Source organism: Odocoileus virginianus, chromosome 27 (genome assembly GCF_023699985.2).
Source record: "Odocoileus virginianus isolate 20LAN1187 ecotype Illinois chromosome 27, Ovbor_1.2, whole genome shotgun sequence".
Taxonomy (NCBI): Eukaryota; Metazoa; Chordata; class Mammalia; order Artiodactyla; family Cervidae; genus Odocoileus; species Odocoileus virginianus.
In genome coordinates, this window is record NC_069700.1 from 10,802,340 (window position 1) to 11,090,697 (window position 288,358).

At 40.8% G+C, this 288,358-nt stretch overlaps 1 protein-coding gene and 2 non-coding genes across 5 annotated transcripts; all 3 read left to right on the forward strand.

Annotated features, from left to right (window-relative positions):
* The first annotated feature begins 1,006 nt into the window (after positions 1-1,006).
* Positions 1,007-139,689, forward strand: RNF144B (ring finger protein 144B). Of its 3 annotated transcripts, XM_070456199.1 has the most exons (9): positions 53,855-53,901; positions 55,619-55,761; positions 79,461-79,663; positions 106,245-106,349; positions 117,139-117,199; positions 128,466-128,670; positions 130,707-130,851; positions 134,909-134,998; positions 136,162-139,689. In XM_070456199.1, the coding sequence occupies exons 3-9, from the start codon at positions 79,496-79,498 to the stop codon at positions 136,300-136,302; spliced, it is 915 nt and encodes a 304-aa protein (XP_070312300.1). In that variant the 5' UTR covers positions 53,855-53,901; positions 55,619-55,761; positions 79,461-79,495; the 3' UTR covers positions 136,303-139,689. The 3 variants fall into 3 exon arrangements, with proteins under 3 accessions (XP_070312299.1, XP_070312300.1, XP_070312298.1); XM_070456198.1 differs by lacking the exons at positions 53,855-53,901; positions 55,619-55,761 and adding an exon at positions 1,007-1,162; XM_070456197.1 differs by lacking the exons at positions 53,855-53,901; positions 55,619-55,761 and adding an exon at positions 66,886-67,528.
* Positions 56,358-56,429, forward strand: TRNAA-UGC (transfer RNA alanine (anticodon UGC)). Its single transcript has one exon. It is a non-coding gene; the product is annotated as a tRNA-Ala (tRNA).
* Positions 139,690-262,151: 122,462 nt separating the features above from the next.
* On the forward strand, positions 262,152-262,225 carry TRNAC-ACA (transfer RNA cysteine (anticodon ACA)). The gene has a single exon. It is a non-coding gene; the product is annotated as a tRNA-Cys (tRNA).
* The last annotated feature ends 26,133 nt before the right edge of the window (positions 262,226-288,358 follow it).

Here is a 288,358-nt window from a genome sequence, read left to right on the forward strand (position 1 = left end):
ATAAAGGAACAAATAAATGCTATTTAACAACTCACCACTGAGAGGATGAGATGGCTGGATGGCATCACTGATGCACTGGACTTGAACTTGGGCAAACTTTGGGAGATGATGAGAGACAGAGAGGCCTGACCGCTGCAGTCCATGGGTTCGCAGAAAGTCGGACACGACTGGGAGACTGAACAACTCCCTTCTACATTGCCAGTAGGGATATGTCACTGGGAGAGCTTTCCTGTTAGTGATACAGCGATGTTTCACAACTCCTTTCCATCACTCTCATCTTTCATAGTATTGCTCCGTATGCTCTGCTTTTTGCTCGTTCATTTGTCACCAGATTTCTCTTTTAATGCTTACGTCTGCTCCTCCCCAGAACTTCAGGACTGCATCACTCTTGAGAACGGAGGCCCCAGGCACACTCACTACCCAAAGCCAAGTGAAATTAATTGCTCTTGCCCTGACTTGGGGCCCTGATAGGTGGTAGGTATCGATAATACTAGCAAAAGAGATCTGTCCCGATTTGCACAGCTGAACGTATCCTTCTCGGGGCCAATCGAAAGTTCTGGCAACCTAAGTGTAACTGTTGGGGACGTCTACATTTTTAAAACAATGAAATGGAAAAAGCTATTCTGGAAAAATTTGACTGACTGGCAGGAGAGTCTCAGAGCTTAATCAACTGTCGAGAGATGCCGCGATTAGAACAAATGAGGACGGAGGCAGGGGATGAATGGAAGTGATTCCTGCTTTGAACCTCAGATAAAAGGGTTTTTTTTTTTTTTTTTTTTTTTTCTGAAATCGCCCAGCCCCAGAATTTCAAGGATCGCGTTCGCTGCCTGCTTCCTAAAGAGAGCTCGTTTCTGGGGGAGGTGTGTGCGTGCACGCGCGGGGGAGGCAAGGCTCGGGAGAGGGGCCCCAGCTCTCCGGAATAAACAGCAGGGGGAGAAGGGGAGCGCGCCGAGGCGGGCGGGAGGGGTTGGGGAGGCAGCATCGGGGCAAGGGCCGGGGGAGGGGCCTCGAGCCGCGCGCAGGGGCTGGTAGCCTGGAGATCCGAGCGCCTCCGGTACCTGGAGCTGCTGCCTGGGGAAGCTGACAGCGGACCTCCGCGGGCCTGCGCCCGAGCCCGGCCCTTCGGGGTCTCCCCGCCCGGGGCGCCGACCTCGCGCCCACGGTAAGGAAGGACGCGGGGTGCTGCCCTCGCCCCGGACCAGGTGCCTGCTCGGCCTGCCCAGCTGTCACCCCCTATTCCCTCCCTCGCCCCCTCCCCGGCCCCCTAGGCGCCGGGCTGAGCCTTGGGCAGTCGTCCCGCTGGGACTCGGACCCTCGCGGACCCCTGCCTCTTCTCCGTCCTCCCTCCTCTCTTTACCTCCCATTCCCCCCCAGGCAGCTCCGAAACCCCGCGCCCCCGGCCGCGGGAGAGAGGGGAGACGGGGGGGAGGTGTCGTACACCCTGCCCAGGTGTGTGTCGCAAGCACTGGCGCACCGATTTTCCCCGGAGTCTGGTCATTTCCAGGCTGAGATCACAACTCTTCTCCTTCCAACACATACCCTCCCCCACTTTTGTTACTATCCTAACTTTGGGAGGATATTAACCCCTGGTCAAGGTAGCTGTCTTATCTTTTGTATCTGCACCAAACAGGGATTGAGGTGCCTTGGTTTTATTTTTGTTTTTCCTGAAAATGAAACACTGTGATAAGTTTACAGGAGGTTCTGGGTGATTGCGGCGCTAGAACTTTATATAGTTTAAAATAGTAGCTCCTACTCGGATGCTGAGAGCCCGATTAAGAAATGGCAAGGTGTGTGCGTGTGCGAACAGTCTTTCGTGTATTGAAGAAAAAAAAAATTCCAGGTGATTACGATGCGCTCTCTCTCGTAATTACCTGAAAATATCTATCAGGTCCTTATGAGAAGGAGAGTGGGCACCCAGGTGTTGATAAACATCAGCTGAAAATCGTAGAGTGAACAGGGAGTTTAAACGGAGTGAAAGCTGGTTCCCTTCAAACTGATGAGTTTGGTGCGTGTCATTGGTTTTAAGACGGCAATTTTGAGAAAAGAAGGTAAACAGTTCCTTTGAAATTCAGATGTAGGATAGAGAGAAATACTGCACTTATAAGAGCCCTTGTTAAAGAGTTAGCTTTTACGCATCAACTTTTAAAATGTAAGGACTGCTTCCAAGTACTCTGGCAATTAGAGAGGACCGAGGCCTATTCTCCTGGGAATCAGAAAAGCTTCTTTCATTGTGCTTGCACTGGCTGACTTTCAGTCACCACTGGCAGTTTTACTTGTTGGTTGTTTTAAGGTTAAAGACCCAAATGAACATATCTTTAGGAACTAAAAGAGGAATTATCACATAAATTGATTTAGCTCTTGTTTGCATTCTAATTTATTTGAACTAAGCTCTTCTACCCTGACTTGGTTAAGAGTGTAAATTGAATTGTATTTGAGTTTGCAAACTGTGTCAAACTGTGTCATTGATGTTCACCTGCTGCTTTTCATGTATATGTATACCTGAATCATTCTAAGTACCTAACAAACTCTGAGTGTAACTGCTAGGGAAAATAAAGATTTGCATTTGTCTTTTGGAAATTTGAGGTGAAGGACTAATTTTTTTCAAACATCACGAAGTAGGCATAATGATAAATCATACAACATTTTATGACATAAGATGCTTGTTATGAAACAGGAATAGTATTTGATACATGCTTTCAAGGATATTAAGGACAAGTAGGCGACTGTCTGTAAAGCATTTTGAACTTTCAGAGTCACTGTCTAGGTATTGAGCCAATGGGATTGCTTTCCTGGCAAACTTTTTCTTTCTCCTTTCTAAAATTAACTTTCCCCTAGGAAAAATAGTGCAGATACACACAATTTAGCCAACCAAGTCCAGAAGATGCTGTATTTGAGTTTTAACAGTGACCTTAATTCCTTCCGGTATATCTCGTGTTTGCAGCTTATGACACAAAATATGCAGAAATATTCTTTACCCACTGACATTCTTAAAGCATTGGCTTCATGAGGGGAGTTATGGACAGAGTACAACATTGTGTTATAAAATCTGTTGGCTTGGGGAAAGCTATTATTATTTTCCTATGGTTTTTGTGTATTTGTGTGTACACGGGGTCTGGGACTTACATAATTCTGTATATATATGTAACACATGTTTTTAATAGGAATGAAAACCCACAATATTTTTCTTTGTGGCAGAGCACTGTAAGCATTAGGTTTTGATTACTTTTTCATGCCAATTTTAATATGACAGAACTGAAAACTTCAAGGAAATAATTCCATAAAGAGCTATTTGGAACTGAAGGCCTTTTTAATGAAAGATGTTTGAAGCCCTTAGTCTATGCGCTTAGCATCCGCTGAGCGATTCTTTGTGAGCGAGTGAGGGTGGTAGATCCAATTCTGGCAACCTCAGACACTGGATGATTAGACCCTGTCACTCTTCTCCAGACCTTTAATTTAGTCTGTAACTTGATGCTTCACTGACCCCACACTCTCCCTGCCACGCTAGCTCACAGAGGAATTGTTGGCACTCTGGGCTGAATTTTTTCCCCTCCCATCAATTACAACGTTTGCATTGGTTGCAGAATGCAGTTACATTTTTAGCTCAGTATTCTAAGAAATACCTTTAGCCACAGAGAGAGTAGGCTTAGGGCAGCCTCGCTCACAAATTGCCTTATTTAATCATGCTATGTTAATTTAATTTCTATGATTCACCTACATAGAAATAATCAAGTCATATGGCATTAAAATTGGAAGACACTTTAGAAACCATCTAGATTCTAATAATGTCTTCCTACAGATGAATATTGATGCAGTTGTAGCCATAATCCAAACTTGGAGGATAGACTTTACGTTTCATATTCTTTTCATCGGCATTCAATTTTATATTCTTTCCAGTTCTTGTAGTAGTGAGGACTTTGCTCATTTGAAATGAATTTCTTTACAAGTTCAGTGGTACAGGAATAGCATTAAAGTAAGTTGCAAATCTCTGATTTTCAGTGAAACTCAAAACTTGACCTTAAGGGCAATGTAGGTTGTTTACAAAGCCAATGAATTATTGTAAACTAGCATCCTGTGTTTTTCATTACTTTGGATGCGGCCTATTTCAACTGATTGACAGAAGAAAAGGAGTATCCTAAGCAAGATGATGGTAAAGAAAGAAAAGTAAGGTGGTGAGGTGTTTGAGGAACATGACTTACTAAGTCAGCAAATCATTCAGAAATGATTGGCCTTCAGACCCCTCCCAGAGATTTTATTCTGAAATAGTAGAGACGATCATTGGAGTTTCCAGTCTTCAAAATCCTACTTAAATAAGACTTGGTTTTTGGAAGTTCCACTTCTTGATTTTTTGCCTTTTAGGATCTTCTGTCTTAAAAGATCTATCTTCTCAAGTTCCTATGGTTGAAGATTTCCAAAAGAATTTATCCCAATACATAGGCACTGAAAGGATTGGATCCAGTCTTAAGAAACCATATAGATTCTAGGGGAGTACTCTCGCTAGTGCTGCAATTCGCTACCATTTATTTATTGAGGTATTTTACATACATTAAAAAGTATCTTTATAGCCCTAATGGATAGACGTTATCATGCCTTTTATATAGATCTGTGACTCAGAAGTTAAGCCTCTTGGGCATACTCACATACTGCTTTCAACACCCCACACTGCTTCTCTGTGAGTACAAGCTCTTGATTGAATCTGTAGATGATAGCATGCTAATTTGGGGATATCTGGCAAATTTCCTAATTCTGCAAAGACCTTATAAAGTCTTGTCTTGTCCTTGTATTTCAGTGTAAGTGTGTTCAATGAAAGTGGAACTCAACATTCTTAGATATATTTAATGACTAAAGACAATTACTACATTGAAAATATGTGTTCCAAAGTAGCATTAATCCTTAACAATCAGGATGCTTTTAAGAATATACTTTATAATTTCATGATATTTGGTGATTTATATCTATAAAGCGACTATTTGCTACATTCTCCATTGCCCTCTATAAGTGATTCTCTGTTACATTGAATCATTTCCTTCAAGGTTTTTAGAAATTCTGTCTCCCAGAGTTGTCCTGCCAGAGCTATTATAAATTAAAATGTATAGTCCTTTTACTAAGTTGTCTTTTAAGTCTCCTTTATTTTATAGTTGCTGTTGTTTGGTCGCCAAGTCATGTCCCTCTCTGTGACCCCATGAGCACACCAGGCTTTCCTGTCCTTCTCTGTCTCCCAGAGTCTGCTTAAACTCATGTCCATTGAGTTGGTGATGCCTTATTTAGCAGTGAGTTTTAACGTTGGTTTCATAAGTTTGTTTTAATCAACTTCTTTTGACTTGATTGTTTATTCTGTCTGATCAACAGTAAACCATACGTAAAGAGCGGATGAGTTATCTCAAAGTTTAATCTTTAAGGGTAGAAGCTTCTAGCCCAGGAGACTCTTTGCACCTGTGGAATGCATCCTTTTCTTCCGTGCAGTTTCTTCCATGTCCCCAAAGGCAGACATTATTCTCTGCATTTAACTGGTTCTTACAAAAATCTTTGTAAACAAAAGGCTCCACCGCTATGCCTAGTATGTATTCAGTTCAGTTCAGTTGCTCAGTCATGTCCAACTCTTTGCAACCCCATGGACTGCAGCACGCCAGGCCTCCCTGTCCACCAACTCTTGGAGCTTGCTCAAACTCATGTCTATTGAGTCAGTGATGCCATCCAACCATCTCATCCTCTGTCGTCCCCTTCTCCTCCTGTCTTTCCCAGCATCAGGGTCTTTTCCAGTGAGTCAGTTCTTCACATCAGGTGGCCAAAGTACTGGAGTTTCAGCTTCAGCATCAGACTTTCCAATGAAATATTCAGGACTGATTTCCTTTAAGGGGATTTGATTGACTGGTTTGATCTCATTGCTGTCAAAGTCACGCTCAAGAGTCTTCTCCAACACCATAGTTCAAAAGCATCAATTCTTTGGTTGCTCAGGTTTCTCTATGGTCCAACTCTTGCATCCATACATGACTACTCGAAAAACCATAGCCTTGACTAGACTAGTAATGTCTCTGCTTTTTAATATCCTGTCTAGGTTTGTCATAGTTTTTCTTCCAGGGAGCAAGCGTCTTTTAATTTCATGGCTGCAGTCACCATCTGCAATGATTTTGGAGCCCAAGAAAATAAAGTCTCTTGCTGTTTCCATTGTTACCCCATCTGTTGGCCTTGAAGTGATGGGACCAGATGCCATGATCTTAGTTTTTTGAATGTGGAGTTTTAAGCCAGCCTTTCCTAGTACATATAGCAACTCTCTCGTTCATACTGCCCAGTTTCTAGGTCTGCAAATTGGGACTGTTGCTGCCAGAAACTCAGGTAGCCCTTGTTCTCATTTCTGCCCCCTCTTGGAAAGTGCAGAAGTACCTCAGGAAATTTTGCTTTAAATCTTTCAGCAAGGTCCTGTAACTTGATGCTTTTTTCCCATAGTATTTAATGAGTCCAGACTTTTTACCTTTTTAAAGCAGTACTCTCCATTAGCATACTTGAGCAGCTTATCACTATTGAAATGTTTCTTGGGAAACCATGTGAGCAGAAAAAGGTAAGAGTATTTGGAATATTGTATGTGAATTTGTATATTTGTATATAAATATATTTCAGTTTATAAGTAGGCTTATAAAAGAGGTAATCCTTAGTTTCCTTAGTATTGTCCAAGACCAAGATGTAAAATTAGTCAACAGTCTGATATGTTCCTGAAACCTGTCTATTTTCAGTTGTATGCCTTATTTTATCCTTTGGAGTCAGAGGACCATGGCCTTTGGATTCGGAAGGTTGTGGCTTACATACATTTCTTAATACTCATCATGCAGCTTTTGCAAATTAGTTTTCTTAGCCTCATGTCCCTCATCTGGAAAAGGTGATAGTCACACCCAAGAGTGGTACGGATCACACAAGGTAATTATAGAGGAGTTGTCAGAACACACATGTCATGGTAGAAGGTGTGGATGAGGTGGCCCAAGGAAGTGGAGCAAAAAGAACCTTCAGCAGCGAAACTCAGAAAACATAGGAAGCCAGTCAATTAGAGGAGCCTGAGGAAAGGCAGCCAGAACAGAGGACAAAGATCAGGAGAGTGTGAAATCAGAGAATCAAAGGGAATTGAGAAATTTAAGATGAATTCTTAAGATGAAGGACGAAGAAGGTACCACTGGGTTTGGCAATTGGGTCCGTGTGACCTCAGCCATGGGCAGTTTCCTTGGTGAGATACGGACAAAAGGAAGTGGAATGATGAGTGAGCATCAGGAAGATAGGAAAGTGCAAGCAGCCGATAGAAAAATATTTCTCCCTTAGGCAGAAGGAGAAAGAGAGAGGTCAGTTGCCAAGCAGATACTCAAGACTGGGGTACTGGATTTGGACTTGAGGGCATAACAAAAATCCTACGCCTGAATTTTAGGGACTGAATGTTTACCAATTTTAAATCTTTTTCTAGTAAGGACATTAAAAACACTACCATCTCATTTCAGAAAAGAAAATATCAACATTAGGGAGTTAAGTAAATTTATCTTTATGAGCAAGTTAGTTTCTCAAATAGTAAAGATTTTCTTCTCTTGTTCAAGATTTATCTGTACTTTCAAATTTCCATCGCTGCTGCTGCTTTAGGGATCTGGCCTCACCAGTTACCTTTTTCCCCAAATATTTTCAATCTCGTCTTCTCCACTGATTCTTTTTCGTTAACATATACACGTACTCCATTCTCTTATCTTAAAAAAAAAAAACCTGTCCCTATTAACTTTTACGGAAATTAAACAGTGTCAGAAAGAAGGGATGCTTTATATGTGGCAGTAATAAAACTTGATTACTGATTGGACTTGGCAGATGAGAGAAAGGGAAGAATCTAAGATAGCTCCTGGGTGACTATGCCATTTGGTATCATGGATGAGGAGCTGGGCTGGAGAATAGAAGATCCTGGGTTCAGCCCGGCAACATAGATTGGGAACTCTGACTGTATCTTTGACTCTTTCTCCAGTGTGTTTCTAACTAGGTCCCCACCTCACCCTATCACCCGGCCTCAGTCATTGTCATTTCATCCTTCATGGTTGGTGCTTAAACCTTGGTTTCTAGAATTATTTAACTCTTGAACTTTCAAACCCTGCTTGTAGGTGTCTGTGAGCCAACAGAATACATGTTTTCTACTCGGGAAAAAAAATAGACATGGAGCACTTGAGAAAAATATAAGTACGCATGGAAAAGGATATTGAAGTGGAACCTGTTAATAGTTTTCAGTTTTAGCAGTGGCTCAAGACAATGGAGGCCACATTCCAAGGTGCGGTGTAAGATCACACTGCCGATGTGGGAAAGGAAGTACAGGAGAACCAGTTTAAATTGCTCATGATTAGCTTGTTGGCCACTTCCAGGTGATCAAACATGGTTGGAGAGGCCGAGGAAATAATTATTAGAAGGTTTTTAGAGAGTTGGTGGTGTATTTTGAGTCCCCCATCCTGGCCACCAACAGAAGGGTGTGAGGTACCTGCCCCTCAGCTCACGTCTAGAGAAAGGGTTTTATGCAGATCATTTGGAGTGTTGAATGCCCTTCAGAAGGCGAGGTGTAGAGAGTCAGGCCTGAGAAATCTGAAGGACGAGGGGCTGGCTGTCTAGCTCCTCTGATGATGGAGTGAAAGAGATGTCACTGCATCGCCCCTTAGTTTGATGGGGCTCTGAGTGCATGGGTTGTTACGTGAAGAACAAAAGTAGATCGCTACCCTAGAGCGTGAGCTAGCTGGGGTCCTCAGGTCATGTGGAAGAGGGCCCTTGGACCCCAGCTGGGAAAGCTGAGGAGGGAGCTGTGAGGGGAGTCAAGGTTTTCCGTCTCTAACCTCCATCATCTTCATCAGCATCCCACTCCTGGTTCAACAGAAAAAGTAAGCTCTTTAAGTGTCCATCAGTAGATGAATGGATAAAGAAATTGTGAAATACATAATGGAATATTACCCAGCCATAAAAAAGAATGAAATAATGCCATTTGCAGCAACATAGATGGACCTAGAGATGACTATCCTGAGTGAAGTAAGTCTGGCAGAGAGAAAGTCAAATAGCATGTGATATCACTTATACATGGAATATAAAAAATAGTACAAATGAACGTATTTACAAAACAGAAACAGACTCTAGACATAGAAAAACTTACAGTTATCAAAGGGAGAGTGAGGTGGGAGATAAATGAGCAGTATAGGATTAACAGATACATACTACCAAATAAAGAGATAAGGATTTACTGTATAGCATAGGGAACTATATTCAATATCATGTAATAGCCTAAAATGGAAAAGAATTGAAAAAAAAGTGTATATATATGTATTTGTATATTCAAATCACTTTGCTATACACCTGAAACTAAAGCATTATTGATAGTCAGCTGTACTTCAATTAAAAAAAGAGTAGGCTTTAAACACTCATCATGCTCACAAATCACCAGCATTAGATCTAATGATATAATTAGTCTGTATTAGTCAAGGAAGAATTTTCTGATGCGTTTTCCCCCTACCTCATCCCACTTTTGTATCAGAAAGTGGGGCAACCTCAATTAGCAATCTGGCCAGAGAGAGAAAGAGTCTTTGTATTCCTTTCCCACCACACCTGGCAAGGTTCAGTGGACCATACCTAGTTGCAGGAGGGAGCCTTGTAACTTCACATGAAGTTGGAAGAGTTTTAAGTGCTATATTCAGTTGGGAACATTACAGAACTGTGATTTTTTTGGATCTAGAGTGAGTTGAAAAGACTTCATTATTTGAGTGATTAGAAGTCATGACAACTGTCTTCGAATTTCATCCAAGGACAAAAGAAAAACCCCACATAATAAAATTAAAGAGGCAGTGGAAGAAACAGTCATTTTCTGATTCTATATCACGAATCTTGCTGGTTCATTTTAGGAGTCACACGTACATAACCATTTATAGTTTTTAAATGATACATAATTGGCAAAATGATAGGAGGGAAGGGCAGATATGGTTATCATAGAAATCAAATTTATCCACGGAAATGTCACAATAACTGTTTTCATTTCTTAAAATGATGCTAGGAGAATTTTAATTAATCAATTAAGATACACATTTGGTAACTTTAAGATGAGGTTTACAATCTGTTCCACAGCTGGGGAAATGATCTGAGATAGGGCTTTTGTGTAATAAGCAACATGAGACATTTCCCCCCTTCTGTTTCTAGAGAATCAGAGAAGCAATAAACAGCTAAGATAAATTGTTCGCCATTTATATTCTGCTACTGATCAATTTTTTAAAAGTGTATGCATTCCTGTAAAACAATAAAGATGATGTTCATAAGCCAGTAAACTCTGAAATAAACAAGAATGCTAATGGATGTCTCTTTTCAGCTTTTGGGAATTTTAAACTATCAGCTTCCATATTATCTTTGCAGCATTTGCAGTGTTATTCAGTCTTTTATGGACAATGAGGGACAAGGGGACAATCTAAATAATATTTTTATTAATGTGTTTCTAGAGTTGAAAAGACAACTTGAAAAATACATTTGAGTCACACACAGAGTATTTACATTGACAGCAAGTGTGGTTTATGCCATAGTAATGGAATTTCGGATCCAGCGGTAGTATATTAGATTGACTAATGTATCAGGAAGAAAGGTGATGACTTGGTATGGGGGTGTGAGTCAGTCTTCAGTAGAAGAAGTCCTGTACACTTAAGGTCCTGATGACAATGCCATCCTGTTCTAATACAGTTCCCTAGTGCAGTGGTTAAGAGCCAAAGTGCTAAAAGTGGTGTGACCTGGAGCATATCGTGAAATATTGCTTTTTCCCTTAGAAGGCAAAATTCCAGGATGTCTCCTAAGAGTCTCCTCCCTCGTGTACACCTCTGTAAATCCTTTCCCCTTAAGTGTGGCTCTATTAAAATGGTCTGCTTTTTTTCTTTTTCCATTCAAGATATTTTCAATTCTAGATCTTGTGTGGTTCTTCTTGAAATCTTGTTTTGTACTACTTTCTTCTGAGCATGCTAAGCCGCTTCAGTCATGTCTGACTTTTTGTGACCCCATGGACTGTAGCCTGCCAGGCTCCTCTGTCCATGGGATTCTCCAGGCAAGAATACTGAACTGGGTTGTCATGCCCTCCACCAGGGGATCTTCCTGACTTAGGGAGAGGATGGAATTTTTCTTGTCCTTCTACTCTCCTGACTTTATGTAAGCCTTACCTGGTAGGTAAATTCTACACTCGAAGGTAAATATCCTATTCTCATATTCCTAGCAGGTCTTTGATTTCTAATCACTGTTGTGGGTTTTGAGTTTCTTTTTTGTTTCTGGGAGACTTCCTTTTCTTGCTTTCTGCCCAGCTATGCACTTAAAATAATTGATTATATTTATCCAGAGCTTCTGTGTGTTAGCAGAGAAGGAGATGAGATGCGGTGACAAGGGGTGGGATGGAGTGGACTTTCCAAGTTGGCTCAGCAGGCCTTATTGACTTCATTTAGAAAGTGAAGTCCTTCACTTCATTTTGTGATCTACCCCCCTCCCCAGTCCATTTTACTTTTTATTGGAATTATATTGAATTATATAAAAATTAATGTGGAGAGAATTTATGTATTTACAACATTGAGTCCTTTCACTTGTGAATCTGGTATATATCCCATCCTTCATTTGAAATTTCTTCTTAATGTCCTACTGAAACTGCAGTTGAAAATCAGTACTGGGGACTCCCCTGGTGGGGTCCAGTGACCAGAACTCTAAGCACCCAATGCTGGGGACCTGTGTTTGATCCCTGGTCAGCGAACTAGATCCCACACGTGACAACCAAGACCCAGTGCAGCCAAAAATAAAAATAAATACTCAAAAAAAACAAACAAAAAAAATCGGTACTATATTCTTCTTGCTAAATTTAGTTCTGGGTTTTATACTTTATTCTTAGGTATTATTCCTGGCTTGTTGAATAACCATGAGCAGATTGTCTAATCATAATAGTGTTAATTTGGTGGAACTAATTACTATTATTTAACTCAACTGCTTAGTGAATATAAAGCAACAAACTTACTGGAATAATTCAGGTTAACATTTTCATTTATGAGTTTACTCTTACTATAGTTCGGAAGTCTAAAATACACATTTATCAAAATGACTCAAATGCATAAAGTATGCAAACACATAGAGCTTTTTGAAACATGGGTAAAAATAGAAACTACTAACAGAGTAGTAAACTAAATTGATATGTATGGTTTTTTTTCTTGTTTAATATTATCTTTTCTTTTTTTTTTCTCAGTTGATGTGTGTCAGAATCAGGATTTGAAATGATAAATTGAAAGAGGGAAATTGTGGAATCTATGGCTAGACTGGGGAGCTCAGATTTAGGCAACAGGCATTGAGTGAGCTCCATCGTCATTGCTAGGATATGGCAGAAGTCAACCCAAACATAACAGAAATGTTACTTTCCTGAAGAGGCCTTCAGTGGAGACTCTGGGACCACACCCTCTCTTGGCAGCGAAAAAAAAACTGTCTACCCTGGTTTCATGTACCCACAGTTTTGAAGGATTTTGCAAAATTTATCATTTCTTTTAATTAAAAAAAAGATGTCTGGCACCATATGTCAGGTGATACAGGAATCTAACAGAACATCCAAGCCTAAATGGGCAAATCTTATATATGTTAGTAATTTCTGGGCTGTAATATTCTCCATGCTGTCTTTAGTTATTCTGTCATGCTTAGATAGTACCTATATTACATTTGCTCATTTTAGAAAATTGCACCTTTGCTGTTCATTTTCATTATTTTTTCATATTATTGGAAAAATAAAAATATAAAGCCTAATCCATGCTTTTTAAACTATGATTCCACTCACAACTGTTCTGAGAACATATTAGGGAGGTTATGGGAAATAAAAAGACTCATTACATGATTTACTAAAGTGAAATCCATATATGAAAACAAATGGGATGTGCATTATTAACAGTGGAACTTGTACATGGTATTATGGTTAAAAATCAGTTTATTTATCAAGTTTGTATACCTTCTTCACATGCAGCTGGTTGGATTTGTTTTTATCATCTCCCTTTAAATATGGAGATGAAAGAAAATGAGAGTGAAAGCAAGTCAAATTTGTTGTATCTGAGAAGCCTAGTGAAAGGCTGTTAAGAGTTGCTATGTAATAGTCTCCCTTGTGGCTCAGCTGAAGAATCCGCCTGCAATGCGGAAAACCTGGGTTCAATCCCTGGGTTGGGACGATCCCCTGGAGAAGAAAATGGCCACCCACTCCGGTATTCTTGCCTGGAAAACCCATGGACAGAGGAGCCAGGAGGGCTACAGACCATAGGGTCACAAGAGTCAGACAGAACTTAACGACTAAACCACCACTACTTTATCTTTAAATCAAAATGTATGATTTGTTTTATAATGAGAGAAGCCTTAATAGAGGCTTCTTGATAGAGGCTTATCTTGATAAACAAGGAGGCAGAAGCAGAAGGGAGTATGGTCTGTTTGGAAGTAACATTTACCCAGCACCTATGCTCTCTCTGTGGGCTTCCCGGGTGGCGCAGATGATAAAGAACCCGCCTGCAATGCGGGAGACCTGGGTTCAATTCCTGGGTTGGGAAGATCCCCTGGAGAAGGGAGCGGCTATCCACTCCAGTATTCTGGCCTGGAGAATTCCATGGATGGAGGAGCCTGGCAGGCTATAGTCCGTGGGGTTGCAAAGAGTTGTACACGACTGAGCTACTTTCACACACACACACACACACACACACACACACACACACACACACACACACAGTTCTGTATGAGGCACTGTGCAGTGACAAAATTGAGGCTCAAAAAAGGCGAATGTGCAGTAACCAGGGCAGGTTTACTTACCAGCTACTATTGAAGGAATGAAAATTTGAACTTGGGCCAAAGCCTACTCCCTTTCTCTATCCAAGACTCTCTGTGACATGAAAATCTTAACAGTAAAACCTTTCCAACAACTGAACCACCAGTGGAAGCCAGGAGCCTCTCTTCTTTCACTGCAATCTCACCATGTAATCAACAAATCATTATTGCTTGCAGAGCCTTATTGATTCAACTCTGTAGAACTCTCCTCTCATGGGCTCCATTGATTGATGTAGCACCTAGAGCTGGAAAGAACTTCAGAGATTTAGAATTTACAAACTGAAGATGTAGATCAGAATCCTTTGTGCAAGGCTTTCAAAACAGACATGTCACCTTCTGATTAAGTAGGTCTGAGGTGTGGATGGATGTGTGCGTGTTTGGAACCGTTTCTGAGGTAATCTCATGTACTCTTCTGGTAAAGAGTCATTTCTCTTGTCTAACCCCTTAATTGTGTAGATGAAAGAGTTTCCTTGGAAGGAAGAAAAATGCTTCTAATTTAAGATTGCCTCGGTTCACATTGGCAGTTAGAAAATTTAAGCCTTAATGAGTCTTTCTCCAGTTCTGGGCTCGCATTTCACTACCATCAACTTGCAATTGAGTTTCTGACTTAATGACTTGGGGCTTTAGGTAGATCTTTATTTCAAAACAAATCTCTGTTTTTCTGTAATGGAGTTGGATGTACAATGCTCTGGACTGTGTTTTGGGTTCAGACATTGGGAGAAGCTCTTTAATGATAATAATTCAAGTGAGTTGCAAACAGCCGCAGCAGAGGGGGAGCAGACGGAGCTGCTGGTTGTGTGCTGGCAGCCACACTGAAGTGTGTACAGTGCAGATGGGACCAAGGTTTAATTCTAGGCAGGAAAATAATTTTTTAACCTTCTGAGTTGACGTTACACGTGTTGCGTATATATCTGAAGAGATGAACAACAGCATGTATAGTTTATGACTTAACTTCACCTCCCAATATGGTTGTCTTTAATGACTTTGAAGCCTGAGTTCACGAATTCTGGGGTTGATGCAAATATAAAAGTTACCTTTTTTCAGATGAGTAAAGCAGGCTTCTGGAGGCAACTGGAAAGCAAGAGTGTCTTTTTCTTCCCATGGAGGATTGTATTATTGTGGAAGAGAATAGTGCACTGCTTTCGAGTTGTGATGCTGAAGAAGACTCTTGAGACTCCCTTGGACTGCCAGGAGTTCAAACCAGTCAATCCTAAAGGAAATCAATCCTGCATATTCATTGGGAGGACTGACGCTGAAGCTCCAGTACTTTGGCCACCTGATGTGAAGAGCCAACTCACTGGAAAAGCCCCTGATGCTGGGAAAGATTGAGGGCAAAAGGAGAAGAGGGTGGCAGGTAATGAGATGGTTAGATAGCATCACCAACTCAGTGCACATGAATTTAAGCAAACCCTAGGAGATACTGGAGGACAGGGGAGGCTGTGGTCCATGGGGCCGAAGAGAGTTGGACATGACTTAGCTACTAAACAATAACAACAACAAATAGTGCATAGTGAATTTTAAGCTTAGTTGAGATCATCCACCTTAGTTGATCAAAAGCTAACTAAGCTTCTCTTTTCATTCACTAGGCCCCAAATTTAGCTTCTGTAACAACACTGGTCGAGATGTCTAATAGCAAAGTATTTTGGGTTTAAGTGACTTGCTTTATAACCTACCTTTTATTAAAACAGATTCACTTTTTTTATTTAAAAAATTTTATTGAAGTATAGTTGATTTACACCGTGTTTAATTTCCGCTGTATAGCAGAGTGACTCAGTTATACATGCATTCTTTTTTCATATTCTTTCCATTATGATTTATCATAGGATATTGAATATAATTTCCTGTGTTATACAGTAGAACCTTGTTGTTTATCCAACCTATATGTAATAGTTTGCAAAAACAGATTCAGTTTTTAAAGGGAGTTCTGTGTCTAAATTCACATTTTCCTTTCTCTAAGAGGAACCTCTACTGTTCTTTCCATAATATGTAAGGTAAATTTTTTCTCATTAAGAGTTTTCTTAATGATCAAAAGTAAATATGAGTGTCCATATTTCTTCAGCCGGTTGAAGAGAATGACCTTGATTCAAGTAAAATGTCATGAACCGACCCCTGCAAGAAAAAGTATAATGCTACATAATACCTTGTAGAACTTAGAATTCTTTCAACACTGTAAGAAAAGGGACACATAGAAGCAGAGAGAAATACATAACGAAAAGATTGTGTACCTAAACATAGTAGTAAAGTGTAGTCATGTACAGAATGAACAGAAAACTTTCGCTTTGGTTAGAGAAAATTTTCCTAGCTGTGGCATAGGATTCTTTGGAGCAAGCCCTTTGCAAGCTACATGCCATAATTCCTTGAGCAAACTGAGATTTTCCACTTACGTGACTACTTGGAAAAAGCAAAACAAAGCAAAAAAACAAAAACCCCAAACCAATAGCCACGTATTCACCATTTGTGTATGAAGTAAAGGCTTCTATATTTGAATATTACATTTTCAAGAGAATATATCTTGACTTTAGCATGGCCAGTGCAACTAGTGATCTTTAGTTATCTAGTGCTTGAATAAATGTTTTTGCTGAAGGTGCTTTTTTCTTGGTGGCATTCTTTTTAGCTACCTTCTGCTTGTGATGAAAAAACCAACAACTAGGTACTTAATAAACTTGAGGATTCAATCAGAGAAGGTCAATATCCAGTTATTCATGTTTCAGAAATATGGCATGTTGTGGTAATGCTGTTCTTCAAATATTTCTGGTTTTCTGCTTTCAGTATTGCATTTTCTGACTCCTGTGTGGTTGGATGGGATCATGTGACCAGTTTGATGATGTGCTGGTGGAATTGTATGCCACTTTTGAGGGGTGGTGTTTAATCCACAGTATTAGACCCCCTGGGAATCTAGCTACTCCATTGGCCTGAAAGAGAATGATGGACAGCGCCCCCTGCTGAGCCAGAATGGCCATTTAGCCTGAGTGAGAAAACTCTGTTTAGGTCACTAAGATTTAGGGCTTTTAAAATCAGGTTGTCAACTTGTTTTCCTTTAAGGAAGAAAATGCTTCCAGTTTAGTCTATGGGTTTAAAGGGAAATGAATGTAGGCAACACATTTGACAATTTAGAGCAAAAAGAATAATAAGGGTTTTTTTTGTTTTGTTTTTTTTTTTTTTTGCTTTTTGCGGGTATCTTTATTTTTTGGATGGGGGGAAGTGGAAATGTTTCTGTATCATTCTTTTTATTTATTTATTTATTTCTGGCTGTAGTGGGTCTTCATTGCTGAGTGAGCTTTTCTCTAGTTGTGGCAGGTGGGGGCTCCTCTCTGGTTGTGGTGTGTGGGCTTCTCATTGTGGTGATTTCTCTTGTTGTGGCGCACAGGCTCTGGGGCGTGTGGGCTTTCAGTAGTTGTGGCACTGTGGCCTCAGTAGATGCAGCTCCCCAGCTCTAGAGTGCAGGCTTAGTTGTTCTGCAGCATGTGGGATCTTTCCAGATCAGGGATCCAGCTCGGGTCTCCAGCATTGGCAGGTGGGCTCTTTACCACTGAGTCACAGAGAAGCCCCCCTGATCATTAATTTGATCTTCCCCTTTGGTTATTTTTTATCACCTGTGTTAGCAAACTATGTCAGGAGTGACTGCTGCAACCACTCTCCAAATTTTTTGAACTACTATTTTATTTTATTTTATTTGAACTACTATTTTAAATCACTAGTGAGACCCAGTCAACTAAGAGTTGAGGGCTCTGGGTCCTACTTTTCACGTTGCCACTGCATGACTTCCATCCTGTCTGGGTCCTACAACCATATCTATAAATAGGTGTTGAAACAAATCTTCTTGAATAGCTTTCTAGCACTGTTGATCTGTAATTCCAGGAAATCAGAGTAACATGCTGCTAGCTATTTTGGGTTAGGAATCTTAGACACAATATATGAACCAATATCTTGGTCTAACAACTCAAGGAATAAAGGATCCTTGAATCATCCCAGAGTTTTTCCCAGAACATGATATACTGTACTTTCAGAGTTCCTTTGTAAGTGCTATCCATGATTTTAAAAGTATATATTTGACCAGGTTTTTCTGATGAGTAAGTATATTTTGCCTTTACTTAAGAGCTTTTTTCTTTGACATTCGCAAAGTTTCCCAAGCATGTAGGGTGGTTTGGTAAGGGAAATGAAAGTCGGTCAGTCGTGTCCGACTCTTTGTGACCCCCATGGACTATACAGTCCATGGAATTCTCCAGGCCACTCCAGGAGTGGGTAGCTGTTCCCTCCTCCAGGGGATCTTCCCCACCCAGGGATCGAACCCAGGTCTCCCACATTGCAGGTGGATTCTATCCCACCTGAGCCACCAGGGAAGCCCACCATTAGTCAACTTTAAATTTACTTTATTCCTCTTGAGTTCTAGTGTTAGTCACTCAGTCGTGTCTGGCTCTTTGTGACCCTGTGGACTGTAGCCCACCAGGCTCCTCTGTCCATAGAATTCTCCAGGCAAGAATACTGGAGTGGGTAGCCATTCCCTTCTCCAGGGGATCTTCCTGGGGTTGCACCTGGTCTCCCACGTTGCAGGCAGACTCTTTACTGACTGAGTCATGACCCTGGGAATTGGCAGGCTCCCTTTTGATGAAGGTACAAATACAGCAGTAGCAACATTTAAAGTTCAGCTATCAATCTTCAAAATACTTTGTTTGCCATCAGTTTGGATAAAAGGATCAAGTCACAAAGCTTTTAGGATCAATTGTCATGTGCCTTAATGGTCAAATCAATGTCACAGGTTTCTTGCTCTGGCTATTGACCGACTTTTCTCAGAGCCCAGAGTAAGCTCACTACAGAACCATGAAGCCACAGACCCTGGTCAAAGGCACATCTAAGTTATATTAGTATCGTTGGTATCCTCTTTGGTAAGGGGACTTAGTGATCTATGAAATCATAATTCAGTTGTTTGCTTTTATGTAGACAGCCCAGTTTTCTTGCTTGGGAAATCCCATGGACAATGGAGCCTGGTGAGCTATGCTACATAGGGTTACAAAGAGTCAGACACGACAGCAACTAAACAAAGAACAGACAGTGTTCTGGATTGTTCAATTTGTACTCTTCTTTTTTTTTTTTTTCATATTGCAGTTTCATATAGTTGGTATTAGAGCATAATATTTTTTACTTTAGGGAGCTATTCATGGTGGAGAAAGTTACTCATAATGATTGTCACTCTTGTTGTTTGTAAAATACGCTTCTGAGAATCAAAAACTGCCTGAAAATATAAGCCTACTGAATTGCAGATTCAAAGGCAAATAAAATGCTCTTTATGTAATAACACTCAATTTTGGGGAAAGCAGAGTGTGACATTTGGACAACTGTTACTTATTTTGTATTCCTAAGACATTATTTTCATTCTCTGCTTTCAACCGAATCTTAAATATAAAGACAGTTTCGGTGCATTTACCCAAAGAAAGAGAAATAACTAAACACAATACAGACATGACTCAGTCACAGGAATTCTTATTGAGCTTAAAGCCCCTTGTACAAAAGCACCATTCGGAGCTTTAAAGAGCTTGAAAAGAGTGATCTTAATGGTACAGTATTATCACCTTCAACCCTTCATTTTACCTGGTCTTCAACATTGGCTGCTTACAATGGAGAGCAGTGTTAGAAAAAGGGATTCAGTGCCTACAGATTCACTTAACCCTGAGGAATTCTTAAGCCCCCAAGGCCGAGGAAGCTTTCGGCGTATTTGTGAGCCACAGTCATGGGGGCTCTCCATAAGTATGAGAGGTATGTGGAGTGAGGTATTTACTAACTCCTTTCTGCCCCCAGCACTTAACTGAGCTAAGCCAGAATCCACATGTCACAACTTGGGTGGCTTAATTGGTGAGGACTGCAAACCGGATGGAATGCAATTGGCACTGAGGCTGTCCTGAATGTGTTCAGATTTGATGGTGTGAGAGAGATGTGCGTTTTGGCATTTTATATGATTATTTTCAGCGGAACCCTTGTTATTTTAGACATTCTCTCTTCGCCTTCTACAAACAAGTGGTGTCGTTTGCTCGATTATAGCCGTTTCTCCAAGTTCAATGGATGCTATTAAGCAAACCCTAATAAATATACGACTCTGGACTTTCAGTTAATAGACCCATACGATTTCTGGGCTTCCCAGGTGGTGCAGTGGTAAAGAATCTGTCTGCCAGTGCAGGAGATGCAAGAGACGCAGGTTTGATCCCTGGTTGGGAAGATTCCCTGGAGGAGGAAATGGCAATCCAGTCTTCTTGCCTGGAAAATTCCATTGGCAGAGAAGCCTGGCGGGCTACAGTCCATGGTGCTGCAAAGAGTCGTATTCAATTGAGCGACCGAGTGCACACAAGATTTCTCTTATCTTAGCAACTATTCACAGAGGGGATGAGCTGTATTCTTAGGGTGCTTAGTATCTGAGGTAAGTACAGATTTTTTTGCATTCACACTTGAGAGATTTTGCGGCATACTTAAATAACTGTACCTACATGCCCTAAGGGATTATTGACAATAGTGGGTTTGATATTTGGGGGGAAAAAAAGTTGGAACTCATCAAAGTAAAAGCAAATTAAAGAGCAGGCAAGCCATAATTCTTGCATAAATGTTCTGTTTACCGATCTCTGTTGGACTCTGAGGGCAAGAGTGAGCCATGTTTCCTGGGTGAGCGTTAGGTCCACAGTTTGCATCAGCTGCTGTTGCTAAGTGTTAGCTATGCGGGGCCCCTGACCCCTTTCCACTTTCAGAACAAGAATAGAACTAATTGAAGCATGAGGATGCAGTACATTCCAAAATATATTTACTCCAGAGCAGTAATCTCTTCCACATCCTGCAAAGCAACCAAGGATTTTTTTTTTAAGCACTTAGAAGCTTTTTGATATTGGGTTTGAAGCTCTAAGCCTTAAATGTGCACCCCCCTCAAATATAATAGAGATAATCCAGTTTGCATATAGCTCAAACCTTTTCATAATGAACTCATGAAACCATGCATGTGCTTTCACTGTTGGAATTGTGCTGTGTTCATTTTTACCCCAAACAACCCGTTTTAGAGAAGGTCTTCTGACAGTGGTTATTTGTTGTGTTGATTGAATCTGTGTCCACATCCAGCTTTAGGTCAAATCATAAGTTTGGTAAAGTATGCATATTTATCTTCATTTTCTTTTAAGTTTTCTCTCCTGCTCAGAAGCCCTCACCCTCATTCCAGTAAAATCCCAGTATTGGACAAAGTCCCTAAGTACAGTTTTAAAAAAATTTGATCTTCAAAAGGAATGTAAAACCAAAACACAAAGGTACAGTTAATCAAAAATAATGGCTAGAAATATGTATGGCAAAACCCACTACAATATTGTAAAGTAATTAGCCTCCAACTAATAAAACTAAATGGAAAAAAAAATAATGGCCAGAAATAGGAAACTTCTAACTTTAATGCCCCTGAACTAGTTCATCTAAAACAATAGGGATGTTTTCGTAGTTTGTGCTCTACATGGAGCTAGAAGACCTGGGTCCAAGCCTGGCTTAGTCCTGCTCTTAGCAATTCGTCATTCTCAGCTTCAATTTATATCTTGTACCTGGGGGCTGTGGTGATTCTGCAAGGTGGTCTGTGTAGAAGTGTTTTGTAAAACGTGAAACACTTTCCAAGTGTTCTTTTTTTTTTTTAAATTGCTTTAAAGTCCTGCAAGTAATTATCAAAGTAGGAAGTCAGAAGTCTTAATCTTTGGGACTTGGAAAGGTATTCTAATCATGCCGGGCCTGTTTCCTCACCACGAAACCCTGGAGGTTGAACCAGAATATCTGTAAAGTGCTTTTCAACCCCAGGGCATTTTCGAATTCCATGAAATAAGATGCTGCCAGCTAGTACCGGGATCACAGAGATGGCATGAGTTTGAACAAAACTCATGGAGTTGGAGGAATAAAGGAGGTGACACTTATGGGGGAATTGGCCTTCATCCTCCCAGAGGTGTGCAGAGGCTACAGGGCAAGAGGGAGATGGGGGCTGCGTGGCAGGAGCCGTAGGAAGTGGGGGCATTAATTTGGATGGGCTCACGGGTTTGGGGTGAAGATTACAGGGAGCAGACGCTCAGGGAGCTGAGTGATTAGAAAGATCAGACTTTTGGGAGCAGTGTTGCCAGGTGGGTAGGATCTAAGGCTGCAGGAATTTTGGTATCGGCGGGGGCCGGGGTGGAAGCGGCAGGATGCGTCACTGCAACCACCGTCTTCCTAACCTGCCTCCCCTGTGCAATCCACTGGGCAATAGGAAAGATCAACTCGGAGGACCTCTCTTTCCTGCTTAAGATCCTTTAATGGTTTTCATTGTGTTGAGATTAAAATATGAATTCCTTAAGTGGGCTTTCAGATGCCTGAATAAATCTACCTCCTGTCCACTCTGCCTCTTTTTGAATGCCAGCCACGCTGGCTAGTTTGCAGTCATCAGGGTTTTCCGGCATCAGAGTATTATCATGTGCTGTCTGCCCCCCATTCTTCTCGGGGTTAGCTTTGATTTTTGGGGAGCTTAGCTAAAGTATTTCTTCAGACAGACTTCCTCTGACCACTCTACGCATATAGCAATCTCTGCCCCTGTCTGAGCCCTGTATTGGTTTTCTTAACCACCACAGCCTGTAGTTATTATACCCTTGCAAGATGTCCAGCTGAAGAATTCTTTGTCGAATGAATGAATGAATGAGAAGCTCAGATTCTTTTCTTCCATTTTCTCTCTCTCTTCCTGTATCTTTATTTATTTTGTCTTTCCCTCATTTTTTTTTCAAGGGCTCCCCAGGTGGCGCTAGTGGTAAAGAACCCACCTGCTAATACAGGAGACCTAAGAGACGCAGGTTCGATCCCTGGGTTGGGAAGATCTCCTGGAGAAGGAAATGGCAACCCACTCCAGTATTCTTGCCTAGGGAAATCCATGGATGTCAGAGCCTGGCAGGCTGCAGTCCAGAGAGTTGGACATAACTGAAGCGACTTAACACACACACTTTTTTTTCAAAGTCTATGTAGCTTTGATAAATTTGATTATGAAAATTCATATCCATGTCAAAAAAGTATTTGACAATACTTAAGTATGTAAGGAAGAAATAAAGGTCACTAAAATTCCGTCACCAGAGGAACTGACTTTTTGTTCTATAGACTTAAAATCTACAGGGCTTCCCTACCAGCTCAGCAGTAAAGAATCTGCCTGCAACGCAGGAGACACAGGTTTGATCCCTGGTTTGGGAAGACCCCCTGGAGAAGGGAATGGCAACCCACTCCAGTATTCTTGCCTGGAGAATCCCATGGACAGAGGAGCCTGGCGGGCTACAGTCCATGGGGTCGCAAAAAGTCAGACACGACTGAAGTGACTGAGCGCAGCACAAAATCTACTTTTCAGTTTTAAATAGCAGTTGAGATCTATATTTTTCTTTTCAAAATTTAAAACCAAGTTCCTTTCCTCTTCAAAGGCCTTCAATTAATTGGGTCTTGCATCCTTCCCAGGAGCCTTTTCCTCACATTGACCTTGGTGCTGTTCTTTTCTGTTCCACGGAGTCAGGCTGATCCTGCCTTTTTCAGGCGTAATCCGGTGGCATTTATCTTTGGTTAAAAAAAAAATAACTGTTATTCTTGTCTTTAGCTGCCAGCATTGCAGACTGGGCATTTCAATGCCTTGGATGGTGTATTTGGAGAAGCTAACAGCTGCCTGTGCTATTTCCAATAGTTTTTAAGATCCGCCCAGGATGTGACAAAGGGGATGCTTGTCATTTTTCAGAGTGGGGGTATAGATGTAAAAAATTGGTGAGTGATAAGCAGAGGTGAAAACTAGGTGAGAAATTCTTCAACAGATTGTAGGCTTGCCATCTGATATCTGGAGAAAACCGCGTTCCTTTGAGCAGCTCTCAGAACCTCATCTGCCTGAACTTGGGGGCAGCCATAGATGTGGGGGGCTTTGGAGAGCCAAGGAGCATCAGTCTGTTTCCAAAACAAACAGCAGATTCCACTCTCTCGTGCCGTGTATATACGGGAAACCAGCGCCACGTGTGCCCTGCGGCACTCCTGTCCTCGTAGTATCCAGTGTTCGGGTATGCACAGGGCTTCCCTGGTGGTTCAGTGATCAAGAATCCACCTGCAGTCGAGGGATGGGGGTTCGATCCCGGGCTCAGGAAGATCCCCTGGAGAAGGAAATGGCAACGCACTCCAGTATTCTTGCCTGGGAAATCACCTGACCAGAGGAGCCTGGTGGGCTACAGTCCATGGAGTCACAAAGAGCCAGTTACAACTTAGTGACTAAACAAGAACAATGTGTATACACAGTACTGTTACAACATACATACATTGGAGGATAGCACTGTTGCGTAGTCTGTAAATTACCAGCCAGCCAACAAGCAAGAACACAAATGAAAACCTTGATTTTTCCTCTTTAAAAGGGAGAATATTTTTATCGATTAGAGGGCCACGAGCAAGTCCTTCTTTTCTTTAAGTACTGAGATACACAGTTGAATCACGTTTCTGTTCACCTCCAGCTCAATCCATGAATGATTCATTGACGCTGTTTTGGGATCTGATTGGACTGAGAAATCCTCGTTATATTTTGGTAAGGCCAATTTCATGGATTTTCTCAAAATATTTTGCAACCCAAAGCCTAATTGAAGTATAAATTAAATCCTTATTTCTATCCTTTCTGTACAACATTAAGTTGTTTGATATTCTAGACATTTTTTGCTTGTTGTTTAAATTTAGAACTATTTTCCTTGGCTATAATTAAGAAAACTGTCACTGCTAGCTTTGACTATTTGTTTTGGTGAGGGGAGGGGGCAGGCAGTTAGCATGTTAGTATTTGCATAATTACTTGATGTAAGAATGTATATCACCCATGGAAGTGTGTCGCAGGTACTGTGGGTGGCCTGCCCATTTCCTTTATAATTTCACTGGCTTCAGAGTTCCAACCGTGAATTAACACCAACCCCCAGAAGGCTCTTAATCTGTGGTTGATGGGAGTTAGCATGTAATTACTCCAGCTCCTTCACCCCTTGGATGGGACGATTCCAAGGCTTGTTTGTCTCAAAGTTTCCTGGTGGACTTAAGTCCTAGTGATGGCTTAACAACACAGCCTTCATTAGTTAGCCTTCCTTTCCTGCTGTTCCCCCTACCAGTAATCTTTATACCTCCTTAATAAACTATTTGCAATCAAAGCTTTGTCTCAAATCAAATCAAATCCTAGATTTGGAGGATAAGTAAGTAAGTGTCAGTCACTCAGTTGTGCCCGAGTCTTTGTGACCCCATGGACTGCAGCCCACCAGGCTCCTCTGCCCATGAGATTTTCCAGGCAAGGATACTGGAGTGGGTTGCCATTTCCTTCTCCAGGGGATTTTCCCAACCCAGGGATCAAACCCGGGTCTCCTGCACTGCAGGCAGATTCTTTATTGACTGAGCTGCAATACCGAATCTAAAGCAAACCTCTTACCTTCAGGCAACATTTTCATCTGTTATCCCAGGGAGATAAAAACACTCCTGGCTTAATCCACTTTAACAGGTACTTGATATGTTTTCATTATCTGGTAGCACATATTGTTAATCGTCTACTCAGTACTGTCTTTGTCGTTTTTCTTTTTCTAAAAAAAGGGAAAGCTTCTCAACATCTAAAACATGATTGAAACAAGGAATATATAATACAACAAAAGCATCAGAAAACTAAGTACCTGGGTTAAGTACCATCATATTTTAAAGAGTTCCCAGTCTCAAGAATGACTTTTTTTTTTCAGTTCTTCCCTCCAATCTTAAGACCTTTTGAATTATTTTTAATTATTATTAAAATAATAATTTTTATTATTAATTTTTAATTATTTTTATTAATTATTATTATTTTAAAATAATTATTATTTTTAATAATTATTATTTTTTTGGCCATGCCATGCAGCATGCAGGATTCTAGTTCTCTGATCAAGGATGGAACTTTTGCCCTCTGCATTGAGTGTGTAGAGTCTTAACCACTGGACCACCAGGGAAGTCCTGAATGGTGATACTTTAAGACAGAACAGAATATGCATCAGGTGTTAAATTTAGTGACTAAACTTATCAGCATACTTTTATTGTTGCTTTTCATAGCATCTTCTATATTGTAGGATAGCCAGAGACTTATAAAGAATTTGTAATTTTTTGTGAAGGTAAGGTTAGATGTCAAAAGCATGTAATTCACATCAGTGTAAGAGCTATTCATGATGGTCTGCCCCTTAAGTGGTGTGAACTCTTCATGATGGTCTGCCCCTTAAGCTTCTAGGATGCCGTTGAATGCAAAAATAAAAGATTTTGCAGAACTGGCAATGACACATGCAAAAGGCACCTGCTCCTTTAAAGACAGGAGGTAAGTGTAACTGTGGGCAGTCAGTTGCTTAGCTTCACAGCTATAGTTTGGCTTCCTAATTTTGCCAGCTATCCTGAAAGCGTGTATAGCTTTGGCCATGTGGGTAATGGGGTCAGGGGTCATGATGGAACCAGATCCAAGATCACTAACTGCAGGGTTCAGTCTATGTGGGGTTGAAGTGTATCCTGAGATGGAAGGAGAGGGGCAGCAGAATGTGGTAACCGGGGAGTCCAGGCCAAGGTGGGGGACATCCTGGGTGCAGAGCCTCACTGCCACTTCCTGTCCCCAATAAAACAAAGATAATTTCGATGCTTCAGGGTGTTTGTAGAGATTAAATTGATAAAGTGATTCAAGCACAATTCCTGATAAATAGTCAGATCTTGATAAATGTTGTTCTGTTGCTAAGTCATGTCTGACTCTTTGTGATCCCATGGGCTGCAGCATGCTAGGCTTCCCTGTCCTTCACCATCTCCCGGAGTTTGCTCACACTCATGTCCATTGAATTGGTGATGCTTTCTATCTCATCTCCTGCCACCCTCTTCTCTTCTTGCCCTCAATCTTTCCCCTCCTCAGGGTCTCTTCCAATGAGTGGGCTCTTTGCATCAGGTGGTCAAATTATTGGAGCTTCAGCTTCAGCATCAGTCCTTCCAGTGAGTATTCAGGGTTGATTGGTAGCTGCTATTAGGGTGGTTTGTTGTTCAAGCCAGTACACTTTCAAAAATGAAAAAGGATACTAAGATGAAATACATTATATATATATTTTTATGTAATTACATATTGACTGAAAAATTTGTTTTATTTTATGGATAGGCCCACAGAAAGTTCTATTTAAACATGTTAGAAAATGAAATTCTTTCCAAAAAAATAAAAATTAAATACCTGTGTAAATTAATGCAAAAAAACCCACTTTATAATGTCTTATTTCAACAGTATGTATCTTTTTGAAATATTTTTTCATTTTCTTCAGATATATGCTCAGGAGTGGGATAGCTGGATCATATGGTAGTTCTATTTTTAGTTTTTTGAGTAACTTCTGTGCTGTTTTCTGTAGTGGCTGCATCAATTTTACACTCCCACCAACAGTGTACGAGTGTTCGCTTTTCTCCACATCTTTGCCAGCATTTGTTATTTGTGGTCTTTTGATGATGGCCATTTTGACAGGTGTGAAGTGATACTGCATTGCAATTTTTATTTGCATTTATCTGATGATTCCTGATATTGAGCATCTCTTCACATACTTATTAACCATCTATGTCTTCTTTGAAAGAAATGTTCGGGTCTTCTGCTCATTTTCACATCAGGGTTTTTTTTTGGATATTGAGTTGTGTGAGCTTTTTATATAGTTTGGATGTTAACCCCTTATCAGTCATTTGCAAATAGTTTCTCCCATTTAGAAGACTATTTTAGTTTTGTTGATGATTTCCTTGGCTGTGCCAAAGCTTTTAAGTTTAATTAGGTGCCATTTGTTTCCCTTTTGCAAGTTTTGTTTTCAGTAATTGTAATTCTCCAGAAGCTTAAAAAGCTGAAGGTTTTGGTGCTCCTTGAATTCTTGATTAAAACTTTAACCGATATTGAGCAAAGTGCACCCCGAATCTAGAGGACTCATTTACAGAAAAGGTCAACATCACACGTAGGACACAGACTGACTTCTAAGTAGTTTCAGTTGATGAAGCAAAGAGAAAAGTCTGTACTGCCATGCTTAGGTGTGTATTCTTTTAAAATCCAACATCAGCTTTATTACAAAAATTTTGTAATTTAATTACTTGACATATTCAAATTTTATAAATTTGACATGTTAGAGTTTCCATTTCAGTTGGTAAAATAATGCAACTTCTTTGGATGAAATTATTACTTTTTAAAAAAATTATTACTTTTATATATACACTCTAGCCAATTCCAATTATTTTTCTGCTCCATATCTTAATTTTAAATTAGATATCTTAATTTAGTGAAATGTTGTTTTTGCCATGGACACCATAGTCCGCCAAAATTATATTATCAAAGTATAATATGTTTTGATTAAAAAACAAATGTTTTTACTTTTAATGTTGAATTTTTTATATTTTAATTTTTATTTATTTATTTATTTATTTATTTATTTATAGACCTGAAAGCATGACCAGCTATATTTAGCCAATGAAGTTTAGTGTAAAATAAGAGTATGTTTTTGCTGACATGTATTATTTACAAATCTCTAATGTTCTTCTAGGTTTTGTTTACAAACCTGAGTTGTTGAGTGTTTAAACTAAATTTACAGGAAGATTCTCAGTAATGTCAGATGTTTCATCTTAAACAGGCTAATTTTCCAAAAGCTTTGATTCCATGAATTAGATAAAAAAAAAATTAAATGCTTGTTGGAATTAACCCATCTTTCTAAATGAAGCCTTGATGATACCGAGATAAAATTAGCAAAATTGAACTGTTTATAAAATTCTTCTGCTTTCACTACCAACACATTATGGCTTTTGCTTTCCTTTTTGTGCATGAATACAAAAATTTGAAATAAAAAATTGGCAGAGTCAATTAGAAAAGCAATCGCTGGATCTAAAAGTTATGTAAGCACCTTCTACAGCTGCATGTGATAAATCAACTACAAGTACAGGGCTCTCAAAACAGCTACTAATTTTTGATGTCTGTTATAATGCTTCTTCAGCAGGTTTGTGTTTTGGGGTTTTCACTCAATTACTGTTATCGCTTTGTCCTTCATGGCTGTGGGAGGTGGCAAATGATGAGATTTTGTGCAATTTCACACTCATTGTTCACTTACTTGAGAGTTGAACATTCAGCACTTTTGCTATTTTACTAAATATAAACTTCCATTTTTTGAGCTCATGGCTGTTAAAGGGCTTTTTCACAAAATAAAAGGGCAATGCCAAACAGAAATATAAGTAATAGTTGTAGAGATATATCATAGAAGAAATGAGCACAGGGAACTATAGCCAATCTCCTGGGGTAAACCATAATGGAAAAGAATATGAAAAGAGAGAATGTATATGTGTGTATAACTGAGTCACTTTGTACAGCAGAAATTAACACAACATTGCAAGCCATTATACTTCAATAAAAGAACTTAAAAACAGACCAATCCATGTGTCCAGATTGGTTACCTGCTCTAAGGCAGCTTGTTCAGTCCCTTTTTCCCTGCAAATATTTCACATACCCCTTCCGCGTCATTTCCCACCTTCCCATTGACCCCACCAGCTGTGCCTCGGCAGTTTTGAGGGTCCCAGCATGGATCTGGCACACCTAACTTGTACCCCCACAGGGCACAGCAGGGCAGTTTTCAGAGTTCTGCCACCACCAGCAGAGGCTGGAGGGTCCAGCTGATCATGGCAGCTCCTATTTGAGTACATTTTCTTTTGTGAGCAAACGCTTCCCTGAAAGGGAGGTGTTAGTTCCATAGCGTTTGGCAAGCGTTGGGGGGTTTGGGTCATCTCTGAGCATCTTGGAGATTTAACCGCGTTAGTATGACACCTCTGTTTGCTGCTTGTCTTAGCTCGAGTTGCTACTAGGTACCATAAATTGGGTGGCTTCAACAACAGAAATGTATTTCTCACCACTGTGGAGGCTGAAACGTCCATCAAGGTGTCTGCAGAGTGTGTCTGGTGAGTGCCGGCTTCTTGGTTTGCTGATGGTCATCTCGTTAGGTGTTTGCAGTGTTTGCAATGAGAGACGCACAGAGACGGACTGGCTGGCGCTTTTCTCGTGAAGGCACGGTTTCCATCATGAGGGCCCCACCCCTGTGACCGCATCTGAACCTAATTACCTCACTCTGCGGTCTGGGGCTTCAGCCTGTGGACTTTGGGAGGTGGGCACCCTTCAGTTCATGGCGTTGCTTGTAGGCCTGGCGCTCTGCTGCTGGACCAGCCCATGGAAGGAGCATGGAACCACACAATGGAGGGCTACTAAATCAATTACGTCTGATTGTAGCGCGACTATTAATGTCATTCTATGACTAGTAGTAATTCATTAAAGTGAAACTACCTAGGCAAATGTTAAGCCTAATAAGATGGCAGGACAATAAGACTAAAGCAAGACGGTCCAGGGCAAAAAGTCCTAGCCATTTATCACGAGGAAGGATGGAGCCTTATCGTAAAAGAAGTTTTTACATAGGAACACTAGAGGGCGCCCTAGACTGTAATTAAGAATCATGCTTATTTACACAAGGCAGTACTGTACCAGCTTGATGATACAAAGTTCAATAGTGAATGTTTATAAAAATGTGGGTAAATCCATATCAGGTGATTTTCAGTGTTCTAAGGGCATGATTAAATTCAACACAAATGTTTTGGAGTGTGTGTGTATGTCCATGTTAGAGGTTATGATGATCCTATTTTATTTCATTATTTTTTTAATTGAAGTATAATTATTTTATAAGGGTAATCCTATTTTTATTTTACTTCAGAATGTCTCTTTTCCCTAAATCTTCAGGAATGCCTCAAGGTGAGATAAAGATTGGGTTGTAATCTATCCTCACTACCTGGGGTTTTGTTTTTTCTTGGTGGAGGGACAGGGTAAGGGAGGTCTGTAGAGCCCATTAAAACAACTATAATGTTGTCCTTTTTTAGAGATAAGCCCAATGATATTGTTATTTATTTATTTTTGGCTGCGCCCCACGGCATGCAGGATCTTTGTTCCCCAACTAGGGAATCAAACTGGTGCCCCTGCAGTGGAAGTCCTAACCACCAGACCTCCAGGGAAGTCCTTGATGATATTCTTTTAAATACATGTGGCATCATTGTTCGTATATGTGTTAAGATTTCCCTGATGACTCAGATGGTAAAGCATCTGCCTGCAACGCAGGGAACCTGGGTTTGGTCAGGAAGATCCCCTGGAAAAGGAAATGGCAACCCCACTCCAGTACTCTTGCCTGAAAAATTCCATGAATGGAGGAGCCTGGTGGGCTACAGTCCATGGGGTCGCAAAGAGTCAGACACGACTGAGCGACTTCACTTTTATGGGTGGATTATTAGGATTATTAGGACTCCAGTCTTCAGGGCAGCAGTATAAACAGTGGGAAAAACATTGACTCTTCATCTAGTCTGGAGCCCCTGCTTCTGTCTCTGGCTCTGTGACTTTGGAAGATCTTATCTTTCTGAGCCTCTTTCTTAGTAAAGGGGTGGGTTGAACCACTCAATCTTTTTCTTTTTTTTTTTGACTCAGTCTTTTTCAAGTCTAAAATTCTCTCACTCTGACTTTCACGCCTAACATTGGCTAGTCTTAAATTTACGTTCACAAATCTGTGCCCTGTTTAGAAATGACTTTCAGCTCACATCATAAAATTCCATGACACTGGGAAAACTTGATTCAGGAGAAAGTGGAGAGGTAGTGGTTCCCTATTTTGGGGCCCTGATCAAGTTCTTTACAATGGCTTATTCTACATTAGAAACAGATAGCTCTTTGTCACCTGCTAGAAAATGCTCACACTAGCACTGCTCCCCAACCTCAGACTTCCCTGGAAGCAATAATGGTGGTCAGATGTTTATATTCATTCACTTTGCTGCTAGGATTCAGTCTAGATAAACAGTAAGAGGCCAAAAAACTCACTGGAGATTTTCATTTAAGTCTAATTAGTTTATTTCTGAGGCTATGAAAACACCTGGGATGAATGTTTGCCAGACAGATCTAAGCCCTCTCTGCCTTCAGATATTTGAGACAAGACAATTTAGGGATCTGGCGTTTGACTAAATATTGTTGCTGCACAGTTTAGATCTCCAAGAATTCTCTGACATTCCTGAGTTCTACTTCTAAAATAAACACATTGAATGGGGTACCCTTGACATGAAAAAATGAAATGTTAGCAACATTCATCTCTGTTGGAAGGAGAATGATTTGGTTGGTGGAGTTATACGACTCCTGTCGTATAGAGACAAAAAGTGACTCTTAGCACATTTCTCATTGATAACATTTGCAGTAATCTTTTGTATGAGTGTGTACGTGTGTGTGTGAGTGTGTTTGCATGCCTTGTATCAGCAGGTGTCTCTGTGAGTTCATGCTTGAAGTTGACAGTCACATACATGCAGTAACTCCTGCCTGCTAACTCTTTTCAGATCTTGGAAGTTTCTTCACACTTTGTAGTTCCGCATCTGTGATGGTGAAATCAAAATGAAGGTTATCCCAAGGGAAACTCTGATCTCTTGGCAATTTCATCATGACTGTTAACGTCTGATCTGTGCCTTGGGAACAGCAGGCAGAGTAGGGGATGGGGGGGGACCCCAAGGCTGAACTAGAGAGGAAGGAAGGCAGAGGCTGGGATGCATCTCACGCCAGGGAACCTGGGCATGTGGGCCAGGGCATCACCCTAGAAGGTTGTGGAGGGCAGGAAGACACTGCCCATCCATTCATCAGACCAGTACTGAGTGCCTAGTTTGTGCCAGGCACTGTGATTGGACACATGAATGTACAGCTGTCTTCCTTCAAGCTTTTTTTCCCCCAAACTTTAAACTTTTTATTTTGTATTGGAGGATAGCTGATTGACAATGTTGTGATGGTTTCGGGTGAACAGTGAAGAGACTCAACCATATATATACACGTATCCCTTCTTCCCCCAAACTCCCCTCCTATCCAGGCTGGCATGTAACATTCAGTAGAGTTCCCTGTGCCATACAGGAGGTCCTTGTTGGTTATCCATTTTGAATACAGCGGTGTGTATTCGACCTTCCTAAATCCCCTAATTATTTCTTCCCCGCAGCACCCATAAGTTTATTTTGTAAATCTATGAGTATCTTTCTGTTTTGTAAGTAAGTTCCTTTGTATCATTTCTTTGTAGATTCCACATATAAAGGATGTCTTATGCTATTTCTCCTTTTCTGACTTACTTCATTCAGTATCACACTCTCCAGGTCCATCCACGGTGCTCCAGATGGCGTTATTTCATTCTTTTTAATGGCTGAGTAATATTCCATTGTATATATGTACCACATCTTCTTGATCCAGGCCTCTGTTCCTTCAGGCTTTTTAAGGACCAGTTGTGAAACAAACATAGAAATAAAGCACGATAAAATCATAAATGCTAAGAGAGGCACAGGAGCCCCAGGGGCTCAGGTTATGAGGAGAGGACCTCACTAATATGCTGATGCCCAGTGTCTTTCAAGGGAAGACACGGGTTCCGGGTGGACAGCAGGCTTTCCGAGGTGTGAGTGGAGGGAACGTGGACCCTGCTCCTGTATGCCCTGTGGTCCAGGGGCGGATACGCCTTGGGGAACGCAGGAGTGCCTTCAAGAAATGGCGCTCTCAGCTCTTTCAACGCACCCTGAAGTCTTTGATGGACACGTTGGCTTGAGTTCAAGGTAGTGTTTTCTAAATTCATTTTTGCTGTTCCTTAGAGAACCTTTGCATGCTTAAGGAGTACAAACATCTCCTCAGTCATTTGTCCAAAAATTTATTTTACTGCTTGTCCTTAAAAATAGCACTGGGGGGAAGGGACGAATCCAGTGGATATCAATATTTCCACTGTCCTTTTTAACAAGATAATTTTTGAGCTTATCAGTCAAGTCTCTCATAGTTGCAGGTAACTGAGATTCCATTCAAATTAGCAGATGCAAAAAAGGGGATTTGTGGGCTCACATAATTGGGAAGTCTTAGGGGGTAGACAGGAGTAAGTGGATCAGAGATTTGAATATGGCCATGAACTCTCTCCATGTCCCTCAGCTGTACCCACTTCTGCTTAGTTTTGGATCCTCAGTTCAGTTCAGTTCAGTCACTTAGTCGTGTCTGACTCTGTGACCCCATGGACTGCAGCATGCCAGGCTTCCCTGTCCATCACCAACTCCCGGAGCTTGCTCACACTCATGTCATTGAGTCGGTGATGCCATCCAACCATCTCATCCTCTGTCATCCCCTTCTCCTCCTGCCTTCAGTCTTTCCCAGCATCAGGGTCTTTTCCAATGAGTCAGTTAAAAAGAAAAGTATATCTTTCTTGAGAATTGAAGTGAGGTGCAGAACTTTGTTTGGATTAGCATGTGCCAGATGGCTGGCTGGTGTTTTGGCCACTATAGTACAAGTGATGAAAAAACTGTCGAGAAAATTATAAAATGTAAATTCATCCTCTTGTACCCCATTCCTCTACATTTGTGGGACAAAAGTGTCGACAGACTGGGAATAAAAACTGTCCCAGGTTGGCATTGAGCAAGGAATTGATGGTGATGAACTGACTCAGATAAAATGAGAACAGCAACTTACCTTTATGCTTGGCTGTTTCCTTGCCATTTCCAGCGGCCTGGGAGGGGTGTGATTCATCACTGTTCACCCCACCTGTCCCCCAACTCCTTGTCTCCAAAACACAGGGACTAGGAGAGTAACTTGATTTCACAGTGAAAGAGCTGGGGGTGAGTGTTGAGGTAGGGGGAACTCCTGTTACTTGTTCACATTTGAATGTGAATTCGTGTCATCCTCTGGTTCTCCAGCACCCTCAGTGGAATTAAGCAAACAGGAATTATGGAGTTAGAGTCGGTGGGGGGTTGAATTCTGGAGTCCAGGTACGGCCCCGCCCACAAGGCCCCAGGCGTGTGGGGAGAAGGAAGGAGAGAAGAGGGAGCTGGGGTTACCAGGAGGCGGCCCTGCTCTTGGCGGTCTTCGCCAGCACCGGTCAGGACACCCCCCTTGCTCACTGTCGTTTAAAGCATCTCAGGTGGCTAACCCACCTGGAGTCTTGCAATGGTGTGGGGAGAACTGGATTTTTTTTTTAATAATTTTTATTTATTTCTGGCTGTGTTGCGTCTTCGATGCTGCGTGAGCTTTTGTCTAGCTGCCATGAGGAGGGATTACTCTGGTGTTGCGCCGGCTTCTCGTTGCGGTGGCTTCTCTTCTTGCAGAGCATGGGCTCTAGAACGTTCGGGCTTCAGGAGTTGGGCAGGTGTGCTCCGTAGTTGCGGCTCCTGAGCTCTCGAGCACAGGATCAGTAGTTGTGGCCCACGGGCCGAGTTGCTCTGCGGCCTGTGGGAGCCTCCCGGACCAGGAATCGAACCCATGTCTCCTGCGTTGGCAGGCAGGTTCTTAACCACGGAGCCACCAGGGAAGCCCTCGGAGACCTGGATTTTGCAGCCTCCTTCCTTCCTCCTTTGCAGATTCTCTGGGGATCGAGACGTGGAAGAAGTTTCCAAGGCTGCCTCTGGGTCAGCAGTGCAGAACAGAAGCTCTTTGTAGACACGGTTTCTATTCTGTTCGGCTGTCCCCACGCATTCACTCGGAGCTCTGAGCTTCCCTGGCCGTGACTCTGAAGAACCTTCCACGTGGGTTTCCATCCTCGCGGCCCCTGTTGAAGCAGGGGTCTCTTTCCACCTCACTGCTCTGCGCTCTCGGCTTTTTCACGATGGAAAAGGCAGTCAGCCTTGGCTGTAGTTTGCGTGGGGTGGGGACAGGAAGGAGGTTTCTGGGTCTGTGTTGCTGACCTAATTCCATATTATGTTTTCATTGAATGAGTTGATTATTTTTATATCACTTACTGGTAAGTGAATGACCTGCACGCCTTTCAGTTTTTCCATGTCCCAACTTCCAGTTCCTGACCACATTTTACACGCACTTGAAAATTCCCTTCTTAGGCTCTTTTCTTGTAAGCCCGTAGGAACAATATTGCCTGCTTATTGTTGGAACAGCAACTTTGCTGCCAGTATTATAAAACACTCGTCTTACACGTAATTTGTATGAGGAGTAAGTTAATATTTATTGTCAAGGCTTTAAAGCAGCTGTGTTTATTATGCTGCATTTTAATATTTAATGGACCAATGGAATCTTTTCACTTTAATCACCTTCCTTGAAGTGATTAATATGCATCACTTAATCTGGCTTTCTTTCAACAACTCTGAAAACTGGTTCCTTGTTAAACAAGTTAGTTATTTGTTCCCTAAAATTATATTCACTGTGTACTTTTTGTGTTTGACATAGATTTTTATGTTTCAAGTTCAATGAAAAACATGAAAAAAAAAAAGGTCACTTTAAGAGTATGTGTTCTCTTTGTATTTTGAAACTGGGATGCTCCTGTTAATTTGATGTTAGGCTGAGCATCAGAGAGACTTTCCAAGTTCAAGTTCAAACTCACAAGCAGCACGACTTTCTTCTAAAACTTGCTCACTTGTGCCCCATTTCTGCTGGTACGACGTAATAAAAAGGCTCATTTTTTGAGTGTAAATTTGATTTCTGTATCCCTTACTGTTTCAGTAAACTTTGAGATTCTTTTCAGTCCTAAAATTCAAGTGAGAATAATAATTCCATGAAGTGTGGCTTTTAAAAATGTTTAATAGACAAGACATTATTGTTTAAAAGTTAATTGTAAAAATTAAGAACATTAAAAAGCGATTATTATGGCAGCATTAATTTCCTCCTGTTACATGTATTATTAGTGTGATTGATTTACCTGTGTGAGACCTACATTAAAAGTAAATAAGTGCATTTAGTAAAACTTTGAAAACAATTCCCCATCACCCGCAAAAAGAATCCATTTGTTTTACAAGAAGTGAAAGAAGTGATAAAATGTATATTTTGTAAGAAATAGAATTTTAAGTTTATTTAGTATCAGGTATTTTTGTATACTAAATATGCAATGTAGTATTTGTGTTTCCTGTTGCAAAAGTAAAAAAAAAACAATACTTTAGTGGAGAAAGCAGAAAAAAAGCTTTTGGGTCTCTGCCCTTTGCTCTGAATGGATAGTCCTTTATTGTAGATGTATTAACTGAGTAGATTACTCTAATTACATAGTTTGTTTTTGTAGCAGCCTCGACTAATTCAGTTTAAAATCAGATTAAAACAAAACAAAACTTTCTTCTTCTTGTGTGTCCAAACCCATAATTTAGGCTGTTCTGAACTTTTAAAAGAATGCTTAGCCAGTTTTTCCCTCCAACCACAATTTGAGATAATTTCCTTAAAAAGCAAGAAAATTGTGCCACATTCAAAGATCCTAGATTTAGCTGTTTAGGGATTGTTTCTGTTGATGGGGAGAAATTAAGTGGACCACCATGTACTATAAGTAATAGCAAGCACCAGGACTGGGAAGCCGGGGGTGAGTCTTGATTAACTCAGGAAGAACTGGCAAAGTCAAATTCTCCATCTTTGACCTTAGCATTTCAGTGGGTCTTTGTTTTTCTATGGACTTTCTCCCCTCCCCCATTTCCTTCTCATTTTTAATTCATACAAGCATTTAACAGTTTTGATAGTATTTGGATGCCCTTTGAGCGTAGAAAGACATTTTCTTTGGGTCCAGTCCATTGAGTCCATTTAGGTCTGTTGTGTTTTCATAATGTGTTCATCAGAAAAACCTTGAGTGGAGGAAGCATACAGAGATGTTAAATTCCTGTATGTTAAGTTCCTTCTTGAGTCATTTCAGCTGCAGAAGTTTCTCTTCCTTTAGTTACTTAGAGAGTTGGGACTTTGGAAGTAGGGATCCCCCTGGCCACAAAACCTCCACTGTCGCTCCAGTCCTGCAAAATAGCTTCTCACTTCCCCATGTGACTTCTCCATTTGCTTTGTGATTTGGTCAGCGCTGAAAGGAGGGCTTTGCCTTAAGCAGTTGTTTCCTGGGTTAAAGGTACTCATGGATAAGGTAATTTGACAAGACATTCGCTGGGACTGATGTTATATATCGGAGGGCATCTCCCTGCCTCCTGCCTGATAAAGCACTGTCGACAGTTCTGCTCTATCACCATGTGTGTATTTTAGCTTACACATGACATGTTTTCTTGAATTTGGGTAACATCTTTAAAATTAACATTTATTTTAAAAGTTGTTTTAAAATTAAAGAAGGAAAAAAAAGAATCAATATCACATCCATGATTTAGTAGTTTCCCCAAACTGTAACTTCTTTAGACATTTCATTTTTATTAAAATTTCTTATTCAATTATGGTAATATTATTCATCATGTATATAGATAATTCACATCCATTAATCATATATATATATATATAGACCAGTGTGTAGATCTTGTTTTTCCCTTTTTATTCTAAAAAATATATTAAAGTAATGAAAGGGCATTTGATTCATTACTTTTCCTCCTTTGTTGAATGAAAATTTCTTTTTTTTATTCTTTATTTTTTAATTGGCATAATTATATGTATGTATTGAGTTCAATAAAATAAAAGTCCCTGCCAAAGCCCCTTTTCTGGCCACTGTTTTCTTTTATAATTATGACTAAAAAGATAACTTGGTTGTATAGAGAAGGGTGATGTTAGATTTATTTCAGGTCAGATTTGCTAGGCATGACAATTTCTGCGATAATTTTCACATTATGTTTTTTTTTCTTCATTGATTTCCTTGTACTTCATATATAGTAAAACAAACAAATATATCTTGCTCACTTTTAATAGCGTGACACGTCCCTGAAAAACCTGTATGTAATCAGAATCTTTGGAAAAGAGATAATTAAAACATATTCTTTGGAACATACAAGTTGTCCACTTTCTTTTCAGCATGCTTAAACCCCACCTATCTTTTTATTCTATTAAAAGAGAGTAGAAAGCACCCCTAAAGAAATAGTCTGTGTCCTGAGCAGAGAAGATAGATGCTCTTCCAACTCACTCTACTCCTTGCTCTGATTAAGGGAGGCATAGTTTCTTTCAGCCCTGTAATGATTTTGTTCCATCCTCACAGGTCCTCCTTGGACCTAAAAACTCTTATTTCTTACAACTCTGCAGTCACAAGCCAACTTCTTTACCAGCTAGAACAAAAACAGCAAAAGGCTCCCTGCCAAAGACAGTCCATGAACTCCTCAGGCCAAAGATGAAGACATTTTTGGTTTCCCTGGTGTAGCCTTAGGACACAGTAGATGGGAATAGTGTCTGCGAAGAGGCACGTAACATGTGCTTGATTATATTGGCTGCGTGAATGGACTCTGCAGCCTCAATACTAATCAACCAGGGATTCCTGAATGTTCTTTAACTCATTCTGTGGAACAGCATTGTCAAGTTCTTGAGTTTCTTCCTGTCCACAGGCTTCTATATATTCACTTGTGAGTTTTCCCAAATGTGTATTCCAAAAGAGCTCTTTTAACAGAGTGGCTGGGACAGAACTTTTTTGTAACTTAATCTGTTAGTTCAAAATATGGAAAATGTATATGGTGGGGTCGGGGTGGCTCGCTGCCTGGATATCACTGCCATGCGATCAGAGGTCAGTGAGCCCCCGACCCTGTCCTTTTATTTTTTCCGCTTTGTTGGACACAGGTGAATGCTCCCTATGCTTTGGTCTCCCCCTGCAGAGTCAACTTTATTTTGTTTTGTAAAAAAATTATTTTTGGCTGTGCTGGGTCTCCGCTGCTGCACTCAGGCTTTCTCTAGTTGCAGCAAGAGGGGAACTCTCTAGTTGCGATGCATGGGCTTCTCATCGTGGTGGTCTCTCTTATTGTGGAGCACAGGCTGGGGTGTGCAGGCTTCATAGTTGCGGCCCGTGGGTTCAGTAGGTTCAGCCCCCGGGCCTCTGGAGCGCCTGGAACTTAGTTGCCTTGCGGCACCTGGGATCTTCTCGGACCAGGGATTGAACCTGTGTCCCCTGCATTGGCAGGCAGATTGTTAACCGCTGGGCCACCAGGGAAGCCCTCTACTTTCTCTTAGATGACGGTAACTGTTAATCTGGGATGCTCATCTGAGTGAATATGTTAGCTACAGACTGTGTCATTCTCTCAGATAAACTGGACAGTTCTTGAAGATGTTTAAGGAGAGCAAACGCTGGTCCGAATTTAAGGCTCGCAGGGGAAAAGTCACGTGGAGAAGGAGTTCTGGCCTCAGCATTAGACAGATCAGGGTGTAAATCTTGGTTCCTTGACCTCTTAGCTTGGTGCATGTGTGATGACTTGCTTCAGTTGTGTCTGACTCTTTGCGACCCTACGGGCCATAGCCTGCCAGGCCCCTTTGTCCATGGGATTCTCTAGGCAAGAATACTGGAACAGGTTGCCATTCCCTCCTTCAGGGGATCTTCCCGACCCAGGGACCAAACCTGCGTCATAATCTTATATCTCCTGTATTGACAGGCAGGTTCTTTACCACTAGTGCCCCCTGGGAAGCCCCAAAACCTGCCCTCTATGAGGCTCGAACTCAGGCTCTTCAAATTGTGAGACTGACGCATTGCCCACTGTGCTAAGAAGGTTTAGTGATCTGGGGCAAATGACTGACCTCTCTGAGTCTTAGTTTTCTCATCTCTAAAATGAGGATGATATTTCCAATTGGAAGGGTTGTTGTTTGAATTAGGTGGGATAACAGATGATAGAGTACTTAGCACATAGTAAGCTGTATTAATTAGCAGGTGTAATCTGTGATATTTAGAGCCATCTTAAGGCTTCTCTGAAGCCTTCTCTTATGTCTGAGCTTCTGCCTGGGTAGCTGATATAAAGCTCTGGTTTCCCTTGGCATTACTAGGTAAACTCTTTTAATAGCAAATGGTACCCAAACACTTGGAAATTATGAGTCTGGATGTTAGCTTTATTATTTGCTTCGTGTAGGTTGTTTTACTATTCTTAAATCATCTCCCTTTGAGTTTATTGGCGTCTCTTCCAGCATACGTGATGCTGATGACTGAATAATTTGAAGGTTAAAAGAATGATGCACTCAGGTGGAGGCAAAAACTTCTCTCCAAAAAAAGGTCAACGTTTGCCTCTTAAAGTTGAGGGTGGTTTTACATATAGCTGCAATAAAGGTAAGAAAATATTTCTCAGGGGAATATCTTATATTTACTTGTACAGAGTCTTGGGACTACCTCAAGAGAGGCACACAATAGCAACTTGAATCTGTGCTAAAATGATCAGCCTCAGGATTTTCAACTTGAAAGGGAGAAAAAGGCTGTAATTCGCCCTATATGAAAAACCCCTATTGAACTAGTAAGGAGCTTTAGAAGGCTCTGATAAAAGATCCTGAGAAGGTGATCGGGCTGTTTATTTAACCCATTCATCCAGTGTGTTTAAATCCTTTGGGCTAGGGAGGGAAAATTTTTTTTCCCCCTAAAAAAAGTAATTTCCACATTACATGAAACACTTACACCCTGGTGTCTATTTTTAATGCATGACTACGAGAGCTGGGAAAGCCATTTAATTTGCCGATGTGTCAGTTTCTTTCTCTATAAAATGAGAGAGTTGGACTGGCTGCTCAGACCTCTTTGGTTCTCACAGGCTCTGATTTGTAATGCAAATTATAAGGATTGAACGACTGTTGAACATCTGTCAGACATTCCCAACCCTTTCAATAAAAGTTGACTGGCCTCCAGAAGATTGTATACTTTTAATATTCCAAGGAAAGAAGTCATTGTAACTTTTATAAATGACAAAAAGAAGCAGCAAGAGAATTTTGACTTTGCACTGTTTTTTTACCTCTCTCTTATTAACCAGCTAGTCACTGCTGCTTCTTTAATGTTAAATAGATGCTTGTTTCCACTGAATTTTCTGGGTGACTTGTCAGGTTGGTTGTGCTTTGCTCTGATGGAACATGTGATGTTAAAACCTCCCCGCCCCTCCTCTGGAAATTCTTAAACTGGCAGCCATACCACACTTTTTTCTGTAGATTTTGTTACAGATTTACTTCAAAAAGCTAAAAAATGCAGAGTTTAAGGAACATGGTATTAATTTAAGTGATGCTTTAAGTTTATACTTGCCAATAAATTTTGATTTTCTCTTCTGTTCTTTAAATGGACTTTACTTGCTGTGACACTTTGGACTAAAGAGTTTTCTCTCTCTCAAAATAGTCTATGTTGGACGCTCATCCTTTCCTGAAACTGGCCCTGTAAAATATATGCAGTTTTCAATTTAAGAGTTTCAGAATGTTCACCTAAGGAGGATTCCATAGGCCAGAGTCCATTCTTGATTTTTGCTAGCTATTTTGGTGAGAACTTTGAGAGAAATGTCTGTTACGTTACTCCTTCTTAGAGCTTACATTTTGTTAGAATATACTCTGCATTTTACTGAATGCTTTGCTTGTAAACTCATTTGGTCCTCTTCAACCAATGTAAGTCTTATTAGACGTTTATAAAGTTAACCAACCAATTATAATTACCAATTTTTGTGTGTGTGTAAATTAGGAAATTTAGGGAGGTTAAATATCTTGCTGGCCACACTGGCATGGAAATCTGTAGTCTGAATTCAATCGCCATGGTTTTTCCACTTCACCAGCTCAGTTCAAATGAGCAAGCTTGATGTAACACACGTTTGAAAGGTTTTCAGAAGACCCCTGAAGAATGAATTTGTAAAGGCAGACATTTACTTGCTGTGACACTTTGGACTAAAGAATTTTCTCTCTCTCAAAATAGTCTATGCTGGACACTCCTCATCCTTTCCTGAAGCTGGCCCTGTAAAACAGATGCAGTTTTCAATTTAAGAGTTTCAGAATGTTCACCTAAGGAGGATTCCATAGGCCAGAGTCCATTTGTTCGTTTAATGAGGGTCCTCTCTTCCAGGGGCTGAGGAAGCAGCAGTGACTTGCAGGGTCAGAAATTCCATGAAGCTGTCATTCTAGGAGCCTGGACTGGGGAGACAGACAGTAAAACAAATAAGTAAAAACATCGTGTGTCATTACGTGGGGGTATGTGCTATGGAGAAAAATAAAGGAAATGTAGTTTTTAGAAGAGAATGATTGAGGAGATGATATTTAAGTGTGGACTGGAAGGAGGCAGGTGAGGGTGGAGCCTGGATAAATGGGAGACAAAGGCTCCTGGTGGGGAAAGAGCAAGTGCAGAAGCTCTGAGGTGAACGCCTTCCTGCACAGTCAACGAAGCCTTCCAAGTGGAGAAAAAGAACCAATACAATGATTATTTTAGGAACTTCACCATCTAGGAAACAGGTACATGAATGGCCCTTTGTGTGATTATAAGATTTTATCATGCTTTTAGTGTTAAATAATGAAAATGACACACTTCGCAGGGGCTCAGTGGTAAAGAATCTGCCTGCCAATGCAGGAGGTGTGGGTTTGATCCTTCGGTCGGGAAGATCTCTTGGAGAAGGAAATGGCAGCCCACTCCAGTATTCTTTCCTGGAAAACGCCATGGACAGAAGAGCCTGGTGGGCTACAGTCCATGGGGTCATGAAGAGTTAGACGTGGCTTAGTGACTAAACAACAATGAAAATGACACCCACCCCTCACCTCTTTACATAAAGGGTGGCATCACTGCTGAGTTTCTCAATTCTTATAGCAATTTCAGCTTTCACAAAACCTTTTGGGAGTATATTATTTTTCTGAATAGGGTGTGTATTCCTAAAGCATAAAGTCTCAGAGATACATAAGGGTGTGTAAGCTAAAATGATCCCTTCTGTATCACAGATACCTAGTTCTTCTCCTGGGAGGCAGGAATGTCATGTTTTTCTGGGCCTAGAGACAATCTAGGCCCATAGTTGCAAGCATAGCCGAGGTTAGGGGCACCAGCTCTGGAGCCAGACTACATACATTTTAGCCCTGGTATTGGTCCTCACTGACAGGTGTGACTTGGGCCCATAGCTAAGTGTCCAGCTGCCTCCATTCCCTCATCTGTAGAATGGAGAGAATAGTCATAGTGTTGTTGTGAGAATTAAATGAGATTCTGTGTTTGCATAACAAATATAGAAAATATTATATACCTATAAAGAATTAAGCACAGTTTCTGCTGCTGCTGCTAAGTCACATCAGTCGTGTCCGACTCTGTGCAACCCCATAGACGGCAGCCCACCAGGCTCCCCCGTCCCTAGGATTCTCCAGGCAAGAACACCGGAGTGGGTTGCCATTTCCTTCTCCAGTGCATGAAAGTGAAAAGTGAAAGTGAAGTCGCTCAGTCATGTCTGACTCAGCGACCCCATGGACAGCAGCCTACCAGGCTTCTCCGTCAATGGGATTTTTCAGGCAAGAGTACTGGGTGGAATGCCATTGCCTTCTCCGAAGCACAGTTTCTAGCAAAAAGTAAATACTTGATAAATGTTAGCTGTCATCAGACAGTCTTATTGGAAGCTTTAAGCAATCCTATTATGCAGATGAGGAAAATACGAGTCTTAGAAAGGTGAAGAAGTTTCCTAGGAAGCCTGGCCAGTAGGTGAAGGCACAGTGATACTCAATCAGAATTCTAATATGATGGCCCAGGTTTTCCCAGATGAGAGTCATTGAGATGGCTCTCTTATGGGTCTTGTTTTCCATCAAATAATGTGTTAAATGCCAGACAAACGTCAGTGTAGAAAGACCTGTAGGTGTTGGCTGAGAGCCTAATCAAATCCATTTCTTTAATTTTTAAAAAAAGTTTTTACCGAGGATATTTCACAAATGCATAATGTTTTGGTTTTTTTACACTGAGCGACTTCTGTTCTTCCAACCAGTGTTTACTGAGTGTGTGTTATGTTCTGTGCAGTGTATTAGACCCAGTGAGTGAAAAAACTAGACAAAGGCCCTGCCTTGTAATGGTTACAACTAAGTGGGCAACAGACAGGGGGATCTGTAAAATACAGGGTCATTTGTCATTTGTGACAAATCCCCATTTGTCAAGGGGATTTGTCCAGTTTGGGGAAAGGTTAATTTCCTTAAGCCAGTAGGTGTTTCCAAAACTTTTTTTTTTTTGGAGAATTCATCAGGTTTGCTGTTTATGGATGTACGTCAAATACTTCTTACAAATAGGCTTTTTTTTATTTACCATGCCTAGGGCGTACTAAATATTCAGTAAGCCTGTTTGCTTTGAAGGTTCAGTGAGCTGCAAGAGGTATTGTATTGTTTGCCAATGGAGAAATCATTAACAATGTAGCACATAAAGGAAATGATGACTTTATAATGTACAAAGGAAAGACAATAGGTATGGATTTGAAGCAGAATGTGTTAAAGGTGGGACATGGGAGTGCTGTTTGCCTTGAAACAATGTTCAGTTCTAAACGCTGTCAGCTATTATTGCTCGGATGGCAGAAGCGAAAAAAGCTTCAAGCATGAATTCTAGTTTGCCTGATTTATACGGTCTACTCAGTACTACATGCCCAGGAGGAATAAAACACATAGAGAAAGGTTTGAAAATAATAAACTCTTAAATCAGCCTTTATTTTTTTTTCTCTTTTGTCCTCCTCCCCTCTTCCCTTTGTGGGGTAATGCTTGTTTTGCAAATTTGCTAATAAATTGTGGTAGGAGCTCAATAAAGAAAGGAATATAGAATGATTTGAAATATTTACTTAATATTGATTGCCTTCAGTGAAAAATAATTGCTTCTGTTTCTTTTTGATGACTGGCTCTTCTTTTAGACTTTATTATACTTCGCTTCCTTATCTATTTGCCTCACTCATCAGATTCTATCCCTCTCAGGCACCTAATTTACCTGCTCTTGGTCTTGGATGGGACACCAACTCTCACGGAAATCTTAGTGTTTCTGCCCCTGCTTCAGGGGCAGGATGAGTTTCACCTGCAAACTGCCTATGTTTCAGTTCCAGCTACTGCCTTTGGGCGCACAGTGGCCCACAGCCCACATGAAAAGACCATAGTCTAGGATCAGAGGTGTTACTTTTTCAAAAATAATCAACGAACACATTTTTGGCTGTCCTGGTCTTTGTTGCTGTGCGTGGGCTTTCCTTAGTTGTGGTGAGAGAGGGCTAGAGAGCTGTTACTCTTTTTTTTGGAGATGTATTTATTTTTAAGGATGATTACAATATTGTGATGGTTTCTGCCATACATCAGCATGGATGAGCCATAGGTATACGTATCTCCCCTCCTTCTTGAGCCTCCCACCCACCACCCACCCCATCCCACCCCTCTAGGCTGTCACAGGGCCCGGCTTGAGTTCCCTGATTCATGACAGCTGTTGCTCTTGAGTGATTGTCCTGAAACCAGAAATTTTTCTTTTCTTTAGCCAGCTAGTCTAGACCTTCCCTTTCCAAGCTGGCTGGAACTCATCTGTGTATCTAGTCCCTGCTTTCTTTTCAACCTTTAGTGGTCACCTGTTCAGTGGAGAGCACCAGTTCTTCTAGGGCCTCCTTTTGTGCTCCTAGCAAATAGCACTGACCTCCGGAACCCTGGGCTCCCACAGATTTCCATGTGGCTCTTCTTAGACAGGTGTGTTACTTGGGATTGGCAGGGTGGGGTGTCCTTAAACAGAGATGGGAAAAGGTGGCTTTTGGCAGTCACTCATCGCTGTTTCCACAAAGACACAGGCAGTCTCAGCCTCTTGCTGAAGGCTGCGATGCCTTGGGGTTCAGGGCATTGGGTTTGCAGCTCCTTTCTCCCTCCCACTACTCAGGGAGAAACCGGAAGCAGGCCAAAAGGCATTCCTCTTGTGTTGCCGTGCAGGAAGTGGGGACATCAGTTTGTCTTTCAAGGCAGCTTGTGTCATGTCATCCCTCCAAAGTGGGTGTGTGCGTGGGCGCTCGGTCGTGTCTGACTCTGTGTGACCCCACGGATTGTAGCCCGCCAGGCTCCTCTGTCCATGGGATTTCCCAGCCAAGAACACTGGAGCAGGTTACCATTTCCTTCTTCAGGGGATCTTCCCGAACCAGGGGTTGAACCCGCATCTGTTGCATGTCCTGCATTGGCAGGGGGGTTCTTTATGAAGTGGGTGGACCTGCGCCATTTATCCTGACTTGTTAAGATTCACTGTGAGAAGCAGTGTGTCTGCATGAAACCCTGCCCCTTCCCGAGATCTCAGGAAGCCCTGTCCTCTGTCAGAGTCAGAGATCTCCACGGCTCCACCTCGTTGAAGAATCTGTCCACAGCCAACCCCAGTGCCTCACCATGCAGACTCCTCTTGCCCCAACACGCTAAACCCACAACTGGCTAATTCTTCAGTATCCCGCCTACAGAGTCTGCTTGGAAGTTTTCTTTGACTGCTTTGTTTTATTATTATTATTATTATTTTGCATAATGATCTACAAATGTTAACTCTTCCCATCACTGATTAAAGGAGGAGAGTGTGTCCGTGACAATAGGGACTTTATCTGACTCTTGGGTTAGATGAAATATACATAAACTTCTGGCCCAGTACTTGGGACACATAAGCATTAGCTTCCTTGAGCCTGTGTCCACTTTCTGGTAGCAAGCGGTTATGCAGGCAGGCTCTTCAGCTTTTGTTTGGTGAGCCCCGTTACAGGGTGATGTTGGTCTCCCCAGATTTAGGTTCAGAGTCATCCTCTACCTGTGACTGTGGGTAACAGGCAATTTGTTCAGCCTCTCTGCCTCAGTTTCCTTATTGGTAGAGGTGGCACTAAGAAGGGTTCCTGTTGGTAATGTACTTGTGAAGGTTAAATTAGTTAACATACTAGGTCTGGATAAGACCTTGCACACAGTGCTAAGTGAGTGGGAGAGATAATTTGTTCTATCAGCAACAGAAGTGAGTCTTCAGCAGTCACAGCCACATAAAGCAGTGATTTTCGTTGCTATGTAGCATCAAGTAAGGTGAGTTTCCTCTCTCTCTTCGGGAAAACCGAGGTTAGACTGGAGTTGACTGTATGGAATGGGGTTCCAAAACTGAAGTCAAAAGTCCCATTGGATAGATGCCCATCAGCAGACGAGTGGATAAGGAAGCTATGGTACATATACACCATGGAATATTACTCAGCCATTAAAAAGAATTCATTTGAATCAGTTCTAATGAGATAGATGAAACTGGAGCCCATTATACAGAGTGAAGTAAGCCAGAAAGCTAAACACCAATACAGTATACTAATGCATTTATATGGAATTTAAAAAGATGGTAACGATAACCCTATATGCAAAACAGAAAAAGAGACACAGATGTACAGAACAGACTTTTGGGCTCTGTGGGAGAAGGTGAGGGTGGGATGTTCTGAGAGAATAGCATTGAAACAAATATACTATCAAGTGTGAAACTGATCACCAGCCCAGGTTGGATGCATGAGACAAGTGCTCAGGGCTGGTGCACTGGGAAGACCCAGGGGGATGGGATGGGGAGGGAGGTGGGAGGGGGGATCTGGATGGAACACATGTAAATCCATGGCTGATTCATGTCAATGTATGGCAAAAACCACTACAATATTGTAAAGTAATTAGCCTCCAACTAATAAAAATACATGAAAAAAAAAAGTCCCATTGGAGCAGTCTTGCTGAGAACGGGAGTTTGTGATTCACTTCAGCAAGATAGGCACATTTCTCAAATCCCATTGCAAGAATCCCCTGGGGCACCTGTGTGACTGGTAGACTCTAGGGCTGGGCCCCAGACAGACCTAGTGAATCAGAATCTTCAGGGAGAGCCTTGGAATCTGATCTCTAACAACCCAGACAAATATTACCACCTGGAAACACCAAACATTCAGTTCCCTGGGAGCCTTGAAAGAACACTAATGCCTGGGTCTCATGCATTGGGTGTTCGATTTGATTGTTTTGGGGTCTTAGTGGACCGTGTACAGGCATTGAGAACTTTTTTTCTTTTAAAGCTGATTACAGAAATCAAATGTGAGCCAGAGTTGAAAACCACTAAAATAGAGGGTGAAAATTTAGACTTAAGTCAGTATTTCTTGGACTCAACTGGCGAGGGGGGGAGTGGTACTTAAAATATAAATTTCTAACCTCCAGCCTACTGTATCTGACATTCTGGTAGCAGAGGATGGGCTGAGAGTGGGTTAGAGAGAGTGAGACCCTGGGAACAGACGTTCCAGATGATTCTTCTGCATGCTAGACTTTGAGAATTATCCACCACATGGTCTTTTCCCTTAGTAGGCATGAGTGGAAACAGCAGAATGACTGAAATGGAATCACTATTTCCTCTTCTGCTAAACCAGTCTGTTAGAGAAACATGCTTCCTCTTCCTCATTACTTGCTCTCTCCTGATTGGTACTGGGTTTCCAGAGAGTTGTCTACTTTTTAATACGCTTTGATTTGACCTGGCAGAACTTTACGGAGTTATTCTTGGGTGTTTGCAGGGCCACATGAACATAAATGGGCAGATGATAAAACTGGGGGGAAGTGCTGTAGGATGCATTCAACCCAGCTGAGCAGGTTGTAGTTCAGCGTGGGTGGCTGTTAAACCCAAGGTCTGAGAAAGCTGGAGCTGACAACGAGGAGAAAGTAGAAGCTCAGAAGATTAGAAGTTCTGTGGAGCTGTTCTGAAGACAGGAAGCCTGACACTGCTCTCAGAGGGCAACCATGCCCTCAGGACTGGAGTCTTCTGAGCTTTTTGCTCAGCAGCTACATTCCCTGTGCTGACATGTATCACATTCAACGGGGGCTCCATAAATAGTTTAGAAGTGAGAATCTTTTCTACTGTGGCAACAGTGTAAGGGCAGTGTTTCATTTTCTCCATTAAGACGTAGGGAGGGACTTCTGCAGAGGTCAGTTGGTTAAGAGTCCGCCTTCTAATGCAGGGGTTGTGAGTTCGATCCCTGATTGGGGAACTAAGATCCCACATGCCTCATGGCAACTAAGCCTGCACGCTGGCAAGTTGCAACTTGAGAGCCGACACACTGCAGTGAAGAGTGCAGCCAAAAAAAAAGAGAAAAGGCTAAGGGAAACAACAAATTTCTTTAGAAAGCCCATCTAGGAAATTCATATGCACTAGGTCAGTGCACAGATTTACCAGGTTCCCTTGGAGTGAATGAGTCCTCAGTCTGCAAAACCAGGTTATAAACTAATTGAAGGTGTTTTATTTGCTTGTAAAGAATCTGTTCCTCCCACTGGAGGTGGAGGAGATTAAGCGTGGAAGTGTAGGTATGAAGAATCTCTGCACGTTGGCAATGCCACGTGAGCCTCATCCAGAGGAAAGGATACCGCAGCCACTGAGAGCTAGGCGTAGTGGGTTTCTCTCTCTGCTCTGGAGATGGCTGCATCAGGAAACCAAAGCCTGCTGGCATTAGCAGTTAAGTGGTCAACCCCTCTCATGATCTGCTTGATACTCAGCAGTATCAAGTTCACATCAGTAAACTTGACACTTTGGTTTCGCTTGTAGCTTGCCCAGACCCTTGCTATTCAAAGCGTAGTCCATGGACCAGCTGCATGGGCATCACCTGGAAGCTTGTTAGAAATGCAGACTCTCATGCCCCACCCCGCCCAGCCCTGTGTGTTGGGTTTGCCTGACAGTGTAGCACTCTTCCTCTGTATCACTCTCATGGATATTTAGTTAGCATGAGTCATTATCTGTGGATTTGATTAACCTCAAGATACCAGCGAGTAGTTTGCTGAGCCCATCAGGCTGAGGGCTGACCCCGGGCAGAGCTGAATTCACCAAGGGAGTGGCACTGAATGGGTGGCCAATTGGCCTTCTTCAGGTGAAGACCTCCCTTTGTGTTATGCACTGCCTTTGAATTTCAGCACCGACACCTGCTACCCGTTGCCTCAGATAACTGTATGGTGTATACACTGCAATGAGCTTGCCTCCTTTCCCTCTCGTGAGCATATTTCTCCCATCCACTTGGACTGCAACAGTTTCTGAGAGTCTTTGCAGTAGTGAAGAAGGGAGCCTTACCTGTAGGGCACATGTGTCAGTAGATTATCATCATCATTTTAAAATGAACCGAAGTTAACCCTTTATTCTGACTTCCTTAGTTTCTACCCTATGCCCTCTTTTTCTGCTCCAAGATCTCATGGACGAAACTACATACAATTTACTTGTCATCGTTTCTTGGGCTCCTCTTGGCTGTGTTTCTCAGACGTTCCTTGCTTTTGAGGAGTATTGTCAGATAGAGGCTAAACATATCTGATCATACACACTTAATCCCTCAACTGGGATTTAGGATTTCTCTGATGCTCTTCTTAGCGATGAGGCTGGGGTTGTGGGTTTTCAGGAGGATGACCACAGAAATAAAGTGTCATTGTGTCAAGGGTACACACTGTCAATATGACTTGAAACCACTGTTGATGTTCGCTTTGATCACCTGACTGAGTTGGTGTTTGTCAGATTTATTCACTTTCTTTTTGCCCAGAGCACCGTGAGGCATGTTGAATCATTGTTCTCTCACCAGGGATCGGGCCTGTGCCCCCTGCACTGGAAGCTTGGAGTCTTAACCTTTGGAAGTCCCAGCAGTGATTTCTTGACATCCCACGTGTCTAACATTCTACTAATCCTCTAGTCCTGCCAATTCTGTGTCTTATGTAATGTAAGAAATGCTTACTTTTCTCCAGGCTCCTTGCTACTACCACCAGCATCATTTCTCACCTGGGCTACTGAAACATATTCTTACCGAGAAGCACCTGCATTAAATTTTGCTCCTGTTCAGTCTATTTCTATGCTGCAGCCAGGGTGATAGTAAAAAAATAAATTTCTGCTAATGTCAAGTTGCTTTAAAAAGCTTCCCATGGTCTTTTAGTTTAACTCTTAAACTTACAGATTTCTTTTCCATTGTCTGGTCTACCTCTTCAATCTAATCTCAGAGGAATCTTTTTCACCTTTTTTATAATCCAGCCCTATTGAATTCTGTAATTCCTTCAAATACACCATGCTTTCCCTTCACCATGAAGGAATCTATGGTAGATTAAAAAGAATTTTAAAATTAAACCATACTTAGATTCTCTTCTTATGTGCTCAGTAGCTTCAGTCATGTCTGACTTTTTGTGACTCCATGGACCATAGCCCACCAGGCTCCTCTGTCCATGGAAATTTCCAGGCAAGAATACTGGAGTGGGTTGCTATGCCCTTCTCCAGGAGATCTTCCCGACCCAGGGATCAAACCTATATCTCCTGCATTGCAGATGGATTCTTTACCTGCTGAGCGATCAGGGAGGCTCTACTTTTTGGGCTTCCTAGATGGTGCGGTGGTAAAGAATCCACCTGCCAATGCAGAAGATGCAAAAGATGTGGGTTTAATCCCTGGGTTAGGAAGATCCTGTGGAGAAGGAAATGGCAACCCACTCCAGTATTCTTGCCTGGAAATTCCCATGGACAGAGGAGCCTGGTGGGCTACAGTCCATGGGGTCACAGAGTTGGATACGACCAAGCAGCTGAGCACACAAACCATACTTTGCATATACTAGAGTAACTCAGTAAAGAAACCTGGGTTGACAGGAATTCCTGGTGGTCCAGTGTTTAGGACAGGACAGAGGGCTCAGGTTTGGTCCCTGGTTGGGGAACTAAGATCCGCATGCTGCTTGGTGGGCCAAAAATAGAAAAGATACTTGGGTTGGATTGAGTTATTGTGTCAAGTAAAGAATTTAAGAAAAGTATCTTTCTGTGTCTGTAATTCTGATTTTTTTATATAACCCTCCTATCTCCATATCCATGGCCATACCGCTACTGCCATGGTGACTGCTGCTCCAATGCATTCCACTAGAAGTTCTCATTTAGTCTGTGCTGTCCACAGGCTCTATGTATGTTTTTCTGATTTTCGCAAAAACTGTGCCTGACGGTTATCTGAGACCGAGCCTCAGAGAGGCTAGGAAACTTCCTCTAGATGAGACACCTAATATTCAGTGGAGCTAAGATTTGAATTCAGCATGGACAGATTCAAAAGTCTGTTTTTTTTCATGGTGTGATGATTTACTTTATGGTAAGGTGGTTTAACCAAGGTGTTTCTGATTTCAAATAACTGAAATAAATTTGGGCTAGCCTTAACAGAAAGGGAATTTTTTTTTTTTTTTTTTAATAAGGACAAGGCATGTCTTAAGGAACTCAAAAGATAGGAATGCAGCTAGCTTCTGGAAGAAACTGGATCTAAGAACTGGAAAATCATCATTTTCTTTCTCTGGCTCTTTTCTTACCTCCTCTCTTGCACACCTGCTTTATTGTTTCCTTTCTAGTTTGTTCTGTTGTTCATATACATGATGGAATATGGCTATCATACAGTTTCAGCCAAGCAGAGATGTCTGTCCCTAAATCCACATGCCACATTCTTGATAGAGAAAATCTGATTGGCTCTGCTTCAGACATCCATCCATTCTGGGACCAATCAGCTTTTAGCTGAAGGAGGCAGAATTACATCATCCAAACATGGCTGCCATGGGGTTTGGAGACACCGTCTCCTTTGCTGGTAGGAATGTCTGACTCTGGTCTTTTCTCACTCACACCATTTGACTACAACTGATTCTGGGTACTCTAATTGCTACAGGGAGAAGTCTAAGAGTTCCCCTTCAGCTTCGGCCCATGATTATAGCTCTTCGAAGAGAAATTAGGAGTAGAGTAGGCTCGGCCAGTATATTGTCGTATCAGTGATCATCATCCTGTTTTGAGGTACACCATCATCGTCCCCTCAATCTTGTTCTTTACAGCTCAATTGGCTGTACACAGACAGATGCACACACACACACACTCACACACACTCACACACACACACACTCACACACACTCACACACACTCACACTCACACACACACACTCACACACACACACACACTCTCACGCTGGAGTATGTTCACAATTTCTGCTCAGAAGAAACTACATGCCTCCTTGGAACTCAATTTCTGCTTTAAGCTGCAGGGGCAACAATGACACTGACTCTTTGCCAGTGTAAAGTGAATAAAACTATCTTCCAACCTATTGTCTTTACTGTCTCTTTATGATAATGCTGAGTGTCCTTTCCTCTGTAGTCACTTCTTATCAAGAAGTGAGTTCCATTTCTCTTGCTGAGCACCATGAGAAGAATAAATTCACCTGGGACTCTTAGGGCACCACTGGTCACCGACTCCGTTCTCATTTGGAGCAGCTTCTAAGGAAAGAGGTCAAACCTCAGCACCCAGTTATGCACCTGTATATGTTCTATATATTCTTCTGTAGCTGTAAAGAACAACTCAGGGGGGAAACATTTATTGTTACATTTTTTTTTTTTTGTAGGTGGCCTAAACTTATGAATATTAAGTGTTCCAGAACTTTCTTTGCAGATCAGTGGTTTAGAATTTGGAACTCACTTTATTATGGAAACAATATTGCACTTGCTAGTTTAGGCCTCTAGCCAAACTATAAATGATCATTTGGTCTACAACACAGCTGAAATGGTTTCCTTGCCTTTCAAGTGAGAGTCTGGCCTCTTCTGTGTCTAAAGCTCTGAAATCACTAGCTCCTGAATACCAGTCCCCCTGCATTTCTCTAGTTTGATTCTCTGTGGACCTCCCTTTTTTTTTTTCTCACTCTAAAGAAGGAAGGGAGAAACTAAGGAGGTGTACAGGTGAACAGTAGGTGTGGGCTCTAGGTATTGAAGGATGCCAGGGGTACTAGATGGCACAAAAGAAAGGGGAGGGTGGAAATTAGTGAGTTTGGTGTCCTTTTTGACTCTCATAAGAAAGAATGGAAAGTAGGGGGTGGTGGTGGAGGAGTAGAAGGAGAAGGATAACTGCAACATTTGATAAATAGGTATTGTCATTGGTCAGTGCCTGTGTGTAAAATATTAACTATTTTTTGTCGTATGCAGTTGAGTTGTCCTTTGCCTTCAATTAGCCTGCAGTAAGTTAATAACGAATTTTACGGTATTCTCCATTGGTTAGCTGAATTCCTGAACCCCTCCTCCCTGGAATGAAGCAATGTGATTGCACAGAAGTCCAGCCAGGTAGCAGAAGGCATGTGCTGGCCTCTAATGGCACAGCCGTGTTAGGTCACCCCTGTGTCTTCATGGCGTTCCTGCATACATGCCTTTAACAGATGATTTCATTCTCTTTTTTGGCCTGGACCCAGACAGCTTTACATTCTCAGCAAAACAGATGGACAACAAGGGTGAAACAGGATCTTGTACTAAAATAGTCTTTTGAGTCATCCTCTTTGACGGTTCACTCTTCCAGGAAACTTGCCCCTTCCTTCTTGCAGAACGCTACTGCTGAGAAGTAATGCACTCAGTTTCTGAACTTTCTTTGCAGTGTACGTTTTCTATTTTTCTTCTTGGTCGAGATGGAGCTTTTGCTAAACTAGAAGTATTGTCTAATTTGCTTTGGCATAACACCTGGATTTTTGCCCGAGGTAAAGATTTAAAAGTAGAATTAAACATTTTATGTCAACCTTCCATTTTTGTCCTCTTTCCAAAAAAGATTCCAATTTGAGAACAAGGGGAGCTTGATTTCACATACACGTTTATTTTGGGAAGCAAGGGTGCTCCAGCGAAGATCACTTGATGAGGTTATAGGTTCTAGTCCATATTGTGACAGTGACTACTTCTTGGACCCCAGGAGAGTCCACTCATTTTTCATTGCTCAGTTTTCTCATCTGTAAAAGGGGCATGATACCATTTCAGCTGAAAGGTGGTTGTGTGTATTCAATGAGAGGATATTTGTGAAGGCACTCAGATGAAGTCACATTGCTATAGTAACCTAGGTTTTGACTAGTTCTTAGAGGTTAGAACTATCTTCCTCTATAATGAAATAGTTTATAATATTTTGTAGCAAGAATTCATTTGTTTAAAGATTTATTTGTTCTAAACCTAGGATATTGTGCTCAATGCCTTTTATTCAGTCCTTGCGGAAAAGAGGAAGTAATGTACACGCCATTGTCATTTCATCTTCTGTTTGAGTTTCTGTTCGTTCATTCATTCATTCATTCTGAGATATAATTGACATATCACATATTGGTTGCAGGTGGACAACATGATAATTTAAAATTTTTTTAATTGGAGTATAGTTGACCATTTGGTCTTTCTTGAATGCAGTGTGAAATCAAGGATAGCACGATTCAGGGCATGATGTGGCTCACAACGTCTCTGCTTCTTTGGGGTATTTATTGCTACTATATTTTCTGATAATAATCAGGCATAAGCTGATGTCAAAGGAACATTTGGAGCCACCTGAGCTATTAAACTGAAACAGTCAGCATGCCACCCAAGTCTACTGTGTTCTTTTGAGGATGATGGTATCTGATTTCTGCTTCCTCATTTCCATTTTGGTAGCTAGAGGTAAGTACTGCAGGGGCTATGCTGTCTAAGATCGTATAGTAGTATGTATAAAAACTGCAGGTTATAAAGGTTGGGAGTTTTTTTTTTAGAACTTAAAAAAACTTAGACCAGTCATTACACTGGTCACTCTGAAAAGTTTTGCCTCTGTTGGTCAAAGATTATACAGTTTTTTGGATTGATGCTTCTCCAAACCGAGGAGTGTGTGCATGCATTAGGTCATGGAAAGAAAAAAGATTCTTGACAAGGGCCCCCTAATCCCAGTAGAATGGTCTAGGAGCCTTGCACCCATGTTTTTACCATTTGTCTTGTCTCATTCTCATCCTGACAAGGAAAGGTGAGTGAGTCTCCTCTGCTTACCCCATTTCTCTGTTTGCTACGTTAATGTCTCACATGATGGAACGGTTTCTTTATTCATTAATGCCTATCAGAGCAGTTATATACACCCTTTGGTTGACATATGAACACTACTATGTACAGAACAGATAACTAATGAGAACTTACTGTATAGCACAGGGAATTCTATTCAATGATCTGTGATCTGTGATGACCTGGATGAGAAGGAAATATAAAAAAGAGTTGATATATGTATATATACAGGGGATGTAGCTCAGTGCTAGAGCGCATGCTTTGCATGTATGAGGTCCCAGGTTCAATCCTTGGCATCTCCACATTGTTCCGTTTTGGCTTCTCTGGTGCCTCAGAGAGTAAAAAATCTGCCTGCAGTGCAGGAGACCTGGGTTCGATCCCTGGGTTGGAAAGATCCCCTGGAGAAGGGAATGGCAACCCACTCCAGTATTCTTGCCTGGAGACGCCCATGGACAGAGGAGCCTGGTGGGCTACAGTTCATGGGGTCGCAAAGAGTCAGACATGACTGAAGTGACTTAGCACGCACACATATAACTGATCCACTTTGCTGTACAATTGAAACTCACACAACATCGTAAAGCAACTGTACTCTAATTAAATACTTTTGTTTTTAGATAAAAATTTGAAAGTTTTAACATATCACTAATAAGCCCTTTTGAGTTTAAGAAAGCCCTGGATATTAACAACAATTAGGAGTAAAATTAGGGTTGACTTTCTATGACTATCTTTTGCTTTTATAATAGCTTGAACAAGTTTTGTAAGCAAGTCATTTTCGGTTTATTAATCAAATGCCTCTGCTGGAGCAATTTTCTGCCATCAACAAAGCATATCTGTTGTCCATCTTTCTACATGTGCTTACGGTGTCTTTTCCCCAGCCTCCGCCCTGCTGGATTCTCACACTTCTACCCACTCGGTTCCTCCTCGGCTGCAGGGTGGGGCTCACAAGCTGCCTTCCTGGATCTGCCTGGCACTGCTCTCACCCGCATAGGTGTCTGTCTTATCTTACACCACCTGAAGGCTTATTTACCTTTGTAGCCCCAGCACTTAATAAAGAACTTGGTCAATAATAGGAGATTAATAAATTTACTGAATAAAAGAATGAGTGTTATAATAGGGTAAGATCCTTGTACTAACAGAGGAAGACCAGAGGAGGCCATCTATCCCAATGGGGAAGAAGGTAGATAGAGGGAGGGGGGTCCCAGAAAAGGTATATGTTTTGGTAAATGAGGAGTTCTTCATCAGGTGAAAGAGGTGGGGAAGAATTGCCTGGGCTTGGGAAATTCCGTGTGCCTGAAAATAGCGTAGCATGGCTGGAATTTAGATGCAAAGTGAAATGGGCAGAAGATGAATCTAAAAGGGTAGGTAGGTTGCATGTTGCTTTGAACTTTGTGCCAATTTAAATTGTTTAGGTTATTAACCAGAATTACCTCTGTGATCCACTGGGTCAATCGGTTAATACCAGCTGGGATTAGATCTCATGAGGTCATTTGATTAGATGACTTATTATTTAATTAAGTTTTGCGTAACAATTATTTGAAGATAAATGGATAGGCATATTGGTCCATGTTTAAGACAAAAGTTTGTTGAAATCACACACTGATATCTTAGAAGTTTTAAGGGACCCTTCTCAACTTAGAGGTAAAAATATTGGAGTCTTCAACTCTAAATGGACTATGTCATGAGAGAATTTTATAGCTGAATTTATGTTTTAATGAGTCTTTCCTGTATATTCATTACCAATCATTTAAAAATGCAGGTACATAAGATTATTTTCTGCAATAAGATTATTTTCTATAGTGATGACTTTTGTGAAGGTTCAAAGAGATAATGTATGCAAAATGCTTAGTACTAAGTACCTTGCCTGGTACACAGTAGATGCTCAATAATATAATCTATTCCTTAAACACACCAGGCCTGAGGGAGTTTTCACTTTACCTTTATGAACTTTCAGGAGAAACTTTTAATGCAACAGCCTGCCTGCAAGTGTATCTTTGCTGAAATATCAGCTGGTTCTTTTGTAAAAGTTTGGAATTTCCTTGGTGTTTTTAAACAAGATTTCCTCTCTTAAATGTGCTCATTGTTTGTGTCTTAGATTGCCAAGATTTGATTTGAGTACAGAGTCTTCAAAGCATTGGTGGGACTAAATATTTTAGCAGATGCTTGCATTCGAAATACTTCTAACCCCTTTCATGTCTAGGTTTCAGTGAATCACACCGAGGCACTCTTGACGTGCAAGACAAATGTGTTTCTCTTGGATTTGACGGACAGAGGGTTTGCCTGATGCTTGTGAATGTTTACTAATGCAGAGGAGAAATTGAGATGCCAGGTTGGAAAATAAAAACTTGAATGAGGTGCTTGCTGGGCACTATTCAGAAGTATTGTATGTCTTTGGGGTTTTTTTGTTTGTTTGTTTTTGATTAAATTCCAAGCTGGTACAATCCATCTGCCTGTTAACAATAATTAATTGCCTTGTTTTCTGCTTAGAGATGTAACAGTTCCAGATTTGCAAGTGAGAATTCTTTTGCAACACAAGCTATTGTTACTTCTGGGGGTTAGATTTTCGGTGAGCAGGGCAGGTTACCTAGTCATCACCAAATAAGTCCTCTTTAAGGGAGCATTTCTTTGGAGACGTGCAATTTTCCAAACCCCAATGACTAGAAATGGAATTATTAAATAGGCCCAAAACAAAGTAAAACTATAAGAAATATCAAAAGTAGAATTTAAGACCACACTCCTTAATCATTAGCCAATTAAATTAGAAATTAATAATAAAAATATGATGCCCCCCAATCCACAGGGAAACGAAGAAACTCTCCCAAATAGACCTTTGATAAAAGAATAAAGAGAAAGCAAGAAAAAATTGCCCATATCCAAATTTTTAGGGCATAGCATATACCCAAAACTTCACTCAAAGGAAAACTTATTAAAGAACTGATAGAGTTTTAAAAGTTGGAATTAATGGAATGAAGAAAAAATTAGAGAAACAGGCTAAATAAGATTTAAAAAACTGGAAAAAATATACACAGTTAGGAATGAGTAAACAGACACGACCACATAAAGCAGGAAGTTGGAGAAATTGTAAGAATTATACATGAAGATTACACACAAAACTCTATAGAAACAAATTGAAAATATTGAAGAAATGGACATTTTTATAAGTAAGATAAATGTTGAGATCAATGTTGACTCATGTAGAAATTTTAAACAGATAATCACTATAGAATTTCCAGTTTGTGCTGGTTTTGTTTCCCATTTGGCATTGGTTCTGGACTTTAAGGAAATATTATTTTTAAATGCACTCAAATAAGATGAGAGGATGAGATGGTTCGATAGCATCACCGACTCAATGGACATGAATTGGAACAAACTCCAGGAGATAGAGGACAGAAAAGCCTGATGTTTTTCAGTCCATGGGGTTTCAAAGAGTTGGACATGACTTAGCGACTGAACGACAACGAAATAAAATGAGGTAGAAGTCTTCCACCTTATAACTTCAGGATTTACTATGGTCTCCTCGTGTAGCATGTGAGATGTATGTGTTGAAAAAAGTGTTTGCACTTTAACACATGTTTAAATGTGAAAGATGGTACATGTAACCCTGTCTTCCCCACCAATTCTCTCCAAATCTAAGTTAACTTATGCCTCCCTCTGAAGAACAGTGTTCAAAGCACTCACCGAGAAAATGAAATACATTCCAGCGTGGGTGGCTGAGAACAACTTACTCAGTCCAGTCTTCAGGGAGTGGGAGGATAACTTGGTGTGGCTCACCCTGTTGCCTCCTTAGTAGACCACCTGTGCCAAGACACCCCCCCTGTGGCCTATGAAAATCATGAAGCTGCCAGGCTGACCACTGGTGAGGTGGGTGGCAAGTCTAGAAAGCCTGACTGCTCCTGATAGAGTAGTTTGGTCACTTTTGTAGGGCGCAAATCTATAGCTATTTATTTTATTGTTGAAAACTTTAACATTTATTGTGGGATAATCCCCTTTGGCAGAAACTGAGCTAAAGGAATGCAAAGTTTAATGAAAAATTAGGTAGTAAATTTGTTTATTGTTTTCAATTTATTATTACTTATGAACTTTAAATTTTATATTGGAGTATAGCCGATTAATAATGTTGTGATAGTTTCAGGTGCGTAGCAAAGCAACTCAGTCATACATATGCACGTATCCATTCTCCCCCAGATTCCCCGCCCATCCAGGCTGCCATATAACTTTGAGCAGAGTTCCCTGTGCTATACAGTAGGTTCTTGTTGGTTATCCATTGTAAATATAGCAGTGTGTACATATCTGTCCCAAAGTTCCTAATATCCTTTCCCCTGCTCCTTTGCCCCAGTAACCATAAGTTTGTTCTCTAAATCTGTGAGTCTATTTCTCCTTTGTAAATAGGAGATTTATATCATACAAAATTCATTTGTATGACATTTTTAGATTCCACCACATATAAATGATTTCATATGATATTTGTCTTTGTCTGTCTGACTGACTTTAGTATGGTAATCTCTAGGTCCATCCATGTTGGCTGCAAATGGCATGATTTCATTCTTTTTTATGATTGAGTAATATTCCACTGTATACATGTACCACATCCTCTTTATCCATTCGTCTGTCCATGAACATTTAGGCTGCTTCTGTGTCTTCGCTATTGTAAATAGTGTTGCAGTAAGGGGTATATATATATCTTTTTGAATTGTGATTATCTCTGGATATATGCCTAGGAGTGGATTGCTGGATGATACCGTAGTTCTGTTTTTAGTTTTTAAGGTACTTCCATACTATTCTCCATAGTGGTTGTACCAGTTTACATTCCTACTAACAGTGTAGGAGGGTTCCCTTTTCTCCACACCCTCTCCAGCATTTACTGTTTGTATACTTTCTGATGATGGTCATTCTAGTCAGGTTTTTCTTATTGTGGCCCAGCTGATTTTGAGATGCTTTTGTATGTATGAAATAGAACCAAAATGACATGTCTCCAACTTTTCAAAAACTTTTGTTATCAAGGCAGACACAACTGGGTTGTCATTTCTGGGTCATATTTTGACTTTCCATGTATCAATAGTTTGACCACCATGTCACCCTGAACGAATTTCTGGCATAGTTTTTTTTTTTTTTTTTCATATTTTTAAATCTAGGCATATACCCTGAGGAAACCAAAATTGAAAAAGACATGTATCCCATTGTTCATTGCAGCACTATTTACAATAGCTGGAACATGGAAGCAACCTAGATGTCCATCGACAGATGAATGAATAAAGAAGTTGTGATACATATACACAATGGAATGTTACCCAGCCATAAAAAGGAACACCTTTGAGTCAGTTCTGATGAGGTGGATGAACCTAGAACCTATTATACAGAGTGAAGTGAGTCAGAAAGAGAAAGATAAATATCGTGTTCTAATACATATATACAGGATCTAGAAAAATGGTACTGAAGAATTTATTTACAGGGCCACAGTGGAGAAACAGACAGAGGATAGACTATGGACATGGGGAGAAGAGAGGAGAGGGTGAAATGTATAGAAAGAGTAATGTGAAAACTTATATTACTATATGTAAAATCGGTAGCCAACGGGACTTTGCTGTATGGTTCAGGAAACACAAACGGGGCTCTTTATCAATCTAGAGGGGTGGGATGGGGAGGGAGTATGGGAGGGAGGTTCAAAAGAGAGGGGATATATGTATACCTATGGCTGATTCATGTTGAGGTTTGACAGAAAACAACAAAATTCTGTAAAGCAATTATCCTTCAATAAAAAATAAATTAGGGAAAAAAAGCTTTACTGCAGCATGTAATCAGGATGTTAAGACTAAGGTGGGTATTACTAACAGTAAAGTAGGTGAGAAGAGTAATTTCAGTAGTATCAGAATGAATCTAATTTTTCTTTAATGAATTTTCTAAAAGGAAAATCCATTTGTTGATTTCCTTATTATGTAGGACTAGAGTGTGTGTTTTATGTGTGTGTGTGTGTATATGTATATATATAATGTTACATATTACACATTATATAATATGTTTTATACAAGTATCTTATACCTATCTAGTAATCTAATATATATATTTCTATATTTGTTTTTTTGGCTAAGTATGCTTTAGATTTATTTTGGTCTTGCTTTTACATGACTTTAGGTATGTTACAAGTTAATACAATTCCTACAGTTTGGATTACTTACCATTAATGTCAAGATTTTGTTTGCCTGGGTCACAAAGAGTCAGACATGACCTAGCAACCGAACAACAACAACAACATAGGAAAGTCTGTAATTCAGATTAGGAAATTCTCTATTGTGGTGAAGGTCAGTATGACTGCAAACTCTGGTGAACAATTTATAGTATTATGTTTATCATTGCTCAGAAAGATAAGAAGTATTTTTGTAGATTGCAGTGACTGGATTTTACTTCTCAGTCTGAGATATCACATGTTACATCTACTTTTGTAGTCTAAAAGAAGCAGTTCCTTCTTAGGTTTGGATGAGGAGTCTTCTTTTACCTACCTTATAAATACTGGTGTTTCTGGGGGTTCTCTTTATTGAATTTTTTCTTTTTTTCTCTCCTTTCTCCTTCCTTCTAAGATTAATAACACTTAACAACACAGAGTGAGTTCCTGTTGTGTATCAGGGCAGGGCCATGCTGTACAGATGAGCAGGTTAGGGTTAGGGTACCGCACAGTTCCAGGAAGTGACATTCACTACCCCACCTTCAAGACTCATACAATGCCATCAGACCCTGTGCTAGCTACTTTACAAACCTCTCACTGAGCCTCACCACAACCTGTGAGACGAGTATCATCATTCCTCTCTTATGCATGAACAAACTGAGTTTTGAATATGTTAAATAACTCGTTTGAGGGCTTCCCTCATAGCTCAGTTGGTAAAGAATACACGTGCAATGCGGGAGGCCCCGGTTCGATTCCTGGGTCAGGAAGATCTGCTGGAGAAGGGATGGGCTCCCCACTCCAGCATTCTTGGGCTTTCCTTGTGGCTCAGCTGGTAAAGAATCTGCCCGCAGTGCAGAGACCTAGGTTGGGAAGATCCCCTGGAGAAGAGAAAGGCTATCCACTCCAGCATTCTGGCCGGGAGAATTCCATGGACTGTATAGCCCATGGGGTCACAAAGAGTTGGACACAACAGAGTTTTGAATATGTTAAATAGCTTGTTTAAGGTTACGTAATAATGAGTGGGCGATAGGTTGTGTATGTGTGGAAATTCCCTCTGTCGCTCTGCAGCGTGCTGCCTTTTGTGGGTGATCTCAGCTCTTGTTAATCTCATCTGTGGTCACCACCTAAATGATGGTCTTTCCTGAAAGACTCTCCACTCCGGATCTCTGTTGACGGCTTACTGGACAAGTCTGCCATATGTCCTAGAGACACCTCGGATTCTACAGGTTTAGAATCATTTTCTTTAATGATGGCTTAAGGAAAGCCACCCTTCATGGCTGCTCCTCCTTTATTCTTACTCTCAGTTTGTGGTACCAGCAGCCTGGGCTCTTCTTTCTCCCTCATCCCCTACATCCGATCAGGTATCAGGTCCCATTCAGTTCTGTTTCTGAGGTCTGCCTCCATTTGTTCTTTCTTCTCCATGCCATTTGCCACTACGTTAGTTCAAGCCCTCACTCTTTTAATTCTGCCCTCATCTGCTCTGTCTGAATTACGAAAAGCATCATCTGAAGTCTGACAGCTCTAAGCATTTCCACTGGCTCGTGCCTCTGACTGGTTCATCTTTTCCCACCTTCTCCACTTGGCTACTTGAAGTGTCAGCTTTAAGTCCTGTTCTCAGGGAAACCTCCCTTGATTCTTTTCATCAACCCCTCTCCTTTAGTTCATTTCTTCTCTGTGCTCCCAAAGCACATTATGTTTAAGTCTCTCACATCACGTCCATACCCACCGTGGTACCCTGATAATTGATTTGCTTGTCTGACTCCTTCTTTGGATTGAAAGCTCTTTGAGGACAGGGCCCGTGTCCAACTTATGTCTATCTTCCTAGCATCCACTGCTTGTCTGGGAGGAGATCAATACATGCTTGAGAAGCTGGGGCACACTGTGGATTCATGAGGCATTTCTGAAAGACTTTTGGTTACTGTAACTTTGTCATATAATTTGGAATCAGGAGATGTGATTTCTCCAGCTTTGTTCTTTCACAAAATTGCTTTGGCTATCTGTGGTCTTTTGTGGTCCCATGCAAATTTTGGGATTGTTTGTCCTATTTCTGTGAAAAAATGCCATTGAAATTTTGATAGGATTGCATTGAATTTGTAGACTGCTTTGGGTAGGATGGACATCCTAACAATATAAATTCTTCCAGTCCATGAGCATGGAATGTCTTTCTACTTATTTTTGTCTTCTTCAATTTCTTTTATCACTGTCTTGTGGTTTCAGTATATAGACCTTTCACCTCCTTGGTTACATTTGTTCTTAGATATTTTATACCAGATCTGAAAGAGTTATTTACATAATACTATAGTGTTCCACATGTTCATTTAGTCCTATTGAAAGTTGAATGCAGATTTTATAAACTTGAAAATAATCAATGCTGATATTATTTAATTACACAATATATTTTTTCTTCCCTTCTGCCACTTGCAGGGGCAGATAGCATGATTATTGCTTAACCTATGTTTTCATTCATATTAGCAGCAGCTTCTTCCCTTATCCTGTTGACAAGAGATTATAGCTTAGTTGCATGGTAACTGAAAAAGTGGACTCTGTATTGAACTTTGGTTTAAGGCACCAAAGTTTTGTACTGGCATTAATGAATAAAGTGACCTCTTAAAAGGTGCTTTGTTTATCTTTCCTGATTCCTGTCCATCAATAATGTTCACTACACTAAGAAAATACCATGAGATTATTTCAGAACCTATGATAGGCAGATCTGAAAGAGTTTTGATTACTATAACTTTGTAATATAGTTTGAAATCAGGAGATGTGGTTTCCTCCAGCGTAGTTCTTTTACAAAATTATCTGGGGTCTGCTAAAGCATTTACAGTGGTAAATGCTAAATTTGAAGTTAGACACCTGTGGGGCAGTTTTCATTAACAAATACCTTTTTCATCTAAACACAGATTTAGGTCTCATTCCAGCTCTGCCCATACCTGGTTGAAGTTGACCACTTAAATCTCCCTGGACATTAGTTTCCTCATCTTTAAAGCTAAATGCCTGGACTAAACTAGCTAGAAGGACTTTTCAAAGCTCAAATATCCTTCAATTGTATTTTTTGAGACCCTGCTGTATATTCTCTTACCATCTTATGTCCCTTGTCTCCTTCCCTTTCTCCCCCACTAGAAGATTGGTCTTCCTCACAACTGAGCAACTGAGGCACGCGCGCACACACACACACACACACACACACCCCTACATAACAGTACTTGAAAATCATTTCAAAAACTACTGGTCATAACCTTCCATTTAGAACTCTGATAATGGTTTTAAGTGGAGGCCCATGAAAAGAGATGTTTATCAACCTTGAAAACCTGTTTTTATAAAAAAAAACAAAAAACTGCTTTTGTGAAACTAGCTTTTTCAAATGAATTATCCTTTAAATCTAAAGTTTTCTATTACGTACTGTACTGTGCTGGATTGAATAGTATCCCCTAAAAGTCTTATCATTACCTAAGAATGTGACTTTGTTTGAAAAATAGGGTCTTAGTTTGTAATCAAATGAAGATGAGGTCATACTGGATTATGACAGGCCCTGGATCCCATGACTAGCGTCTTTATAAGAAAAAAGTAAGAGAGCCACAAGGGAAAAAGCCATGTGATGGCTCCATGTGATGATGGAGGCATCAGTGAACTGATGCAGCCACAAGCCTAAGGAGACCAAAGACTGCTAGCAACTATCAGAGGCTAGGGGAGAGACAGAGATTTTCCCTCACAGCCACCAGAAGCAACCAACCCTGCTGACACCCTGATTTTGGACTTCTGGGCTCAAGAACTGTAGGAGAATAATGTTCCGTTGTTTTCAGTCACTCAAACAAAAACAAAACTGGCCCTCCTGTCTGCCGGCCATCATACACAGAGATACACTGTGTTCTTCCGCACTTGGCTTTGACCTCAAGGTTTTCTTCAACGTGGAGAGCCCAGAGGCCGTTTGCTTGTGTCCTTTGGCACCGCGCCGACTGCCGATCCTTCACTGGCAGGCTCAGTATTCCTTCCACCAAGGGCTGCGAGTCCCTTCCTTTGAGGAAGCACATTCCTGACGGTGGTTGCAAACGTCGAGTCAGGGTGCCGAGTGAGCGCACACAGGTTCCCCTGTCTGGGCAGGGACATTTCTGAACCGCGACGTTGGACAGAGTCGATGGAGACCCTTGGGGGTGTGGGGAGTGAGTCGGCCGGTTACCTGTTAGAGACATCGCACTAACTGAGGTTGTGGAGTGAAGAAGACCTCATAAGACCTCCGCCACCCCCACCCCCGCAGCTTCAGGATTATATTGTCTTTAGCTGGAGTAGTACCTGTTAGGTTACTAAGCAGGGCCTACGTAATTTGTTGGTAAAGCACTTCCGGCACAATCAGTTTTTTTTTTTTCTCCTTCTAGAAGTGTGCCTGCGTTACAGGAGGTCCACGAAGACTGTCCTGATTTGATTTGCCTGCGTTCTAATTTTATCATTAGATGCTAAAGGACAAATCAGGTACACGGCGTTTTTAGATGAGACGCGCATGGGGACTGGCTCTACAGAAGCAAGTGTTCCTGCAGGGTGGGAAGGCAGGTCTGGGTCGTTAGAAGTAGAAACGAGACTGGGAGGTCTGGGAGGGAGGGGAAAGACAGGTGTCCCGGGAGGACGCGTGCAGGGGAGAAGCAGCGAGTTCTGAAAGCCACTTAGGTGAAGAAGTGTCCCGGTCCGGGCGGAAGGAAGGACGCCAGCGGCTGATGATGCTGGCCTCCCTGCCCCGGCTGTCTGCAGCGGGCGTCCCAGGAGGACAAGAGAGAGGTCTTTGCTAAGCGGAGCGAGCGCAGGAGGGCCGGACTGCTGCGGCGCGCGGGCCGCCAGGTTCGGACAGGGTTAAGACCATCACCTGCAGCTGAAGTGCGACCCAGATGGGAAGTAGGAAGTGCGCGCCTGAGCTTCCTGTATAAATAAACGCACGGCTCCCGTCGCTGCTGCTGCTGCTGCTGCTGCTGGCGGTGCTGCGCCCCGAGCTCTGCGAGGTTCCCCGGGCAGCGCAGCTGCGCCCCGAGGCAGGAGGCGGTTCGAGGGACGCCTCCTCCCTCTCCGGCCCGATCGGTCTGGGAGCCCGAGCCCTGTTGCAATCCTGCAGAGCGCAAAGCTGTCAGCCGCAGAGCAGGGAGGAAGACGGAGGGCATGGAACAGCCGTTCTTCTCCCGGGTGCGACCGGCCCCCGCTGGCGGTGCGCGCGAGGGAGGCTGCTGAGAAGCCCGACGGCGGCCGGGAGGAACGGAGCTCTCCGGCCAGGTAGGCTTAGGCAGCTTTTTAAGTGCTGCAGGCATTGCAAGACAGCGGTGGGGTTGGACTAAGAAAAGAAAAAGGGGTGGGAGACTCACTCTGCTATCTGGGTTGTTTAGCTTTATTTTCTGCCTTTCGTGCTGAAACCATGCAGAATCGGATTCATTCTGAATGCCTGAAACACCTGTGAACTTTACAAAACTAGCTCTCCGTTTACAGGCAAAAAGGAACGAGCTTAATTTATTGTAAAACTAGTCTCTGCAGAATGTATTGTAAAATTCAAGATTAGAGCAGACCTCCCGATGTCTTCAGCTGGAGACCAGAGTTGGCAGAATTTCAGATACTTACCTTCTGCTGTTTGGGAATGCATGGCAGTAGGTTGACCTACCTCCATATGGATAAGATGTTATCTGTGGAATCTTGGTCATACATTCTGCTGATTATTTTGTTGTGTAATTGCTGATAAAACAGGGTGAAATTTTGATCTTCCACTGCTGTTCTCAAGTTGAAGTTAAAATGAAACTGATCCCTCTATCAGTGGAGAAAAGATATCTTTAGTTGATTCCTTCCAGGGTATCTTTTGTTTTTCATACAAGGAGTTTCAGAGATTCTGTTGTAAGTCTACTCTTGAATGTACTTCTCACATTTAGATTTCTCAGAAATGATTTCCCCTTTCTGGCAATATGTTCTCTCTTCATACTTGCACAACAGTCTCACTTTTTTCTTTCTTTCTGTTGCATGTATATCAAAATATTAGCTGAGGCTGGCAGTAAGGCTAGCAGTGTTCGTCTGATTTGGCATTTCTGGAGGTTTATTTGAATGTTGCCAGGTATGAATTAAAGAACAATGTATCTAACATTTCTGAAGCAGCCAATTGCGGGTGTATAGGCCCCAAAGCAAAATAAATGAACCTTGCCATGACTCAGTTTTTAGGGTGCGGATAAAGAGGCAAAAGGAACCCAAGCCAGTCTTCAGTGAGTTGCTGGCTAAAGGATCAGACTGCTGCAGCTTTCACTGAGATGAGCCTCTTGGCCCCCAGTCCCTTTTACATCTAATTCTTCTGTTGGTCCCTCCTTCTCCTTCCTCTGTCCTCCTTTTTCAGCCACAGTCCTTTTCATGGGTAGCAGTCCCTTAGGTATTTCTGAAGATATCTTGAGGAGGAGAGAGAAGGAGGAAGAAAAATATCCATAGCCATCCACAAGGCCACATGGAGAGAATTGTATTAGGAACTCCAAGGCCACATTTTCATAAAACTCCCGCCTTCCTTTTGCATCCCTGTGACTGGGATTTTATTCTTTGTGATGGGCATGAAGTTAGAAAAGTGGGAAAGAAAATAAATTGTTCCAAAAGGAGCCATTGACTAATTGGAACTGTCTTGATGAGTAAACAAATTCAAGGCATGGAAAATGTAAAAAGATGTCCTGTAGTAGAATTGAATTGCTTGGCTTTTTTTAATTTAAAACAAACAGAAAAAAAAAAGTCCCTCAACCAACCCCTCCCCCCCCAAACCAATCACCCCAGATAACTTGCTTCTACAGTACTGTGCTGGACGTGAGGTTTGAGTGTGGTCAAACACTGTCCATTTACCCAGAGTTTTACAAATATTTACAGTCATCTATGCCAAATATCTTTGTGCTGAGCCCCAAAGAACATTCTCAGCATTCAAAAGCCCCATTCTCATGAATGGTTTCAGTTCATTGGCAATTTAAAGGCATCCAGGCTTCCAAACTAGGTCAGCTTAAGAGATGTCTTTTTTTAAACATAATAATTAGTTTTTGGGTCTCCCAGATTATGATCCAGGTTTTCAGAGCCAAACCCTGCAGCAGAGAGGAAAGTATGCTCTATCAGGAAGAAGAAAAGTTTATTTTAGCTGTATAGTAAGGCCATCGAGGTTTCTGGAAGCTGTCTTTTCTCTCCATAATCCAAATACTTTTAATCTGATAAATTTATATTTAAGTTTTCCTTTTTGAAAAGTTGTTTCAGAGTGGCTCAGATGGTAAAGAATCTACCTGCATTGCAGGAGACCCGTGTTCGATCCCTGGGTCAGGAAGATCCCCTGGAGAAGGGAATGGCAACTCATTCTAGTATACTTGCCTAGAGAATTCCATGGATAGAGAAGCCTGGTGGGCTACAGACTATGGGGTCGCAAAGAGTCGGACCCGACTGAGCGACTAACACACTTTCAGGACCTTTTTTAAGGTCACCAGAATGATTCCTCTGTACTGTTTCTACTAGTCTTGGCTTCTGTGTTTCTCCTGGATTGACTTATGATTCTACTTTCTTGTTGAGTGAAGTTCTTAATGTTTGAAGTCTCTAGTTTGAGGTAGAGGTCAGGAGTCCTGCGGAACCCAGATGTTACTGGAGGAGCAAAGTCCAGACAGTTTGGGGCCTAAACCTACTTTGTGCAACTGATTGCTTTGGAGATGGGAACTTGGCCAAGCTGAGCTTGGGGAGTAGGTATCGGTAGCCACCGCTCCTGAGTACTGAGACTCTTTTTCAGGGATGCCTGTCTTGACTTACTGAAGCACCTTTGATACAACAGATTATCAGTATTTTTAAGTTTTTGAGTTGCTGGAAGTGACTACAGATGAGAATCAGGCCCTGAATATATTCTCTCCTCCATGTACATTAGAGAAGTTATCTTCTGTGGTATTGAGGGACTGGAAGCTGAGGACACAAAGATGCATATGATATAGCCTCTGTCTTGAAGGAATTTGCGTAGGCTTGGGAGTTACTTTGGACCAGAATGGTAATTTTTAATTCATGTTGTTTTACCTGAGAGTGAAAAATACTTTGAAGTTTGTCATCTCAATCATGTCTTTTCTTTTTGATGTTTCTCTGATGTCACCTGAGGGTTAAGTAATTTGAAGAGGCATAGGCGCACCTAAGTTAATTTATTTAATTATTTTAATTTTTAATTTGTTTTGTCACTTTTAGGCCTATGTGGGAGGTCTTGTACTAATGTTTTGTTTCTATTGTCATTGGCATTTATTATTTACTTGGTCTATGAGTACTTCTAAATCTGATGCATTGTGCTACAGTAGTTATTAAAAAATGGGAAGCTGTAAAAGAGAGTGAAAGTGGTCAATACTTTTGCAGCATGGAGTGAGAAAATTCTCATCTGTGACTGAATCCCTCCCTGAGATTGAAAGCACAACGATCTAAGTAAAATACACTTCTCTTGTTCATAGCTGGGGATATTTCTGACTGTATGGCTTGTGGTATCAAAGAACATGCTTTGAAAGCTGTGTCTCATTGGTTTCTCATTCCTCTGCAATCATGAGTTTGAGTCTCAGCCCTCCAGTCAACTGGTTCTTTGTTTTTCTTGGGAAGGTAGAACAAGACCATCTCATTTCTTTTTTTGTTGGACTTGTGGCTGAAGTTATAAACCCTGTATATGATTATATGAAACTCTCTGATGACAACCTTCTCAACTAGTTTACTGTTAATAACTGGGGACTATGTTTAATCACCTTGACACCCACATTCCTTGTGTGGAATTCGATTCTTTGTGGGTTGACCTTATTTCCTGCATTTTGTATTTTCCTGCATTTTATTCCTTGAGAAATTGATTTGGCAGAGACATACAAGAATACATACCCCTGCACCTAACTTAGTGTGAGATGGAAGAGTTCTTTCCCCAAACTGGTTTTAAATTTGTATTTATAAAATGTCTCTATAAAACATAATTTTCACAGGAGAGAGTAATATTTATACAACCTTTTATGCATTTGAAGAAACTATTTGGGTTTAGATATTCATTCTTTAGTAACTGTAGTTTCCTGGTAATGTCATGACCCAGGAAATCAGCCCGTCTCTTGCTCCATGGGGCTTTCTGAAATAACATTTCTCCTTGATCTGTTAATTACATCACTGCCTGACCTGCCTGTAAGTGGCATTCCTTCCTGCTTCTGAGCTTTGTTGTTATACCAAGCAGGGGGAAGAAAATTATTCAGCAGGGCTGTGTGAATAATTGTGGGAGGCCAGGGAACCACTGATTAAAAAAGAGGTGGGCAGGGCACAGTGATGGGGTTGGGGAGGGGCCTGTGATGATGAATGTAAAATTACAATGTCAAAAATGTCATTGAGCTGTTATTCTCATTTTCACTCCTACCTTCTTTGAAAGTTTTGTCAGGAAATCTGGGAATGGATTTCCGCCTCTTGGGCCTTACCTTGTAGTGGTGATGAGAACAGAGAAAGAAAGCAAGAAAAGAATAAATGTACTTTTCAGAAGGAGAGGCGTTTTGCAAATGTTAAGACGACCTCCCAGATGTCCTGCACTCCATAAGGTTTAGAGTGAGCGTGTCACAATATCATATACTTTGTTGGTCATGGCCTCATATCTCTTTCCATATAGTTCTCCTATATATCATGCATGTAGCAAAAATGTAAAAATTAGATCTGATTACTGGTAACCGAGGTGATGGAAGTGTTAACTAACCTTATTGTGGTACTCGCTTTGTGAAACATATCTATAGCAAATCATTGGGTTTTATACCTTAAAGTTACACAATTTTTTTCTCAATGATATCTCAATACAGTTAGGAAAAATAGATCTTATTAAGATAATGTACTTCATTCCTTACATAATTTCAGATAGCAAAGAGACTACATAGAAAACAGTTTTTGATCATATTTAGGGTTTCCTTCCTAAGGATGTATCTGTCCTTTTCATCCACAAAAAAAATTGATAGAGATATATTTGTATATCAGTTCCATTTTTAGAAAAAAAACCAGGTCTCCAAGTTAGAGTTATCATCTTACTACCGTCCTGGAACCTGTTGAGATGAAGATGCTAAAACTGAAGAATTGTAAACTGAATATTCTTTCGTTTCTTGGTTTCCCCCGAAGGGTGCTGTGAAACGGTAGGGGAAGAGAACAGAAGTTCCCTTTCCTATTACAGTGATAAACTGTTTTGCAACAATGCCACCACCTCGCAAAGCCCGAGGAGGTTACCTATGGTCTCCAAGAATTAAGCCTTTCTTGGGTTTGTTTACACAGTCGGTCCTTCATACTGGTGGGTCCTGCATTGTGGTTGGCAGAACCTGCAGGTGTGGAGACATGGGCGTGGTGGACCAATGGTACCAGGCCTTTTCATATAATGAAATTTAGTATCCCCTGGCAGATACCCAAATTCTCAGATTCCAGGGGTCCTGGCACCAATCCCCACAGATACCTAGGGATAGCATATTACAGAATAGTCTCGAATCTTTGCTGTTGTTTTCAACTGATGATTAAAGTGTCTTATGTGTAATGTGTGTGGTGCTCAGTCACGGAGCTGTGTCCAGCTCTCTGTAACCCCATGCACTGTAGCCCGCCAGGCTCCTCTGTCCATGGGATTTTCCTGGCAAGAATACTAGAGTGGGTTGCCATTTTCTCCTCCAGGGGATCTTCCTGACACAGGGATTGAATCCACGTCTCCTGCATTGGCAGGCGGATTCTTTACTACTGAGCCACCTGGGAAGCCCTGTTAAAGTATCTTCTATGTGATGTATCTACTTAATGGTCTTCAGCATTATCCTTTTAGAAAGCAGATATAAAATACACTTGAGTAATTACATTTTTGTGATTACTAGTGAGGCTGACTGTCTTCCCATTTATTCTTGCCCTCTCAAGGCATGTATTAGAACTGTTTTTCTGATATTACTGGTTGTGCATGGATTCATCTAGTCCTTTAATGGCCAGAGAGTGGGTCAAAGATGCAAGAAGGGAGGAGAATCACAAGACTGGTTAGTATGGAGATCCACATAAATCCTTGCCCCACTTACCACCAGTATCTATAGCCCTTGCTACTCTACCAGCCTGCTGATCTACCTTCCATTCCCGGCTGTATTTAGGGTAAAACTTCAGCAAATGGCCAATGGCTGATGATAGTCAGCACTTTATTAGATTCAGTCAGTACCATTTGAGTCACTAATAGCTTTTGTTGAGAACATGAACCATCAGTGAGATTAATCATTGCATTGGATAGAAATGCCAAGGTCAACACAATACTAATCTTCAGATCGTGTTGAGCTGGCTGCCTGACGTGTCAGTCTTAGTTGATATCGAGAGGGCTTTCCTAACAAGATAGAAATGGGACCTTTGGATGATTGTTCCTTCCTGCTGGCTGCAGTATTGGCTTCCTCAGAATCTCTCTCCGTGATACAGGTAGCACTTCAGCCCCACCTTCCCCACCACCTCCCCTTCCTGAAAATGCTCCCCTCTGTCAGCTCCCTCTCACTGTAAAGCATTTGTATCTTTTATGAATGCTTTTCAGGGGTGACTCAGGATCTTGCATTGGCACGCCAACATTTTGACAGCTCGCATGTGTCTTGTCTCCTGTTTAGTCTTAGACTTTCTTAGAATGGCCCGGAATTAAGACCTTTCACTATAGATCAACTAGATTTTTACATAAGTTAACATTTCTATTACATCAGTAATATCCAGCCCTTTGGTTGTGTTAGCTTTCTTTTTCTCTTTGTCCCTTTAGTCTTGTGCTTTGCCGGTTTATCTGAGTCTTACAGTCTTTGTAGATGGTGGAAAAATTCCTAAATAACCAGATGAGTCTCCTAGTAAAACAGTATCCTCTCCAATCACGTTATCTTTTTGTGCAGAGGAATAACAGCTATGATTTTGGGTAGTGAAACAGACATAAACTACATTAGTTAAAAATACTTTGAAAGTTGGCTCTCTCACCCACTGCATTTTTGGGAGCAGATTGCTTTTTCAGGCGGCCAGCAGAATATGAAAATTCCTTATACATCCTGAGTTTTCCAGCCCAGTTTCTGAAGTATTCCTTTCTTTGGCAATTCTAATGAAAACACAGGAGGGAAAAAGTGACTTTCCTGTTCTTTCCTATCAAAAGGTAGTTACTTCTCATATAATGAATGCTTTGTAGTGCAGGAGACAGAGAGTAGCTAGCACTGCTGATTCCCCTTTCCTGGCTATTTATTGCAAAATCATATGTTTTAGTGGTGGCTCAGACGGTAAAGAATCTCCCCTTGATGCAGGACCCGGGTTCGATCCCTGGGTCAGGAAGATCCCTTGGAGGAGGAAATGACAACCTGCTCCAGTATTCTTGCCTGGAGAGAGCCTTGGCAATTCACAGTCCGTGGGTTCACCAAGAGTCGGACGTGACTGGCGACTAACACTTTCCTTTCTTTCCCAGTCTGTTGTGTTGTGTGGTTCCTTACAGTTAAGCAGGTGAGTTGTCTACAATCTGGGTGAAGCCCGCCCTCCCCGGTCCAACCTCAACCTTGCCCCCAACTTCAGAACATTTGAACGTGAAGTCAGCTTGTCAGGTTTTTCTCCTTTTTCCGTCTTGACTCTTAGGTTCTCTACCCAGATTCTTTTCTCATTGGGTTCTTAGCATCCAAGAAGAAGCTCAGTCATGCTTGTATGCAATAACTGTAAAAGTAATTATAATTGTTACCATCTTAAATCAAGCTGGAGGGTGGAATGTTCAAGTCACTTTCTTATTTTGGGTAAAATGTGAAGTATGAGGCAAAACAGGTTGAGCAAGACAGTGAGTTATGGGCTCTCTGGAAGGAAGACTCCTGGAACCCTGGAGGGAGTGTGTGTGTCAGTACCTACGAGGATGTTCCCTGAGAGGGTCAGTCATCCCCTGCCATCCCCTCTGTGCCTCATGCCATTTGTTACTGCTGTTGTTCGGTTGCTAAGGTATGTCTGACTCTTTGCGACCCCATGGGCTGCAGCACGCCAGGCTTCTGGGAGTGAGTTCTGCCAGGGGTGGTTTCATGTTATGGAGACCAGTGAATCACTTTTTGTTGTTGACTTTTTATTTTGTATTGGGGTACAGCCGATTAACAACCAATGTTGTGATAGTTTCAGGTGAATAGCCAAGTGACTCAGCCATACATATACATGTATCCTTTCTCCCCCCAAATCCCCTCCCATCCAGGCTGCCACATAACGTTAAGCAGAGTTCCCTATGCTATACCGGAGGTCCTTGAATCCCCTCCCATCCAGACTGCCACACAACGTTGAGCAGAGTTCCCTATGCTATACCGGAGGTCCTTGTTGGTTATCCATTTTAAATGCAGCAGTGTGTACATGACCATCCCAAACTCCCTGATTATCCCTTCCTCCATCCTTCCCCCTGGCAACCATAAGTTTGTTCTCTAAGTGGAGACCAGTGTATCTTATTAAGACATAGATGAAGAAACACTAGAACATCTTGGAGTTATTCACAGACATCTCAAGTGTAGGGGAGATACATTTAGAGGACTTTGGGATTCTCCTGATTATTGCTTGAAGAGTTCAATTTCTAATAACTCAATGGTGGAAAGATTTCTTGTTAGATATTCTTTTTCTATGGAGTGCAACTATGAGTCATTCATTTCTCAAACATTCATTACTAGTTTTGCCAAGAGTGAAAATCAAAAGGCAGGTTTTTGAACTGTGCCTGATGAAGCCTTCAGCTTCAGTGATGGTGCCAGGAAGACTGCTGGGGAAAAGGTCAAGGGTGCCTGGCTGGGGTCTTCCCGGTATTGCTTCAATGAGCACTTGTCTACAAATTCTCTTTTATCCAGTGGCGGCGTACTTAAGATTTTGTTTTTATAAAATTCCATTGCTTTATAACTGTTTGAAAGCCATCACTTTGGGGAACTGAGGTTATTGTCCACAGAAAATAAATCACTTCTTTTTGATGAATTGTTTTGGATTGTTCACATCTCAAAGAGATGAAATATGTGCCTTCTTTCCTCTGTCTCAGTTACAAGTTCTGCCTTGGTTGGAATGCTTGGAATTTTTTTTTTCCATAACAAAATAAGTCTGCTTTGTAAGAACTTTTTATGTTATAAAAAACTTTATATATATACATATAATACATATATTTTAAATTTATATATATTAAATTTTAAGTCACTTTATTGAGGTATGATTGACAGACCAAAAACTACATAGTTAATGTATATAGTGGAGAACTAAGTAACTAAATATACACCTATGGAACTGTATGATGCCTATAGTTAACAATTGAGGTGCATATTGAAAACTTTGCCAAGGATAGATATTATGTTAACTCCTCTTAATCACAGATACAGAGTGCACACACAAACACAACAATAATAAATAAAGGGGACAGGAGGAAACTTTTGGAGGTGTTAGATATTTTTCTATTTTTACAACTTTGATTCCATAGCCCATAGGCATGTTACTCACAAACTGTGGAGTAAAACCTTGTATATATGGCAAGAGACAAGATTAAATTTCAGATGGCCTTGATTTCATACAACTTCTCACCCTGCCTTTAGAAGAAGACTGTTTTGAAGACATAACCTCTAAGAGGTATCCCATTATGTCTTCGTTTTTCAAGTACATTGGCCTGTTCAGTGTCTCCTTCTAAAAAATAGTATAGTTTGAGATTCTGAGAAATGAATGACTTTCTTGAAGAACACCTAGCTTTCTTGTTAGGTTTGTAACAACAGGATTTATCTATTCTCAACAGCTTCCTCCAAACAGGCTGTTGGTGTAATTGACATTTGTGGTGTGGGATGTTTCTGGCCTGTGTCATTTCCCATCTTCCGTACTCAGGAAGCATTTGCTGGCTACATTTCTTCTTGCTGTTTGACTTGGGATTTCTCTTTTTGAGGGGAAAACTAATTCAGAATATGTTGTATGAGCAGTGTTGGGAAAAGACAGATGAAAATACGTTGTTGGTAAGATGATGTGTGTTATCAATGAGGAAGTCTTGAGAAGAAAACAGGTAGTGGCTGTGTAAACATAAACTGGGGACAGGAGAGAAGTAAAATTATTCACCTTTACCTGTAATTGACCCTAAAGAGGTTTTGTTGTTTTTAACTCCAAAATCCTGAATTTGATGTGCAGGTTGCTTTGAATTTAATTTGCTCTTGAATAACAGATCTCCAATAGTTAATTGAATAAGAGCATGGTGTCTTGAACCATATTGGTCTTTTCCCAAGAAATACCTATCATATTGGAAGCTAATCATTCATTAGCTTCCTTTTTAATTTATTTTTAATCAGATCTTTTATTACTTCCCAAGGAATAGGTGATAAACCTTGAACACTTCAGGTTACTAGAGTTAGAAACTGCTGACTCTTTCTGATATGACACTAAGAAAGTTAGTGCAATTAGGTCTCATAGATTTTCTATCTAATTCAGTCTGGTTTTCACTCCCTTATTTTAGTACTTTCGTACTAATATAATGAAACTTAAGCCACTGTGAGTCTGTGTAACAAGTGCTGAATATGTAGAATAATTTTTTTTGCCTGAAAATTGGGAGAAAGAGAGTCTGGATCTTCTGGAAGGAGAGGATTTAATTATTTTTGTGGCCAAATTTATCAGAATTGCCCATACTTGTTAAAGGAGGAGGGTTTGGCAACCCACCCAGTATTCTTGCCTGGAGAATCCCCATGGACAGAGGAGCCTGGAGAGCTACAGTCTATTGCGTCACCAAGAGTCAGATGTGATTGATTGACTAAGCACTCATACTCTTTTAAAATAGTAAGAACTTAAAGATTTTGCTTTTATTTAATCAGAAATGAAATTTCTTGATGTGATATAAACTATGAATATGTAGGAAAATTATTTTCACAATGATCTTCCCTCTTAAAGATATTATGAGTAAAAATCTAATGGAAGGGCTTCCATTATACTTTTTGTTTTTTGGTGTAGAAATATCCTTTCCTATAGTCATGCTACATGTAGAGACACTTTATTCTTTTACAATTTCAGTCATCTTATGATAGCTGTAGTCATGAAATTCAGGTCTCCTTCCATCTTTTTTTCCCCCTCTCTCTTTCCCCTTCTTATAGCCCTCTCTCCTTGCTCCATCTCTCCACATAATATCCATCTGTGAGGCAGTTCTGGTGTAATGGGACAGCACTGGACTTGGCCTCAGAAGATAGAGGTTTGAGTTTTGCTGTGTTGTGTATAAACTCTGAGACCTTTGGCAGATTGCACAGCTTCTCAGGACCTCAATTCATCTGTAAAGTGAAGGAAATGATCATTGCGGTTGTAAAAGATTAAGTAAAGCAATGCATGTGGAGGAACATAACACTGATACCATGTTGAAAAAAATTTTTATTGGGCTAGAATATGCAAAACAAAATTTACCATTCCAACCGTTTAACATGTAATCCAGTGACATTATAATCACAACATTCCAAATGTTGTGCAACCATCATGCTGTCTATTTCCAGAACTTTTTCATCATTCCAGAAACTCTGCACTCATTGTCATGACTCTCCATTTTCCCTTCCTCCAGCTCTTGGTAATAATCACCTTTCTACTTTCTGTCTTTGTGAAGTTGACTGCTGTAGGTTCCTCATATAAATGGAATCATACAATATTTGCCCTTTTGTGTCTGACCTATTTCCCTTAGCATAATGTCTCTAAGGTTCATCCCTGTTGTAGCATGTGTCAGATTATCTTTCCTTCTTAAGGCTAAATAGTATCCCATTGTATGTTTATAACACATTTTGTTCATTCATTCATTCATTGATGGGCATTTGGATTGTTTCTTTCTACGTTTTGACTGTTGTGAATAATGCTACTGTGAATATGGGTGGGCAGGTATCTGTTTGAGTCCCTGCTTTCAATTCTTTTGGGTGTTCACCCAGAAGTGAAATTGCTGGATCATATGGCAATTATGTGTTTAACTTTTTGAATGACGTTCTAAGTGTTTTTTGAGTCTGTTGAATTGATCATAGCAATGCCATTCCGAAATGGTGTGTCTGTTCATAGTATTTTAATTTCCATAGGTCACTTGCTGTGAGTCAGGATAGTGAGGTCACCTTACGTTTCAGAACTCCAGGGATAGCTTGCCGAGGTGGCTAGCTCTTTAGCCCATGGTTCTCAGACATGCACTCGCTGTACGCTTAGATCACTGAGGGGGAGGATGTGCTGTGCCCAGATGTGCTGGTTAAACAAGAGCTCTATCAATGGATGTTTTCTGCTTTGGGCCTTTCCATAGGGATTGAGGAGACTGAAGGAGGCTGAGGACCTCAGATGGGCTCAGTGGGTAGGCTCCACTGTCTGACCATGACGGCCGCCGAAAATCCCACGCCTGGAGACCTGGCTCTGGCACCCCTCGTCACTTGCAAACTCTGCCTGTGTGAACAGTCTCTGGACAAGATGACCACGCTCCAGGAATGCCAATGCATCTTTTGCACAGCTGTAAGTTTTCCTTGATGCTTTCATCATATGAAAAATATGAAGGGAAAAATTGTAAAAGTATAGGAGATATTTCTGTGGCTCGGGAGAAGCCAAACTACCCTATGATCCTGCTTGGAAGAGCAATTCCATGTTTGGATATGATTCCAAATACTATTTTGAATGCTAAATCCGATAGTTGCTGGGGTTTAGGCAAAGTGTAACATGTGTATGAAATTTAATTATTGGTTGCATAAGCTGTGCCTTTCTGTTCTTAATGCTCTAGCTAAGGAACAAAATAGAGACATTTTTAACTTGGCTTAATTTACCATCTGTAAGAAGCTCATCAGGTGTTTGAATGATGGAGAAATCAGGTAGCAATTTGCTGAATTTTCTTTCATCTCCTGCAAAGCACACGGTATGCAAATGTTTTACTTTGTCAAATATCCTTTTTAATTTTTTTTTTCTATTTTCACAATATTCTGAATGCTGCTTATTCCTCATAATAGATATCACCGTATAGATCTTCAGGGGTGGGCTTGTCTCTTTTAGTTTGACACTTTGGTATCCGTGCCGGTGATCTTGATGGCATGCAGGCCTGAAGGTTGGTTGGTTAAAGGATGTGCTAAGTAGCTTCAGTCTTGTCTGACTCTTTGCGACCCTGTGGACCCAATGGTTAAAGAATAAAGATAGGACTGATGGGTTCCATGGGACTTCTAGAAGTATGAGCCAGGTGATCGTGTTCAGATTTTCATTTATTCAAGCACTTTTGGAGCTCTCACTGTGTGCTAGTGAGAGCTCCCCGCAGAAAAGATGGACACGTTGAAGGAACTGGACAGGGGTTTGGTGGAATCCGGGGTGGCTCAACGCCGCATGCCACAGGAGACCCTCACCTGCTTTAGGAGTGGGAGGGGGCTTCTGATGGCAGTGCTGTCTGATCTGAGGCTTTAAACAAAAGACCGTAAGCTGATGCCCTTGGGCCACACCTGGCCTCAACACATTTTTGTTTGTATTGCCCATTGGGAAATTTCAAATCATGATAAATTTTTCATAAAAAATTGAAAACGTAGTAAGATATAGCTTCTCTGGGCTTGTATTCATAGACCCAGAACTGAATGATCTTCTCTTTATGGCACTCACCTCTCTCCTGTGTGTTTGAATCAGCAACCCTCCCCCCCCCGAAAAACATGATATCACATTTTATTATTGCTATAGCTGAATCAGCTACCCTTTTTAAACTAAGGATGGATTAAGAGTCAACTCGGAAGAGTACTGGGCATCTCAGCATGGTGGGGTGAGGGCCTGATGCCTAAATTACAATAATCACCATTTATCTTTGCTTTGGGAAGGGGCCTTGTATGGTCCAATGGCTAATACTTATTATACAGTAAGTGTAATAATCACCAGACAAATGTGGATTTAATAGCCTTGACTTGTGAGGGAAATTGACCAGTTTAGTTACAGTGGTCAGTGCTCAAATCAAGGGGAGTGAGAAGAAAGGAATTATTTAGCAAGTTCTAGAATCATTTATAAAAAGGTATTTCACTAAGCATGCTTAAAAATATAGTTAAGGTGAAATAAATTTTACCCCATCTCTTTTTTTCTAAGTTTATTCAACTAACGTGACACATTTTCCAGCTAGTTTATATCCGTTTTCTTAAATTCTTTTGGATTGAAGATTAGAGTAGAGAGAAATTTTGGAATAATTCTTAGGTAAAAAGGGAAAGCGAGAAAAATCCTTTCCTTTTGTTTTGAACTGTAGCATCCAAAGATGGCAGAGAATAGTATCATTTATCCCTTCATTCAACAGGTATCTAGGTGTCTAGTAAGCAGCATCTTTGTCCTGGGAATTGTTCTAGGCACTGGGATGTAGCAGTTAAGCAAAACCCAGCAGAGTTCTTTGCTCTTAGGATCTTATATTCTATCAAAGGAGTTACATGATAAATAGTAAGTATAATAAATAGGTAAGTTACCTATAGAGTGGTGGGAAATAGGGGCTTAGAAAAAAAGAGCAGGAGGTTAGGGGTATGGGGCCAGGGTTTTCAGTGATAATTGGGTAGACAGGAGGAGGCTTCAGTAAGTGTATGTGTGTATTCTTAACATTGATGCACAAATTTGAAAAAAATTTCCCTCACAAGTCAGGGGTATTAAACCTACATTTGCCTGGTGATTGGGCTTCCCTTGTGGTTCAGCTGTTAAAGAATCTGCTTGCAATGTGGGAGACCTGGGTTTGATCCCTGGGTTGGGGAGATCCCCTGGAGAAGGGAAAGGCTACTCACTCCAGTATTCTGGCCTAGAGAATTCCAGGGACTGTATCGTCCATGAGGTCACAAAGAGTTGGACACAACTGAGCAAATTTCACTTGTAAAACTTGTTGTTTGGTGATTATTACATTCATTGTATAATAAATATTAACCATCAGACCATTCAAGGCCTCCCAAAGCAAAAAAAAAATGGTGATTATTGTAATTTAGGCATCAGGCCCTCCCTCTACCATGCCGAGATGCCCAGCTTAGTAGATGCCCAACTTTTCCTAGTCGACTCTTAATCCATCCTTAGTTTAAAAGGGTGTTTGTCCTGGTTCTTCCTCATCTTGTCAGTGTGAGTTGCTTTACAGGAAGTGAGGAAGTGGCCTTGTCATCACGGGGCAGCTTCAGTTTCCTTTGGTCTTGCTTTCTTTCAGAGTGTTGTGCTTCAAAACTATTTTCTTTGACTTTCTCACATTGGTTTCAGACCCTTGCTAATCCTTGAAACAAATGAGTCAGAAGCAACGTTTGGTTAAAGCCAGAATGGAAATTTTTGTCTGAAAGTTACTCTTTAAAAGCAGGATATGGGATTCACTTTTTCAGAGATCTCATAGAGCGGAAGTCAAATTTGTGCATCAGTGTTGGGCAAAGAGTGCACACACACACACACACACACACACACACACACACACACACAAAGGCCGTGTTTCATATTCACAAGGAACTGACACCTACTGTATTATTGTTTCCGTAGATCTAAGTTCCCAGTTAAAGACCGCACAACTAGTTCTTATTTCTCCTTCAGCAGTTTGGGAGTAGGGGGTTGATACAATTAGATTATTCTGTCATCTAGATCCACACGTCCCCATTGTTGGGGCGTATGCAAAAGCAGAAGGTCAGATGGCTTGGTATTCTTGTACTGTTGTGACTTGGGAACTCTACATAGCCATAAATATGAACCTTCCCTGGCTTCCCAATGTGATCTATCAAAATAGTCAGCTCTATTGGGCTTCTCTGGTGGATCAGGGGTAAAGAATCTGCCTGTAATACAGGAGATGTGGCTTTGATCCCTGGGTCAGGAAGATCCCCTGGAGAAGGAAATGGCAACCCACTCCAGTATTCTTGCCTGGGAGATCCCACGGACAGAGGAGCCTGGTGGGTTCATGGGGTCGCAGAGGAGTCAGGCATGACTGAGTGAGCACAACCAGTACCACGTGTCTGATTACATTAGTGTCTATAAATTTGCAATTCAAACCTGAAATATTTCACCTGAGATACTAGTCTAACTTTTTTTTGATAGAGCTCTATTTCTTTCTTCTTTTTAAAAACCGGTTGTGTCTAAGGGTTACGGATGTTAAAAACCAGTTAAAAATACTAGTTTAAAATGTGTCTGATCCTGCTGGATTTTGATTTGCGTTCAGATTAAAGATATTAAATGTGTTTATGTTTTCAAGGCTGAAAAGAAACCTGTGACATCTTAAAATAAACCATATACTCCTAATTCCAAATTTTAGGTATGATTGGACGACATTTTCCCAGTTATTGTCTGGGAAAGCCTTCTTGTGCATACGATGTATTTAATATGGTCTTGCTAAGAGAGCTCCCTCTTGCCCCTCTCTTGAGAGGAATGTTTGCATGTAATGGTTCTCCTTCTAGGTACGGTGCTGTATTTTCACCATTTCGGTGAACTTTGCTCCATTCTATCCTTGTCTTGTTTCCCCTAAGAAGCAGTGTGATCCGTATGCTTGGGGAGAGCAGAATGGACAGAGATGAGGCATCTGACTTGCCCATTGGCTGTTAGCCAACTCAGATCTGGTTTGAGTAGCTGCTCCCCAGCCCACATGTGTTCTGTGAACCTCCAGCTCTGTGAAAGAGATGATCCTTGCATAAAGTGTTTCAGAGTCAGATTAGCTTGGATGCGGATGTATTTTCTATTCCTCTCTTGGAGGCTTGCGGTGCATGTTTGCATTTTAGAGACTCTGTGAAACCTTGTGCTTAGAAAGAAAGCAAAGGGACGCAGTTGAACTTCTGATGAAGTATTTCTGTTCTTTCAATGCTACCCCCCCTTTTTTTTTAAGTGGAATACCTATTAATTTCTCCACAGCCAGTGCATGGAAGAATATTGCTTTCACTTATTCCATGGAGGTAGTTCTTTTTTTTTTTTTTTGGAGGTAGTTCTTGATTTAATGACATCTAGAGAAAGGAATGTGACAGATGTTGCTTCAAATAATCCTTTGATGTATCTAGTTTCTTGTTAAAAGGAAGCTTTACCATGTTCTGTTTGGGAAGATAGTTTCTGTTAGACTTTTTGCTCAGATGTAGCATAGAGAAGAAAATATTGTATAAAGGAAATGAAGCTAAATATACAGGACAAAAATGGGTGGGGCTCTCACTGGCATGACTGAGGTCATGAATCATTAGGTGTATCATGCAGCCAGAGAGGCTGATGCTGTGGGGTTACAGAGAGAGGTGTTGCAAGATTACTTGTTTTTTTTTTTTAATTTATTTATTTTTAATTGAAGGATGATTGCTTTATAGTATTGTGTTGGCTTATACCAAGCATCAACAAGGACTGCTTGTTGAACTTAAAGGACAAATATCTCAGGGATGTTAGTCTACTAACTAATAATATGGAAAAAGTCTCTCCCCTCCCCTCGTGGATTTAAATAATGCCAATAAAAAGATTTAAATGCCCCTTCCCTAGCTTTTGCAACACACTCTTTCAGATAATACCACACAATTATAATTCAAGTGAAAGGAAAAAAAATTTCACCAAAATCGGTTATCAAAGGAGGGAAAATTTGTGGGTTGCTCCCTTGTGAGCAATATTTGCCTCTCTGATTTATTTTGGAAGTTATTTCTGTCAGCCATGAATTAAAGAATAATGAAAACACAGTTGTTGCTTGTTTTTATAACCTAGATTATTTCACCTGAAAAGAGTCGGTATGTTGGCATGGCCTATTTACCACTCAGATTAAAGACAGGATGTGCTGAGCAAAAAGAAAATAAAGTCCAGCCATATTCTTGCCTTTTTTCCATTACGTTCTGTTGGCCCTAAGTAGTTAGAGCTCCTTTTACTATTCATTTCTCAGAGCCAAATGGATTTTCCAGTGTTGAAAAAAGTGAGAGGAAATATAAAGCTTTTTAGACCAAGCCCTTCTTTTCCTTGGGGCCTGCTGGGTGACCTTGAAGCAAAGCCCACATATGGCCTGGGAGACACTGACAGTTTGGAAGATTTGCTGTGTGTGTGCATGCATGTGTGTGTGTTTCTGAGTACATACATACACACATGTGCACCCACATCGACTGTGTACTCTGTGTAGGGCTTCCCAGTGGTGCTAGTGGTAAAGAACCTGCCTGCCAGTGCAGGACATGCAAGAGACATGGGTTCAATCCCTGGGTTGGGAAGATCCTCTGGAGGAGGGCATGGCAACCCACTCCAGTATTCTTGCCTGGAGAATCCCCAAGGACAGAAGAGTCTGGTGGGTTATGCTCCATAGGATTGCAAAGAGTCAGACATGACTGAAGCTACTTAGCACCTTCAAATGAAGCAGAAAACTAATAGTGGTTCTTTCCTGGATTCAAACCGATATCTGCATAAAGAGAAGGGAAGGTCATTTTTCTACTCCCACCTCCATCCCTCCCTTCCAGTGTCCCATGCATGGTGGTTAAAGCGCAGATACAGAGCTAGGAAGACCCAGGCTCATGTTTGGGCTTTGCTGTTTACTGGTGTATGACTTTAGGCATATTCTTTGGCTTCTATAAAACTTAGTTTTTCACCTGTAGCATTGAAGGGAGGGTAGCAGATGGTAGTACCTATCTTAGAGTGTTATAGGTGACATCCAAGGAGAATCCCCGGGGACTTCCCTGGTGGTCCAGTGGTTAAGACTTCACCTTTTGATTCAGGAAGTGTGGGTTTGATCCCTGGTTGTGGAGCTAAGATCCAACATGCCTCATGGCCAAAAAAACCAAAACATAAAACAAAAGCAATATTGTAACACATTTAATAAGGACTTTTAAAATGGTCCATGTGAAAAAAAAAAATCTTAAAAAAAAAAAAAAAAAGAATCCCTGTAGAGCAATTAGCACAGTCCCAAGCCCCTGGTAAAGTAACATTATTAATCCTCTGTTTCCTAAGTTCTGTCAGGATGCTGAGCTGTTCTGTTTTTCAGAAATGTTTTAGAGGAAGGAATCCTGTAAAGACTTGACTCGCTTCCTCATTAGCCTTTTATAAAGAGGTGGGTATATAGGTGATTTCAACTCACTGCTATTCTGTAACACCCACAGATGAGAGGTTAGGATTGAGAAAGAGAAGTTTCTCTTTTGGGTTTGTCCAAAGTGTGGCTCCTGGCTGGATGTTTCAACTGAAGACCTGCAAGTAGAACTTAGACGAGAAACAAAAACCCAGTAGAACTTGGAAAGTGAAAAGAAGAATGCATTTCTGGTGGATGCAAAAGATTCACATGGAAGAGTGTCTCAAACTATGAATACCATTAAGAGCTGCTAACCCCCAATAAGAATATCATAATGGCATTATTTATTGTCTTGATACATTTAGTATCATTTTAAGCATCTTTTATTGCGAATTCTGTGGAACTGCAGGAAATGACGAGGCATCTTACTCCAGCAGTGTTTTAGAACTATTTTCCTTCCCCTCTTCTGGCCTTCCCAGGTGGTGCTAGTGGTAAAGAACCCACCTGCCAATGCAGGAGAAGGTAAGAGATGTGAGTTTGATCCCTGGGTTGGGAAGATCCCCTGGAGGAGGTCATGGCAACCCACTCTAGTGTTCTTGCCTGGAGAATCCCATGGACAGGCAGGAAATTTAAGAGACACCCCATGGCCGGAGATATAAGAGACACAGTTTCGATCCCTGGATCAGGAAGATCCTCTGGAGGAGGGCATAGCAACCCACTCCAGTATTCTTGCCTGGAGAATCCCCATGGACAGAGGAGCCTGGCAGGCTACAGTCCATAGGGTTGCACAGAGTCGGACACGACTGAAGTGACTTAGTATGACTCTTCTGGTCATACAACCTGCCAACCTTTTCTGATGCTTTAAAAACCTCTAGCTCTCTGGATTCCCTTGTCTTCTTCTAGTATTAAGTAGGCAGAAGTAAATTCTGCCAGGTCAGCACCCTCTCTGGCTCTGGCTCTGTTGGTTTCTGGTACTAAACTATATGGACTTGGCAACATTGGTTTTATGCTCTCCCTTAATTTTATTATCTTGGATGATCGACAGTGAGTCAGTGAATTTGTCTTTGTTTGCAAATGACTTCAATATACTTGCTGCTTACGCTTGTTTAGAGTTTTAATGATAGAACTATGATGACTTTTGTGTCTGTCAGGTAAGCTGCTGGATTAAAAGCACAAATTTTGGTACTCTGCTTTTCTACCGACAACTGAGCAACTGCAGGTCAGATAGCATCTGAGAGTTAAGAGCAAAAGTGTAGCAGCCTGAGAAATGGATTAGAGATGACGCAAGGGGGAGGTGGCTTTCTGGACCTATGATCTCATCCATTGCCTAATGGTTACCATGTCCTTATTCAAGGAGAGTGGTAAAATGTAGTCGGAGGAAAGAGCAGCAAAGAGAATCTTATTCGTAAGTCCCTAATGATGGTGTCTTGGCATCACAGTCCTGAATTGGAAGGCACCTTAGACCCAGTCCCCTACCCTTCTGATGGAAGAAGTTCTTTTCCTGAATGCCAGAAAATGGCTTGACATTCAGGAGACTAGATGTCAAATCTGGTTGTCTGGGCTTTATTCAACACAGGTTTATTGTGCCATGCATGATTCTGATGGTGAAGATTCCGTAGTGAATAATCAGATTAGGGTCTGGTTTTTTAGAGAAGTCACATGTCAGAGAAAGACACAGACAAAAAACAAGTAAGTACAGAAGTCAGATGATGATATGGGCTCCGAAGACAGAGCAAGGGGAGGGGGATAGGGAGAGTGAAAGGAGAGGGTGTTTCTGTTTTACCTTAGGTGGTCAGGAAAGTCTCACTGACTGTGTTATAGTCAGTGTTCTGTATTCTGCAGATGCAAAACGCAGGGCTACAGTGGGTCAACAGTACTATGCCGTATTATATAAGGGACTCAAGCATCTGCGGATTTTGTTATCTGCTGGGGGTCCTGAAACTAACCCACCCCATGGAGGCAGAGGGATGACTGTATGTAAGCACAGACCTGGAGAACGTGGGAAACTACTGAGTCTACTAGTTCAGATGCTAATCTCCTCTGGAAACACCCTCACAGACACACCTAGAAATAATGTTTAACCAAATACCCGGGTATCCTGTGGCTGAGTCAAGTTACACATAAAATTAACTGTCACACTTACCCTGCCAGCTGCACAGAAGATGAAGGGGGTTGCCATTTCCTTCTTCAGGGGATTTTCCTGACCCAGGGATGGAACCCAGGTCTCTTGCATCTCCTGCATTGGCAGGCGGATTCTTTACCCCTGCGCCACCTGGGCAGCCCACAGGGGCAGGGTAGAAGCATGGAAACTCTTAGAAGGCTTCCCTGGGGGCTCAGAAGGTAAAGAATCTGCCTACAATGCAGGAGGCCTGGGGTCGGGAAGATCCCCTGGAGAAGGAAATGGCAATCCACTCCAGTAATTTTGCCTGGAGAACCCCACGGACAGAGGGACCTGGTGGGCTACAGTCCACAGGGTCTCTAAGTTGGACACGACTGAGTGACTAACACATTCATGATAATCCAGGCCAGAAATGGTAGTGGATTGGACCAGCAGGTGCTAGCCATTTATGTCTGGGTAGTCTGAGTCTTCATTTTCTTTTATATACTATAGGGAAAAGAATAAATCTATAACCTTTAAGGTTAGAGATTGCAGTAAATAATCTAGATAAAGCACATAGTACAGTACCTGGAATACAGCGGGCACGTGAAGTTCTACTGCCTTTGCCATAATCATCTAGATTTTGCTTGAAAACAAGCAATAACACCGGCTATTCAGTGATTAGAAATTCTGTTTCTAAATTCTATTTTTCTTCTGCATTGAGTTGAAGCCTGTTTCTAAATAAATTATTGGAGAAGGAAGTGGCAACCCACTCTAATATTCTTGCCTGGGAAATCTCGTGGACAGAGGAGCCTGGTGGGCTATAGTCCATGGGGTCGCAAAGAGTTGGACACAATTGAGCATGCACAACTGGCTCTTTATAAATTCTACCTATTAGTATGAGTTCTGTTCTTTAGAATAAAATTGGTTGAAATCTAATTTTTTTCCTACTCACTGGCCCTGTATTATTTGAATGAAGGTTATCTTTCTGTTAGAGGACAAGAAAAAGGTTACTCATTAAAAATTCACACACAGTGCTCTGCCCAATGTGGGAATATTAATCAATTTGTTCCCCCCTCCCCTGCTTCGGTTGACAAAATTCTTTTGGAGCAAGCTTCATTTGCACAACATTCTTGACTTTGATCATTGGCTGAACAAGTACTTCAGGCTTTTCTGCTTTCTCTTAGAAAACCATGTGGTATCAGGGTAGAGGGTAGCTCTAGAATATGGAACGAGATTTAATTTCTTTTTCACAAAGAAGGTTATGAAAAGATGGTATATTGTCATTTGTCCCACCTGGACTTGAAATTCACTGAGGGCTGAAATGCAGGAAAGCAACTTAAGTATCATTAATCATCATTGTTATTGTCATAATAGCAGCAGCTATTTATCCAACTTAGGGCGAGGTGTCATTCTAAGTACTTTCACTTTTCATCTTTATAATGACCCAAATCGGTCATTAAAAATATCTCCATTTTAAAGCTCATGAAGTATATATACCATAGTTGCCTGTTTATTAGTGTAACAGTTTTTTTGGGGGGAGGGATTTGTATGTTCATGTTTTGAGCCCCACTCAGCCATCCTAAGCAAATCATTCACCTAACTGCCCATTTCTAAAAATTCTAGGACGAGGAGGGGCAACTGTCCCAGCTCCAGGTGGTATTCCAATTAACTTCAAGTACTTCCTCAGCATTTGCAGTAATTGCAGGATGACACACGGAAGATTTTTGTTCTGACACGCAGAAGATTTTTGTTCCTCGTTTATCTCTATAGAAATAGGAAGCCAACAGGCAAATGAAGGCCCCCAGCAGAAGAGTGAGAAAAAAAACTGTTTGCCTGAATTCTCTCTTCTCTTCACTTGTCAATTCAGAATGGCTTTCAGTCTTAGATTGAGACCTCAGCCCAATGCAGAAATTGTGGTGATCAGCCTCCTATATGCTGATGGGGGTAGAGAATTTAATTACTAGAAATACGGTGACATCTCAGTAGCTTTTATTGTCTTGTCTCCTATTCCATTTTTGTTTTCTCCTTTTAAAATTAAAGACTAATTTCTAATCTTAAATGTTAACATATACTGACTTTAAAACAGAAAATCTTTCAAAGTATTGATGATATGAACAGTTCACCTGTACCCTCTTTTAGACTCCTACTCTGTGTTAATATACAGAAATACATAAGTGTTAGTCACTTAGTCTTGTCCAACTCTTTGCGACCCCATGAACTGTAGCCCTCCAGGCTTCTTTGTCTATGGGATTCTCCAAGCAAGAATACTGGAGTGGATTGACATTCCCTTCTCCAGAGGATCTTCCCGACCTAGGGATCAAACCTGGGTCTCCTGCATTGCTGACAGATTCTTTACAGTTTGAGCTACAGGGAAGTCCTTATAGAAATACATGGATGGATTTATATTCATAGACATCACTTAATAGAGAAATGGGATCTGTAACTTTTAAAAAAAATAAATTTAACCTAGTGTTTTGTGGACATGTTTCAATGTAAGAGTATAAAAATCTCCCTTCATTTTTAAGTATTGCATTTTGTTCTGTGGTATGACTATATCAAAATTTTATCTAACTAGGCCCCTACTAATGATGGGCTAGTTTTTGCTAAGAAATGAACATTTTTGTACTTACATAAATGTGAAATTATAACTAAGATGAATTTCTAGAAGTGGAATTGCTGAATCAAAAGGAATGTGCATTCTAAATCATCATGTGTTGCCACATTGCGTTTCCAGAGTGTTAGGCCTGTTTACATTCCCACCAATGGTGTAGAAAAAACCCTTTCTTTGACATTCTGGGTATCTTTTTGAAATTTTCATCTTCTCTAATCTGATGTGAAGAAAACATGTTTCATAGTTTACTCTAGGCTTCCTTTTTTAAAGGAGGAAGTTAATTGCAATAAACTCATTTCATAAATCTATCTCTAAAAAAATGTATGGCTTGTCCAATGACAGGACAGTTTTAACTGATTTTACACGTTAGTATTCGTGGTACTATCAGGTTAGAACAACGGGCCTTGTCTGGAAAAGTATACACATAGGAGACATGAATGAAAGAAAATGTAACACAGTAGTGGTCCTAAGGTGATGAAAGATGTGATATCACACACACACACACACATGTAAACTCTATGTTCAGTGACAAGACATTACTAAGTAGGAAAAGAAACAAAACAGTTTAGACAAGTGACAGTTGAAACGGTTGTGACCTCTAAAACACCATTTTCTGAACATTTAAGTTAATAAAAGATTGCTTATGATGTGGATTTCAGATGCACATCGGGCCTCTTGGAATCAGGCTGGCACAGTCAGTGCCCTGTTTTATGGAAATAGATAGCTCTATGTTAATTGAAAGCCTCAGTGGTTTCGAATCATTTCCCATCCCCAGTAAAGAGGTCCTTTTGGTTCACCTCGTCTGGAAGGCATGTGTGTTGTTAGCCACATGAATGTAGGATTTTCATTCAATCTTTTTGGCCCTCTATTTCCCTTTAAAAAAGAAATCTAGGAAGGACAAGCAGGAGCACATGTGAGTACCTACTAGGGTTGTGTGTGTGTGTGTGTGTGTGTGTGTGTGGGCGTGCGTGCACACATGCATGTGTGCTCAGTCGTATCGGAGTCTTTGTGACCCCATGGACTTGCCCGGCTCCTCTGTCCTGGAATTTTCCAGGCAAGAGTACTGAAGTGGGTTGCCGTGCTCTCCTCCAGGGGATCTTCCCCACCCAGGGATCATACCTACATCTCTTGCATCTCCTGCATTGGCAGGCAGATTCTTTACCACTATGCCACCTGGAAATATGTGTATTGCAAGAGAACTATTTCCCCCCATTTCCTCTTTCCCTGCAGTTTACAGATCAAGAAACCAGGGCAGAATTAAGTTGCTTGCCCAAGATCCATACTCTTCGTTCCTGAATCATAGGGTAGCTTGGATGAGACAAGAAACAGTCTGTGAAAATATATAACATACTGCCTAGCACATTGCATGTACTCTCTAAACTTGGTTAGCATGAATAATGGATGAGGCCCGTATTAGGTTTTTATGATCCTAAAAGTTTCTAAAACTGGACAATATCTTTATAATGCAAAACTGACAGCTGTTTTTTTTTAATGTACATAAAAGGTTATTTTAAAGAAGATGTAAGTAGCAAATGATTTTAAAAAACCCAAGGGATTCCAGAGACCAGAGTGGACATGCCTAGTCTGAATACACTGATGGCCATAGCCCCAGGTTGAAGGGATTGAGGGATGCTATAAACTTGCAACTCTGTAACCCCAGGCAAGTTATTTGAGGAAACTAAGGGCTTAGAGTTTAATAGCTTTGGTTTACAAACACCTGGAAGCTTCAAGAGCACTTAGTATACATTCAGATGCTGAAACTGAGTTCAAGCCCAGACTACTTAGTTCAAAAATGGGTGTTCTTTCACCTTCCTCCTGCATCTTGCTTGTGGAGTTACTAGTGTTCCCTAGAGAATGTTAGTCTTCTAATTGTTTCCAAGTGATTCCTGGGTGCTGAGGGTAATTAATGAATGAGGGACTAAAGCAAAGAGATCGTTCCTGCAACTGGGAAAAAATTTTATAGCTGTAATATTTGCTTTCCTGGGTACTATGTGAAATACAGATCATTTTTAATATGGAATGGTGTCTAGTCTTTAAAAAACTTTATGGTTTATGGGGTTGATAATCTCCAGAGGAAACAATATAGGAGTATTTTCAGTTTGTTAAAGGTTCTAGTATTTTCTCATGCTTTCATTCTAATAACATGGAAATCATGATGAGATTGGGGGGATGCAAGCAAGGATGGTGTCTCCATCAGGCTTTGATTTAAATCTCAATTCCTGTATTTACCAGTCATGGAATGTGGGAGGGTAAGTTACCGAACTGATTTGTGTGAAGTGGGAATAATGCCATCTCAGAATTGCTGTGAAGATTAAATGAGATAATTTTTAGACGCACACCACAGCAATCACAGGAGCTTGACAAATACTCTCATTCCCATCATCATCTTCTCCTGCCTGTCGTTTAATGAATATTTCAGTTCTAGGCCACTGGTCCTCAGACACACAGCATCAGCAGCAGCTGTGAACCTGTTAGAATGATAAATTCTTGAGCCCCCACCCTAGACTTACTGAATCAGAAAGTCAGAGGGTGGGGCCCAGCGAGCTGTTTCAGTTCCTTCTCCAGCAGGTTCTGATGCCCTGGTCCAGGGTATTTTGTAGAGCACCCCGGGTGAAGCACATGTGAGTAGCTCCCTGCCTCATGCTATGAAATAATATGTTCCCTCTGGCTCCTTTGTGACCACTGACAGACATTTCTGAAATAACTGGTTATGTGGCTTTGACTTGTGATCTTTGCTTTGATAGTCTAATTTGCTAGAATATGGTGCTAACTTATAGCATTTGGAAAGAGGCAGTTCAAGGATAGTAACTAGGTTAGAATTTAACAAGAGAGTCAAAGCAGTCTTAGCTATGTAGGCCTATGTAAGCCTAAGAGAAGAAAAGGAAGACTGGTTTAAATTGTAGCAATTAAAAAAAAAAAAAGGCAGCACATGAAACCCTCCTGGTTCTAGACACTTGCTGTTTAGGAAATGTCAAAGAGATTCACATGTCTGCAGAATAAAGTCTTAAGGGAAAATTATGAGGTGAGAATAGTTGCAATTTTGTTACCATCTAATTTATATGTAGCTAGACATTCTGATTTTGCTATGGATAATTGACTAAGATCATTTCAAGTTAATTTTGAATAAAATAAGATTGCTATCTTCAGTCTAGCCACTGTGGGTCTTTGTCCAACTTTTACAGAGTTCAAGTTTCTTAAATCTGATAAATTCTGCTTCTAGCCAAGGAGGAAGTTTGCCTAAGGCAACTAAGTAGGTCTGTTACTAAACCGGGGATTGTTTTTGTTGTTTTTCAGTCTGTCAGTCATGTCCAACTCTTTGTGACCCCATGAACTGCAGCACGCCAGGCTTCTCTGTCCTTCACCATCTCTCAGAGCTTGCTCAAACTTATGTCCATCGAGTCGGTGATGCCATCCAACCATCTCATCCTCTGTCGTCCCCTTCTCCTCCTGCCTTCCATCTTTCCCAGAATCTGGATCTTTTCCAGTGAGTCAGTTCTTTGGATCAGGTGGCCAAAGTATTGGAGCTTCAGCTTCAGCATCAGTCCTTCCAATGAATATTCAGGACTGATTTCCTTTAGGACTGACTGGTTAGATCACCTTGCTGCCCAAGGAACTCTTAAGAGTCTTCTCCAGCATCATAGTTCGAGAGTGAGGATACCTAATTCCTAACCACCGCTCCGTGTAGAGAAAGAGTATCCTCTTGAGGAAGCTAACAGCATCACCGTTGTTCAGCTTCTGGGTCATTGATGTGAGTTATGCACGCTGGCCTTATAGATTATATCCTGTAGGAAAAAAAAACAGAGTTGACAATAAATTAGCTTCATTTTCTCATTTATCCAGTGTAAATATTCTTTTTAAAAATTTCAAAATTTAGATAATTGTGCATTGATGTTATCCCCATTAATCTTAATTAATAAGACTTGATTTTGCTATAGACTCCTCAAACACTGATTTAAATACTAATACAGATATTGGAGTCTTATATAAAATATAACACACATAATTCCTGCTTTAAGGAACATTAAAATCTGAGATTTAGTGAATGGCACTTTTCGTTTTAGTTTAAAAAATTGTACATGTTTGTTATGAAATTTTTCAAACATACAACAAAGATGAAAGAATTTTAACAGTGAGTATCTATATTCCCACCACCTCTCAGATTCTAACATTAGCTTTTTACGCTCCTTGCTTTGTCACCTATCTGTATGTCCATTGACCCTCTTACGCTCTGTATGGTGTAGTTCTAATACACTGAATTCTCTAGTAGAATGTAAGCCCTGCATTCTCCAGTTATTTACTTAGGTTGGTTGAGTGGCTGTATTGCATGCAGATAATTTGCACAGCCTTACATCGTGGCTAAAGGAGCTTCTTGACCCTTTAATAATTGGGGATTTTTTTTTCCTTTCTGTGTTGCTGAGACCTCGTGTGGTTTCTGAGAGAGTCAGAGCTGCTTGAGAGTTCAAACTGGGACTCTACAGGGGCACAGGCCGAGGAGGAAGAAAGTGATAAATGAGTTCAGTGGAATCCACCCATGTTTCATCTGGGATGTGCTTATATTCTCACTGCCTGTCCTGGCCCTGTTGCCCGGGGCTTGGGGCCAGCTGAGGGCTGGCGGTTCTGAGGTCTGATGGTTCTTTGGAGGAAATGGAAGGATGCAAACTTGGCAGGCTTTCTTGTTTCTGTTTTTTCCTTCTGGAACCGTTGGTTGCTTTTCTGAGTGTACTGTGTCTTAAGGTAGCACCTGGCACGGATAGATCTCTTTGGAACTAGTATCAGAATTGGGGCCTCCCTGTGTTCAGTAAGGCAGCACAGGTGAGACGAAAGGGAAGACTTCAGAAAGGTCGACGGAAGAGTGACTGAATTACTCCTGTTGGAAGCAGGTCTTCACGCTCCCAGCGCCTGCTCCCTGCTCTCACTTGAAATGCTCTTCTGGTTTAGCAGATTTCATTGGCTTCATCGTGAGGACTGGACAGGACTGCGGCATTGCCAATGGAGTTCTCTTCAGAGCTATTACTGTCACTAAGATTCTTAATTTAGATCTTCATGATCACTTGAGATAAAGATAGAAGCATTTGATCACTCTTGCCTGGTGGGAACTGGAGGTACTTTTGACTGGGGCCCAGATTTAATCTCCCATATTGAATGACTGTTCTCAGACATACAGGGTGGATCTTAGTACCCTTTTCCAGAAAAAGGAACAGCACTATTTTAGGGTAAAGTATTTCAAGATACTTTAAATTTTCATAGGTACTTAAAATTTGCATATACCATTTCCCCTTTAAACTTCCTTTACTGTTTCTTCTGGGACTAGTTGACGCATGCTTGCGTGCTAAATTGCTTCAGTCTTGTCCGACTCTTTGTGACCCGAGTCTGAATAGCCTGCCAGGCTCCTCTGTCCATAGGATTCTCCAGGCAGGAGTACTGGAATGGGTTGCAAGCTCTTCTTCAGGGGATCTTCCCAATCCAGGGATCGAGCCTGGGTCTTTTATGTCCCCTGCATTGGCAGTTAGGTTCTTTACCACTGGCACAACCTGGGACGCCCCTTGTATTCTCTATGAAGATGTTGATTAGAAAGGAGTCCTTCCTTCCTATGGAGATCATGCCTCTGAATTTTCCAAATGATGTAAAGGCAATAATGATAGACATGTTTTCCTTCATTAGACTTGAGGGCATAGATGGTATTGAACCTAGTTGTTCTGACTTGTTTGCACATTGGAATCATTTTGAGAGTTTAAATACACTGATGCTAGTTCAGCAAGGTTTCAGAATGTAAAATACAAAAATCCACTGTATTTCTATACACTGGCAAAGAATAATATGATAATGGCATTAAGACAACATTTCTACTTAAAATCAAAAGGAATAACATATTAATCCTTGAAAATAAATTTAACAAAAAAAGTATAAAGCTTATACTCTGAAACTACAAAATGTTGTTGAAAGAAATTTAAAAAAACTAAATAGATACCCTATATTCGTGGATTAGAAGACTTACTATTATTAAAAATGACAGTATTCCCCAAATGGATCTACAGAGTCAGCACAGTTCCTATTGAAGTCTCAACTGTCTTCTTGGCAGAAATTGACATGCTGATCTTAAAATGCATATGGAAATTTGATGGACCTAGAATGGTCAAAATAATTTTGAAAAAGAAGCATAAAGTTGGGAGAACTCACTTCCTGCTTTCAAACTTATTGTAGTACTATAGTAATCAAAACTGTGTGATACTGTCAAAAGGACAGACAGATCAATAGAATAGAACTGAAAGTCCAGAAGTAAATTCACATATTGTCGGTTGCTTTTAATCAAGGGTAGCAAGGCAATTCAAAGGGGACAGAATAGTTTTTCAACAAATGGTACTTAGATAACTGAATATCCATTTGCAAAAGAGTGAAGATGGACTGCTTCCTCACAGTTGAAAACAGTAACTCAAAATGGATTATAGACCTAATTTAAGAGCTAAAACCAAAAAGCTTTTAGAAGAAAATATAGAAAATAGAAAAATTTAATGACTTTGGCTTAGGCGAAGGATGAACAAAAGAAAAAAAAATTAGACTATCAAAATTAAATACCTTTATACTTCAGTGGACACCACCCAGCAAGTGAAAAGATAACCTTCAGAATGCAAGAAAGCATTTGCAAGTCATATCTGATAAGGGGCATATGTAGAATAAAGAACTCCTAAAACTCAATAAAAACACAAAAATGGGCAAAGGATCTGAATAGACATTTCTCCAGAGAAGATGTCCAAATTACCAGTAAGCACATGAAGAAGTCCTCAAAATCATTTGCCATCAGAGAAATGCTAATAAAAACCACAGCGAGATACCTCTTTACACAGGTTAGAATAGCTAGGATAAAAAAAGACAATAACAAATTCTGGTGAGGATTTGAAGAAAATTGGACCCTCCTACTGCTGGTAGGAGTGTAAAATGATGCAACTGCTTTGGAAAATAATCTAGCAGTTCTTCAAAAGACAAGCATAGAGTTATTCAGTATCACATACCACATCTACTCCTAAGTGTATACTTAAAAGAAATAATCTACTATTGAAAGAAGTCAGTCACAAAGGACCACATATTGTGTGATTGCTCTTATGTGAAATATCCAGAACAGGCAAATCCACAGAGAGAGAAGGGACTGGCAGTTTACTAAATCCAGGATGGGAGGTTTTGGGGTGGTATGGAGAGTGACTACTAATTGGCTTGGGGTTTCTTTTAGGATTATGAAATATTCTAAAATTGCTATGATAGTTGTACAACTTTGTGATTATATTAAAAGTCCAACTGACTAAAAGCCATTAAATGGGCAAATTATATGGCATGTGAGTTATAGCTCAATAAAACATATGCACATATAAAACATATATACATATGTATAATACATGAACTTGGGCAAACTCTGGAAGATGGTGAGGGACAGGGAGGCCTGGCCTGCTGCAGTCCATGGGGTTGCAAAGAGTTGGACACGACTGGGCAGCTAAAAACAACAGTATATGTATAATACACACACAAACATATTGTTGTTGTTGTTTTAGTCGCTAAGTTGTATCTGACTCTTTGTGACCCCATGGACTGTAGCTTGCCAGACTCCTCTGTCCATGGACTTCTCCAGGCAAGCATACTGGAGTGGGTTGCCATTTTCTTCTCCAGGGGACCTTCCCGACCCAGGGATCAAGCCCACGTCTCTTGCGTTGGCAGGAGGGTTTTTCACCACTGAACTACGAGGGAACCCCATGTACATATTTATATACATGTATATGCATATAAGGAATGAGGCGAATGAACATGGCAGTATAAAGCCAGCAAGAGGAGTAAGGGAAAGCTATTTTCTTTACTGTTTCATTATTATTATTTTTTTTTAATTAAGATGTTTTTAGACATGCTTAACTGCTGAAGGAGAACTCAGGGAACAATTCAAGATGCAGAAAGAAAATAGATGATCAAGAGGGTAAATTTCCTGAAAGGCAGCAGGGAATGGAAACTGCAAAATAGTGGAGTTGGCCCTGGAAGGTGGAAGTGGCTCATATGTGTCAAAGGAGAAAACCCATAAAGACTGCAGGTGGGTGGGCTTTCATTTCAGTGATGGGAGCTGACTTCTGCTGCAAAGCTGCTGGGTGATAGATTCTTGCTTCCAGCTCCTCAGAGGTCTAACTGTCTACCATGTGCCAGATGCTTTTGATGGATATTTTCAGAGGATATGAAGAGACATAAGAAATGATCCAGACCTTGATGGAACCCTCTGGGTGACTGGTGAGATATACAAGTTCACAGTCTCCTGCAATGTAGGGTGATACAGGTTTCCATGTACAACATGCTTCAGTTGTTAGCATGTGGTATTACCTAAGGTGTTGATGGGATTATTGGCAAGTAGGGAGGAAAATCCAAGTCTTTGAGAAAATTGAGGGAGAGGAGGCAGTCTTATAGTTTATAAAATCCTCTTTGGAGGGCCTGTTGTTCTGATATGTCCTCAAGAAAAAGTGCCATACCACCAGCCCTACTGTTCTCTACCTTCTGATGAATTTATATGGATTCCTTTGGAGGGGAAAATAATTTGAACACCAATAACGAGATATTTTTAAATCATTTTTACTTTAGCCTCCCTTAAACTGATATAAGCATATCAGTTTAAGCACATTTAGACTTGTGTCTCTTAAACAAGAGCATCAGAGTAAGTGCATAAGCTGAATATGAATTAAAATTGTTTTTGTTCAGTCACTAAGTCATATCTGACTCACTGCGACCCCATGGACTGCAGCACATCAGGTTTCCCTGTCTTTGACTGTCTTCACTTTATAGACCAATGAAATTTAAGTTAACATTAACTTAACATTAATGTGAAGGATGGTGTTTAGTTTCCACTAAATCACTTTTAACATTTAGGCTCTGAGTTTGGTGTGTTCCAGTTAACAAGTAGCAATTCCGTGATCTTGCCACCTTTCTGGGCTGGAATCTTGATTTGTAGAGCTGACACTTGGCCCAGACACCTCCTCCATAGTTTTATTTTATCTGCCTCCGACAGTGAAAGTATGCCTACTTGGAAAAACAGAACTGCACAAACACTAGTGTGAGCATTGAGATTGAGTAGAAATGGGTGTTCTCTTTTATTCATATCATTAAATAAACATAAAACGGGGGGAAAAAAAACTCTTGCCATAGAGAACTAAGCTCCCAGGAATGCACCTTTGCACCCGCTTTGAAATGTATTGTGTTAGCTAGGCACCACGGTCTGTGAGAGCAGACAGGCTGGGCGTTGTATCAGGTTGGGGTCCAAGACCAGGCTTTCTCATATCAGAGAAGCTTAAGGATGAGAAATGTAAAAACTAAGGTCTTTTTTTTAACATTAGTTATGGCTTATTGCTTGATTTGGGGCTTCTTTATAGTCACCTGATAGTGAATTTTCCTATCAGTCCTCTGATGTTATGGTTGACAAAGAGGTATGAAGGGGATCCCTGTCACTAGGAATATAATATCTGTGAAAAGCCAAGGTTTCTGAAAGGGTTTTTATAAGAAAAAATTTTAGGATCACACTATACCAGGAAACGACTTACTTGCTTAGCTATGGATTGTTGATTTATTTGAATGTTTTTGGACCATTATATGTGTCCAAGCCAGGATGTCCTGGGTGTGTTAAAAGACTTTTGAATTGGGAGAGATACCATCTTGAGTTTACTAATAATTTAAGTCAACAGCATCTAACAAAGAAGGCTTTATTCTTGGATCTTGTGTAGTCTGAACCGAAGTAAACAGAATCCTGGCTTCAGTAAGAGCTGTTATTTAGAACACATTTGAGACATTGTGATGTAATTGTGTCCTGAGGCTGAGAAGTGTTAGTCTCCATTTTATTCAATATCCATTTTAGTGTACAGCCTTGTACCAACAGTGATAAAAAGCAAAACAGATACTTACTGCAGGCCAGTCTAGATTTTGGCCTTAAAGGCTTCCCCCTTATCACCTCCTTTCCTAGCCATCCCAGAGCAAGGGATGGCAAACCCTAGGTCAGTAGTCATCAGCTCAGCTTCAAGCCATGTGGCTGCCAGCTCTCCTTTGCCTTCAGAACCCCCGCCTCTGCATCCAGAGGTGTCCAGGGTCCTGGTGGTCAGTTTAAACTTTCAATTAATGACACGTCTTACCTCTTTTCTTGCAACCAAACCTATTATCCTCTTACCTCCCCCTCCCCATCCTCTTGGAGTCACATCTCTCTTTTTAAAAAAATTCAATTTATGTATTTACTTTTGGCTGTGCTGGGACTTCGTTGATCCTCGAGGGCCTTCACTAGTTGCAGCTAGCAGGGGACGCTTTCCAGTTGCAGTGCCTGAGCTTCTCACTGTGGAGGCTTCTCTTTTGGCACAGCATCGACTCTAGAACACAGGCTGGGTACTTGTGGCCCACAGGCTTAGTTGCCCTGCAGCACGTGAGATCTTCCCAGACCAGGGATCGAACCCATGTCCCCGGCACTGGCAGGCAGATTCTCAACCGCTGGACCACCAGGGAAGTCTGGGGGTCACATCCCTTCTGGGACTTTCATTTCTGCGTGCCTGCCTAGAGTTCAGACACATCTATTCCACTCTCTTCTTTACATTTGCTGCCTCTCTCGGTTTTCATGTATTTTTTCTCGTGGAGGACTCTCCATTTCCCTGAGAGTAGGGTAGGCAGGTGGTACTGTCCCATTTTATAATTGTGAGTGCTGTAGTGAGAGAGGTTAACGACTTGCCCAAAATGCAGAGGAGGCTTTAGAGCTGGTACTTCCATCTTAAAATCTGAATTCAGTTCCATCAACCGAATTCATGGTAGTGCTTTTTTTTTCTTAGAAGAGAAATCTTTAAGAAAGATATAACCTAGTGACAGAGAACAGCTGTACAGTGTATGTGTGTATGTATGTATTATACAGGTATGCACACACATGCATACTGTAATTCTGGTGGTAGATACATAGCTTTGCCTGAATATTGTAGCTCTTTTTCCATGTCTACCTGACAGATGACAATACCTCATGAAGAATGCCCTCTGGTAAATTGGAAAATAGCATCCTTGAAAGGGACCTAGAAAAAACCCCTTTATGGAAAGACTCTACTTTACATTTCATGGCAAATATATGGGGAAGCCGTGGCTGACTTTATTTTTCTGGGCTCCAAGATTGCTGCAGATGGTGATTGCAGCCATGAAATTAAAAGGCACTTACTCCTTGGAGGGAAAGTTATGACCAGCCCAGACAGCATATTAAAAAGCAGAGACATTACTTTGCCAACAAAGGTCTGTCTAGTCAAGGCTATGGTTTTTCCAGTGGTCATGTATGGATGTGAGAGTTGGACTATAAAGAAAGCAGAGCACTGAAGAATTGATGCTTTTGAACTATGGTGTTGGAGAAGTCTCTTGAGAGTCCCTTGGACTGCAAGGAGATCCAACCAGTCCATCCTAAAGGAGATCAGTCCTGGGTGTTCATTGGAAGGACTGATGTTGAAGCTGAAACTCCAATACTTTGGCCACCTGATGTGAAGAGCTGACTCATTTGAAAAGACGGTGATGCTGGGAAAGACTGAGGGCAGGAGGAGAAGGGGATGACAGAGGATGAGATGGTTGGATGGCATCACCGACTCGATGGACATGGGTTTGGGTAAACTCTGGCAGTTGGTGATGGACAGGGAGACCTGGTGTGCTGCGATTCATGGGGTCGCAGAGTCAGGCACGACTGAGCGACTGAACTGAACCTTTACATAATTCATAGACTTTCAGGGTTGAAACAGACAGGTCATCTGGCTCAACAGATGTTTGATGGTTAAATCCTTGATTAAATCTCATCTGAGTCCTTGAGTGCTATGGAATGATTTTGAGGAACAGTCCTTATTGTTACAAATGATCTTAATGATCTGAAGATGCTTCTGTGTTCTATCAAACTAAGTGAAACGTTGATGCTTTAAAAGGATAAACTGTTTCTTTCTTGTGTCATCAAGGTTTTTGAAAAGTTCAATTTTTGAAACATTTTCCCTTAGACTATATTAGCTCTTACGAAAATTGCCTATTTAGACTTCTGTTTAATGCCATTGTTTAATGGCATGTGATTTTTAAAAATGTGACTAAATAATAATATTTTCTTTTTTCCGTGTTTCTCTGTTTTTATTTACAAGCTCGATGCCATTTCTCCTAGAATTATTAACCATTTTATGTAGGTTTGGTTTATGCAATGTGCACAGGGGTTCATGTGATTGCTTTTGGTTCTTTTGTGCTTTAGCCAGATGTAGTAAAGAAGACAGGGAGGGTTTGAGATTAAATTTTAGTGAAAACTGATGTAAGACGTATAATGAGCCTAAGGTACTTGAAAATCCACTAGAGCTGGTGTTTCCCTCTTTGCCTTCAATAGAAACACCCTTAATGATGGAGTCAGGTGCCTGTGCTGTAGCATCCGTTTGCAACTTGCACTTAAAAATTTTTATCTTGAACCAGTATTTCTCATAATTTTTTTAAAGAGATCATATACTTACAGACTTGAGTCAGTGTACACAGCTCTAACTTCTGTCCTCGAAGCATGGGTCAGATAATATCATGGTCAGGAGAGACTTCGTGGGAAGCCTCAAAATTCATTAGTTTGTGTATTGTGGTTGCAGCCTTCCTAAGAACATTACCTTAGCAAATAGAGCATCCATTATAAACTGCTGGGATAGCTTAGATTTTGGCTTTACAAATTTACAATGAAAGTTGAAATGAATTTTTTTTTTTTTTTTGCCTTTAAAGATACACATAGTCTCTTTAGTTCCTATTTAAGTCTTTTCTATAGCTGCAAATAGTTCTACAGAGAGAATTGAATTAGAGGTGTGTGTTCTGTTGTAAATGTCTGCTCTGTTTATGGAACTTCTCTGCCACAAGTGGCTTAACTGGTTTCCTGAAGGGAGCAGAGAAAGAATAATCTCACAAGACTAAAAGATTAACCTTTCTCCACAAAGTTTCTGGAAGTCTAAGACTAGGTGAGTGAGTGAGTGAGTGAGTGAAAGTTGCTCAGTCATGTCCGGCTCTTTGTGACTCCATGGACTATATAGTCCATGGAATTTTCCAGGCCAGAATACTGGAGTGGGTAGCCGTTCCCTTATCCAGGGGATCTCCCCAACCCAGGGATGGAACCCAGGTCTCCCATATTGCAAGCGGATTCTTTACCAGCTGAGCGACCAGGGAAGCCCAAGAGTACTGGAGTGGATAGCCTATCTCATCTCCAGTGGATCTTCCCAATGCAGGAATTGAACCGGGGTCTCCTTCATTGCAGGCAGATTCTTTACCAGCTGAGCTACCAGGGAAGCCAAGACCACATGAAACGCAGTAAAAATATGACTAAGTATTCTGCAGCTTGCACATTTCCAAAGGGCTTTCACGTACAAAATTCTGGGTTTGTGAGTATGAGTGTTTTAAACCCTGGGAAGTAGCCATAATAGGTATTATTATCCCCATTTTAAAAATGAAGGGAGTGTCAGAAATTGAGAGAGTAGCATGAAAACATATACATTACCATATGTAAAATATGTAACATGTAACATATCTGAAATAGCAGTGGGAAGTTGCTGTATGTCGCAGAGGGCTTGAAGGGATGCTCTGTGACAACCTTGAGGGGTGAGATGAGGTGGGAGGTGGGAGGGAAGTTCATGATGGGGGGACACGTACACACCTATGGGTGATTCTTGCTGATGTGTGGCAGAAACCAACACACTATTGCAAAGCAATTATCTTCCAATTAAAAATTTTTTTAAATTGAAGGGAGGCCAGTCTGGGTCATGGTAATGTTCCCATTGTCAATGTTAGGTAATGTTCCCAATGTCAGCTGATAGAGTGGCTCGGAGGCTGGAGCCCAGGTATTAGGATTTGATGCTCATTGTACCATTCACTTTGTTTTTCTCAGATGTCTTCCCCTTGAGCCTAGAAACCATACATTTTCACCTTCTAGTTCAATTTCAAGTGGCAGCTGGGATCTAGTGGCAGATGGAAGGTCGAGTGGTCCTCAGGAGCAGAGCTGGGTGGACAAGGCTTTGCATCCTTTACTCATGGGTCCCTTAGTGTGACATTATTTTTCTTGAGCTACGTGTGTACTCCCTCTTGAATTTTGCCTGTGCATTGAAATTCTTCCTCACGTTTCCTTGCTACTGCTTTCTTAACTTATTCTTCCTCATACTGGAGCTCATATTTGGCACAGTAACCCCAAGACCAAGTGAATGTGCACTCTTCTCTTGAGCAAAAAAATGAAAATTAAAATATTATATCTATATGTGCTCAATTGTAGGGGAAGAGTGACTTAAGAGGACTCTGCTCTCAGATATTGTCTATTTTCCAATTCGTACTAAATCATCTTTTATTCCCCAGTTCATACTAAATCACATGCATTTCCCCATTGTCTTTAAACATCGCTTGAAAGTACTTTTCTTGATTCCTCAGCATTCAGTTGCTTGAATTTAGCATAATTTACTGATGAGTTTTTCTATTTTGGATAATGAGGCTATTTTCTAGTTTTCTCTGTGATAAAAATGATTGACTCCTTGAAGAAGGGAATTTTTAAATATTTAGAGAGTAAAAAATTTGGTTTAAATGGTTTGCCTTATTAATTCATTAGTACATTGTACCCGTAATTTCAGTCAGATAAACATTAATACATGATTATTTTTCTGAAGTAATAAAGTTGTGATAGTTTTAGTTTCAGATGGGGAAAATGCATAAAAATGGTCAATGAAAGGAAAAGACTTCACAATTATGTCATTAGGATCTATTTACTAGTTAAGCTTTTACTAGTGACACCAGTTTATCCTTCATGTTGTACTACTTCTCTCTGGGTTTCTTATTTCCTATATTTTTTTTTTCCTCAGGTTCTACTCAAACCCCCCCCCCCCACCCCATTTTAGCATCTGCCAAGGCCCACAGTTCCTGGAGGGTCTCATTTGAGGGTCTCAATTTGAAAGTCTCAAATTGTCTTTGACAGTTCCTTTTCCAGGTGTATTTGCTATTGAGAGTATTTGTAGATAAGCCAGTACCTTAATCTTATTTTGATTCTATTTGGTGAGCTTGACATGAATTCTGCTTCTGGGCAGATTTGAGAGAGAGGACCACGGGTAAAATTGGAGCTGGGAAGTCACATGAGTTTTTTTTTTTCTTTTTGAAGTACAGAGAAGGCTTTTGCCATTAGTGCAAAAGAATGTTTCTCCTTTTCCCAATCTGTGATGGATAAAATGTGTGAGCATACAGGAATTTGACTTGTTACCTTGGGTAAACTCAATATTCTTAGGATGAAGTCATACATAATTAATTACCTGTCTCTACATTCTTTCCAGAGTGATGGCACTTGGTATTCACACTCATGATAACTTTGGTTTCCTGAGTGTGAGAGCCCCAGGACTGCCAATTAAGGAAGAAGAGGCAGTGGCAGTTACATAACCTTGGGGCTTCTGTAATGTGGTGGGTAATTGTCTTTTTCCTTCTTACCTTCTAGTGTCTGAAACAGTACATGCAGCTGGCAATCCGCGAAGGATGTGGGTCTCCCATCACTTGCCCGGACATGGTGTGCCTAAACCATGGGATCTTGCAGGAAGCTGAGGTATGGATGGGTGCCCTGATCTTCCCCGTTTTCCTGTTGACATGATTTCCTAGGATCTTGGCTCTTTATGTACATTTCTACCAGGGAGTCTAGAAACAAAATACAGGGGTTAACTTTTTAAAGGAGTGCTTTATTGCTACATACCTTGGATTCTTTATAGAGGCTGTTAAAGCTGTTATTTACTTTGGTTCTATTTATAAATGCCCCCTGAGTGTTGAATAAGTTCTAGAATAGGCCAAGGTGCTAGAAATCCACTTTGCCAGAGGTGAGCTTTGGAGGCTGAATAGTCAGTGGCCTGGGGATTTTTAATACTTCAAAGATAAACAGACGACTGATTAGCCATAGTTATAGATAACATAAATTATTATGATTCTTCAGAGGTAGCCTGCGTTGAACCATTTCTAAAGAGCAGAGAAAGGCCTTTCATTCAGTGTTTATCAGGTATAGAAATGTGTTTTTTTGAGTGAGTTCTTCTCACTGTGACGTGTCTCTTTGTTTTTTTAATCCTCATTTAATAGCTTGCCCTTAAATCAGCTTTTAGCTTTCAGGTTCTGCTCATTTCAAATCTTGTATACCTTCATGTAGTTGCTTTCTTAGCCAGTATACTATTTAATACATTCAATAGATTTATAAAACTGAAGCTCAGAGTGTCTAAATAACTTGCTCAAGAGTGCATATCTAAAAGGCAAAAGAGTTAGAATTCCAATCCAGTTCTTTCTGACAGATTGCATGGCTTTAAAAGTAGAACTCAGTGGATAAATAGAGTGCAGAGTAAAGTCTTGATAATTGAAAGTCCAATAGAATGCATATATGTGTGTAGGTATATATGTGTGGGTATATATGTACATGTCTCTGTGCCTGTATCTGTATGAAAGTGTGTGTATCCATCCATGTACATACACACATGCTCTATATATATGTACAGATGTGCTTTTACATATATATATATATATCTCTTTTGTAAGTAAAGCAGTCAGAAAGATGGTATAGACCCTTTTTAACCAGTCTGCATCTGGGCGCCCTGTGTGTACCTTATGAAATACCAAGTAAGTGATACAAGTGAGTGTGAAGTGATTTGAGGGGAAGAATAAAAGGAATACATATTGGTTTAGAAGTTGTTCGTTTTAGGAAAGTCATGAAATAAATGGAATTTTTAAAACAAAGAGGTAGTATTGAATGGGTGAATCCTGTGGTGAGACATGTTAACTTTTGTGTGAAAAATAGGTAGGAGAAAATTAAGAGGGGGAAAGATTTGGTTATCTACCATGAATACTATTGATCTGTGCAACTTGGAAATGGTTTTTAAAAATGAGACCCAGGTTTGCAGGAGCGTCTTTCTAGACATGACCCTTCCAGGGAACATGCTTCCTTTTTGACTTGCTTTTATGAGGTCTGATCAGTCAACAGATGTCTATTGAGTGTACAAGTGCCAGGCTCTTGCCCGGTCAAGATAGAGAGGTGAATAAGATAGTCCCAGTACTGTTCTCCTGGAGCTTCTGACTTCGAAGAGAGACATTCAACTGATAATGAGCCAGATAATTAATTATAAGAGTAAAAAGTGTGAGATGGAGCAGGCAGCAGGAACTGTGTCTGCCATGGAATCATATTTAATTCTTGTGTGCAAAAGCTATTAAAACATAAATGAAGTGACCTTTCTAAACAAACCTTTGAAATACATGTGGCTATTTGCAACTAATTAAAATTAGAAATTCATTCCTTTGATTGTGCTGATCACATTTTAAGTACTCGGTCGCCACATGTGGCTAGTGGCTACCAGGTTGGACAGCACAGAATAGTACATTTCCCTCTTTGCAGAAAGGTCATTACATAGTGATGTTCTAGACTTTAAATGGATGGTAACCGTTAGCCACTGAGCCTTTGGATATCAAATGTTAGGGCTAATGTGTGTAGATGAGTGACAGGCCATGGCTCGTCCCAAAGATCTCTAGAGCAGAGTCTCACTTTTCTGATTTTCTTAGTACAGACATTCTCTGGTCGTCTTCCCCCATAGTTCTTTTCTCCTTCTTAATCTTGACTTTTCCCGCTGTTCACATTCTCATTCACACCTCCCTAGTGCTGCTTCCATTTACCCAGTTTTACTTTAAAAACAGTTTTACTTTTAGGCTGCATTAAAAGCAAATAAACCCACAGTGGCTCTTAAAAATGACAAAAAGATATCTGAAAAACAGAACAAAAACATACTCCAAACTAAACTATGGTATTTCTTATATTCTCCAAAGTGTGTTTCCCCTTAGATCAGTAGGAGACACTCTGGGGCATTAAAGGACCATTTCTGTACTCATTGGTCTTGCTAAGAGCCTGCCTGAAGATGGGCGTGAATTGCAGTAATCAACTCTTCTTAACCAACTTGCCACTATTTTTTTCCCCCAGAATAAAAAACAAATGCTGTGGTGGTGATTGTCTCTCATTTTTGGATTGAGAAATGAGTAGGTTATAATGGAGCTGTTGGTGGCTTCATCAGTTTATATGGGGTGACTCTTTTCAAAGCAAATACCTCATACATATGAGTTTGGGCTACACCGTCTCCCTGTCTGACTTGCTTGCCATCACACTTTTCTCATATACAGTTATTATAATACATAGTTCTTAATCTAGATATTATTGAGTCTATCACAATGGTACATCCAGATTGTGTTTCTCTGGATTCTGTCTCTGTGACTACTTTTCCTATCATTTTTTTTTTAAACAAACATTTATTTCTATAGGTAACACATAAATATACTTTGCTTGTTAAGAATAATTCTGGTTAAGGCTGAGGTTCCCTTAGTGATGCTCCTGTTTGTATTATAATACATGATCCTTCACTTCTCATTTTCTTATAAAATGCATGGAAGTATAAAATTTTTCCTCTTCAAAGGACACCAGGAATTTAAGCTCTTTCCTCTGAACGCTTTCCTATGTAGGTCTAGCCCCCAGAGTGGACTCTGCTTCATATATTTGTCTCCTGCAAGCTTTACTGCTTCCAAATTGGTTCAGGCATGGCTCTTTCCCTTCACTTCAATTTATTGGGAGTACCTTCATCAGCAAAGAATTCAGTGCCCAATCCAAAACCTGTTTGCTTATGTAAGAAACAGTGGAAAAGGCAGCTCCCCTTCAATGTCATGGAAGCTGATGGGAGGCAGTGACTGGGGAACTTGTGTCCTCGTGGTGCACCCACTGGGAGCCAGGGAAAAGGAAAACTTTCCTCTCTTGCGTCATCTGGTCTTCCAGCTGTTGCTCTCCAGTGTTTGATCCAGGAATCGTGTCCAACATGGAATTGTGAAAGGCAGGACACAGATGGTTGGTTCCGATAGCATTACTTCAGGCACAGCCTTTGCTTGAAGTTAGTAGCCCTGTTCAAAAGGCGGTGACTCACTAAGGAGGCAGTTTCCTTACTGTGCTAGCGAAGTAACATAACCATCGCTTACAGGGAGAGCATGAACCATGTGTCTGGGCCATGTCAGATTTGAGCAGCAAGCACATAAATGCCTACCAGTACGGGACCTGAGAAGTGGGACTGTCTCCTGTTGCCAGCTGGTGATGGATGGCTGAGAACAGCTTCTCACTCACCCGTCCTCCTTCCAAGTCCTAGGACACTGAAACAACCCGCCTTTACTGCTGGTGCTCCAGGTGCCCCAGAGGGCGAATGGGGGCAGTTGTTCTTCTCAAGAACAGGGGCTTCAGAATCGCTATAGGAAGGGATTTAGGGTGGTACACCATGGAAAGACTGGGGTGGGGGGCTTGGGAGTGCCAAGAAATTTAAAGCTGCATTTGCAAAATAAACACAGTTTTTACTCATGAAAGTGAAAGTGTTAGTTGCTCAGTCATGTCTGACTCTTTGTGACCCGGTGGACTGTAGTCCACCAGGCTCCTCTGTTCATGGAATTCTCCAGGCAAGAATAGTGCAGTGGGTTGCCATTGCCTTTTCCGTAGTATCTTCTTGACCCAGGGCTCAAACTCAGGTCTTCTGCTTTACAGGTGGATTCTTTACCTTCTGAGCCACCAGGGAAGCCCCTTAGTTTTTACTCATATCACATGCTTATTTAGGGTGGTTTGGTAAGTGAAATGAAAGTTGGTCAGTCGTGTCCGACTCTTTGTGACCCCCATGGGCTATACAGTCCATGGAATTCTCCAGGCCACTCCAGGAGTGGGTAGCTGTTCCCTTCTCCAGGGGATCTTCCCAACTCAGGGATCGAACCCAGGTCTCCATTGCAGGCGGATTCTTTACCACTGAGCCTCCAGGGAAGCCCGAGGCCTCTGTAGAACAGGTGAAAAAAGAAGACCAAAAGCTGCCTCTTTCTGAGAGATTCCTGGTCCTGGAATTCCAGGTCTCCTCCATCTTTCAGTTCCCCAATGAGCCCTGCCTTCTGGCTCTAAGACAGTGATGCCCTCTTGTTTTCCCAGCTATGATTTGAAAGCTGGTTTGAGCTTGGTTTCTTTGGTGGCTGAGTGTAAAGAACCCGCCTGCCAATGCAGGAGATGCAGATTTGATCCCTGGGTCGGAAGATCCCCTGGAGAAAGAAATGGCAACCCATTCCAGTATTCTTGCCTGGAAAACCCCACGGACAGAGGAGCCTGGTGGGCTACAGTCCACAGGGTTGCAAAGGAGTTGAAGTGACTAAACAATAACAACAATAAGCTTAGTTTACTACAGTCAGGTGAATGGGCAAATGTACTGGTTCTTATTTTCTGGGCTGTGATAGGAAACATTCTTAGTTTCTGTGTTAGTGAGATAGGGCACTTATCACAAGGCCAGTACTATTTCTCTTGTATTTTTTTGCAAGTCATGTGTATATGTGTGTTAGTTGCTCAGTCGTGTCTAACTCTTTGCGACCCCATGGATTTTAGCTCACCAGACTCCCCTGTCCGTGGAATTCTCCAGCCCAGAATACTGGAGAGGTTTACCATTCCTTTCTCCAGGGAAGCTTCCCAACCCCAGGATCGAACCCAGGTCTCCCACATGTGGGCAGATTCTTTACCATCTGAGCGCAGTTCTTCAGAAATTGCCAAAACCTTAACATGCTGTCATAATCAATTCCATGGTCAATTCCATCTCTAGATATACCGATCTTTTGTATTCTGTGTTCAGTCTGTTCCCTTAATTTTTAAAAGCAACAGAAGCAGAAGTGTGCTTTTAAGGGTCAAATCTAAGAAAGGTCTGGCCTTTTTCCACCCCCTTCTGTCTTGCCTTTCCAGACCTTGTTGGTAGTACATACATGAAAGCTGGTCCCCAGCTTTTGTGTTTTAACCATTTCACTTTTCCAACTGCAAGACAGTATATACTGTATTTGTCAATGTAATGAGAAGACATTGCACTCTTAGCATAAACACTTCTCTGGCTAGCAGGCCTGTCTGCCCTCTTTTTTTCTTTGGTCTTTGTAGGGTTTGTGTCAATGTAGGTGGTGATGCTTGCTCAAATATTATGGGATAGACATAGTTAATAATGGCACCCAAGGATGTGTCTTTTATTTCTTCCATTTGTGGATATTCGATCTATCCAATAGCACTCCACATATACGTATATTCTGAATTCCCTGCTTACGCTCTGCTGTAGGTAGAGGGGATTGGAAAAGTGAAGGCTTTCAGCAGAGTAGGAACTTAATAAGTATCCCCAGGTTTATTTTTAACAACAACAAAGATAGTGATTCGGTGGCTACAGGTAATTAGTAGGTTTTTGTTGTTAATATTCTGATATTGTTTTTGTTCTATTACAATGAAACTGAATTTGCCTTTTCTTTGAATTAAGAATTTTTTTCTTTTTGGAAAGAATTTCTGTAGTGATGAGGAGAAAATGTCATCTTTCATTCTTGGATAGGAGGAGGGATAAAATTTTTGTTTAACAGGTAGATTAGTACAAATTCCAAAGGAGAAATAATTAAAAATCACTTTCAATCAAGTGCAGGAATTTTTAGTGGTTGGTTTGAGGGGAATGTACTCTCAATATTTGAGAAGATACTTAGAAATTTTTGTTTCTGTTGCATGGATATGAGTCTGGTTAATAATGGGTTAGAACTCACTCAATAAAATAAGTACCATTAGTTCATACTGATCCAAATAAATAAATGAATAAACAAATACATGAGGGATAAGGCACAACCTTTCCTTATAATAGAATTCTAATTTACAAATGCAGAATGAATGATAGAAATAAAAAATCATTATTAAACAAGTGCCACAATAATAATTATTATAGGCAATAATTTTTTTTTTAAAGTCTTACAGAATTTGTTAAAATATTGCTTCTGTTTTATGTTCTGGGTTTTTGGCTGTGAGGCATGTGGAATCTTAGCTTCCTAACCAGGGTTTGAAGCTGCACCCCCCACATTGGAAGGGCCAAGTCCTAACCACCGGACCACAGGGAAGTCCCTAGGCAAGAATTATTGATAAATACAGAAATTAGTAGGAAAACCTATGATGAGAAATGGGATATTTGTAGACTCAAAATATCTCCCTGCAAAATACTTGCTGGTTACAAAAGGTATAGAAATCTGACAGATACCACCTTGCTGTGCCATGCTAAGTTGTGTTCAACTCTCTGTGACTCTATGGACTGTAGCCCGCCAGGCTCCTCTGTCCCTGGAATTCTTCAGGCAAGAATCCTGGAGTGGGTTACCATTTCCTACTCCAGGTATCGCAACCCAGGGAATGAACCTGGGTCTCCTGCATTACAGGCAGTTTCTTTGCAGTCTGAGCCACCTTCACCAAATTAAAAAGTTAATATTGACAGTAACAAGACAGGTTGTCCTCATGTATCTCCTGATGGCCCAACATCACTTCTGTGATATTCTTGCTAAAAATGCCCAACCTCAGCGTAATCATGAGAGAGAATCAGATAAACCCATGCTGGAGAATATTGTACAAAATAAGTGGCCTGAACCCTTCAAACATGTCAAGGTCATGAAAGTCAGAAAGATACCAAGAAACCGCCATAGATTGGAGAAGGTTAAGAAGACATGGCAACTAAATGCTAGGTGGTGTCCCGAATTGGATCTTGGACTGAAAAAAAAAAAAAAGACATTACTGGGACAGTTTGTGAAGTTTTAATGTGGCCCTCAGATTATTTTATATCAGTGTAAATTTCATTATTTTAATAACTATCTGTGGTTATGTAACTAAGGTGCTCCTGTTAGGAGAAATTGAGGGAAATGACATTTAGGAACTCTATACAAGTTTTTGCAACTTTTTGTAAGTCTAAAGTTATTTCAAAATAAAAAGGTTAAAAAGAAATGTCCTCTTATGTCTTTGAATGATTTGGAATTGCTTTGTTCACAGGAAGAGGATAATTGAATACACAACACACCTCATTATAATCTGTTCCATTATTCTCTAGGATTTCCGTTTTGCAATCAATTTTAGTGTCCCTGTGATTTCTTTCTTTTTTTAAGCAGTAGTTCCTTAACCTGTAGCCTGATTGAACCTTCAGTAATCATCCTAAACATTTATTTCAATTTTACAATTGTAAAAGACCTTGCCCAGTGGTGACTTAGCTTCAGATCGCAATGGAACTGGGAATTTAATACTCTGAGTCATCTTCTGTTTTTTTTAAACTAAAGTTTATACATTCAAAGTTCAGTAAGTCAGAAAGAGAAAAGCAAATACTGTATATTAATGCATATATGTGGAGTCTAGAAAAGTGATATAGATGGTCTTGTTTGCAAGGCGGAAATAGAGACAGATGTAGAGAACAAACATATGGGTACCGTGGGGGAACAGGAGGTGAGATGAACTGGGAGACTGACATAAATTCTCTGTTGATATTATGCATAAAATAGATAACTAATGGAAACCTACTGTATAGCACAGTGAACTCTCCTCACTTCTCCATGGTGATCTAAATGGGAAGGAGATCCAAAAAGGGATATATGTAAATGTATAGCTGATTCACTTTGCTGGACAGCAGAAGCTAACACGACATTGTAAAGCAAATATACTCTGATAAAAACTAACTTAAAAAAGAAAAACAGAAAATGTCAAAGTATATAAACACATTTCAGAAAATTAGCTCTCATCTGTGAAATCTTACAGACCATAAGTTCAAGGAATAGATCTTTTTTAAAACCTATGTGTACATATTACCTCCTGAGTAATTTAAGTTCCTTGAAGGCAGCTTCTGTATCTCCTTTTGTATCCCAAGCTCCCAGCCAACACTTTACCCATAATAGACTCTCAATGAGTATATGGGGCAGATATAAGTCCAGGAGGGAGGCGCTGGAGAAGAGAGTGGTGTGTTCTGTGTTAATTTGATTCCAAAAGGATAAAACAGAGTGAGAAGTGATGGAACTAACTCTTTGTGATCACAGATTTCAACAGAAAAATTGATTTACTGTGTTAAGGCCTAATTCCATACAAACTTTTGATCTAGAAAATAATAAAACAAATAAAAAGTAGAGGAAGAGACAAAAAAAGCTAGACACCTCTAGCTAAGACTTCCCTCTTAGCAGTAATGTGTGCTCAGATGAAATTTATCTTTCTAATATAAAATTAAATTTCCATCGCTACCATTGTTGACTTTTTTACTGCATTAATTTGTCATTTTTCTCATTAGAATTTCATCTCTGTCTGAAACATTATCTCATCTCTTGTTTGCTTTGTCTCCCATCAACTCTGTTGGGCTTAGCTGTTGTATAAATTGCTTGTTATTGATCAGAATTTTTAGGGGTTGATTTTCAGGGGTTTGAAGGTCTTCATCAGTTCAGAATCTGTTTTAGGTGGTGGCGGGGCTTCCCTGGTGGCTTGGTTGGTAAAGAATAGCCTGCAATGTGGGAGACCTGAGTTTGATCCCTGGGCTGGGAGGATCTCCTGGAGAAGGGAACCCTACCCACTCCAGAATTCTGGCCTGGAGAATTCCAAGGACTGTATAATCCATGGGGTCACAAAGAGTCGGACACGACTGAGCGACTTTCACTTTCACAGGCGGAGTACAAGACTGTCATATACAATCAAAGACCTTAAGTGGGTTCTGGAGGTGGGTGGTTGTTAAAAATAGGTTTCTAAAATATCACTAAGGTCTCTTGGGTCCAGATGACATCATCCCCCAAGTACCCTTGGCCACCACATTAATGTACGATTAGATTATTTGTCCTCTACCTGCAGTGAATTAGTGACTAAGTCAAGAATTTTACTGATTTCTTAATGTCTCTCTTCACAAGCCTGTACCTTCTGTTTCTAAAACTGCATTTTATTTGAGACTCCTTTGTCTTTCAGGGAAGACGTCCAGATGGTATTATAGCAGATGAAACAATACTGACTTTCAGTATGATAAAAGCCTAACTGTATTTTTAAAAAATTAGGGTAAAACCAATATCACATAAAATTAACCATAATCAAGCTAATGAGCTTTTATTTACAGTGACAGATTGAAAATGCAATGTCGTCCCCCTCCCCACTGGAGAAAAATGTTATAATTAAGTTTATGTTTTACCCGATTTTAGTTGGTGCATAGAAGGCTGAACTTGCCTATTTTGTTGTTCTTCATACTTTTTAGCTAACTTAGCTTGATTCCTTTACAGAATAAACAGATTTTTTTTGTGAGGAGGAGAATTAGATTTTCATTACCTTTTAAAATGTTTTATGGTTGTTAGATACCATGTTAGATACCTTATTTTTAAACTCAGGTTTTCTCAAAGCAAACTGCCATTAGTTGCAAGAGCTTTTATCTAGATAGATTTTATAGCAAGTATGTCATGTTTTACAGTTGCAATTTCCAAGGCTAAGGCTATGTGCTTTATCAACTTGATGAATGTCTGAAAACCTAAAGTCCTTTGATTTTTCTCAGTTGTAAGTCTTTTAAGCAATGTCAGTATATTTATATGTTGACGTCAGTGGAATTATTTTTAGAATGCCAGTTTAAGAGCAGTTTGCTTTTCTTGCATCTGCCTTTGAAATGCAATTTAAAATGATTAATCTGAAATATCATTTAGTTAGATATGAATCACTGTTGTTTATTAGTGCCATCTGAAATGGAAATGGGCGCTTAGCCACAAGAAATATCTTTAGGCACTTCTTCTCTGCCAGGGCATGGATGACAATGAATGATCACTGGAGGCCCGTGAAGTGATGTTTGTCAAAAGAAATGGTGTTTCTATTGCTTAGAAAGTACTGTTCCCTAGCTGATGAATGAAGTTATGTTATTCCTGAGGTAGTATCTGCCTGATCTTAGTTTTTCAAAGTTTTAAAGCTAGAACTATAATCTTTTTTTCTTTTTTGATAGAAACCCCAACTACTTCCTGCACTCGAATCATCAGGCTTTATTTAAGGAATGGTGCTCAGTAGGTTAAGATGAAAATCTTTTAAAAATGTCTTAAGTGAAGAGAAAAAAGGAGCATTGTTTCTGTATGTGCACAGATAATTTGCAAAGTCCGAATATTTGGTCTTGTTTGTTGTTTTTTAGTCCCTAAGTTGTGTCCGACTCTTTTGCCACTCCATGGACTGTAGCCCACCAGGCTCATTGGTCCCTGGGAATTCTCAGGCAAGAATACTGGAGTGGGTTGCCAATTCCCACTAGTCTCGATTCTGATGAAAGAATGGAAGATGGTCACTGAGTTCTGTCACTGATGCCTTGAGCAGGGAACCCTAACCATGGCTGAGGATTGGGGATGATTTGGGAACTGCTGCTTCTGTTAACTGCATGAACAGTATAAGGAAAAAGAAACTTGCGGACAGCTGGTATAGAGAAGATATTGTAAACCAGATAAGAAAAAGGAATCGTAAAAAGACTGGTAACTTGGGGCTCTGTGATGAAAGTAAGGAAAGAAGTGAAATCTCATCTTTTGAATATCTCTGGTTTCAGATTGCCTGTTTGGTACCTGTGGATCAGTTTCAGCTTTATCAGCGGTTAAAATTTGAGCGAGGTACGTACATGCTCCTCTTTTCATCCTGACGGTGGATGTGGTTTACATGTGTCCTCTTTACACTAACCTGTGTGTAAGATTAAGGCAGCTGTGAGCTGTCAGCAAAGCCACAAGGGTACTCAGAAAAAGGCAAACTGAATTGCAACATAAAATTTTAACTTTCTCAACCACAGCCAGAAAAAAATGCAGACTAGCAGGAAATGGAACTTGCCTTATGTTGGTTGTTGTGTATTTTTAATTGGGCTTATGTGAGAGAAGTTCTGCAAAAGTTAAATAGTTTCATGATAACAGTATGACAAGTAGAAGTGGAGTGGAAGTCACTCAGTCGTGTCCGACTCTTTGCATCCCTATGGTCTTTACAGCCCGTGGAATTCTCCAGGCCAGAACACTGGAGTGAGTAGCCTTTTCCTTCTCCAGAGGATCTTCCCAACTCAGGGACTGAACCCAGGTCTCCTGCATTGCAGGCGAATTCTTTACCAACTGAGCCACAAGGGAAGCCCATGACAAATAGAAAGTGACCCTCAAAATGAGTATTACCACCACTTTCCCTGCTTTCGAAGATCACTTCAGAAACATTAATCCACCCAGACATTTTCACTGCTCATTGTGATATTCACTGTCCTGATTGTACTTGGACTCATAGCCAGTGACTGAGTACATCATTCTAATGCTATTTGCAATTGCGTGCTAAGTGGCTTCAGTCGTGTCAGACTCTTGGCGACCCTATAGACCATAGCTGCCAGGCTACTCGGTCTATGGCGATTCTCCAGGCAAGGATACTGCAGTGGGTGGCCATGCCCTCCTCCAGGGGATCTTCCCGACCCGGGGACTGAGCCCATGTCTCTTATTGTCCCTGCATTGGCAGGCAGGTTCTTTACCACTAGCGCCACCTGAGGAGCCCTGCTATTTACAATGTATTGGACTAATTTTCTTTCTGATCTTAGACTTGGGGTAATTTATGTAGCTTTTCTATTTGTATTGCTTTTTTTTGTTGTTTTTTTGGTGTGTGTTTCCACATCTGAGAAGTGGGAGAAGACTGTTTGCCCTGGCACTCACAAGACTTGTGTAAATCTCGTCAGGTATATAACATAAACTCTATCATGAACATCCGGTTTTCCTGATTGCTAGCTTTTGAATCTGAATTAATAAAGTCCAGAGGTAAGAGAGTAAGGAAAGAAGTGAACTTTTTTTTTTAATGTGCCAGTAAATTTGGTAAACACAATTTATCTCGTTTAATTTTTGCAATTACCCTGACAGGTAATTGTTATATGAAAACAGAAAGAGAACCATGTGGAGCATGGGGGAGTATTTGCAGGAGAATCACAGGATGGCATTCACTGCCTTTGACCAATGTGGTTCAGTCTCATAGGCTTATTTTTTTTTCAGCAAGCCAAAAGCAGATTCATCTTTCATGGATAGATCATTTAACTAAATGTATAAGACTGGTATATTAAGGTGAAATTTATTAAAAAATTCTTGGACTACATTGCTTTGAATTGCACTTTTGCCCTCTTCCATGTGCTTATGCTCTGTCCTGTCTGACTCTCTGTGACCCCATGGACTGTAGCCCACCAGGCTCCTCTGTCCATGGGATTTCCCAGGCAAGAATACTGGAGTGGGTTGCCCCATTTTCTCCTCCACGGGATCTTCCTAACCCAGGGATCGAACCTGCGTCTTCTGCATTGACAGGTTGATTCTTTACCACTGAGCCAGTAAAGAACATAATTTATGAGGCAACAGAGTGGGGAGTGTTTTGAGTTCAAGTAAGACTAGTCCATCATAAAAACTTACATACTAAAGCGAAATGTTGTCCCCTATTTCCCAGAGGCAATAACAAGGGACAGTTTTATAGGATATTTGCTAATCTAATTGATATAAAAACTTTGCAGTCTCAAAACAACTTAAAGGAAGAGGCAAATAGGATGTTGTGGAACATGCTGTCAGAACCAGCAGAATCAGACAAACTTTAGGTTTAATGGATGAAGACATAGGGCTGATACACTGTCTATACTCTCTTCTGTGGATTCTGAGCTAACCAGAGGAATTAATGATGGCGTAGTTTATATATTGGCCCTCCCTAATCAATCCACGTGGGCTGGTTAGGTTGAGCCTCACATGCTGATGAATGGTGTCATCACATGCTGATGTAGCATTGTAGCTGTGATGCTACATTGTAGCATTGTAGCTGATGTAGCTGTGATGCATTGTAGTATCACATGCTGATGAATGGTGTCAAGCATCTGCCCTGACATTCTCTCACTTTATCCCAATATCCTCCACTATATAAATACATTACTGCTGGAATAAAGGTATTCATCCTGTGGATGGATGTGGCTGGTAACCAGTGCCATGATTGGAGGGCTCTTACCTAGAGAAAGTCTAAGGAGGTAGGTTGGATTTTCAGACTTCTTGAATGGTGAGACCTGTCAATCTCACCAGTCCCATTCAGTAACCAGGGCTCAGCCTGTCTGTAGGGTTCCCTTGTTCCCGATGCCCCTCTCCTCCTCCATGACCATCACCCCCCGCCCCGCCCCATCTGTCAATTGCAGGCCTTATTCCTCATTGTTTACAAACATTTTATTAGATAAAATGTCTTTTTTGTGATTCATTAGACAAATTCCAATAGTACCAGGCATTAAAGCTTTCTGTAAGTCGGTTCTCATGGATGAATATAAATTTTTAGTGCATCCTAAAAATAGTGGGAATGCTGGCTCTACCCCTTACTATACGGTATAACCTAATTTCTGTACCTCAGTTTTTTTCGTCTGTAAAATGGGGGTATTAATAGTACCTATACCATGGGTTTGAGATGAGCGTTAAGTGAATTAAGAAAGTTGGAGAGATTGAGACTTGCCCAGGATCATACAGGTGTGTCTCAGCTTCCTCCTCTATAAAATTTTTTGAGTTGGATAATTTCTTAAAAATTCTATTTTTTGGCTGTGTGGCATGTGGGCTCTTAATTCCTGGACCAGGGATCAAACCCATGCCCCCTGCATTGGAAGCATGGAACCTGAACCACTGGACTACTAGAGAAGTCCATATACTTTTTACTGGAGTTAAAACCATCATTAAATTTACCATCTCACCCATTTTAGGTGTGAAATTCAGTGTCATTAAGAATTTTTACAATGTTGTACAGCTATCACCACTATCTACTTGCAAGACTTTGATCATCCCAGGCAGAAACGCTGTAACAACTGAACAGTAACTTCCTTCCCCACTTCTCCCAGCCCCTGATAACGTCTAATCTACTTTCTTTTATGTGAATTTGCCCTTTCTAGATATTTTATGTAAGTGGAATCACACGATATTTTCTTTTGTGTCTGGCTTATCTCCATCCACGTTGTAGCATGTATCAGAACTTCATATCTTTCTATGGCTGAATAATATTCCATTGTGTATACATACATACCACTTTTTGTGTATCTCTTCATCTGTTGATGGACACTTGGGTTGTTTCTCCTTTTTGTCTATTGTGAATCATGCTGCATGAACATTGGAGCACAAATACTTGTTCAAGACTCTGCTTTCCATTCTTGTGGGTATATAGCTAGCAGTGGAATTGCCAAGTCATAGGGCAAGTCAGGAACTGCCAAACTATAAAACTCTGTAATTTAATTAGACATTTATACTATTTTAAGGGTTTCCCTTGTGGCTCAGCTGGTAAAGAATCTACCTGCAATGTGGGAGACCTGGGTTCAATCCCTGGGTTGGGAAGATCCCCTGGAGAAGGGTAAGGCTACCCAGTCCAGTATTCTGGCCTGGACAGTCCATGGGGTTGCAAAGAGTCAGATACAACTGAGCGACTTTCATTTCACTATTTTAAAGTATGGAAGTATTTTAAATTTGGAAGTATGTTAAATCTGGTGCCATTGTTTCAGCTCCCTCATTTGATAAAAAAGGAGACTGAGACCAGGGAGCATTTTGATCTTAGGTGATTTTGGAAGGCAATTTGTAATCATGTAATTCTTCCTTAGCATCCATTATAAATAATTATTTTTAGAGAAAACATTCCATGTAAGAATAAGTTTGTTAATGCATGCTACTAACATATAATGTCCTTTACTTGACTGGGATAATCTTTATCTGAATGGTATACCTCTTTTTTACATAATAAGCTTCATATTCACCTCAAACTCAACACTTATCAGCTAGGTGACTTTGAGGTCTATGTCAAGAAAATATTTTATGTGGAACTGTTTAAGAGGGGATCTTGAAATGTATTAAATTCTAATATTATGAATAGGTTAAATTAACTAATGGAAAGTAAAACTCATTGGCTGGACTCTGAGACAGAATTGGAGAGATTGTTTGTACTCTGAAAAAAATGTAGAATCAGGTTAGTGGCATCTCTGTATCTTAGTAAGAAAAATCATCATCTGTTTTGTCCAATTCTTATTAACTGCCAATGTGAAGAACTGACTCATTGGAAAAGACCCTGATGCTGGAGAAGATTGAAGGCAGGAGAGGGGGACAACAGAGGATGAGATGGTTGGATGGCATCACTGACTGGATGGACATGAGTTTGAGCAAGTTCTGGGAGTTGGTGATGGACAGGGAAGCCTGACGCGCTGCATTCCATGGGATCTCAAAAAGTTGGACATGACTGAGCAACTGAACTAACTGACCAAGTTCTTTTTTTAGTTTTAACTTGTCATCCAGTGTTTTAATTTTCTTTTACCTTATGTTACACATCTGATTAGCTTCTCTTTTGTGTCTTTGTTTTCATGTGCGTCTTTGAGGGGAAAATCTTTTGAATAGGAACGGTCCCTCGTCATCACTGTTTCCACAAAGCAGAGAAACGTCACTTGGCATTGATGAATTATTCTGTGGATCCACTTTCCATCCATCTGTAATTTTTCCATTGGCTACTTCTATGTTTGTGGGTTTTCTTTTCTGTGTCTGTCTTCCAATATTAACAAAGGAAAGGGAATACTAAGCTTGGCATGTGTTAGTGATTATTGCTTTACTTTCTACTGGTTCTCAAAGCACATGTGTGATTAAACTAGAATTTTGTTTGTCTCTTGTTTCCATAACTTACTTTTTCAAGTTAGTTTTTTGTTTTTGAAAGCTGGGTTAAGATTATCCATCTCTAGGCCTTAAGCATTTTTTTTTCTTTTAATTTTTGTCACCCATTTTACTTACTGTAATTGCTAGTTGCTTCAATCCCTTGATTGGAGAAGGAAATGGCAACCCACTCCAGTATTCTTGCCTGGAAAGTCCCATGAACTGAGGATCCTGGTAGGCTACAGTCCATGGGGTCGCAAAGAGTTGGACACGACTGAGCGACTTTAGTTCCTTGGTAGATGAATGTGTCTGTTCTTGATATTTGCATTATCATAGACTGGTTACAGGGGGTTTCCCTGTTGGCTCAGTGGTGAAGAACCTGCCTGCCAATACAGGAAACATGGGTTCCATCCCTGGGTCGGGAAGTTCCCCTGGAGAAGTAATTGGCAACCCATTCCAGCATTCTTGCCTGGGAAATCCCATGGACAGAGGAGCCTGGCAGGATACACAGTCCATGGGGTCCCAAAGAGTCAGACGTGACTTAACTTAGCCACTGAACAACAACAGAGAGTGGTTACAAACTCATACAAATGGTTTAAGTGCCGTTGTTGTTCTCCGTCTTAAAAAAGTGAATACAATAGGAATTTATTTTCCTATTATCATCTGTTAATCCTACTGCATTCACTCATGTATTCAATGTGTGCTTATTTATGTACTGAGCATCTGTTATGTGCCGGGTACAACTCTAGATGTGCTTTCAAGCTCTGGTTCCATCTTTCTTTGAAAGTTCTTTTGTTCTCAGCTTTTCCCTCAAGCCTCCTTTCATTTTTGAGCCTTAACCTTTATGAGATGGCTCTTCGAATTTTATCTCACTCTTGTGTTTGTCCTTGGTAAAATGTTTCTACTCCATCTTTTCTAATTATTGAGGTCTCTTCTCACCAGAGCGCCCTGCATAGCTATTTGGTTTCTTTTAGCATTTTTGGTTGAAGACTGGGTGATACTGAATGACTTAATCATCAGTTCTGTTTTATTTTTTAACACCTCCCATCTCTCATTAGTCACCTTCCTTTTCATAGTTTCTGATCACAAGCTCATTCTTATCATCTCTCTGTGTGTTTTCTTTCTAAGTCTGATTTCCTGGTGTTTCATGGTAAATGTATGACTAAGTCTTGGGTTTCCTTCCCAAACCATCTTATGCTTTCACATGGTAACCCTTTCTCCTCAGCTTCACCCTCCCGTTCTTTTTTGTTGATCAGTTTTAAACGTAAAACAGTCTCTAGATGTTTTCAGCTCTCCCCTGAAAAGCTGAAGTGTCTGTAAGAAATGATATTTATGAGTAGGTTGGGTGAACTTTCTAAAGGGACCGGAATAAGAGGCACAGTGTTCATTAGTATTTGCCTCGTCCTATCTGTCTGTCCATTTCCACATCTATAAGATGAAGATAATAATAGAATGATTGTCTCAGGGCTGCTGCAGGGAATACATGAGTTAACACTGTGTATGTCACAGTGTGCTTTCAATATATTATTGCTGTCTTTATTGTTATTCTTCATTACTGTTACTGCCACCTCCAAATCTTGTCCCCAGTTTTTTCTGAACTAAACTAAGAAAGCATCTTCCAGAATCCAGATCATACCTTGGATTGAATACACAATTATATCACTGTGTTTTCATCTTAATTCAAATCTTTTTCAGTGTGTTTCCACCCTTATTTGTCCTAGTTTCTATAGCATTGTATAGAAGCTTGATAATCAAGGCAAATTCCTTACCCCACCTATCATAGCAGTTTCCTTCACACAAGTATATTCTTACTGAAAGCATGAATTCACCTCCAAGGAGATCATGACTTGCTGAGATGGAGCATTTGAGGTTGTTGCTTCAAAGATAAAAGTCATGGAGGGATTAAAATCTATTTAACAGCATGAGTTTGTTTGTATATAAATAATTACATTCTTGGAGTAAAAAAGGCCTGATCCTACCATATACTCACTAACCATGTGTTATGCAAACTTCTAATTTCTGTTGGTCTTAACTTAACAGCTTTAGACTAGATAACCTCAAAAGTTGTTTCCAAGTTTGAAATTCTGTTGTTCTCATCAGCCGTCTTGAGAGCAGCTCTTCTGCTGTTGGCCACCTCTGTTTGGGTATATTTACTGTGGCAGATGTTAATTCCAATCAGTTTAGTTTAATTGCATTTTAACTATCTGCAGACCTTTGTTCTTTGAGATAGCAGAAAGCAAATTAATTTTGGCATAATTAAAAATGCAGTGGGTCATAAAAGTTAAAACAGTTTGATTTATCTCAGCTCATAATTAAATTAGCTTGAGTGCATATTGTTTCCCACAATAATAAAATTTCATACCATGTCTTTTTTGGAACAGCCTCACGGTAGTAGAAGACGGCAGAAAAACCACTCGTGTCAGCTGAGAGGGTATATAACCAAATAAAAAGCAAGCTTCACATATCTAGTTCTAGGTGGGAAATCCAAGGGTCTGAAATTTAGTTTCTGAAAACTGAAAACAATTACTGGGCTCAGACGTTGTCTTTAGGTTTCATGGCAGTTTTATTTTCTTGGAATGTTTTTATGTCCTAATAATTGTCAGAGTACACAAGTACAAAATAGTTTTAAATAGCATTTCCTGCCTTGTGTAATTTACATGAACAAGCAGAATCTGAAGATCAAATAGTCCTGAGGCTTTACTTCAGTAATCAATTCTAATTTTCATAAGTAAATTCCAGTTCGTCTATGACTTCATCTATCTCTACTGTGAGTCTGCTACTTTTAAATCACTTTTAAATCATGTTCATATTAACGTGTTGGAGGCACTATTCTCCTTTTCTAGATTTCTGAGCTTTGGCTCATCTCAAAGCTACAGAAAGCTTTCATTACTGCTGATACAGAAGAAATTAGTTGAATATGCATCAGTTCCTTTTTTTTTTTTTTTCTATCTTTGGAATAGAAATTGGAAGGAGGAAGAAACTGAACCTTAAAAGTTTTGGATAATGTGCATTTTGTTTATCTACATAAACTGTGTTTCCTGAGCCAAAAGCCAGGAGGTAGAACTGAATTCATAGTAGTTGTAATAAAAAATGTTTTAGAAAGTCCTGCATTAGCCCTGGGCACTCTCCTTCCCTTCAGACTCCCCTCAGATAATTGGTGTGGAGGAGAGAGGGAGGAGAAGACGGCGTTTGCTCTTGTAACAGTGCTTTGGCCACCACCTGCTGTCCATTAATCTGTTCCTTTTTGGCTTGGGTTCTGGGAAGTCCTGTTAGCTGCCAGGGCTGCCAATGTCTGATGCTTCTTCAGCGTTTTTCTCTTTTCTACTAGCCTGGCTTCTTGGGCCTACTTGAATCACAAGGTATGTGAAGCAAAATGAAGCTCGTATTGGAATTATAATAATTTTTTTAAAAAAGCAAAGCAACTCTTTTAGCTTCTACTGACTTTTATCTATCGTTGCTGCTCTGTGGGAGCCCGGCTGAAGGACCGTCTGAAGGACGGGCTCCATGCTGCGCTCCGGTACCTTCTCAGTGTAACCTGGCCAGACTGGTGTGTGCAGATCCCCGTCCCACTGTGGGATTCTCTTCTCCAGGAGTGTCAAAGATGCCCTGGACAAGTGTCTCTCTTGAGAGTTGTGTCTTTTCTCTGGAAATAGCTCAGTGCGGGGCTGAACAATATAGGGCCTTAACATTGTCAGTTATGTACCGTCATAGTGATCGCTGTTTTCTGTGGCTCCGACTCTTCCCTTGCTTCTTTCTTTAGAGATAGTTTTTTTTTTTTGATGTGGACATTTTAAAAGTCTTTTTATTGAATTTGTTACAATACTGTTTCTGTTTAATGTTTGGGTTTTTCTGGCCACAGGGCATGTGGGAACTTAGCTCCCCCGTTAGGGATCAAACCCACACCCCTTGCATTGGAAGGTGAAGTCTTAACCACTGGACCACCGGGGAAGTACCTTCTCTTGTTTTTTGTGCTGGACTGTGTCGTAGCTGCACTGTATACTGAGGCCCTTTTGTTAATAGGAGTTTGTGAAAATCTTTAATTGCTTCTCTATTTATTGTTTCTGCTTCTGTCGTGTCACCCAGATACCTGACATAATAAGTTGGTAGAAACAAGTCAGAACATCTGCCAAATAATTTTAGTTGATTAGAGTTTGGGAGACAAATTGCCCAGTTGAACCTTTTAAGGTGATCAGTAGGGATGCTCTAAACTTTATGAAAGTGAAAGCATTAGTCGTTCAGTTGTGTTCAACTCTTTGTAACCCATGGACTGTAGCTCACCAGGCTCCTCTGTCCATGGAATTCTCCAGGCAAGAATGCTAGAGTGGGTAGCCATTTTCTCCTCCAGGGGATCTTCCCAACCCAGGGATCTAACCTTGGTATCCTGCAATGCAGGCAGCTTCTTTACCATCTGAGCCACCAGGGAAGCCCAGTAACTTTATAATATGTCTTAATTTTCCTTTCCGTTCCCTCCTTTGTCATCAAACTTTTGAAAGACCTGTGATTTAGAATGATAAGTAGATATTTAATGTGGGAATCCTTAGTGCTAAGTTACATATCAGACTTCATTTCTTTGGGCTTTGTGTTTGTGAAGCAGTAGAGAGTTTGGGGAAAAAAAATATAAATGGTGTGGAAATCAAAGGTCAAGATTTTGGACCCATGTGTGTATCACTGTCCCCTTGACTTTCTAATCAGCCTGTCCCAAAATTTTAGGGATCTTAGAGGGGTTCATCCCTCTTAGAGTCTGAGGATGTGTTAATCTTAGGGTTCTTTTTTCTGATTTCACCTGACCCATCATTCTCTTAACTCCTGCCCTCCAGAATTATTGGATAAGAAGATATGTTTAAGGATGTTCTTTTTGAATGAAAACCTGTAATAAGCATAGTTCCAACTGTTGCGTTTTCTGGAGGAAATATTATTGGAGACAGTGTTTCCTAGAGGATTTCAGTCTTTTTCCCTCCATACTGAAATTGTAAGATTATTACCTTGAACGTTAAGCTCCTACTTAATACCTGCATTTCATTTTTGCACCACTCTTTGGATTTGTTTGCGTTCCACCTGGACATTCCAAGAATCACAAGCCTTAAGTGATTTGAACCTAGAATCTCACCAGTTCAAAATTTGCAAAATACATTAGTTCAGAGAAAAATGGGCTCCTCTGCTTCTTACATTATTTTCCACCTGATATTTTCCACCAAAAGTTTATGTTATATGACAAGAATATGGACTCTGTTATTGACTAGAAAGTGGGAGGTGGAACAAGATTTGTAAACACTCACACAGGAAGACAGTTGTCCACCCACAAACCTTACTTTCTTTTTAGCATGCCACATGGGTCTAGCCAATGTAGTGTGTGATGATCATTTTATGGCCTGTGAAGGTCCCTACCTTCTGTTTCTAGAATGTGTGGGTCTTTTACAAACTGTCCCTCAGTAGCACACTGCTAGGGCAACAGAATATTCAAATTGACAGCTAATCTGACTTCTTGGCTGAGCCACACTAGACACTGTTTCATCCCTACGCTATTTGATTCTTCTTTAATTTCTCTCTGAACAACAGAAGAAGCCTCACTACCTATCTTTCAGTGCCTGAAAGGACAAAATCTTTTATGAACTTTTTTTCTTTTGCTTTGGTTGGTTCTTCATGTCCTCATTTTTCTCCAAGAGAGTACGCAAAATAATTGAAGAAGAGACTTGAGATATTTGCCTGGTTAGAGTGCTGAACTGTTAGAAATATTCCAAAACAGTTGTGCGTTTTGATTAGCGAGAAGGCTCCTTCTCTCGCTCATAAGGGCAGTGATGACCTATTCCATGAGCACCTACTTTAAGAAGTAGGGCAGGGCTGGGTGACCTGGATCCACTGCACAGGTCTGGGTCCACTCTAAACTTTAAATATGGTGCTTAGTCACTCAGTCATGTCTGACTTTTGGCGACCCCATGGACTGTAGCCTGCCAGGTTTCTGTGTCCATGGATTTTTTTCAGGCAGGAATACTGGAGTGGGTTGCCATTTCCTCCTCCACACTTTAATATGTCTTAATTTCCCCTTCCTTTCCCTCCTTTATCATCACACTTTTAAATGACCTGTGATACAGAATGGGACTGGATCCACTGTGAAGACCACTGGTAGAAATCATCGCCCTTGTTTGTGCTGAGCATCTGTGAATGTTGACCTATAAAAAAGAATAAACGGAAGGCAGAAAGGAAAGCTCAGGCTTGAATGGAAGACAGATAGACCATCATGTTTTCTTTCTTCGCTCTTTAGAAGTCCACCTGGACCCCTGCAGGACGTGGTGCCCCGCCGCAGACTGTCAGACAGCGTGCCCCGTCGCAGCAAGTGGCCCAGGGCAGCCTGTCCTGGTGGAGTGCCCGTCCTGCCACCTGAAGTTCTGCTCATGCTGCAAGGATGCCTGGCATGCAGAAGTCTCCTGCAGGGACAGTCAGTCTGGCGTCCTGCCAACAGAGCGTGGGTAAGGAGGGAAACTGAACCTTTGGGATCATTCACCTGTGTTCTTAGAAATCTGTGGCTTGGAGAGAGAGTCATATTGTGATGAAACGTCTAGGTGAGTTCTTTACCTGCAAGGCTTTCCCGAGAAGTGTCTCAGAATGGGCACGTTATTCACTAAGAATCACCAGATCAGCAGGTCTAAAGGCATTTTAGTTAATTACCCCCGAACAACCTTCCGGGTACAGCTAGAGTTAGTCTCTATGAGTTTTGATTTCTCTTTAGGTAGGAGGCTGCGGTCCCCTGTTCTCTGTATGTAGGAAGTCATAGCTTTTGTCCACAGCCATTTGCTTAGGTACCATGACTGCCTACAATTGATACACCTCATTCTTGCTTGTGAAGAGGTGCAGAAATGATTTTCTTAGCTGACTCAATTGTCAGCTCGTGGGGGTGTGCCAGTCATATTAAAAGAAACAACAATAGAAACAACAGCCCTTCAGGGTAGTATGCTGCTAAAATTCATGCTTACTAGAAGAAAAGAGCTTATCTTTCGATATTTTATGCTCTGGAAAAAAACAATAATGAGGTTGAGAATTTGCTATGATGACAAGCAATTCACTCTGTACCTTGCAGGACAGAGGGTATTTATGGCAGCGGCAGGGCCCAGAGTGAGAGAACTTTGTGTTTGATCCCTTGCTTTGCTGGAGGCTGCGGCTGTTTTGCATCAGCAAGAACAGAAATAACAGTGTTGTCCAGTTGGCTTCATCACTCAGCATCCTTCAAGGATGGAGGGCCATTCTCCAGGAACAGAAATGCTACTTGATGTGATGCTGTGCTTGAGTCTCAGACCAAACACATCAAGAGAAGGAAAAGAGCTAGCACACGTGGCAGGCGTGTGCCCACTTAGCCAGTACCTGCTACATTTTCACTGCCACCCAGCAAGGTCTCCAGGAATCACAGGGCAATGTGAAGATCGCAGAGGAGAGACAGAGCTCTGACATTGTCACTGGTATCTTTGTGACTTTATGCAAGTCACTCAGCCTCTGTGAGTGTGAAAGTGAAAAAGTGAAAGTCACTCAGTCGTGTCTGACTCTTTGAGACCCCGTGGACTCTACACTCCATGGAATTCTCCAGGCCAGAATACTGGAGTGGGTAGCCGTTCCCTTCTCCAGGGCGTCTTCCCAACCCAGGGATTGAAGTCTGTTGCTCTATTAAAAAAAAGAAAATGGGAAGAATGAAAACAGTGGCTGTCCCACTGCTTTATAGGGTTATTATGAACACGGAATCCAATCATAGGTTTGACCACACTTTGTGAACTTGATATCTTCATGTGCTGAGTGGTGGTTTTGATGAATAGTAGCTAAAATGCAATCCAGGCCTGGCTCACCCAGGCCTCCCTTCACCAGTTCTACTTATTTTCTCTGTCCCTGGAGCCTGTAAGCTTTGCTGGCCTGTTCGTCTATCTGAATCAGGTCTTTTCAATGATATTGGACATTTATTTGAAAGTATTGATGATTGACTCCCTCCCATCCCCATCTGTTTATTTGCACAGATCATTGTATAGATGGTCTCTGCCCCTTTTGGATCCTGAGCTGGTTTTTCCACTGCGTGGCAGACTTCTTGTACTTTTTAGTCAGACAGCGTGTGCTCAGAGAATGAAAGACTAATTTGGCAAAACAATGGATTCAATCAGCTATGGAAAATACAATTATGTAATTCACTCAAAGCTAAAGATAAATAAATTAAGCTTCTTTGTTTTGAGTTATCTGAACAAGGAATAATTTGCATTGCGCCTGTTTTTACCCCCACCCTGTTCCTGGGACAAGAAGTTAAGTACAGACAGCAACAGGTTTACTCCCTACCTATTAGGAGCCCTGAGAATTCAGTGGGTGACCACAGCGTTGAGTTTAGAAGAGCATCATTCAGCTGTTTAATTATATTCAGCCCACTTTACCCATAGCTCTGGTTGGTGGTGTACCTCTTGTGGTCCTTAAATTAAAAAATAAATCACTCAGCATTCTTGATCCTTACCCTATAATTTCTCATTCATTTCTTTTCTAGGACACTCTTTGGGACGGAGGCAGAAGCCCCCATTAAGCAGTGCCCCGTGTGCCGGGTTTATATTGAGCGCAACGAAGGCTGTGCTCAGATGATGTGTAAGAACTGCAAACACACATTTTGCTGGTACTGCCTTCAGAACCTGGACGTAAGTGCAGCCCAGAAGAGTCTCCCCGCGTATCCTCCTCTATCCTGTATCTATGCAACAGCCCGTATCTGATGGACTTTCCTTTTAAAATATTGAACCTGTTTTGTATTTTTTTCCCCTGCCAAAGAAATTTATTTTTCCTTAATGAGACATCCTGAACCTGCTACTTCACATACTTCTCTATGATTACTTTAAGTATGTCGTCCTACCTTTTGTTTTAGGAACATTTCCAGCTTTGGGAGCATTGTCTCATTCTGTTGTATAAAGGACTATTAGTGTGGTAGTTTGATTTTGCTCTTGTAACCAGTTACCACAGACTTGTGGCCTAAAGCAACACAGATGTGTTATCATTAGTTCTGTCCATTGGTTGTCTGACATGGGTCTCCCTGGATTAAAATCAAGTTGTCCTTGGGACCTGGTGACTCGTGAAGAGGATCTATTTCTTTGCCTGTTTTAGTTTCTAGAGGCTACCTACGTTCCTTGACCATGGCCCCTTTTTCCAACTTTAGAGGCAACAGCATCACATCTTTCTGAGCCTTCTTCCAAGGTCTTAGCTTCCAGAGTCATTCCCTCTGACAACAGCTGGGAAAACGTCTCTGCCTTTAAGGACCCATGTAATTAGATTGTGCCCTTCTGGATAACAAGGGCTAACCTCCCCACCTCCTCCCCCCACCTCCGCCCCCGTCTCAAGGTCTTTAATCACACTGGCAAAATCCCTTCGCCATGTAAGGTAACACATTCACACGTTTTGCGGAATAGGCCTTTGGCGTCTTTAGGGGAGATCCCCTGAGTAGAAAATGGCAACCCACTCCAGTGTTCTTGCCTGGGAAACTCCATGGCCAGAAGAGCCTGGTGGACTACAGTCCATGGGGTTGCAAAGAACATGAACTGAGCAACTCGGCACAGCACAGCACATCTTTAGGGGAGCAGTTATTCTGCCTATCACAATTAGATTGCTTTTTTCCTTCTTGGAATTAAGGAGAAAAACCATTCAGATCAGTGGTGTCTCTTAATTACTATCTCATTCATTAGCGTGACAAGATTGTTACCACTCTCTCAGGGTTCCCTTCCCACATAAGGGATCTGGTCTAATTATTCTTCTCCCCCCACTGTTCATGAGGTTTGTCTTCTCAAGTTCAGGTGCAGTTCCATTCAGTCCAGTGCTGAGGCTAATGATAACCTCAGGGTTAAAAGGTAATGTGGAGAATTGGTGAGAATCCTGTTGTTTTCAATTCTAGTGTTTTACAGTTTGCAGTGACATAGTCCTTTTAGATATTCCCTATTTTGGCAGTTTGTTTATAGTTATTCCCTATTTTGGCAATTTGGACCTTTAAAATATGTTCATATCAGTGTAAGCCCTCATCACAGTTGGATGGGTGGCTATTCTTTTCGAAATTTTTTGTTGTGAAAGTGAAAGTCACTCAGTTGTGTCTGACTCTTTGTGCCCCGTGGACTATACAGTCCATGGAATTCTCCAGGCCAGAATACTGGAGTGGGTAGCCTTTCCCTTCTCCAGGGGATCTTCCCAACCTTGGGATCGAACCCAGGTCTCTCGCATTGCAGGCGGCTTCTTTACAGCTGAGCCTCAAGGGAAGCTCTTTAATTGCTTTGTTTGCTTCAATTCGATTTGTGTCTGTCTTTAGTATTGTGCATACTCAGTGAGTGCGGTTACCATGGCCTGCATGCTGGCCACCACATGCCTGGTTTTTAACTGAAAACAAGATAAGTTATTTAGGCTGATGTCTGTGAGTAAGAATCTTAATCAGCTTGATGTCAGGGTTTCAGGAAGGCATATGCATTGGGGAGGAGAAATTTGACCTTTTAGACTCTGGAATCTTCACGACTCAGGTTGACAGACAGGTTTTCATTCTATTAAAAAAATGTGATTTGTTATAACCCCTTGAATTACAGTAAAGTTTGAGTTACAATGATGTTTAATATTTGAGACCTCTCCTAATTCCACATGAGTGATACTCTGGATGAGGGTATGACTCATGATTGTGTACCCCTCATGCTTTACAAATGAAACAAATCCCTTTTTCTCCCTTCAGGTTTAACCAGCATATTAATAGGATTCACATCCATGAGGAGGTTGAGCCCATGAGGTTCTCTTTAGGAGGCAAGAGCGTAGGGGAATAAATATTTGTGCCAGATCGCTCCATCCTTTGGCTGAAATGTGTTTTCGTAATGGTGTTGCAAAGAACACAGTGTTCTGTCACTTGTACTGTTCTGGTACGCGAGGTGAAATGGTACAGGTGTAAGATTGCTAGATACACAGCATCTTTTTCTGATCATTGTGTTTTGAGGTCTCATTTTCTTGGCTTTTAGCCAGGGACCATTGGCTTGTGGGTCACAATGTTCTTCTGTAGACAAGTGTTCCATGTCAGATGATGGTGTTGGTCTTTGTTTATAGGGAAGTTTTAGAGCGTCGGTCTAGGGGAAGGGGGGTTGTCCACAAGCCAAGCCTGAGACCGACACCAGAAAGAGTGATTTTGAGTTTTGCTGTGGGGAGTTGGGTTTGTTCCCGCCTTGATTCTCATCTCCACTGTTTCAGAGGATGAGATAGTCTTCATCCTCTGCTTTGGGATCCTGAGAGACTTATCCCCTTCGGTTCTATCTTCTCTCTTCTATGACTTCAGCTTCCATTCCCTGCTCTGTAACCTACCCACGGCTTCAGTTATGTCCCATTTAAAAACAAGTAACACTTTTCTCAAACCTGCATCTTTCCCTTGCTGCCATTGTGTTTCTCTCCTTCCTTTAGAAGCTAAGCCTCAAAAGAGCATAATCACCTCTAGCTGTTGACACTCCAGTCATTGCAGTGACTCAGATAGCCTCCTGGTCACCACCCTGACTGTGTTCTCTCAAGGCTTTGAGAGATTCCTTTTGGGTAAAATCCAACGGATACTTTAGTCTTCACCTCGCCTGGATTCTCCATTGCCTTTGACATCTTGATCACCTCTGTTCCAGTGAGACCATCTCCTCTGATTTCCTTTCTTCATTTCTGGCCACTGCTCAATTTCCTTTCCAGGTTCTTCCTTGGTCTACTCTTTTGTTTTCTCCCAAATTCATGTAGAATAGTCACTTTATTAGTCAAAGTTATCCAGAGAGACAGAACCAATAGAATAGATAGGTGGGTAGATAGATAAATTGATTCTTGGGATTTAGCATAAGGTATTTGTTCACATGGTAATGGAGGCTGAGAAGTCCCATGAGCAGCTGTCTGTGAGCTGGTTGACCCAGGAAAACCAGTGGTGTCCTTCAAAGCTCAGAGAGCAAGAGAACAATATTGTATATTCCATTTCAAGTCTGAATGCCTGAGAAACAGAAGTGGCGAGGGCAGGAGAAGATCAGTATTCTAGCTGAAGTCGTCAGGGAGACAGGAATTCCCCTTGACCTGCTCTTAAATATGTGTGTTCAATAGCCTCTCCCTGGGTAATCTCGTCTACTTCTGTGGATTCTTGGCCCAAGGACACTGCTTCCCATGTCTTCTCCACAGAATCCAGATCTGTGTAATCAGCTGCCTTTTGAACAGTACTGCTTGCATGCCTCAAGTTCAACACGTCCAAACTGTGGCCATCATCTTCCTATGTTATCACTTCAACAAAGTCACTGCCTCCTATCCAGTGCTTCCCCCTCATCTGGGGTTTCTTCTCCCTGTTTCCCCATCCTGTGAGTTACCTACATAATTCTGCATGACTATTTACCTCTCGTCTGTCTCAGCCATTGGCATGTTATCTAAGCTGGTTTACGACAGAGCCTTTTCGCTGTCTCATTCAAGGTCCTTTCATTCCATACTGCACTTCTACTAGAGTTACCTTTCAAAGATAATCAGTCAGGTCATTAATCTTCTTTAGAATCAATAAAGAGTCTCAGAGACTATAATCTGTTTTCACGCAATGATTTATAAAACTACCGAGTATCATCTAAGAATTGTCACTCGGGAGTTCTTAGAGGCCATCATTAATTTTATCCACTGAGGTGATTTGATAGGGTTAGTACCCATCTCTCTATTCAAAAACTGTGTGTTTACCAAAACCTTTCTCTTTGTTTTTTTCAGAATGACATTTTCCTCAGACATTATGACAAAGGGCCGTGTAGAAATAAGCTTGGCCACTCAAGAGCCTCAGTGATGTGGAACCGAACACAGGTACCCTGACCTTAAAAGGAGCATAAGAGAAGCCAGACTTTGAATGGGTTGAAAAGCCCACCTACTCAGTTTCCCCCCTCTATTCCCTTCTTACTCATCCCAGCCTTAGAGGTTCTGGGGGACTTATGGGTGTGAAGTTAATCCATGAGCCCAGTCTCCTAGAGGAGAAGTGGAGGGTCAGGGTGACAGCAGATAAGAATCAGGTTGGCCCAAAAGTTCATTCAGGTGTTTCTGTAATACCTCATGGAAAAAACCCCAGCAGAATAAAGGCAAAGGCGAATGCTCGTTCCTCCTTTAAAAACTGATAGAATGAATTCCCTAGAGCCCTTTGAGACATGTTTGCGATGAAAGGCAGAGGTCTTAAAATCCCATGAGCTGTGTGGGGCTTGGAAGCCTCTGTACATACTGTTGTGTGTTTACGTGTTAGGTTCAAAGGGAGTCCTGATTTATTTTTAAGAGTTTGTCATGTTCCTTTTGAGGGAGTTGGTGTTCATAGTCTAGTAACCATTATTAACATCCCTCTGAGGATGTTAACATTTCCTCTGAGACTGTTGAGGAAACACGTAGAGAGGCAGCCAACACCAACAGTTTGTGATCCCACTGTGCTTGTGCCAGAGCCTGAGTTAGCATTTGGTTTGTCCTTGGTGTCTCTGTGGTTTATATCCAGTTCAGGCCATTGCTGGGCACTGGATGGAAGGTCTCATAATTGTAACTGCTTCATGTGCCTGAGATGGTGTCTCAGTTCAAACCTCTCTAACAAATGACCATAGAATGGAAGACTCAAACCACAAATTTATTTCTCGTGGTTCTGACGACTGAAAGTCTGAGATTCAGGTGCCAGTGTTGTTGGGTTCTGATGAGGACATTCTTTGTGGCTTATAGATGGCAGTCTTCTCGCTGTGTCCTCACATGGCAGAGAGTAGAGGACAAACCAGCTCTCTTGTGTGTCTTCTTATAAGGGCGCTAATCCCATCATGAGGACTCCACCCTGATGTCTTAATTACTTACCAAGGTTCCCATTTCCACACATCGTCCTCCTCTTAGGGATTAGAGTTTCAATCTATGAAATTTTGGCAGGGAGCAAAAATAGTCCATAGCTGATGGTGGAGTATATACATAGAAAGACTGAAGTGCTGAAATAGGCGTTTCTTCTATATTTCCAGGTGGTCGGGATTCTCGTGGGGTTGGGCATCATTGCCTTGGTGACTTCGCCCTTGCTGCTTCTGGCTTCCCCGTGCATCATCTGTTGTGTCTGCAAGTCCTGCCGGGGCAAGAAGAAAAAGCACGACCCATCCACAACCTAAAGATCTCAGTTCGTGTCCATGTGCCGCAGGTGTCTGGGTTATACAAGACTGCAGTGATAAAGCCCCACTTAATGAACTCACCTCCTCCTCCCTGCCAAACTTTGGAAGTGCCTCTGTGTCCAGACTTTGAACTCACCTGCCCACCTTTGGCATCCATAAAGGCCAAGCGCTCATGCGTGTGTTCCTGTGTAAAGAGAACCTGGGTTCAGCAGTCCAGACTGTGGAGTGTGTTGAGAAGCTCTGGGTTGATGAGGAGAAACTAACGCATCATCATGTTATCATTCAAAGGCTTCCCCAGTGGACTGTTCAACTTCCAGCCAAATCCGTGGAGCCTGGACGCACACTCGGTATAATAAATGCGCTGCCAACCATGACGACACACACTCTCACTGAGAAGCCAGAGTCTGTCCTGGGTTGATTTGACCATCACAAGAAGCATGAAGAAAACCTCCTGTAGGAGGGGAAGAATAAGACTGTTTAAGGGGAAATTCTTGTAAGAATTGTTATTCTTATAAGAATTATAAGAGGGCCGCTTATCTTGGGAGTTGATATGGTAGTTCTGCCAGCTACTGGGTGTGCTGATTTCACCAGTAAGTTGGCAGAAACACAATAGGTTTCTCCTCTGTGATCTCAGCTCTAAGCCAGAGAGACTGCTATGCCAAGGGAGTTGGCCCTTCCCAGGAAGAGGGCTGCAGCAGGTGAAACCGTCTGGTCTAATTTAGCATCTCTCCCCTGAGTGGTCAACTTTGCCTCCATCCAGTAGCGGTGGTCTGCAGGATTGTTTGATATGAAGTTTGGGTAAAGTGGCAGAGATTCAGAATCGTCATCATAGGTATCAGGGACCTTTCTTGAGCTCTCTGTTCATGTGCCCAACAGATATAGAATTAGACCTACAAGTACACACCAAGAGTGAATATTAAAGTCATAGATATATCCAGAATCTATGTAACTTGCCGCTTAACTAAAGTTTGAATCCATTGGGCATGAATGGATATCTCTAATAGTACACACAAAATAACGTGTTTACTTGAAACCCATTCTGTCTTCTGGGACTAATATGGTTTATTATAAATCAACTTAATTTTCTTTGCATATTATATATGTAAATTTTGGTTACAAGTGCATTAAGTTACCCAAAGGTTTCGACTCATAACTCTTAAAGCAGTACTCAGTATGATGTGCCATGTCAGTTTGTAAAACACAGATTGATATTCAAATTGTTTGTGTATTTTCTAACACAGTTCAGCGCAGGCCTATTCCCAGCAAAGTTTTGCTTTTTCAGCCTCTGTTCGATCTGAGTACCTTTTGTATGAACAGGGCACTGATACAACAACAACAAATATCTGAGAAACAAAATGTCCATAGTTTCTGTATCTTTAACACTTTGTATCACCTCATGGTGGCTTATTTTTCCTGTTGTACCATCAGTCAGATTTTGAATAAACGAGTTTTGAAAAGACAGTACCTTTTACAATAATTGCCATTAGCAAAGTAGCCTGGTACTTCATGAGAACCATATTAAATATTAGTGGACGGCTCTTTCTGAAGCTTGGAGTACCACATCAGGACCTAGGATATTTTCTGAGGTCACTGGATAACTAGACTATTATATTGCTGCTATCCCTGACCTGTTATTACAGAATGATGCTTTGCCTATGTAAGGGGTTGTATTCTAAGTGGGGATGTGTATATTAAGGAACTTTAATTCACAAGTACATATTGATATCCGATGTATGTATAACACATCTGTTGGTTGTGTACATTTTTATTTACAGTTTGTATAGAACATAGATGAGAACTCTGGGAAAACTTTTGAATGGCAACCTACCCCAAACTATTTTTAATCATTCATTAGAGATTTCTCAATAGTGTCTTTATTTTCCTTTGAAACTATAAATACTCCAGAAAAAAAAAATCAGTATCTTCTTCTATCACTGTGTTTCGTACTAATATAAAAATATAAGTGGACATAGATTTGAATACTTTTCTTTGTCTTACACTGCCTCATTATAGTACAGGGCATTAACAACTGCTCAGGGGATCACAGGGACTCAACTGAAACTGAATTTTTGTATCAAGAATGTCAGTCATGGCAATGTACTCCCCCACATTAATACACTCTCCAAGCTTGGATCCACAAAGAATCTTTAAACAGGGGCTGATTTCACATAACCTGAAGTGTTACACTATCAGAAACAGAGCTCTGGAACTTGAAGAAAAGGTGGAAGAAAGCATTAATGCTGTTTCCTCGGCAAATTGAAGGAGTATGTCTTCTCACAGAAATACTATGAAAGAATTAGCTTCTTTTTTGTGGGGAGTGGGGAGTGTTTGTCCAATAGATTTAAAATAACTGGATTTAAGTTTTTAAATGTTAAAAAGTGCCTGAAAATGGGTGACTTCTTCCTTAAATCGCTCAGCGGTTTGGCTCGTGTGAGACTGTCGGAATCAACAGGAACGGTTGGTTGGTTAACCCAAATATATCTCTGTTGCATCAGAGGGCAAGCTGCAAGCCAGTCTAGAGATTGTGTTTATAATGGGGAAAGCTGACAACTTTGATAACAGAATGATGCTTTCATTTTGTATAACTGGCCAGAGAAAGGGTTGAACCTTGTCTCCTTCCTGTTTGTCAGCTCTGTCCTTTCCTAGTGATTCTCTGTCTGTTCTAGGAAGAAATATGGGTCTATTTAATGATATTTAGATGTCGTGGCAAAAATCTCTTTGTGTTTGGAGTAGTGTAGTCCATTTGAAAAAGAAATTTAAAAAATCCTTCACTGCATTGTCATCTGGAAGGAATAACTCAGCATCCAGGTGAGGCAGGGAGGTGAAGAAGAAAACCATATGGAAGCAAATTTTAGAACCTTAGGCATCCTATTTGTTCATGCCATGAATGTTTACTCCTGACTTGAAATCACTAGTTTGAAAGAGGCCTTTGAAAAAACAAACAATTTACAGTATAAATTTTCTTGTAGCCGGCATCACAGAAATCTTACCTATTCAGGTTTGAAAATCTATGTTGGTTTGAATGTTAATTACTGTTTCTTAGAACCCCAAATTGTCTCTTAAAAAGTATACAGAATCTAAATGTGTATTACTTTAGCCTTCCCTACACAGTGCTTTTAAAAAACTGTCTGTTCATAAATGGATACCTTCATGTATATAGGATGTGTGTATATGCGTGGTTTGAAAGTTTCAGAATGCCTTAGATGAATGACATTTTATAAAACTGTTACAGTGGATATCTATAGGCTATTACATCTCTGTTGAGTCATGATCCAGAAAGTTTTGTTCTGTATTTAAGAAATTGTTGTTGTGTTATATTTTTCCAAGTATGTGAAAGGAAAATACCTGGCCTCTCTGGCCCCAATAAATGTGGAGCAGGAAATCAAATGTGTTATTTTTTGTTATGGTGTGTAGCTCTAGACACGTTCAGTTTTATCGTGAAGGAGCCAAATGGGTCACTATTAAATCTCAAGTTTGGAATTCAAAAAAGTAACTTCTGTAATACCATATGTGGAAGTAACTCTTGCTACCTTTTTTCTCAAAAGAAGTAAGAGCAAGTGTGATGCCTTCACTCATTGCAGACTTTATTATTTTATTTTACTGGAGGAAAATTGCTTTACAGTATTGTGTTGGCCTCTGCCATAGTGAAAGTCACTCAGTCGTCTCCGACTCTTTGCGACCCCATGAACTGTGTCCATGGAATTCTCCAGGCCAGAATACTGGAGTGGGTAGCCATTTCTTTCTCTAGGGGATCTTCCCAACCCAGGGACTGAACCCAGGTCTCCCACATTGTGGGTGGATTCTTTACCAGCTGAGCCAGACAAGGGAAGCCCAAGAATACTGCAGTGGGTAGCCTATCCCTTCTCCAGGGGATCTTCCTGACCCAGGAATCAAACTGGGGTCTCCTGCATTGGAGGCAGATTCTTTACCAACTGAGCTATGAGGGAAGCCTCTGCCATACATCACCATAAATCAGCCACAGGTATACTATGTCCCCTCCCTCCTTCCAGAACCCCCCTTCCATCCTACCCCATCCTACTCCTCTAGGTCACAGAACACTGGGTGGGGCTTCCTGTGTCACACAGCAAATTCCCACTAGCTATCTGTTTTAAATATGGTGATGTATACGTTTCCATACTTTCTCAGTTCATCTCACTCCTTCCCTCACTGTGTTCATGAGTCTGTTTTCTATGTCTGTGATTCCTGTTGCAGGCTTCCTTGTTGTGTGTGTGATATTCCATACTGCCAATGCACAGGCACTGATTACTGTCCAGAAAAATAACCAAAATAATTTAGGTCTTTGATGATCCTGATAAAAAATGCTGCCAGGCATCAGAGCTATTAGTTCTGTTAAATTTGTGCTGGGCTCTGTGCACTTTTAAAAGTCTGTTAGAAGTATGTGTTTTCTTGTTATAATTTTTTAAAGAAAGGATTTACATGTGGAGGGTTAACTTCAGGTCATTTCCATTTGATTAGTATTCAAGGCAGGACTAGCTAGCCTGAAGTTGAATGCCGGAAGTTGGTTAACAACTGGAACTTGTGTCTCTGCAAAACTGGAAGCTCACATTCTTATACTGGTGTTGATGCCTTTTTATTGAACGTTATTTGCTTCTCATACAATATCTGAGTTGGTAAAGGATCCATCTGCCAATGCAGGAGAGGCAAGAGACATGGGTTCAATTCCTGTGTTGGGAAGATTCCCCTGGAGTAGGAAAGAGGAGTCTGGTGGGCTATAGTCCATCGAGTCACAAAGAATTGGACTGTGTGTGGGTGACTGAGCACACACACACACACACACACACACACACACAATACCTGAGTACAGAGGTTTATAACTGACTTATAATTCAAATTTAATTTTCTAAACATTCAGCTTGGAGGAAATCAATAAGATCACTTAAAAACACTTTTGGGTTATGATTTCTTAATTTGCTTAATCGTCTCCTAAAATGTGAACATTGTTTCCTTTTTAAAATGTCCTTATTATTTCCTGAACTTGAATTTGCATTCCCAAAGAATTATTGAATGAACCCTTTTTTACAGCAGTGATTTTAATTAACCCCCTAACCAGCAAATTCATTGCAATGTAAATTATGAATCAAGTGAGCTAGGAGGAGAATTATAATAAGGTTTTCCTATAATTCAATTATTTTCATTTGTTAGATAATCTAGTTTTTTAGACCCTAAAGATAGCATCCAGTTCTACATTATGAGAAAAAAATTAATTTCTTTGAATAATTTAATAGCAATTACAGTATGTTTTATTTATATATTTTTGCATATGCTTTCTAAAGAACTTTTGAGAACAGTATTATGAAATAAATGGAGCACATATTGGATCTACTTCATAGAGAAAGGAATGGTTTTGTGTTCCTGTCCTGCCAGGGGTCATACTACTGATAAGTGGCAGTTAGAAAAAGAATGCCAGAGGAGCTCCCTGTTGGCCTAGTGGTTAGGATCCTGGGCTTTCATTGCTGCAGTCTGGGTTCGATCCCTGGTTGGGGAACCGAGATCCTGTAAGCAGTGTGACCAAAAAAGAAAAAAGAATGGCAGACTCCTTGCAAGTTGTTTAATATTCCTTCTTCAGTTGGTAATTCTGAGCTTGCATTTACTCTGAAGTCTGTGAGTCCCAAGAGCATGTCCTTGTCTTCCAATTATCTGTATCAGTGGAATTTTACTGTTAAAGAGGATTTATTAGAGTCTGTGTTCTGGTGTGTCTGACAGCATATATCTAGGGCAAAAGGCCACCCCCTGAGATCAACCCATCACTACTTGGGGTTCAATGAGAGTAGAAGAGCAGGAGACAGGAGGTGAATGGTGATTCCTTAGAGAAAGAATGCAATGGCATGTATCTGACTTGCTAATATTGGAACTAGAATTATATATCTGGGTCCATGTGCTTATTCCAAAAGCCAAAGTGTTTACCTCTTCCCCACAAATACAAGGTACATTGTCATCAGTTCCTTTTAATGTTTACAATCAAGACTCAAAAGTGATTAAGTCAGATCCAGATCTTTCCCTATTAACATTATTAACTTGTACTCTAAAGTGGATTTATAGCCTAGCATTAAGTAAATCAGTTGATGGGCAGTTTCAAAAGCAAGAAGAGGAGCTTTAAAGAAATTAATGAATTTCAGAGCTATATAAAGAAGTGCTTTGAATTTCATTTTCTGCATAAAATTTGTCTTTCAGTTTTGTCCATTTTCCTTTTTTATGTGTATTAAAACTAGGATTGAGGCTTTTGATGAGAAGCAGATTATGTCTAATGTTAGCCATTTTATCTTGTGGTTCTCTAGTGACCTGGCATGATGTGAGGGGATATATTTTCTTTTGAGGGGAGTGGATGGGTGGTTGACATTTATGCTATTCAACATATTTAAATAAAATGAACATGAAGATTTTCTCGAGGTGAGTTTTGAGACTTTTGATTATTCATCAGCCCTGGCTGAATTTTTTTGAAGTCAAGCCAGTTTGTTTAACTAAAAGCAAACAGGTCCAGAAATCCACACCCTGCCCCACGTGGTGCGTTCCAAATTCCAGCCTGGTCCTAGGACTTATGCACCACAAGGGCACGTGAACAAACTTGGGAAAGTGCTGATCAATCTGTGTCGCCCCGGGCATAGAATCCGCAGGCAACATCGTCTGACCTCTCTGCCCTCCGCCAGCCCTGGCAGTGTGGGGCTGGGGTTGGGTGGGGGGGGAGCAGACACCTGCCTTGTCAAAAGTGGCTTCAGTTCCAGCGTAGCTTTGCTCTTCACCGGTGGTGTGATGTGGGGCCAACCACTTATCACATGGTGTCATTTCATCCGTCTTAGCTCAGGTTTCGGAGGACAGGTTGAGATCACTAATGTCAAAGTGCTTCTAAGTGTTCTTTGTTAGGAAGGGGAGGGAGGGAGCCAGTGTACAGTCTGTTCCGTGGCTCTGAGTTTGAGTGATGAGTTTGCACCCAGACACTCCAAAGGAGAAAAGAACTGGGATGCTGCTGCTAAGTTGCTTCAGTCACATCGACTCTGCGACCCCATAGACTGTAGCCTGCCAGGCTTCTCTGTCTATGGAATTCTCCAGGCAAGAATACTGGAGTGGGTTGCCATGCCTTCCTCCAGGGGATCGTCCCAACCCAGAGATCGAACCTGCGTCTCTTATGTCTCCTGCATTGGCAGGCAACGTTCTTTACCACTAGCACCACCATGTTCCAAAGGAGAAAAGAGAACTGGGAGGGGTTCCCCAAAATACATTTCAAGCACGTGAATGTGTGTTAGTGGGGAATGACTTCCTCAGGAAATATGTTGTCTTTTTAGATTAAAAAAAATTCCTTCACGTTGCTTTTTCATGAATAGTTCACAAACATTTAGCTGATTTTGTGCTCTTAGAATGGGAGATGCAGAGAGAAAAATGCAGAATCCACATCTGTACAATGAATCTTTTTTCTGGGGGGGGGGAGGTGGTTTATGGTAAAAGCTTGCATTTACAACATGCCTCATGGTGGGTAAAGTATTTTCAAACACATTTCCCTTGACTCTTCATGCTATTCTAGGAAGTAAATATTAATATGCCCCTCCTCCGATTTATAGATGGGAGCAGAGACTCAGGGGCGAGGTGATATGGCATAAGCTCATAAAGTGGGTTGGCGGCAAAACTAGAATTTGAATCCACGCTTTGCATGAGCCAGCCCAGGGCCTCTTAGCATTATCTTAATTTTCAAAATCGTGGGTTAAAGCAACACATTCATTAATCTCAGTTTCTGTATATCAGAAATCTGGCATGATGTAGTTGGTTCTCTGCTCTGGCTTTCACTGGGCTTCAAGAACAAGGTGTTGGCCCAGGAGTGTTTTCATCTGAGGCTCAGGGTTCTCTTCCAAGCTCACGGGTTGTTGGCAGAATCCAGTTCCTTCTTATACCTTCCATGTGGTGCCCTCTGTCTTCAAGCCACATCGAGTCCTTCCCATAATTCAGATCTCATTGATATCTTCTTCAGCTGCATCTTTCTGACTTCCATACTTTTAATTTTTCAAGTGGTCAATAGGAACGCATTTGTCATTTTCAATAGGAAATTTAACTCTTTGCTGTTGTTTCCCTGTCCCAAGCATTTTGCCGGTATGATAGCATCAGCTGGAAGAAACCAGAAACTCAGGGGAAAGTTAAGAGCAATATCTAGCTTCCCGAAGGGGAAGTGTTGCTCTGAAGTTTCAGTTAAGCCTGGCATGGTCAAGGTGTTAACTGTAACCTCGCTTCTGGCTGGCGTCCTGGGAAGGTCTGCTTTGTCTTTACATGAAGCAGATTTTTCCACATGGGCTTAGAAAAAAACCTGATCTCATCTTTCTAAACAAACCTTCAGAGGGTTGATGACTGGACTGGATCTTGTGTTGGATTCAGTGAGGACAACTCCTTTCAAGAGTCGGCTTGAAGTACAGCAGGGTGATTCCACCCAAGTCAGACATATAAAGACTGGATTTCAGTTAACCAGCTGTTGAAGTTAAGGTCACCACCTCTTCCCTTTTCCCACACCAATACAGGAGTACAGACACTGACCAGATGCTTTAGATGTTTTTAAGTAGAAAAAAGTTTCAGATGTGATTTTCTGATATGCTATTCAAATGCCATCTGCAGATAAATAGAAGAGATTAACGAGTCTTCAGTTATAAATGAGGGATCAAAAGAGTATGGTGCAGGATCAATTTTTAGGTCAGTACAATAGAGTCACTCAATATAATGCCTCCTCTGTCGAGAAAAAAATTCTCTGGGAATAAAAAAAGAATGGTCATTTTTCCAACTGGAAATGGAAGACTAGAGGGAGGTATGAGAACTCTACCAGTCCCTTCCAACTTCAGACATTTTACAATTTTTCTTGGCCTCAGTTTCCTTATCTAGAAAACTGGAAGCCATTGCTTTCTAGGTCCAATTCAAATCTAATCTTCTGTGTTAAGATGGAAAAGATCAGCAGCACTTACTGTGAGTCTCACAGACATGAATTGTTGTCGTTCAGTCGCTAAGTCGTGTCCGACTGTCTGTGACCCCGTGGACTTTAGCACTCCAGGCTTCCTTGTCCTTCCCTGTCTTCCAGAGTTTGCTCAAACTCCTGTCCATTGAATCGGCGATGCCCTCCAACCATCTCATCCTCTGTCAACCTCTTTTCCTTTAGTCTTTCCCAGCATCAATCTTTTCCAATGAGTCAGCTCGTCGCATTAGGCGGCCAAAGTATTGGAGCTTCAGCTTTAGCTTAAGTTCTTCTAATGAATATTCAGGACTGATTTCCCTTAGGATTGACTGGTTTGATCATGCTGTCCCAGGGACTCTCAAGTCTTCTCTAGCACCACAATTTGAAAGTATCAATTCTTCAGTGCTCAGGTTTCTTTAGGTCCAAAAAGGAAATTCTTTATGGTCCCAAAGGGAAATTCTCCTTATTAGGCAAGGAACTGGTAATTGCTGGAAGAAGTTTCCAGGCACAAAGTTATAGATAATTCCAGAAGCATGTGAAATACATTACAATTTTATTTAAAATAAGCAGATTCAAAGAACAATGGTTGAGCTTTATAGGTTTGTTTACAGTTCTTGATGGCAACAAAAGTTGTTTGCAGAATTTTCAGGGATGTGTTTCCTCTAGTACTTATATTAAAACCATCAGAACCTTAGTATTCTCATTTTAAGCACACAATAGGCTATTATTCTGAGTGTGTCAGTCAGTCTGAGAATTCTTTTCAACATTTAGTTGCTTGGTATTGATTAATTTTTCTCTATGTTTCCTATACACATGGCACATTCTGTAAACTGAATTAAATTTAAGGTACATATGTATACATGTTAATAGATGGTATATAGGATAGTATATAGACTGTATATCTACCTATCTGTGTATCTGTTATCTGTGTGTGTGTGTGAGTGAATGAGTAGTAGATAGACAAGTGGATGAATGGGCATACCTACTTAGGAACAAAGAAATTTTTATTCAGACTTAAATAATAAATTTTGTTTTCAAAAGTAGAACGGAAAACCACTTCTGGTTTTCAAAAATAGTAAAGTAAAAAGAAAAAGTTAGGGAGTTTCCTGGCAGTCCAGTGGCTAGGATTTAGTGCTTTCACAGCCGTAAATTCGGGTTCAGTCCCTGGTTGGGGAATTAAGATCCTGCAAGCTGCATGGTGTGGTCAAAAAATAATAATAATATATTAAAAAAAATAAACAGTAAAAGTTAAATCAGTGTTCAAAAGTGCTTTAAAACTTTGGTTTTTAAATAAAATGTGTTCATTTTTCCAAGTATTACTTGAAACCACAGTAAAGTGTTCTAATAGATGATTACTCCCATTTGTCACAAAATGTTTCCATGTAGGGCTTTTAATATTTGAGATTTAATTTTGAGAATGGTCACACTACAACTCATTTCTAATACTTAAATCTGATGTCAAAATATATTATAACCAAGCAAGTAAAAAAAAGATTTGAAAAAAACTTCAGGCTTAGTTTCTATTATCCATTTTAATGAAAACAAAAATGTGTGTTGATTGCAGCTTAAAAATGATAGGGAAAAAAAGGGAAATGATTGTATTCTTTCCTTAGTATTTATTCATAATCTACAGCGTGTTTCTCCAATATTTCCATGTAAACATGCTCAACTGATATAAGAACATGAACTCACCCCTGGAAGGAAAAGAATGACCAGAAATCATTGTCCAAAGTGAACCCCTGAGGACTAGAAACTTTTTGACGTCTCCTGTGTCACTTTTTAATTTTATCTTTACCATTCATATCGAAATCTGCTCCATATTATTTTGATTTCATTTTGAAGATAACATCGTAAATTATCTAAGCAAAAGTCTCTTCTTAAAAAGCCTAAGTGAAAGTCTCTTCTTAAAAAAAAAAAAACCTTTACCTTGTTTCCTCCAAGACCTCTCAGGGTACCCCTGGGGTACACCTAAGCCTGTTTGAGAAGGATGGCAGGCCTTGAAGAAAGCAAGGCTATTAGGCTACATTCTCATTACAAAACACACATCCTTTGTACAAACCAGTGTGACCATCAGTTGCTTAAAGTGACTCAGATTAGGAGAAAGAACAAGTCAGTCTATCCAAAGATGAATGACCATATCGGCTCATGCCTGATAAATGCCAGGTGAGAGGCGGACATATGTGTGAGGAGCGTGTAGGGGAGGACAGACATTGTTGAAACTTTGTGGTTAGGGCTTTATGCAGACAGTCCTGGATCTGGCTGTGAAAGGTTGTCAGGATTGTGATTGCAAAGAAGGAGACAAGGGCATTTACAGAGAGGGGCCATGATGGGAGCAAGGCGGCTTGGGGAGTGATAACTAGCCTGATTAAATGGGAGTAATGCACTTGTGGAACAGAGAACCAGAAAATGACAAAGAGAAAAGTACTTTGGGTTCCAGGCTCAGGAGTTGGTGGGTTCTTATTTCAGCAGGGAGCTGAGTAACAGTTCTGAGCTTGAGGGATGATGTGTGCAAAGGTACACTTTAGCAGGTTCGTCTGACAGTCCTGCGTTGGTTGAATTATAAGGGAGAAAGCTAGAAATAGCATCACCAGTGAGGAGGATGGGCTTCCATGGTGGCTCAGCTGGTAAAGAATCTTCCTACGATGCAGGAGACTTGGGTTCGATCCCTGAGTCGGGAAGATCCCCAGGAGAAGGGAATGGCTACCCACTCTTGCCTGGAGAATTCCATGGACAGAGGAGCCTGGTGGGCTACAGTCCAATAATCTGCTCCATATTATATTGATTTCGTTTTGAAGATGACATCGTAAATTATCTAAGTGAAAGTCTCTTCTTAAAAAATCTAAGTGAAAGTCTCTTCTTAAAAAAAAAAAACCTTTATCTTGTTTCCTCCAGGACCTCTCAGCGTACCCCTGGGGTACCCCCAGCCTGTTTGAGAAGGATGGCACAATGAAGAAAGCAACCCACCCAAGGAGCCTGGTGGGTTAGCCCGAAAAGAGTCGGATGTGACTGATTTAGTGAAGACCTGGTCCAGAGTAGTGTCTGCAGAGAAAGGAATTTAAAAAAAAATAAAAATAATAAAAAGAAAATGAGAAAGATGTTAAATATATAATTCAATAGCATTTTGTTATATATATATAATTCAGCAGCATTTTGATGGTTATATCACCTACAGAATAAATGCTTTTAAAAAGTATTATCCTATCATTTTCTTCCTTGAATGTGATTACTGTATTGAATCTTCAAGCCTCTGTACAAAATGGTATCAGTTTTTACCTAGAGTCAGTTTAGCAAAGGTTATGTTAATGTGAGGCTTACTCATAGGACTTACCCTTAAGGCCTTTTTGGAACAAAGCAGAGAATAAATAAAATTACTCACAGCGCATGATGAAAGAGCCAGGCTGAATGCAGAACAATTGTGTGGGAGATATATTTCTACTTCGTTTTGTAACTTTAGGTAATTCATGAGAAAGTAGAGGGCACAGGAGAGTTTCTTACCTTAATGAATTCATTAGTGCTTAAGAAATGCTTTCAACACAATTGCCTTTTCCATTTTTTAGAGAAAGCTCCGAGCACTGAAGTACACAACCAGCTTGACAAAGAGCGGAAATGGGACAGAGTTCTGAAAGTCCTTTGAGGAAGTTAATTGACCATGTTGTTTTCATTTACTGGGAAAGGAATTCCCTTTGAAAGTGCAGTGAGGTGTGTCTTTCCCCTTTCTTAGCTGCCACTCAGTCTGCTAATAAGATAAACTGATGTAATCTTACATTATATACTTCAGTATTTATTGTATGCAAAGAACTAAAGCTTGTAGCAATACCACTTACCTCAGTGATTCTATTTTACAAAGGATGACTAACCCATTCTTTTCAGAATAGTTTTTTGCCCTTTGCCCATGGAAATAATTTGCTGTCTGTACATTGGACACGGTACCTGCTAATTACAGCTGAACACAGACACTAGGAAGGAGAGAGGAGGAACACAGAATTCTGGCCAGCATGGCTTTTGTTAATCAATACCCAGTATTATAGAGGAAAAAAAAAAAGGGATAGCTGCATATAATGATCAGAGACTAACTAGATCTTCTCTATAACAAATAGGTTGGTAAAGAATCTGCCTGCAATGCAGGAGACCTGGTTTCAATCCCTGGGTTGGGAAGATCCCCTGGAGGAGGAAATGGCAACCCATGCCAGTATTCTTGCCTGGGAAATTCCATGGACAGAGGAGCCTGGCCAGTTATAGTCCATGGGTCACAAAGAGTTAGAGATGGCTGAACATGCAATCTTAGATTGGGGAACTGGAGGTTCTTGTAGGAATAGGCAATTTGCTATGATTGTCGTAAATTAGAGGTGATGACAGACCTATAGTGGTAAACTATCATTTAGTAAAGGTTTTATTTTTCTGTCTAATAGATTTAATAGGTTAATCTTTAATCTAGAAAGTATATAGCTCAAGAGGGTCCTGAGAAGTCCTCACAAAGTCTGTCAGTACTGAAATTGTATGTAAAATTGTGTCGTGTATGTATATTTTCCTGGAAAGAGGTTTACATAATTTTTAGGAGGTTGTGACACTAAAAAGATTAGCAGTGTTAAATGGGAACATTTAATAATATTGTTTACATTCTGTTGGATAGGTATTTCTGCATAATGCTGGAATTCTTTAGTTGCTAAATTGTGAGTGACTCTTTGCGACCCCATGGACTGTAGCCTGCCAGGTTTTCTCTGTCCATGGAATTTTCCAGGCAAAAATATTGAAGTGGGTTGCCATTTCCTTCTTGAGGGGATCTTTCTGACCCAGGAGTCAAACCTGCATCTCCTGCATTGGCAGGCAGATTCTTTACCACTGAGTCACCAGGGAAGCCTGATGCTGGAATTCTTTTTGCTGATTTTCAGTAAAAGGAGAAATTTTGTTTTCTCCTACAAATGATGGACTTAAGAGTATTTTTAGGTGTAGTTGACATTTCTGAGCTTGACACTGAGGCATACTCTTGCTGAAAAGCCTAAGTCACTCATCACATGGAAGCCCAGAAGAGAATATTAATTAATTTCCAGCATACATGGTGGCATACTGAACATAAGCTGGTCTCTCCTTCTGACCACCCAAGTGGCTGGCTCTTCTGAATGCTTTTTCTTGTACCTCCGTGTCTGGGGTCCAAATAAGCTAAATCAGGGTCTTCTAGAGGTTTTTCTCTAAATAAGTTAATGCGCATTTACCTGTCCCGAAACGAAACCCACAGACCTGCCTATCTAATTTTGGCAATCTAAGCCCCATGGCCAGTAACAAGTATGTCTCTACTTTGATCTGTGATGTTGACACTATGTTTTTTGGCTGCTCTAAAGCAGCCTGCCAATTAGGTCCCAATGTGTCAGACAGCCTTGGAGTGGGTACTTGTGGCCAAGTTTCCATTAGTGGTTACTACTGATTGATGCCTCAGCATTCCATTCATTTAGAAATAGAAACCTATTCTCATCTTTAATTTTGGGGTTGGGAGAGGAGGTAATAGTGGGGTTGTTGGGGTGAGGGGAATTCCCAGAACACAATTAAATCTCCTTCTATCACTTCGCTTTTAACTTTGGTTTTGCCTTTAGCACAGGAAAGACTCAACATAGGAGGCTGTGATTCTGTGTTTAGATTAGGGTATCCTTTTTATTTTCTCGGGTATAGAAAATTGAAAGGAAGGGGAAAGAAAGCCACCTTCATTGGAAAACAGCTCTGTGCCTACAGCCACTTTAGATATTTTCATGTGTAACCACACAAGTATTCTCTAACAACCTCTAGAAAATAGGAGTTAGTCTCTGCATACTCCTGAGGCCATCACAGTTCGAGAAGAGGAATTCATTCTTCTATACTGCATACATTGTAAATGTCAAAACAAACTCACACAGGTAACAGTTAGAGTCAATAGTCTGTGCCATTTCTATTCCAGCATATGATAATGTGAGCTGATTAAGGGGTTAATCCCTCTAGCATATGAAAAGAACTTAGGAAAAGCCTCTAATGCATAATGAAAACGGGGATATTTAGGCTAGAAGCTTACCTTTGGGTCATCATGGACCAATAAAGAAAGAATTAAACTAGGGACCTAGTTTCTAGATTTCAGCTTCGGTGTTCATTCTTAAGGAGCTTCCCAGGTGGTGGTACTGGTAAAGAACCTGCCTATTGATGCAGGAGACATAAGAGATGTGGGCTCAATCCCTGGGTCGGGAGGATTCCCTGGAGGAGGGCATGGCAACCCACTCCAGTATTCTTGCTGGAGAATCCCATGGACAGAGGAGCCTGGTGGGCTATGGTCCATGGGGTCACAAGAGAGTTGGACATGACTGAGCCACTTAGCATGCAGGCATTCATACTTAGAAATGGACTGGGGGTAACTTTTCTTTTCTAGTCCTGGGCTGTAGTTTCTTGAAATCAGATGATTGTTTTGAGAAGTAAACTACACCCAGGGGAAAGGATGGAGGAGGAAAAAACCAGCCTCTCTTCTGTGTTAGTGAGTCATGTTGTCTGCGCTGGTTTTTCATTGACACCAGCTGGGATGGTTTTTGCCCATCTCTCAAGGAGGATCCTAATGGTGATTCACAGGGTCTGTATCTCATTTGTGGTACCAGTTAATTCTGGAAACTCCAAATGCATTCAACTGAATGTATGTTTAAAAACTTTTTTTTTCTTTTCCCCCCATTTTTTGGGGGAGAAGTATAATTTCATATTCAGGACTGTGTTACACAGAAGTTGGTGGAGAATATTTCACTATGGCTCTTCAGAAAAGAGAGGTTTATTGTAACTAGAACTTTTGGCTATGGTAAATAGCTTCAGCACACGTCTTCCGTCAAGCGCCCGATAGTAAATATTTTAGGCTTTGCAGGCCATATGGTCTCCATGGCAACTTTTCAAGCCTGCTGTTGTATTGTGAAAGTAACCATAGACATTATGTAAATACATGGGTGCAGCTGTGTTCCAATAAAACTTTATTTACAAAAACAGCAAGCGGGGCCGGATTTGACCTGTGAGTTGTAGTTTGCCAAACCATAGCCTAGAGGACGTCCCAGGTTTTCCTAAGTGTATAATACCTACTTCCAAGCAAACAGTAAGTACTCAATAACATTTTTTTTTTTTTTTTGATGACCAAATGCATATATGAAGGAACAGAAGAACTCTTTCACTGTGGTCTGAATTCATGTGTTGAAATTCATATATTTGAAACAGTGCCCACTGTGATGGTATTTGGGAGGTGATTAGGTCATGAGGGTGGCGTCCTCATGAATGGGATTGTTGTTGTTCAGTCGCTCAGTTGTTTCTGACTCTTTGTGACCCCAAGGACTGCAGCACGCTGGGCTTCCCTGTCTTTCATTATCTCCTGGAGTTTGCTCAAACTCATGTCCATTGAGTCAATGATACCATCCAACCATCTCATCCTCTGTTGCCCCCTTCTCCTTTTGCCTTCAATCTTTCTCAGCAACAGGGTCTTTTCTAATGAGTCAGTTCTTTGCCTCAGGTGGCCAAAGTACTGGAGCTTCAGCTTTAGCATCAGTCTTTCCAATGTATATTCAGGATTGATTTTCTTTAGGACTGACTGGTTTGATCTCCTTGCTGTCCAAGGGACTCACAAGAGTCTTCTCCAACACCACAGTTCAAAAGCATCAATTCTTCAACACTCAGTCTTCTTTATGGTCCAACTCTCACATCCATACATGACTATTGGAAAAAGCATAGCTTTGGCTATACAGACCTGTGTCAACAAAGTGATGTTTCTGCTTTTTAATATGTTGTCTAGGTTTGTCATAGCTTTTCTTACAAGAAGCAAGTGTCTTTTAATTTCATGGCTGTAGTCATCATCTGCAGTGATTTTTGAACTCAAGAAAATATTAATGCCCTTATAAAAGGGACCTCAGAGAGTTAGCTTGACCTTCCACCATATGAGGACACAGCTAGAAGCCTGCAGTCTGCAACCTGGAAGACAGCGTTCATCAGAATTGTATTATTGGCACCCTGATAGAGGACCTCCAGCCTCAGGAAAGATGAGAAATAAATTTCTGTTGTTTATAAGTCACCCAATATATGGTATTTTATTATAGCAGCCAGAACAGACTAAAACATCTTCTGAGACTTTATTACTATCAATTGTGCTTTTAATTAAGGAAGGAGTTGGTAGGAATGGACTCAATTTATAGATAGAAGAATAAGGCATGGAAAATTAGGGGGTCCTAGGCCCCCTCCCTAACACACACATTTTAAGCTATTGGGATTGAAGTTTATTTTGGCAGGGAGTGTTAAACCAGGCCCATGACAGTGAAAGCACTGAGTTGTAACCACTGGACCGTCAGGGAATTCCCTGAAATTTTTAAATTTAGAATTCAAGCTTCTTGACTCTATTCAATGCTGCATTTACTGAACTCCCTTGGTTTCATATTATTTTATCATTTATTCTAAGGAAAGCTGCTTCTTTCAAAGAGAATACTATTCATTTCTGCTTTACCAGATAAGATTCTCTGCATTGTAAGAGATGGAAGACCCAATTCAAACAGCCTTAAACAATACTGATTTATTTGTGGGGAATTTATAGGCTGATGAACTTCGAAAGTCCCGATATGAAGTAGGCTCCAAACAGGCTTGACTCAATCACACAAGTTACCAAGGACCTAGTTCTTCTTTGCCTCTGTTCTACCCACCACCTGATAATGTTCACTCTTAGATTCTACCCTGTGGGATATCCCTTAGGGTTTTCTTGGCTGGGGACAGAGGAGTGGGCAAAACGGACTTTTCACACTTCTGCTAATCTTGACCAATTAAGGAAACAACACAGATAAGAACTAACTGATATGTGTCCTAGTCTGGTCATGGGGAGCAGAATAGAATTAGGTGAGTTAGTAGAATATTAGGAGATCTAGCAGATGCATTCTAGAGAAAAGAGCATCTCTGGAGATCTGCAAGAGCCTATCAGGGATGCTGAGCCCAAAGCGATCTAGAATCACTGGAGTCTAGCGAGGTGTTGGGATTTAAGGTTGGACGAATAGGTAGGGAAGAATGAAATCCTGAAGCCACCTGAGTCAGCTTCTATCTCCATGATGGACGGGTATTGCTGAAGAATTTTGAGCAAGGGAGTGATGGAATTGGACTTAAATATTAGAAAAATTATTCTGACACTTTTGTGGAAGGAGGTTCACGGAGAGGCAGGAAGGAAAGCAACGAACCTAATACTATCAGCTGCATATTTTGTACATAAGGCTCATTCACTCAGTCATGTCCAACTCTTTGTGAGCCTATGGACTGTAGTCTGCCAGGCTCCTCTCTCCATGGGATTTTCCAGGCAAGAACACTGGAGTGGATTGCCTTATAGCTTACCAGCAACAGGATGGAGAAGAGAAGAAAAGGAAGAGACCATTTAGATAGAGATAACACTAGATAAAAGGAAAAGTGAAGCAACCAGAATGACTTCTGGGCTTCCATTTCAATATTTGGGCCCATGGTGGGGCCAAAAACTTCGACAGACAAGAATAAACATATCCTTGTGCCTTTGTTTTTGAGGACAAGTATGCGGAGAAGGAAATGGCAACCCACTCCAGTATTCTTGCCTGGAGAATCCCAGGGATGGAGGAGCCTGGTGGGCTGCTGTCTATGGGGTCGCACAGAGTCGGACATGACTGAAGAGACTTAGCAGCATGTGGCGGTCTGGGCTGTCTTGTGTATTTTTTCAGATATATTGGTTGAGACGAACCCTAACAGAGGTGACAACCCCCAGACAGTTGTGCAAGTCAGGGTAGGCTCTCTGCGAAGACCTGCAACTAGTTTAAAGCCTCTGTTTCTACCTCCTTCGAGAAGTGCAGAGTGCTGGCTAAAGTGAATTCAGCTGAGCCACTTTTGCTGGGCTACTCAGCCTCTACAAATATGCATGGTGGAATCTTTGTGGAGGGAAACTGGCCTGTCCGCCTAATCTCCTCGGGCTGCTCTTGCTAATGGAACAAATTCTAACCGTCAAAGCCACCTGGCTCTGAATAGGAAAAAAAAAAAAAAAAGAAGCCTTTCTTTGGCTTTTGTAAAGAGCGGGGCAAGAGGATTCACTACATGCAAATGCCTTAGGCATCCTGGTGGGGAGGGCTGGGAGGGGGGCGGTCCTAAGCCCTGTATCCATCTGTGACTCAGCCTGGCCCCACAAAGGACTCTCCAAACCTGCAAGGGAAAAAAGCGAGCTGAAAGGAGCCTTGTCATTGTTCTGACCGTGGGAACATCTGTCAGAAACGACGTTCCAGACCCTGCAAAAAAGGTTCCCAGTGTTGCTTCCCCGGCAACATCATGGGTTACATTGATGACAGTAGCAGCTGCAGGGCCAGCCTGTGAGTGACCAGAGGCAGGGTGGAAACACGGAGAAATCTGTGCAGGCAGCCATAGGTCCATAGGATACCCTCCCCTTCCTCAGGGTCTCTTAGCTCAGCCTGCCTGCAAAGACCTGAGTGTTAGGAATGTGGGTGGGAGGCAAATTGAATACCTAATTTAATCAAGACTGGGGCTTAGGTTAGACAATGCTTAGAGATTATGGTAAAAAAGGATTCTAAATTGAAATGCAGTGTCATTCTTATTAGTGACCCAGGAGGCCTTTGAAAACTCCGGTTTGAGTGAGCTGCTTTTCAGGTAAAACCAGTCTCTCAATCACAGTTGAAGAGGTAGTGTGAGTGGGGCTGGGGCAGAGAGAGAGCCAGGAATTCAGCTGTGAATGCCGCAGAAGGAAGCTTCTTTTTTTGCTCTCTAGCTTCCTTTCTTCTCTGGCCCTTCTGTTTCTCTCCTGTTTCAAATACTTTCTCCTGATACTATGGAGAAGAAAGAAGTCTCAGGGACCTGGTTTTAGGCCACAATGAACAACTGAAGTGGTGACAGAGATATCGTCAAGCCAGTTCAACAGCCTGCATTTGTCAGGGGAAGCACAGCGACTGAAACCTCCCACCCTGGCCAGGCACCATAGTAAACATTTGCATGAGTTGTCTTATGACGGGAGGTCCTGGTAAGGAACACGGAACTAATAAACATAGTAAACTAATAAACACTACCAACAGGAAGAGTTTGGGAAAGGTCAAAAAGAGACACCACAAGTCTGACCACCTCCCAGAATCCTCCTCACTGGCATCCATCTTGGCTGAACAAGGCGTGCACCACCAGGAAGGACTCTGAGTCAGAATGATTGGCTAAAGACAACCCGGAAACTAAGCCCATCACCACAAAACCCGAGACGGCCAGCCAAGAGCAGTTCTCCTGGGTTCACTTACCCTACTGATCTTCGGCCGGGAGCCCTTTCCTGAGCCCTTTCCCAAGAAAACCTCTTGCTTTGTCAGCACATGTCTCCTCAGATAATTCATTTTTGAGTGTTAGACAAGAGCCCAGTTGTGGGCCCTGGAAGGGGTCCCCGTTCCTGCAACACACTGAATGTATGTGATGAGTCTGGGCTTGAGTCACGTGAGTGGAGCTCCTGGGACGGGTGAAAACAATCCAGGAGGGAGGGCAGGCATCTCTCAGGTAATTGTAATGCACATCCCAATGTAGTAAGGGATCTGGGAAAGATATAAACCAGATAGCAGACAGTGCACAGACTAGTCTTGAAGTATTCTGACAAGAGACCTTGGGAGGTTTCAGGAAAGAAGTGACACGGGGAGAGAAGAGCGAGGGAAAGATAGTGACTGTGCGCTTGCTTGCTTAGTCGCTCAGTCGCCTCTGACTCTCTGTGACCCTGTGCACTTTGGACAAGAAGGCTCCTCTGTCCATGGAATTTTTTTTTAGGCAAGAATACTACTGGAGTTGGGTTGCCATTTCCTCCTCCAGGGGATCTTCCTGACCCAGGGATCGAACCCGTGTCTCCTGTGTCTCCTGTATTAGAAGGCGGGTTCTTTACCCCTTGAGCCATCAGGGGAGCCTATGACTGTGAGAAGAGACAGTGTTGTTTGCTGAGGAGGAACTGGAAGTTTCTGAAAGGACATATAGCTGGAAAATAGGAAAACTCTCTCAGGATGGGTGATACCGTAGGAGGCCGCCTGTGATGAGCTTGCTTCCCTCAGGGTGTTGGACTTTGAGACAGTTAACCTCTCACAGTTAGAGAAAGTGAACACCTGACTGAGAGTCTGAGACAGGTTAATCATCAGTGGATTCTCACTGGGAGAGTTTCCAACTGAATGGATGAAATACAAAGGCCTCTGACCTTTCGGAGTTAAATGCCTAAGCCAGAAAAGGAGATGAGTAGTTTTTCCTGGTCTGTTTTTCCTGAGGTAATATTTATTGAGAGTCCTTCCTAGGCGTTGTGGAAACCACCTGAATAAGAGGAATGTGAAGTCAGATGGAGGAGATACGGAAGTTGTCTTTATGGCTTACAATATGAAAATGATATTTTTCAGAGCCCCTGAAGGCACTGAAGCTATTCATCTAACAAAGCATTTCTCTTATGCCTCTACTCCATGCAAGCCAAGGCAAATAGCAGTCCTTCTGGAGGTCTTGTTTCATATATTCTTTGAAACACATGTTTCCAAACACTTGAGTGAATTAGATGTTCTTATACATTTGCCTCTCTTTGAGTCAGTGACTGCTTCTGAAGATGACTCAGTTGGAGTGTTAGGTGGCATTTTTCAGGGTCGACAGAGGCCCTCCTAGGAAAAGTGGGAAAATGCAGAGGTGATCCCCAATGCCCCACAGGAGAGGTGGTGTGGGGTGGGAGGTGTGGACAGAGCAAGTAGGAAGTCACATGTACTGAATATCTTTGTAGGTACTTGGGGAGGTACCTTGCAGGCAAAATATTCATTACTTTTTCAGTCTCTTGAGTGAAATATCAGCAGGTATCCCTATAGAATGATGAGTAACTTCCCTGGTGGCTCAGATGGTAAAGAATCTGTCTACAATGTAGGAGTCCCGGGTTCGATCCCTGGTTTGGAAAGTTCCCCTGGAGAGGGGAATGGCAACCCACTCCAGTATTCTTGCCTGGAGAATTCCATGGACATAGGAGCCTGACAGGCTACAGTCCATGGGATCACAGAGTCAGACATGACTGAGTGACTAACAATCACTATCAATCACTGTCGAGTGATGAAGAAAGACTGAGAAGTTAGGTAACTTGCCTAAGGCCTATCTATTGGGCAGTGAAGCAGCCATGATTCATGGGCCAGAATTCAGGGCTTACACCACCCTGCCCAGGCTGCTCCCAGGGCAAGTACTGCTCAATCGGAAAACAAACAGTACTATTCTTTTACTGGACTAATACCAGGAAAAAAAGAGCATGCAAACAGTAGTACTCCACCAGCAAACTTCCTACAGCTAGGACCAAACTTTCAAACTCTTTTTTTTTGGTCTAACACTACAGGAAGAAATATACTTGACAAGAAGACCCAGTACAGTTTTACACATAAAATTTCAGAAGCTTTATGAAGCAGTTCTTACTTTCTGACTCTGAGATGCTCTCTTTTCTATTGAAATAATCTTTTCTATTCGTTTAATTTTTTAAAATGCTAAACTTTGGACTTAGGAATTTTGACAACCTCTTACCTGGTTTGCATATCCCCCTCTAGCTAAAAATATGATGTTATCCTTTTATGATTTATTCTTGCCCTGAAGGTTGTCTGGTTTTATTATTCGTAACAGAAATAGGTAAAACTATTTACCTGTCTCCAAGAGCCTTCTACTCCTTGTAGGGTTACGCCCCAGGCTTCTGCTTCTCCAGCCTTCCTAGGAATGAAGGGCTCTCAATCTCAGCCTTCAATCAAGAGGGAGTTTTGAATGTGAGGGAGCTGATCATGTTTGCTTTTTAAAATAACTTTCCATGTCCAGATCACGCATAGAGATTCTCTTTGATGTCTCCTACCTCTGAGTATATAGAACTGTTAAAGCATCACACTTTTACTTTCTTTCTTTATTTTATAAACATTTATTTATTTGGCTGTGTTGGGTTTTAGTTGTGGCATGTGGGATCTTTGAAACTGCAGCACACAGGATCTTTTTTTAAGTTGTGGCATGCAAACTCGTAGTTGTGGTGTGTGGAATCCATTCCCTGGCCAGGGATTGAACCTGGGCCCCCTGCTTTGGGAGCACAGTCCACAGTCTTAGTCACTGGACCACCACGGAAGTCCCAGCACACTTTCACTTTAATCTTGGAAATTTTGCCTGAGAGGATTGGAGAGAGAGAGGTGATACTTAATGAGGTGGATTTTATGATTCCATTCACCCTGACAGGAGAGGCTCTGATCTGAGGATCATGTTTGCCAGTTTTGGGAGAAGAAACCTGTACAAATGAATCTTTCTGAAGGCCCTTTGCATGCTATGCAGTGCCAGACAAATATGAACAATTGTTGCTATTAGATGTGATGCTGAGTAAGGGCAAAGCGTTTTATCCAGTCTGTAAAGGATGACAGACCTTTTCTTGACACAGGCCAAGCCTGTTACAAATTATTGCCCTTCATCTGGCAGCAAAAATTGTTGCTCTTACACAGATGTAAAGACAGACTTTTGGACCATGTCAGAGAATAGCATTGAAACATGTATATTACCATATGAAAAACAGGTAACCAGTACCTGAGACAGGGCCCCCAAAGCCAGTGCTCTGGGACAGCCCAGAGGGACAGGGTGGGGAGGGAAGTGGGAGGGGTGTTCAGGATGGGGGGACACATATGTACCCGTGGCTGATTCATGTTGATGTATGGCAAAAACCATCACAATACTGTAATTATCCTCCAATTAAAATAAATTAATTAAAAAATGTTGCTCTTTATTTGACCAATAAATCCAATATGTATTGATTCCTTATTATATATGAAGTATTGTGCAGGGCTTTGTGGAGGCTGAAACCAAATGAGATGTAGTCTCTGCACTTTAGGCGCTTGTAACTGATCTTTAGGGAGAAGAGAAATCTAAGACAAGAAACAAAAAATGTTTAAAATCCACCAGGGTGGATAACGCAGTACTGAACAGCATGCTACAGAAAAGCCAAATGGTCAGATTCAGTGAGAGAATCCAGACCTGCCTCCTGGTCTGTGAAGGGACCTCTGTGTTGGAAATTAGACATAGGAATGTGGAGACAACAGAGGTCTGTTTATCTGGAAAGCTCTGCTCAGTAACCTGCAACCCTTGGGATTCATTTGACCTGGTTTGTGGTGTCGATTCAACGTGGGCTTCAAGACTTCCCATGAACTATGTCATATGCTAAAGCGCAGGCTTTGCTATTTTAAAAATATCCTCAGTTGATTCCTAATATTCAGGTAGGGTTGACAGTCATAGATTAGATGGTTCTTTTTAGATAGGTAGTATTGAAATATTTGCTCATTTCTACTCTGATTTTAATTATACATATAAAAAAGTGATCTGCAGGGGTTATTATCAGCAGCAATAATTCTTAAAATGGGTTTATAAAAGCATTGAACACTAAAAAAAAATAAAAAATGGAACATTTGTATCCCAAACTGCACCATATTTAACTGCACAGTTACTAAGTGATAGCTGTTTGGTACAAGGTGACATGGATGTCATTCAACCTGGATCCTAGTTATGACTCAAACCAGCATACTGTATTTGAAATTTAATCTCCTTATCTGTGAAATAGGGTTCCTAATAACATCTGCCCAATCTATCTCAGTAGAGAAGGCAATGGCAACCCTCACTCCAGTGTTCCTGCCTGGAAAATGCCGTGGACAGAGGAGCCTGGCAGGCTACAGTTTACGGGGTCGCAAAGAGTCAGATACGACTGAGTGACTAAACCACCAATATACCTCAGGGGGTGGCTCAGCAGCTAAAGATGCAATGCATGAGGTGCAGGAGACACTGGTTCTGAGCCCTGGGTTGAGAAGATCCCCTGGAGGAGGGCATGACGACCCCCTCCAGTCTTCTGGCCTGGAGAATCCCATGGACAGAGGAGCCTGGTGGGCTACGGTCCATGGTGCCACAAAGAGACCGACATGACTAAACACGCAGGCAGGCAGGCAGTCTACCTCACAAATTAGGAATGAAGCAAGACGGTAATAGATGCAAAAGTTTTTGATAAAGGTAGAAAATTTTACAGAAGTATAGGGCATTGTTATTTTCTTTTCCTTGTATTTTCTTTTCAAGTCACACACTTGAAGGATTGCGTGTCAGTTTCCAGTCAGTGGCAGGCGGAACCCGGAACCCGCGAAGAGGAAAACTGAGGAGCTGGAAACTGGTGAGGCAGGAACCTTTAAGTAAGGGACTTGTGTATCCACAAAGTCTGGTATCTCTGTGTCCTGGCACCAAGCTCCTGGAGGATTGCAAGGGCGGGCTCTATGTGAGCATCTGCGCATGTGTACACAGAAGTATACATCAATGCATGTATACCTGTATACACAGGTATGTAAATATGTGTACACCTGTATATGCAGGTATGTATGTAAGTGTACATATACATATACATTTCAAAGGCATCTATCTGGGCCTTTGGAAGCAAAGCTATGCCAGGGCAGCGATAGGACTCATGGAAAAAGATCACTAAAGCACAGTTGTCCCCGAGTAACAGCAACCACAGCCTCAGCTTTGTGCTGACAGGGCTCTGGTCTGTTCTTTAAAAAAAAAAATATATATTTATTTGGCTGTGCTGGGTCTTAGCTGCCACATAAGGAAATTTTAGTGGCAGCGTGTGGTGATCAAGCTTAGATCTCCTGTGTTGGGAGTGTGACCTCTTAGCCACTGGACCACCAGGGAAGTCCCTGAATATGTTCTTAATAGAATAAGATTCAGGTCTTTTTTTTTTTTTTCTTTTTCTGCCTTTGGATGACTTGTTTGGAAGTTTTCTTTAGGTATGTGATATAGTAGGGGAGGGGAATTTGGGGAGCGAGTTGCTCTAGAGACAAGAGGAAGGGGGAGGGCATTTCCCAGCACTCAGATGCATGCATTTCCCGTGGATGTGGAAGGGAGTTTTAAGAGGGGCCACTGACAGGACTGCACCCTCAGAAATGGCTGGCCCTTCTTAGTAACTCTCTCTGATTCTTACTCCTGTTGAAAACCTCCTCCTCTGTGTGGAAACACTCAGGACTGGAAGGTGTTCAGGTGCTTCATTCCTGTTTTAGGGCAGAGGATCTCTTCCCAGGCCTTGGACTCTCCCCAGCGGGGGAGACGGAATGCCAGCTCTTACAAAGGCTTCACTGTGTGGCGTCCCGACGGGCTGGCCCAGGACCCAGTATGGCAGCTCTGTTGTGGGCCAAAGAGGAAGCCCGAGTAGGAATGGCCTCATGGGAGGAAAGGGTGTTGGCGGGCGTATGGTTAAATCATAGTAGGGGTGTCAGTGAAAACCCAAAGAGTATGTGGCGGTGAAAGGAGGATGTCTTTCACGACATCGTGGGATGCCTTTCACATGAACCGCCCTCAGCGAGGACTAAGAACTCTGGAACCAAGAACTTGGTTTTACTGCCCCAATCTGTTGCTTTCTAGAAGTCTTCTTTCTTCCCCCATCTCATGGTCTTTCAAGGTATCTAAGGTCCAAGGTTGAGTCTGGATATGGAAACGGTACTCTGGGCCCCGATGGGCTCAGGGTGGGATTTGTCCTGAAGTGTCTAAGGGGATTGGGAGCCAGTACTTTTGTCTTTGGTGAAGCCCCAGCCCCCTGTGATAGTGAGGCCACCAGTAACTGGCTGTAGATATGATTTGCCTTTGGTTCCCACGGGAAGAATGAGGGCCTGGAGGTGAGGGTGTGGGGCCTTAGGGCATTTCCATGGTAGTGTCATTCTGGCCCTCAGGTTCTTCTTCCATACTTTTCAGAATAATTCTTGGGTTGCTGGGAGCCAGGGGTCAGCATTTGGTTCTGAATCCTGCTGCCAGTTAGTCCTGTTGTCAGGGGAAGCACACTGACTGGATCCGCCCACCTTGGCCAGCCACCATAGTAACTATTTGCATGAGCTGTTTTACAACAGGAGCTTCTGGTAAGGAACACGGAACTAATAAGCCTCCACCAACCGGAAGAGTTCAGGAAAGGTCAAAAGGAGACACCACATGTCTTACCACCTCCCAGAATCCTTCTCTCTGGCATCCATCTTGGCTGAACAAGCTGTGTACCAGGAAGGACTCTGAGGCTAAAGACAACCCGGAAACTAATCCCATCACCATAAAACCCCCGAGACTGCAAGCCATGTGACAGAGCTGTTCTCATGGGTTCCCTTCACCTACTGCTCTCCACCAGGTGCCGTTTCCCAGTAAAATGTCTTGCTTTGTCGGCAGATGTGTCTCCTCGGACAGTTCATTTCTGAGTGTTAGATAAGAGCCCAGTTTTGCGCCCTGGAAGACTGTGACCTCAGCTAATTTACTATATCTCATTTTTCTCCCTTTATCTGTCAGACGGGAATGCTTTTTAATTATAAATTAGTATAAAGAGTTGTAGTTATGGTACTTACATGGTAATTAGCTTGATTTCTGTTGAGCATGTATGTTGAAGGAGGGAGAATGTCAACATTGAGTTTAGTGTCAGAAAGAAAGCTCCTCTAAAGTTAAAAGTGTGATTGCTAAGGGGTATAGAGGAAAGAAAGCAGAGTGTAATCAGCTGCATAGATCAGAGAGAAAAAGTTGGAGGGTGGAGGGCAGAAGGAGAAAAAGCTGGCTGGGTCTTCTGTTAAAAGCTGTGAGAGATGACTTTTCTGGTATGAAGAGATGGTAACAAAATCTCTCCACAATGCCTCACATTCAACCATTAGAGATTTATCCCTTTAGATAAAATGCTGTGTTTTTGGTTATCATTCTCATATAAAATATAGCTATATCTGGAATGGGTAACATGTTAAGCTATTTGTTCCTTTTTTTCTGTTCATTTTCCAACCAGACAAGGACAACCTGGATAAAAGTGATGGTATAGGATTATCTGCAAAGGAGAAGTTAAATCAGGGTATGGAGGAGGAGGAAGACTTTAGAGACTTCACTTACTTCACCATTTTGTTTTAGGACTCAGGTTCACTTGGAGTTTCCCGAGACGATAGGGAATGAGTGTGTGGAGACTTCTGCCTGAGACTGCAATTGAGTTCAGGGGTGAAGCTTTAACCAGAGAGCAAGGAGAACAAATCTCTGGTGTCTAGAAACTGAATAACACTTCTGTTCCCTTGCTGTGTGCTGTTGAGTATGTTGGCCAAGCTCAATGGAAACACTGCATTCCCGGGCAGAGCTCCTCATGCCTTCTGCCGAGAAACTCCTTCTCCCTCCACTGCCTGCATTGCCTCAGGACCAGCTCTGATCTCAGGGGGATATGCATGCAAGTGGCAATTAACAGATAACCCGTCACAGTCTGCAAAAGCCTTTCAAATCCATTATGGCGGCTGGTTCTCACACATTCCTCTCCAGGAGCTAGATGAGATTCTGGACCTAATTAGTATTTGAAGAAGTGAAAACTCTTGGGAATTGCTGGGAAAATCGTGAAGTTGCCTTGAAGCCACATGGCTGACCCCTCGCAGCTAAATCGGAGTGTTCAGGTGCTTCTTTGTTTAAAATATCAGTGAATTTTTGTTTCTTTAGCTCCTCTCTGAGGAAAGTGATAGCTAGGAGGGCAAATTTGAGGCACTGTGTGTGAAACGCCCAGACGCTTTGATGAGGAAGGAGACATCATAAGCCAAGGATGCTTGTACAGTTTTCTGGTGCCATCTAGTGTCTCCCTGGAGGAAAGGCAGAGGAGTGACTCTCATGAAAGGACACTGGTGGCAGCAAAGTGAGTCTTTGAGGTGCCAGAGTTGACTTTCTCTTCAACTGGGCTCTGTGGGTCATTGTGTTTATTTCCAGAGGTTTGAGAGAATTGTTTTATTTAAAACCTGCCTTCTTCCAGAGGTACTTCTTTGGGATTGGGGGGGAAGAGCTGATGAACAAATTCATTCAACCATTATAGCATTCATTTTACCCAGGGATTGTTGCATATCAAAAGGGCTACAGAGAAAGAACAATACCTTACCCCAAGAAAGAGACCCTGTTAATAGACGCTGGATCCCTTGAGGGTAAGGACCAAGTTGGTTATGTCTATACCACCAGCCTAGCAAACACTGGCCACATAGTAGGTACCAGTGAATATATGATTTCATCACAGTAGCGTCTGGATGAGGAAGATATGCACCCTGCTTGCTAGAGGTATTCTCAGATAATTAGTGCATTATGGAATCCTTCACTTATTTGTACATAGGCAAGTAGCCTGAGTGGGCTTGCCTGGTGGATCAGACCATAAAGAATCTGCCTGCAATGCAGGAGACTTGGGTTCGATCCCTCAGTTGGGAAGATTCCCCTGGAGAAGGAAATGGCTACTCTCTATAGTATTCTTGCCTGGAGAATTCCATGCACAGAGAGGAGCCTGGCTGGCAACAATCCCTGGGGTCGCAGAGTCAGACACGACTGAACAACTAACACACACTCACTGGTATCCTAAGTGTGGGAGGCCTATAACTTTGAGGCAAATATCAACTTGATTCTTTTCTAGAAACAGTTGTTGAATTTTTATTTTAAAGGATAGTTAAAGTATATGAAAAGAAAAGAGCATTTAAGGCATAAAACAGAGAAAATGTAAGAAATTCACTTTTAATCCCCATCCCTAAAACTAGAATTAGCATTAGAGTCAGGGGCCCTACTTGAGGGATAGAGCATGCTTGGGCCTTAATTATAGAATGGTTTCCACTGAGGCAGAGCTTTCTGAGACACAACTCTTTCCTCTTAAGGGTGAGCTTCAGAAAAGATGCTTGGGAAAAATACATCTGACCCTTGAACACTGGCTTGAACCATGCAGGTCAAGCCTTGAACACTGGCTTGAACCATGATTGTAAATACTACAGTGCTATAGGATCCAGGTTGTTTGCACCTGCAGATGCAGAACCATGGTACCAGAGGAACTGAATGTGCAGAGGGTCAACTCTGTTTTACTCATGTTTTCTGCTGTGCAGAGGGTTGGTGCTTCTAACTTTCTTGCATGTTCTGAGTCAACTGTAGTTTGCTCTTTAGATTTTTTTTTTTTTTTTTTTTGCTCTTTAGATATTTTGATTCTTGCTCTTGGTGACCCTATGTATAAGGCATCACTAAACATCCGCAGCCCTCGATTTCACCTGGCTACTTACTGTTGAGTTGTGGTGGGGCATGTAGCTGTATCTGCTGATGTTCAATCTAACATTCCCATGGAAGGGTACCGGCTTTGAGCCTTTCTGTCAGGAAGTGGGAGTCAATCGAAGGATGCAGTGTGGTCTAAAGTAAGAGTGATGATACTTACCTTTCATTTCTACTTTCTTTTTACATTTGCTTTTAGCAGTTGCTATGTGCATGAAAATGTATGTGAGTCAAAATGTGCTTTTAAATGTGACTGTTTAAAGGGAATTGGTTAGTTCTTTTGAAAAGCAAAGACTCTTTTTACAAAGTAAATAATCACACAGTTCAACTTGATAATTTATGAATTGGCCAAGATATGTTTGTTAAGGGTCTCTCTTATTAGATACATGTTCCATGTTTAAAGTATTATAGAAATTCATTTAGTCCTTGAACAAAAAATGGATTAGCTTCCAGCTATTTGGGGCAAAAATGCATGTCCCTTTATTAAAAAAGTATAAATCATTAATAATCTTTCAGATCAATCCTCCAAAAGCTATTGAAGCCATGAGGTAGGTTAAATAATAAAATTTGTAACTGAAGCAAGTAAAATGAATACAGCTAGAATAGTCAGCATTATAAAGGAGATGATAGATTCATTAGAAATATATTTTTAGTTATTGTTAAGATGTTTGAGTAAGTGTAGTGTTAGAGAAACATGAAGAAGAAAAATACTTTTGTATTGGGATGTTGGTGGCACTGATTCTTGTACCTAAGTCTATACACGGGTAGTTTTCTTATGTTTGTATAGTAGATCTGTACTAGATTTTACTTCTCAAAGCTGGCCATTTTTTTTCCGCTCAGAATTAAAACAGAGTAAAAAGAACAAAGATTTTTCTGGTCTTAGTGGGAAAGATCTAGAAAATAAAGATGCTTGAAGAATAGAGTTGAAAAAAATGTGTTGGTGTGAAAAAGAGATGTCTTGAAGTTAGCAAGTGGCCTGTAAGTAGAGGAATTAAGAAATCAGCTCGTGAGAGTATGTACAACTTTCCTGATTCTCAAAGGAAGTAAATCTATGTCTGTTAGTTTCCATGTTGACTGACAGTTATGTATGCTAACAGGAAAATAGTATTTTTCATGTTTAATGACTTTTGAAAATCATTTGCAAAGTTGTTCTTTTCACATAGCAACATGGTACAGTGGTTTGGGGAAGGGATTTCAATTCAGAACTTTTCTTTTCTTTCTTTTTTTTTTTTAAGGACTTTTCTTTAAAATCGAAATCTACCTCCACTCCCTAGTCCCCTTTAGCATTGCTGTTTTGATGCCTAGACCAGTAAAGAGCCTAGCCTGGTTTTTCAGGATGACACCCCATCCCAAATCTCATGGCAACCAAGCCATTCACAAGTATCCAGCTGTCTTTCTGTCTCTCTGTGTCAGACAGGCAGGCAGCTCTGAGTCATCAAATTTACATTGGGGTCATTTAGAAGATAATCTTTATGAAAATAAAAGATGAGTTTGAGTGTTTTTTGATTTTATTTTTTCACTTCAGTGTGGTATGAGAAAGCTGCATTGAGTAAAGCAGTGGGTCCTTAAAGTGTGGTCTAGGACCAGCACCATCTACATGACGCACTTGGGAACTTGTTGGAAATGCAGTTCTCAAGCTTCACCCCAGACCTACTGACTAAGTCCTCTGCATGTAGGACTCTGTTTTAATAAGTTCCTCAGGTGACTGTGACCCACCCTGCAGTTTATGAACTTCCAAGTATGTTCTGTGTGGATGAGGTGGGGAAAACTAAGGACGTAGGTAAGGGAAAGAAACCAGTTCAGGCCAACTCTTTCCAAAATACTGTCATTATTATGTGGCTGGAAGAAGTTTGGAAGCAACATGAAAGGTGGTCTCCCTCAGGGTTAGGAAGTAAACGAAACACAGATCAAGGGAGAGTGGAAGGGATGGGAGAGTACCACTTGTTTTCTCTTGGGGCTGAAGCTGAAAGGTTGATCAGGTCCACGGTCCCTTATCCAAAATTCTAATTCTCAAAACTCTGAAAAGTAAGTACTTTACTGAAAGTTTGGTGCCAAAATTCACTGGCAAAAAAACCCATCTGGAAGTTATTTATGAAATTATTTATTATTGTTATGTTTATCCCGCTTAGAGTGAATATTTGTGTTTTGCTTTGATAATATTTGATAAAATACTAATACATTAGATTATGGGGTAAGTCCCCAGATCCTTTTGGAGGTCTTAGCAATTCACCATATTGGCTTTCTAAACTCCAAAAAATTCTCAATTCTAAAGCATGTCTGCCTCAAAGATTTAAGAAAAGGGATTGTGGCTCTGTATAGGTTCAAGAACCTCTGGTCATTTCTCACAGCCAGTCAACTGAGCCAACTCCTTTTTCTCTCTTCCTCCTGTTTCCTACAATGACTCAGCTGTCTGAAGGAAAGGGACCTTCCAAGCCAAGGACTTGAGAGCCTTTCACACCTAAATTTGTTTATCTGAAAATGGTGATTTTGTGTTTCTTGTCTGATGGGGACTAAATGTGATACCTTACATGAAGCTTTCAGGAGACTCTTGTGCCAAGTAAGTATTTAATAATACTGCCTTTTATTGGTTTTGATATTTGCAACAGTGCTAGAAGAAATAAGATATGTCAGGAGGTTTCTAGAAAGGATTTATGCTTTGAACTGGGGATTGGACAAGCTGATGGCTCAACCTGTTATGAATTCTAAGTCTGTGGCTTTGGGTAACTATCTGAGTGGAGGCTAATCTATTTTTTAGCCAGAGCAAAGGTCACTCTTTGTTTTGGTCTGAGGAGGGTATATTTCCTTAGGAACATACATAGGCAGTTTTGCAACATGGCACTGCATGGTTGGGTATGAATTCTGGAGCTAGATCGCTTGGGTTCAGATTTTGGCCCTACAACACATTAGGTATGATGTTGGCTAGTGATGTCACCACTTTCTGCCTTAAATTCTTCATCTGTAAAATGTTATATGACACAGGGAGCTCAACCCAGTGCTCTGTGACAACCTAGAGGGGTGGGATGGGGTGGGGATGGGGGTGGGAGGGAGGTCCAAGAGGCAGGAGACTTACCTGTACTCGTGGCTGATCCACGCTGTTGTACAGCAGAATCCAATACCACATTGTAAAGCAGTTATTCTCCACTTAAAAATAAATAAAAAAGGGGATAATATAAAAGAGGATAGGTTTGCTATGCTCAGTTTTTCTTAGAAACCTGTTTGGTCAAGCATGTGGCCTGGTTATGTCACAACTGTCACGTGACTGCCCATCTATTTATTTACTCTCTTGGACAGTAAAGCAGGATGGTGCCAATGGGGTTGTGAATGAATGCACTGAGAGCTGGACGGTAGAGCCAGATCACGTGGTAACTCGTTAACTTTTGCAGAATTGATGCTTTTGAACTGTGGTGTTGGAGAAGACTCTTGAGAGTCCCTTGGACTGCAGGGAGATCCAACCAGTCCATCCTAAAGGAAATCAGCCCTGAGTGTTCACTGGAAGGACTGATGTGGAAGCTGAAACTCCAATACTTTGGCCACCTGATGTGAAGAGCTGACTCATTTGAAAAGACCCTGATACTGGGAAAGATTGAGGGTAGGAGGAGAAGGGGATGACAGAGGATGAGATGGTTGGATGGCATCACTGACTAAATGCACATGAGTTTGAATAAACTCCAGGAGTTGGTGATGGATAGGGAGGCCTGGTGTGCTGCGGTTCATGGGGTTGCAAAGAGCGACTGAACTGAACTGAAGGCAATTATTCAGAAGAGTGCTAGGTCTCCATGCCGCCTGGCAGGATCTCTCCTTGGACAGAATACGGTTGTCACCAGCCTGAGCGTCTCTCTGATCTTAGAATTCTCCCTTTGTTAGCATTAGCTCACCTTGATGTTCACTGTTAACATTGGCTGAAAATGTATTCTTTGGGCTTTGCAGTAAACCGAGATCTTGAAGTCTCAGGATGCTCAATTCTGCCAGGCCTCCGAAGGCCATCTTAGTTTTAGGCCATCCTGGAATAACATTTCTTGTTTCTCTGACCACCCTTTGCTCAGCTTTCTGAAAGGAAGGTGAATAGCTGATTTGGGAGTGTAAGTCTAGCGTCATGTACAGCCCAATGAGTAGAGTTATTATGCCTCCAAAATGAGAATCTGACTTCCTTTTTTGCTGCCTGTCTTATAATTCTGCAAGAAGGGCAAAAGGGATTGGCACTGACTGGCTTTCCCCACGAGGTAAGCACAGTGAGCAGGACCTGCTTCAGTAAATTCACCATTGGGCCCAGCTTCTTTGCCAGAACCTGACAGGGTGTAAGAGGGTGAACGTGCATTTCAAAGAGAAGACGCAAGACGGAAGTCTAGATTTGCCCTTAGAGATGTGCTCCTGTTTTGTGTTTTTGAAGAGTAGTTATCAGCCATTAATGAAGCTGATACGCTGCCATTTGGTCTGGTGAACTCTGTGAACATTCTGGTGGATAAGATTGGTGAGGAGTGGGAGCGAGGGAGGGATCCCAGCCATCCTGAGTGGTTCAGCACCTGAGACTCTGTGTATCGGGGTCGGGGGCATGCAGAGGTGGGAGGCACATGTCTCCCTTCCTGTAGGGCGTCGCTTTTTCCTTTGATATGTCTGAGGTCTGTAGCAACTCTTGGAGCCAGAACTCTCTTCAGAGGTGAATTGATGTAGAGTCTTTGAGTTGGTGCTGTGTCTGCGGGCAACACTGGGCTAGTGAAAGCATTAAAAAAAAAAAAAAGGCAGCGATGTCTCCAAAGGGTGATACTATTCCAAGAGCTTAACAAAGGTTTCCAGTACAGCCCAGAGCTGTGGAGCAGCCGTGTGCTGTTGCCTGCTTCTAGAACCTGCCTACTGCTGCTGTCAAGGTCACACTGTCCTTGCCATCCCTCAATGCCCCTCAAAACGGTGCACAGATAATAAAGACCGCAGCTGCTTGACTAACGTCCCCTGTACCCTGGATTTTTTTTTTTTTTTTTTTGGTCTAAGCTGCAAGAGGCTGTTTTGATTTTCTCTGGTGCATGGAATAACACCTACCCCCTGCTTATTAGAAGCAGGCAAAGATTTGTGGTAGATGATATCAAAGCTGAATTGAGAGCATTTCACAAAAAATTACTTATTCTCTAAGCTCTCCTTCTTTCCCTTTTCTCTAGACTAGCATGGTTTCTTCTGAAATCTTTCTGTAGAGCCATGTCATTGTTCATGCACAACTTTCCTCTTTGTATTCAGCTCTCATCAGACATGTGATACTTAACAGGGTTTAGAGTATTTCTAAGATCTTTTTAATTAGCCTTTTCCTTAAATATTAAAATATTTATTATGAAAGGATTATATGGTCACTGTAGAAACCTCAAAATAACTAAAATATGAGAAAGAAAAGCATCCAGAACCCCAACATCCATAGATCCCTGTGAAAGGGAGCAAAAATTAAGATCTAAGTAACCGGAGAGGTAAACCATTGTTCATAAGAAAATTGGTCTCTCTCTCTTGGGTTTATTTTCTTCCTTTAGTATTTTGCCTAGAAAGCTGTTCTAAATCTTAGCTCATAAATTCACATGTCTATTAGGTCTCCTGAATATAGTTTTTACACTTGCATTTTAGTCCATCCAAAATATATATTTTGTACATTGGGAGGTACTGATTTGTTTTCCTCCTAAAATAGTTAACTTGCTATTTTTAGCACCACTTATAAAACAATACTTTCTTTCACCCCATGATTAGTGATGCCATCTTTATCATATACCAGGTCCTTTTTTAGATAGGTATGTATTAGATTCCATTTCTGGAGTATTTGGTTCTACTATCAATTCTTCCATGTGTACCACATTATGTTACTGTAGTGTTAACACATGTCCTATTATCTGGTAATGCAAGTTCACTTCATTACTTGTGTAATAACTTGTTAGTAGCTGCTGAAGTTCTGGCTGACTCATGGGATTGTATGATTTTGTGATGTCATTTGAAGATATTAATGTTAAAGAGTTTACTTTTTTCAAAATGAACTCTTTTTTTACTATAATGTATCACAAATGTGATGATTCAGGCAAACACAAGGGGAAAAAAATCACCCCAATCCTATTACCAGACACAGTCATTTAAATATTCAAACCACTGCTCTTTGGCTGGTAAAACAGTCACATGTAGGTGACTCACTCTTGTTCATTTTTAAATTTCACATTCTGTTCAAGCTGTCTTCCTTTATCATTCCACCCCCATCCTTCTCGCAGAAATCTAGACTCTTCCTTGTCATTCACCTTCTTCCTGGCACTCATGCTCTCCGAGAATTCTCTGCTTAAGGGCTCTTTCTTGGTACCACAAGCTCTTCCCTTGGCTTGGGCCTGGGTGAATCATGCCCTTCCTTTTTTCTTTTCCTTTTTTTAAATAGAGGAGGAAGTTGTTTTTTTTAAAAAAAACCTAAGCATTGAGTTTTCTCTAAAATTGATCTCCAGCTTCCTTGCAGTCTTCCCGTTTTATGGACCAGGAGGAGGAGCAGTGTTGAATGTGGAGGTGGGGATGTCAGTGCTGCTTGTGCTAAACTGGTCCCTTTCAGGAGGCATCTCGTGGAAGTGGCTGGCTACAAGGCCAAGTGAGTGCTTAGGATGTTCTCTACGTAGAGACTTGTTCTCAGCCATGACTCAGCTAGTCACCAGTTATGTCACTTCTAGTGCCTAGCACCCTTGAAAATTTGGGCTAATAAAGATTAGTAAAAATACAGGAAAAACTAGGGACAGGTCAGTACACAAAATGTGTGCTATTAGTTCTTCGAAATTCACATAATTGGCTGTGTGTTTTCTGGCCATAGTAGGAAAAAACCGTCACTCATAATAATTTTACTAGTATATCTTTAAGGAAAAAAAAGTCATTGCTTAGAGGTAAAACTTTTCCTGGTACTGAGATTAACTGCTCCCTTGGCCCTGATAGAGAGAACCCTATTTTCTGCAGTGAACAATGTCCTCAAAGTTAATGTGTAACTTTTTTCTTTCCATCCTGTGAGTCAATGGGGTAAATGTAAAATGCGGTATGGTGAAAGCAGTTCTTTGGTGGGAAGGAAGCAGACAACTGTGTCCAGATTAGGTAAATTGCATTTTGACAAAATACATTGATATGAGCATAGATTTTCTTAAAAAGTTTTATTAAGGTATAATTGACAAATAGGAATTATATATATTTAAGGGGAACAACTTGATGTTTTGATATATGTATACATTGTGAAATGATCCCCATAATCAAGCTAATTAATATATCCATCACATCACATAGTTATCATTTTCTTCATCTTTTTCTCTTTCTCTTTTTTTTTGGGGGGGGCGTGGGTATTTGTGGTGAGAATACTTAAAATCTATTATCTTAGCAAATTTCAACTATATAATATGGTATTGTTAACTTTAGCAAATTTCAACTATACACGATATTGTCAAGTTTAGTCACCATGCTATATGTTGGATCTCAGATGTTACTCATTTTACATTACTGAAACTTTGTGCACTTTGACCAACATCTCCCCATTTCCACCCCCACCCCCACCCCGCTCCCAACTCCTGGCAACTACCATTCTACTCCATGCTTCTACAAGTTTGACTGTTTCAGGTTTTGCATATGAGATAAAGTATCTGAGCATAAATCTCTTATCTATAGGAAAATAGAGACTGCCTGACAGTCCTTTATAAATTAAATCTCTCAAGTAGGTTTTGATAAAATTCAGTGTCAGTGGATTCAACACTATCCTTTCAGTAATTGCTGAAACACAGGTAAGTCATGTCGCTGGGCAAGTGCAGACCAATGCACTTAACAGCTAAGCAGGGAGTACGTTTGGCAGTTTGTGTAAGCTGAGGAGCCCAGTAGGATACATGCCACATGGAAAGCTCCCCAGTTTCCATTTGTAATTGGGTGGAGACCAGGCACAATCAAGACTCTTCTTGAGTAATAGCTTCAGTTTTGCTCTAACACACAGACAAAGGTGGCCTTTAATTTCCACTCGGAGGAAAATGGCCTCATCTGGAGATCAAGAGCCAATCCCCACAACACTGTCTGCAGATGAAAAATCGTGTATGTGTGCTGTTTTCATTCATTCAGTAATATTTATGGAGTACCATCTATGCATTTGGCAACATTCTGTTAAAGTATGTCAAATATTTTTAAATAAATGGACATCCAGAGCAGAACTCTTACTCATGGGAGATGTGCAAAAGTGTATTTTGATGTTTAGGAAGTTCTCACACTTTAAATATTTGGGAAACATTGCCAAAGGCAATTTCAGCCCACTGGTCCTTAGATGTTATAAAGCATTTGCTTTGACTATTAAAAAATCTTAGTAAAATTCCCGTGATAATATAGCATGTACTGAAACTTCTCAGTCAAGTCCGTTGCCTTCGTGAGACCTGAAAGCTTAGTGATGGGTGCCACTTCTGTCCCAGCTTCCTTAGGGTTCTACTGAATGTTTTGCTTGGTGGACGTTTCTGTTCATGTTTTACTCTGTTAACCAAGGGCACTTAAATCTGAAAATGGGTAGGAAAACCTTCTGGGATTTGTCCTACAAACTGCCAACTAGCTTTTTTTCTTCTGCTGTCTGCCTTTGACTTCTTGGTTTCTCTTTATCTCTTTTCTTGGAAGGAAAAGAAAGAATTCCTTGGTTGTAGGCGTGCCAATAGATGTCCTTGACTTGGCTTGCCTTCAGCAATGGACCCAAGGAATTTTGCTGTAATATTCTGGATTACACAAGTAGTCCAGCTTCCCAACACTGGAGAAGAGTTATATTGAGTTAGTGGGTGCCATCAATTTTTCTTTCTTTCCTTTTTTTTAAATGATATTTTGTCATCTTAAAGCATTTTTTGGTCTTTGTATGCAGGGAGAAAGCACGTCTAGCAGTGCTGTTTTGATTTGAAGATGCCCCTCCTCCTTCCCTCCCTCTCCCTTCTCTCCTCCTCTGCCCTCTTCCCCCTTTCACTGTTCTCCTCACCCCTGCGCGCTCCTTCTTTCCTTCCTCACCCCTTCCCCCTTCTCTTTTTCTCCTCTTCTGCTCCCTATTACTTTCACAAAAGCTACAGCCATGGTCCAGTTGTTACTATTTCGGTAGATTCTCTGTGCATCTCAAGGGCTGCAGGATTACTTCTGAATTGCAACGTGAAATAAGTCCTGCTATTTTTAACATCCTAAATGGTTCTACAATCCATCCACCTTTCTCAAGTCCACAGTCATTTATTTAGCCCAAGCCGCCCTTGTCTCTAGCCTAGAGAAGTTCACCTTTCATGAAGGAATGTTTGAGAACAAGTTAGTGTGTTTGCCCTACTGCCAAAAATGACTCCTAAGCTGAAGGGTGGCAAACATCCCAGGACAATAAATGAATGGCCTTTCACAACATTCCTCTGCATCCTACCATTTCTTGGGGTAAGATACAGGTGTGCAAAGCCTTCTTAACCCTTGGGTGATGTTTCTATCATAAAGAAAAGCTGAAAACAATTATTTTGGATTGCTAGTAAGATTCAAAAAGGTCATACAAAAGAGGCAGTCTTCCACTCAAAGAAATATGAGAACTAATGAAACTTCTGTTTTTTTTCATTTTGTTGTTCAGTTCAGTTCAGTTCAATTCAGTTGTACAGTCTTGTCCGACTCTTTGCAACCCCATGGGCTGCAGCACACCAGGCCTCCCTGCCCATCACCAACTCCCAGAGTTCACCCAAACTCATGTCCATTGAGTCAGTGATGCCATCAACCATCATCCTCTGTGCTCCCCTACGCCTCCCACCTTCAATCTTTCCCAGCATCAGGGTCTTTTCAAATGAGTCAGTTCTTTGCATCAGGTGGCCAAAGAATTGGAGTTTCAGCTTCAGCATCAGTCCTTCCAATGAATATTTAGGACTGATTTCCTTTAGGATGGACTGGTTGGATCTCCTTGCAGTCCAAGGGACTCTCAAGAGTCTTCTCCAACACCACAGTTCAAAAGCATCAATTCTTCAGTGCTCAGTTTTCTATTTTTTTTTTTTTTTTTTTTTTCCCCAGCTTTCTTTATAGTCCAACTCTCACATCCATACATGACCACTGGAAAAACCATAGCTTTGACTAGACGGACCTTTGTTGGCAAAGTAATGTCTCTGCTTTTTAACATGCTTTCTTTATTTTCATAAAGAAAGCTGAGTGCCGAAGAATTGATGCTTTTGAACTGTGGTTTTGGAGAAGACTCTTGAGAGTCCCTTGGACTGCAAGGAGATCCAACCAGTCCATTCTAAAGGAGATCAGTCCTGGGTGTTCATTGGAAGGACTGATGCTGAAGCTGAAACTCCAATACTTTGGCCACCTGATGTGAAGACCTGACTCATATGAAAAGACCCTGATGCTGGGAAAGATTGAAGGTAGAAGGAGTAGGGGAGGACAGAGGATGATATAGTTGGATGGCATCACCAACTCAATGGACATGAGTTTGAGTAAACTCTGGAAGTTAGTGATGGACAGGGAGGCCTGGCGTGCTACAGTCCATGGGGTCGCAAAGAGTTGGACACGACTGAGTGACTGAACTGAACTGAACATGCATAATGCTATATTATATATTTTTATTTTTGTTTTATTTAATAAACGTCATACAATACTATGTTTAATCTGTTTTAATAATTTACAAACATTAACTTATTTAATAAATAACATAGAAAGTGAAAGTCCTTCTTCTTATACTGCCATTCTGCAGAGATGATCATGATCAACCATTTGAGAGATTTTTTGATAACTTCTTTTCTTTTTCTTGAATGTATAATCATGTTTTATTATTTATGGCAATCATGCCATAATTGCTACCCTTATTTGTGTTACAGTGAATAACATTTTTTACAAGTTGCTTTTTTACTTAGCTGTATCTCTTGAGCATCTTTTTATGTGAGCACTTTATTTATATATGATTGTGTTCAATGGTTGTATAGTTTTCCATTGTGTAAATAAACCATGATTTATTTAGCCATATTGGTATTGAAGGAAGTTTGTGCTATTGACACCTTTTTACTTATAAACTGCATTGTATGGCAGTGCCTTTGAAAGCTAAACTCCTAAAAGTAGAAATGCTGGCTCAACATATTTTCAAATTATTCTCTGCTAGGGAGACTTGGGTTCGATCCCTGGGTTGGGAAGATCTCCTGGAGAAGGGAAAGGCAGCCCACTCCAGTATTCTGGCCTAGAGAATTCCATGGACTGTATAGTCCATGGGGTTGCAAAGGGTGGGACACAACAGAGTGACTTTCACTTTCACCTTCTCACATCTCCTCCAGCAGTGTATTAGTGTACCTGTATCCTCACACCCATGTTTATATGGACAGTATAAATTAAAAAACCCCAAACATATAGGCAAAGAATAATAAAAAAACAAACAAACTGCATGTGACTATGGTATTAAAGATGAAGAAAGAAAAGGAAGAATTAAAGAATAATAATGACAACTGATAGAGAAAAAAAATCCACATAGAAGCCTGAGTGATTGAAGGAATAGGGAATTTTAACTCTCAGTGTTTAGAGAACTTGAAGTTCAGCTGCTCTTTGCAACTATACACATGAAGTTCTGCATTTTTTTGTATGTTACCTTTTACAGTGTGACGTCTACTCCAGAGAAAGTAAGCTGCTGTGCCCTGCACAATGCTGGTATATAGTGGGTGTTGATGAATATATATTTCTCTTTTTATTTGCTGGGAGTGCCCCTGGTAAAGGGAGAGAATGGATGACAGACCTGCTACAAACCATCTGCTTTTCAGCATCATAGAGTTTCAAAAATGAAAGATTAATCATCGTAATTTATGTAGTGATTCATATAGGAAAGTGCCTTGTGTGCAATTTATCAATTTATTGACTCTCAGTAGCAAATCCTTGCTTGTGTGCCTGAGTAATGTATATATAGACAGATAATTATGACATGCCACAATAACGGCTGTAATAGGACACAAACATTTTGGTTGATCTGTAACTGATAAAACTATCCAAATCTCAGTCCACGGTTTTTATCCACTCTTCCATGCTCCTAATAAAAATAACATTGAAAAATATCAATAGGGATGTTGAAATGGGTAAGCATTCATGTTCTATAGCATACTGGGTATCCTATACATACATAGTCAATTTTTTTTACCTCCCACATTTATCTGTCAGGGTTCTAGTTTCCTCCCTTAACTGATTCCAAGCCAGAGATCCTCGATAACTTAAGTCATTTGAAAATGCTCCATTTGGCAGATGTACTGGTTAGTGAGGAGCAGCCGTCTCCTAAAGTCTTTAGAAAGATGAGGCTCCTCATCATGCCTGTCTTTCGTTTTAGGCTGTTGATGTCACTGCTTTGATCAATCAATCAGTGGTCCATGTGGAAGGTAGCTGTTGTCTGTCCTACCTTGTGAGGGAGCTTAGCTAATCAGCCCTTATTAATTAGTCACTAATCTGTGTTGTGTAGCAACAGCTGCTTTCACTAAGTGGTGGCTGCATTAATTGATGGAGGACAACGAGCCCCTCCCTAATCGCAAAGAAACCCTGCTCCTTACCTGTGTAGATGATCCCTAATAGATGAAGGGCCACCGAGGGACGCCTGGGACAGGCACAGGATGGCAGGGTCTAATTTGTTTTCTAACCTGCTTCTAAGGAGTTGTTTAATTAATATGAGATCAGCACGTTTAACGGCTTGAACAGGTGCAAACACACACTTGTAACCAGCTGTGTAATTGACCGCAGAGGAGCAAGCCAGAACTAAGGATACAAACCTCACTAATCACCTGCTCACCTCCTACCTGTGGCTGTTAAAAGATTTCTTTTTAGTGTGGGACTCTCTGAATCTGTCTGGAAGGCCATATTGTGTTGGGAAGAGTTTGAATTATAAGTCTTCAATCAAAAACTTGTAAACTGGTTCATCTCTGTTGATTACTCACCATCAACATTGCTGTTCTTTTCTCTCTTTTTTTTTTTTTTGGAATCTTCCTAAAAATCTGAGGTTCCATGGATCTTGTGTGTGATTGTGGGTAAATAGGTCTCTAGGTTCAAACTTCAAAGAATTCTAGAGTTCTAGCAGTCTGGAGGAGCAGCTAGCTAGTCCAGGGATTAGCAAACTGCAGAACAGAGCCAGTCCAGCCTGTGACTTGTTTTTGTAAATAAAGTTTTATTGGAACACAGGTGCGCTCACCTGTGCATGTATTATCCATGCTGCTTTAGTGCTACAACAGTGGACTCAGGAGCTGAATCAGAGGCCATAGGCTTCCCAGGTGGCCCAGAGGTAAATAATCTGCCTGCCAAGCAGGAGACGCAGGTTTGATCCCTGGGTTGGGGAAGATCCCCTGGAGAAAGAAATGGCAACCCACTCCAGGATTCTTGCCTGGAAAACCCCATGGACAGAGGAGCCTGGTGGGTTACAGTCCGCGGAGTTGCAAGGAGTTGGTGACTTGCAACTAAACAGCAACAGTGGCAGAGGCCATATAATTCACAAAGCTGAGATTGTTTACTACTTGGCCCTTTATAGAAAAGGTTTGCCGACTTTGGGGATCAAGGTTTCAATCCATGGTATGTTTTCCAGCTTTTGCTCTAAAGTTCAGGTTGTTTTTGAAAAAGGTGTTAGATGTCAGATGGGGTTGGGCAACTCTCAGTTTCTTCTTTTTAATTAATTTTTATTGGAGTAGAGTTGATTTTAAATTTCACTTCAAATCAGAACCAAAATAACAAGCACTTATTGGGTAATTGCCATGTGTAGTATTCTGATTGTATACATCCTTCAAGTCACGGCTGACCATACCACCTTGGAACTCCTCTTCCGGCATCCCGAAAGCAATAGAAACTCGAGTCTCACAACACAGTTTAGGACTTAAATATGTACTGCCTTTTATTGATCACCACTGTTTCTAGTGAAGTAGAAGTGTTGTCTCAGCTAAGTTATGAGCCCCTTGAACATAGGAACCAGTTTTTAAAAAATTATGTATTCTTCACAGTGCTTCTCCTTTCTGTTACCCAGAAAGGAGAATGTGGCAATTTAAAAACGTGCAGGATTGAATATTAAGTATAGAGGAAACCTAAGAATGCTTTTAGGCAGATGGATAAGACACTAGTAGAGATGAACAGATTGAAGGACTGTGTGAGAAGGTGTAATGTAATGAAAAGAATATTTATGACACATTGTTCCAGAGGCTGGTGAAATTGACTCAGACACACAGGAGCAGGGGGCAGAAATGAAGGAGCAGAGAGAGGTTGCAGATGCAGAGAGAACAGGCCGGGATAAGAAAGTCCCTCATCATTTATTTCCCTAGGAAAATCCAAAAGAGGCAATGAGGAAGGAAGGGGACTAAACGGGAAGAAATGGAAAGAACGAGTCTTTTGTAATCTCATTCACTCCACTTTCTCTTGCTTTTTCTTCACCTTCTCAACACTCTTGGGAGTTAAAACTCAAGTGCAGGCTGTTCCCTCTTCTTTGCAGTCAACACTTACCTCCCTTTCTCCACCTCTTCTTTATACTCTTTTTGGCAATCCAAGGCTTTAAGGACGTAGGTCTTTCTTAGTGAGTCATCTTTCTTTTTAGATTTAGACATATTCTTGGAATTATGGGGGAAAAGAAATGGTAACACAAGGGAATATGGGGAAGGGGAAGAAACCCACAGTTAATAATCACTTTTTTTTTGGCAATCTGCTAGGATCTTTACTTAAGACGTTTCATTTAATCACAATCATCCTCCTTAAAGATTTTAAATGTCTGTGTAAAGTCTCAACAGCATTAACTAGCTGAGCTATTGCACAAACTCTGGTCTCCAGAAGCCAGAACTCAGGCTGGGTTTTTACATCACATTGCCATTCAGCCGAGTGTCTTGTCTCCTAATTAGGAAAGATTTGTTTTCTTAGGTATTCCTGTATTTAATACACAGGTATTTTCATCACTTGATGATATCTTGCCAAGATCTATTATGTTTTAAACATGGTTAGGAGAAGGCAATGGCACCTCACTCCAGTACTCTTGCCTGGAAAATCCCATGGACTGAGGAGCCTGGTGGGCTGCAGTTCATGGGGTCTCGAAGAGTCGGGCACGACTGAGCGACATCACTTTCACTTTTCACTTTCATGCACTGGAGAAGGAAATGGCAACCCGCTCCAGTGTTCTTGCCTGGAGAATCCCATGGACGGAGGAGCCTGGTGGGCTGCAGTTCATGGGGTCTCGAAGAGTCGGACATGGCTGAGCGACTTCACTTTCACTTTTCACTTTCATGCATTGGAGAAGGAAATGGCAACCCGCTCCAGTGTTCTTGCCTGGAGAATCCCAGGGATGGGGTCGCACAGAGTCGGACACAACTGAAGTTACTTAGCAGCCGCAGTAGAAGCAGTTATACAAGTTATACAGTTTATAGTGAAAACAACTGGAAAATTACTGATAAGCAAAATGAAGAAAATAAAAGATCATCCACCATCCAACGTGCCATGATTTTTAAAATCATAAAAATGTAAAACAGGCTTCACAGGTGGTTCAGTGGTTAAGAATCTGCCTGCCAAGCAGGAGACATAGGTCTGACCCCTGGGTTGGGACGATCCCCTGGAGAAGGAATGGCAGCCCCGTGTAGTGTTCTTACCTGGAGAATTCCATGGACAGAGGAGCCTGGTAGGCTACAGTCTATGGGGTCACAAAGAGGCGGATCTGACTGAGCGACTGCACAACTGCAAGAAAAGATGTAAAACAATCCCTCTTCCATTGTGAAATATTTTGAATAAGAATATAAGCTTAAGTGCTCACTCAGAGACGTACGTGGACATGGACTAATAAATCAATGGCCTAGAATTTCATCCCTTGACCAAAGTATTAGTTTTAGGCCTTCTTGTTGTGAGGTCTGTGTTTTGTTTTCTTTTCTTCCCTAATGAGCGACTGAACCAAAGGATCAGGTTTAATTATAACTCGAGTCCCTTTCTGTGTGTACATCACTGCAGACCTAATTGTAGGCTGGCATCCCTGTGGCGGCCTGAGTGGTCATTAGCTTGCTGATAACGGACCGCTCTTGTCAACAGGGCCTCATTAACCATTGTTTTTTCAGCAAAATAGTCGTAACGGTTTGAACTTGTGATTGAGGACGCACTGGGCTCATGGGGCTAAGGGAAACTTGTTACATAGCTAGAACCAAGGACTCTCGGCTCCAATAAGCGATGCTCTCCAGGGAAGATCTGCCTCTGGCCTGCAATGCCAGGCATGTGATGTAACGGGAGGAACCCTGACCAGAGAGTGACCGGCCCAGTATTTTGGTCTAAGCTCTGCAGCAGATTTTGGGCTAATCGTTTTGCTTTCTAGTCTTCAGCTTCAGCATCTGAAAATGAGAAGGTTCTACTTAATGATTAGTGAGATAACTTTTGCAAGTAAAAATAATTTTGCATGATGCTTATGCAGTATTTTTCTGTTTGTGTGTGTCCATGATTTTATCTTCTTAGGTTACACACTAGAGGGCAGTGGTACATTAATATTATAAACTATGAAGGTGCTTATACTGCACTCAGCTGAAATTCATAGATGTTTGGGTCGGTAAGGGAATTTATATACTTATATACTCATATAAAATATAGGAAGTCGTCTTGTAGTTTCCCCAGTTGATGCTCATCTTGTCCTTTTTGACTGCAGTGTTGGGAATCTTGCTACTTCACAAGTCAGCTTTTTCTCTTGTTAGTTCTATTAGAGAGTTATTTCTTTAATCAGAGAAAAATCCAGCTACCTACAGCTTCAACCGACTGGTCCCACGGCAAGACAGAAAACCCTATTGCTGATTTCTTGGCACTCCAGATATTTCCTAGACTCATACTACTGAATAGTGCAGTTACCATTTGTTGATAATTGAATACTCTAAATTTATGACCTAGTGTGTGTTAGATGGGCTTCCCAGGTGGCTGAGTGATAAACATTCTGCCTGCGAAGCAGGAGACGTGGGTTCGATCCCTGGGTGGGGAAGATTCCCCTGGAGAAGGAATTGGCCACTCACTCCAGTATTCTTGCCTGGGAAATCCCATGGGAGGGGAGCCTGGCGGGCTACAATCTATGGGGCCACAAAAGAGTTGGACACAACTTAGTAACTAAACAGGGGCAGTGTGTCAGGCACTGTGCCAGGCATCTTATTTGCATTATTTTATCATGAAAATAAATTGAGGGAGATTTCATCTTTATTTATTTTTATTTTATAGAGGCTCAGACTAAAATCATACCACCAATAAGAAGTGAACATGGGACTTGAACCTGAGTCTATCTGATTAAAATTCTTGCCCCTGGCTACAGCATATCATCTCCTTTTATAGATGTGACAATCAAGACCCAGAGAGACTAAGCAACTTGTCCCAGGTCACACTGCAGGATACAAGAAGAGTAAGAACTAGATTCTAGATCTTTGATGTACACATTTAGTTTTTCTTTACCTGACAGTATAGTACATTCAACACTATTGTCATTACTTTCCAGGTCCTCTGCTCTATATATGAATTGTTCCCTTTTCTCATCATTGTTATTCTGATGGTTTTCTTGCTATACTGTCATGTCCTCTGAGCATACTCTTAATTAGCTGCATCCTTTCTAAATTATAAAACTCAGAATTGAAAGCAGTACTCTGTCTAAATAGTACAGAAAGCACTGGGACTATACTTCCTGTCATTTGGACCCAATTTTCCAATTCACATCTCCTAAGGTTACTTTAGCATTTTAGTATACTGTTGGCTTATTTCAAGCATAAGGTCAACAATACCTTTTGTTCCTTTTCATTTTATTTTAATTTTTATGAAATGTAAGAACAAGGCAAAATGATCCTGTCACATTCTTATTGATAGGAAAAAATCCTCCAAAGCTGATGAGGAGTCCTTCTGAGTCGATAATAAGCTGTGGAAAAATCTTTTTTCTTAAGATAATCAAAAGGTGTGAATGTGAAGATATTCCAGTTTCTGGGATCGTGACTGGATTCGTGTTGTATGTCAATGTCCATGGTTTTTTTTGCTTCCTTTTGCTTTTCTCTTTCTGTCTCCTTTTTCGGTAGAAATGCATACTGACTCCATGTGGTGCACTTTTCTCCCCTCTTTCCGTTGTCTCTTTTGCATAGTACCACCTAGACATCTTTGTAAGAAATGCTGCCTGAGATGTGCTGTTGATCAGGGAGCCCTGCCTTTTTCCAGCTAAGAGATGGGTGTGTGAAGCAATGCTGTCTGTTCTAGGACTAGGAATCTTGATTTGAGTGATAGAGGATGAAAACATAGAGGCTTGATTCCTCCTGATGACAGCAGTGCCCCCTGCGCAGTTTGCTTATTAGATCCTGCTGTCCTTACTCTTCAAAATTTCCTCTGAAATTTTCTGTGAGCCACTTCATGTATCATTCCACTAGTACATATGTGTATATGTGCATATACACATATATATTGGGCTTCCCTAGAGGCTCAGATAGTAAAGAATCTGCCTGCAATGCAGGAAACCTCGGTTCGATCCCTGGGTTGAGAAGATCGCCTGGAGGAGGGCATGGCAACCCACTCATGTTCTTGCCTGCAGAATCCCATGGACAGAGGAGCCTGGTGGGCTATATAGTTCATGGGGTCACAAAGAGTCAAACATGACTGAGCGACTGAGGACGCCCACACCTAGTATTGAGCCTTTCTCGTCTCCAAGGGATCTTCCCAACCCAGGGATCGAACCTAGGTCTCCCACACTGCAGGCAGATTCTTTACTAACTGAGCCACCAGGGAAGCCCCCTAGTATTCAAGACCTGATAATCTGAATGCAGCTTTCTCTCTCATTTCCTGATATTTCTCTTTGTCAGGCTGTAACACTTCTTGTCCTCCCCTCATCTCTATTTATTAATGATCAACACATTCTCACGGGCTTTGCTGAAATGACATCCACTTCATGAAGCTTTGCCTGATATTCCCCGTTGTAGTGGGGAGCTTGCCCTCTTTTATTCTCTTACAGCATTTGCAGCTTTATGTCTTTAAGCATTAGCACAGTTATTGTGTCTCATCTACTGAATTTAACAAGCTCCAAAGCAAGAAATGAGGCCCCTCAATCTCTGTCACATGCTTTTCACGTGGAAGTTCTTTGAAACTCATCGGTTTATACTTATATAGAGATTTTGGGAGGTGAGGACGTAGAGGATAAATGTTATTATGAAACATTTGTAGAATTTCCCTGAAATCACATTTCTCTGTGGCAAAAATCATAACATTTCCTACTTTCATTAATACAAATGAAATATTTCACGAAATATATAATAAACAATTAAGAAAGACCCCAAGTTAACTTATGCCACAGGATTTCGACTGAAGAGTGATTTTTTATCTCATCTTGATTATTGCCAAGGTTTATTAATTAAGTATTATGGCTACTTTATGTACTGAATTATATAGATAACAATCTGTTATAGGAGTATTCCCTACATTTGCCAATTTGTAAATAATAAAATGTCTGGTTTGATGTCGACAGATGGATATAGTAAGACAGCATGAACATGAGAAACTTTTTCTCTTGTATTTATAGGCATTATCTGTATAAATTAATTTTCTCATCAAATACAGTTAGAAAATTCTAGATTAAATTTTATTGAACTTCAGGATTCCTCAGAGTCTATTGTGTAGTAGTGTATTTTAGGAATCTTTAAAAGGGAGCATAAAATATTCAGCATTTTTTCCAAATTCTTTTTATGCTTCAATTATTTTGTTTTAATTTGCAGAGCAGCTCACATTGATGACTTCCCTTGCATTATTATTTGGGAGCCCACTCACAAAACTCCTGTTCAAATATTTGGAAAAGTGGCACTTGCCATTCCAATGGCCTGAATTAAATGTGAAACTGATCAACACTAAACATTAGATATCTTATACTTTCACCCAATAATGAAAGCAACACTCATGGTGACAACTTTAGGTTTGCATATAGTAGATTTGTGATTTCTGATTCCTCCAAGTTATTGAGTAAGAGTTTTCTTTAGGATGGAGCAGGGAAGTTGATGGACAAAAGACCCAACTGATTACTTCACTTGGCTATGGTTAGCACTTGGTGTCCAAGGATTCAGGTCAGCCCTCATTGCCTGAGCAGGACCTAGACCCTTGATGGAGCTCTAACGAGACATTTCCTTTTATAGATCTTTCTGGAATATAATGTGTTCAGATGTGTGGTAGCAATTTAAATCCCACCACGTAGATTACTGGTAATTGCAAGAGGTCATATCAAGGAGATGGAAAACCAAATATTTCTCTGCCATGCAGGCTAGCTTGTGAGGCCAAGAGTATGCTGTGCCTGACATTGAATTCCTTTGGGGAATGGGGATGGTGGGAAGGTGGCTGTGTGAATTGGCATTAAAAGACATACATGTCCCTAACTAGCCTTTTTTAATTTGTTTTTTTACTGGTTTTCTGGATGATTATCAATTCTACACCTCATCTCATTCCATCTCTTTTCTGACTGTCAATGATAAGAGAGATGCTTTTACATACTTGTTGAAACTTCAATTTAAAGGGCAGCAGCGGAGTCAAATCTCTTTGATGGCTTTAGCTTCAGTCAGTCTCCTTGGCAGCATATTCTGTATTTCATTAAAGTCTTTCCTCTTTTCATTCCATCAGGACCTGTGTAGATGTTGACTGGCTTCCAGTTTGGATCTGGAGAATTTGTTTTTTACTGTTGTCTTAACATAAAATGCAGTGTGGTCAAATAGCTTTGAAGCATTCGTTGTCTGAATATCCAAGGAATGATAAAATATCTAAGAATGTTGATTCCTACTTTTGCTTTTAATTAGCTATATACCCTTATTATCAGTCTTGTACTTTGCTTGACTCAGAGTTTTCTTTCATTTTTTTGTTGTTTGTTTATTTTTTTGACCATGGATGTGGGATCTTAATTACCCAACCAAGGAATGAACTACAGCCCCTTCCAGGGGAAGCATGAAGTCTTAGCCACTGGGCTGCTAGGGGCGTCCCAGAGGTTTCTTTCTGAATCTTACAATCAGTGTCCAGATGATTACAGTGATGCGTCCGTTTCCCTTAATAACTGGGGTAACAGGCATTGACTAAATTTTTCAGATTATTTCTTCTGATTTAGATACGAGGTCCTCTTTTGTTTATGTTCTGTTTTTATCTATTGTTGGGGCATACTGTCTTTGTCATTGTTTAGCTGCTAAATTGTGTCTGACTTTTCTGCGACCCCGTGGACTGTAACTTGCCAGGCTCCTCTGTCCATGGGATTTTCCAGGCAAGAATACTGGAGTGGGTTGCCATTCCCTCCTCCAGGGGATCTTCTTGACCTTGGGATCAAACTCGCATCTCCTGCTTGGCAGGTGGACTCTTTAACACCGAACCACCAGGGAAACCCGCATACTATATTACTGGTGGGTCTTTGAAGCTACAGGGATTAAATGTCTAGAGAGGGCACTCTGTTCCAGCTTGATGGAAGAAGACCAAACATTCCTGAACTCTACTTGTAAATCAATGTACCAGCCTCAGTCAGGGTTTTAAAATTGCCCAGGCAGAAATGTAAGAATCCATCAGATGCTCATTTTCATATCAGATTTTTATAAGGTTCAAATGACCTATTTAATGTCACTGTATCTAAGGATCCCATGGACATTCCTCTCCATGTGCTTGTGTCATTTGGCCAGCTTGAATTTCTTGGTCCCTTCCTTGGGGTGCCCAGCTCTGCAACCTAACAGCTACCTCCGGAGCAGACCTGCCTTCCTCTCTATCGCTGGCAGTGATAAAATCATCATTCTTGACTGCCGTAGTAAAGCAGGGTCGAGGAAGCCCTGGAGAAAAACTCCTACCTGGGGACACCAGAGGCTCCTTCCTTTCTGTAGTGTTGCTCTCCAACATTCCTGCGTAAGAGTAAGAAATGGGTTATCTCTCCCTCTTCTCTACCTTCCTTTAGAACCAAAAAATAAGATGAAAGTACTCCAGAGAAGCTACATTCCCTTTAACTGCAGGTGTTGGTTTTTTGGTCCTGATGAGTTTTACATCTTTCCCCTGAAAGCCTTCCTCTTGTTTTCCTCCAGATCATCACCAGGGCTCCCCTGAAAGAGAAGGTGATGTGGCCCAGAGCCCTTCCTGAGAGAGGCGTATTCCCCAGAGAGGAAAGCAGAGAAGAGAATATCTCTTCTGTCGTGCAGAATATCTGGGGGCAGTTCACGGTCCAGGTACGGTGCTTTAAGCCTCAAATCAGCCGAGGGGTGAGGTGCTCTCTAGAAACTTGGGTCTGAAACACCCATCTTAGACGTTCCCCTCTGCCAATGTCTCGGGCTACAAGAAGGAAACCCTCTTCTTGCGGCTGAAAACCATGGTAAAGAAAACCAGCCTGTGGGGTGGGTGGGGGGAGAAACGGGGGGAATGTCCCTGGCCAGGAGGCCGGAGGTGCCCCAGGAAGCCGTTTCCTCTGAATAGTTAAATGGCTGCCTCTCAACTTGCACAATGTCACATTGAATTTGAAACAGGGAACTTTTTATATATTTTCCCCTGATTGTGCTGGCACCTGGCAGATGCCTATTTACCACAGGCATCAATACACATAGTAATCAAAGGAAATCAGAGGCACAGATTAGCAACAGCTGCAAGTCATTAGTGACAGACACGGGAAAGCACAATTCTGCACCCAACTTTGAAATAACCAATATGAGTATTTCAGAGCATGAGGGTTACCGCAGGGCACTCGCTAACATGAGAGCAGCCAAACAATAGCTGGGCTTGTCTCTCTCGAGAGCCCTCTTCCCCACGGCAGCGCCACACTCTCTATTAGAAACCAATCAATCACACAATATCGGTCCTTTGAGCATCAGCCCTTTCAGAGCCTGCGTGTCCATCTTCTGATCAAAGGTTGCTTCAGCCGAGAAATACCCTCTGGCTTATGGGAAAACTTGTTATCTTCTATCATAATTTTAGTGGTGGGAGCTTGCGTGTCTTCCTGAGGAATTAATTATATCATTGACCTAGTTGGGAAGGGCCATACAGAGGAAAACAGACATTCCCCTTCCCCATTTAATTTCATTTTTTCCACATTTCTATTTGAAAATCAGCTCTGATTGATAGCCATTCTCTTGGTAGTTACACATTTTCACTGGCAGCGCTAACCTTAGCCTACTCCAGAAAATACTATTCAGTTTTTAGCTTTTCCCTAATAAATTCATTCAGTGCCTCGGTGGAATGCAAGTTGGTCATTTAAAAATTTCTAACTGTTGCCTGATATGTCCCCAAACAAATTTAGACAGCACGGGTTTCTATTTTAGGCCATCTCTGGAAATGCAGATTTACTGTACAAATGGGTAATGGCCTAGAGATAAACAGACACAGTGAGCTGCTGTCTGATTAGCAGGACTGGGAAAAATTTAGTATCACATATATATTGCAATAATTGGACCATAGGACCACAGGATGTAGATTCAATTGGTCTTATCACTACTTGTGATCTCTTTTCTCTTTACGTGATATTAAGGTTGGATTATTATTATTTTTTTCTGTTTTAGAAAATTCTCTTTCTCCCACTCTCCCTTCCCAGAACTATCTTCTGAAGGTTCCCCTAAAAATTCTTTTAATAATAAGTAACTTGTTTTGGAGATTAGGATAAGAAAGGGAGAACAATTCTGCCTTTCATTTACTTCAGAGCCAACCATTAACCATCAGCTCTTTAACAGCAAGCAATATGCTGATATTTCAGAAGAAAACTTGCAGGGAACACAGATTCCATAAGGCCCATGGCACATCATAGGCATTCAGATGAATGTTACCATATTATGTGTTGTTTTCTAAACTTCTGGAGGAGAGAAATTATTTTACACTTGATTAAATATCATAGGAGGTGTGAATTCTCGGGGTCATTTTGTAGAGAAGCAAAGACTTCCCTGGCGGCTCAGTTGTTAAGGAGTCCGTCCGCAACGTGGGAGACTAGGGTTCAATTCCTGGGTCAGGAAGATCCCCTGGAGAAGGAAATGGCAACCCACTCCAGTCTTCTTGCCTGGAGAATTCCATGGACAGAGGAGCCTGGTGGGCTACAGTACATGGGATCACAAAGAGTAGGACATGACTAAGTGACTAACTTTCCCTTTCCTTTTCAAAGACATGGTATTAACCCATAATTTTATTATTTACTAATTAATTCAGCACTGATTAATTCAGTGTTTATTGAATGCCTACTACATCTCAGGAAATCTCAGACACTGCAGATACAGCAGCGAAGTTAGCAAATGACCTAGTCAGAGTGTACTTGATTGATGATAAGGATATAGGCAACTTACGGTTGAGGTGGCAGTTTGACTACAATTCTTCATTACGTACAGCTTCTTTTTCCTTCTTCCCTTCCTCCTTTTTCCCCCCTCTCTTTCCTTCCCTCTCCTTCTTCCCACATTCCTTTTCCTTCATTCTCCTATACCCATGCCTCAAGATTTAGACATTAGAGGGACTAAGCATCGCTTGTTACGCAGAATTATTTAATAAAATAAAATACACATTTTGAAAATTAATCTGTACAAGTCAGGCTGAAGCTGCTATAACAAAGGAAGCCCCAAATTTCAGTGGCTTAACACAAGAGAAGTTAATTTCCTGCCCATGTAACAATCTAAAGAGGGTGTTCCTAGTTGGTGAGAGGCTTTCTTCCATGTAGCGACTCAGAAACTTAGGTTCCTTCTATCTTGTGACCCTGCCAAACCTTTGAGTCTTTTGCATGCAGCTGATATAAAGGGAAACAGACAGTTAAGAAGGCACAGCCATTTCTTAACCAACTTGGCCTGAAAGTAGCAAGTGTCGCTTCTGATCCCTTACCATGGGGAGAGCTGACTAGGTGGCCCCACCTAGATGCAAGGGGGCTTGTGAGATTCTTGCTCCTGGGCTGCACGGATACTTTGAAGTGAAAAGTTTTATTACAAGAAAGTGGGAGAACAGGTATGCATAGACACAGTTATATGTCAGGCACCATGTTAATTTCTGAAGATGAACAATGGATAAGTCATTGTCTTTCAGTGGGGGGAGGGCCACACAGATCCTCAACTAACCAAACATGAGATCCAAGTACTAAATAAAGTCATATGTGAGCACAGATGCAGGGGAAAATACCACACTCTAGAATGGATTCAGCAAGCAGAGCCTTGAAGGGCTGCAGCTAGCAGACAGAAGGAAGGAGCCGAGAAGATGCCCCATGTGTCCAGTCATGAGCTGCTTGATATGTCAGGTGTTCAAGAATGTGCGGGTAACTAGGCCAGATCAGAGAGGGCCTTGTGGGCTGTGCCTTCTACACAAGTAACTAGAAAGTGAATGTGAATATATGCTGTGCATCTGAGGCTTCAGACACAGGTCCTTTGATCCCGCTCCTTTCTGAAGCCCATGTTTCTTGGATATGTCATTACATATGTGAAAGGAAACTGATTTTTAAATCTTGAGGTGTCATAGGGGACTTTTTAAGATGACAGGTGTTTAGTTTCTTATAAAGGAAACCATATCCTTGGCAGCCTTGTTCCTTACTGGGTAGGGATGTGTCACCTTACAAAGGAGACACGTTAAAAATATATGAATTCCCCCATCTGATTTCAAGGTTGATATTTCATCGCACATTTAAGGCCCCTTCCCTTTCTCTTAATACTAGTAGTAGCGAGTGTGCTTTCTTTTAATGCTGGAGAGAGCTTGGAGTTACAGGTACCAAAAGAGGCCAAGGTTGTCTCAGCTATACTAGCGGGAGAGCATTTTGTTCTGTGCTGATTAAACTTGGCCGAGAGGACATGCTGAAGAGTAGGGTCACCGTGGGATCAATATGGGAGGTCAGCTGCAAGACACACACATTGCTCTTCCCCAAAGTTTTTATAACTAGAATCAAGATTTTGATGTCCCTGTATTCCTTATCGTATAACACTTACATAAGTTTATCTTTATCATATAGCACTGTTAGTTTCATAATGAATATGGCTTTCCTTTTCTGGTAAATAGCCTCAAGCTAGTTAGCAACTATGACCACCCCTTTCTATGCCCACTTATATTTGAAGAGAGATTGGCATAGTGAAATGTTGGGTTGGCTGATAAGTTTGTTCAGGTTTTCCCCTAACATCTTTTGGAAAAACCCAAATGAAATTTTTGGCCAGCCCAATATATTTATAAGTTTTATTTTTAATCTAATGAATATTTATTGATCTCTGTAAAGGTCAAATCTCTGTCTGGGCCATGGAGTGGAGAGAAGAGGGAGCTAGAAATACAGGTGAACTTGGTTTCTGTCTACATCTGGTAGAGAAGATGCAGCTGTATATAATCTCTCTGATACTGCACAAACATGAACAGTTCCATAAGGAAGGAGTGGACAGTAGGGAGAAAGACTTTGCTATTGGAGGAAGTCAGGGAAGGCTGAATAGTGCTCGAAGCTCAGAGAAGTTACCAGAGATTGGTCCAGGGTTACACAGCCAACTGATGCCTGAAATAGCAGGTGCTCAGATCTCTCAAGGCAGGGCTCCTGGCTTTCTGCATGATGCCAGATCTCAGAGACGATCTGAGGACAAAGGCAGAGGACACAAGTTCTTGGCTTTGCACGTAGGACAACACCTGTCTCCAATGGAGAGTTGGCCAGTTGTGAATTCTGTCGGGAAAAAGGTGGCCCCACAACCCAACTAGCACCAACAACCTGAAGCTTTGACTTCTGGTTTTATTTCACTCTCCTGTAAGAGTAAGTCCGATTATCCTCACTGCTTTGAGTGTCAGAAAAAAAAAAAAAAATTCCATGGGTTAGAAGGACTGCTTATAAAACACAAAGATAAATGATGACTATCAGAAAAAAGTTTTTGAGAGGATGAAGAGACAGAATTTACTATAGCTTGAAATGGCTAAGTGTTGTCCAATTGCCATTTTTTTTTCTTTTACCGTAAAATACATAATAGAGAATGCTAGAAGATTTCCTTTTTAGAACTTGGTAAAAATTATAGCAGATGAACATTAGGCAAAATCAAAGGGGAATTTTGCTCACATATGAAAGTTTATAAGAAATCTAGTTGAGTCTGGTTCCAGTATTTGCTGAAGTTTGTGGTTGTATCAACAAAGATGGGTTAAAGTAAGCATATTTTAGATCCTAAAGAGAGCAGTCTCATAGTCTGGAATAGAGAGTAGCTTTAAAATGTTTTAAAATGGGTTTCCTTTTCTTTCCTTCCAGCTGTGCCTAGTGCTGGGGAAGATAAACTGGCATGTTCTTTGTTACATAGCAACATACCCACTCGGGGGAGTGAGGCACATTAGAGTTTCAGAATCTTAAGTCCTTTCAAACATTTGATAGTGGAGTTGGGGAAAATGGGAGAAGCCAAGTAACCACTCAGTATGGCCCTCTAACACTTGAATCATTTTAGCAACATTCTTCAAAATAGAGCTGATGGTCTCATTGATAGCATTGGCCCAATGACATGGATGAGCAGTTCAAACACCCTTCCTGGCATTTGCCTCTGCAGCTTTTGACCTGTCTTGGCCGCTGCTATTTATCTCATTTTCTAGTGGCTATAATTTGAGTCATGTGGAGAAGGACTTTATAATCCAGGTGAATGTCTTAGCTTTGCTTCTGTACCACCTTGATTTTACTTACTCTCTATTCTGATCAGAATTGTCTCTAAGTATTTGATTAGTCTCCTGAGCACTTGGGACCAAAGACCCTTTGGTAACCCAGTGTTCCTTTGCTGTCTCTCTATTTCTCTTTGAAGTAAATTCAAGGAGAAATACATTCCTGGATGATGTAAAGACTGCTGGGAATTTTGATCTTCTCTTTATAACATGCTCTGTAAATTTTGTGCTTAACAACTACTGTTAAGTTTTTATAATCCCAAATCTAATACTGATTTTTTTTCTCAAAATGTTTTATATCTTTCTTCACTTCTGTGGCTTAAATTAGGGGCATTTTGTAAAAACATTAATTTTCCAAATCCACTTCCTCCTCTCCTGGTCCTAAAAGAACAGAACTTACATTTGAAGACAAAGGATTTGTAAATAGCCTTAATATTAGGAAGACATTGACATTAACAAAAATGTTAACGTAATAGCATAGCATTTAGGGCTTCCTCCCAGTGCTCCACCATCTCCCTCTGCGGGACAAGGACCTTGATTGGTGTACCTTAGTCCAGTATTTACACAGAGCCTGTATGGGACAGGTATTCAGAACTAGTTGTTACATATTGCTAAGATGTGTTTTCTTGAGGTGCCCATCATTAAAAAGTCTACAAATAACAAATGCTGGAGAGGGTGTGGAGTAAAGGGCCCCCCCCTGCACCGTTGAGGGGAATGTAAACTGGTGTCCATTTCAACCTCCCAGGCTCAGAAAGTGTTGGTGGGGGGGGACCTACAATCAGACTCATTAGCCCATTGTTTTTGAACAATGTGTGGTGTCTGTGCTTAAAGTTATCAAATTTTCTAATTTGAAATGACTCACTGAAAACTTCCTTGCAAATTATCTATTTTGTAACTCATAGTGTTTCTCGTTTATATTAATATATATGAGTAATCACTGAAATATTATCCTGGACTGCAAGGAGATCCAACCAGTCCATCCTAAAGGAGATCAGTCCTGGGTGTTTATTGGAAGGACTGATGCTGAAGCTGAAACTCCAATACTTTGAACACTTCATGCGAAGAGTTGACTCATTGGAAAAGACCCTGATGCTGGGAGGGATTGGGGGCAGGAGGAGAAGGGGACGACAGAGGATGAGATGGCTGGATGGCATCACTGACTCGATGGGCCTGAGTTTGGGTAAACTATGGGAGTTGGCAATGGACAGGGAGGCCTGGCGTGCTGCAATTCATGGGGTCACAAAGAGTCGGACACACTGAGTGACTAAACTGAACTGAATTAATGCTTGTAAAAGGAAGAATATTTAGGGCTTATTTTTCTCACATATAGATTACATTAGTACAAGAGGGAGCATCATAACTCATTACTTTGTTCTTAGCAGTTAGTGTTACAATGTACCACTGTTAGGAAGAGGCTGGAGAAAGAAGATGAGGAGGTGGGTCACTGCCTTCAAAAATATCTTGAGGGTTGTTATTCTGTGCTGGTTTGGTTCCTTCATTCTCTACAGATGCCGGATAATTCAGGGTTCACAGCTTTATGTAGAAAAACCAAAATTAGTCAGATGAAGACTTTGATTTTAGACCTGTAATACCAAGATGACGTAAAAATACAGCTTTGTATTCTAATGTTGGGGATAACTGTTGCTTATGTAATATTGATTTTACTTTACTTCTCATTTTTCAAATTAAAAAACAATTCAAATGTCAAATGTATTATGCAGAACATTAGTGTCTTATGAGATTTTAAAAAATACTCTGTCGGGGGGGGGGGTGGAAAGCTCTTTGAAGTCAAGAGAGTTTGGGGTAAATGCGGTTAACCAGGTTTCTTTAGTAAGATGTTAAAGCCTACTTTCCTGGGGGCTTCTCAGAGCTGCTGTTGTAATAAACTTGTATGCGAGCTCACTCTCTCAGAGCATCTAGTTGTGGAACACCCAGCAGCGTCTCCTGTTCTGCAGATCATGGTTTGAAAAATGTCCGGCGGTATGATGTGCAAATTCCAGGGAAAGTGAAAGAAGTGAAAGTTACAATTCCCGTTCTGCTAAGAGAGGTGGAAAGTCAAGGGAGACTGGCTACGTTCCCCGCCTTACACTGCAGTGGAATCCTCCCATGTGAAACTAGGTCTCTGGCAGCAGGTCTCTCTGTGCAGAGACAGTATCTGCCAGCCCTCAGGTAAAGGAAACAGTTGCCTTGAGTCCATGCGGTGCTCGGTGGACAAACCCAGTGAATCTCCTCCCTGCACCTCGGGCCTTTGGGGTGAGGGTTCTGCAGGAAGGATGTTCTTCATAGGCAAGCGTCATGTCAAGGGTCTTAGACGTGTGGAGCCTGTGGTGGGCTAGATGGTGGGCTGCCTCCTCAACAAGAGCTGTGTCTATCCTGAACCGCTCCGTGTGACCTTATTCTGCCAGATTATGCTTCCTCTTGTTAGATATAAAAAGGTTTTAAGTATTCAGTGATGGGTAGGAGTAGAATAACATTCAAGACTAAGATTTCTTTTTACCCAAGGCTGTCAGGTTTGTGTTAGGATAAGTTCATAGGATGTAAAACATTACTACTTTAGAGATTATAATGCCCTGATGAATAAGGACTAATTTGGGGAAAAAAAGCCCCTATTAGTACTGGGGATCCTTTACATCCCTATGATGTCACCTCATGTGATTAGATATATGTCTTGTTTCTGACTCCTTCTGAGACTTGAAAGAGGATTAGATCACCCACCCCCAACTGGTCATTTCTCTCTGTAGATGGGAGAATCAGAGCTAATTGATACTTTTTTATGTTTAATTACACTTAATTTCTTCTGACTGGCTGCCCTGAAACTAAGAAGAGGAAAACAGTGTTCTACACGCAGATCTTCTACCAAAACATTTCTTAACCTCATTTACTTCAGAATTGGTTCAAATATAGACTCCCTAAAGATAAAAGCTATTCAGAATGGTTTCTTATCTGTATCTGATCCTGTCTTTTGAGTCCTTATTTCTGGGAACCATCTCTGTGATTTCTGGCATGGGAATTTGCTCAGTCCTTTCTTCTCTAACATTTATCTCTTCTGTATTCACTAGTATTATAAGTCATTTTCCATTCACTAGTATTAAAGTCATTTTCCATTTTCCATTAAGTTAGTTTGCTTAAATTAATTCCAAAACCTCAGGTCCCCTTCTCCTTTGAACCACCGGGGCACAAGGCTCTGGTCACATTGCTGTCCTCAATTGCTTTGATGGCATCACCTCTCCTTCACAACTCTAGTAACTTTCCACTTACTTCTGGGTAAAATTCCTGGCTTGGTCCCAACTCACCGTTCCCTATTTTCTGCTATTCCTTGTACCTGTCCAGCTGTTTTATTTGCCGTCTCCTCAGTGTCCTGTGTTTTCCCCATCTGGAACATCCAACTACACCTCCTTGTCCTTCTGAATTCTGCCCATCTTTCAAGAAGCAGAGCCCGTCTCTCCTGCTCTGGAAGGCCTTCCTGATGGCTTCAGCCAGATGAAATCTTTCCCTCCTTTAACTTCCCATGAATTTACTGTCAACTGCATTGATTTGGCAAATTAGGGAGTCAGCCAAGGGCACTGGAAGGATAGAAATCTCTTGCGTATCCAATCCTATCTTGGTATACGTTCTAAGGACAATCCAAAATAACACAGAAAGGGTTCCAGCCTCCCCCATACTCACCAGAACTCGTAGACCTTTGTTTTGACCTTCTACCCCTTCTTTCCTGCTGAGCTCCTCTTTGGGACTTTCCTCTCTTGCCAGTGGACCTTGGGTAAGAGCCTTTCTGGTCCTTCCTGACAGATGTCCTAATTCTGAATTTCAGGCACTTTGAGTTTTCCCTCCTCAGCAGGCTTGTAGTGTTTGCAAATGGTCTCACCGCTCATCAGCCCTCATCCACAGAGCTCCACAGTCAAAGGGAGACATCTTCTATGTCTGCGTCCTTTACATCTTTTTCTCAGAGCACAGAGGTGCCTGTCACCCTTACAGTTTGAGGTTCAAGGAAGAAGCAATTTCAGTTCTCTTTTAGGTTATTATTTGGCCAAAAGCAATTATTATTATTATTTTTTGCTTCAGGTGACTTGCTATTTCCACCCCTGAACTTAACAGAGGCTCACATGGTTTCAGGTATCTCTTCAGTGCATACCCTTTTCATACATCGTGTCTTACCTCATTATATCTAAGCTTCATGAAAACTGCTTCTTGTGTTTCAATTCATTGTTGTTTAGTCACTAAGTCCTGTCTGACTCTTTGCAACCCCATGGGCTATAGTATAGGAGGCTCCTCTGTCCATGAGATTTCCCAGGCAAGAATATGGAGTGAGTTACCATCTCCTTTTCCAGGGTATCTTCCTGACCCAGAGGTTGAACCCACATCTCCTGCATTGGCAGGCAGATTCTTTACCACTGAGCACCACAGAAGCCCATGCTTCAGATTGAGTGAGTTGGTTGCTCAGTCGTGTCTGACTCTTTGCGACCCCATGGACTGTATGCAGTCCACCAGGCTCCACTGTCCATGGAATTCTCCAGGCAAGAATACTGGAGTGGGTAGCCATTCCCTTCTCCAAGGGATCTTCCTGACCCAGGATTGAACTGGGTCTCCTGCATCACAGGCAGATTCTTTACCATAGAAGCCACCAGGGAAGCCCCTTTGCTCAATTATAAAATTGAGGGTTTGGTTAATTATTTTAAAGATCTCCTTTAGTTTTGTGATTTCTGTGGAAGATATAATAAATATTAGAAATAGGCTAGCAAATGCTTTTCTTCCCTTAAATATTGTGTCCATTCTGTTTGGCATCTAGTTTTTATTTATACATAGCACTTTCCTCTTTGTTCCCATACATTATTTGATCCTCATATCTACATTGTAAAGTGTCAGAGTAAATATTAGCTGCCTCTTACATGTGAGAACTTGAGACCTGTTGAATTAAATGGTAAGTCTCTAAGTTCCTGGAGGAGGCCCTGGGTCTGGTGCCCTTGGCCCCCTAACTCCTTAATCAAAATGTTACATGATTTTCTTTTCACTCCCTGCCCTGCAACTACTAACTCTTCTTTCATGAAACATCTCTTTTCTTTTATTCTCAACAATCTGCACTTAAGGGTAGAGGGCTAGAGAAGCCATCACAGATTCAAATGCCTAAAAAGACCAGGCAGGATAAGTTGGTGACACAGGGTCAGAATCCTATAATTGGGAAGGGCTGGGGGTGGGGGTCAAAGGGGGGTGGGGACTGTGGCAAATTGAAGAATACATGTCATTTCTGATCCCTATGCAGCCTTAGCACTTTGTTGCTTTTCAGGAATGCTGGCCCAGGGCTGTGAAATTTTCAGTTTTTCAAAGAATGCTGGAAACATGCATTTTAAAAGGAAATATGTATTTTAAGATGCTCAAAATAAATGAAAAAAAAATACTACTCTATGAAGCCAAAACACACAGCTATAGGTGGTCTTGTTCCCATATATCCTCAGGTTAGGGACCTCTGATTTGGAGGTATGAGCCACGTTTGCCTAACTCTGTTAACTCTCTCCCCTTGTCCACCTGTCTGCCCCCAATCCTATGAAGTGGTTTGGTGAGTTTTGCTATTTTATTGAAAGTTTGGTATAAGTAACATCAATAAGAATAACAACCAACTGTTGGATGTCTGCTATGTTCTGGGGAGTATGTGCAGGTGTTTAACACAAAGCATCACTAGCTCTCTTAGCCATTTCATGAGATATCTATCATTAAGCTTATTTTATAGGCTAGGGAGCTGGGGCCCCCAGTTGACCTAATTTGCTAAGACCACACGGTCAGTAAGTAGTGGAACCAGGATCAAACCCAGGTTTCTGGCCTCAAAGTATGTTCTTGCTCTTTATTTCTTATACCATATTACCAGCATCCTCTGAGAAAAGAGAGAAAGGGTGAAATGAAAAATGTGGTACTTCCCCTCTTATGAAAGAAGTCAAAAGTGGTCTCTTTGTATGGAGTACTTAGACACACATAATCCTCTTTTTTTTTTTTGAGTTGAAGAGTTATGCTTTCTTTGCGAGCATGGGGAGGAAGGGGAGAGAAAAGGAGATTGCTCACAGTAGGAAGAGATCCTTCTTTTTTAAAAACTCGAAACCAGAAACAGGCTCCTGACCTACTATTTGGCTTTTGTTTTCAGATTGTTGTCTGCTTTGATCATAATGTCCCGTGAGATGGCCACGAGCTTGCTACTGCTATCTTCTACTCCTACTTCAAAACAGCAAAGTTCTGGGGGGGAAAAAAAGCTCTTTTGTTTAGGGTCTGAAGTCAAGTCCAAATATAACAAGATCCCAATAACTTCCCCCACCCCCTAGGGTTTTAAACCAAATTCCCGCTGCCCAGATGGCTTCTTCAGAAAGACAGAGCATTCCCCCACTGCTTCCTCTCTTTGTGTGCTGCCCACTGATTACAGCTAATGACTCCCAGCTGTACTGCTTCCGAAGACTAGGGGAAGATGAATCTTTGAGAAATAATTTAATAACAAGACTCCACCAGGGATAGGTGGGGCTGATGTCAATCCCTTTGGAGTGCAGCCTCATTCAGAATCTCGCTGGATGGTGTGATTCGAAGAGAGAGGAGTTGCATTTTGAAGCCCCCTTGGTGTTCCCTATAGAAATCTGATTGACTCTTTCCTAACATTGGTTAAAAAAAATTTCATCTCCAAATACTTAAAAAAAAAAAAATAGAGCTATGTATAATATATATTTCTTGAACTCCAATTCAGAGAATTTGAGGGAATGTCATTTAAAGCTATGACTATCCAAATAAGATAAACTTGAGAATCAATCTCCTTGGAGGATTTTCTAATATGTTTGTTGTTGTTCAGTCACCAAGTCGTGTCCTGCTGTTTGTGATCCCATGGACTGCACCACACAAGGCTTCCCTGTCCTTCACTATCTCCTGGCGTTTGCTCAAACTCATGTCCATTGAATCGGTGATGCCAACATGTTTATATCATAGAAATAATTTGATGTCTATAAAGTTTTAAAACTTGGCATCTTGGAGTTTCCCTTTTGTCTCTGAAATAGCAGATTCTTTGAAAGATTGACTTTAAATGGTATGACCCCTCAGGAAGAAAAAGCAATAATCAAAGACTGAAAGAAAGTGAAAGTAGCTCAGTCGTGTCCAACTCTTTGCGACCCCATGGACTATACAGTCCATGAAATTTTCCAGGCCAGAATACTGGAGTGGGTAGCCTTTCCCTTCTCCAGGGGATCTTCCAAACCCAGGGATTGAGCCCAGGTCTCCCACATTGCAGGTGGATTCTTTACCAACTGAGCTATCAGGGAAGCCCAATCAAAAGTTACCACTTCTGAAAACTACTGATAACAGACTTGTACAAATTGGTTAGCCTTGCTTCTCCCTACCCTCTTCCCCTTCCTTTTCTTCTTTCCTTTCCTCTTTCACTTTTTCTTTCTTATTTTTCTTCCTTTTCTTTAATAACAAAAATAAAAGTCTGAATTGCTGGGTCGATGAACGGGGGTGGAGGGAGAAGGAATTTAAAAATTTTACCTACCTAAAATTTGATGGTTTTCTTAAGCCCTTTTCAAGAAGTGTTTGATAGTATTTGGAATCCCTTGTCCCTCATGGAGTCTTCCCCCAGAACTTCAGACAAGATTTTTTTCCATATGCCCACATCCAAAATCTTCTGCAAACTAAGCCAGTGCTGAGGTTGGATACACTAAACCACTCATTGGTTTATTTTATGTCCTTTCAGAACTGGCTGGAGAAATCACATTCTTGACAAGTTGACTACTATGATATTCTATAAAGATTTGGTTATGGATCATTGTATCTTCCTAGGAGATAATGTGGCTTAGTGGAAACAGCATGACCTCTTGAGTGAGAGATAAATGTGAACTTTTTTGTGTGCTCCTTGCTTAACCTTCCTGAGCTTTGCTTTCCTCATCTGTAAGATGAAACTCGCAGGGTTGCTGTGAAAAGTAGTATTGTGTTTGGATACAGCTAAGATGTTCTGTAGACCTCTTGTTAAATACTTTATGGTCTTTATTAATATATTCACTATTCATGATATATTGGGTTGGCCAAAGAGTTTGTTTGGATTTTTATGTACCATCTGAAGGAAACACCCAAATGAACTTCATGGTTAACCCAGTATTATATGCTTATATATTTATACATAAATATATATATGTGTATGAAATCAAGCAAAGAAAATTTTTGTAGTGCTTTCAAGTGGCTCAAAGGAAAAAGAGATGGCATAATGTGGATTTCTAAGGTGCTTATAATTTTAATCTTATTTTCATCTTGTTTTAATTTTCAGAGTAATCATGAGAGGTAGATACCATTAAACTCATTTGAATACAGGAAATTAAGTCCAGAAAGCATAAAGTCCCTTCCAAGAGTAGTATTTTTGGAGAATTTTCCATCATGGTTATTTTATACAAATTTGAAAGGTTGATATTCAGGCATTTCTGTTTTGTCTTTGAAGGAGTGGATCTTCTGAAAGTTTGTCTTCAAGTCCTTGTTCCATTCAGGATTCTGTTCTATTGAAGAATACACTCAAACACGCATAGTATATCCCAGGGCAGCAGAGTCAATGGAATAGACTTGCTGTGCTTTATGGTCACTACTGAGCATTAAGCCCTTACAGTGCTGAGAAGATTTTCAGCTTGATTCAAGCACTGGCTCTCTTGGGAATAAGTTCAATCAGAGTAAAAGATAACTTACCATGAGAAACTTACTGAAGATTCTGACTTCAGTGGAATCTCTTATTTTTCTAAATATATATAAAATCCAGAGAAAAATATTGCACAGTGTTATGAATGAGTACTATTTTTACCAGTTTACTCAAGGGGCAGATAAGGAGCTTACTGCTGGAGTAGCTTTCTCTCCCCCTTCCCCCCTCCTCCCTTATTTCTGTCTTTCTTGACCTTTCCTCTCCTCTTTGTTGCCCCTTGTTCTCCTCTCTTCCTTTCCACCTTCCCTCAACCCCCTCTTTTTTGTTATTTGGCTTCGGCTGCATGCTTCACACACTGATCACCTCTTTTTTCTATAATCAAGCCCCACTTCCTGATTATAGACAGAGGCATATAATGTAGATTAGGACAGTCACATTCTCTCGAGGAATTTGAATGTAGAGTGTCGACACCAGCAACGAGGAACAACTAGAGCTGGGTCATGCGATGGCTGGACCTTAGTGGGCTGGCCATGGACGGGCTCCTGCTGCTCACCCATGGGTGCTGGTGGTTGCTGCCCTTCCTAAGGCCTGATTGTTTACCTCTTTCCATAATTTGCTGAGTTATCTCAGTATCTTTCCAGTACATCGTTTTGCTTAAATTAGTCAAGTTAATGTTGCTTAAAACGAGTCCTACATAATAGGTATTATATTTCCCATTTTACAGATGAGAAGCTGAAGCTTTTCGAGGATAAATAATTTGCTCAAGATCATACTGTTATGAAGAGACAAAGCTGGTGTTCAAATTCAGTTCTTCCTGTCTGAAAGGCTGATATTATATATACTAGGCTTTAATGGCATAAAATGGAAAACAAAACAACAGTTGGAAAAAGTATTTACAGTGTTTGAGACACTTCACAAACCTTAATAGCTTTGAGATAAAAAGAGTTTTTAAGAATCAGTGAAGAAAAATTTAACAAACTAATGGAAAAACTGGGAAAGAACATGAACACTTTCTTCTCAAAAAATTAATAATGTGTCATTCATGTAGAAAATGTTTAACCTTATCAATAATGCAGAGGATGCCAATTAAAACAATGGCATACCTGTTTAAATCTTATTATAAAGCTAAGTTTTGGCAAAATTTTGGTGAAAACCTTTCTCTTGTTATTGGTCAAAGTGAAAATCTATGCAAACTTGAGAGAGAAAAATTTGTTCAGATACATTTAGAATCCCAACTTTATTCAGAACCTTTTCATTTAGACATTTATTCTATGGAAATAATCAAGGATGTACTGTAAGATTTAGGAACTAGGACATTTATTATAATGCAAAAGCAAGAAGCAAACTAAATGTTTAGGATATAGTACTAAGCTTTAAAAAAACAGGAGGTCCAAATATTCATTCACTCAAGAATTTAGTGTGTACAACTCCCCCAGGAACGTCTGCAGTAGCAGTCCAGCAAAGCTTGACCCCAGGAGATTATGGAAAATGACATCTCATCCATAATTTAGGAATTATTCAAAACTCAGGCACGTATTACCACTCCTCTTTGCAGGAATAAAGGTTGGGAAACTGAGGTCCAGAGAGGTCAGAGGAGACAGATTTCTGGCCCTTTGGACTCTGTTCTCCCAGGACTGTGTGGCTCAGTGGTATTCTTTATAGATTCTTGTGCCAGATGTTCACTTTCAAAACTTTTAGTTTCTCCTCTAAGAATTGAAGTGCTGCTGCTGCTAAGTCACTTCAGGCGTGTCTGACTCCGTGCGACCCCATAGACGGCAGCCCACCAGGCTCCCCTGTCCCCGGGATTCTCCAGGCAAGATCATTGCAGTGGGTTGCCATTTCTTTCTCCAGTGCGTGAAAGTGAAAAGTGAAAGTGAAGTCGCTCAGTCGTGTCCGACTCTTGGGAACTGAAGTGGTCTTGGGTAAAACTCTTCCACTCTCTGGATACTGGTTTTCTTCATCTGTGAACCACAGTGCCAGGCACACTCTACTTAATAAATATTCATTGGATGGAAAAAAAGGCAACTTCTTTCTCTCTCTTGTGACTCCCATTATGTGCTTTGGGATGCTCGATTGTGTCCCATAGGTCTTTGAGGAGCTTCATTTCCCTTTGCCTCCTCCAGTGGCTGCAACGCTACTGGTTTCCACTGTGATTGCAGGTTGCCGGCTTTCAAAGTTACCCTGGAGGTAGGGAGGGGCTGATGGGAATACAAGTGCTGCGAAGTTCACTATTCTTATGAAGAGACATCTGTTTTTTTTTTTTTTTTTTTTTTAATAAGCACTCCCTGGATTGCTGAAAGCCTTTGATTAATTTCTAGAGTTCTGAAAAATTTGATTGTGACAATTTTGCCAGTAGTCTTGTTGTATTCACAGAGAGAGAATTTTCCACGGTCAGCTATTTTCACGACATCACCCCTTGGTCCATAACCCTTTTACCTGAAAATCTAAATCAAATAATAATAGATAAGATGAAATCCTGGAAATTTTAAAATACTTTTGCATACTATGCCAAAAAAATTAATGTTAGCTTTGCTACTCAGGGGAAAAAACGTTTTCCAACATAAAAAATAAATAATAATAACACAGTTATATATTTGGAATCTCAGCCTATCATGTGGAGAAGGCAATGGCAACCCACTCCAGTACTCTTGCCTGGAAAATCCCCTGGATAGAGGAGCCTGGTAGGCTGCAGTCCATGGGGTCGCTGAGTCGGACATGACTGAGTGACTTCACTTTCACTTTTCACTTTCATGCATTGGAGAAGGAAATGGCAACCCACTCCAGTGTTCTTGCCTGGAGAATCCCAGGGACAGAGGAGCCTAGTAGGCTGCCACCTATGGGGTTGCAAAGAGTCAGACATGACTGATGTGATTTAGCAGCAGCAGCCTATCATGAAAAATAAAGCCAATAGTAACAGGCCACTTGCTGATACACTGAGAAAGAGCCCAAGGAAATTGAATTAATGAACTCTATCATTTAAAAAGCTCTTCCCTGGTATCTCAGTGGTAAAGAATCAGCAGCCTGCAGTGCAGGAGTTAGGGATTTGATCCCTGGGTCAGGAAGATCCCCTGGAGAAGGAAATGGCAACCCATTCCAGTATTCTTGCCTGGAGAATCCCTATGGACAGAGGAGCCTGGTGGGCTACAGTCCATGGGGTCACAAAAGAGTCAGACATGATTTAGTGATTAAGTAGCAGCAACAATCATTTAAAGAGTTAGTAGAGGAAGAGCATTCAATAAAAGAGAATGAAGTGTATTAAATAGAAAATGAGATTAGAAGAATGTTAAGTCAGATAGCAAAGAAGCTGTTTTGGTCAGAGGGAGTGAAGGACAGTGTTGCATGTTTTGAGATGTCAAACAAAAATGGATTCCATTGAATTTTGATACCATGGAAGTCATTGATCAGCTTATACAATTTTTTGGATGGAATTAAATGGCTCAGATGAACAGAAACCTGACTGGAGTACATATCGAATTTTAGAATACAAAGACAGAGGAACTTTGACATGTGACAATCCTTGGGAGGTTTTCCATGAAGGGAGGAGAGAGCAATAGTATTTAGTGAGAATGAGGAAAAAGCATATGGGAAATTTTGAAAACCTGGGGCTACTTGAACTTGCTTGGCTCTAATAGAAAGGGACCAATAGAAAAGAAAAGATTCACCCTACAAGAGATACTCACTTAATAACGCAAGGTTCTTGACTGGATCAGAAAGAATAGAAGCTGGAATGCAGAGGGAAGAATTGGTCTTGGTTAGAGGAATGAAAGATGGGTATGCATGTGGTTGGTGTCTTTGGGCAGCAGAGAGAGTTCCTTTCTGATGATTTCTGTTTTCTCCAAGATTTCTCTCTAGATTATCACACTGTTTAGATCTAATGCTTAAAGAACTTATCCTCTAGTTTGCATTCAGGTTTTCCTGTGTAATTTGAAAACTAATTAAGAGGCTTCCCTGGTTGCTCAGACGGTAAAGTGGTCTACCTGCAGGGAGGGAGAACTGGGTTTGATCCCTGGGTTGGGAACTTCCCCTGGAGAAGGAAATGGCAACCCACTCCAGTATCCTTGCCTGGAAGATTCCATGGATGGAGGAGCCTGGCAGGCTACAGTCCATGGGGTCGCAAAGAGTCGGACATGACTTCACTTTCACTTTCATATTATATGAGCCATTGGAATAATTTTCAGAGAAAGAAGAGTTCAGTATGCAGTAGGTAGTTACTCAAAGGAGTAGCTAGAGAAAGACTAGTGGAATCCAAATGCACTGATATCTGGAGATAAAGGGTCAATATTTCACTTTCCTTATGGCATAACTCACTGCACTAGCTGGAAATTAATGAAATTAAGATATATGGCATTGTAGGGAGGTTTCTGGTCAAGGCTGTATAAGTCTCTCCAATCATTTAGTTTCCTGCATGGTGCAGTTTTCTCCTATCAGCTAAAGGCTTACAACCCAAAATTTCTTTCAATTCATGAGGACTCTATGCAGAAGCCAAGGTTAGACATGCAAGGCCTTTGCTCCTAACAGGGTCTCTATGAGGGTTGATTGAAGAGGAACAAGATTCCGATGACGTCATCCTGACCACCTGAGTCTTCGAATGTATTATGTTTGTAATTTGGGAAGGGGCTAGAAGCTAACGCTTTAAATGCTTGGAGCTTATCTAATTTTAATAGCTTTTCTGTGACATGAAGAATCAGACTTTCTCTTTTGCAAACCATTTTCTGAGAATTAGACCTGATACTTCTGCTCCCTCTGGTAGACCAGTTAGCCTGCCACTCTCTCTCTTTTTTTTAACCTAAATTTGATTTTTGAGAGATTTAATCTCATTCCCTATCACAACATTATTTTTCATAACAGCAGGAAGAAATCTGATAAACTATTCTAGTTTCTTACATTTGTGAATTTAATTCCCACCTCGTCAAAATGGGCTGCTGTCAGGGGATGAAACCAGATGCACTGAGTTGTTCAAGTCTTAAATGTCTCTCTAGCTTGTTGAAGCAATTGCATTAAAATCTTGATAAATATGGTTGCTGACTTTCTTGCTCCCTCTGTGTTCCTGCTGCAGTTATACTATTTACACTTGAGTTTTTGTCACATCTGGTTAGAACTCAGTGACTGCCCTCCACAGACCTCTCTTTTAAGTTACTATCTCCCTCAAGATGTCTCTGCCCTGAACTGAACTTGCATTAATTCCTCCCTTTCACAGAAAAGAGGCAGAGCGGTGCAGCAAGAAGAGTATGGACATTGGTTCCAGAGATGCCCAGGTTTGAATCCTAGCTCTGGCATTTGCTAGCTGAATGATACTGGATATTGTAACTTTTCTGACACTCAGTCTCATTACGCTTACCTTGAAAAGTTGTTCAGTTCAGTTCAGGTCAGTTGCTCAGTCTGGCACAGTCCTTTGCATATAGGAGTGCTTATTCTGCCTATTCTTATACCTGTATTTATGAACTGGCTATAATAAAAAACCAGCAACTTTTTTTTTGATCACAAACCTGACTATATTTTTTAATTTAGTTATTTTAAATTGAAGAATAATTGCTTTACTGTATTGTATTGGTTTCTGCCAAACATCAACATGAATCGGCCATAGGAATACCAATGTCCACTGCCTCCCGAGCCTCCCTCTTACCTTCCTCCCTGTCCCACCCCTCTAGGTTGTTACAGAGCCCCCCAAAACCAGCAAATTTTTATTCAGAGAGGGCTTATTCAAAACCTGGTTCTTTGTTCCACTACCCTCTATTCAGGCTGTTATTTAACTCCCATTATTATATTTTAGTTATCCATGTTTCTCAAGCTATTTTTATTATTATTTTGTCCACAGAGCACTTGGCGTTTGTGCTTTTGTACTTTCATGTGCCTTGGTATTCTTTGTAACGTGTAGCATACACAGCCTGAGATTGGTCTTGTTAGCTCATCATTCTGTGTAGGGTATTGCTAACATGGTCTGCTTATTCTAAGCATCCGAGTCTTAAACGCAGAGTTCTCTTGGTTAAGAAATTCAATTCTATCAGAAGTGAGGCTCTTCAACCTGGCATTCTATGAAGACAACAGAAAATATCTTTTGAGCTCCAAGGAAACATGACAGAGACTTAGTCTGAATTTTTCCACTTCTCCTCTCGGAAATTATATAGAGCAGGTTGAATGAAAAAAATTCACAAACTCCATTTTGTGACATTTGTGGAGTAAACTTCAGTAAAACCTGGAGACCCAGAGATGTCTTAAACTATGAGTAATGTATACATGCTGCCAGAAACAACTGAGGCCAATACAAGCAGGCAAGAAGCTGCATGGTAAATGGTGATGGACAATGAGAAGGATGGTGAACAGGGCATGAGCCGTGCTGAATTTCAGAAACGACAGTAAGTGTTTCCTTTCAGATGAGGTGTGCCCATCCTGAATGCCGACTGCAGTGAGCAAGATGAATTCAGGGTGACGAGCTGGTCCAAGTTTGCCTGGACCGTTCCCAGCTTTAGCCTTGAACGTCCCATCTCTTAGGAACCTCTTCAGTCCTGGGGCAAACCAACATGTGTTCACCCTAATTCACCCTAGGTGAGAGGTGACAGGGTGCAGAATTGTGGGGAGATGGGAAGGGTCTGAGGCCACACAGGCAGCAGACTGCAGAAAGTAAAAGTCAGAATGTACCAACAGATGTGGAGTCCTACCTTAGAAAGTAAGAGGTATGTCCTGCATGGCAGTGGAAGTGAAAAAACTGGATGATCACATCAATAGAAACCATTCTAAACCTTAAAGGCAAAGGGAGTGTGGTTAAATAATAACTGGCATTATTTTTGAGAGAAATAGTCTGTTGCAACAGACAGAAGAAGAGAGAGCCCATGAGCTGTAAAGCTTGGCAAACTGGAACTCCTTAGTCCTTCCTTTCTATCCCTGGTAACCTTTGCAAAAAGTCAGTCCAGGAAAATTAAACTCATTCAAGTATGAGTAATGGCAAAAGGAGTTGGAAAAGCAGCTATTCAGAGATACTATCAAATTGTAGAAAAGAATAAGAAAATTTTCTTATAGACAATGAAGTGCACCAGAGAAGTATTACTAAGAAGCAGATAAAAATTCTAACTTAACATTACTTGATTATTTAACAAGTAATAGTGATGATTAATGAAGGTGTACAAGGCAGAAATATAAGAACTCAGGACTGGACAACAGGAAATGATGAAATAATTAAAGGAAGAGGTGAAATGGCATTTGGCAGAAATCATGGAAGAAATGAAGGAAACAGGAAAAAGTTTTCTCAGAAGACTAACTTAGAACACAAGAGGAGCCGGCACCCTTGAAAGCACAGAAGGAGACAAAGTATGCAGATATGGGAAGAGTGAATGAAACAAACAAGAAATACAGAGATAAAAAGAATCAGAGACAAAACTATAGGAATAAAACACAAGCAAACTTACGCATATGGAGTCTCCCAAGAAGAAAACCAAAATAAAAGAACAATATTTAAAAATATAGTTCAAGGAAACTTTTCTAAAAACAAAATAAGGCATGAATCGATATGTTTAAAGGGCTTCTGCATACCAGGGAAAATTGATCTAGTGATTAGAAGAAAGAAAGAATATTTTGGGCTGGCAGATAAAACTATCAAGTCACTTATGGCAGAATGAAATTGGGTGGGCCTCAGACTTTTTCTAAAGATAGAAATTACTCCCAGAAGAGAGTAGAACAATTTTGTATACTCAAGAAAAGAAAGAATGGGCCAGAGATCTGTAGGACTGTAGCCATTTTAAGATGGTTAACTAATCAGGCAACATAGAACTGTAGGATTGTACTAGCCAAGCTCTATCTGTGAGCTTTAACTAATTTGAATTGTTTGCTTATTGATAGGGCCAAAATAGTATTTCCAAGTCTTCCTTATCAGTTCCCCACTGACTCAAAAAGAATTTTCCAGAGATATTCTCTCAATCCAACTACAGTTCAACCAATATGCACTTGATACTGTTTTCCCTGCAAAATTTGAGAAGTTTACATTTGCTTTATTGTTAATTTACTGTGAACATGCCATTACCGCAAATATCACACTGTTCACAATTTTGTGTGAAAGAGAAAACCTCTGAGGATTAGCCAATGACACAGATAATTTAGGGTTACAAAATCATTACTTACATAAGTAAAAGGGAGGCTGAGTTGACAAAAAGTAAGCAAACTGGGAAAGAACTGAAGAACGTTTGGACACCCCATACATTGTATAATTTTTCTCTTTCAGTGAGGACAGTTTTAGGATAATTTGGAGTGTTCATAACAATCCCTGTGTCTTGCTATGGACTGATTTTGAGGCTAAAGATAAAAGAATAGTCTAATTCAACATGAGAGAGCTATTCCACCTTGACATGTGATTTTATAAGAAATGCCCCAGATCTAACATGTACAGCTTTAATCACATAATACTTGGGGAAATAAGATTGTGATGTATTTGAAATGTACAAACTTTGGAACCAAGGAGCTGGGTCCCCACCTCACTGCAGTATATACTAACCATGGGACCAGAATATAACAATACCTTCTTTCTAGGATTGTTATTAAATGTGAGGAATAGTGTGATGAACTATTTAGCAGAGTGCTGGGCCCTTAGCAAGTACATGATGAATGGTAGCTATTCTTATTGTTTCATGGAAAGACATTTTATTAAGGTTAAACATCTCAGAGAAACAAAACATCCACAAATCTCAAACAGCCATCTGTTTTGAGCAACATTCCTGCTATGAAACTCTAGCTCGCTGAAATGATTTGGATTCCCTCTAAAACTCACCATAATGAGATTTGTCCTGCACCAGAGAAAAGCCATTAATGACCTAATTGTCAGATCTGATGGCCTGTTTTCAGTCATGTTCTTATTTATTTCCTCTGTGGCATGAGATGCTATTGACTATTCTTATCTTCACTCATTCATTTGGATTCCTCAACAACGCTTTCTGTTGGTTCTTCTCTTGTTTCCAGCTCCTTTCTTGGGTTAGGGTCTGGAAGGGGGACTTTTCTCTGCTTCCTGATCTCATCTTCTGTGAAGATGACCCTTAAGTTCACCAGGCAGACTCAACACAGTTCAGCCAGCCTCTATCCAATAACTTGTGGGGACGCACCCATCTTCCAAGTGTTGGGGTCACAGGGACAAAGAGATCGGAGTGATGGAAACACTCAGTGCTCCTTGTATTGAATTCTTCTCCTTTCTGAACACATAGGAGGTGATGGTTTTCAGCCCTGTGCAGGAGATGGAACCAGGTGAATAGTTCTAATCCTGCGATGCGAATGCAGTTCACGAGGTGAGGCATTTAAGAGCCAGTACAGGTGGTGCTAATGGTAAAGAATCTGCCTGCCAATGCAGGAGACCAAAGAGATGCAGGTTTGATTCCTGGGCTGGGAAGATCCCCTGGAGGAGGGCATGGCAACCCACTCCAGTATTCTTGCCTGGAGAATCCCATGGACAGGGGAACCTGGCAGGCTACTGTCCATAGGGTTGTTTAGAGGTGGATGTGACTGAAGCGACTTAGCAGACAGAGCACACACTACTCCTAAGCGCTGCTCAGACCAAGGGCAGCCAGAGAACTACCTATATCTTAAAATTCTCTTGAATATCCACTCTTGAATTAACTCCTTTATTTGTCCTATTAATTTTATTTATTTCCATATTTTTTGTCTATGTCCCTAACACCTTACAAATTTCTCTTCAGATAGAGCTGTAGGATTTCTCCCCTGCAAGACAGAACTAATTGGAAAACACGGCATCTCTAATTCACTTACCCTTGGTTTTTCTCATTACAATGCTATTATTATGAGGTTTGTTTCTGTTGCCAGAGAAAATGTTAGTTTAGCTCATTCTTTACCTCTCCTTGGCCAGAATCCTTTTGGCATTTTGTGAATTTGTTATTTTAATGTTAAAAACATGTGAGTCATTCTGTAGTTATAACTTTTTCTGTTTATTCTCATTCTCTTTCTCTCTCTTCAAGGTAGGACTGTCCTGTAGTTTCTCCTGAATTTATTTAACTTCTTGATGTTCCCCTCTTCTTGCTTCTAGGTTTTCTTCTGTATTTCTCCTCTGATCAACACTTGTCACTAGTCTGTAAGTTATATGGGTGACGGGACACTTGAGATGAATATACACTATCTAGTATTATTTATTCACGTGAACAAGAAATTAAAATATTACCCCAAACCAAGTGTGGGCATAAAATACCATGAAAGTGGTAAGGGAACTATAAATACTTTGGTACTGAGCAAGCAAACATAAAGGCAGAGATTTCTTGATGTCTCATTCCTGGGTGTTGGGGCTAGTCTTGTTAAGCGTTGGTTGAGTTAGAAGTTAGATTTGGATCCAAAGAGTTTTTAAGAGTTGGTACATGATGTTCATGTCCAAAGCAAACAAAGATTCCAAGAACTATCTAAGCCAAAGATGGTTAGAAGAAAGTCAAGATTCACCAGAAAGATTAACTATAAATACCAAACTCAAAAGGCCATGGTGGGATCCAGGTCTATATCCCAGAGCCAAAAATGCAGAGTCAGGAGAAAATGGCATTGGGGCAAAGTCTAGTGCAGATTGATTAAGGGGCTGAGGTCCAGAGAGAGACCTCTAACACCTAGTGGGTTAATACTGTTTGTCTTCATAAACTGATGGGCTCAGAAAACAAGCTCACCATTTACACCACCACCATAAATGGTGGCATTAGATTGTGTTACAGGCCAAGGGCAGGGCACACAGATGGGAGGCAAGGTTGGAAAGATAGCTCCAGATCCCGTCATGGAGGACTGGCTAAGGGATTTATAACTTACAGGCCATACAGAGTCAATAGAGGATTTTAAACAGGAGTGATGAATGGTGAGATTTGCATGGCTAGGGACCTTCAGGCAACAGCGTGGAGATTGGACTGGTGGAGAATGAGATAGGAGGCCGCCAGACCCCTGGTTAAGGGGCTGCTGTTCCAGTGAGAGGAGAGGAGGCAGCCTAGGGAAGTCTAGGACTGTGAGCATCAGATATTTCCTTAAGGGTGGGCGAAGTTAGAGAGATGATGGAGTGAAAAGGGGGCTGAAGACCAATCCTCTGGTTTCAGGTTAAAGATGTGAAAGCAAACAGCTGGAGGGAAGATGGGTGATGGCATCCTGGGCCAGCGTGAAGGGACTAGTCTTGAAAAGCCGAGGAGGCTCTGGGTCCAGAGAGGCGCAGATGAGAATAGAAATCGCTATAGATTATTTATTAGGTGTTGGGTCCAAAGGTTGAGAGTATTCACCTTCACGTCGTCCTGATGGAGTAAGAGACATGGTTCAAAGCAGGGGTCAGTCAACTTTTCCTGAAAGGCCAGATGACCAGTGGTTCCGACTTCGCAGGCCGTGTGGTCTCCGCCACCGCTGCTCAGCCCCACCGTTCTAGTGGGAAAGCAGCCACAGACGTTACCCTGCATGAATTCTGTGTTCCAGCAAAACTTTATTTACAAAAGAGGTGGTGGGCTGAATTTGGTCTGTGAGCCAAAGTTTGCCGACCGTTGTGTTAGAAGGTTGAGGCTTGAAGTGAATGTGGCGGGGCTTGGGATGGTCTTTGTGGGAAATGAGAGAGTGCGTGTTGGACAGTGATGAGGGACGGCATCCGGCTGGGGCTGAGGGTCCTGCTGACACGAACAAGGATGCGTTCCTTGGTTGTGGTCCTGTCTGCGTCGTTCTGCGAGCCTCCAGCAGTTCTGTGTTAACTTCCTCCTCTGTGAGCCCAGGGCCTTGCTTACGTTTCTGTGTTAACTTCCTCCTCTGTGAGCCCAGAGCCTTGCTTACGTTTCTGGCGGATCACAGATGTCCCTCCCCTGAGACTGTGGACGCTTTGAGGGCCAGGTTCTTACCTCACGTGTTTTTGTAATGACTAGAGTTCCCTCAGTTTCTAGCTAATCACCCTTTGGTGAAAAGCATCGGGTCCTCACCTCGCTGCCACACAGGGCAGACCTTGTCCAGACCTGGGCCGCAGCGGCCAGGCCCACCTCTCTTCAGGTTGGGCCCCCCCCAGCCCCGTCTCGTCCCTCTGGGGACTGGTGACTAACGCAGTGACTCTCAGCCGGTCAGAGAGGCTGGAGTCATGCAGCCGTTATGCCTCCACACACGTATCCACTGTTGTCTCTGTTTTCCTCTCCCCACCCCCATCTTCCTGTCTTTGGAACAAAAAATTTCTCTGACTTCACATGGCCAACACAGCTGTCCCACTGGCTGCAAACACAGAAGTGAATGAAGTCAGCGAAGGGATGAGTCACTGAACAACAGGGTCATTTACGCTCGCCCCCGAGCCCCGCTCCCTTCCCCGCCCTCCCCGGGCTGGGATTTACTGCTCAGGAAGGTGCCCTCTGCCACATCTCCAAGGGCAGTGTACAACCAAGAGCCTGTCAGGGGACGAAGTCATCCCCTTGGCTGAGTGGCTTAGTGATGCTTAAATGTTTTCTAGAAAAAGGACACGCAACATGCCATTCACAGCTCCAGTCCATACAGTTTAGTTACAGCTTCACAGTGTTTCCTGAGTCATGGCACAGAGCGAACCTGCAACCAGGAAAGCACGCAGGAGCCAACGGTAATCTTATTCTCTGCTGCTGTTGTCTGTATTAATTCATGAAACCTCAAGAAAAGAAGCATCCTGGCCAGGCAGAAGGCGCTGCCTGATAATCTGGATTGAGGTCGTTAGTCTTTTTCATCATCAGTTGTCTTATTGGGAGTCCATGTTGCCATGGATTATTTAAAAATAGATAGCTAATGAGAACCTACAGTATAGCAGAGGGAACTCCATCTGATGCTCTGTGCTGACTTAATGGGAAGAAATCCAAGGAACAGGGGATATATTAACATGCATACATATGGCTGGTTCACTTTACTGTACAGCAGAAATTAACACAATGTTGGAAAGCAACACCAAAAAGCTATGCTGAGTAATAATATCAATGATATTATTAATAAACAGTTAATTTTCTCACTGTGACTTCAGCCTTTCGGTATGAATTTTCCTATCTTAAGGGTAATGCTGTTCAGAGAGTGAGAAACTTGGACTGGTTGGAGTTTGTCTTAGTTCTCGCATTGACTGTTTCCTGCTTTTCATTGCTTTTGGTCAACGAGCTGTAATCATTGTCCTCGTATCTCCCTCTTTCAAAGTTCTCTTTCCTCCTCCTTGTAATGGGTCTCTCCAGGGACTGCACTTGGATTCTCAGATTGAGGAGGAGGAGAGAGCGAGCGAGAGCGCAGGACTGAAGCTGGAGGAGCAGCTGCTGGCCCACCCGCCTGCCAAGGCTTGGCAGCAGGTTCCTGGGGAAGCGCTGGGCACCTGGTTCACACAGGACCAGCACAGCTGGCCCAGCTTTTGACTGGCAGAGCGCGGCTTCCTTCGTCACCGAAGTGACTGGCCCTGTGATCTGCTGAAACCTAGAGGGACACAGTGAAAGGAGGACACCTCGGTGGAGCAGGTGCAAGTCCCATTTCACTAATGAACAATGGGCACTTTGCACACAGGGCGGCTTTGATCCGAGAACTAAAAAGCCCTTCTGTTGGACAGGATGTTGGCCGAGGCAGGCAGCAGTAAGAAGCATCGGGAAGGATCCTTTATCTAAGAAAGTCGGTGTAAGAACAACCATCAAATCATGCTTGCAGAGTCAAACACTCCCATTCTTAAGAGATCTCCTTGGGATAAAGCGGTGCGTTTGTGGAATTCTTTTAGTTCATTCTCTATCTGAACCATCCCCAAATGAATAAAACATTTCTTCTCTATTAAACTGAAATCTGTCTTCTACCCATCAGTTTCAGTTCTGCCTTATGGGCTTGTATATAAAACAATTCCATTCGAGGAAGAGCGTATCCATGTGAGAGCCTTCCATGTATTCGAATAGCACTCTTTGGTCTTCTGTGCTTGCATGCTCAGTTGCTCAGTCGTGTCCAACTCTTTTTGAACCCATGGGCTGCAGCCCACCAGGCTCCTCTCTCCGTGGGATTCTCTAGGCAAGAATACTGGAATGGGTTGCCGTGCCCTCCTCCAGGGGATCTTCCTGACCCAGAGACTGAACCCATGTCTCCTGCATTACAGGCAGATCCTTTACCCACCGAGTCACCTGCGAAGCCCGTTAGGTCTTCTAGAAAGTGTTAATAGGGCATTTTTAACTAAATAAAAATAAATTTATAAATAATAAATAAGATAAATTGCTGTCTTCATGTACTAAATGGTGCATTCCTCCTGCACAGTGACTTCAAAGGCTGTACACAAATTTCTTCTGTCTTCCTTTAAACAGTCAGCAGAATTGAGCTGACTGTTTAGAGGAAGAGATAAGAATGGAGAAGACCTTAGGGCTCATCTTTTCTAAGCTCTCATTTCACAGATTGGGAAATGGAGGGCCCATGGAGGTGAAGTCACATAGTAGTTCAGAGCTGAGATGAGAACCCAAGCCAGAACAGGGCCGGTGCCTTTATTACGGCTAGCTGAAATGCAATGTCATTATCAGGAAACATATGGTATAGAAGTGGGCAAGACAAGTGAATTTGTTGAAGGAAAAAAGAGGGGAAGCTGAGTATCAAGGTTTGTGTGTTTGTGTGTGGGGGGTGGGGAGGGACAAAGGGAGAAGGAGAGGAAGAGAATATGAATCAACTTGAAGAAATTATCTCCCCCTGCTCCCCGCCCCCCGATACGAATTGGATTTCTAGGCTGAGGATGTATTACAGCTGCCTCCCCTTTATGTCTGTCCCTGGAAGTACCTGCAGTTCTCTTTCCACCACTGTCAGGAAATCACTGCCCTCCAATGGCCTGCCATCTGTAGAGCTTTCATTTTTGCTAAGGGATTTCCGGAGTACTCCCCAACAACCTTCTTTTTCCTAATAAATTACGTCTGAATCAGCAGATTGTGTTTTTCTTTTCTTGTTGTTGGAATTTGTTATTTTGAATGCAGTTAGCATTCGTTTCCATTAAAAAAATAGTTTTGGAGACTATATCCTTCCCCTTGCTATTTTTAACACTTGAAAACACATAGCTGAGTCGATAGTGATGGCCCAGTTTTGCTGCTTACTTCTATTTTTGATTTGAATTCTCCTCTTCATTCAAACATCATCATGGTGGATTCTGGCCCTTTAAATCTGAAATGTTCTTGCTTTTGGCCTATTGCTGGGTCACAAGCATTGCTTTCCTAGACTCTGAGTTGATGAACTCTGATTCTTTTTCTTAAGATTTTCTCAGAAAGGTTGGGAGGAATATGAGTTGGTGTTTAGATCCGTCCACAGATTTCACTGTGCTTCCTCTTAAAATTTCCATTTTATATTTCCTCTACTATTTAACATTTCCTTTTGCCTATGTCTTAAAATGTTTTATCTCTTTCATAATTCTTTTATTTAATTTCTCCTTGCTATGGTTGGAAAATTTGCACTGGGTCTTCGATTTTTAGCCTGATGTTTTGCAATTTGTATTTTTTAATTGTTTTGCAATTTGAATTTTGACTTTTGATGTAATCCCAAATTGTACAGATGCCTGTTCTTGTCCTCAGGATGTAGCTTTACAAACTATTTAGGTTTGCTTATTTACTCATTTCTTCATTTTCATCTGAGAATTTTCGTGTTTGGGTGTTTGAGTAGATGGTAGTCCTCTAAAGACTTTCTTTTCCATTTTTGACTCACTGGTCAGTTTCTTGCTTGTTCTTCCTTCAACATAGCTCAGGTCTCCCTGCCAGAAAGTGTGGGGACAACTGGAGAAGAATCTTGAAATCCATCACATGGTGAAAACAAAATTCAGGGAAGGACACATTTAATTTTTGTGGTGAAGCAGAGAGCAGGTGGAGAGAGGAAGGTCTTTTTTGCTCAGCCATTGAGGTCAAGTCTCATTTTGCACACAAGATTGTTCTCAGCCTGTAGACTTTGGAATACTTCCTTAGAATTCCTGAAGCATTTATTGTCTGTGTCTCTCCTCTGTTACTTGGAATGGGATCTTTATTTTATCTCCAATCAGCTTGAAATCCCTTCAAAAATAAAGACTATCTCCCATCTCTCTGCCCTCTAGTACAGCAGAGTCTAGAACATAATTGACTGTCAATATATATTTGCTGAACAGCTAGGTAATTATGTTTTTTTTCCTCAATTCCATACATGGCAGGCATTTAGTAACTTTTGTTAACAGTTACTAATAACATATTTAAAAATCACTACCCAAACAACAATCAGAAAATGAGCAGAAGACCTAAACAGACATTTCTCTGAAGAAGACAGATGGCTAAGAAACACATGAAAAGATGCTCAACATCGCTCATTATTAGGTAAATGCAAATCAAAACTACAATGAAGTTAATTAACTTCTCACCTCACGCTGGTCAGAAGGGTCATCATCAAAAAATCTGCAAAGAATAAATGCTGGAGAGGCTGTGGAGAAAAGAGAACACTTTTGCTCTGTTGGTGGGAATGCAAATTGATACAACCAACATGGAAAAGTATAGTGGTGGCTTAATCGCTAAGTTGTGCCTGGCTCTTGCGAGCCCATGGACTGGAGTCCACCCAGTTTCTCTGTCCATGGAATCTTCCAGGCAAGAATACTGGAGTGAGTTGCCATTTCCTTTTCAGGACCCAGGAATCAAACCCGGGTTTCCTGTATTGCAGGTGGATTCCTGCACTGCAGGCGGATTCTTTACCGACTGAACTACAAGGGAAGCCCCTTCTCTTGTGGAGAAGTATAGAGATTCCTTTAAAAACCTAGGAATAAAACTAACATATGACCTAGCAATCCCACTACTGGGCAAATACTCTGAGAAAATCATAATTCAAAAAGACACTTGTACCCCAGTGTTAATTGCAGCACTTTTTTCAGTAGCCAGGACATGGAAGCAACCTAGATGTCCATAGACAAATGAATGGTAAAGAAGTTGTGGTACATATACACACTGGAATACTGCTCAGCCATTTAAAGGAATGAATGAATTTAAGTCAGTTGAACTGAGGTGGATGAACCTAGACCCTGTTATACAGAGTGAAGTAAGTCAGAAAGAGGAAAACAAATATTATGTATTAATGAGTATACATGGAATCTAGAAAAATGCTACTGATGAACCTATTTGCAGGGCATTAACAGAGACACAGACATAGAGAATGGACTTGTGGACACAGTGGGGAAAGGAGAGGGTGGGATGAATTGAGAGAGTGGCATTGAAATATACACACCACCACGTGTGAAATAGAGAGCTAGTGGGAAGGTGCTCTATGACACCCTCTGGAGAAGGGAATGGCAACCCACTCCAGGATTCTTGCCTGGAGACTCCCATGGACAAAGGAGCCTGGGCAAGCTACAGTCCATGGAGTTGCAAAGAGTTGGACACAACTGAGCGACTAACACACACAGACAGCCTGGTGCTCTGTGATGACTTAGAAGAATGGGGTGGGGGGATGGGAGGAAGGTTCCAGAGGGAGGGGTACATGTATACTTATGGCTGATTCACATTGTTGTACGGCAGGAACCAACACACCATTGTGAAGCGATCATCCTCCAATTAAAAATAAGTTAACAAAGAAACACTGGCTACTTATAGCTCTGCACATTTTTGGTGCATGTGAAACCTATCTATTTGTTTCTTGATTATATCTCTTGATTTGATCCTTTGGAAATAAATATTAAAAATCTGGGATTGTTCAGGTTCTGTATCAGTCGTCTCTTTTTCAGAGAATGGGGCTATAATGATAGTTAACACATTCAGTATCTATGTGTGTTTTCAGTAGTGTCTGACTCTTTGCAACCCCATGGACTGTGGCATGACAGGCTCCTCCGTCCACCGGATTTTCCGGGCAAGAATACTGGAGTGGGCTGCCATTTCCTCCTCTAGCAGATCTTCCCAACCCAGGGATCGAACCCATGTCTCCTGCGTCTCCAGCCTTGCCAGGCAGTTCTTTACCACTGAGCCACCTGGGAAACCCCGTTAACACATTAGTTACGTATTTGCTAACTAACACAGCTGGCTAGGATATTAGCTCTGAGACTGGGAAGGAGATAGGTGGGAAGTCATCTGTTAATTTAATCTGAACAGAGTCATTTCATCTCTCACCTCAGTCCTCTACTTGGATCAGTAAACAAAGCAGCTCACAGCTGGGTCTTTATTTTACTTCATTCTGTGTTGATGCAAGAAAGGTAGTGCTTTACTTCCTATCTTGATGGCAGATAGTTCAGGCTAACCCAGTATTATCCTTGGCATTATAATGATTACTTGAATATAAAATCATAATTAGTTGAATACTTTAACGAATGCTCCCGAGAAATAATTATGTGTTTCAAGGTAAAATCCAGGGGACAAAATTCAGTTCTTCTGAGCAATTCTGTTGAAAAGGTAATACTATCCTTGTGTGTAAGATGGTGGCGCAGACATTCTTTTTATCTCTCAGCATACCTGTCCTTCTTCAATCAAGTATTTCTTTGATCAAAATCTGTCATCTTGGATCACCTGAAAATTAAATTGCAAATTATGTCAATAAAAATATCTGCAGAATTTGAGGTTGTAAAAACAATAGAGAAATAATGAACAAATAGATTGAGTCCCTGGCACATAGTGGATGATCCAAGCTATGAGCTTTGTAAATGAATGTAGATGCTGACCACACCGAGAACAAAAACAAAGGCAACAGTTTGGGAACGTACTCGCAGATCAAACTTGTACCTCCATGGTAGAAAGGAATAAAAGTGACAAAATGCAGGAAATAATCTCCAGCTGATGCAGTCTGTCCCTCTGAAACTCAGAGAGGACCTTCCAGAACACCTGAGAGCCAACTGGACTTGATACGAACTTTAAGTAAGGAGCGGTCATGGCTGGAGCTGAATAAATAACACATTGGCATCAAAATCCTGTTCATGCTTTTTGATCAAGCCTTTTTTCTTTTTTTAAAATACATTTGCCTGTGTCGGGTCTTAGTTGTAGCATGTGGGCTTAGTTGCCCTGTAGCTTGTGAGATCTTAGTTCTCTGACCAGGGATCAAACCTGGGTCTCCTGCATTAGGAAGGTGAATTCTTAACCACTGGACCACCAGGGAAGTCCCTTGATGAAGCTTTCACTCTTCTCTATACTAAGTGTTTTATACCCTTCAGGTGTGGGAAAGTAGTTTTTTCAGGAAAAAGAGCGTTAAAACAAAAACATTAAGGATCCTCTCGATTTTCTCACTGTTGAACTGTGCTCGCACATTGCATCTAGGGTTTTCCCTTTGGTGGTAAAGGAGTTTTTTTCTCTAATTAAGTCAATTAATCAAGTGAAAATCAAACTTTTTTTCTTTTCTAGGAAAGGAATGAACACCTCATCCCATTTTTTTTGTTTGATTAGAGGAAGATGCTCTCATTATTTGTCAACTTCTGGGTGTCTTCACTCAAAGTCAATCTGGACATCACTAAATAAATAACAAGCATCTTCATTATAATTGTAGAAGACTAGATAGAAAAATTGAGTCTTGACCTTATGCCCTAAGGACCAATAAAGACAGCCAATTTAGAGAGAGTTCCAGAGTCAAGGTTTCTCCATTTAAAATACCCACATCCTGTATTTGCTCTATGACTCAAGGAACTGAAAATGATGCTCTGTGATGACCTAGAGAGGTGGGATGGGATGGGAGGTGGGAGAGAGATTCAAGAGGGAGGGGACACATGTATACCTGTGGTTCATTCATGTTGATATATGGCAGAAACAAGCACAACACTGTAAAGCAATTATCCTTCAATTAAAACTAAATTTAAAAAATCCAGTGATAAACCATAATGGAAAAGAATGTAAAAAAGAATATGTGTGTGTGTGTTTGTGTGTAACTGAATCACTTTGTTGTCCTGCAGAAAGTACCACAACATTGTAAATCAACTATACTTCCAAAAAAAAAAAAAGCCACATCCTATTCTTTAGAGTTCAGCTCGTATGATTAGCTGAGTATTCCTGCTATGTCTCCAGAGATAGAGACAAGTCTCTTAAGCAACATTTGTCCTAATTGCCTTGTTTGTACTCATGTCCTCAGAACTTTAATTTAACTTGTTTGGAAATGTTCCTTTTTCTTTGTCTGCCTCTTGCTCTCCAAATGATTTGAATTTCTCTTGCACATGGGCTCCTTTCTGGGTCTGGCCTTGCACTTCAACTTGGCTGTTAGATATTTTCAGTCGTGGTTACACAGCACCATAAAAATTGATTGAAAAATTTAGCCTGGCTATAAAATTACTTTTAATTCTCACATCCCAGCATTCTATTTCAAGTGTGATGATGTTCCTTGTGTGTGCCTCGAGCAGTCTCTTCTCTGTCTTTTCTCTGTGGTTAGCTCTACTTGAAGGTCTTTTCCAGCTCAGCTTCTTTAAATTTTTAATGATTCTTCAATGTTCAACTAGTAGCTCACCCTCTCTATGAAATCCTTCTGGAGTCTTGAAGCCTTTTCACTACTCCTCATGGCCATCGCCCTATTATTTACCCTTATTGTGCCTTGGGGTTTATCTCCCAGTATTCCTAGGCTATCAGCATCTTAAGAGGCAGGTCTTTGCTCCCTTGATTGTTTTCAACCAAAAGCTGTCTAAGAGTTGTTGCTCAAAAAGTGTCATGGATGGAAGCCTCCAAAGCCTCCAGTCGCTCCAGCTGGCGGGCCTCATGGGCTTCCCTCCGGGACTGGCCACAGCCGCGGCGGCCGGAGGCGACGCCAAGAACCCGGCGGCCGTGCTGCCCTTGATGCTGCCGGGCGTGGCCGGGCTGCCCAGCATGTTCGGGCTCGGAGGGCTGCTCAACGCCCCGCTGTCCGCCGCCGCCGGGAGCCCCGCGGACGGCTGGCCCCGCCCCGAGGACGGTGCGTCCAGGGCGGAGAGCACGAGGACCAGAGCAAGGACCCGGAGAAAAGCACAGACGCCGCCCGGGGCCCGGCCTCCGCGAACGGATCAGTGGGTGCTGCTACCGGCCCGGCCGGCCTGCCCTCCAGCCCGCTGGCCTTCAACCCCTTCCTGCTGTCCACCATGGCCCCCGGCCTCTTCTACCCCTCCAGGACTGGGGGGATTGACGCTGCCCGGCTTCCCCGCGCTTGCGGGGCTCCAGGGCGCCGTGGGCGCCGGCGAAGACAAGGCCCCCGACAAAGCCGAGGGGGCCGCCTTTCAGGAAGAGGAGCCCCTCGAGGGCAGCGACGCCGGGGAGAGCCTGGACAAGACGGCCGAGTCCTCCGTCCTGGAAGACGAGATCGCCCAGGGCGAAGAGCTGGACTCCCTCGACGGCGGGGACGAAATGGAAAACAATGAAAATGACGAATAACCAGTACCAGTTTCCAGTTAAAGTGTTTAAAAACTTTTGACAAGTGGTAGTCCTACTGTTTACACTCACAGTTAATGTTCATACATAGTTTTATAAGCTGCTCTGTAACATAGTGTAGCAAAAGAAAGAAAAAAAGTCCCAAGTCATGTTATACAGGTGTGTTGAAAGGTATCTTGGTCATTATTATTGTGCAGTGCATTATTTATTATCCCTAGGAGAGATGAAAATTGAGAGGTGATCCTGTCTTTTTAAGGAAACTTACATAATGCTCTGCTTTTTTATTTTTCTTCCCTTGTTCTCTACTTTTTCTTTTGGTACCATTGGTATTATAATAAAGAGCAATTTGTAACCGAGTGGCACTCATGGAAGGAAGTGCTGCTCAAAGGAAAAAAAAAAGTTTCATGGATGGAAGACACAAATATACTTTGGAATAAAATGATTGGATTACTAGACTAAATGTTTCCCCCTATTTTTCAACTGGATTTTGAAATAATATAGAAACCAACCAGCGGTATAATGCAAAATATCTCCCTCTTCCCAGGACATGTTGTGTAAACCTGTCAAACTTGTGTATATAAAGAAGCACAAGTGTGTTTGTAGGTGTATGCCTGTCCTTGGTGGGAAACCTAAGTCCAAGTTTTGGCAAACTGATTAAAAAAATAACAATAGCCTCGGAGTGTGTGTGTGGCCTATTAATTTATGCAAAATATTTTTGTGTCCTGGGAGAGATTGTCTTGGTGTTCCCTGAAACCTGACACATTTATCACGCCTCTTAGCTTGGCTTTGATTCAGATTCCCTTAGAGTCACAGTCCTGGGCTTCCCTCGAGCTCAGTCGGTAAAGAATCCACCTGCAATGCTGCAGACCAGGGTTCGATCCTTGGGTCACGTAGATGCCCTGGAGAATGAAATGGCAACCTACTCCAGTATTCTTGCCTGGAGAATCCTTTGGACAGAGAAGCCTCGTGGGCTACAGTCCAGGAGTTTGCAAGAATTGCAACCATAAAACCTCCATGCAGCCCTGCCCCTCAGATAAGCACTCACCACCACTGTTCACTCTTGTTAAATCTTCTGGTGCCAGCACGTGCATTGTGACTTTCTTTTCAATCTCTACAGAATACATGGTCACATCAGAGAATAACTTTCTCCACTGTTTTCCCCTCAGCGCTAGTTCCAAAGTATGTTTATAGCTGAAGAAAATGGTTCTACACTCTCAGAGTTAAATTTAATTGGTGTCTCATGAAACTTTCAATGAAATTCTGCTTTTACTCTTTTGGAAATAAGAATCTTTCTGGTGCACACTCTTCCATTTGATTTGTAAAACTTCAGTAGGCAATTTAGATATAAAGATACAAATTCTGTTCAGAAAATCCACCCACCACACATAATAAAGTTATTTATAACAAGAAGATTCAAAGGAACAAGGCACAAACCCTGCCCTCAAGGAATTCAAGGCATCAATGGGTATTAAAAAATTAAAGCATGTATTGAATCAAAAGGAGTATAATATAGGTATTTGATGTGATAAAGAAAATGCAAAATGAAGCAGTTAGTCATCCCAAAAGAATGTTATCATGATTAGTGAGATCACATGATAAACAAATTTGGAGACACCTTGATGAAAGTGAATATTTCTTTTGTATGGTGATATCAATAGTATTTGGGCTTCCCTGGTGGCCAAGGGAAGTGAAGAATCTGCCTGCAAAGTGGGAGACCTGGTTTTGATCCCTGGGTTGGGAGGATCCCCTGGAGGAGGGCATGGCAACCCACTCCAGTATTCTTGCCTGGAGAATCCCCATGGACAGATGAGCCTGGTGGGCTACACAGTTCATGGGGTCACAAAAAAGTTGGACACGACTGAGCGACTAAGCATAGCACACAGCATACATCACTAGTAGTTACATTATAGGTTTATTGTTGGAAATAAATGAGTTAATAGAGATAAGGCATTTGGAATACCGGCTGGCACAGGTTAAGCAGTTAGTATATGTTACTTATTTTCAATGATCATTTCTCATCTCTGTGAGCTATTTCAAACCTCTTTACAGATAGTTGCTATATTGCCACATTTCCCAAGCAGGGAGAAATACCTGGTTAATAGTCATTCCAAGGACATAAAATATGCTACAAAGAAGGATTATTGCCACCGACAGCTGTAGAGCTGTCACAGCAAGAATGAAAATTCTTAAGGCTTCATTATATGTTCACAATTTAAAGGAAGAAAAGTTTATCAAACATGTATTCTGCACACAACAAATGTCTGATGGGTTTTTCAGAGACTCACATAAATTAAGCAGATCTTGGATGATACACTGAACCTGAGCTGTTAATTCCCAGATCCCTGTATAAATTGTCATCTAACTTGGTGCCAAAATGAATAATAGAAGCCGAGTTTTCTGGATGACCAAAGTCAGACCTAGGGAGCAAAGGAATGAACTGAGCATGTTAATTTATTGCTATGTCAACAAAATAAAACAAATGATCACTTGTTTGTTGTTTTGTTGGCGATAGATAATACAGGTTCAGCCACTTCACTCAGTTTATTTTTAGTTAGGCAGTGCGGTCAAGTTGTTACAGTGGGGAGAGCCTAACTGTGTGACCTTGAACCAGTTATTGCCAGCACTGGGCATCAGTTCTACCCTCTCAAATTGGAGTGTATCTCTGCTGTTCCTTCCTGAAGCAAAAGATAGTGGCTCTAGAAGATAGAATTATCTATGGATACTGTAGAAAATGGTTTACCACTCATTGGAAATTTTCTATTTAAAGGAATAGTTTAAAGTATGTGTAACAAAGTGCAGAGCATTGCTCAGTGTTGATTTGTCAAAAGATTACACTTTAGCTCTTGAAATAAACGTTTCCCAAAATAACAGCATTTGGGAAACTTAGAGCTGGGCTTTAGTCCTTTCACAGGAACTAAGAGGTCTTTCACATGATGAAGGCAGAATACTGAGTAACAGAAGAAACAAGAAGTCCTCAGTCTGCATTGCTCTGCCTGGGGACCCACTGGACTATTATTAGCATGGGATACAAAATAGATTTGGTAAACATTGGAGGAGTCTTGCCAAGCAGCAGTCTCAAAGACATATGGTCTTTTGTAACTGCCATGATCAGTATAAACAAGCAAGATGTTCCAATTAAGAAGTCTCTGTAAGGCAACTTGTTCTATAACTTAGCACTGGGGTTCTGAAACAGTCAAAACTTCGGGGGTTGGGAAACCCCATTCCTGCTTCCACGCAGACTGAAACAGAGATCTGCCATCTCTGCTTTGACCACTAGAGGGAGGGCGACTACGCGGAATTACTCAGCTAAGCGGGCGGTCACCCTTGCCTCCTCCAGCTCGTCTTGACGACAAACCAGTCGATCATAGCGCCTGATTTTCTTTGGCTTTTTGAGAGAGTGGAAACGTAGGGGGATGTGTTTTATCGGTGCATATCAGCTCCTTCTTTCTTATTCAGTGGGGTTATGGTATGGATATTATTTTCTTATTTTTGCAAACCTCACTAATAAGCTTAGTACAGATATGATTGGATGATGGAGGGAGGAAGTGGCCCTCCTTCTAATCTGCCCTGCTTTGTGCAGTGTGCGTGGATTTTCCTTTTTAAGATGATCTCTTTTGAATTGAAGAATCGATTATAATGATTTCATGGGATAGATGTTGGACTAGAAGAACTTTGATAATGCTCCCAACCCTAATGTTCTATGATTCTGTATCTCATCACTTGGAGCCTTAACTTCTTAAGGGTGAGGAACTATGACTGAGACATAGCATCTACTACCAAGGATGACCCCTTAACAGATGATACCGTAACAGTTCATGATTAAAGTAGTTGATAAAACTGGCTTATTTATATGATTATTTGCCATCTAGGAGCACTATAAAGAATAGGACATAGTTTTGACTCTCAAGGAATGTAACTATATCTCCTTGATAACAGAGTTTTAAAACTCTGTTGAAGCTAGAATGGTAATGGCTAAACAAAAGGGTCAGAAATACTACTCCTTTGGTCCCCATTATAACCAGCTTCCCCAGCATACTTACAAATCTAAACCTGTCAGAGGTACACATATTCCACACAACACACAGAGACACATTCAGATTCTAAGGCAAAAATCTTCACCAAATAGCATTATGTGAGACAACAAGCATTGTGTAAAGTTATTCTCATAAAGCTATAGCAAGCAGTACAATAAATTTAAAAAGGGATGATTTATGATTCACTAGTGACAGCAGTATTTACAGGTCTTTTTAATATCATGCAATTATAACATAAAATGTAGAAACTCAGGAAAAAAGCTTAAAGATGATAATGATATTAGAAATCATTCTTCCCTCTTTTTGTGTTGTTTTCAGATAAAGGAAAAACTGATACCAAGGAATCACACAAGTGGTTATTGGTGACTGGTACCAGAACTTGGGTCTCTTGGCTCCAAGCCCATTCTGTTATATCCGGCAGTAGAAATATCAGTGCAAGCTGTCCCTAGCATTTAGAAGTTGGTATTTCTACCAGATTGTGAAGCCAAACTGTGTAAAGACTTAGAATCTGGAAAGAAAGCTCAGTTGGAAAATATTCCTAAGCGAAAAATGAACCAAGTCACAAAAAGTAAGGCTTCCATAAAGAGAGTAATTTTAATAGGAAACAAAAAATGCCTAAAAATAAACTATGGAATGAGAAGACTTAGTTGTTACTCATTTAGAACTATTAGTAACAAAGATACAGACATTAAATAAATACATGTTTTATATCCTGCTTTGGATTGAGTCACAGAAGGAACTATGAATGAGGACATAAAGAGAGAATGGAGACTGCTTTGTGCTTAATTTGACATTGCCCCTTTAATATAAAGAATGCAAAAATATCAAAACCTACCATAATTATCTTAATACTAATAATAGAGTTGCTGGCTCTGTTTGGTGAGGCTACAAATTCAATTAATTCCAATGCTGTTTCCAATAAGCTCTTTATGAGTCTAAAGAGATTATTAACATGGCAAAATTTGAAAGATTGAATCACAATAACAATTTCTTGTAAGATTTTTTGAAGCTTTTAGCAGGTTTGCTTGCATGAAAATAACAATCTATTCACCTGATACAGTAGAAAGAGCAAGCTGGGAAGAAAGGCAGTGAGGGATGAAGTATAAAAGGTAGGGAGGGAATAGCATGCCTCGTTCTTGTTTATGCACCAAGTGAAAAGTCAAGGCCCATGTCAATGTCAGGTTTGCTCCCCCGACCCCAAGGCTGAACAAGATTGAAAAAGGCTGTGGCCTCTTTTGGGTCCATGTGTGGAACTGTAGATAAACTGGCTCAATCTGTCTGTAGGTACTGGGCACCAAAGTTGGGCACAGGTATTGAACTGGCACACACAGTCCTGGTGGCAGCAGTGAGGAGCGGCTCCGTAATCTGGCAGTAAGGGAAAGAGTGAGAATTATTATTGAACAAGGCCCTCCAAAAAAAACCCCAAAATAGCAGCAAAGTCTCTACTGGTTTATTAATTGATTAACTTAGGTCTAAATATTATAGGTATCATGGCATAATACTCCCACTTAGTTAGGAATCAGTACGGCCTTCAAGCCGGGGATAGCTAGAGGCAAGTCTCATCCTTCACCTGAGTCTTTATACCTTTAAAAAAGCCTGTTAGATTTTCTTGCCTGTATTGCATGATTTACTGCTTCTATTTCACAAGAAGCTGTAGGGGCCAACACCTTTCCAGTGTTGTGTTACATGGTGTAAGAGTTGTACCCTCCTTGTTGTAAAAATGCACGCTGCAAGTGATACAGTCTTGCTTGCCTCCCTCGGCTGTTGAGGATGTTGGTGTCTCACAGCACGCTAGGCTGGGACAGATTCCTTCTTGTATGATTCTGAGCTGTTTCTTCAACCACCCGGTCCCAAGGACAGGGCTTACGCCTGCCTTCACCCTGGCTGATTGATCACGTAGTGACAGGGTGACTGGCCAAGTCTCTGTTTGCTGGACGTGATAACTGCCGAGGCTTCCCCACCAGGACTGCCCGTTTGCCACACGCCCATTAGCTTAGCGGAGGCTGAGAGCCAGGTGCCGCCGCAACATTTTGCTGTAGGGTGACTGCAGGTCCTGCACTGCTGGCAACCCAGGAGGACTTTGTTCTGAAGTGCAGATGCCTGGGGCTGCTAGCTCAACACCCTGGAAAGGGCTGGTCATTTCCTCCCCTAGTTGGGACAGGATGGCAGAGCCTGCAGGCAGAGAGCTTATTAGCATGACCATTTGTTAAATACAATCAAGCCCTTTCTTTGTGGTCTTTTCCTGCTTCTCTTACCCAGGACTCATTTCTGTATCTATCAGGGATTAAAGTGGTGCCTTAGGCACTTCAAAGTCTAAAAGAAAGCTGGGAGTGAGGAGGGTTGCCCCACCCTCCACTCTGCCCGGGACTTGTGGGTTCACAGGCCTCACTCTCTTCTAGTCTGGCTTTCTTCCTGGAGGGAAGTATTCATAGGATGGGGTGGATTGGCTCAAGGGAATGGGGAAGCTTTTTTTTTTTTTTAACATTGTCCTTATTTTGAGTCTTTGGCTGGAGCATGGGATTTAAAAATACCCTCTATCTGCAGTAACATAAAATTGTTCATTATGGTAAGTTTGGCTAACCATGAGGAGAGAAAATGGAAGTGGGGGTAGTGAGAAGACTGATGTCTTAGGTCTTGAGCAGCGCAGTTATATCTGCATGGTCTTGTGGGCAATGGGGCTTCCCCTGGCTTGCCTTAGCATGGCCAGATGTTATCGCTGCATTTCTTTTCTCGCTCTTGAATCGGAGAAGCGAGAGGACTAATTTCTCTCATTGCCAGGTGAGTGCCCTGTTTTTGTCAGGAGACATACATGGGAGCATTTTTGGAATCTCCTGCTGATTATTGTTGTTTCAAGACCCTAAAAGGAGAAGAGGAGAGAAATAAGAAATCAAAATGAGAAGTGACTCTGGGCATCCTTAGAGGGAGCCTTCCTCCATACAGATGTCCCATGAACAGTGCCACCTAGAAGGTGATCTTCTCCAGATCCTGACTTTGACAGGTCCTGGGGTTGGGGAGACGCCAGGAGCGTGACTGTCAGGTATTAGAAGTGTCCATTGGGCCAGAAGAAACTATGACACACACGAGTAGTCAAGAGGGAGAGAATTGAAGCAAATAGTGCTCAGGAAATCTCTGGAAGGAAATCAACCCTGAATGTTCGTTGGAAGGACTGATGCTGAAGCTGAAAGTCTACTTTGGCCACCTGATGCCCAGAGCTGACTCGTTGGAAAAGACCCTGATGCTGGGAAAGATTGAAGGCAAAAGGAGAAGTGGGTGAGAGGATGAGATGGTTAGATCGCATCACCAACTCAATGGACAACTTATTACTCAACAACAACAACAACAACAACAACAACAATATTCTCTGAAGCCCACCCTCAACCAAAGAGTCACTGAGAAAGACTGATACCCCAGCACCTTTCCACTGGGTGGGTCTTGAGCTGAGGCTGCTCCCCATGAACCAGGGAAATAAATAATCTTGGCTTTGGGGTAGAAGACAATTTTGTCCACTTGGTCTCAGCCTAACTTATTGACTCCAGTGGCTGGAAGGACAGGGTAGGAGCTGGGAGAGAGCAAGAATGCCAAGGAGGCAGGGATGCCAAGGAGATGTTTCTGGCGACGGAGCAGCTGCCTTCATGCTGTCACCGAGATTGGCCAGCCCAGGAGGATCCTAATTACGGCACAACTATTGCCTCCATAATCACTGTGACAGGAGCTGTGTGGGCCAGAAGCAGATGTGAGATGGAGCTGGTTGATGCTGAAGAGGATGTTGGAATCACTGCTTCTTGCCCCAGCTTCAAACCAGAGGCTATTATTGCCAGCTGCCTGCTAAGGTTGAACCAGCTGCTGCCAAGAAAAGGGCCAGCCACCTCTTCTGCCTCATTTCCGGGATGCACCAGCCGCAGTCTGCAGGTCTCTCTCTGCGTCATCTGGCCAGAGGGAGCAGACAGACTGCCAGGTGGGCCTTTAGGACGGTTGTCTTTATGGGAGGCCAGCGGGAGAGTTTAAAAGTATGGTGTGGGATTCAGAGAGAACTGGGCTAGAAAATACACCTAGATTAAAAAACAAAGAAGCAAGAGCCTTCAGTGGAGGGACTTCCTTAGTGGTCCAGTGGCTAAGACTGCTTCCGACGCAGCGAGTGTGGGTTTGATCCCTGGTCAGGGAGCTAAGATTCTGTAGGCCTGTGGCCAAAACCCCAAAACACATGAAACAGGAGCAGTGTTGTAACAAATTCAATAAAGACTTTAAAAAATGGTCCATATTAAAAAAAAAAAAGTCGTTTAAAAAAGAGTCTTCTGTCGAATTATCCCCAAATCAAAGACAAGAGCTGTGAAATTTATCATTTAGGGATATTGGTTAGGTGATCTCTTCCATTCAAGTAATTAAGGGAAAATAAAGCCATTTCCCCCTTCCACAGCCCTTGTACTCTATGTCCGAGATTCTGTCCCACCTCCTTCTATGGATAAATGCCCAGGTTTCGGGGTGAACAGTCCCTTGGGCTCCCTAGGTGGCTCAGGCAGTAAAGAATTTGCTTGCAACGTAGGAGACGCAGGTTTGATCACTGGATCGGGAAGTCCTCTGGAGAAGGGGCTGGCAACCCACTCCAGTATTCTTGCCTGGAGAATTCCATGGCAGAGGGGCCTGGAGGGCTGCAGTCCGTGGGGTTGCCAAGAGTCAGACATGACTGAGCAACTAACACTTTCACTTTCAGTCTCCTGGATGGTAGTCTAAGTAGTGCCTGTTGAGGCCAACTTTCCAATGAAGTGTGAGAATTTATCTGGGCGTTGCAGTGTGTTTGCAGGGAAATCTAGAAATAAACCAGAGCTGCTAGAACCAAGGTGAGATGGGCTTGAGAGTGGAGGAGAAATATAGTCCTTGTCTTGATTTGTCCATGTGTTGACTGGTTCAGGAAAATACCAAGATTAGCCATTTACAGCAACATCTCTGGATGTCCAGTATCCTTTGTGAGTCTTTTGTAGAGTTTTCTGCCTTCTGATACCAAGGAATCTTCTGGGAGAAGACAAGGCGTAATGCGTTTGTTGTCAGATTTTGTTTCCCTTGGGAGATAAGGTTACAACATAGTGCTAACTTTTGCAGAGTTGACTTTCCATGTTGATACTTGGAATGGCTCACTGAGAGAGAAAACTTGTGGCGTCTCAGAATTTAATGGCTTTTTATTCCGCTTTATTTTGTTATTCCCTTTTATTCAGCACTGCGTTGGCTTTATTGGCCCTTGGCTCCAATAAAACTGTGCATTACACAATCATAGCATTTCCTGTTAGGTCGTACCTTTGGATTCCCATGTGTAAAGCCAGTCAATGGCTGTATAGTTTTTCGTCATTGAGAGTAGTCAATTTGGGAGGCTGAGATGCTCACATCCTAGTGTGTTCTATAAAGAGCCACCACAAGATAAACCTGGCTTTGAGGGCACAGACTTTCATCCCCTAGACTTTTCTGTTTATTCCCTCCAAATCCTTTTAGCTTGGTTTATGAGTCTGAATGTGATGCTAATAACCATTCCCCCGAAAAGCTTCTCTCACACGTGCTGTAAGAGATTGATGTTCCCCCCTGAGCTTTTAGCTGATCCTTTTACAGAGAGCATTTGGGAAAAAAATATGACTTGAGTCTCTTTTCCACAGTTCTGGGGGTGAAATAGTAGTAAAAGCCCTGGTCTTTGAAGTTACCAGTAGCCCTAAAAGAGAATTTAGGATTTTGACAGGATAGTGGAATTGGGATTTGAAAAAGGGTGGAAATACCATTTTGAGATACTATCAACACCATAACATTTCCTGTATGTTCCAGCTTTAAAAGTTGTAGAGTCATTAGAATGGTGCTATGCTAGAGACACTGGGCTGGTTTTAGTGGAATATGTTAAACTGTGAGGCAGTTGATTTTCCCCTTAGATGATAAGCCAAACATAAAATCTCAGGAAGATGAGAATACCATGGATGCTGGCATTTTAATGAGTATAGTTTTGGAAACATAATTAGAATCATGCATTTGAGAGGCAAAGATTAATTAGTGGAGTAAATGACATCATATATACATGTATAACTTATGGCTGGCTCCAGTGCATCATGAATTGGTTAGTATCTGTTCACACCTGGAACCACCACTTTGAGTAGGCAGAATGGAAACCATGTATCCTGGACAGTCCACTGTTGACATACACCATTGGAAAATATGATGTCTTTCTTCTTCAAGATCTTAGTTCTCTCCATCCCCACCCTTGCAATATATGGTTTCAGTATTGGATAGCAGGGATGGGGTTGAGTGTAGAGGTGGATGCCTCCTTGTTTCCCATCTTCACATGTAGGCTGCTTTGATGCTGGCTCAGTTCTTTGTAACTTCAATGCTCTGTTTCTCATCTAGGCTACAGAAATTTCTTAAGAATTTATGTGATTCATGCAAAAAAACTGAATCGGTCCCTTACCCAATACCATGTACAAAAGTTAACTCAAAATGAATCACAGACCTAAATGTAAGATCCACAGCTGTAAAACTCTTGGAAGAAAGCATAGAGCCAAAGTTTTAACTACATTGGGTTTGGCGGTGATTTCTTGGATATGATGCCAAAGGCATAGGAAACAAAAGAAAATATAGACAAATTGCCCTTTATGGCAATTAAAAATTTTGTCCATCAAAAGACAATGTCAGCAGTGTAAAGAATGGGAGAAAATAATTGCAAATCGTACATCTGATAAAGAATTATTATCTAGAATATATAAAGAACTTCTGAAACTCAACAACAAAACAAACAACCCAAGTATATAGAATGGAATATCATTCAGCCTGAAAAAAGGAAACTCTGACATATAGTACAACGTGGAAGAATCTTGAGGATATTATGTGAAATAAGTTGGTCGCTAAAAGTGACTGAACTGAACTGAAAAGACAAATACTGTATGACTAGACATATATGAGGTGTTTAGAATAGTAAAAATCATAGTGATGGAAAATAGAATAATGTTTTTGAGGGGGTTGGGGCGAGGGAGAAATGGGGAAATTATTGTTTAATGAGTATAGACTTTCAGTTTTACAACATTAAAAGTTATGGAGATGGAGGGTGGCAGTGGTTGCACAACATTATGAATGTCTTTGATACCCCTGGAATGTATACTTAAAAATAGATAAAATAGTAAATTTTATGTTACGGCTATTTTGCCACATTAGAAAAATGGAAAAAAGTTATTGATTGTTTACTATGTTGTCCTTGGTACTCTAATTTGCCTTGTATACACATTTTAAATATATACACACATTTTTATCGTAGTTGACCAAAGAGCTGATTTAATAAGGTGTTCACTTGGATTTTATAAAATCTGAGTGCTGACTAATATGTGAAGTTATATAGATTAGTATATACAAATGATTTAATATATAGGCATTACAATTATGCTGACAAATAAAAAATACTCAATATGTAATATAAGGTACCAAGATCAGAAGCCAAAACTGTATATTGTGGTGATCTCCTATCTGTAAAAATAGGCAGAGAAAATAAACTTACAGGAAATATTGCAAAATGTTAACAGTGGTTATCTGTTGGCAGTGAGCTTGAAGGTAATTTTTCTTTCCTGTAAAACATTTTCTTCAAACAGCCTAGTGTTTCTATAATCAGAAAAAATTTTATAATGAAGAATAGTCACAAAATCAGTATTTTTTATTTAGATAATGCTAGGTATGTGTCTTCTTTACATCCAATCAAAGGGTGAGTATACCTGAATAACATTTGAGAATCAGACTTCTGGTCAAGAATATACAACTATAATGAAACACATGGTTTCTAAAGAGAAATGAGATCTGTCTTAAGATATTTTGACTTCCAGGGCTTTCTGGAGGCACAAAATCCTCTGAATTGGAGGCCTGCCAGCTTGGGCAATACTGCTTAACAAATGAGGTTTATAAGCCTTTCTTCAGTTCGTATTGATAGCATTTTCTTACTCAGATGTAAATACCACAGCTGGTGAAGTGGCAGTATTAATTAGCCTTGGGAAGTAGGTTGAAGGATATGAAAGAAGAATCACTAGAATTGTCATAGGCTTTGACTGCAGGTACAAAGCAAATGGAAAGGTAGATATGGCTTTTCCTCCACCCTTTGAGAAGACAGATAATATTAACTGTGAGATATGTATAGAGGAGGAAAAACTCTTACGTTAAGAGATGACCACAGAGTTTCCTTTATGGGCAAGTTCCATTGTTTGGCTTGTTATCTGTGTTGACCGTTTTGACTGGGGAAAGAAGGTCCTAAGGTCTCAGATGCTATGGATTAGAGTGGTCTTATATAAGCAACTCTGAATGCGAAATGAACAGGGCATGTGGAGTCTAGGGGCAAGTGAAATAAGTAGAGGAGAGAGGGAAGGAGGAGGAAGCTAAGTGTGTGAATGTGTGGTTAGAAGTGGAGCAAGTCCTAACACAAGGCACGGAGAATCCTGCAGTGATGGTGGAACGATGGTGGTGGATGAGAACTACGGGACTTCTCAGAAGAGGAACGGAAGCCTCTCTTCTGTTGATCCACATTGTTCAGTCGCTAAGTCTGACTCTTTGTGGTCCCATGGACTGCAGCACACCAGGCTCCCCTCTCCTTCTCTATCTCCTGGAGTTTGCTCAGATTCATGGCCATTGGCGTGGTGATGTTATCTAACCATCTCATCTTCTGCTGCCCGCCACCCCCTCCTGCCCCCGCCCCTTATGCTACTGCCTTCAATCTTTCCCAGCATCAGGGTCTTTTCCAATGAGCTGGCTCTTCACATCAGATGACCAAAGTATTGGAGCTTCAGCTTCAGCATCAGTCCTTCCAGTGAATATTCAGGACTGATTTCCTTTAGGATTGACTGGTTTGATCTTGCAGTCCAAGGGATTCTCAAGTCTTCTCCAACACCACAGTTCAAAAGCTTCAATTCTTTGGTGCTCAGCCTTCTTTGTGGTCCAAATCTCTTATCCATACATGGCTACTGCAAAAACATAGCTTTGACTATGTGGACCTTTGTTGGCAAAGTGATGTCTCTGCTTTTTAATACGCTGTAACCGTCCCACACCCTTTGCTAGCAGTGTCTTGCGTTTTCAGTGAGGAATCTTCTACAGGGACTTCCCTAGTGGTCTGGTGGCTAAGACTAGTGCTCCCAGCGCAGGGGACCCAGGTTCAGTTTCTGGTCAGGAAACTAGATCCCACAGGCCACAGCTAACAGTTCATGTGCTGCCACTAAAGACCCCGTGTGCCACAATTAATGCCTGGTATAACAAAATAAATACCTTTTTAAAAGATCTACTACCTCCTATGGCCAGGTACAAATATTCTTTTTGGAAAATCAGGAAAAGGAGCTATGTTCCATAAATGGGCTGACCTAAAGAGGAAAGGAGAAGAAGAGAGGAGAGAGACATTATTATGGCTTTAACAGAGAATTGGAATTGAAAATGTGAAGGAGGAACATGTCTCCCTAGAATCCCTGGAAATGCTGAGTGGCCTGCTGTACTACCCAAGGTGGTTAGAATGAGATTTGAGATCATACTCTCAAAGGTAGGGTCACCCTAGTTGACATCTATGTTGCATTTGTACTTTTAGAGAGGCAAATGTTTGAATGATTAACACTTTCAGATTGATGGATTAATTGATTTTAGCTAACCAAATGCCCGGCCCAGGAAAAACTCAGCCCAAAGTTTGGATTTTTCTCAGTTCACAGGTGTAGTCTTTCCCCACTTGTTTCAAGTAATATGATTTGTAGTTGAGATTTGCAATTGTCAGTGATCTGTTCTCCTGCCAATATTAAAAAAGAAAAAAAATTGGCATGGGAAGAAAATAACCATAAAGACATTTAATCAGTTACAAGAATGGGGTTTATTTCTCCCTACTGGGTCATGTTTTCCAAATAGTCTTCAGAGAGTTTAAGCTGATTAATATTTGTCATGTCAAAACCACATAATTGCAATTCAGCCCATTAGTATGCCCATCGTCTTACAGCATGGGACGGAGCAATCAATTTATCACAAAAATTTCATTTGTTTACTACCCAGACAAAGAAAAGAGCAGGATTGGAAATTATGTCAATGCTGTTAGTAGTGATTTGGGGGGCTCTTATTTTCCCTTAGTAATTGAAGTTTGGATCTAGGATATTTCTACTTGTGAGAGCCAAATCCATGAGTATTACACTGCAGCACATCCCATCAGCTATTAATCAAGGTATTTAAAATTGAGGGTGAGAGGCCTCATTCTGGACAGTTCAGTTTCTTATTCATGAGTTCAGAGGATTTTCTTTTTTTGGATGCTTTTTTTCCCCTTTCCACTCTGTTTTTTATTAGATGATCTCATTTTATTGGGACCAACAAGGAAAAATGAGTACACAGGGATTATCTGTGCTTAAAAACACACATTTATGGAAGTGCAATTTCAGGTTGAAGTATTATTAGGCAAACTACATACGGCAGACTAAAAAAGTCATAGAAAGTAGGAGATTTGGCTTTTAGTTTATACTTTGTTACTTGCAAGCTCTGGACAAGTCACTTACTTTTTCAGTTCCTCATTAGCTAATTATTGGATGAGGATAATGATACATGTCCTACCTGAAGACCAGGACTGAACTGAATGGTCATGTGTCTACCTGAGCTATACAGCACATTCCCTCCACGGTCCGTTACTGTACTTTCTTTTGCTTCATGGCATGGATCATTACATGACTTTTTACCATGGACATATTTTTCTTTTTATTTTCTGTTTATCCAAATAGAAAGTAAGCTCCATGAAAGCAGCCTCTGTCTGTGTTATTACCAGTGCTAGGCCAGTGACTGGCACATGGTGTATGATCAAAAAGATTTGTTGAAAAGATGAATCCTCACTGTAAAACCTAGGATTATAAAATAGAATCTGATCCAGCATGGTGGCAAAGCTTTGTTGTCAAGATGTCATATTTCAAATATCAGCCCCACCACTTTCTGGTCATATGACCTTGGGTTAGTTAATTAGCTTCTTAGGGCTTCAATTGTATCTTTTGTCATGGGTAGAATGGGCCTAGCTATAGTACCTAACTCTGAGTTGCCGTGAGGATAAATGAAATAATTCTTGTAAAGTAATCAGCAGCAGGTCTGAATTCATTGTTAGTTGTCACTATGAGTTTCTGGATTCATAAAGCATGGATTTAGTGTATCCAAGCTGGAATGAAAAAATTAGATCTGCCACAATAAAGACTTAGAATGACAAAGGTTTATTGTTGTCTCATAGTAAATGCTCTCTCCTAGGAATCTTAGTTTTGAGGTAAAGTTACGTTACTGTATTTGCAGGTTGAATGAAGACTCTCTTACATGATGACCTCTTGTCACTATCTTATTGCGTAGTTAGAGTGACAATCAGGACAAACGGTGTGCCAAGTTGAAGTGGTAGATGAATTACTGGGTTGGCCAAAAAGTTTGTTCAGATTTTTATGTGCAATGTTATGGAAAAACCTGAACAAACCTTCTGGCTAACCCGATGCTTTGGAGCCCAGAGGGGCAGCAATGATGGTGGTGATGTTGCTAAAAGAGGAAGAGTCAGGTGGTTGGCTGCACCCACCAGGCACTTCCTTCAAGAGTCCCACAACACCCTTATGCGTTCGGTATGACTATCATTCCCATCTTACAGATGGGGCATCTGAAGCTTGAGCTGGTCATATAACTCAGGTTACAGATGGGCTCATGCAGCTGGTATGTCTGGAGGTGGAATTTTGACTCTACACACCCTTAACCAATTTATTATCAACACTATCTTAGCATTTTTCCAAGGACAACATTTGATCAGGGTCCTTTGATGACAAAGTCAGTGAAATACCGTAATTGATCAGAAGAATGGAGGGAGTTCGATGTCTCTTTTGTTTGTCCTATAAATGACATACCCCGTGACCCTGGCCCTCTGTTTCTTGTTTTTATCTGATTATGTTTATATCTTGAAAGCAATGAGTTTTCCTCGAAATTGTGATAAGAAATCTGAGAAAGTGGCAGCCCTGCAGGAGAAAGAAAACCATGACAAGCTGACGGTGAGTGTGGAAATGAAAACACAGAGGTGTCCCTAAAGTCTAATTGCCAGTGTTCTACTCCAGAGGGAAACTTTGATAGTAAGCATCGAGAATTCAGCCCTCCTCATCATTTCACATATTGGGCATACAGTTTGTGTGAGGATTACAACATGAATCTTCTTAGGTACCTCTGGTTTCTGACACGGCAGCAGCCTTTGAATCACTGAGTGTTTTTTCCCCTGCGGCTTAATCTCCAGTACAGCCAATTTAAGGACGGGAGGAGTTTTTACTTTATCTGTTCCAACCACACTCCCACTTTCTGCCTTCATACCAGGAGGACGCTTCGACTCTGTGGCTCGGTGCGGGCTTGCCGACGTGTGGGCACTGTTGTGTATGTGCATCTGGATATTTCTGAAGACGCCGGAAACAACGGTGAAAAGTGTGGGAGGGTGAGGACCTGTATTGTGTAACAAACTGGAGGCAACAAGGAGGCTGCATTTGTTGTGAGTTAAAAGGTTTATACAAAGATTTTCTTAGTAATGTCTGAGATTTTAATAGGGTAATTAATCTTTCTAAGTGTTAGTGCCAGATTATGGGATCAGCTATTATCCCTGGCTGCAGAGTAATCCTTTGTGTGTTGCTATGAGCAGGACTAAGTGAAGAGAATACTCAGGTTGCCAAACAAAGATATGGCCCCTGTTAGCTTGTTTGGGTTTTTAAATGTTTTTCTGGTGCAGTTAAAAGAACCCTATTTCCATGGGACTATCATTGCCCTTTAATAGCCACTGAGTTGAGGGGAATGGCAGATAAATAAATATACACGCTTTGTGCTTTTTATTCCTTATCATCCAATTATTATTATTTAAAAAATAATGACGGGCATATTCATTGGAGACTGTAAGCCAGAAAATACAGAAAGAAAGAAAGAAAGACTTACAAGAATAGGGCAAAAGGTCTCCATCTAAGTTCCAAAAGTTCTGTCTCTTTCTCTTTCCTTAATTGAAGTTAGTGAAAGTGGCCAAACAATCCAGCAAGCCAACAAAAATCCAAGGGGAAACAATAGCAGCTAATGAGACTTGGCTAAAGCCTTTAATCAAGATTGATTATTTAATGTAGCTTATCAAAATATTGATTACCAATAGGTGACTTTTTTCTTTGCTGTGCATCTGTCTATCTATCTACCTAACTATATATGTTGTGCATATACGTGTGTGTATATATAAAATTCAGGACATTCTATTTCATGTGTATTGAACTCTGAATGTATAGTGATGGTGTTGCAATTCAGCCAGTGGCCTTTGCTCTGGCTTTGCTTAAACTTCCCCTTGGCTTCGACCAGGATTCTGCTCTGGCTGTGTAAATGAGGGGGTCCTTCAGGTCTGTATGTTTGTTGGTTTGGCAGTTGGCTGCAGTTACTGCTTATTTTTCCCAAACTGCTCCAACTGTTTTGTTTACATGAACTCTTGTAATTCTCAGCTGCTAGTATCACCGCTCAGGTAAAAAATACTCTCTTTTGGACTGTAACTCCTTCACTGTGCATGAGGCCACACTCTCTGTGTTGAGTCCACTGTTATGATTGGCTGCTCAGCTTAGGAAGGGTCACTAGGTTTGTTTTTTCTTGAACAATGTCTGAATTTTGGTCTTAAATTCTACTTACCAGTGAGATCCACCAGAGGATGCTGTTGGTGGGTGGTGGGGAGACATTCAGTAATTTATTTGCCTTTTATATAGAAATGATATGAGAATGATGACTTAGATAAAAGTTACCTAGTATTTCCTATGTAGGGTTGAACAATGTATTTTATGGAAAATTTTAAGGAGGAGGAAGAACTTGGACTGGGTAGTCTGGTGATCTTAAAGTCACCTCAGTGCTTTAGTTATAGCCAAATACTGGTTGGCCAAAAATTTCACTCTAATTTTTCCATAATATCTTACAGAAAACTCAAACGTACTTGTTGGCCAACCCAATACATAGTTATGTCTCTCTCTGTCAAGATATGGGCTTCCCAAGTGGCTCAGTGGTCAAGAACCCACCTGCCAATGAAGCAGGCACAGGTTCAATTCCAGGATTGAGAAGATTCCCTGGAGAAGGAAATGGCAATCCAGTCCAGTATTTTTGCCTAGAGAATCTCATGAACAGAGGAGCCTGGCCCGCAACATCCATGGGGTCACAAAGAGTCAGACAGAACTGAACAACTGAGCACACATGCTCTATCTATCAAGATGCTACCCTTCCAGTACCTGAGGGGATGGCGAGAAGGCCTCTGGAGAAGGGAGACGTGCTCAGGAGAGTAAGATGATGATCAGGATGCATGTCAGTCATCCTGCATGCCACCAAAAATGGTTCATGCAGCAGCTTGGGCTGGGGTGCCTGCCAGGGTAGTGTATCTCTCTTATATTAGGTGATGCTTGCCAGTTACCTTTGCAGATTCCTGCTACCACTGGAGGAAATATTACCCGAGGACAGTCATGAGATTATTCAATGAAGGTCAAATAGACTGTGCTCCCTAACCAAAGGGGGTTAAAATGCTCTTTTTGTTGTCACATCACACAGAATACTGGTCATGGGGGAGGAGGGATGAGTCAGATGGTATTTGTAAAAAAAAGTAAGAGAGAGCGCTACAGCATCATGCAGTCATTCCTGTTAATAAATAACAGCAGCAGTCAACATTTTGCACACACTGTTTTGCACAGTATATTGATGGGAGACATATCTCCTGGAGCAATCAATTATAAAGACTCATGATTTAAAATGCATGCCCAGCCTTTGCAGATGAAAAGTTTGAGTGTTGGGGACTACTCTTAGGGACGATCATATTGAAGAGATTCCAGAGCAAGATAGGGACAAGCAGAAGAGCCATCACACTCTGGAAAGACTCAGGTTGGAGAAGAGAAGAGACTATTTGCTGGATGAGGAGGAACTGGTATTGAAGCAGGGAACATTGTGTAATCCCTGTCGTAACAGGTTTATACAGGTGTGTGCCTGGGGAGGTCTTACTTCTGTGTGTGGGTTTTAACATATCCCCTTGTTGTCTTACTAAAACTCTTAGTGTTGTTGAATACCTGGTCTGGGTGGACCCATTTTGACTCTTCCAGGCAAAATTCTGGGTCCCTCACTGGCTCAAAGAAGTAGAAGCTGCAATAGAAAGCTACCACGACAGGCTTGACTTCTGAGTGGGTGTGCTCCAACCCTTCACAAGTGGACAGTCACTATGATAAAGTAAATCCTCATCTATACTGCATTTGAAATATTGCCAAGGATACACTGACAATGTAGGTGGTTAAGAATCCTCTTATGGATTCTTTTTTGGCAAAGGTGAAGAGAAGATGGGGGCAGAATAGAGAGGGTGAGATTGGGAGAGAGGGTGGGCTCCATCCCCCTTGATGGAGAACTGGATAGAGTACAACTTCATTCTGCCACAATCATTCCTCTACTTGCCAATGATAAGGTCGAGTATCCATACATTGGAATTCAAAGAATTTAAAACAAGTTTCTTCAATGGGTTAATGGCAACACCAATTCAGGTCACCAAGAATAATGAAAGTAAACAGAAAGTCTACCCAATGATGGGAAGAATGACTACACTCTCATAATTTCTCATGTTTCAGAAAATTTCCAGAATTACTTTATGGATGTCAGTATATTTATCAACTCATATTATGATAGTGCTTGAAATTTCTTCATCTCCAATGGAGGTAAATAATAATGCTATTTTACATGCAGGCTTTTTCTTTGTTTCCTTTTAAAGTTTTAAATTTATTTTAAAAGACAATGTATAGCCCTAGTAAAAAAAAATCAGAACATGCAGTAATAAAAAGCATATTGTCTAAAACCCCAGAATATATAAAAAAGTATATAGTAAAAAATTGTTAGAGTGGTTTTTATAAATATTTACTTTTTTGAGCATAGTTTTTGTGCTGCTGTCCTGCATTTGAAAAAGATAAACAGAAGCTTCTCTTGTTTTGTTCTTCAGCCAGGGTATTAGACAAACTGATCTACTTATTGGTTTAGAAATTTTTTCTAATTTTGGAAAATGGTCCATTAGGTGAAGTTTGGGGAAAGTTATATGTACAGTTTTTAAAAATTGGTCTACTCTCTTTCTTGGAATTATTTGGTTTTGCTTTTATTGCTTTGGCTCCTAGTGGACAAGTTTGAGTTTTACACATACGTATTAGATGTGTGTATTTATAGGTAATAGAGTGGCTACTGGTCCCATTTCCAACTCTCAATTGGAGAGGATCACTTGGGGGATTCACGATGCTAAATAGGAACCTTCATTCCCATCCAGCTCTGCTGTTAAAAGTATCCCTCTTTGGAGCCGTGCTCAGCTTGCAGGTCTTCTTTTCCTGCTTCCCCCTCTTCCGTCCTTCCCTTTCCTTGCCCTCTTTCTCTCTCTCTTCTTTCCTCTCTCTCTTGTGTCCTTTTTTCCTTTTTTTTTTTTTTGCTATTTTGTGTAGAATTCTTTTTCTTCTTTTTAAAGATAGATAAGAACTTTGATTCTTGGAACAAGAAACACAATTTTAGTGCCAAGTGATCTAATATCATTAAATACACACAATTAGCTAAGGTGCTGAGGAGGAATAATTTATAAATTGTGAAATTACCAGGGAGTAATTTTATGAAGAGAAATAGCAGTTTTATTATGCTGTCTGCATATGTCAATACAACATGCATAGATGTGTGACTATTTTTATTCTCAAATGCCTACTAATTTTGCAGGAAGAGACCATGGATATTGTTCAGTTTATCCACCTTATGCTATAGAAGGGGAAACTAAAGCCCCAAGAAGCTAGACTTTTTGTCCAGGGTCACCAAGATACATTTGTCTGAGCTGTATTTACAACTCAGTCTTTGAACTTCTAAGCTTCCCCCATTATATCATAGGGTTGTGTATTTATTTTGCATGTGATTTTCCCAACCTTATTTTGAAAAAAAAAAAAAACAAAACAACTATATAAAATTGAAAAAATTGTAAATACTATATCACCATTATATTCTTTATCAATTGTTAATTTTGCCACATTTGTTTTTCTCCCTGTTTCCTTGTTTATCTCTCTCTCAGTTCAGTTTAGTCGCTCAGTCGTGTACAACTCTTTGTGACCCCATGGACTGCAGCACGCCAGGCTTCCCTGTCCATCACCAACTCCTGGAGCTTACTCAAACTCATGTCCATCGAGTCGGTGATGCCATCCAACCATCTCATTTTCTGTCGTCCCCTTCTCCTCCTGCCTTCAATCTTGCCTAGCATTGGGGTCTTTTCCAATGATTCAGTTCTTCACTTCAGGTGGCCGAAGTATTGGAGTTTCAGCTTCAACATCAGTTCTTCCAATGAATATTCAGGACTGATCTCCTTTAGGATGGACTGGTTGGATCTCCTTGCAGTCCAAGGGACTCTCAAGAGTCTTCTCCAACACCACAGTTCAAAAGCATCAACTCTTCAGTGCTCAGCTTTCTTTATAGTCCAACTCTCACATCCATACATGACTACTGGAAAAACCACAGCTTTGACTTTATAGACCTTTGTTGGTAAAGTAATGTCTCTGCTTTTTAATATGCTGTCTAGGTTTGTCATAACTTTTCTTCCAAGGAGCAAGCGCCTTTTAATTTTGTGGCTGCAATCACCATCTGCAGTGATTTTGGAGCCCAAGAAAATAAAGTCCCTCACTGTTTCCATTGTTTCCCCGTCTATTTGCTATGAAGTGATGGCATATATCTCTATATATATGTAAGATACGCATATATGTATCTTTTTTTTTTTTTTACAATTTCTTTTTCCTTTTTTCTAAACAGTTTGAAAGGAAGTTGCAAAGATCACTCTTAAATAGCTCAGGATGTGTTTTGTAAGAACAAAGGCATTCTTCTACATAAGCACAATGTGAAAGTGAAAGTACAAGTCGCTCAATCGTGTCCGACTCTTTGCGAACTCGTGGACTATACAGTCCATGGAATTCTCCAGGCCAGAATACTGGAGTGGGTAGTCTTTCCCTTCTCCAGGAGATCTTCCCAACCCAGGGATCAAACCCAGGTCTCCCACATTGCAGGTGGATTCTTTACCAGCTGAGCCAGAAGGGAAGCCCAAGAATACTGGAGTGGGTAGCCTGTCCCTTCTCTAGTGGATCTTCCTGACCCAGGAATAGAACCAGGGTCTCCTGCATTGCAGGCGGATAAGAACAATACATTATCCCAATTTATCATTGATACATAGGCTTCCCAAGTGGTGCTAGTGGTAAAGAAAACTGCTTGCCAGTGCAGGAGAAGCAAGTTCAATCCCTGGGTTGGGAAGATTCTCTGGAGGAGGAAATGGCAACCCACTGCAGTGTTCTTGCCTAGAGAATCCCATGGACAGAGGAGCCTGTCGGGTTATACTTCCATAAGGTCTCCAAGAGTTGGACACCACTGAAGTGGTTTAGCATGCACATATTCTATTGTAAGAAGCAGAGCAGAGCTGGAGGTAGGGGCTTGGGGTGGGGGTAGTTCTACAGGAGAGGGATGGTGAAGGATTGGGCAGCATCAGCAAAGGCACTAGAAATACTGACCTTGGCTCAGACAGTTCACTGGTTTAAACTTCATCTTATACTCTTATTAAAAAACAAGTCAACAGTCACATATCACTTAATTATTGGAAGATGAAATGAATAGGTTTTCTTTAACATGTGATGATACATTTTAATTCTTTTTCCTAAGCTCAGTTTGGAAGCTTCAAGGACTAAGCTTCCTCTATATGCTCGGACTAATGGACTTTCCTGAACACTTTCATCTGAGCATCTCTGCTGTGCTCTTTGCTTTGTTTTTCTTACCCCAGTGTCCATCAGTCATTTTGTCTCCAGCCCACTGACCAGTTCAGTGCAAATCTAGTATCTTTTGTCCTTGAATCTCATTTTACTTCGCTGGTTTGTCACCTGTCAGACATTTCTCAGGGAAGCACCCTCTCCATTAAAGTGTCCTTCTCTTCTCATATACACATGCCTTTTATACTCTTTATCCTGTCTCTGCATATAGAATCTGGGAAATTGCCGTTTCTAAAATTCTGATATCTGAGATTTAGTTTTCTCAGTCAGTGTAGTTTTGTTAATAAATATATGTTGGGTCACAGTACAATCTTAGTTTCTTCCTTTCTTCTATACAGGAATCATTTTTTTTCTCATCTTGTACCATGTGTTTCTATAATCAGAGATACTGAACACCTCATGGCACTTTTTACTGGAGGAATGCTCCAGCAAGTCACTAACATAATGCTCAAGTCAGAGTGACTTTGCTCACTCCCACTAAGCCTAGAATGGTATTAGTTCCGAGGGTACGATTTCATAAAAGGAATTCAATGTGTTAAGTGTATATTGACGTTTTCTACATTTCCATGAATTCTGTGTTCACGACTCACAGGAGTGCATTTCAGAAGTGAAGGGGAACTGATTTACATATGGCAAATTATCTTCTCCTTCTATCTCTCATCCTTAACAAAGCTGATCAGTCTTGCATGCTTAAGACTGTGCTATGAGCTGCCTTCTTTAACCATTAACTCATGACTGAAATCCTGTTAAGGAGCAGTTACAATGCCTTTAAGTATGGCTGAAAAGAACTTATGGCAGAACACAATTTAGGAAGATGCATTTTTGGGAGGTGTGGGTGGTGGAAAAAATGAGAGCTTTTCTTAAAATTTTATAGATTATGACCTAATTTTACTGACCAACTATCTTTCTCTCTCTCATGTTATTCTGAAACTGTGATCACTTTCATCATTTTTCTTAACTGTTTAACTGGCTCTTATAAAAAAATTTGCCCAGATCCTGAGAGTTTTGGGAAAATAATAAAACAACAGACCTCCCAAATCTAGTTTTTAAAATAATACCTTTTGCTATTCTTTCACTTGTAAAAATCATTCACACTCTTTATAAGAAATTTAGAATCTAGCATGTCACAACCATATTATATTCAGTGTATTTTCTTCAGTTTTTCCTTTCAATGAAGAGTTTTGCTGATTTGTATAGCCTGGCTGTTATTATACGGACTGTGTACATTTTCTTTTTATTAAACCCCAAATTGTAACATAAGACTTTCTGTTATATCAAATTCATAGTAATCATCATTTTTAGAGACTACATAGTAACCTAGTCTATGTTCTTGATTTTATATTAATAGATAGTGTCTATTCTTAATCATGAATAAATGTGCAATAAAAATCTTTGTGACTAAAGATTTTCCTGCATTCCAAAATATTTTCTTGGGATATTGTGAATATTGATACATAGCCTTGCAAAAGAGTAGTAGCAGGTTATATTTCTGTTATCAATATGTGTGATTACACAGTGTATGTTTATGTAAATATAAGCTATAACTTTACTATCAGTATTGTGTGTTATATTGAAAAGAATACTTGGCTAATTTAATAGGCCAAGCTTGAAATCTTTATATTAATGTATTATTGGAATATTAAGAAAGTACAACCTTTCCCATGTTTTGTGATCCAAATGCAGTTTTTCTTTCATGAATTATCTATTTATGTCCTTTACCCATTTACCTTTTAAAGCTTTGATGGCTTTAATATCAGGTCTCATTTACTTTTTAACAGAACAAAGATAAAGTCATTTGCCTCTTTTTTTTCTGTTATAGTACTTTTTCCTGGTTACTTGCCTCTTACTTAACCTGGTTTTATCTCTGTCTTCTCTGTCAAGAAGAAAAAAATTTAAACTGTAACGATTGAAACTAACATGAATAGAAGGGAACTGAAACTCAAAAAGGTGAGAAGTACTGTACCTTCCTTCTTCAAATGAGTGAAATATAATTCTTTGGTAAAGTACTTTTCAAGGAAAAATTTGGAGATGTAATCACGGAAATAATATCATTAATCCTTGAGGGCCATGATATTTCTAAAAATGACCAAAACTATAGGATCTAAGCTTACTATACTAGTATTGTGATGGCACTCTGGCAAAATTCTAGATGAATTCTTTATGAGGACTCTTCGCAAAAGAAGACACTGACTGATTAAAACCAGAATGAGTCTACAAACAGTAATTTATGTCAAAGTAACTATTTTTACATAGGTTCTTAGATTCAAAGGTGGAAAGACCTCTGTGAACATAGACCATTTTATTTCAACAGGACTTGGAAGTTTTATATTCTTGTAGGCAAGATAGAGAAGTTTGGGCTGGGTGATAATCCTGTTAGGTGGATTAACAACTGGTTAAAGAGTTCACACAATGGGATACTGATTGATGGGAACCTTGAGTTGTGTTCAGCAGGGCTCCAATATAAGCTATAGTTTAATGAACATTTTTCTAATTACTGGAATGAAGAAATCAAAGCCTTCTTATCAAATGTGTGTAGGTCCCAAACTGGGAACCTTAATGAATAGGCTAGATGAAGGGAATCGTTAAAAAAACTCAGTTGATGGAAATCATGGTAGTAGGACTACATGTAAAGTATAAACAGCTTAGTTGAAAACAATGAATTGAGCAATTATAAGATGGGGAGTCTTCATGCAAGTAAAAGGATTGAGTGTCTCTATTGTCTGAGAGCTCTATCTAAGGAAAGACTATGCTATCCTTATTTGAGACAGTCAGAGTTTTGTAGGAAAAATACACACACACACACACACATTGTTTGGAGGATGGCTGACCAGTCTAAAATCAGTCAGGCTAGACATTCTGGCAAGAGTCAGTGTTGCAGTTTTGAGTGTAAAGGCAGTTTTGAGTGTAAAGGCAGTCTGGAGTAAGAGTTTCTCTTTTATGGAGACTTCTGTCTTTTCTTTAAGGCCTCTGACTGATTTAATGAGGCTCACCCGCATTATGGAGGGTAATCTGCTTTACTCGAGGTCTACCCTTCTCGGCAACATCTAGCTTGGTGTTTAATATGATATAGAAAATTAACTGTCACTATATTATTCATGAGTTATCAGATTCAGATGAGTTAACAGTGAACGTCTCATAATTTGGGTTTAGCTCTGGGTAAGAGTTTATGAAGCTCATTCCTGCTGGAACAGGTCAAGCAGTGAATTTGAGTTGGTGAAAAGATAGGAAGACATGTCATTTAAAGAACAGTTGGAGGAACTGTGATATGCTTAGAAAGAATAAAATCCAGAGAAGCTCTATGTTATTTAGAACTTGTGGCTGGAACTGACTTGCATTTATTAATGCAAAAAGTAGGATGGATTGATTTATGTAACTGAAAAGGCCAGGACTAGGCCTGGCATGAAGTTCAACTAATATCCAGATTTCAAATCATGTTATGTGGTCTCTTTCCTCTGTCTTTGACTCGGATTTATTTTGCCTCCTTCTCAGGCAAAAAAATCTCTCCATGAAGTGGTGCCTGAAACTTTGAGTTTTCATTGTTCTAAAGGTAATAACCTGGGGCTTCCCTGGTGACCCAGTGGTTAAGACTACACCTTCCAACATAGGGAGTGCAAGTTAGATTCCTGATTGGGGAGTTAAGATTCCGCATGCCTCAGGGCCAAAATAAACTGAAACATAAAACAGAAACGATACTGTAACAAATTCAAAAGGACTTGAAAAATGATCTACATCAAAAGAAATCTTACAAAAAAGAAATAAAACTAATAACCCAGAGCAAAAAGAGCTTTTCTTTCTCAAAGTTTCTATGAAAAAATACATGGAATTGGGTCTCATTGACTTAGTTTTCACCAAATGCCCAGTTATAAACTGATCATTGAGACAGGAATTCTGTATATGTTTATTGACAATTCCAGTATTGTGTACCTCCAATCACAAAAAGACACATGGAATAAGAATGAGGAAGGTGTCACAGGGAAGGAAAATTAGATGCTGTTATTGGAAGAAGGGTAAGAAGAAGGGTGGGTACCAGCTAGCAAAAAATAATATTCTTCACCATAAATGATTGATAACTATTTTCCAAACATTTGTAGGGCTGTCATGTATTAGAAGGATTAGGACTTTTCTATGTATCCTCAAAGGGGAGAACTGGTATCAGTGTGCAGAAGTGAAGAGGAAATAAGATTTTCATTTCTACATAATAATATTCTCATAAAGAATTAGTATGGTGTGTGTTGTAAGGAAATGTGTGCCTTGTCGCTAGAAGAATTTATGTAAACATTTAATAGATATTATAGAGGCAATTCCTGTTTTGTATTAAAGAACTGCCCAGGTTTATGAGACAACCCCTTCTATTTCCATGACGTCATTATCCTATTTTCTACATGTGTGTGTGTGTTCCAGTGCATACAAACAACCTTGTGGTTATTAGATCTCCCAAGAGGGAGGTTTAATCCAATTGCTTGATAAGGGCATTATTTAACACCAGTTGTTTTTGAGTTGTTACATCTGTGCCTGCTGAATTGATTCCATGTTTCTAGTTCTTCTTAATATAGCATTAACTATGGTATAAGTAGGTGCACATGTGGCAAAGAAGATATAGTGCTGACTAGGGGCAAGGGATTGGAAAGACATACGGGTGGGGTCCACTTTATCCTCATGTACAGGTCACTTTCCCAAGCAGACGGAATATTCAATTTCCACTTTAAATTTCAGTTCCAGTACCAAACACTGAGAGAATGTAGACTATAAGGAAGAAATAACACTAAAGGGAAGCCCTCAAAGATAATTCCATCATCCATAACACCAGGCGCTTCCTGGCATTATGACTAATAAAACTCAGCGAAAAACATGTTCTAAATACTTTTATGTGCAAAAAATAGAAAATTGTAATAAAATAATGGCTGTTATTTCAAACCATGACTATAAAATACCCCTGGGACAGAAATGCCTAATTATGAAATAAAACAACTTTTGTATCCCTCAGGCAATGTTTTCAAACTATCGCTCTCTCCAAAGTAGTCACTATAATTAGTCCAATTCCCTAGAAGAAATGAAAAGTGTAGGGAAATTCATTTAGGGCCATAGCTCAGGGCTGTGTCTTGGCTCAGGACCAAATGGACTATTAAAATGTGTGTGTGGAATAAGTGTTATCAGCACAGTGGGTCAGAGGACAACTTCTATCAGGAATTAGTTGATATTATCATTGAGTCGTGATAATCATATTATTTTCAGCAGGTAGGCTGAGAGGTATGGATTCTAGGAAGAACTGGATGACCTTTGATGGAAATTTATTTCCAATACTGGTGAGCCATGCCATCTCTGCATGCCTCAGCTTCCCCCGTTCTCAACTGAGGTTAAAAATGACTGCCTATTTAGAAATAGGAAAGCTTAAAAAAACAAAACAAAACAAAACAAAAACTAATGAGCAAGAAGGAAGGGAAAAAAAACTTCAAAATTTCTCTTCTATTTCCCCTCGAAATATTTGGAAGTGTTGTAGTACTCAATGGGAAAAATATTTGGGAATCATAAAAATCGTTATTAGGACAAGTATTTTGTATTTTGCTACCTAGAATTTAAATTTTACCAAACTATTTCTGAAGACGTTTATTCAGAATTATTTTGTGCCTTATTTGTTAGGAAACATTATATTGTTCATTCTATTTTAAAAGCAGACTCTTCAGAACAACATTTAAAGACGAGTTGGGCACTTCCTAGCTTTCAGAGCTCAGAGCTATTTTCCCAAACATGGATGCCGTGCCTTCTGTGTGGATTTCCTTTTCTTGGCTTTGAATCTGTAGTTATGGCTTCATCCTCTTGGTTTGTTCTCAGAGAGGGAGTTGAATGCAATCTGTGTCAGTCAAGGTCCTGGTGGGAAATTGGGTAATTTGAACAGTGTTTAATAAGGGAGCTATTTACAACATTGTGTTCAGATGGTAGACAAACCACAAGGTATAGTGCAGATGACCGAGGAGAAGAGGACTTCTCAGAGCCCTGAGAGGGAGAGAAATACGTGGAGAGGGCTGCTTGACAGGAGCTGCGACCTTTAGTCTAAGGACTGAATCCATCCTGTGGTGACTGCAGAAGGGACCAGAGTGAATGACTACCCGACTTTCATCTTTTCCTCTTTCTGATTTCCTGTCTGCTCTAATGGGTTCTCCCACTGGGGAGTGTAAGAAGCTTGCTGATGGAGTAGTCTGCATTGATTTCTGTCTACTCTCCGATTTCCTGTCTACTCTAATGGATTCTCCCCAGAGAACCCAACCAGAAGCCAGAGTGTGAGAAGCTTCCTGATGGAGTGGTCTGTACATGTCAGCCTTCTGTACTGATCTGTACACAGTGGAGAAAAGTACAGGGTGGATTTAGGGCTAACAGAAGAGATCCAGAAGAATCTATAGTAGCATCCTTTTCAAAAGCAGAGGTGGGGGTAATAAGCTGCTACCATATTTGACTAGATTTGAAACAAAAGATTTCATTGTCTTATTGCAGAATAAAGCACACATCCAGGCCTTTAGTCAAGCAACATCATCCAAGAGTTTATCCAGCCATGGCTTTCTGCAACAAGCCCTCTGCATGACCCAGTCTTGAGTCTTCTGCTTGCTTGTGTCTGGTTTTTATTTCATCTTTTGCAACATGAACTATAGAAATGATCCCTGAAACTATAGTCTTGGCCAATACTTTGGCCACCTGATGCGAAGAACTGACTCATTGGAAAAGACCCTGATGCTGGGAAAGATTGAAGACAGGAGGAGAAGGGGACGACAGAGGATGAGACGGTTGGATGGCATCACTGACTCAATGGGCATGAGTTTGAGCAAGCTCCAGGAGCTGGTGATGGACAGGGAAGTCTGGTGTGTTGCAGTCCATGGGGTCTCAAAGAGTCGGACGTGACTGAGCGATTGAACTGACTTTGCAACATGAAAGTAATTTGTCTGCATTTAGAAATATCACATACTGGAACTCTTTGAAGCACAGTAGTCTTAAAATCATCGGATAGTTTTCAAAAGACTGTGGAGATGTAAAGAGAACACTAGAAGACTCAGGCCATTGAGGGTAACAGTTCAGAGTAAGAGATGATTTTAAAGAACATCCATGGCAGAAAGGAGTATTCTGGAAGATCCTCCCTGTCTTTTTATTTTTTTTCTCAGCAAATTCAATGAAAATGAAACATTTTAAAGTAGTTAACACTAAGTCCAGAAAACCAAACATCCTATTTGTTTCATTTTTTCTTCTCTTTCTTTCTTTACTATTAGGCAACTAGTTTTTTATGTTAGGAGGAATTTCTCTACTTCTTAAATATTGGCTTAGAAAGGCCAAATAATTTCAGTAATAGTTTTATATGTGATTCTACTGCCTTCAAACTTAATATATTGTTATATCAAATCCAATAAGTTTATAGGAAACATATCTTCAAATAAGCTATCTTTATGTATTTTAAAGGAACTCCTTAAATACAAAGATATTCCATTTTTATTTCCTCTCAAATTTCTTTTTTAACTGTACCACACAGCAAGTGGGATCTTAGTTCCCTGACCAGAGATCAAACCCATGCCCCCTGCAGTGGAAGCTTGGAGTCTTAACCACTGGATCACCAGAGAAGTTCCCCTTTCCTTTCAAATTTCCATCCCTTCTCCCTCATTTGCCCTAAAGCTCAAATCTGGGGAAAATAAAGTTCTGATTAACTCCATGGTTTCAATATTTTCACAGTTTACTCTTGAATCATAGATATCTTTTGAGAATAAATAAAATTGTATCTGTAGAAAAGTATTCTGAGTCTAGAGTAGAGAGAAGTTATGTGGATTCAAGGTGTCACTGTTAAACAAAGGCATTATAATTCTCTAAATGCAGTCATGGGGACAAGGTGCACAGAAAAGCCCCTCAGTGAGATTGTTGTTTAGTCGCTAAGTCGTGTCTGACTCTTTGTGACCCCATGGACTGTAGCCCACCAGGCTCCACTGTGCATGTGATTTCCCAGCAAGAATACTGGAGTGGGTTGCCATTTCCTTCTCCAGGGGATCTTCTTGACCCAGGGATTGAACCTGTGTCTCCTGCATTGGCGGGTGGATCCTTTACCACTGAACCACCTGGAAGCCGCCTCAGTGAGATGCTCATCTTTAAAAAATGTGCACTTTATTTTGTAGTTAACAAAGTAAGCAGGTACTGTTTGATGTGTAGACTGAGTGTCTGCAGACATTGGGTGCAATTTTTTTTTTTTTTTTGCATGTGATGCATACAGGGGACAGCATACAAGTGTATCTCTAGCTCTGAGGTGATTTTCAAGAAGATAAAATAGGATTTGGTCTATTAGATTGGACATACAGTCAGGCTATGGTAATAATTTAAACTTTGTGGCTTCCCTGGAGTTGTGAGCTCATAGAGAATAGTCCTTAGATGGCTCTCCAGAATGCTCTCCAGCTTATGAGCATTGGAACTGTTTTCCTTTCTTATTTCATCATGATCCAGAGGTCACAAGAATCAGACAAATCTAATTGGAGGTGAGTCTTAGCCAGTTAAAGACTGACAAACCTTATAAGAGACCAGAGGTAGGTCTTTCTTTTCATCTGTTTATTTATAAGAGTTGCAGAGAAAAAAGGTTTATTGATATCTCAGAGCATAATTGGCCTTAAAAAAGCTATCAGTACAGCGGAAATAACATGGTGGAAGAGAAGTTAATTTGTTTCACCAAGTAAGCACCTCTTCTTGCTAAAGTATCCTGAACAAACCAAGCACAAATAAGTCACTAGTAAAGTGTGAAGTCAGACTGATGTGGGGCTTACGTTCCCCATCAGACAAATTGGGTTATTTCAGACACTCCTTCTGTGTGATGTGGTTGATGTAGGAACCTTCGGAATGGAGTTTTTTTTTTTTTTTTTTTTCTGGTTTATTTTTCTGTTTTTGTTTAGGTTTTCAGAAGAGATACAGAAATTGGGAGAAGTTTGTGGTTGACTTTTATTGGTCTAATTGAAAAAATTTATACGTGAAGGTAGACCTCGATCTCTACAAAACTGATGTGCTTTTAAAACTAAGAACAAAAGTTATTAAATGTGCAGCCATCTGGTTTTCAGCTGATGAGGACCTGAGTGAAGAGGGCAAAAGTAGGAATGGAAAGGTGAGTGGGATACAAGAGATATTAAAGAAGAGAATTGGTTGCCTGTTGGGCAGAGAGACACGCTGAAGATCATTCCAAAGCTTTGTGCTTGTGGGTAACTGAGAGAATTGCCTTAATTTTAATCATATTAACTTTAGTAGAATGAGGATGGTTGAGGTGCAATTATCTTTAGAGGATAGAGAGGTGAGGTGGGGAGAGAATATATAGTAGAATCTTGACATTTATAGATACAACTCTTGCAACATCCAGAAGTTCACAATGATATTACAATCACATAATGACATTACAAGTTTTCATGTATTAAGTTGTGATGGAGATGATATTGCCTTTATTAAGTTTTTGTGAAGAGTAAATGAGATAATACATATAAAATGCTTAGGGATACTGATAATGGTGATCATTATCATCACAGAAATGTTAAACAAGTATTGAACAGTTCCTACTGTTATAAGATTTTTACATATGTAATTTACATACAATTTAACTCCAATGGCTCTATGAAATAGGTAATAATATTTTATCTCTCTTTATAGATGAGGAAATTGAAGCATAGTGAGAGGTGAAACAACTTGCTTGAGGTTACATTAAGTGGCAGAGAACAGACTTAAGTAGTCAGGCGCCAGGATTTAGCTCCTAAGCACTCTCTTCAGTAGACTTCCAGGGAACACTGGAATTGATTATTCTACAAGACTGGAGTGCAGTAGTAAATTTTAGTAGTGGTGATCCTAGCCAACAGCCGGGATTCATACCTCAGTTAGCAAATCTCATAAATTTGAAGATGCTCGAAGGATCCTGGGAAAGTTAATGGGTCTATGAGTATAAAGAAAAGACTTTTAAAGAAAAAGACCCTTTGTTATGTGAATTGTAAGGACACATGTTCAGTCCTTTAAAATATCCACGAGTGCAGGAATTCATGGTAATGTAGTAATAATTTCAGCTGTTTTGATATTAATTTATTTGACAGATATTTTTCGAGCATCTATCACAGTGCTATGGGAAATTTGATGGAGAAGAAGAAAAGTCCTTTTCTTAGCAAGCTTCCTGGGTAGTGGGAGAGACAGATGAATGAAACGCAAGTACAATATAGTAAAGTAATCATCAGGTGGATGTAGGCACCAGCATCAACTAACTAGGCTGTGCGTGAGCATGTGCTAAGTCGCTTCAGTTGTGTCCGACTCTTTGCAACCCCGTGAACTGTAGCCCACCAGGCTCCTCTGCCCATGGGATTCTCCAGGCAAGAATACTGGGCTGGGTTGCCGTGCCCTTCTCCAGGGGATCTTCCCAACCCAGGGATCGAACCCGGTTCTCTTATGTCTCCTGCATTGGCAGGGGTTTCTTTACTGCTAGAGCTACCTAAAAAGCGCAACTTGGCTATAGAAAGGTCAAATATAAGGCTTTATGGAAGAAGTGATGTAAAATACAGAACTTGAAGGATGAATAGGAAATGGGGGCAGGTGAAAAATGAGAGGAGTGGAGAAACAAGAGAGAGAGGCCTGTGCTTGTGAAACTGCAACTAGATCAATATGGTTGAGAAACACAAGTGGCTGGGGGGTGAGCAACAGGTAGAGATACAGCTGCAGAAGTGAGGCAGTGGTCAGGTCACGAAGGCCTTCAGGTCACAGTGAGAAGTCTGATAATTATCCTGAAGGCAGTGGAAACTATCTATGTGATTTAAGCAGAGAAAGGTTAGGGTCCAGCAGCATGCTTGCAGCATATCTGGAGCGTAGAGATATACTGGTTTAGTACCCATCTTGAAGGGCCTTTGGAGAGTACATTGTTATTTATACCAAATTTATATTGAGCACCTGTTGCATATATAAAGAGACCATAAACTCTAAAAGAAAGATAAACTTGCACCTAAATTTTAGCCAGCAGCATGCTCTCCTTTTCTAATGAGTGTAATTGTATTTCGGTGCAAGTTTAACCACAAGTGTGTACAGTTAGATTTTGTTTTTTTCGCCACCAGATCACCAGGTATTTGTGCAGCGAGGCAGTTGAACTTGATTTCTAGTCTTGACTGCGCTCTGTGATGCTGGGAGAGATATCACTGTAGCCCTTGGTTTTCGTATCTGCGATGAGAGAAGGTTGAAGTAGATCTTCATGAAAATTTCCCCTCAGCCTTAAAATTCACCTGTTTTGGTTTGAAACTTTTCACACCTTCCAGTTAGGTAAAAAGTGACACAGTTTTACAATGCACTCTTCTTTGTGCTTTTTTTTTTTTCCCCTCTGCCTCTTTGTGTTGCTTCAGTGGTAGTGCTTGATGAAGGGAGGGGTTGAAATGATAGCAGGATATTCAGGTCAAAGGAGGATTCGGTGCCCATCTTATTTGCTCCCGCACGTTACAGATCAGGAGACTGAGACACCCTAGTGATGAGATTCCTCCAAATTCTAGAGGTGGGTCAGTGGCAGAGTGATGTCCAGAGCCTTGGGAACGTCTGGCCCCAACTCAGTTCTTTTTCTCCTATTAGGGGTCACTTCACCTCTTTGAGGACATATGGGGTGCCATCTTAAGTAATAAATTGGGAAAAAAATTAGACATCATGGAAGATTTCAGGTGTTTTAAAGTAGAAATGACTGTATCACTGCCAGGTAGGGCTGTTGTTTATTTTTCAGGCTTTGAGTCACTTTAAAAAATAAACATATAATATATGTGTTTTATATATATATATGTGTGTGTGTGTGTGTGTGTGTGTGTATAATGTAACAATATGTACATATTGCTCCCTTATTCTTCATGAGTGATTCCTCCTTTTGAACTAATGTTTCTCTCTCTGGTTTCTGTAAAAGAAAGATCCTTTTTCCTCCTTTACCCACCCCCATTTCTCTTACATAAGCATTGAAATGATCTTCCTCTTCGTTCAGGAAGCTGGCAGCCTCCAATCTGCAGCCTTTAGATAGCCAGCTAATTAAGGGGAAAGCAGGTGTGGATGGGTCTATTCAGCCTGTAAATAAGTGCCAAAAATTAAAGTTATTGGTCTGTGAGTGTTAGCAGGTGGAAGCACTGTTTTATACCTTTTATAGAGGAGGGGAAAAGAAGGGGGGTTAGAAGGCATTAGGGGGTCGGGAAGAAAAAATGACTTTTTATGACTAAAAGCTCTTCAGAAAGAGAGTGTGTCTATTTCTGAAACATTGTCTTATTTGGGATTAATCCTAAAAACATATAATTGCCTGCCCTAAGGGTGTAGTGTTCCCTGAGCAGGGCTCCATGAACTGTATGGCCTGGGCAGAAATAATTCATAGTCTCAAGCTGATACTTACTGGCATAACTCATGACTGACTGCAGAAACATAAATGCCTATGTTCTTTTGTGATTTCTCTTCTCCATTTCTTACATATGCTCAAATGCCCAGAGTTCCCTCTCTGCAAAACCCCTTACTTAAATGCTGAGAAGAAAATATGATCTATTGTTGCACAACTTAATGCATTACTTAATGAAGCGATCTGGAAATAAAATTTATATGAGGAAATGAATTCCTGGGAGTGTACTTCTCCCTGTGTCATTTCTTTATTCTTTGAAATTTTTTCCCCTTTCTTCTCCCTTCTTTTGTGTTTAATAATTTATTTTAGGATTTCTTAACTGGAGGACATTTTTCAGTAGAGTGTTATGGCAGAAGACCACAAAAGCATCATATATTACGCATTCAAAATACATTAATACACGGCTGAAATGCTAACCCATACAATAGAATAATTATAGTGTATCTTCATTGAAATTGTACACATGGCTTTGTGATCACGCTCATTAATTTAGATCTAAATGAAGCAAAATTATTCTGCATGGCTGCTGAGTTAATTTATGTGATATAAGTAAAGAAAAGTTAAATAAAGTGTGATGGAAAATGAGATTGCAGCCAGGCAATTAGGTCCAGAGGAACAGGTTCGCTTGTCTCCCCAGGCTTGCTGGTCCCTCTTTTCTGCAAAGATTTTTCACATTGTTGCAAAAATTTGTCCATTTTAAGACTGTATTGGGACTTCCCTGGCAGTTCAGTGGTTAGGACTCTATGTTTCCACTGCAGCAGGCACTGGTTTGCTCCCTGATCAGGGAATTAAGATCCCACATGCCTCATAGTGTAGTCAAAAAAAGGAAAAAAAATATTGTATTATGAAAGGTCCTGATGGAAGGTCTGAGGCATCTTATTGACAGATAAATTTTAGGAGCGGGAAGAATAAGGTACCAGTATGATGGATGCTTTTGCTTGGAACTATTCGAGTATCCAGATAAAATAACACAAATATATTTATTGATGTGAGCCTGAACTCCTAACATAATAGAAAAAATGCTGTCCTCTAATGAGTAGTGTTTTTAGGGGTTTGAAAATCTTACAAGTAGAGTGCATATTGTATATTTTTTTCTAGTAGCCCAAGTAATACTTTTTTTTAGTTGATTAGAAAAATGTGTCACCATGATTTTATAGTAATATAACTATTCATGTATTATGATATGTCTTCAAAAAAGCTACCCCATTGCTTTCTACATTATTTCATCCCATTTCAAGGTTTTTCAAAGTGGTAACTAGTTTCAGTTTTGTGATCAGCGGGATAATAGTTTGTCTTACAAGATAGAGGAATGATTATATTTCTGTATGTAGAAAAGAAACCAATTTTGAATCCAAATGCCATTTGAAAGCATCCACAAAAGCCTCTAGCCTTTGTTTACTTTAACTTTCATTTCGGTGAGAGAAAAGCAGGTTTGATTTTCTTAAATTTTAACTGGCCTTGATTCTGGAGATGCAAAGGTGAATAAGACAGGAAATTTATCCTCCTGATGGCTTGAATCTAATCAACTGAAGGGAAAAAATGAAACATGTACTATTAAAAAAGGAATAGCTAATACACTCTACCATAAGCAAGGAAATAGTTCAGACTATAATGGTGATTCAAAGAGAAATATTCATATCTAAGTGGGGGTGGGGTGAAGATGGCCTTCATGAAGAAAATTACCTTTGATATTGACCTTGGAGGAAGGCAAGGTCTTCCTAATAGAGAAGATATAGAAATTTGGGCAAAGGAAGAAGGGCTAAGAGATGAAGTTGTAGGAACTAGGGGAGGATCTGGAATGTCAGGTCTTGTGTGGCAATCGTGAAAAAGAAACTTAGAAAAGTAGCTTGGGATAACATTGTGTGGCTTGTTCTTGGATGAGGCATCTTTATTTCTCTTGGAGGTGAGGAAGGGCATTGAAAATTTGTGAGCAGCTAGGGATTGTTATATACAGATGTGAGAGTTGACCATAAAGAAGGCTGAACACCAAGGAATTGATGCTTTCGAATTGTGGTGCTGGAGAAGACTGTTGAAAGTCCCTTGGACAGCAAGGAGATCAAACCAGTTTATCTTAAAGGAGATCAACCCTGAATATTCATTGGAAAGACTGTTGCTGAAGCTGAAGCTCCAATACTTTGACCACCTGATGCAAAGAGCTGACTCACTGGGAAAGACCCTGATACTGGGAAAGATTGAAGGCAAAAGGAGAATGAGGTGGGAGAGAATGAGATGGTTAGATAGCATCACCTACAAAATGGACATGAATTTGAGCAAAATTCAGGAGATAGTGAAAGACAGGGAAGCCTGGCATGCTGCAGTCCATGGGGCTGTAAAGAGTCGGACACAACTTAGCAACTGAACTATGAATCCAAGGGGCTGTGAACAATGTAAGGGATAGACAAGAGCAGGGACATTTTGGAGGCTGGGAAGTTACTAGGGGATCGAGCAACATCCTATGTAAGTGACAATTAGTGATTAAACTAGGAAAATGTTGGTGGGAATGATAACAAGGGACTGTACTGGAGCAATCACCAGGCCTGGTTGGTTGGATGTTGGGGAGAGGAAAAGAGGGAAATCCAAAGGAGTTGCAGAATGCGGTGTTAAGGTAAACTCAGCTTTCTACTAGTGTTTTGAGGTGCTTCTGGGACATTAAATATGTAGAGCAGTCAGTTGGAAATTCAGGTTTGAGCTACTTGGAGAACTTGAGCCTAGGGAGACACTGTAGAAGACATAATAACAATAATTGAAGTCATGAGAACATGTGACCTTGCTCAGGGAGAATAAATACAGTGAGAGAAAAGCAAAATGAAGACTTTAAGGGTAAATATCTTCACTTGGGAAAGGACAAGAAATTGAAGGATAGAGAGGAGTGATCAGAGACACATGGACCACAAAGGTGATGCAATGCAGTGAAGGGTAAGTAGGAGAGAGTTTTAAGAAGGACAAGACCAATAGAATCAAATATAGCGGAGTGGCTGAGAAGGAGGAGGACTAAGACAGGACGATTGAATCTGTTGTTCCAAAGGTCAGTGGCTACTTCAGCTCAGGGACAGAGACAGAAAACAGAGTGTAAGTGCTTAGGCTTGGATGAGCAGTGGGTTGAGGCTACTCTTTCAGGGTGAACAAAGAATGTTGAGAGCAGTCTAGAAGAAGGAATCTTTTGAAAACATTGGATGTAAATCTTTAAGCCTTTCTGATAGAGTTTTCCAGCCTAATTTCACTGAAGCTCCCTGTTTCTTGAAGCACAAATTTCATCCCCAAAATTATTTCCCATCATTGCTAGGGTTCTCTAAAGTAGGGAGGTCATTAAAAAAAAAAAAGGTAGGGAGGTCATTTGATAATGGGAACCTCCTCTCATATACTGACCATAAACATCTCCTTTCTACGAAAGGACTTTATTTTCTCAGGACACAATGCCTTCCTGGTGTGTTTCTGTAGAATAAAAAGTGGTAAAAAACTTTACCAACCTCTGCTGGTAAACTTGGGTTTCCCTGGTGGCTCAGTGGTAAAAAAGCGTCTGCCTACAATGCAGGAGACCCGGGTTCGATCCCTGGGTCGGGAAGATCACCTGAAGAAGGAAATGGCAACCCAACCATTTCTTTCCTGGGAAATTCCATGGACAGAGGAGCCTGGCGGACTTCAGCCCATGGGGTCTCAAAAGTGTTGAATACAATTTAGTGACGAAACAACAACAACAACAACTGGTAAACTTGGGGGCCATGATTCTGGAGATAGTAACTCACATATCTACTGACTGTAGAGAAGTAGGAACACATCATTTCATGTGCCCTTCCATCCAGTGGGGCTCTATGCCTCGGTCTTCTTTGTACCCCTCAGATCCATTGTCTCACAGAACCAGCAGTAAAGACTGTGTAACACTAATGCTTTGGTCGGAAGGAAAGAGGAAGAAAGATAATAAAGAATGTGATGGAATAGAACAGCCACACATTCCAAACTCATTTAGCAAACCTCTACTTCTCATTTTCGTCATGAGGGGAGCAAGTATCCATTTCCCTCTTTGCCTTTCATTGTATCCTGCTATTGATGATGGTTCTCTTTCATACTGGTTTACTTAGTGTAGAAAATACAGCATCAGGGGTTAAAATAAAAATATGGTTAAACCTTTGTTCCAAAGATTCCAAAGATCAGTGGCAACATTTTCTGGCACTGATTTTCAAACTTTAACCCTATAGAGTCGCTATTTCTCATTTCTATTCTGTGTCACATGATTTATGCAATCATTGTCTTGGCTGGAGGCACTTGAAAATAAGGTCCTTTTTTGCATATCAGGGAGTGTTCCAAATATTCTCTCAGACAATACGAGATCACTTGGGGGAAAAGTGCTGCCTCAGCAGAAATGCTGTAGCTGTCGCTGATTTGTGGGAACATCAAAGGGAAATGAAGGGAGACCAAAGACTGAATAAAGCCATCATTTCAAGTACAAGTAATCCCAAGAACAAAGTTTTACTCATTTTCAGTTTCCACAATTTTAGATCATCCGTGCCTGGGATTTTTCCTTGGCCCCTTCTGTTTGTGTACAATTATCTTGTGACTGATTTGCTAGCAAATAGCATGCTCAAAAATGAGAGTAATTCATGAGATTGTATTTATTCAGTGACTCATTAAAACTACATTCACATTTTTACAAAATGATACAGTTTTGATCTTCTGTGAGAACTGTTTGGCATAGCATTATAGACATAACTGCTTTGGAATTTTTATATTTAATGCTCATGAAGCTTTGGCCTCTATTTTCTTTAAATCAGTCTAAACTTTAACTTTTGTGACCTTAACATAACTGCCTTCCCTTCACTTCTCTCTCCTTTTTCTGTTAAATTCTAGTTCCCTGTCCTCTTCTGAAAAGGTAGAGAAGCAACCCAGTTTGCCTCAGCAACACTCATGATTCCCTGTGCTGACTCCTCATTTTCTCCCAGGATCTCTACATCACCCTACATCCCTAATGTGGTCCTACCTTAACCTTTCACCCCAACTCTGACTCACTTTACTCTGACTTTAGGTCCCAGGAGTATATAGTAAGTAGTTTCTCCCTGTTATGGGTGGAATTGTGCTGCCCCCAAAGATATGTTGAAGTCCTAAACCCCAGGACTTGTGAATGTGACCTTATTTAGAGATAAGGTCTGTGTGGATGTCAGCAAGTTTAGATGAGATCCTACTGGATTAGGATAGGCCCTGGTCCGGTGACTGGTGTCCTTACAAGTAGAGGGAAATTGGGACACAGATATACAGGAAGAACAACATGAAGACAGAAGCAGAGATTAGGGTGATGCATCTATAAGCCAAAGGCAATGTTCTAGTGAAGAGATGAGAAGATATGTAAAATGTGAAGATAAAACCCTGGATTAATCCAAAGCCCTTGGTCCATTTATAAAGAAAGGAATTCTGCCAATCACCTGAGTGAGCTTGGAAATGGGTTCTTCCCCAGTATAGCTTCCAGATGAGACCATGACTCTGACATCTTGATTTCCCCATGCTGACTCATCATTCTCTCCCAGGATCTCTGCATCATCCTGTATCCCTAATGTGGTCCTACCTTAGGGGCCCAGAGCAGAGGACACAGTTAAGTTGTGCCTGGACTCATAATCCACAGAAAAAAGACATCATAAATATTTATTAAGCCTCTAAGTTTGCAGAAATTTGTTACCCAGGAATAGGTAATTTATATAAATATAAATAATTTAAATAAAGTAGATATTCTATCTCATGGAATTCGCTATGTATCTATTTATAATTGGAAAAAATCAATCTGTATTCTATATTCTAAAAATATTTTCAAGTTACTGTCTCTTTAGTATAAGAAGCAAGAAGGCAGTAATAGTATCTTAGCAAATTTTATAAACCACGCCTTAAATATTAGGCTCTTAAACCTGCTCTAAGCCTTTAAATGTTAAGCAGGCGTGAACTTTAAAAGCAGTTTTCTTCCCTGTGTGTGTAGTCTGCTACACTAACATTTGGGAGATGGGAGGGAAAGCAGACGTTATGAAATGTTCATTGATGAGTGTTATACTGATTGCAGATGACAGCTTCCTTTCAGCAAGATGTAGTGCATTCAACCATTCTGAGTTTTATTTAACATTTTTTTTTCCTCTCAGAAATCATTATTGATGCTTTTAGTTTGGCAACAGACAGATTGGCAAAAAAAATTTAGATAATTTGGCAAAAGTCTGGGCTCTGGAGGCCTCATGAAGTAGATGTTGGCCCTGTGCAGCCTCAGAGAGTTTCCACAGGTGGGAACTTGCCTTTCTTTTTGGTAAGTCCCACTATTCTCCCGGGCCGAGCCCAGGGGTAGGAAGCCAGGGCCCAAGCACTAAAGTTTAATGAGCCAGTCATGCAACAACAGAGAGAAGTAGCTCTTTAGAGGCTGAGATGATTTCTACTTCACAGCACAAAGCCACTGCATAAGGACACATAAAACTTTGCTTTCTTTTCCTGCACGGGAAAGTACAGAATTTATCAAAATAGGAGTGGCTCAAAATTACAGAGTGTTTTTCTTTGAATACAGGCATACCTCAGAAAAACTGCAGGTTTGGTTCCAGGTCACCACAATAAAGTCAGTATCATGGTAAAGTGAGTTATGAACTTTTTGGTCTTCCGGTGCATATAAAAGTTATGTTTATGCTATATTGCAGTCTATTAAATGTGCAATAGCATTATGTCTAAAAAACAATGAATATGCATTAATTAACTAATTTGTTGTTTAGTAAATAAGTTGTGTCTAACTCTTTTGCAACCCCTTGAACTGTAGCCTGCCAGGCTCCTCTGTCGATGGGATTTCCCAGGCAAGAATATTGGAGTGGCTGAGGGTGTATGAGAGCTTATGGAATGAGTTGATACTTGACATTTGGTTTGTGTCTCAAATGAAAGGAGATTGACTCTGATGGAAAAGCCGGGGAAGAGCATTATAGTTTGATGGAACAGCATGTGTGAAGGCATAGGGACAAGGCAAAACATGGTCCTTGTCATAGGCAGAATAATGTCCTTCCCCCATTCCCAAACATGTCCACGTCTTATTGCCTGGATCCTGTGGACACGTTGTGTTGTGTGGCAGGGGAAAACGAAAACTCCGAAGTTAAGTTTACTTACTTAAAGTAAGTAAGCTGACTTTAAGATAAGGAGATTTTTCTTGGATTATACAGATTATACAGATATATGCAGTGTGATCACAAGGATTCTTTAAAGTGGACAAGGGAGACAGAAAGGAAGTCAGAGTCAGAGAGAGAGAGATAAAAATGCTGTCCTGCAGGCTTTAAAGCTGGAGGAAGGGGCCACGAGCCAAGGAATGCAAATGCACTTGAGAAGCTCCAAAAGGCAAGATAACAGGATTTCCCCAAGTCACCAGAAGAAATGCACAGCTTGACTTTAGGCTTCTGACTCCATAACTATGCGATAATGAATTTGTGGTTTTGGGTAATTGGTAATTTTTAATGGTGATGGTAGGAAGTTATTAATAATACAGTCTCTCTCAGGGAATTGCAAGTGCAGATACATTTGGGATAGTGTTAGTGAGCCATTGAATGACTTTCAGCAGGAGAGAAAATGAAGCTGAATTATACTGTAGAAAAGTCACACACCTGTAGCAAGCAGTGTTGATAATGGTTTGAAATCGGGTTACATACAGAAAGAAGCAGGATATGAATAGAAAGATTAGAGGGGAGACTAATGTGGTGTTTTGAGCAAGGCTAGTAAAAAGACTTGTAATTGCTTTTTTTGGAGGATGAGCTTATGCTAACTTTGCATTTTACACCTTAAATTCTAATTTTAAATCTTAAAAAACTGTCAAAGTTTTAAATAAGAAGTTTTAATATTTACATTTTGTGGGTGGGGAAACTGAGGCTCAGAGAATTTGATTAAGTTGCTCAGGATTATACTGCTAATTAGTGTTGAGCTGTTTGGAACCAGGTCTGTAGACCTCAAAGCCCGTGGATTTTCCCATATCACTATATCTGAAAAGAAAGACAGATAGCAGCTAACATTGAATGAATGAGGACATTTTTAAAAGTGCAAAAATCAGGTCCATTGGAACTAGTCTTTAGTACTGGAGAAGCATTTTAGGGCTTCAGAACAGTAAGTAACTGAAGTTCAGGAAAATGAACCTCAGTCATGAAAGGAAAATATGGTTAAACACTGACTTTGCCTCTTTTCTATAAAATACTTCAACCATTTATAACTGTACCATCCACATTTAACTGGGATATAAAATATTTGCTGCCTTTGAGAATCCATACATGGCAAATAGGTGGGGAAAAAGTGGAAACAGTGACAAATTTTATGTTCTTGGGCTCCAAAATCACTGCAGTTGGTGACTGCAGCCACAGAATTAAAAGATGCTTGCTCCTTGGAAGAAAAGCTATGACAAACCTAGACAGCATATTAAAGCGCAGAGATATCCCTTTGCTGACAAAAGTCCCTATAGTCAAAGCTGCAGTTTTTCCAGTAGTCATGGACAGAAGTGAGATAAAGAAGGCTGAGCGCTGAAGAATTGATGCTTTTGAATTGTGGTGCTGGAGAAGACTCTTGAGAGTCCCTTGGACTGCAAGGGGATCAAACCAGTTAATCCTGAAGGAAATCAACACTGAATATTCATTGGAAGGATTGATGCTGAAGCTGAAACTCCAATACTTTGGCCACCTGATGCAAAGAGCCAACTCATTGGAAAAACCCTAATACTGGGAAAGATTGAGGGCAGGAGGAGAAGGGGACAACAGAGGATGAGATAGTTGGATGGCATCATTGACTCAATGGACCTGAGTTTGAGCAAACCCTGGGACATAATGAAGGACAGGGAAGCCTGATGTGCTGCAGTTCATGGGGTCATAAAGAGTCGGACACGACTTAGCGACTGAACAAGAACAACTGTGTAGTGCAGTCTGATGGATGAGGATTGAGCTGATGTAAATCAGTGAAGAGTGGGTGCAGCTGGCTGCATTAGGTAACAGAGTACTGCACCATTCGGAAATCAAAAAGATGGCTTGATTTCTGGAACACGTAAGAGCTTTCCTGAAGGATAATAAAAAAGTCACGGTCAGGGAAGTTCATAGATCTACTCAAGCATGTACATCATCATGAAGGATGACCGCATGTATAGTGGAGGAACTCCAGCTCTGTTAGTATGTTGTCAAAAATCTTGACATTCTAATTGTTCTCAATAAGGCTGAGGATCACTGAACTATGCTTTGTTTGTTTCTGTCTTTTTCGTGCCTAATAGGGGCTATGTTGATTATTTGTTAGCTTGACTAAATGCATATTAAAGTACATTTTTCATGTAACTGTTAACTGGTTTTGGTTATATGCTGCTGCCAAGATTTAGCCCTAGTCAATTATAGCTCCAGTCCATTTAATGATACTTTAAGAAAATTGAATATCTTAGTTTATACGATTAATTCATAATGAATATTGCCTGAAATAAGAGCGACTTTGATTGTGCTGGGCTTCCCTCATAGCTCAGTTGGTAAAGAATCTGCCTGTAACACAGGACACCCTAGTTTGATTCCTGGGTCAGGCAGATCCACTGGAGAAGGGATAGTCTACCCACTCCAGTATTCTCAGGCTTTCCTGGTGGTTCAGCTGGTAAAGAATCTGCCTGCAATGAGGGAGACCTGGGTTCAGTCCCTGGGTTGGGAAGATGCCCTGGATAAAGGAACAGCTACCCACTCCAGTATTCTGGCCTGGAAAATTCTGTGGACTGTTTAGCCCATGGGGTTGCTAAGAGTCGGACATGACTGAGAGACTTTCACTTTCACTTTGATTGTGCTAGAATGTTTACTTCTATTATCCAAAGAGATTATTCTAAAATTGTATTTGCTTCAATGGGATGTGGTATGTGCTATTACTGTGACATCTGGGTTGAGTGTGATTTGGCTCGCAGGTCCACAGTGGTGTGATGTTTTCTATGAACTCATGCAAGAATTGAAAAAGAGCATCTGAAAGGAGAAAGAATAGGTAGGGCTTCGCTTCTGTGATCTCAAAAATGAACACACACCAATGTTAAGATGGACTGAGAGACCTGAGATTCCCTGGAAAGGAGCGTGAAATCAATGAGCAGACTCAGAAAACACACAGCAAAGCAAAACAGCATGGATTGAAAAGTAGAGAAGCCGTCGATAGGTCAGAGGTTCAGAGATGCTGAGTTAAAAGAGATATGACAGACCACTGAGATGAAGAAATTCTGCTCACTGATTACATGGATCAATAAGAGGGAGGCCGTTAAAATACCTCCTCTTGTATGTGTTAACATCAGTCCGAAACCGGCTCACTTCAATTCTCAGAATGTCCATCTTTCAGACACAAGTTTTAAATCAAGCTTAGCTTGAGCCTAATTCTCAGTATACATACTTTAAGGATTAGTTGTACATTAGCGAGTTTATTAGATGCTGAGATTCGCTGCATTCTATAGTTGCTAAAATTTAGGGCAATTGGATACTTTTTTTTTTTTAACCAGTTTCAGGGGTCCCCAAGTGCCCACTCAGCGACTAGCTGTGTCAGAAGCATTTTCAAAGAATATATGAAATATAGCCTTGTATTGATAGTTCCTTCCCTTGGAGATTCTGATTCAAAGTGTCTGAGAATGCCCAGACATCTGTATTTTTTTTTTAAAGACATCTGTATTTTTATAAGTGCCTGGAGATATAATGCAGGTATTGGCGAACATTTTCTGTAAAGGGCAAGAAACCTTTCAGGTTTTGTGGGCCATGTGCTGTCTGTTATAACCACTCTGCTCTGGCATTGTAGCCAGAAAGTAACCACAGGCAACATATAGACAAATGAGCATGGCTGTGTTCCAATAAAACTTTATCTACAACAGTCAGCAGGTTTCTCAAACAATTAAACATAGAATTACTATATGAGCTAGAGAATTCATCCTAGATGCATACTCAAAATAATCAAAAGCAGGGACTCGAACACATACTTGTATACCCATGTTCAGGGCAGCATTGCTCACAATTGCTGAAAGTAGAAGCAGAAAATCTTTCATGAATAAATGAACACATAGGTGAAATATGGCATATACATAAAATGTAACATACTCAATCTTAAAAAGATATAAAATTCTGACTCACATTACAATATGAATGAATGTTAAGAAGATTATGAAAGTGAGCCAGGCACAAAAGGACAAGCATTGTATGATTCCACTTATATGATATAAGTACCTAGAGTAGTCGAATTAATAGAGATAGAATCATGGTTATCTAAGTCTGGGGAAGGGGGAAATGAGGAGTCATTATTTAACAGGTTCAGAATTTCAGTTTGGGATGATGAGAAAATTTTGGAGATGGCTGATGGTGCTGACTGCATGACAATGTGATTGTGCTTAATGTCACTGAACTCTACTGGGGCTTAAATGGTGAACATTTGTTGTGTGTATTTTGCTATAATGAAAGTAGTTTAAAAGCATAATCAAGAATCAGAAAAACAAAAACAAAGAATAAAATAAAGGACGAATGGCAGGAGGCGTGAGTTTGATTAATGGTTATAGTTTACTAGCCCTAGGTCTAATGGATAGCCAGAGTAGGGACTCACCAGTGTAGGGCATCAGTGATAGTTTATTTCCTTTTAGAATTAGTATGGCAACCAAGCCACCTTCGGTTTTCTTTGATTTGAATTTTTTTTTTTTTTCAAAAATGAGAATCTTGGATGTTTAACATCGTTAGTCTTTGCTAACTTCTATGGAAGACAAGTTTCTCTTAATGTCATATTTAGATCAAATTACATACTGTACTATTGTGATCTACTTTCATCTTCCAAAATCCATCTACCACTAAATACTAGATAGAATTTTCCTTGAGGAACTAGGCATTGCATACCTTCACTGTTTATTCCTCTGTCTACTTCTCTATCCCCTTTAATTCTTATCTCAGTTAAATTGCTTCTCTTCTCATACAGAGAGACTAGAGGTGTCCCTTCCAAACTATTCTTTTTGGACTGTGGTGTGAAAGTCTGCCTGCCATCTATGGAGACATGAAGAGTTTGGTGGTAGGAATTCTCCTTCTAAATGCTATTGATTTACTCATCTTTTTCCAGTGATAGTTTAAATATCAAGCTTTGGTAAAGTACCTATTCAATTAACAAATTTGGAATTCATGATTTTGTGCAAATTAATATGTCTTTATTATTTATAAAAGAATCACCCATTATTTTTATATATAAAACGGAATGATATTTAACCCGAGGTGATCTGAGGTGTTTTTATCTATAGAAATTTCTTGAACAAATCAATACTTTGTACTTTAAAGATTTGAGTGAATAAATATAAAACTAGTTCTCTTATTCAGAACAGTATCCTTTGTTCCCTCAGTTTTCTGACATAGCCTCTGAGAGGAGTAAAAAAATAGCATGTTTTAATTAGCTTGGTAAAATAATATACATTTATTATTTAGGGCACAGATTAATATGAAAGTAATATGCCTATTCAGTTGGTAAGTTCTTAGAATATAGTCCCTTTTCCTATATGTGTCATTATTGCTTACACACCTCAAATTCCCACAATTAATGGTGAGAGTAAGGAATTAATGTCAAAAGGGGTGTGTGTATGAGTATGCTGTGTTTACACTGAACACGCAGTCACAAAGCAGCTTAACTGGAGACCGGTTGAGGTTTACACATTTCCATGTTTTGTACAAGGTAAGTTTGTGTACCTAGACTTGGCATGTTCCTAAGGTTCACTTCAGTTTCACTGAGACACTCTGGGATGAGACACTGTGATACGATCTCAGAGAGTCTTCCCAGAGTTGGCTGTTTCAGAATTCGTGTTGCTGAGGGAAGATCTATGGTTGTATTGAAGCCATCTGGGTGAGTCTTGGGCTACACAGATTCGTGTCCTTATGTGCAAGTACTGCTGTGCTTCCTTCATCCCCACATGTATGCAACAGCAGGGATCAGCCCTCTCCTGGTCTCTGGAGGCAACGTGCTAGAGGTGCCAGAAGGCATGATTAGAGGAATAAGGGCCTTGACTGGATTAGCGATGGTGGAAATAAAAAGGGTGACTGGAATAAAGAGTTGGAGGATGAGATAGCAGAGATTAGACAGATAGCAACAGTAACATTTCACTGGTAAAGGAGTTCCTTTTTATGCCACGTCTGCGCTAAGCACCTAAAATCTCTTAGCCCTTAACAACACTCTGCAGGTTCCATTATTATGTGTATTTTACAGGGAGGTTGAGTAACCACAATTACCAACTGTAATCGTGAGCTACCAACTGTAGGGACTCGAATTCAAGCCCTGTGTTTAATTTCAAGGTCTAAATTCTTAACGATATGCTCTTTAAGCCAAATGCTGCCACTGTCCCTGTTTTACTTTAAATCAACAGAAGAATGCCACCACTCGTGTTTGTAAAAGAGATTGCACCTCTTAAAATGCTCCTCTTCATATTTGCTTCATATTATTTCTTAAACAATAGGCCTCTTGTTTAGTCATTAAGTTGTGTCCGACTTTTGTGCGACCCACAGACAGTAGCCCTCTATGCTCTTCTGTCCATGGGATTTTCCAGGCAAGAATATTGGAGTGGGTTGCCATTTCCTATTTCAGGGGAGTTTCCCAATCCAGGGAGCAAACCCATGTCTCCTGCATTGGCAGGTGAATTCTTTACCACTGAGCCACCAGGGAAGCCCAAACAATAGGTATCTTACTATGAAAGTGCAGAAAATTGAGATCCAAAGTACAAAGTCATATTTAGTACAAAGTGTCAGTATAATTAGTAAATTAGTAAAAGGTGTATAATAATTAGTAAAAAGTGTCAATATAAGGGGATGTAGCATGAAAGGAGAGAAAGCATAGATGCACTGTAAGTTCTAACTCAAGAAAGCTTGTACTGACAGAAGTAGCCGTGGGAATATTGCTTAATCTCACTGAGCCATATTTCCTCAGGTATAAATGGGCATTAATTATATTGTATAGTTTATATTATTATTATCATGGGAATTATATGAGATAATGCATGAAAAGTGCCTTGGGAGAATAGTATCTCAATAAAAAGAGCTTTATTTTGAACACGATTAAGATGAAATGTACCTGGCTAACTCCATATTTTAGAGTTTCTCTGCTGTTTGATTCTGGTTAAGTAAATGATTGGTTCATCATATTTTTCTATGTAATGCCTGGCTAACTCCATATTTCAGAGTTTCTCTGTTGCTTGATTCTGGTTAAGTAAATGGCTGTTCATCATATTTTTCTATGGAATGCTTATTTGTTTGCATAAGAGTTATGGAAGTTGTAAGCTAACATCACAATGAGAAAGCATGAAAGAAAATTAAACAAATATTTATTGAGTAATCAAACTATCACTAATTTTTTTGTGGCAGTGATAGAATATAAACAGCATATTTTAAATTGCATTTCAAATCACAACAATAATTTGCAGTGTTTTGGAGAACGTATTTCCTTCCCAAAGATGTCTGAGTGTTTTGCTGAAATGTTTTAAGAACTCACAGGGCTAAGTTCAAATTATGGCCCTCCCATCTCCCCTCTATTGGCTGTGGGGTCCTGGCAAGTCTTTTGCCTCCCTATGCTTCTTTTGCTTCATCAGACAAATTGATAATAGGCTCAAATTGATGAAGATCGTAGTGTCAGGCATTTAGTTTACATAAATAACAACTAGCTTCCCCCTTTCCATTGACTGACAAATAATACAAAACCCACTAGCAAGATGTTTTCTTTATTCTTTCTATAAAGTAAAGGATAGTCACAAAGGCCTCAATGTCTGGGGCTCTTGTCTGTCTCATTGGTCTTGAAAAAAACCCTTACTTTCTTCAAGAGTGATGGTTCCAGCACCTTAAACGTTCTGCTTACAGGTTTTGTGATTTTTAAAATAGGAACACATTTCACAGGTGAGAAATATGTCTTGTAGCTGGTAGCTCTGTGTTGCTAGGTGACATGGAAGGGCATTGTTCTCTTTCTTGCCCAAAGCAAACTTCTAGGGCCATCTTTGTGACTCAGAACAGAGGTCTGAGAGCCAGTGGCCAATAGCCAAGAACACTGAGGCCAGCGGAGCTACATTCAGCTTCTTACCACCCTGGCAACTGGTTGACCCAGCCCGAGCATATTGTTGGTGTTTTATTAAAAGGGTTGATTTGGGGAATGTTGTGTTTGCCATGCAGTGTCATGCCTCAAAGCCGTGGTTTCCAGCCTTTATTTATCAGCCTAATTGTTGCTATGGAAATTCAATATTTAAAGAGGTAATTATTGCTGATCCTGTTGCATGTGTCCATTTCTGATGTCCAGCTGTTAGCTCTTTAGCTCCAGTCTAGCAGATTAATTACTGCTATTGATTACTTTGAGCTTCTCTCTTCACACCTGCAGTCTGTGTAATTAGCTGGTGGCCTCCTCTGAAAATTAGGAGCAGTTTCATTCTGGCACTTTGCCACTTCCCAGCCATGTGCACTGCACTGATGAACAAAAGCAAATCTATTTTAAATAGAGATATCTGGGTAATGAACTCTTTGTGTTTTTGAACTATCCGTGGATAATTCAAATTACCCTCTGTTAGCAAATATTGTACCTCATTTGATGACTATCTGCAAAGAAAAAATTCCAAAACACTGGTTTTTATTCCCATTTCCACCTTGCAGAAATTTGCTCCTGTGTGTGGTGTTTTAAAAAAAAAAAAATCAAAACAACTTTCCAGTTCTGCTGCCAAGGGTATTGGGGTGCTGGAATGGGTTTTCTAATGGAGCCCAGTGGAAGCAGCTGAAAATTCCAGGCTTCCAGGCACTAACGTTCATCCTTTCATTAGATTCACACTCTTAGTCTGAGAGAGAAATCACCGTTCTTAGGAGTCCTTGTCATACACTGGGGAAAAAATTTCCTATTAAAAATGATTTAGATGGAGATACAAGAGGGATATTATAGGAGTCTTCACAATTTTCTTGCCAACTTTATTTCAGTTAGTAAGATATTTTTCCTTTCTGCTCATTGGAAACCAAATCTGGCATTGCCAAATATCAACATCTAGAGTTCTGCCTCCAATGTTCTCTTATACTTTCTCATCTGTCATGTGATATACTGCCTAAACACTCGGGAAATACAAGTTGGTAGTAGAATTGGGAGTGGACTTCCCAAGTAATGACATGCAGTGATTACTAACATGGCCAGCTGTTCTTTTCTATGCCTACAGGGTCCCACTAATGTTCCCTTTAGCTATTTAAATTGTGTTGAGTTATTATACTAAAGGTTATTGCTTATTGTAGGAAAAAATAAAGTGCTTGCCTCCTGCCCATAGCATGCATCTGCCAGCTTTCACTGGAAGATTAAAGTGGGTACGTATGTCCCAAAACCCACCCAGCACATGGAAGGCAAAAAGTTTAGGAAGTTATCACTTGTCAGAAAGATGAAATGATCATGCCACTCATGTCAGGCACAAATGCGTTAGTTGGATCACAGCAATGTAGGAATGCTTCATCAGCTCCAATAAAGCCTCTGTGGAAGCGAAGAAATGCAACTTGCTTCTGTCTGGGGCGTGGGGTGGAAGACGTCACTGAGCATGGGAAAGAGTAAAAAGAGGGAGGGCATTCACTCACTGACTCAACGAACCTCTGGGGCATCTAATGGGGAGGCTGAACACTGGCCCTCAGACCAGAAGGTCCCCAGCTGGAATCTCATCATTTCCACTGTTTCCAGATTAAAATTTAAATTGTGTGCTGCCATTTGGAGGCCTTCTGGGCAGGGTCTCGCAGAGTCACCAGTTATTAGGAATGCCTCCTATTATCACAACCCTAAAAGCTATTTGAACAGCAGCCTAATGCGACTGTGATTTCCAAGGACCATTTGCTATTATTGCAGCCCTGCTCAGATGTGAGTGGGAGCAGCTAACCAAAGTTGCCTACTCATAGTGCCAGAGAGGAGAGTCTGAAGCACCAGAGAAATATTTTTGCTGGCCGTAAGAATAAATTCACCATGAACAATCTTTTGTTTCCCCAGAGCAAGGGCAAGGTCATCTCTGATTCTTACAAACAGCAACACTCTTTCCCTACCAGAGTATGAACTTCAGAAATTTGCATTAGTTACAAGTTCAACTCAACTAGAAATATGAAAAACACAGTTTTAAAAGGGCATAAAATGCAAAATAATAGTTATATAAAACATTCCATACTTAGGGGTTGTGTAATGGCTTTCAAATGACAGGAATGTATGCATACATAAACATATATGTGTCAGTTCAGTTCAGTCCTCAGTGGTGTCTGACTCTTTGTGACCCCATGGACTGCAGCACACCAGGCCTCCCTGTCCATCACCAGCTCCTGGAGTTTACTCGAACTCATGTCCATTGAGTCAGTGATGCCATCCAACCTCCTCATTGTCTGTCATCCCTTTCTCCTCCTGCCTTCAATCTTTTCTGGCATCAGGGTCTTTTCACATGAGTCAGTTCTTCACATCAGGTGGCCAAAGGATTGGAGTTTCAGCTTCAACATCAGTCTTACCTATGAATATTCAGGACTGAGTTTCTTTAGGATGGACTGGTTGGATCTCCCTGCAGTCCAAGGGACTCTCAGGAGTCTTCTCCAACACCACAGTTCAAAATCATCAATTCTTTGGTGCTCAGCTTTACTTATAGTCCAACTCTTGCATCCATACATGACTACTAGAAAAACCATAGCTTTGACTAGGTGGACCTTTGTTGGCAAAGTAATGTCTCTGCTTTTTAATATGTTGTCTAGGTTGGTCATAATTTTTCTTCAAGGAGCAGACATCTTTTAATTTCATGGCTGCAGTCACCATCTGTAGTGATTTTGGAGCCCCCCAAAATAAAGTCTGTCACTGTTTCCACTGTTTCCCCATCTATTTGCCATGAAGTGATGGGCCCAGATGCCGTGATCTTAGTTTTCTGAATGTTGAGTTTTAAGCCAACTTTTTCACTCTCCTCTTTCACTTTCATTAAGAGGCTCCTTAGTTCTTCTTCACTTTCTGCCATAAGGGTAGTATCATCTGCATATGTGAGGTTATTGATATTTCTCCTGACAGTCTTGATTCCAGCTTGTGCTTCATCCAGCCCAGCATTTCTCATGATGTACTCTGCATGTAAGTTAAATAAGCAGGGTGACAATATACAGCCTTGATGTACTCCTTTCCATATTTGGAACCAGTCTGTTGTTCCATGTCAAGTTCTTACTGTTGCTTCCTAACCTGCACACAGATTTCTCAAGAGGCAGGTTAGGTGGTCTGGTAGTCCTATCACTTTCAGAATTTTCCACAATTTGTTGTGATCCACACAGTCAAAGGCTTTGGCATAGTCAATAAAGCAGAAAGATGTTTTCCTAGAACTCTCTTTTTCGATGAGCCAACAGATGTTGGCAACTGGATCTCTGGTTCCTCTGGCTTTTCTAAATCTGACTTGAACATCTGGAAGTTCACAGTTCACGTATGGTTGAAGCTTGGCTTGGAGAATTTTGAGCATTACTTTACTAGTATGTGAAATGAGTGTGGTTTTGAAATAGTTTGAGCATTCTTTGGCATTGCCTTTCTTTGTGATTGGAATGAAAACTGACCCTTTCCAGTCCTGTGGCCACTGCTGAGTTTCCCAAATTTGCTGGCATATTGAGTGCAGCACTTTCACTGCATCATCTTTTAGGATTTGAAGTAGCTCAACTGGAATTCCATCACCTCTACTAGGTTTGTTCATAGTGATGCTTCCTAAGGCCCACTTGACTTCACATTCCAGGAATGTCTGGCTCTAGGTGAATGATCATATCATCATGATTATCTGGGTCGTGAAGATCTTTTTTGTGTAGTTCTTCATATTCTTGCCACCTCTTCTTAATACCTTCTGCTTCTGTTGGGTCCATACCATTTCTGTCTTTTATTGAGCCCATCTTTGCATGAAATGTTCCCTTGGTATCTTTAATTTTCTTGAAGCGATCTCTAGTCTTTACCATTCTATTGTTTTCCTCTATTTCTTGGCATTGATCACTGAGGAAGACTTTCTTATATCTCCTGGCTATTCTTTGGAACTCTGCATTCAAATGGGTATATCTTTCCTTTTCTCCTTTGCTTTTTGCATCTCTTCTTTTCTCAGCTATTTGTAAGGCCTCCTCAGACAACCATTTTTGCTTTTTTGCATTTCTTTTTCTTGGGGATGGTCTTGATCCCTGCCTCCTGTACAATGTCACGAATCTCCATCCATAGTTCTTCAGGCACTCTGTCTATCAGATCTAATCCCTTGAATCTATTTTTCACTTCCACTTTCAAATCCCTTATATTCATAAGGGATTTGATTTAGGTCATACCTGAATGGTCTAGTGGTTTTTCCTACTTTCTTCAATTTAAGTCTGAATTTGGCAATAAGGAGTTCATGATCTGAGCCACAGTCAGCTCCTGGTCTTGTTTTTGCTGACTGTATAGAGCTTCTCCATCTTTGGCTGCAAAGAAAATAATCAATCTGACTTTTGTATTGACCATCTGGTGATGTCCATGTGTAGAGTCTTCTCTTTTGTTGTTGGAAGAGGGTTTTGCTGTGACCAGTGCTTTCTCTTGGCAAAACTCTAATAGCCTTTGCCCTGCTTCATTCTGTCCTCCATGGCCGAATTTGCCTGTTACTCCAGGTAATTCTTGACTTCCTATTTTTGCATTGCATATATGTTTCAGTCAGTTCAATTCAGTCACCCAGTTGTGTCAGACTCTTTGTGACCCCATGAATCACAGCACGCCAGGTCTCCCTGTTCATCACTAACTCCCAGAGTTTACTCAAACTCATGCCCATCGAGTCAGTGATGCCATCCAGCCATCTCATCCTTTGTCATCCCCTTCTCCTCCTGCCCCCAATCCCTCCCAGCATCAGGGTCTTTTCCAATGAGTCAACTCTTTGCATAGGTGGCCAAAGTATTGGAATTTCAGATTCAGCATCAGTCCTGCTAATGAACACCCAGGGCTGATCTCCTTTAGGATGGACTGGTTGGATCTCCTTGCAGTCCAAGGGACTCTCAAGAGTCTTCTCCAACACCACAGTTCAAAAGCATCAATATTTCGGTGCTCTGCTTTCTTCACTGTCCATCTCTCACATCCATACATGACCACTGGAAAATCATAGCCTTGACTATTTGGACTTTTGTTAGGAAAGTAATGTCTCTGCTTTTAATATGCTATCCAGGTTAGTCATAACTTTCCTTCCAAGGAGTAAGCTTTTAATTTCATGGCTGCCATCACCACCTGCAGTGATTTTGACCCAAAAAAATTAAGTCTGACACTGTTTCCACTGTTTCCCCATCTATTTGCCATGAAGTGATGGGACCAGATGCCATGATCTTAGTTTCCTGAATGCTGAGCTTTAAGCCAACATTTTCACTCTCCCCTTTCACTTTCATCAAGAGGCTTTTTAGTTCCTCTGCCATAAGGGTGGTGTCATCTGCATATCTGAGGTTATTGATATTTCTCCCGGCAATCTTATTTCCAGCTTGTGCTTCTTCCAGCCCAGCGTTTCTCATGAGGTGCTCTGCATATACGTTAAATACGCAGGGTGACAATAGACAGCCTTGACCTACTCCTTTTCCTATTTAACCCTCTGTAAATACATAGGGCTTCCCTAGTGGCTCAGTGGTAAAGAAACTGCCTGCCAATGCAGGAGATGTGGGTTCAATCCCTGTGTTGGAAAGATCCTCTGGAGAAGGAAATGGCAAACACTCTTGTTTTATTGTCTGGGAAATCCCACAGAGAGAAGGAGCCTGGTCAGCTCTGGTCTGTGGGATTGCAAAAGAGTCAGACATGACTTAGCAATTAAACAATAACAATATTAATGTATATTTATATTTTTGGATATTTTATTTTTATCATTGCAAAATTCAGCATGTTTAACCTAAGAAAATCTGAGGCTGTGCCTAGTATATGTATTGTAAAGTTGAACATGTCACATATCTCTGGTAAATGGAGCTGCTTCAGTCATTAGTTTTTCAGCATCAACACAAGAAAAATATAAATTATATCAAGTTAGGTTGTTTTAAACTTGATTTTTAAAACCAATTGGGTTTTATATTTGTTGTTGTGTTTAAAGTTGCAAGGAGCATTTAACAAAGGTTCTCTTGTACCATCATAGGGTGTTTGAAAAGGCTAAGTGACATGAGAATGAGAATTATTTAGTAAATAATAATAGAAATAGTGTAACTGACATGTGTCAAGTGCTTATTTCGTGCCTTGTGTTAAGTGCTTTGAATCATGAGTGTTAAATTGCTTCAGTTGTATTAACTCTGCAACCCTATGCACTGGACTGCAGCCTGCCAGGCCCCTCTGTCCCTGGCATTCTCCAGGCAAGAATAGTGGAATGGATTGCCATGCCCTCCTTCAGGGGATCTTCTGGATGCAGGAATCAAACCTGCGTCTCTGACGTCTCTGACAGGTGGATTCTTTACCACTAGCGTCACCTGGGAAGCCCAAGTGCTTTGAATACATCCTCTCTTTTAATCCTCTCAACAAACCTATATGTATTATGCATGCCACCTTCTCTGGATGATGGTGACACTCTGATAAGGACTGAGCTGATTGATAGCGTAAGTTGACGATGGTCAAGTCTAATAAGTAACTTCATTTGTCTAGTAAGCCAGAATTTTAACTACTTCTGGACATTTTATTCCAACTATGCAACCCTGATGATGTTTTGCTCCATTTATATGGATTCTTTAGTATTTGGATTAACCAAATGAAAAAAGTCTAGTGAAAAACCTGATGTCTTTGGGCCCAACTAATATCACTTAAGCCTTGGTCTAACAGTTTGATTTTCCTCAATTTATTGTGACTTATTGCATGTTGTTCTGCCAAGATCATGTTATCTTGTCTGTGAGGAGAGAGCTCACGTTAATGAAATGTGGGGATGGAGCAGAACCAGGCATTTGCGCAATTGTTGCCTGACCTGGGTCAGGCAGGCTGCTCAGCGACTCTTGTAAGTTCTCCTGTGGGGAAGCCTTTTTGCTGGAAGAATCACAGAGTGTTATTGATTCTGTTACTAGAATGCAGGGAAAATCCCCCTCCCCCACAACTTTGCCATTGTGTCTTTCTACTGTGTACACTCTTGTTTCACTTGGACACCTGAAAAATTTATTTTCTAAGGAAATAATCAGAATAAGGCCTCCCTCTCTGTTTATGTATAATACACACATGTAGAGTGTGTTTTGCTTTTCCATAAATATATTTTATTATATATATGTATTTTGCTGTTGTGCATGCACTTGTGCGCATGTACCCACACACACACAGATACACAATTGTTCCATGCAGTATTTCTAAGACATTTTCTGGCAAGGGCTTTTGAGAGAATGAAGGGCAGAGCTTTCTCAGTGTCAGTATATGTGTAAATATCTTCAGAGTCTATGAAAGCATCTTTTTTTTTTCAATCGTGGATTATTGTTTGAAGGGGAGATGTTTTATGATTTGTAACAAATGTCAGATAACCTTCAAGAAATTCTCTTGTGAAAACAGAGTAAGTCAGATTTCCCTGATCTTATATTTTCCCTTTCTGTGTCTAATAATATCCCATCCTTAACATCAACTCTTGCCCTAATGAGCTGAAACTACATTAGCAAAATCTTAGGCAGATAAATTGACTCAGACCTTGGTTTGATTGATCCTATTTAAGACATTCAATTAATTCTGTTTTGCTACAAGCTAATTTATGACTTTGTATTTATTCAAAAAAATGTTGAAGATACAAACCTGTGGGAGACAAACTAATGAATTATTCTACCTTCCTTCATGTGCTCATCATGCACTCGCTACAGTAAGGGAGGAAGAGAAGGAAGAAAGACATGCTTTTGATGTTAGATATGCAGCTATTTTCTTGTCATATCAGACAGTATTTAACTGATATAAACACATTTATATCCCTCTAGGAGATACTAATTAGTGCAGTAAATGTTGGTTTATTAATTATTGTTAAAATTTTCTTTATTTACCCAGTAAATAGTTTTTAATCTCTTTTTGTTTCCTTTCCTGTCTCCCTTCCTTCCTCCGCTTCTTCCTTCCAAGATGATAATTGGTTTAGTGTGGTCATAAAATTGTGTTCTTTGTTGTGGATGATGACTGGCGGCTTGATAAAACTGTGATATGGTAACGGATACTATGATCCACTTTTCTGTGGCAAAGCTTAATAATTGATCTGTAACCTTTGAGAGAGAAGAGAAAATTCTGAGAGTTTTAAAGTAATTTACGTCTCTGTGCCACACTCAATGTGTTTTTAATGAGCTTCTCTGGACCTACAGGTAGCAAAAGTTTTTTTCTGCTGATGTGCAGGGCACCTTGTCAAGACATCCTGCAGGGAATTGTGTTCAGAGAAGGTCAGCCAGGGAATAGAATTGTATGAGGTGATGCTGTGGTCCATAATTGACTTACTCTGTCTCTGGAAAGTGATAGGAGGTGAGGTTGAGAGGAACATGCCCCGTCTCCATTCCTTCTCCTTCCTTTTTACTTTATTAAAGCTGCTTTTCTTACACCTCCTTCCACTATTTCTTTTTACCTTCTTGTAGCCTAAAATTCCAATTGCCACCTGCGTTGCTTTTGATGCTGAATTTAAAATATAAACTATTTCTTACAATAATCAGCTCCAAATTTCCAAGCGACTCTGTTTTATAAGCCTATATTTTTTCATGTATTTCTCTCAGGGCAGGCAGCAATCTTGTTCATCTCTCTAGCATGACAGTCAAGTGCTATCGTGTGAGACAGGTTAACCTTGCTATGCTGCAGAAGAAAGTCAGATTCCTGGAGATTCTTTGCCGTGATCTCTTGCTGTCTCCACTCCTATATTTTGGAAGACTAAATATATCCACTGATTCAACAGACTTCCCCCCTTGCCCTGGTAACCTATAACTTGGAACAAAGTATGCATCTGCCAAAGTCATAGCTTTTCTAGGATTTCTTCTTATGCCAACTGGGAAAAATAGATACCTAAAATGGGCACATATCAGTCAATTTAAAATAAACTTTGCCTTCATGGTATGAAGGAAAGTAATTGTATAGTATATTTATTTTGCTGCATTCAAAAAGTATAGTTCTAGGTACCTACTATATTATATACAATTTCATAAAATACCTGCTTTATTCTATCCAGAGAAGTCCAGAAAGTGAACTCATATAGAATAAGTTATAGAATCAATTGCCAGTAAGGTTATGTAGCTACTGTAACAATATTGGTGAAAAATAGAGGCAGATTAAGATAGTAAATATACAAAGATGCTCAAGGAATTGATTTTTTCTTTTTGTAGCTGAGAAGCCTTCTAAGGCTGTTGTGTGGGGCTGTGTTTATAGACAGACAGTGTTATATATATATAGTGTTCTTGCTGCTCTGGATTTACCTTGCATTTCATGCATTTACCTTGTATTTCTACTAGAACTTCTGGAAAGAGAACTTCCTTCAATTGTTCAGGGGAGGACAGGACCTGAAAATTCATTCAAAGCTGTAGCTTCTCTTTTTGATTTACACAGTGGGGCACAAACATGCTGATAATTTAAATTGGGATTAGGCCTTTTCCTTAGCATAATGACTAGGCTAGGTAACATGAATGCTAATCACACACAATCCCTTCTTCTCAGGAGTTTGCTTCCCAAAATTTACAGAAAATTTATACTTTCAACGTGGATTGTACTATGATATTCAGAAATTTTCCATGGCACAAGCTTAATTCCAAGATGCCCAAGTTGAAGTCTTTAAAAGAAAGATGAAGAATAAAATTATAAGGAAAAGTTTTTTTCTTTTTCTTCCTTCTCACTGTGTCCTTTTCTCTCAAACCTCTTCTCACCCTTTCTTCTTTAGGAGAGAATGTTGGGTAAGAGATGAAAGTGAATAAAACTGTTAGTTTCTCAGTCGTGTCTGACTCTGTGACCCCATGGCCCATTGCCCTCCAGGCTCCTCTGTCCATGGAATTCTCCAGGCAAGAATACTGGAGTGGGTAGCCATTCTCTTCTCCAGGGGATCTTCCCACCCCAGGGACTGAACCCAGGTCTTTTGCATTCCAGGCAGGTTCTTTACTGTCTGAGCTACCAAGGAGGTGATTCCCTTTAATTCCTTTTATTGCCTGTTTCTGTAGGTGTGAATATTTGGGAGGTACTGAAGATGGTTTCCAGGTAGTGACAGAGAAGGAAATAATTTACTCTAGGAAGCCTGCATGTATTCTTGTTAATTCATCTGCATACTGGTAAATAAGTAATATATTGGTGGGACTAGGAGATTTGGAAACTTTCTATTACCTACACCAGGGCTTCCCTGGTGGTGCAGTGGTAAAGAATCTGTGTGCATTGCAGGAGACATGGGTTCGATTCCTGGGTCAGGAAGATCCCCTGGAGAAGGAAATGGCAACCCACTCCAGTATTCTTGCCTGGGAAATCCCATGGATGGAGGAGCCTGGTGGGCTACAGTCCATGGGGTTGCAAAGGGTCAGACAATGACTGAGCAACTAAAGAACAATAAACTACCTATGTTCCATTTTTATACTCTATTTTTTAGGTGCTTGTTTACTTAAGTTAAAGGCTTCCTTTATGTTAAACATATATGAACATTAGTTGGGCAGAATCATGTATGAATTAAGCTATTCTCTTGTTTTATATCCTTTTAGGAATCTAAAGAGGAATAAGTGGGACTAAATGGGTAACAGTTTTCAGTGGCTGAATAATTTAATAAAAATTAAAAATATTGCATAAATATCGCTGTGATTGCATATGACCAGGATAAAACCCAGTCAATACTTAGGATAAGCCAAACTGATATAAAATTAGTGAGGAGATTGCTGAAACCCTGAGAAAACACTGGAGTAATTGATGGTAGGTTGAAATGTATGTAAACCTTCACATAGACTTTGGCAAACTGGCTGCTCTACTTGTAATTACGACAATGTGAGATAAACATGAAAACATGATGACACATTGATGCCAAGTCTAACCTAAGAAACCATATAAATATTATAGAGTATAAAGAAATTATCATACACATAGTCAAATGGAATATTTCGGTTTGGTTTTGAAAGTGAATTGGCTGGGATGGAGTGAGAGTGCTGTTCGCTAGCTTTAAAATGTCTTAGAAACTTGAAAAAAGTAAAACTGCATGTCCTGTGAGATCTAATCCTTTTACATGGGATCCATCTGAATAAATGAGCCTCTTTTTTAAGTAGGCAATACTGTGTATTCCAGCTTCAGACTAAATGATGGCTTCATTTCAAGCCTCCCGACTGCCATGGAACCATCTGGTATGTGCTCACGTGTAGGAGTAGGTGAGACTCCAGCTAACACTAAAGTCTTAAGCTCGTCTAGGTTGTGTCTTATTTACCACTTCATATCACGCTTGGGTGCAGGTAGAATTACAGCTGAAGTCCGAATCTCTTACACCCATCTTTAAGCTTATTCTTTTCTGCTTTTTTACTTACATAAAGGTGTTCATTTTTAGTGAAATAGTTGGAATGGAAAAAAAAAAAGCAGTTAAATCTGAGGAAATCTAAACTCTAAAGTGGGAAAGACTTTATTTCATTCACACTTGGAGGTTTTTCTCCAATTATTGCTTTGGATCAAGGGGAGAACGGTTTGTATATGCTTCTCCCCAGTGTGCAGCTTTGAGCAATGTTCATATGTTATGTGAAATGATTATGCTAAATGTCTGTGAGAACTTGAGTCTTGCTGTGGATATATAGCAAGTCTATGAGACCCAAAAGAGAACAACAGTAGGAAGATAGGAAAGGCAAGGGATTTTTTTAGAAATGAAGAGCTAGTATGAGATGGGCACATAGGGGATTAAATGAGAAATTGGGTGGTTTGAACAGATTGTGTATATATTTTCCTCTTTGAGACCCCTAAGATCTCGTCTTATACATTGCATGGGGAAAAATAATCTTTGCTTTCTTTTTAGCTTCTTAACTGTGCACTTTCATCATTGCTGTACATTCTTTAATGCATGGCTCAGAAAAGAACTTTTAGTGAATCTCACTTTTTTACTTTGAAAAATTCTAATTATTATTTTGATCCCTTCTTTACAGAGAGGTAGAAATCACTTTAAAATAGTAGTATAGTATGAATTTATTGTCTGAAGAATAGTGACTTTCTACATAATTTTCATTAAATTGTAGCTTAAAGAGAATTGTCTCTTTGATATAGTCTAAGATGTAAATGCTAAGGCTTTCAGGTTTTTCAGTAGCATTATGTTGGTTGAACACAAGACCAGCTAACTTGTTACTCAGGATCAGTATCACAGGTGGCTCAGTGGTAAAGAATCCACCTGCCAAACAGGAGATGTGGGTTCGATCCTTGGGTAGGGAAGATTCCCTGGAGAAGGAAATGGCAACCCACTCCAGTATTCTTGCTTTGGAAATCCCAAGGACTAAGGAACCTGGTGGGCTGCTACTGTCCATGGGTTGCTTAGAGCTGGACACGACCTAATGATTAAACAGCAGAAAAGAAAAGGTAATAAAATACAGGAGCTCAACGTTGTGACTGAACCCTGATTTTGGATCTGCCACTGGCCAGTAAAGACACAAAGTTGATCATTATTAATGATCATACTATTAATATTAGTGCTAAACTAATTGAAAATATTAGCGTAATGCCTAGCACATCATCTTTTCTCTTTTTATAAATCATGCTATAAACAGAAATAGCATCTTTTAGAACTGAAAGTTGTCCAGACACGTGGCTGTGGTATAAAATGCAGACAAGCTTGGTCTAGAGGCTTCCTCTGTCTGCTTGGTCTTCACTGGAGTGCTGGTAGCGCCTGACTGAATTAGTAATCAGAAATGTAGCAGTGCCGTTTTGCGACTTTGAGACCCTTGATTGTGGATTATGTTTACAGATTGTAGTTTCTTTCTAAGTAGCATCCTTTGTATTCGAGGACCTGAGGAGGCTTGCAGTCTGTGATAAAATTGTTTTCTTCATGTAATTACATACCAGACATCATTGTGTCTGTCAAAATTTTAGTCAATAGAGCCAAGAAAAATCCGTGTGTTTGCGTAATGAATTTAGACACATTTCATTTGTGAGATCGATTGTGTCACGTACCCTTCCTCTACTCTACTTCAACTGAGAAGCCTACTGGCTAGCACATATAGTTTCAAAGTAGAAACACCTTAGCTTTTAAAGTCTGAAGCTGCTTGTCCATAAACATTGAGCACTTCTTACTGATGACACTCTCTGTTATGCCTGATGGGGCATCCAAAAAGATAAGGGGTGGTCTTAGCTGAAGGAACCTGCAGGCTTTGGGAAGTCAAGTTCAAATATATATTTTATTTTTTAAAAATCTGTATTTCAACTTGACTTCCGCAAAGCCTGCAGATGCCTTTAGCTAATCCCTGGTAGCTCAGTGGTAAAGAATCCGCCTGCAATACAGGAACTACAGGAGACATGGGTTTGATCCCTGGTCAGAAAGATCCCCTGGAGGAGGGTATGGAAACCAACTCCAGCATTCTTACCTGGAGAATCCCCATGGACAGAAGAGCCTGGAGGGCTATATAGTCCATAGGGTCGCAAAGAGTCAAACATGATAAGCGACTTAGCAACATGCATGCCTGCACCAAGTGTATGCTATTTATTAAGTAGCTTTGCTACAAAAGGCGTATGCCTTGTCTGCAGAGTTTAGAGTGAACTTAAAGTGGAATAAGTATTTCTACCAGGAGGTTTGAGAGCCCTTCTATCTATGAACTGGTATATGGTTCATTCTGTTTATGAAACAGATAACTGTGAAAGATCTTTGAAAACAAATGGAAACTGTACTGAAAGTTAGAGTTATGAAGGGTATTATGAGAAGGGTGGATATCTGAGGATTCCTCTTAAGGATCAAGTTAACAAGTATTTAGATATTTCCAAATTTGTGGCATCATTGTTATGTGGTCTCTTTGAGTGATTCATAAACAGTCACAGAAGTTGGAGAAAAGCTGACAATTTTAACCCATTGTTACATCCACTGATTTTGCTCTACACTATAAGAGTACTCTGCCCATCAGGAAACCAGTTAAGACAGGTTTTGCCTATTGCTCTGCCCCTAGAAAATACAGCTTATAATTTCCATGCAAAAAATGCATCAAAGAAAGAAACACCAGCTTGCTGACACTCTCATAATGGAGTATGGCCAAGGCAATTGTTGATCTCTTACAGCTTTTTGAAGAGTTAGCTCAGCAGTTAAGCTCTGAATAGGTCCACCCTTCTGTTAGTCAGCCAGCAATCTGCTCCGTTCCAGTGAATGGAATAAAAGCAGAGAGGCAGAATTTCATCTTCGTTCAAATGAGAAACCTGTTTCCTATAAGCCGGGTCCCTTCCTTCTCCAATAAATCTCCTGCTACCAAAGAGAGAAAAAGGAAAAAGGATCTTGAATGTGTAGCATAACGATCGTCTCATCAGCTATAAACCTCACTTGGCCATTTTTTCGGTCTTTAGTTGAGCACTAGGAGAGCCTCTGTGTGAATGCGAGGTACAAATCCATTATCTTAGTACTGCTACCTATAATTAACATGGCCCAACGGAATTTTAAAAAATCTATAAAAAAGGCAACAGAGTAACAATTACCATTATCCCCAACTAAACTCCTCCTCCTCCATGTTTTCATCAAGAGAGCTATGTTGTTACTTCAACAGGCGCAGTGTTGTTGGTGACTTTGGTGATACAAATAAAGCAAGACTAAAATTCTAATTGTGAAATGTAAAAGGGAAGTAATTGCCTAGTGTTGGTTAATTCCATCTTTGTGTGATGACAGCAGCTGCGTTTCCCTGCCTTGTGTATTTTAACAGATGGCATTATTTCTTATGGA

What these genes read in the sequence shown, in the direction of transcription:
- RNF144B (XM_070456198.1), top strand. Translation starts at nt 79,496, where the DNA reads ATGGGCTCAGTGGGTAGGCTCCACTGTCTGACCATGACGGCCGCCGAA. An exon ending in AATGCATCTTTTGCACAGCT is followed by an intron (nt 79,664 to 106,244) that starts GTAAGTTTTCCT and finishes CTTACCTTCTAG; the next exon opens with TGTCTGAAACAGTACATGCA. An exon ending in GGATCTTGCAGGAAGCTGAG is followed by an intron (nt 106,350 to 117,138) that starts GTATGGATGGGT and finishes CTCTGGTTTCAG; the next exon opens with ATTGCCTGTTTGGTACCTGT.